Source organism: Brachyistius frenatus, unplaced genomic scaffold, assembly GCF_029030835.1.
Source record: "Brachyistius frenatus isolate BFR_SWC_R1_liver_20210118 unplaced genomic scaffold, ASM2903083v1 Contig_59, whole genome shotgun sequence".
In the NCBI taxonomy this organism is placed as follows: Eukaryota; Metazoa; Chordata; class Actinopteri; family Embiotocidae; genus Brachyistius; species Brachyistius frenatus.
The window spans coordinates 823,985-1,073,160 of record NW_027210658.1 but is presented as its reverse complement, the minus strand read 5'-3'; the positions used below and the strand labels follow the sequence as shown (position 1 = coordinate 1,073,160).

Below are 249,176 nucleotides of genomic sequence, written 5' to 3'. Positions count from 1 at the left end.
AGCCTCATCGGGATCAGCAACAGGAATTTCCACCACAATGTCACAAACCCACAGGATTATATGTGAAACTCATGTTTAATCCCATATAAATCCATATGTTTACTAATGTGAAACAAATGTGCACTGACATGTGAAATCCACGAGATTACATGTGAACACCATCAAACTATGACAAAAGAATAAAAAACAAATGTGATACAGACCAGGTTTTTATTTTCAAATATGTATTGCAACTATATTGACAAAACTGTCTGTAAAAAGGATCAAAATGCTCCAAAGATTTAATTGAAAGGGAGATATTTTTTTGCATGCTCACCAATCAGGAGCTTCACTTTGCCTTCGTCAGGACTCTGTCTTCTCTCCCCGACAATGATCTTTATTCCTGTGATGGTGTGGTGTTTGTACTGTCTGTACGCAGGTTCTGCATGTATTGATAGCATTTTTTTTAATACAGTTGAACCTTTGTGTTTGTCAGTTTCTAACATTACTGCACCTGTTGAATTATTGTATCTATTGTATCTTTCTATTTCTTAAGCGCTTCACTTTGTCATCATGGGTTATTCAGTGTCAATGGAAAAAATACACATTTTTATCTTTTTAAAAAGAAAGTCAAAACATTATTTAATGTTAAATAGGAGGCTGAATACTTTCTGAAGCAAAGATAAATGTTGGAAAGGCATTATGGTATGAAGAAAAAAGATACTTCCCAGTCTAATGTTGATGTTGAACAGATTTAATCACAGTTTTTTTTCTGAGCTCCCGCTCACTGACATCATATTCATATTAATTTTGATGGATGACTGAAATTTCAGACCAATTTTCTTCCTGCTAAAGAAAGAAAAAACAGAATAGAAGAGTTTCAATCTTCTCCAACAACATGCAATTATTGAAAAGTCGAAGAAGTATCTGTGTAATACGTTTAAAAATACCCACTCATGTCCTTGGCTGATTAAAACAATTTGTTAGAATATGTGCAGCCTCTCCACAAGCATTGTGGGTGGAGGACTGGAGGAGGGGGGGTGGGGGGAGGAAGAGGGGGGGTTGCTAACCAGTGCAAGGACTCCTACAGGAGGAAGCTGGAGGCCAAACTCCAGCAGAACAACGTGAGGGAGGTGTGTGTGTATGAAGGAGATTACTGGGTTCAAGGAGAGAGAGAAACAACCAGGGGGAACCTGGAGAGGAACAATGAGCTAAACTGTTTCTTCAACAGGTTTAGGACACCGCCCTCATCTGTCTCCTCCTGAACGTGGCTAAGACCAGAGAGATGGTGGTCAACTTCAGGAGGAAGACGACGGCTCCACAACCGCTGAGAGTTCTGGGAGAGGAGGTGGACATGGTTGAGGAGTACAAGTACCTGGGTGTCTCCATGACAACAGACTGAACTGGAAGACCAACATCAACGCTGTCTACAAGAAAGGGATGAGTCGACTCTTTTTCTCGAGGAAACGCCGATCCTTCAATGTGTGCAGCAAGATGTTGGAGATGTTCTACCATCTATTGTGGCCAGTGCATTGTACTTCGCTGTGGTCTGTTGGGGTGGGGGGTGGGGAGGTGGGGAGGGGGGGCAGCATTGGAGCCGGTGACACCAACAGACTGAACAAACTGGTTAAGAAGGCCGGCTCCATCATCGGCTACAAACTGGACAGTCTGGAAAAGGTGGTGGAGAGGAGGACGCTGAGGAAACTATTATCCATATTGGATAATCCTGACCACCTTCTCCACCACCTGCTGCAGGGACAGAGGAGCACTTTCTCCAAAAGATTCCTCCAGCTCCGCGGTCACAAGGACAGATACAGGAGATCATTCCAGATACAGGAGATCATTCCAGATACAGGAGATCATTCCTGATACAGGAGATCATTCCTGATACAGGGGATCATTCCAGATACAGGAGATCATTCCAGATACAGGAGTTCATTCCAGATACAGGAGATCATTCCTGCCCACTGCAATAAGACTGTACAATAACTCACCTCTGGCAAAATCCATCACACAACAATAACACCATTGTCTGTTGTCTGTTTTTCTTGGTTGTTTAAATATATATATAAAAAAATAAAAAAAACAACCTTTGCACTATTGTTTAGTTAGTTTTAATTTAATTATTATATTTTATTGTATATACTGTACATTTTATATTTAATATTTTTACTGTTATTTTATTTCTTTCCTGTATCTATAAATGCTACTGTAGCAAAAGAATTTCCGATTTGTCTGTCTGTCTGTCTGTCTGTCTAACAAAAAGGTTGCACTTGGGATGGCGGTCTGCCACAACCTGGATTACATCCTATCAAAAAAGCTCATCAGTGGAGGTCGGAGAGGCCGAGGACTGAGGAAAGCCAGCGAGCTGTAATTAAGAGCTGGAGATGAGGACGGTTTCTATCTGAGGGATTCGAGCTCCCTCCAAGGTCACAGGTTCGGTTGTTAGAAAACACGGAGTGCGACTTCACTGTGGCAACTGGTACTGATGACAGATTTAAATAGTGTAAATAATAATAAATGTGCAAGAATTCACTGCTTATTTTCAAGGCAAACGTCTCTGATGACATGCAGGTGAATTCATGTGGCTAACTTCTATAAATAAAAAAGTATTAGCTCATTAAGTATCAAGCATGTTTGCTTATTTGTTTACACAACAAACCATAAAACCAAAGACACTGGAATAAAATCAGAAACCAGTAAATCAAACAAAACCAGTACAAATCTAACGTGCAACATATAGAACATAAGTTGTGAACTATAAAGGACATAAAACATATTCATGGACAGATTCACACAGATTGTCAGTCATAAACTCACATTATTCTCACAGAGCTGAATCACTGTTTCACTTGGATAAACCTGAAAAAAAACATAATTCATAACTTCAGATGATTAATTTATTTTCCAACTAACCAAGGTGATAACCACGAAGAAGTCATTTCATTATTGTTAAAAAAAATAAAAAGAGTTTAAGAATAACACTGAGATGACAAAGCAAATACAATATGCTGCCTGTAAAGTATGGGCTACTCTAATGGATTATTTCCATCATCAGAGACAGGCATCAGGTCTACTGATTATTCTCAGACTTCAGGTGTGTCAACTGTGAAACCGAATGAGATTTAAACCACCTTGTTATGAATGAAATGTGAAAGAGAAACAATTAAACTCATGCAAAACAAAAGACTAAAGCTTGAAATGAGATGATCTGACGGACCATGTGATTAATGACCGTGTTTAACATGGTATTAACATGTGATCTGATATTTCATCTGAATGCGTACATCTGATCCGGGGCTTTGCATTCACACCAGAGCCCAGATGCATTAACATGTTGTCACAACTACATTTTTAATTTTTCTAAAGCTGCACATGTGCCTGTGAGAAAAGAGCAACAGGTTTTTATCAAGCAAACAGCCTTCATGACACAGCTGAGGCCACTTACAGCTCTCATACCACTAATTTGTCACATGTATCTGTAAACCATCATCGTGCTCACATCTAACTCGTCACAACTAAATGTTAGACATGTTATTAACTGTTAATTTGGAGCAGTAATGTAGAAGCAGACTTCACTAATAAGACAGGAGAAGGTACAAAATAATTTTAAATGCTTTTAATCATAAACGGGTGGTATCAAAATCACCAAAACAATGTTTCACTGTCACAACACATTATATCATAAATGATATTAAATTTAATATCCTCTTCGTTACTTCTCCTGCAGAAGGCTGCGAGGCGTTCATTGTTCTCACCACTAACAACGAGTGTGGAAAATAGTGTGTGTGGTTTTCATCGTTTATACATGTGGCCTCTGGCATTAATAATTAAGCATTGTTGTTACCGTGACTCTCCCTGGACCTCAACATGCATATCAGTTATTTAGTTATGAAGTGCCGGTGTAACGTGTTAATAGTGTAAAACAGGTGTCGATGAGTGGATGTTGTTCTGTCACTGTCTTTAGGGCTTTAATGCCCCTCTGGTCTCTTTAAATTAACTTTCTTATGCAAGCAGCAGCTTATGTTTACATTGTTCATGTTCACAACTTTATTATTATAATTATAATTTGGCATATTTACCTCGAGAGGCGTAGACATGGGCAGAGAGTGCAACTCCCAACTCTATGTTGCAGTGATTCCATTGATTCCCCTTTTTTTTTCTTTTTAATGTATTTTAGATATTAATGTCAGGATGTACAGCTCAAACAGGATAAAACCCAAATTCTCGTCATTTGTTGTAACGTTCAGAGAGAAACTGATCGCAGAATGAACTTCCATGTGACATCCAGTAGCCAGCGAGCTGGACGACAGTGATGCTCTCCTGTCCAGTCCACCCAAACACATCATACATCAGAGCTGACCAGGACCATGAGAGAACATATTACACTTATCTTACAGGCCTCATAATGGTTGCCTGTCACTTTCCGTATGGATTTTAAAATTCTTTTACTTCTTTTTAAAGCCCGTCATGAGTTTACATCGTGAGTAAATTATTTATCACCACATGCCCAGAGATCAAATTGTAGTTTCACTACGTACAGCTGAAGCCACGAAGTCGAGGGAATCCAGGAGTACCTGAAAGCACAAGGAGAGTTTAGACGTGGTCGTACACGGAAATTAGCTTTGACTACAACTTTGGTTTTGTTTTGTTTGCTCTGTCGATGGGTTTTATGTTTCACGTTTTATGGGCTGGTTAGTGGGAACATGCCTGCGTGGCCACACTGTGCAGCTGTGCAGACACTGTACTCTGCAATACAGGAACACACAGCATCCTTAAATGGCTGCCAGCAGATATAAATATCCTCCTGAAATATGGATGTGACCATTCTGAATAACATAAGCCTAATGTATTGTTAGTCCTCGTGTGCTGCTGAATGTTTTATATATAAAGGGACCCAAGATGCTGGATGAAGTGGCATCTGTCAAACCCTCCTGAACATGAACGCAGAAGTTTACTGTGGTGATCTGAGACACGTAGTTTCCTGTCTGGCTGGAACATTTTGGTGGCTTTTAAAATGCTCAGTTTCAATCAGCTGTGTCTCTGTAAGAGAATAACACTACAATCCTGGAGATTCAGAGCTTAGTTAAAATTCACACAGTCTAATTTTAACGTCTTTTTTCTTCATCGTCTTTGAAGACGTGACATCTGAGAGAATAATAAAACGGCTCAGTGATGTAACATACGGAGCTCCGAGGTTAGAAGATCGCCCGCTGCTGTGAATTTATATAGTGTGCTCGTTTATAATCACATATCCCATAATATACAGACAGCTAATGCTAGCTCCTGAACGTAGGACAAACACAACAACGAGCATCCTGAAGCCTCAACAGAAGCTTTGTGTTGTTGAGTTACTGTATGTTTGTTTCATCGCTGCCAATTGTTATTTATATATAATGTTTAAGCTTTATGTTATGTCATGCTACATTATTATTATTATTATTATTATTATTATTATTACATTTCATTTAGCTGACGCTTTTATCCAAAGCGATTTACAATAAGTACATTTCAACCATGAGGGTACAAATTCAGAACAACAACAATTAAGAAAGTAAAATTTTCTTCAAGATAGCCAAACTTCAAAGTTCTCCTATTCAAGGTAAAGTTGGAAGAGGTGTGTTTTTAGTTTGTGGTGGAAGATGTACAGAGTTTCTGCTGTCCTGGTGTCGGTGGGGAGCTCATTCCACCATTTAGGAGCCAGGACAGCAAACAGTTGTGATTTTGCAGAGTGTTTAGCTCAGTGAGGAGCAACAAGCTGATTGGTAGAAGCAGAGCGGAGTGAGTGGGCTGGGATGTAAGGTTGGACCATGTCCTGGATGTAGAGGAGGAGGAGGAAGAGGAGGAGGAGGAGGAGGAGGAGGAGGAGGAGCGGAGTGAACGGGCTGGGATGTAAGGTTGGACCATGTCCTGGATTTAGAGGAGGAGGAGGAGGAGGAGGAGCGGAGTAGTGTGAGTGAATTTAGGAGGTTAAAGACCAGTCGAGCTTCTGCATTCTGGATGAGCTGCAGAGGTCGGATGGTATGAACAGGTAGACCTGCCAGGAGGGAGTTACAGTAGTCCAGACGTGAGATGACCAGAACCTGGACCAGAACCTGGACCAGAACCTGCACCTCCTTCTGAGTGAGAAGAGGACGTATTCTCCTGATGTTGTGCAGCATGTATCTACAGGAACGTGTTGTTGCAGTGATGTTGGCAGTAAGAGAGAGTTGACTGTCGAGTGTCTCCAAGGTTCTTAGCAGTCAGGGTCGGGGATAACAGAGTTGTTGAAGGTAGTAGTCAGGTCAAGGGTGGGAGAGTCTTTCCCTGGAAGGAAGAGCAGTTCGGTCTTGTGGAGGTTGATTTTCAGGTGGTGTGAGGACATCCACTGAGAGATGTCAGTCAGACAGGCAGAGATTCATGCTGCTACCTGTGTTTCAGATCGGGGAAAAGAGAGGATCAGTTGGGTGTCATCAGCATAGCTGTGGTAGGAAAAGCCATGCGAGTGAATGACAGAGCAGAGAGAGTCGGTGCAGAGAGAAGAGGAGGGGACCCAGGACGGAGCCTTGAGGGACACCAGTAGTGAGAGGACAAGGTTCAGACACAGATCCTCTCCAAGTTACCCGGTAAGTGAGGTCGTTGAGGTAGGATGAGAACAGGGAGAGAGCAGAGCCTGAGACACCGAGGTCCTGAAGGAGGAAAGAAGGATCTGGTGGTTCACTGTGTCAAATGCAGCAGAAGGTCTAGAAGGATCAGGACAGAGGAGAGAGAGGCTGCTCTAGCAGTGTGAAGCTGCTCAGAGACAGCAAGGAGGACCGTTTCTGTTGAGTGGTCTGTTGAAACCAGACTGGTGGTCAAGAAGGTTATTATGGTGGAGATAGGAGGAGAGTTGGTTAAAGATAGCTCGCTCCAGTAGTATCTGGTGATGGTATATGATGTTACTGTGTTATTGAGAATTGTTCTATGTTATATCATATAACTGTATTTTGTATGTTACTATGGTTTCTTAATGGAAAATAATATTAGTCAGTGGGAAATGTTTTATTTACAACAGCTGTCTACACGCTTCTATATGTCTTTAGATGTGTAGCCAAAAACTGTATTGAAGTAACAGTGCTGTTAATTTGTAAAAACAATCACCCAAGTGGAAGTAAAAGTAATATTAAAATGTATGGAGTAGTGAGAAACACGCACACACCTTTTATTTATCATTCAAAACCTCATGTAAGGTAAGAAGTGATGATACACATTTATTCACGACAGTTTGTGATGTCATAATCACTTCATCATCTTCTCAATCTGCCACATATACATCAGGATCATATTCTGATGTCTGAATATGATCCTGATGTGTGTATATAGCAGATATTTCCGTCAGTCTGTACGTCTCTAGTCTCTAACATTATATCAGTATCTCTGATGGACGGAGGTTCTGCCCCCCGATCCTGACCCCGACCAGGAAGAAGTGAGTATAGATAATGAATGGACTATATTAATATTAAAACACAACATTTCATTAGGGTTATGTCTGATAAAATATTCTCGCGGGGACAAAAATGTAAGGCAGAGAATCAGTCTGACCCTGAACAAAATGTCTGATATGGGACGACTTATTTCAGCTGTTAGAAGTCAATGATGCAGGTTGTACACTCACGTCTTCAGTGTGTCCACAGGAAGACGTCTGTGGTGGAAACGACAGAGAGCAGGATGTGTGCACGCAGAAGTATTAAACTCATAAACATCCACACAACAGACACTCAGGTCCGTCACTGCTCTAACGTCCAGCCCGGCGGGTGTATTAAACGCTTTGCCGTGATACCAGATTGAAAATGTCTTGTAAGGCTTTGACTAATATTTAGTCCGTGTTAATGTTTCCACATGCGCTTCCTCCATTTACCAACGTGCCCCATTCAAAGCACAACGTTTCACAGAAAACAAGAGAGGACTCCGACTTTAGTGAGGAAGACACTGATGTACTCTCAGCTGTTTGTTTCTCTCTCTGCTCGTCAGAGTTGGTATGAAGGGTGTGGCACGAATGGGAAAAGAAAAACTCCTTTAATGGAGAGAGTCAGTAAATAAAGAATGACGTGTGTGAAGTAGTTTGCATTGCATTTTCCTGTCACGCTGGATGTGAGGTCGCAGCAGTCGCTTGCTTCATCGCGTGAGGAAGTGAGTGTCAGCGTTCACTGAATGCAGCCTGACAGATGAACGTTGGGAAGCGTTCAGCTGAACTTATCGGCTTCCTCCGCTTCTTCAAATGAAGTCCATCACCTGCAGAGTACATATTCGGTATATGGATGGGTTTATAATATAGGCAGACAGTCCATAACACTGGATATGTGCATTTCACCGCTTCATTCCACAGTCCCGTTTTTCTGAGACTGAAGCTGTTATTTACAAGTGAGCAGATCAGATTCGTTGTGTCCGGACGTCACCAACCCGTCTGCATGGGTTGCCACGGTAACGACGCTCGTAAAGCTATTCTGGTGACGTGGCTTTCCAACACCGGAGCTGCCGGCAGGGAAGTGTCAGCAAACAGTTTATTTTAACTTCTATCTGTGAAGTGTCGTTATCGTTGTCCTCCAACGTGTGAAAATCTACACTTTCTGCTAACGTCTGCCAGCGGTGGCACCGGTTCTGCTCACTGTGTCTCTCTGACACGACGTCGTCACCGCGTGTTGCGCTGCGAGTGACGCAAGAAATCCGATCTGAACCAGCAGAGCGACCGGACCGAGACGCATCTGTAGAAATGTGACTGGAATCTCATTTAAAACCTCCAGACATGGTTTGGATCCAGATTTGGGCCATCGATGAAGCAATGCCATCTCTCCTAACATCTGTCTTGTTCAAACGAGTCATTCAACTGTGCAAATGAAATATTCACAGTTGTTAGATCTCTCATTGTGTCCTTGTTACCTGCAGTTGTGCATTTACATCTAATTCTTCCATGAAGAAGGCAGCAGGTGAAGGTAGACTGGAGATGGTTAGAGAGTGGAACATGCTGCTCTGAGAGGTTGTCCCAATGTAATTAAAGAAATACTTACAAACCCGTGAACACTGCCAACAATGTGAAAGGAACAAACCAAGACTACCTGAAACGGGAACGGAAACATTCATTCACAACACTGGTCATTTGTGACGCGTTTGCTGATGTCTACAGAAAGGTCAGAGGTCGTGGAAGTTCATGATGGTTGGATGTTGAGCCGATACGTCGTAGTTTTAGTCGCGTAGAGTTTGTCTTCATAACTTAGATGAAAGTCTACGTCTGAGGAAAATGTTGATCTTCCTGACAGTCTCCGTGTCTTTGCATTGCCTGTTAGCTTCATAAATTGTTAGCCTCTGTGGCTTTTGATGGGTGTCGACGCTGACGTTGCCTAGCAACAGTGTCTTTACGACTTCCCATGTTGTAACCACGAGTTCACGAGTTCCATTTGAACGCAGCATAACTTTATGGCTCCTGGCTTTCCAAGTCACTGGCAGCAAATCACCTCCTCAACCTCTCTCCTGCTGGTGTGCTCCGGTTCTTGGAGAAGTCGTGGGGAGTTCGTAGCACACAGGCCGACTGAACAAAGCGTCCGTGGCCACTGAGATTGAGTATCTGGGTTGGTTTACCTGTGTTTTATCGTTTGTCTCTTGTGTTCAGGATCATCGCCCGCTCTGTGCCGCCTTCATGCTTCACCCACCCCCCAACCCCCACCCCGCCTGCCTAATCTCATCGGCTCAGTCCTTCAGCTCACGCCAGCCACCAGCCTCTTTTCCTCGTCTACTCCCTCTGTGAGTCCCGGCTGCAGAAAGAACCAATCGAGATCCTTCTTCCCGAGTACAAATCTGAGATACAAATGATGTTGGATTCAGAGCACGAGACTGAAACCTTGCTTCTTTTTCTTTACACCTATCTTACACCTCCTCATGTTCCTCTTGTTGGTCAATAATCAAAAAAAGGAAGTCACTCATTAATAAAACAAAGTTCTACCTTTTACTCTCGATAATAATTATTTTGTTAATATAGATTTCAGAAAAACAGTAGAAATGCAGCTTGCCGACATTTTTGATCTCAAAGTTTCCAGGAACACAAGCGTCACTTTCTGAAATTATTACAAGTTTATCTTTGATTTGAAATGAACACATTGTGATTTTGTAAATAATACAGTTGATTTGAATAAAATAAACACATCTAGAATATGAAAATGGCTGATATAGAAAAACCCAGAGTTTTCTTTTAACAAGCCTGGTGTGAAGTCCTCCTCAGTCTGCTCTTGGCTGAACCTCTTTGCTCGTTCATTCTCAGTGAAACTTAAAACCAGCCCAGTTAACCTCCAAATCCCACTGTGGTCCTCAAAGGTTGGAAACTGAAGGTATTCATCTGCTGAGTCATCACTGTTGCTATTAATCAGAGGACATTTTGTCTCACCTGGACCCGTTGCATTTATTCCAGCTGCTCCAGTATGTTGAGACGTCCCACTGTTGTCTTGTGCTGTGGCTCCATCATCTTCAGCAGCCTTGAACTGGAGATCCTGCGGTAGAAGGCAGCACGTTGTACCTGCAGTTTGTTCAGTGTCCACAAACTGCAGCTCTCTTTTCTTAGATGCAGCTTTCTGCTGCGTGTTTGGTTGCGTTGCTCTTCATGCTGTCTTCACCATGAACCTGCTGTTGGGAGATGTTGTTCAGACCAGTTGGAAATGTTTCCTGACGCTTCTGAATGCCCAACTTCTACTGTTCTGCTGTGACATCATCAGATCCTCTTCTATGACATCATCATATTCTCTTCCTTTAATCTCAGATCAACATTCTACTACAGAATGCTTCAGATGCTTTTTAGAGTTTCAGAGTTTCTTCAATACTTCAATAACAACTGATGGTGTGACTTCACTGTGGATTACAATGTGTTTACATTGTGGGAACCATGGAGACAGGTGGAGACATACAACCCTTCATGCTTACATTTATACAATTTTTGCTTTCATTGAGTGTGATTCCTACTGGATGTTTTTTGTACAGTAGGACAGATGGTCACACTACATACAGTCCATTGCAGTGTTGTTGTGTTTATTGAAGAGGCCAGTGATGGCGGCTGACCTCCGGCTACAGCCTGGAATCGTCTATAAGGATGATCGACCGAGGTGATGCACTGACTTAGAGTTCGGTGAGAAAGATGGTATCTGCTGAAGAAGTCCAGATGAAATCTGTCTTAAGCACTACGGTTTTAAAACAACTTAATAAGGCTTGTTGATGTTTGAGCTAACTAACGTTTTTAGCACAACCTGCTCTTTAAAGCCATTGGATAGAAATAGTTTACAATATCTTATTAACTTTTCAACACAAAAACCTATCTACTGCTAACAAGTATTAATTGAGTTCGGCAACTTTCATAGTGTTATAATGCCACCTACCAATTAAAGATAAAGACAATTGAATGTCATATTTTCTTTAAATGATGAGGACTCAAATGCACGAGACAACAATAAGTGTAGTAAAACACCTTTCCTGGTTACCACAATTTAACAGGTAGAAATGGGTACAAAGAATCTCCACAAGCTCAGAAAATTAAGTCCTTGATCCAAAAAAAACAAAGAGGTGAAAACAAAAGTCCATAAAGGAAAAAAAACACGTCAAACATAAAAACTTACGAGACACTGCAAAGAGCGCAAAGACAACCAGCTCGGAAGTAACGACATCGACGACCTGACAGAGAAGGTCAGGAGCACGCAGACTTAATTAATTACCTTTTAACCTCGAGGACAGGAAGAGAGACAAGATGGTGAGTTATCAAAATAAAACAGGAAGTATGCATGAAAGAAGAAGAACAGACTGAAATGGACAGGAAGACACTGATAAAAAAAAGACATAACAAAACAATGATAAACTGTGACAGAGATTCTTTCCTTACGTGGAGCCATCCATCGGAAAGGCTCAGAAGTTTCTAATGTCCATTAAGCACCAAACATTAGCTGCTCTTCCTCCTCAGAGGTGGCGGCACCATGACCTGTGAGGGCCACGGACCTGTGATGGACCCTGACAAGTGCTAAAGAGGATAAACGCTGGCTGGACTTGCTGCTGTCATCTTGAGTCACGTCATGTCGCCTCGCTCTGCTCCCTCGTCAGCGCTCGTCCCACTGCTTCACTTCTATTTCAAATGAGATGAAGAGAAAGAGCGTCCTCAGCCGTCTTAATCACGCCAGGCTTTTTATTTCCCTTCGCTGTGCTCCACGGAGCAGCAATCCAGCAGACAAAGGATCAGTTCTGCTTCACAGGTGGAGAGGAAAGACAGAGGGAACATCAGCTCCTCTAACAACAATATGCTCTGAGATGTGTTCAATACTGAGCTCTTTCAGGTCCTCTGGAGGCAGATAATCCTTTCTGTTCAGAGCTAATGAATCTGCACTTCGTCTGACCGTATCACACACACCTGATAACTGTTTTGTCTCTCATTAAAAGATGTGACACATGGGAGAGAAAAGGATGGACATGCAGAAAGTATTCACAGCAAACCTTTTCCACATTTTAGGTTTTTCCACGTTTTGTTGTTACAGCTTTATTCCAAAATGGACTAAATTAATTTTTTCCTCAAAATTCTACACGCAATACCCCATAATGATAACATGAAAAACGCTTTTTAGAAAAAGCTCAGGTGCATCCTGTTTCCACTGATCATCCTTCAGATGTTTCTACAACTTGATTGGAGTCCACCTGGTAAATTCAGTTGATTGGACATGCTGTGGAAAGACACACACCGTCTATATAAGGTCCCACAGTTGACATGTCAGAGCACAAACCAAGACATGAAGTTAAAGGAATTGTCTGTAGACCTCCGAGACAGGATTGTATCGAGGCACAGATCTGGGGAAGAGTACAGAAACATTTCTGCAGCATTGAAGGTCCCAATGAGCACAGTGGCCTCCATCATCTGTAAATGGAAGAAGTTTGGAACCACCAGGACTCTTCCTGGAGTCGGCTGCCCGGCCAAACTGAGCGATCGGGGAGAAGGGCCTTAGTCAGGGAGGTGACCAAGAACCCGATGGTCACTCTGACAGAGCTCCAGTGTTGGTCTGTGAAGAGAGGAGAACCTTCCAGAAGGACAACCATCTCTGCAGCACTCCACCAAGCAGGCCTGTATGGTAGAGTGGCCAGACGGAAGCCACTCCTCAGTAAAAGGCTGCCTGGAGTTTGACAAAAGGCACCTGAAGGACTGTCAGACCATGAGAAACTAAATTCTCTGGTCTGATGAAACAAAGATTGAACTCTTTGGCCTGAATGCCAAGCGTCATGTCTGGAGGAAACCAGGCACCGCTCATCACCTGGCCAACACCATCTCTACAGTGAAGCATGGTGGTGGCAGCATCATGCTGTGGGGAGGTTTTTCAGCGGCAGGAACTGGGAGACTCGTCAGGATGGAGGGAAAGATGAATGCGGCGATGTACAGAGACATCCTTGATGAAAACCTGCTCCAGAGCGCTCTGGACCTCAGACTGGGGTGAAGGTTCATCTTCCAACAGGACAACGACCCAAAGCACACAGCCAAGATAACAAAGGAGTGTCTTCGGGACAACTCTGTGAATGTCCTTGAGTGTCCCAGACAGAGCCCAGACTTGAACCCGATTGAACATCTCTAGAGAGATCTGAAAATGTCTGAGCACCGACGCTCCCCATCCAACCTGATGGAGCTTCAGAGGTCCTGCAAAGAAGAACGGGAGAAACTGCCCAAGAATAGGTGTGCCAAGCTTGTAGTATCATACTCAAAAAGACTTGAGGCTGTAATTTCTGCCAAAGGTGCTTCAACAAAGTATTGAGCAAAGGCTGTGAATACTTATGTACGCGTTATATTTTTGTTCTTTATTTTTAATAGATTTGGAAAAATTTTAAACAAACTTTTTTCACTTTGTAATTATGGGGTATTGTGTGTAGACTTTTGAGGAAAAAAAATTATTTAATCCATTTTGGAATAAAGCTGTAAAATAACAATGTGGAAAAACTGAAGCGCTGTGAATACTTTCTAGATGCACTGTAGTCATCTCTTCCTCCCGTGCCATTAAAGAAAAACTAAACTTCAGAGGAATACACAAGACAAACTTGTCAAGAATCCTCTCTTATTATGACGCAGTGTAAAACACCACAGCAGGTCTCTCAGCGTGTTCATTACTTTCCTTTATAATAAAAAAACTGTGAATGAAAAGGATGAGTCACTGCAGAAACTCAACATATGCTGAGACACAATTTGAGTTCAAAAGGCTGCAACGTTCATTTAAATATCACTACTCTGAAGCAGACTGCTGTCTGAGCACTGAATGAGTGGGAGGGAGTCGTTGTTTCTGGTCTGAGCTCAACACAGCAGGAAGTGGAGGGGGTGACAGTAATCATGTTTTACAGGTGAGTGGTGAGGCAACATGCACATAAACAGTGAATATAAATCCAGCAGGTGCCTTTGGTGCAATGTGAGTGGAACCAGGAATCAAGCTTCAGCCAAAAGCAACTCACAGGCTTCACTTCATCAGTTGTAGACGTCGTTTTTAAACTTGGACCATGGTGAGAGCAGCTGGAGGTCCATGAGGTATCATTCAGCATTTGAATATATGATCTTCTTAAATAAAGAAAGTTTGTCAGTCATTTTTCATTCATTGGAATTTGTATGGTTTTGATGCACACAAACACGAAGGGAAACATCGGTAAACGGTCCGCACTTATATTACTTCCTAAAGCACTTCACTCTTTGCCTCCCACTCACCCACAAAGCTGCCATGCAGGGAAACCCAGCGGACGCTTCAAGATGCAGAGATGGAAGCACCACCCTCAGGATCAGTGGACAGACCCTCCACCGTCAGAGCCACAGCCCCCCCCGCCCGCCCCTCCACTGCTGCTACGTATTGCTGTTTGATGTATTGTGCATCAGCGCAATGTGATGATCTTTTGTCAGATTTCTGCTTTTCTGCTGCTGTTGTTCTTGTAAACCTGAGTTTTCCTGTTCATCCTGAATGATCCCCACCCTGCTATCTTAATCTTCTGGTTGTTACCCAGAGTTCATAGGGGAGGTTAAGGATGTGGGCCAACTGGTAAATAGAGAACTTAGCAGTGGTGAGGAGGGAGCTGAGCAAAGGCAGTCTGAGACAGTGACTGAATTACTGCTGCTTCTCCTGGCCTAATGAAATGAAAAGTCCTGCAGCATTTAATACGCAGGCAATCCTTTATACTGGGTGTTTAATCTACTCCACTGCTCAGCGGTCAAGTGTAGATGGACAAAGTCTTTCAGCTCAAGTGGGTCTGATTGCAGACAAATTAAAGACTGAGAACAGAGCATCTCATTCCTGCTAAAGTTGGAAATTTGTCCTTGATAACCAGCAGTGCAAGTTGAAGTGAAGTTACAATGAGATTCCCTCATCAGCCATCATGTCTTCTGGGATGTTAATAGACATGTGTTGATGAATGAACCATTTATTTTTTCACAAATGTCGTTTTCCTGCTCTAGTTCTGCTTTTATATGATGATCTGATTCATGGATGACAAAACACCTCATCATCAGTCTCAGGTATGTTGTCCTGTGCAGAGCTATTGTCATCAAAACCCTCCGATATCAACGAACGTGCTGCAGTGACATCCTGTTACCATGACAACAAGCAAAACAAACACACTTCTCCATCACTGAATCTGGGGCTCGGTCTCAAATAGCATGCTTGCGTAATTACACGAGCTATTTTTAGTGCATAAATGGGTTCACACTGTCAAATATGGAAACGCGCAGCGCACTGTGAGTAGCCTATTATTGTACGGTCCACAAATGGAGGATGAAAGGATGGACAGTTCTCCATCAGAGCCGGTTAGGAGGGACCACCGAGCTATTTTTAAGCTACGAGAGCAGCAGCTGTGGCAGAACACTATTCCAATGCAAACTGTACACATGCACACAAAAGTGTTTATTTCTGTAAACACAGCAGACATGTTTGCAAGTGATGCATTTAAATGTCACGGTCATTTCAGTGAGGGCAGAACAGCAGTGTTTGGGTTTAGACATTGAAACCAGGGTTCCCACAGGTCAGGGAACATCAGGGGATTTAAAAAAAAAAAACTTGTTTCCAGACAGAGAAAGTCAGGGGATTTGTTAACACGTTATTTTACGTTTGCCTGAGGGATTTTATCCTCTTTCTGTTCTTCAACAATTGGCAGGTCCTTCAGTAAAGATATGCCTTCTCTCGTACCTGATTAGGAAGCAAACATGCAGGAAAAGGAAGTTTTGCCTACAAAATGATGAATTTAAAGAAATTATAAAAATAGATGATAGAAAAGCTAAATGCAAAGTTTGTAAAACTACTATAGATCTATCAAAAATGGCCCTTTGCTGCCATGGCGACGGCAAGATGCATACTGGCTTCTTATTGTTCCCATTTAAAAAAACGTTTTTTGCACAACGGTCTGTGTGTTTATAAAGGTGCACAGGTCTGTTGTGTGTGATCATAATGTTGCAGTAGGATTAAGTAGTGAAAAGTTACACCTGTGAGTGTAGATTGATGTGAATAAAATAATGTGTCTGTTACTTGTCTGCTCAGCACAACGGCAGCCTGTTTTTCTGTTTATTAGAGGTCATGGAGTTTCAGATTTGCAGTCAGTGAAAATCAGAGAATTTGACAGTTGAATCCTGTGAAACAGTAAGACTGTCAGATCTCCGTCTGTCCCGGTGTTTTTTTTTTTATCCTCTCTGTTTTCCTCATGTCTCCTGTCTTCTCCCCTGTTTGTTTTTGTCCGTCATGTGTTTCTGTGTATGGAGGGAGTGGGTTCGTTCCACTGCCCGCCTGCAGTCACCTGCCACTACCACACAGTAATCACCACCTCGGGGTACATGTACCCCGGATCTACACTCCACCTGCGTCAGTCCGTCCATTCATCTACGCTGGTATCACGCTGTTGTTCAGTAAGTCCGTTCACTCGATCAACAATCCCGGTCCTGACCCCCCGTCTGTCTCCTGCCTGCCGCAGTTCCACCTGTCTGCTGTACTGTAGTACGTTCCTGCTGTCCAGTGTTGATCCACGGAGTTCACCAGAGACATGTCTTGGCAATCCTGTGTCGATCCAAGGGAAACCACACAGTCGACCCAGCTTGCTGCTCAGCGTCAGGGTCTCCTCGCAGTTCGGGATAAACCGGAGTCCTTAGATGAACTTATCTCCTGGACACAGCTAACTAGCACCACCAGGCCTATCAAGAAACAGGAGGGCTGTGTAGCAGATAATGAATCTTCAAACGGTAGTTCTCCCTGGAACTCTCTCGGTACAAAGCCGAAGAGGAAATCATACCCTCAGGATGTGGGAGGACGACAAACAGGCAGAGCCCAGCGCCCCGAGATCAGTGATGTGACTGGCTGGCCTTCACTACCACACGTACAGAAGTCCTCCTCAACCCCTGCAGCAGGACACATCCAAGGACCGCTGAGAAGAGGAGAACCAGCAAAAAACCTCCACAACAACCGAGCCTACAACTTGAAAACAGATTTGCTCCATTGTCGCAGGATCCTAAATCTCCATCTGATGACCTGGATAAGCAGCTATCTTCTCAAAGCAGGGTAAGAACTGAGAGTAAATGTGAACGTAAAATGCCTCATTGAAAGCTATTGACTGGACCTGAGACTATGATTGTTGGTGACTATCATGTAAAAGATTGTGGAAACGATGTGCAGCAAGAATACCAAAATACTCTGCTTTCTGAAAAATATGGTCTCTAACATGAGAGACTAAATCCTGGACATCGCGGTGAAAAACATCATGGTGCATACAGGAAGCTGTGATATTGTGAAACAACAGTCTGAAGTTCTGGAGCGAGACTTTATTGATCTGTTAAACACAGTCAGCTCTGTCAATGCTGAGGTGTTTATCAGTGACCTTCTTCCACCTGTTAGAGGAGGACATGAAAGATTCAGCAGGCTATTTGCACTGAACAAATGGTGGTCACTTGTATGTACTGACCATCCAGTACATCTTATTAACCATTTCTACCTTTTCTGGGAAAGCAGACATCTTTTTAAGGCAGATGGAGTTTTCCTGAACAAGTCAGGGGTAAGACGATTTACCTCTAATCTATTTTACTTCCTGCGTCACCCGTCTGTTCCCACTGCCAAGGACAAGAGACAAGGAGTTTAAACAAGAGATAACCCCACAACATTGCTGTAGAGACCTTCGGGGAAGGATGCCCCCCCCCCCCACCTAAGGAGAGCCAAGAGGAGGAGTCTCCATCATCATCATCATCATCAGTGAACGCCTCTGATGAAGTTAAAGCGCCCTCCACCTCCACTACAGCTCCACAACCATCCTCTGTCTCCCCATCCTGAGAAAGGCAATAATTGATATCTTCTGGGTCCAGGCTTAAAGGCTAATGACACCAATGATTCTCTCCAGGAAAAGCCGGGGCCCCGTATGCAGCTAGCCTTCTTAATTCCTGTCCTGATAGTTTATAGAAAAAGAAAGGGGAGGCTGCGAAGAAACGATAGTAAATCTGCAAACTTATCACACTTAACATTCATTCCTCCTCAGTCACAGCCTGTCCAAATAAACTGGGCAAATAAAGCTTTAAACACATTAAACTTAGCTTTATTAAATGTCAGGTCTCTGTCAGGAAAAACATTTTTAATCAATGATTTTATTGTTCGGCACAAACTGGACTTTTAGTTTTTAACTGAAACTTGGTTGGACCGAGATAACGGTGCAGCTGATCTTATTGAATCAACACCTCAACTTCAGTTTCATGAGTGAAACAAGAGCTCATAAGAAAGGAGGTGGAGTTGCTATTTTATTTAATAATTCTCTTCAATGCAAGCAGATGTCCTTTGGTCATTTTACTTCTTTTGAATATGTAGCTCTAAATTCCTCTCGAGCTTTATTCCTAAACTTTTACAGACCACCAAAATACTGTGGAACCTTCTTTGATGAATTTACTGAGCTGCTGTCTATAATCTGTATTGATTTTGACTGTGTGGTTATTGTTGGTGATTTTAATATCCATGTTGATATTGAAGGTCTATAGAACTATGTGGTGTCCTTGATAACTGTGATCTCACTCAGCATGTGACAGGACCCCCCACAACAGAGGACACACTCTGGACCTCATCATCTCCAAGGTTGCTGTGACTGATGTTGCACTCTCCGATCATTCCTGTGTTTTCTTTGAGAGTTCAATCTCCTGGCACACAAATGTCCAAACCGAGGTTGTGACGAAGCGTTACATCTCTGAAAACACCAGTGAACTATTTAGTCAGAGGTTCTCCTCCACACCAGCCCTCTCTGGCATCTCAGTCAATGAGCTTATAGATGGCTTCAATTCTAAAGTTAAACATGTTGTTGATGGCGTTGACCCACTAAAATGAAGGTTGTTGCTGGTAAGCAAAGATCTCGGAGAAATGCCACGCTGGTCAGAATAGAGAAAAGAGAGTTGAAAAGCTGAACGCAGGTGAAAAACAAATCTCCAGGTTCACTGTGACATCTATAAAGAAAGACTTTGCAATTATAATTTGGAACTGAGAAATGCAAGGCAGTCCTTCTTCTCTGACATCATAACCAAAAACAATAGCAATACACGTGCCTTATTTGCTCCCGTCGACCGGCTAACGAACCTCCAGTCAGTAGCTGCTGAGCTCCAATCCACCTGGGCATGCAATCAATTTGCCACCTTTTTTACTGACAAAATACAGAAAATAAGACAAGCAGTAAGTGCCTCCACACCAACCACAGGATATGTGTTGTCCCCATCTCTAAATAGTATTGTGGTGGCGGGGCGTGGTTTGGCTCGGCTGCAGGGCGGACAGAGTGGGGGAGTGGTTCAGGGAACGATGACGGGGAAGAGGTGTAATTAGCCCAGCTGAGCATGATTTGACTGATTGTCTCTCTCTCCCCATAAATGGAGCAGTGAGACACCGGAAAGGAGAGGAGTGCCTGGAGGCTCAGCAGACGTCCAGACGGACGTTGGCGCTCGGAGGCGCGGCAGGAGAGCGCAGGCACAGTGGCGGGTGAATGTGAACTGGAAATAAACCAATTGAACTGAGACCGGTGCTTGGGGTGTGATTTGTGCCTGAGAACCCACGGTGGTAACAAATATCCATTCAAATATCATGACACAATTTCATTCAATCAACCATGAAAGTCTGGAAGACATTATACTACATCTGAAGTCCTCCTCCGCCAGAGGCCCCAGTCTGTCTTCACCCACTTCATCCTACTTGCTACCCAGTCACGCAAGTATCCAGTCTGCTGCCTGCCTACCTTCCTGCCAGCCGGACTGCTGTGTTTACGGCTCTCAGACATTGCCCGGACCAGAGCTGGTGCGTGTTCGCCCCCCCTCCCCGGTGAGAGTCGGTACCTCCGACCGTTACAGTCGCCGGACGGGTCGCCGAAACCACACCTCCTGTCGCGGTCTCCGGCTGTGTTGACGCCACGCCTCCAGCTCGGGGTCTGGAGGGATTCCACGACGGTCTTTGACTATGCGGATGAAGAGGTCCCTCAAGCCCGTCCTGCCTCGCGGTCGTCCTCCGGAGAGGTCCCCCAAGTCCATCCTGCCCCATGGCCATCCTCCATCCACCTAGGTTTCCCTATTCGTTGTATTGTGTTGTGGTCCTCCGGACCCCCGCCTCCCACCCGGTCCGGCTCAGATTGGTCGCCGAGAGGCTCCTTTTGAGGGGCTTTCGAGCCACGATTTTCACCAAGTTGGACCTCCGTAATACCTACCACCTCGTCCGGAGGCGTGAGGGGGACGAGTGGAAGACGGCGTTCAACACTCGTCAAGCTTTTCAGACTAACCAATGCTCCTGCGGTGTACCAGGCCCTGGTGAACGACATCCTCTGCGACTTCCTCAACCGCTTTGTTTTTGTCTACCTCGATGAAATCTTAATCTACTCCCCGAACCTCCAGGCACCCCTTCATTATCTGGATAGACCACAAAAACCTGGAATAGATTCACACAGCAAAACGCCTCAACTCCCGCCAAGCCCATTCGGTGTTGTTTTTTGCCCGGTTCAACTACACCATCAGTCATAAGAACATTAAACCCGATGCCCTCTCCTGTGCCACCCAGGTATCCGACGCAACATCACCTGGCTCCTTCATACATTTTGGTGGCCGTCCCTGTAGAGTGATGCTCGCACCTATGTTCTCGCCTGCGCCACATGCGCTCGAAGTAAGGCTTCTCACAGGCCTCCTGCTGGACTTCTGCAGCCACTATCCGTTCCACATTCAGTTTCATTTTTCCCTGCCACTTGGAAAACAAAACTTCCTGTTTTTGAACTCACCTGCTCTGTGTTTGCATTTGGGTCCATTTATAACACCATCACATAATAAAGACAATCGAATTTACAACACTTATGTCAAATTTTTATCCAATATAATGTTCTGAAAACACACCTCATATTACAGACCTGCACACACAATACATCATAAAAACATTCCTATTGTCATTTTTACATATTGACACTTGAATATTGTCATTGGAGGGAGTTCAGCAGTACACTGGACATGTAAAGAGTTCAGCTGGAAGACTTTGTCCCCTTGAAGAGAAGAATCAAACTGAGGTTGTGCACAGAAGAGACAGTGTTCTCAGATGTCAGACAACACACAGCTAATAGTTCTGACTGGATGTCCTCGCTGACATGCAGAGTGTTTTCTCCTCACTGGCACACAATGCTGGTGTTGCTGTGTTCATCAACGCTGGTGTTACCGTTAGCAATGCTGGTGTTACTGTGTTCATCAATGCTGGTGTTACTGTGTTCATCAATGCTGGCGTTACCGTTGGCAACGCTGGTGTTACTGTGTTCATCAATGCTGGCGTTACCGTTGGCAACGCTGGTGTTACTGTGTTCATCAACGCTGGTTTTACCGCGTTCAGCTGCAGGCGGCTGTGTTGTGAGTTCCTCTTGACAGCAGTCGGAGGGCGGCCACGCATGAACTAACTCTCTAATAGTTCAATTACCGGCTCCACTTGGCTTTCTGACCTCTTTTCTTCAGCAAGACACACTCCTTTGTTTTCATTTGGTCTCTGTTCTCAGAGATAAGGGAGATGAACAAGAGGAGATGAATGAGGAACAAACAGAAGGGGATCAGATGCAGGTCACGAGTTTACAATAACACGTTCAGTCTTGTGAAATATTTCATTTACATTCCTCTAATGGTTTACACTATTATCCAACGATGATATGTTAAGGGCAAGGATGAGTTACACTTACAGCTGCAAAATTTTTTAAACTACAATTATTTATTCTGTTAGTGTCAGGAGTCCTGTTTTCCTCTGTTTCCTCCGTTTTACCCCCGATCACCTCTCCTCCTGTGTCCCCTCAGTCCCCTGTCTGCTTGTTCTGTGTCCTCTCCTCACCTCCCGTGGCCACGCCCCTCACCGGTCCCAGCAGCTGCAGCCACTCACCCTGGATCACCACCTGCAGGTGTGCTGCATCTCCATGATCACCTCCCCGGACTATATGTACCCTGCCCCTGCACTCCTCTGGGGGTCGGTGCATTAGTTAGTACTCCTACTACTAGCAACAGCTTGACGACGGCGAGTTACTGCGAATGTAAGTTGTGCACCTCAAGGACCGCCGTCCTCCGTCCGTTCTCTGTCCGTCCTGTTCCCATTCCTCCGACTCCTGTTCCACCTGCAGAGCTACCTGTCGGAGTCACCAGTCGGTTGAGTTGCCATCCCGACTCGGAGGATTACAGACTCTGGTTTTTCCAGCGGCCCTGTCCGCTAGTCTGCCCGCTGTCCTGCTGGCTGCGTCTCCCTGGATCAGTTGGTGGAGTTGCCCTCCTGACTTGGAAGCAAGTGGACGCTGTAGGTGCCACCTTTTGTTTGTTTGTTTTATGGTTGTTGGAATAAAGATTGTACTTTGGAACTAAAACCTGAGTCTGTGAGCCTGCATTTGGGTCCTGGTAAAACACCACCTCATAACAGTTAGACGTTTGTGAAACATTTTGTCATAACTGGTGTATGAATTCTTGAGCAATGACCACAAACATGTCTTGTGAACTCCTCTGGTCCATAAAATCCAATCAGTTCATCCCCGAGTCCAAGTTTGAGCCTCATTTGAACAACTTCTTGGAAGAAATTCTTGAATGCGTTCACAACAATTGGACCAAAAAAAACGTAACACTTGTGGCAACAGCTGTCGCCAGTGGAAGCATAAAAATAGGAAGCAACAATAATGAATCCTCCATCTCAAATATCTGTAGGGAGCAGGAATCGGCAATAAAAAAGCTGTGCTGTTACCGCTCATCAATGATCGGCAATTCTTTTGACCACGATAACCACGTAGTGAAAAAACCATGCAGTCCGGAGGGATCATGAGGAGTCGGTGGTCCCTCGTCCTCCAGGACTACGTGGCCGTCAGAGAGGCAGTACTGGCCAGCTCGAGGCTGATGGCTCAGACCAGCATCCAGCTCTTCGAGCTAAACCAGAGGACCTTGTCCCAGTGGTGAGCGCCGTTACCGTGCCATCGTTTATCTTTCCTCTGAGCCTGGTTCTGTTAACAAATGCTCTGGCCACCTCTGAGCCTGGTCCTGTTAACAGATGCTCCGCCCACTTCTGAGCCTGGTTCTGTTAACAGATGCTCCGCCCACCTCTGAGCCTGGTTCTGTTGGAGGTTTCTTCCTGTTAAAGTGAGTTTTCCTTCCCTCTGTTGGAGGTTTTTCTCCTTTAAAGCGGAGTTTCTTCCCTCCTAGCTTATGTGGGAATTGTTGAATTTCTCTGTATAATATTATAAAGTTCTGCTGTAAGGACTTTAATGCGTTAAGATTCATGAAATAACCTGTGTTGTGATTTGGCGCTATATAAATAAAATTGAATTGGATTGAATGTGAAGCACTTTGTGATTGTATATCTGTGAAAGTTGCCATACGAATAAATAAACTTGACATATTTATGTTACTTTTCAATACATCTCAATAGCACGAGTTTGTGTAAGTTTTCATGGGCTGGACCTCATTCAATGTTAAACTGGACCTGTGTGTGGAAATCAAATTGCGGTGACTGACAACAGGTCATGCAACAGTTTTATTGATGTTCTCCGGTGTCACAGAGTGAAAGAGGAAAGAACATGATGATTAAAATAAGAATTAAATCGGCCTCATGTTCTGAATAATGACACACAGGTAAGGACAGAGTGTGCTTGGAGGAGTTTCTGTCTGTTGCTTTTACATTTCGTCTTGATGCTTTCTATACTTTATGAAAAGCCCTTTGAATTGCCTTGTTGAAATATGCTTTCAGTTTGTAGCTTCAGATGAAGTTGAACTATGGACAGAACCAGACGAGCTTCCAGCCTAAACTCCAATCAACACCGACCTCAGCCTCATGCTGAAAACACAGCAGGGAAGTCCACCGTTAACTTGTCCAGAAAACTCCGGTCAAGTTTGTACTGACTGATTGGTATCAGCTTCATACTGAATGTTCCTAAATCACCTTGACATTCTCAGCTGTGTCTCAAATCATATCCAATCCAGCCAATAAACCCTGACGTTACTTCTACTCATCTCTGTGATGTTTGCTGCCACAACTGCTCCAATCTCTATTTTTCTATTGTTTAATACCAACAATTAAAAGATTCATGTTCATGTGTGGTCAGTTTAACATGAATAATTGTATTTTGATGAATGTCAAACTTAATGCTAAAGTTAAGCACCCGTTTCTAATTAGAGATTGTTTGTTGGTTAATGATTTGGTTAATGTGTCATTATATTTTTGCAGTGTGGATTGCTTGTATTCTATTTTTGCTGTGTATTGTTGCTTTTATATTGGTTTTAGCATGTTTCTTTTATGATCTACAGTTTTGAGGCGTGTTTGTTGCCACTCTGCTTTGATTCCACTGAAGCTGCTCTGATTCACTGATCTCCTGCACCTCTTCTGCCTTGTTTGAAGGACCAATTATTGGTGCTGTAATGGCGGAAGCGCCCCTCAGGATTTCCCCTCCTACAAGGTGGACATCAGTCAGTGGAGCTAGTATATAAAAGGAAGGCAACACAACAGTGGGGAGGACACTGAACCACGACTTCACCTCAAATAATCTTCACACCCTGTTCACCAACTCACCTCTCACTTGATTCTCACACACACACACACAAGTTTTTGTTTTTCTGCTTCGGTCCACGTGTTGTTACCTCACCTCCTGAGTTCTCCCTCCACCTTCACACCACCAACTAAGCCCACCTAACATGAAGCTGAACCCCTGAGCTGTCCCATCAGGCTCCTGTTTAGTCTAGAGAGGAGGACAGCACAACAGGAGCACCAGAAAATATGGCCACAGACGGGAGGACATGAAGACGGCCGTGTCCCTGGTGGTTGGAGGAACTCAGGAGGACGGGTGGCCGAGACTGAAGACCCAGGAGCATCAAGAGCCTGACTCCCCTCGCTTTTAGCTGGTGGTGAACTATTTTTTTTTTATTATTTTTTTTTTACATCTTTTAGTAGTTCCTTTTTAAAATGGAACTTTTAACCCTTTTTAACTTGATTTATTGACATCACACTGGGCTTTATGTTATTTTATACTATTTTAATGGTCTCTTCATTCCATGATCGAGTGTGTGGAGTCACACTCGCGGCCGTGGAGGGTGTCTTCATTAAGGGGGAGTGTTTGAATACACCGACAAGCTGTGGGACGCCTTCACCTCCCTTCAGCAGAAACAAGTGGATACACGGAGAGATGCGGCAAAAGATCATAAACCTGTTACCAAAAACATTTCAAAGAGACATCAAAATTTAATAAATAGTGTATATTCATACACCAAGCATCATTATATAAATATGATACTGCACTGACAGTTTTTCCTCTCAAGCCTGTGAGAGGAAAAACTACTCCCACACTTTTATGGCCACATACTTTCTTTTTCAGATGTTATTTAACAGTTCCTCAAATTGTACAACACGCTGAAGTCAAATAATCAACTCGTGTACAATATTCTCAGGTACAACAGCATGTTTATTTTAAAGTACAAACTTCTAATCCTGTCATGTGTCCATGAAAAGGATACAGGTTTTAGTCTGTTTAAAAGGAGCTCACAGTGAAACAGAAATACAACAATAAGACGATGAACGGGAAAACGGCTCCATTGAAACAGCTTCACCAGGAGGAAAGAAATGAATAATAATTATAATAATAAAAATCTCATTTGCCACTTGAGTGTGTCATCACAATTGTCATTTTGTTCATTGGGCAGCGAGTGTGATTCTCCACTTGACAGCAATTGCAAATGTCACATGGACACTTTAATTACAGACAAACTCGGGAGTTTGACAACAGCACAGCATCTTCCTCAATGAATGGGTTTAATGTGAGCGGCTGAATGCGTGACAAGACTTTGACACGGGAGTTCACACTGTAGTAGGGAACATTCGTCATGGAAACGGTCTCCAAGACATTCAAGTTTTCAAAAGCATTTTTCATCTACTGTTAATGAATCCGTTGAACTGTCGGCAGGAGACATAAGTTTAGATGACAGAAGTCTGAACACAGGGAACAGGAGATGAGAGCACAGACATATTACATTTATTCTACTTTGAGTTGAAACTCTCATCAAGTACTCTCTCCTTGTGATCATTCCCATCACTAAATCAGAGCAGGTCAGCTGATGGCACGAGTCACTCTCAGATCATTTAATAAAAAAAAAAAAAAAAAAGGTGCCCTATCCAAGATTTTAGTTTTAAACTTTCAAAAAATATTTTTCCACAGAATGTTAAGAAATGGTTGATGTCAGGTCAAAATACAGCCACTTAATGTTACTAGAGCCACTTTATCTTTTCAGGTAGTGGTGGAATGTAATAAATGCCGTCTTCAAATTGAATGAGGTAAGGGATTTCAAAATAAAACCAGAAACAAAAACCTGATCAAATGTGGTCACTATTGGGGGGAAAAAGCAAAAGGGGCTTTATACCTCATACTAAGTCTATATCAAAACTTAAGAATTTGGACCTAAAACAAACAAAACCACAGTTGAGAGTCAGATGGAGAGCAGGACAGAAACATGAATTTTAGGCTGTCTGAAGGCAACAACCTTCCACCATATTGGTAAAAAAAAAAAAAAAAAAAAGAACACGCGGCACGCGCCCACTGACCCCCAACAAAAAAATAAATAAACACCACAATCCAGCAAGCCAACTGAAGGTGCCGATCCTCTGGAGACACACACACCACTGAGCATCAAACACACCTCCTATAAAACCTCCCACATCAGGCTGATCACCACCAGGTGAGGAGAACGTCACAGGTGCAGTGAGTTGATCCTGTCACTTAATGACATGTTCCTTTGTTACTATGAGCACTTTCATTTATTACGATTCAGTCCAGCATACATTATTGTAAATCTGCAAATGTAAATTATAAAAGTAAAATGGTACACTTTGCAGAATCTGTTTTGTTGAAGTTGTTTGAGGTGAAAAAAGTCTAATGAAATGGAATCAAGCCTGTTCAATATAACAAGGCATGGATTTAAAAAGATGATGCACTGCACATATGTTATTACATTCACAATTATTGGGCTACTCCTCCTCAGTTTTATATTGTTTCAGCTGTTCATCCTGTGGTGAGTAGTGTTGTGTTTTGGGAGGTGGGGAGGTGGGGGTTGGGTGTTGCTCTCAGCAGTTTTTCAGGCCTCCTAATGAAAGCGGAGTAAAAGGAAGGGGAAGCGGTGTAACTTCCTTCAGGATGCTGTTGGCTCTGCAGAACCAGCTTGATCTGAATGTGTCTTCCAGTGAAGACTGGGGCAGTCCAATTATTTTCTTGAGAGATGTTTTGTCTGCTGCTCAGCAGTTGGTAGATCATGATGTTATGCAGTGTGTCGAGACATCCTACTGAGTCCAGACAGAAAGACTCCCGTAGCGTCGACAGGCTGGTTGTCTAAGGCATCCCAAATGAGCCGCTGTTGAGGCTTCTTCACGGCTGGCTCAGGTAACCCTCAACCATCCTACAGTTATGTTGTTATAGGCCCAAGCTGCTGGGGAACTTCATGTGATGCTCCGCCCACCTCTGAGTCTGGTTCTGTTAACAGATGCTCCGCCCACCTCTGATCTGAGCCTGGTTCTGTTAACAGATGCTCCGCCCTCCTCTGAGCCTGGTTCTGTTAACAGATGCTCCGCCCACCTCTGAGTCTGGTTCTGTCGGAGGTTTCTTCCTGTTAAAGGGAGTTTTTCCTTCCTTCTGTTTGAGGTTTCTCTCCATTAAAGAGGAGTTTTCTCTCCTAGCTCACATGGGAATTGTTGGGTTTCTCTATATGATGCTGTAAAGTGTTAAAGTGTTAGTCAGAGCAGTGGTGTTGAAGGTCCACCTGAAGTCCTGAGAAATGTCGGTCCCCAAAAAATTAAAGGTGAAAACCCTCCTCACCAAAGTTTAGAAGGATTTAGGAGGTCCTCAATGTCTCTCCTGAAATCTATCATGACATCAATTGTTTTTTTCGATGTTCAGTGACTTCACCTTTGTCTCGTGTCTCCTCCCTGTTTCTGTCCCAGTACTGTTGTGTCATCTGCAAATTTAATGATTGCAGTCATGTGTATGAAGAAGAGAGAGGAGATACAGAAACGACAGCTGACGCCAGCACCTCTGAGATCTAAAAGCATGTGTGTCCGTGTACCAGATGAGATCACTGCGGGCGAGGTTGGCCTCTTTGATATACGTCTTTCTTTACTGTCAGAGCCTTTAATAAAGGACCTTTGGGGCCATTAAACAGCTTTACAGGTGATGTTTGGTCTGCTTCATGCTGTGGGTCACAAAAAATGGTTCTTAGTCTTGGACAAACTAGCTGAGCTCGATTTCAACTGCTGAGAACTACATTATTGCAGTAATAGACGTTATTACACTGAACTGAAACTGAGTGACAACAAATCAACAGTTCTGGTAAAAAAAAATTTAAAAACATGCCTCATCTTGTATGTTATGAGACACAAAAAACATTTAGCTAAAAAACGATTTCCATTTTGTGTTGTGTTGTGTCTGACCTGAGTTAGGTGGGTTTTGACCACATCAACACATTCCAGAAGAAGCCAAAAGATGATAATACTGGTGTCGGGAGTATAACAGTCACAGTTGGGTGTAAATTAACAATGCAGTTTATTTACAAAGAATTTATCTATTCAATATAGTAAAAATACCAATAATTCTTACTTTTATATAAGACACAACTACTGCATGCTGTCAATAAGAAAAGACTGAGCTGTTTTCTCTGAGGTGTAAAATAAATAAAATACAACTCCATTAATCATTTAACCCAGCTGTGTCTTTTCAGCTTTACAACTGCACAAAGCAACACTGCGTTTCTCTGTCTGTCAACACTGAGCACACAGCAAACGTGTTTGAATAAACTTCACTGAATTGTCCCTGCTAGCAAGCAACTGCTGATGGACAACAACTGAGGGGTGCACTACAAAGTGAGATTAGTGGGCTAGCGAGGTATGCGAGACTAAAGCCAGAGTCGTCAGTATCATGAAGGAGGCTCTCTTTTAAGATGGGTAGATCTCCATGGTAATGTATGCTGCAAACTTAACCTGGTCCGGGGCAGATTACGTTCCTGGGTTTCGTTTAAATCGCCTATAAAAGCACCAACCTTTCACTAAACACCTCCTTTGAAAATGGCTCCACTGTTTTGTGAAAAATCTCGTGGATCTAAGTGCCTGAATTGTGTAACTCTTCGGATGGAGAACGATTTTCCAGACCGGAGTGATCCGGTGGCATTTCCTGACGATATTCTCTATGAGCGCAGAAGATTGTCAGCTGAGGGAATACGTTATGTTACGTTATACGTGCAAACTGATGGAGCCATTTGTCGGTAATGCCACTAAATGAAGCCGTGTGCTTACAGTTACACAAAGTGTTTGCTAATCGCTGTTTTTTTTTCGCGACAGGAACCTTCAAGCATCCAGCTGGTGATGCAGAAAGCTCGAGCCAGAATAATGTGCGTTGTGCAATTCTCAACGTTGTACTTGCTCTCATTAAACTGAATATGTTTGTAGTGTTTTCTGGCCTTTTGCCCACACTTACTGTGAGAGGTGTGTTTCATCAAGTCGCAGGTAGTATAAGTTAATAGTTCACTATATAAATAACCAGTATGATGTGAAAGGATTCCCTCTGGTGATAAGTGCAATAGATTGCACACATATTCCAATAAGTGGAGCCGTAGGGGAACATGAGGCTGACTTCGTCAACAGAAAGTCTTTTCATTGCATCAATGTTCAGTTAAACTATCCGTTACTCATATCTGTCAGGTGATTGGTGGCAAATAGCATGGAGGTACGCTAGAGCTTTGAAACACTGCTGCACAAACCATTTGTGCAACTGTCAGAAATAAATTAGATGTTGTACTTTTAAAAAGCCACCCTGGTATTTCTGGGGTTTTAGTCCTTGCTGGGTCACATGTTTGAGAAAGGTATGGCAGATACACACAATTCATTCTATCGCTTGTTTAAGTGTGTCACTGATGAAGTCATTTCTCTTTACTTGCTTAACAGGGCATGTTGATGGACTGCTAGTGGGGGACAGAGGCACATGTAACTGATGACCTCCTATCTGTGTCATAAGGGTCTCTTCCAAGTGAGCCTGCCAGACCATAACAGCATGCGTGATGCTGCACAACAATGCCACAATACGTAAGGAGAGCCTCTCATATTGCACTGGTGGCCCTTATCACTGTGGACCTCCAACTGGAGCAGCAATCAGACAGACCTTCACTGATCAGTTTTTTTTTTATGTAACTGAAAGTACAACTGTTTTCCACAAAGTTTTTTGTAAAATGTAAATACAAACAGAATGCGATGATTTTCAAATCATGTAAACCCATGTTTAATTGAAGTTAGACCAAAGACAACATATCAAATGTTGAAACGGAGAAATTGTATCGTTAAATTGTGGGCTGTTTTTTTAATGCAGTGCTGCCTGAAGCTGACCACCATCCAATATTGGTTTTCAGCCTTGTCCCTTGTGTACAGAGATTTATCCAGATTTTAGAAACCCATCCATCCATCCATCTATCATCTGCTTATCTGGGTCGGGTTGCAGTGGCAGCAGGCCAAGCAAGCTGACCCAGACTTCCCTCTCCCCCACAACATCTTCCAGCTCATCCTGGGGGATCCCGAGGCGTTCCCAGGCCAGCAGGAGATATAGTCCCTTCAGCGTGTCCTGGGTCTTCCCCGAGGTCTCCTGTCAGTTGGGTGTGAGGGAGGCGGCCAGGAGGATCCTGATCAGATGCTGAACCACCTCAACTGACTCCTTTCCGAAAGAGTAGCACCTCTTTCCAAGTTCCCTCCTGATGTCCGAGCTCCTCCCCCGATCTCTAAGGCTGAGCCCGGCCACCTACACTCTAAAAAGAAAATAGTTGAACCTACTCAATAAAATTACTTCAATTGGTAACACACAATTGAATTAAGTTTGTTCAACTTAATTTATCAAGTTATATTAACACAATTGATTTAAGTCAGAACTACTTAAAAACTGGATTCATTTCAAATCAACAGTTTACATTCGTGCAACTTAAACTTAAAGCAAGTCAATTTAAAATGTGAAGTTTTTCTAGCTCAAATATTTGCCTTATCCTAAAGTAAAATACTGTTCTTCAACAACCTAATAGTATACGTTCAGTTACAGTAGTTTTTGTAGTACCTTTAGTGTGTTATTTTACTTTGTTAAATGTCATTAAAATACTTCTCAAACAATTACAATTTTAAGTTGGCTAGAGATAAAAAATAGACTTGAATTTGTTAATATTAAGACTTTATTAACTTTATGGTCACAAAGACAAACAAATATGCAAATAATGCACAACACGCAATACATAACGTTTTGGCCCAAAAAAGTGTGCAACAGAATTTGGCCATGAGGCAAAAACTTTCCAATGGCACCACTGAAAATAAATACACGTAACATAGATGCCAAGAACAGTAATGTTAACTAGTTTTGTTGTAAAACTAATATGTAGTAAACAGACATAACGCATAAAACCATAATCTTAACATCACACAGCCTGTACTACAGATACTGTGTTCTATGTAACTGGTTTTTCGAACACATCAAAAGTTAAATGAAACCTTTTCCCACAAAGAGAACGAACCATGTTCTGAGGAAATAATAACAAATTCCTTACACAAAAAAGTTTTGCAAAATCAGTGAAAAAGCATTTAACATTGTTCTTTCAGGAATATTTGTTGTGTCAATAATGTCTATTGGATCAAACAAATGCCTGACATTGGAAAAAGGCTGAATTGTTCCATGCTTCGTAAACACTACTCCGCTCCTGTAACATGGTAGTAGGCCAGTTTGTGGCCCAGATGAGCAATACATCAGAGTGTACTGTATGTCCCAGTTGTACACATACTACATACTTTGTAAGGGTAGCTGCAGTACGTACTGAAAGTAAAAATAAATAGTATGTGATTCTGAACGCAGAGTAACATTGGACAGACAGTGTTTCCTCTGAATCATTGATCTCCCCCAAAAAAGAGAACTGCATTGAATGGATTCAACACACCAGGAAACAGTGATAAAAGTACAATAAATCTTGTTTTGACAGTTTCCTCTGTGTGGGGGTTCACAAGGGTGTGTGCTGGCAGCTCACGTAGAAGCATAGTATCTCCTTCAACTGTAAATTAGACAACTTTTCACACCTGAGCGCCCTAAAAACAAATAGTGGGAGGTGCCTTCATTACTGGCCATCCTTTCTTCTTCTCATTTTTTTCCTGTTTGCTTCAGGCAAGGTTAACACTTCATTTTACACAGCATATCATTCATACAATAAAATAATTATTAAGGCACAGCAACTGCATACCACTTTGAAAGATGTTTTTTTATGCTTGGTGCAGATTTGCTGCCAAGTCCTTTTAATGCTGCTGGTCCATCTCATATTTACCATGGTTTCATATGTCATATTGTGCATTTTTAATGGTGCAATCAGTTAGGGTTACTTGTGGAATTGGCTTTTGTAAACATATATCAAACTGTATTTCTAATTGCTAAAATAAAATACCTAATGACAAAAAGGGTTTCAAAATGAACTAGATGCACTTTAGAGTTAAATCATGAGTTTAAATCTGCTGCATCGTTTCAACTTTAAGAGCTCTGGATATGGGAGGTCCTGAAAATGCATCAAGTGGTGAAATAAATGTGTCTTTTGAATCTACACAATATGCAATCTTCTACCAGCATTTGTCTCTGGTACCACAAGTGTTGTTTTTTTGCCGTTTCTATTGCCATGTGCTCTCCATAACTCTCGATTATAACTTTTTTCACCTCTTGACTGTAACGGGCAGCACGTGATCGTCACATTTTTTGCAAAAGAAGAAAGAAATGAAGCTTCACACCCTTTTTTTTACGTGAACAAAGAAAGATGATAACCTCCGTCGTGGTGCCAATTATCTGTGTTTGCAAGTTTCCGCTTTGTTGAGCAGCTCAGACAAAGAAAGCCTGGACCTGCTTTGTAGTACACACCTCTGGTACACTGCCAAAACCATCTGGATGGAACTGGTGCTCAAACAATTTTTATTCCCAGGATGTGACTGCGTCGACACAAATTGTTTGGATCATGTACAGGCTCTACAGAAACAAACAATACCGTGGGCCACCAGTGACGTATATTTATGAAATTCTTTGAAAATATTTTAAACCAAGTCTTTTATGAGGCAGGCAGTGGGACAATCTGATGCATGGTGATGGGCAGGTCCTGCTTTTCCCATCGTGAATTGTGACCCGGCGCTGACTTGTTACGCCACTGGAAGTGACACTACATTTCTACAGTGAGTTCTCACTACAAACTGGAAATCATTTTGTTTTATTCATGACTGGGTGTTATAACATTTTCACCCTTTAGGTATTATCTCACGTCCATCTCCCCATAAAATGTTTTTTCACATGTCTGCAGTTAATAACAGGCTCGACACTGTATAACTACATGCTGGGTTAGAAAAGTTTGTGAGAGACAATAGTTCCTCATGCATTGGTTCTGCTTGGAGCTGACCTTCTGACTGAGTATCACAAAACATTACCGTGACGCATACATAACTCTGACATCGACTGAGAATAAATTCACCAAACTTTCAGAGTTTGTCACAGGTGGAGACGGAGAGAAGGGAGGGCCGATGATTTCATCTGAGCTCCAGAAACAGAAGCACTGAGCTCCGTATTTCCAGTGTGACACAGTCTGCTGAAGGTGTGCGAGTAGACCGTTACATGACCTTGGAGGGCTGACGTGGGCGACCTTTTATTAAATGGTGCTATAAATGTCTCTGATGTACTGATTTCAATCTGCGTCCCAAAGAACACAAGAGCTGGAGAGAATGAGTTAAGGATAAGTATCACTCAAACAAGGGCACGGGCTAACAGGGAAGTGAACCGACGTTACAGGTACAATGAGATAATAAACACAGGTGTCAGCTACAGGTTATTTTTAAGTCTCTCCAGTTAGAGCTGCTGTTCTATGAATAAAACAGTTTATGTCATTGGCTGTTGTAGTTAATGGTTCTGATTTACTTGCACAGGTAATCACAGTCTAAATCAAATCTCTGACTATACTATATATATTTAATGTTCTAATTTCTAAACATATCTTGAATGGTAGCTGCTGACTTGGCATGCAGACAAATGTCATGTTATTCATTGTATGATTGTTGTACCTTAAAAAATTTTTGTCAATTAAAATGAAACTGCAAGTCAATCATATTTTGAGCTTAAATGCCATAACATGATTTTTTTTTATTTTTTTTTTATATTTTTATTGTATTTTCAAAAGCATATGTAGAGATGACAGCAAGGCATTTTCCAAAGACTCTTCATGTAAAAGATTCATTTTAATCACAGTCCAATCAGATGCATTGCAGGTTGCAGTTTCTGTCCTTTGATCTCTGTTTCCTAAAGGCGAAGCTCAACCCTCCCTGTCCGCTGTCTTTTTGAGGCCTAATATCTAATCAATGAGGGATTATTTTCAGATGGACCGTCAGAAAACAAATAAGAAGGAGCGATATCAGTGAACTTCACTATAACAACTGATGATTTTTTTTTATTTTTTTTTTAAATTTTTTTTATTGGAATAGTATTTAATGAGAAGTTGAATGGGAGTCTACGGAGCCAGAGCCTTTTTGGAGCCAGTCCCTAGAGGCCCTCAGAGGTATTGCACTTAAAGCCACCTCCACATTGGCTTCACTTGTCAGACGTGGAAGCTACATCCCCTTTTATGTACGTTGGTAATGTTTCTCCCCATTATCAGTCTCCTGCCTACACTGCCCTCCACCTGTTTCTAAATCTGCCCACCTGCTCTCAGTCATCAGGAACTCAGTAGATAGTCTCCAACCCATGTCAGCCTGTTTCTCACTCCTCGTTTCTCTGGACTGTTTACTTATTTTTATGTACCAATCAATCAATAAATCCTTGTGTTTTTGTGTCGTGTGTTTGGATCTTCATACCTGTGAATTGTGACAGTCACCAAACATGTAACAACATCCTTTGCAATAGCTGTAAATAATACCCACCAATCCCTCTGGTGGTTATTAAGACAGACACGAGGTGGGCAGCGGTGTGAGCGTTTGCAAACCTCTGACTGAGCTACTGTCCGCTGTGGCCGAATCTCTCCCTTCAACTACAGAATAGTCTGAGTCAGCCTGCAGCATGGACATACCAGATCTGAATCAATAAACAGAGATTGTGTTGAGGTGAGGGCGCCTTCAGCTTTCAATGGGAGCGGAAATGCACAGAGAGAATCGGCAGGAAAACCAGCTGAAAAAAAGCCTTTTTGCTGGCGGAGGTCACGGCGGAGAAGAATCACACCTTTAACCAGGTGTGTTCAGGATGGTGGATTGTTTTGGCTTGTTGTTTTCAGGGAGTTGGACTGGAAGCTGTTTGTCTGTTTATCCAGGAGGTTTGGGTCAGTACTACTGGCAGGATATTTTCAGACATCTGATTGTGTTTGGTACAGTGCCTATGGATAAAGGTGATACATTTAACAGCTTCACATTCAAGAATAACTTGTTGAACAGGTGTGAGAGATTCTGCAGTGTTTCCCTTCTCAGTAGAAATATTTATCATTTATTCCATAACCCTCCATTTCTTCTTTGTGACTCTTGCCTTGGTGGATTTGCTCCTGTGATTTGCATCAACGATTGAAGTTTTAAAGTAACATCAACACAAGAGAACATTGATTTCAGGGAAATGTTTCACAGATAAGCTTCCCCTTACGAAATGGATTGTCCACCACTGTAGAACCAATCACAATAACATAATGCTCAATGCTCAAACATTTGCCTTCTGGGAGCAGTCTCCTTGAGACAGTGTCGGAAATATAAATCAGTTGTTGTTCTTAAATGACCGTACGCGTGTACTTGTTATACTACTGTCATTGCAAAGAACGGCATAGAGAGCCAACAAACACTAAACACTGGGCAGGTTGGTGGGCCCACTAACAGAAACATGCAGCTCCGGAGCCGCCGACACCGTTCCTTTATGTTCGGTTTAGTTTTTGGTTGTTTCCTTGGGGATTAGCCCGATGTCCTTTTTGAGAGGACAGATTGGTCTTGTTGGTTGTTTTGGCCTCTGGTTCAGCCTGATGGCAGATTCTTCCCACCACCAGCTGAGAGACCTCTGGCAGGAACCAGAAATGATACCTCGAAAAAAGACCCCCCTGAGTTCAGCTGTTAAGACGTTTCCAGCTTCAATGAACATCAAAGGTTGTTGGTTTTGATCAAAAAAGCTCTGACAAACCCCTCTTCACTTGATTACGATACACGCTGATGTCAGAACAGCTTATTTTATATTAAACTTCACTGTAGATAATATTGTTATTAGTTATCTCACAGTAGTGATTTGCAATACTGATTTCCCATCTGATACCAAGTAAAATGCAAACCGGAATTCATTCATTTCTTTTCACTGGATCCATCCACCTTGATTGTAATCTATTGTCAATCTTTTCATTCATTCTTGGTTAGTTGATTAAAAGTTCATTAATATTTTGTTGTCCAGTGTATTCCTTTGAATAGCAGAAGGACATCAATTTAATTTAGATGTTGCTGCTTCTGCTATCTGACTTTTAGTTTACGTCATCTAATGTAATAATTTTTCCTCTTAATATGAGGTGGTGCGCCAAAATCTTAGCGAGTGCAAGAATTAAGGGTAATAATCGCGTTCCAGAATGGTGTGTTGGGAAGATTATTAGTCAGCATTTAAAATCATGCCCTCTGCATCTACTACTCCCTCTTCTTCTAAGCTGCGGATCCCTCTTCCCCTCTCTCTGTCTGTGTGTGTGGGAGATTACAGGAGTAGGTTTAGGTGTGCGGGTGTCGGGATGCCGAGGCTAATCATGTCGAATCACCTCTGCTTCAAAACCCCGGCTTCACCTCCTCCACGCTGCCAGACAGGCGACTCAGCTCCTCAGTTAGTCACGCTCCAGCCATCTTAAGAAATCCACTCACTGTTTCTGAGCCTCTTGCTAATTCCTGTCTCCTCTGCCTGCAGTTTTCCCCGGCCTGACTCCTGTGTCATCCTTTGGATCAGCCATCCATCCATCCATCCATCCATCCATCCATCCATCCATCCATCCATCCATCCATCCATCCATTCAGCCGTTATCTTCCTGAACCGGGTCGGGGGAGGGTGTGACATTTGGACGAAGGCGGACAGGTCGCCAGTCCATCACCGGAGCAACACAGAAGGACAGACAGGAACGGACATGCACGCTCACGTTGACACCGACAGGCAATTTAGAATCAACAATTAAACATGATGTGCATGTTTTTGGATGGTGGAAGGAAGCCGGAGTACCCAGAGAGAACCCACACAGGAACAGGGAGAACATGCAAACTCCACACAGAAAGACCCAGATCGGAACCCATGACCTTCCTGCTGTGAAGCGACATTGCAAACCACTGCACCTGACTAACTCTGAATATAAACATGCTTAATTCAATTGATTGATGATAGTGGATGTGTTGAGAGATCAGAGGCCTGAACTATGAAGCCGGTTTAAATTATCCAAGATATCTCTTTATTATCTGGATCTAACATAACAAACCAGATCATGCTAAGCGTTCACATGATGCTGGTTAACAACTCACTATGTCAGCAAAGGGTTTCCCAATCCAACTGAGAGCATGTCCATGTTAAAGGGGCGGGGTTTGCAGTATCTGACCAATCACAAACATGGACAAGTGTAGCGATAACAGAGCAACATATATTACAAACGAGAAGCAAATGATTATTTTAAAAGAATATCATGAAATTAAAATTATAATCCAGGTTGGAAGTAAAAAATAAAATCTGAAAACATAAAATCTACAAGTAAATTGAATTAATACAATTTGTATTTAATCAAAATTATACTATACATTTATACTCTCCTATACTTATCATATATAAAAAAAGTTTTTAATTCGAATACATTTTTGCACATTTCATAGTTCAATATCAAAACTTTACTTTCAGTTTGAAACTTTACATTTTCAATTTTATATTTTTTGGAGTGCAGTTTACATTGGTGGCACAGCAGCAGTAACTTCATTAATTATTCAAATTATATTACTTGTCATTGTGATATTACTTACTTTATTAATTCTAATGCTTCCCTGCACAGCAAACGATGAACTGTTTCAGATTCACTCTTTCTACGGTGACATTACTGGGAAGAAGGCTGAGGATGGATCCCGTACTGTCAGAGCAAATTTATTTTCAGCAAAACTTCTAACACGGTTTCCTCTAGAGAATAACAGTATTTGTACTGGTGTTATTGTAGATACTTAGATTGGGTTAGAGCAGTGCAGGGACTTTACAGGAGAGCATCATCCACAGATTTAGGCAGTTTATGTCCTCATGGCTCTTCCATCTTTGAAGTCATGTCAGAGCTGGGTGAACAGGGAGAACCGGAGTAGGACACACAGGAAGGTTCAGTTCTACGGGACCCAAAGATTTACACAGCTGTCGGAGGAACAGTATCCTGACTGCTCCGACTCTCTCTCACTCACTCCTGCAGGTGTGAATGTGAGCACAATCAGTCACATCTGATGGTGTCACAGAGGAAAATCTGATGATGTCAGAGAAGAGAATCTGATGATGTCAAAGATAATCTGATGATGTCATAGAAGATAATCTGATGATGTCACAGAAGATAATCTGATGATGTCACAGAGGAGAATCTGATGATGTCAAAGATAATCTGATGATGTCAAAGAGGAGAATCTAATGATGTCACAGAAGAGAATCTGATGATGTCACAGAAGAGAATCTGATCATGTCACAGGAGAGAATCTGATCATGTCACAGAGGAGAATCTGATGATGTCAAAGATAATCTGATGATGTCAAAGAGGAGAATCTAATGATGTCACAGAAGAGAATCTGATGATGTCACAGAAGAGAATCTGATCATGTCACAGGAGAGAATCTGATCATGTCACAGGAGAGGATCTGATGATGTCACAGAAGAGAATCTGATCATGTCACAGGAGAGAATCTGATGATGTCACAGAAGAGAATCTGATGATGTCACAGCAGAACAGTAGAAGTTGGGCTTCAGAAGTGTCAGGAAACATTTCCAACTGGTCTGAACAACATCTCCCAACAGCAGGTTCATGGTGAAGACAGCGTGAAGAGCAATGCAACCAAACACGCAGCAGAAAGCTGCATCTAAGAAAAGAGAGCTGCAGTTTGTGGACACTGAACAAACTGCAGGTACGACGTGCTGCCTTCTACCGCAGGATCTCCAGTTCAATGCTGCTGAAGATGATGGAGCCACAGCACAAGACAACAGTGGGACGTCTCAACATACTGGAGCAGCTGGAATAAATGCAACGGGTCCAGGTGAGACAAAATGTCCTCTGATTAACAGCAACAGTGATGACTCAGCAGATGGACACCTTCTAGGTCTGTTATTAGTGTCCATAATAAGGATCCAGATGCAGTCAAGTGTTTTTTATCCATCAGTCCTTTGGTTGACCCTGATGAAGAACACAAGCCGAAACCAATCATCTAAAAATAAAGTTGTTTCACTGTCGCTGCAGTTCTGACCTGAGGATTACACACCCGCCCATTAAGGGTGAACAAAAAGGTGCACTTTAATGCTAATGATGTGTTTGGGCTCTCTTGCCTGCCGAGATAAGCTGAGGATGTTCTGCAGGACACACACCAAGAACTCACTGCATAAACACGAGTGTTCATTTTGCTGTGTCATGACTCTGATGTTGGACTCTGTGATGGAGCTCTGCCTGACAGTAATAACTCTGTTCTGACATTTCAACATGTTTTCTACTAGAGAAGTAGAAGAAGCTCTATAAATGAAAGTTGACTGGTGATGTTGGAGAGCTCTGTGTTCCCTCTAAACAGAAACTTTACTGCCTGTAACAGCCAACGGTAAATTCATGGCCTGTGTGTGTTTTGTTCTGTGCAGCACCGTATTTCTCCCTCTGCTCTGTTGCTTTTAATCTGTTTATTACTGTTTGTTTGTTGGATTTTAACGTGAAGCATCACTTCAGGGAGCACATCGGTACTGCTGCCATTATTAGACAAATTAAAAAACATATTTCTCTCCCGTCGCTCCTCGTTAAGTTCCACTTTCTTAACTTTAATTAACAGTTTTGATAAGTATGCACTAATATTTGGTTCTAAACATTCAGGGCTGCAGCGATAGTCTAACAGAATATGGTCAAAGTGGATCAACAGAAATTAACTCGTAAATTCTAGCAGTGATCATCGTTGGTTTGTGAACGTTATGAAGCCTCCAGTTCAGATTCTGTCCGTCACCATCTTTGCTAGTTCGGAGCGGTTTGGGGCAGGAAGTGACCATATTTGGATGAGCTGGGGGAGGAGCCAGCGGTGGAGCTGACCGATCTGATTGGAAACCTGACGATACTACGTCCCGCCCACCAATAGCTGTAACAGGCACCACAGGCCTGTCAATCAAACAGACACGCCCCCAAAACCAGGTCTTTTTGAATCTTCTTTTCTAATGAATGAGGGATTATTTTCAGACGGACCTCCAGAAAACTAATAAGAAGGAGTGACTTTAGCTAACAACACCGAGATAACTGATGGACACATTTTATTCACTTTGGATTTGATGAGAGAAGTTGAATGGGAGTCTATGGAGCCGGAGGCTTTTTGGAGCCGACCTCCAGTGGCACGCGGTGGTATTGCAGCTGAAAGCACTTCTGCATTTTTCAGACATGGAAGCTACGTCCACTTTTATATACAGTTGATGTGACTTTCTCAAAGGGTTTTGCAGGATGTTTGGACCATGAACTTCTTTTTAGTTTGTCAACACAAACTGGAGTTTTTATCCTTCAGTCACTTCACACAGACGGTCTATCGAACAGTGTCCCCTGATGTTTGGAGCCCTGTAGGCCCTTTTAACAATCCCATCATTAAGGTGCTCAATTAAACTCTGCTACATCTCTCTACAGCCACACTCATCCCCCTCAAGTCTTTTTCTGTAAATTAAAATCAGTTTGTAGCCAGCTGGCTTCGTTAAACAGGAGGTAAAGTTTACCTCGACACGAACGTGGTCCAGCAGCATTGATAAAAATAATGGAACTGCTGAACTCATTACCTCCTAAAACTCACTGAATAAATGCATGAACGAGCATCATCTATATTCATTTCACGAGTTATACTATTTGCCTGCTAACAACCTTGCATTGGTATCCCCCCTGTGGTCGTTAATCCCATGTTACTTACAAGGAATATGGATTGTTGTAATTAATCGCTTTTTCATTTTTTCAGCACTGAAATGCTCACTATCAGTGCTGCAGGTTGGATCTTGGACTGAGAAGTGTGTCAGGTGTGCACACATTTTCAGCACAAAGTACTGACTGTATACATGTAGGTCACTGTGGGCTGCCTGAATGGATCAGTGTTGAATTATTTCATCTTTCTATTGATTTTCCACAAGTCCAGTAAGAAAGCGACGACATAAAATGTATTCTACTAACACGGCCAATATTCGTTGTTGTGGACTTTCACTCTCTCCAGTTAGCTTGGCTGTAACCTATGTTTCAGTTCAACGATTGTATTTTTCGTCTCAAATGACAAAGAGAGTTCAGTTTCCCCAAATATAAGACCACATGTCATGGTTTTTTTTTAAATGGGAACAAATGTTTCAGTCTACGCTCAGATGATGACAACCTAACTCTAAAAGTGTCAGGATCCCTGTCTGACCCTGTGTTTTAACCCGTGTTCCCCTGATCTCCTCCTGTGTTCTGTCATTCCCCTGTTTGTTGTTTTCTGCCATGTGCTGTAAGTTTTTAATCCTCTTTTTTTGTCCTCGTCTGTCCCTGACCTCAGTTCTGTCTGCCTGACTCAGCAACCTATCAGCGTACTTGCACTCTACCTGACCTGTCCCCTCGTCTGGCCTCGGATTTACCTGATGACTTGCAGAGCTCCAACAGCCGACTCTCTGCTGTCCTGTGTCGGTCACGGGTCGTCATCGACGTGGAGTCTGCTGCTCCTGGTGTGGTTCAGACTCAGCCCAGCAGGAGAGCTCTGCTCTGTCTCTGCTGGCGAGCTCGCTCTCTCTCTCTCTCTGAACCCCTGAACTCTGCATTACTGTTAAACCCTCACACACTCAGACTCTCCTTCAGCCTGGAAGACTCCCGGCCTTCCCTTGTCTACACAGCCTCACCTCAGAAGAGACTGGGTCTTATACATTCACGCTCCATCTACAACTCCTGTTTACAATAAAACATCCCATTTTATTCTCACCATCCAAGCCTTTGTTTCTGCTCTTGGGTCCTATCCAGCACTCCAATAACAAAAAGCTGGGTTGTCCTGGTAACGTGAAGACGTTTACCATACCACCATGTTATTTCCTAGGAGCATTTATTATTATTATTTTTTTATGTTTTTGGGTGGATTTCAGTGTGTTCATCTGAGTACTGGTTTGCTATTCTTGCGTGTGATTTGGAAAGTGTCTAATGCCACCAAGGCAAGTTTATTTTTATATTACATACACAATGGTAAGTCTTAGGCTTTTCTATAATGCATTAAAGACAACAACAGGCTCAGAGGTGGGCGGCCAGCTGCCTCGATCGAAGGAGAAAAGAACAGCATAGAGTAACAATAAACACTCGCACGGTTGAAAATGGTCAGTAACCAGAGATATGAAACATGCAGCTGCAGACATTCCTGCAAAAAAAGCACAAACTACTGGAGAGAAGGCATAATGAGGCAATGGCGGTATATGAATCTATCATGGACGGTCCCCAGGAGCCTCGGCCTATAGCCGCAAGCCTATTGGCTGATTCAAGGTCATCTGAGCCAGCCATAACTATCATCTTAATTAAAGAGGAACGTTTGAAGCCTGAGCTTAAAAGTAAAGAGGGTGTCTGCCTAACAAAGAGAAGCAGGGAGCTGGTTTATCTGGAGAGGGGTCTGAGAACTGAAGGCTCTGCTTCCCATTCTACTCCTGGAAACTATGGGAACCACAAGCAGGCCAGCACTCTGACATCAAACCATCCTATTGAGATAGAAGGGCACAATGTCTTTGAGATAAGATGCAGCTTGGTCATTAAGCACAGTGTCGGTCAGGAGAAGACTTTAATATTATACAATATTTTTTATTTTACATTGAGTCAATGAGGCAGCAACAGAGTGATCAGAGTACGGACCCTTTGATTCTACCTTGACCAGTGGATTTGTTTGATTTTCAGCCACTTCTGTGTTACAAACATGTTGGGTTTTATATTTAGATTTTAGATTTTTTTTTTAGATTTTATACACTTTATTAATCCCCGAGGGGAAATTTCTTCACTACAGCAGGGGGGGCTCTCAGGGGGGAGCTGCTGCAGCAGGCTGCCACTAGTGCGGCGCCAGGTAACCTGATCTGAGGTGCATGTTTTTGGATGATGGGAGGAAGCCGGAGAACCCGGAGAGAACCCATGCAAGCACAGGGAGAACATGCAAACTCCGCACAGAAAGGCCCAGGACCGGATTCGAAACCGGAACCTTTTTTGCTGTGAGGTGACAGTGCTAACCACTGCACCACCGTGCCGCCCTTTAGTTTGGAAGGCAGTGAATGTGAACCCTCTATGTCAACTGGAAACATAGTTAAATATGAATATGAAATGAATGCAGCGATATTGATGGTAGTGAGACTTTTTGCTTGTAATCCTGCTATTTTAGCAACAACAACAACAACAACAACAACAAAAATTCCTTTTTTTGTTCTTCCTTCTTTTGTTTAACTTGCCAAACTGATGCACACTGCATATCTGGCAGTACTCAAGTGTTGTGTTGCCCTGAGAATGATGCAATGTTCCTGAAGCCGCTCGAAGCACTCTGACTACTGATGCTCTTTGCATTGAAGCAGGAGGAAGAACCTGGCAAGTGTTGCTCCATTGCAGATTGTTGCTGAGGACTCCAGATGTGAGAGGATTTAAAGCAGCTATAAATCAGTGTGGGATGAATCCCATATACACATTCTGCTGTTTGCTGCCTCTCAGACAGCTAGGACCTGCGTGACATCCTCTATTCATAGTATGAGGAGGAGGAGGTGACTTGTGTGTCAAAGATATGTCATTCCTACTTTAAACTGCTTCCTTTTAATGTGAGTAATGGAGCCAGTTTTTGAAGACTTGTTTCTGCCTTTTAGAGTAGAATATACTGTAGTTACATCTGTCTGTGTGTCTGTTCAGTGGGACTTTTCTTTTTACAACAAAAGTAGATCTGTTACCCTGAATCATCCATCTGAAGTCAATTCATATGCAAAGCCATTTCTGAAATGATGAGCTTGAAAGCAGTGGGTCGGGCTTGGCATGAAAAGTAGGAGATATGGCTGCAGTAACAGTTTTCTTACATCTGCAGCACCGTGAGCACAAACTCTAAAACTCTTGATCACCTTGAGGGATGGTCTGATACCCAGGAAGTATTTTTTTCAGGCAGATTTTAGCTCTGGGATTTAATTAGAAATAACTAATTTTCTGTCAATAACAATATATTGTACCAGCAGCTTATTCTAAAAACTTGGTATTTCACAGGCTACAATTTGAGTTCATTCAGTTGTACAATCCAAGAATCCAAGTATCCCCTCAGGCCGTTGAACCTCACTTTGTTGAAGTCAAAGCCTTGGAGGTGGTTTCACTCTCATAAATACAGAATGTTACTGCTCATTTTCCTTGTCTGTACCTCCAGCTGGTATTTCAAAAGTGACACCTTGACATTTGGAAATGTAGGTCGATATGTTTCATGAGGAACAAAATTATGTTTCAGAAATGTCTCATTAACATTAATGCAGGAAGTCTCGATGATGGACGCAAACTGTGCTAACAGACATTTTTAAGAATATTCCAGAACGAAAGCAACAACTTTTCTTCATTGTCTGTGTCTGGAGAAAGACAAATTTTTACAATCATTTGGGGATAATGGAATAGAGAAGGCTGATGCCAGTATTTTTTAGTCATAATACCAACCAAAAGTTTACATTTCCTACCTTGTACAGGCAATTATTGGTTAAGAGGAAGTTCTTAGACACCTTCAGCATCAATGGAACTACTTCACAGATGTTCCAGATGTCGTTTAACTTAAAATTGTCATTAATTTACGGTCTAACTGAATCTACTTGTCACCTGCAACTTTCTTTCAATTACTTTTCATGCTAGAATTTCAACTCAGTTAATAATTGTGGGAAAATGTTTTAAAATAAATAAACACCATTGAAGTGGCTGTAATCAGATATAAACACGTTGAAAATGTTAGTTGCCTTTGTTACGTATTTCTGAACAACTTCTTTACTGGAATACAACCATGTCTTATGTATTTTATTAATATTGCCAACCAGCAGTTGCACCAGTAAAACACATTTTTCAAGTAAACTACAAAACGTTTCTTTAACTGCATCTTATGTTATTAATAACCTTAAACAAAGCCGATGATTCTAGAAGAACAGGAGCTATAGTATGATGGACTGTGACAATAATATCATAATGTCTCCAATGATTCATTTCTGGTCAAGCAACGTTGCGTCTAATGAATTGCTGGTTTAATCTGCATTTTTTTTTTACTTTTATCTGCTTCCCACTGGTGTGGGTATAGAAAGAGTAAACATCTGTCAGCTGCGGTCACATCTGGGAAGCCTCACATGGACCCATTTGTAGATCAGTGTACAGTACAGACCGGCTCCAGGTTTCCTCTGCAGTGACAGATGGTGATTGTGTTATGTGCCCGGGAACCTGACCCCTCCCCCAACGAACACACACACACACACACACACACACACACACACACACACACACACACACACACACACACACACACACACACACACACACACACACACACACACACACACACACACACATTCTAGTCATACTCCTGGGTCAGTGCTGTTTACGTTTAGACAGAAGATAGTGAATATCAATAACTCAGCCATTTGCTGATTATTTCCACTCTTTAGCTTGAGTGCTCTTGATAATCTGAGGTCTGCGACTGATGATGTGTGTGAATTGTGTGCTGCCTCATGAGGACACAGTCAATAATATGATTATAATTGTGATATTGTACAATTTGACTGTGAGGCAGACGCTGATTTCGTCCAACATATTTGACCAAATCCACAGACTCTTAATCTCTGAGCCCATGTTGAATCACAGGGATGAGTTCAGTAGAGGACACATTTACACTTTGTCAACACTATGATTGAAATTTTGCCCAAGCTTTAAGTCAATGATGTCAATCAGAAACTAGAGTTAGTGTTTTTGTCAAAAAGGATTTCCTCTATTACCAATGGACCCGCAAGTCCATTGTTCAAGTCCAGAGTAATGAGTGTCAACAGCTTTCAGTCAGTTTTACATGATCTTGGTATGGTTATTTGGTGCCCTTGAGGATGAATCAGTACACGGTGGTGCAGTGGTTAGCACTGTCACCTCACAGCAAAAAAGGTTCGGGGTTCGAATCTGGTCCTGGGCCTTTCTGTGCGGAGTTTGCATGTTCTCCCTGTGCTTGCGTGGGTTCTCTCCGGGTTCTCCGGCTTCCTCCCACCATCCAAAAACATGCACCTCAGGTCAGGTTACCTGGCGCCGCGGTCGTGGCAGCCTGCTGCAGCATCTCCCCCCTGAGAGGCCCCCTGCTGTAGTGAAGAAATTTCCCCTCGGGGATTAATAAAGTGTATAAAATCAAATCAAATCAAAAATATCCTTGTGCATGGCAGTGGCAGCAGTGTACCAGATGTTGAAGGAGGAAGTGATGATGGACTCAATGATGACAGTTCAGAAGTACACTATCACTGGCTATGGCAGGCTGAACTTGACTCTTCCATGCACATCAACATTAGTCATGGAGTTCCACATGGCTCTGTACTTGGACTGATACCTTTCAAGTTATCCAGGCTTCCCTTCCCTCATTTACTTCATAAATTCCCATTGCTATGCAGATGACAGACTGCTATACCTATCTATGAATTCTAAATCCATTATAATACACCATTATCCCATGAAAATGCTTTACTGTAAGAGTGCAGGTTTACTTGAGCTTTGCAGAGTTTCCAATAGTAGATGGGGAGGCAGAGTTGTTAGCTATCAGGCCCCTCTACTAGGCAACTAGCTTTGGTTGAGGAAGCAGACACCCTCTCTACTTCTGAGATTATGCTTCAAACAATCTTTTCTTTATAAAACGTATTGCTAGCGAGGTGACCCTGAACTACTCATTGCCACTAGAGGACGGGGCTGCTGGGAGACCTCCCACGATGTTGGGACTAACATTGTTAAATAAAACAATCGGTTGCATGTCAAATGGTAGGCCTACAGTTTGAGAGGGATGTTGCATAACCTCAGTAAATGATTGACAGCAGAGGATCAAAATTACTTGTTATTTTTTTCCCCAAGGATAGGCCAACTTCGCCATCCTCTATATTCCTAAAATATAGAATAAATATTAAAGATAACTTGCGTTGGTTAGAATAAATGTCTATATGTTTAGGTTTCCAGTGTACTACTATTACGGAGCCATTTTTGTTTTACATAGCAAAGAAAAATATATTACATTACATTTAATTTAGCTGACGCTTTTATCCAAAGCGACTTACAATAATTGCATTTCAACCATGAGGGTACAAAACCCAGAACAACAAGAATCAAGAAAATACAATTTCTTCAAGAAAGCCAAACTACAAAGTTCTATCAGTAAGTTTCATTTTAAGCTACTAAAGTTCTGCTATTCAAGGTAAAGTCTGAAGAGGTGTGTTTTTAGTTTGTGGTGGAAGATGTTCAGACATTCTGCTGTCCTGATGTCGGTGGGGAAATCATTCCACCATTTAAGAGCCAGGACAGCAAACAGTTGTGATTTTGTAGAGTGTTTAGCTCAGTGAGGAGCAACAAGCTGATTGGTAGAAGCAGAGCGGGTTGAACGGGCTGGGATGTAAGGTTGGACCATGTCCTGGATGTAGACTGGACCCGATCTGTTCGCAGCACGGTACACAAGTACCAATGTTTTGAAACGGATGTGGGCAGTTACTGGTAACCAGTGAAAGGAGCGAAGAAGGAGGGGGAGGAGGAGGAGGAGGAGGAGCGGAGTAGTGTGAGTGAATTTAGGAGGTTAAAGACCAGTTGAGCTGCAGCATTCTGGATGAGCTGCAGAGGTTGGATGGTACTAACAGGTAGACCTGCCAGGAGGGAGTTACGGTAGTCCAGACATGAGATGATCAGAGCCTGGACCAGAGCTTGGACTAGAGCTTGGACCAGAGCCTGGATCAGAGCCTGGACCAGAGCCCGGACCAGAGCCTGGACCAGAACCTGGACCAGAACCTGGACCTCCTTCTGAGTGAGAAGAGGACGTATTCTCCTGATGTTGTGCAGCATGTATCTACAGGAACGTGTTGTTGCAGTGATGTTGGCAGTAAGAGAGAGTTGACTGTCGAGTGTCACTGAGGTTCTGATGGCACTGAAGAACAACACTGATCAATGTACTGGAGTGTTTACAGCAGTCATCAGATTCCTGCATTTGTGATGTCTGAAGGGAAGACAAAGAGCCATCAGGAGTGATTTACATTACAGACAGAGGGGGAGTAATTACACTTCAAATAAGCAAAGAGGCGACTAAGGAGTTACAGCATATAGAATAATTGAGGTGATGTCTGGGTGTAGAGGAGGACTCTTTCACACGGTTGCATCTCTGTCTGTGACTGTCTGTTGACTTGATTGTTCGGGGTGAAGTAATTACGGTCAGTTAACATTTACCCTCCATTAATTGTCTGAACCCTGGAAAAAAACACCATGCTGGTCGTTCAACATGTGATCTAAAGGAACTTTTTGACAGTAGACAGTTCAGATTGTCAAAGCAGAAGAAGTCAAGTCAGTTTATGGCTTTGTATGACTTGATGGTCGGTGAAAGCAACCGGTGACAGCGGGGGTGGAGAATAAAAAGACTGCTGTCAAATCGGACTCCTTCTACGTCATGCAGCGCGGGTGAACACACAATGATGGCTGATCTCATGGAGTTAGGCTTTTCATTGCAGAACAAGTTGATGCACTCAAAATCTCTGTAAATGGAAAATACAAGACACAACGAAGGTGATTAAAAGTTGCTTCAATAAAGATAAAGATCAATAAGATTTGTTGTAGGTGAAATCTTGCTTACAGTTTTTGCCACATTAAACTGGTCGCTCAAAAATGTTCTATGATTCTTAATTTGACAAATATAACCATCAGGGATTAGTTTACCTATTTAAAGTAGGAAGGCATGAAGCTTTGGTTAAAGCTCTAACTGAACCTGGGCTGTAGCGTTCTTGACCAGAACAAAGTCCATTTTGTGTTCTCTTTTCTCTAGTCTTGTTCCTAAAATACTTTCGTTTGTGGAGGATGTCATTCTTCTTTACAGCCGTCAGAGTTTACAGCTCATTTCAGGCCTTCTGAAAGACAAGTGGAGGTGTGTCGGGCATGTGCCTTTGGACCAGTGTATAAAGATACAAAGGTACAAAGCAAAACCCCATTGCCAAACAGTATCCTGGCCTGTCAGGAGTCTTATAGAGGTGTTGCAGGAAGGTTTAGTATCAGCCAATCTACTTTGGTAACAAGAGTTTTGTGCTCTTGTTAAGACACACAGTCCATTACATTACCTTTCCTGTAGGGGAAGTCCTACACAGGTCCAATTTAGGACGCCAAGAAATAGCTTTCCCCAGAACAGCGCAGTAGATGGGTGCCACATTACTCTAAACCAGGGGTGTCAAACTCATTTTAGTGAAGGGGCCACATACTGCCCACTTTGATCTCAAGTGGGCCAGACCAGTAAAATCATAGCATAATAACGCAGACATAACAACAATATTTCTCTGTTTAAATCATTGGTGAAGGTTTTTGGATGATAAACCCTATTTTAATGTCTTTCTACAATGAACTAGAAACATAAAGAGCAAAAACTCAGACATCAGCCCACTGTTTATCTGCCTGGGATCTCCTCTACAGATTCCCTCACAGCGAGCTGCTGCCTCCGGAGCAGACGTCACATTTACGCTGTTTTTGAAGCAATTACTAGATGATTAAAAAAATGACAAAACGTTTGTACTCATAAACCTCTCATAGAAATGCAATTTATGTCTTTCTGTAATTTTCACACTTAGCAAAGTCATCCGGCGGGCCGAGCTGGACCCCCTGGCGGGCCGGATCCGGCCCGCGGGCCGTATGTTTGACACCCCTGCTCTAAATGGAACATTTTGATTGGGTTTTGTGACAGCCAGAGGCAATTCTGTTGCATCAGTGAGGGGCACCCTGGAAGCTGCCATGATGCCAGAGCTTTCTGCCTCACAGCGGGTGTTTATGCCCTGGAGGAAGATCACTGATCCCTTGTTCTACAGGGCATGTGCATCATTGGGGACCTTATCAACATCAGTAGTACCTGACAGTTTGGCAAGAAAACTTTGATTAGAAGTTGAATGCTGCATGAATTGTGATGATTTTGAAGTTCCACTGACTCACGTTCACATTAATGGACAGCGTACATTATCTCTGCAGTGTCTGCTTCCTGTATATTGTACAACCTTTGTTCCAAGGAACCTGCACAATGGGGATAGAAATAATGCAGCCCTAGGTTATGACCCACATCCACCTCAACCCCATAATGAGCAGACATCCCATAAGAGATGCAGTTTGTCACATCCTTTAGAGCCCGAACCCATCATCCCCCTCCACAATTAACTTGTGAGCTGGTGGGAATACCACCACAGGGTGACATGATGGCACTTCTACATTTTATTACATGAGATTTTTTAGGTCTAAGACCTAAAGGATTTCCTTTTTATGACACTGCCTCTCAGTCATCAAGACTCCCGCTGTTCCTCCATGTGGCAGCTCGTGGAAACTCAGAGTAAAGAACCCAGCAGGAGATGTCAAAGTAACAGCGGTTCCCAAAGGTGTTGTCACATTGGTTTACTGCCCTTGGTTAACCAACCGCAGTCCCTCTCGCTGCAAATATAAATTGTAATGTGGAGAAACTCCAGGAAAATGACAAAACAATTTCACAAACAAGTTTTCTAAGTTTTTAAAAAAAAATGTTTTATTTGAGCTGAACATGTTTTTCAAGCAAATCAATTACCTTTTTATGCCCTTTGTCAATGTTGTTGAAGCTTTCTTTACATACTTTTCTCATCACAAGAAGCTGTGTCTTTAGTTTCTTCCCTTCCATTTCCGTCTGTTCTCTTTGTTTAGTTTTGTTAATCTGTCTTCTTCATTGTTTGGTCCTCTTTGTCTCTCTGTCTAGTCTTTCATGCTCACTTCCTGTTTTACTTTGCTAACTCGTTTTAGTTCTTGTCTCTCCTCTGTTGTCTTAACTTCCTGTCGTCTTGTCTTCCCCCCGTGTGTCTGATTGTCCTCACCATCCTCCTGTGTATAAACTGTGTGCTCCCTACCTTCTGTGTCAGATCATTGCTGCTGGGTGCTCGTTGAATCCTGGCTCGTCTTCTTAGAGTCCTTCCAGTGTTTTTGTAAGTTTCTTCTCTAGTATTTTGTGAGTTTACCATTTTTTGCTTTGCTCTTAGAGCTTCCTTTTATTCATCCTGCTGTACGTCAGCTTGCACTACACCAACCGGATTATTTCAACCCTGGACTGGACTTGTTTGAGCTAATAGATTGCCCGTCTGTACCTTCGCCTCGAACTGTTAACTTTCAGTAAAGAGTCAGAATTTACCTGTTGTCTGAGTTGTGCGTGTGAGTCCAACTCCTGGCAAAGTTACAGTGGGTGACTGAGGTGAGGTGTGACAATTGGTTTCTGAATGGCTGTATTGGGCTGTGGTGGCGGGGCGTGGTTAGCTCGGCTGCAGGGGGGGAGAGAGTGAGGGAGTGGTTCAGGAAACGGTGCCAGGAGGAGGATAATTGGCGCAACTGAACTGAATCGGGGGGAATTGGTTTCTTCCCTGATATAAGTGAGCAGGACCTGGTGAGGAGAGGAGGAGGAAGCAGCCTGGAACCGGACGCTCAGAGGCTGGGCAGGAGAGCGCCGACACCGGGTGTAACAAAGTGTGTGCCGCAGTGTGGATCACCCAATAAAGCGAAACCATAAACCAAACTTTGTGGCTCAGCGTGTGTCGTCTGTCTCAAAGGAACCCCCACGGTAGCTCAGACGTGCTAACATGGGCATTTTGTTATGTGATCCTGTGGTTTCTGTATGGTTATTTTACGTGTGTGTGTGTGTGTGTGTGTGTGTGTGTGTGTGTGTGTGTGTGTGTGTGTGTGTGTGTGTGTGTGTGTGTGTGTGTGTGTGTGTGTGTGTGTGTGTGTTTGTGGTGCTGGTGTAGTCTGGTTGGTGTGGGAGTCATGGAGGCTGTCGACAGCTAGATAGGTGCAGATAAGTGTAGAACCGGATCGGGTCGGTGGGTTCTATTGTTGAGATGGAGCCTCACCAAGTCAAAGAGGTGTTGGATCTAGAGTTGCACAACCAATATCCTGAGGGGGCAACCAGCAAGAAGAAATACATAAATAAAAGAAGAACTGACTCCTTTGGGATACAAGTGGATAGAATATCATCTGTTACATCTTCCATGGTAAATGCTTTTCACAGTCACACAGTAAATGGGACCTGTATTATGTCTGCAGATGTAATACCGACACAATTTTCAAAAGGTGTGCTGTGCCAAAGAAGCCAGCAACATTTTCTCAGAATTTTATTTCAGCCACTTTGGGTGACACTGTGGAGTGCAGGAGACCCACAGTGTCATCATTAACCGTTATTACTGAGTTGATATCTCTAACATAATGAGCCTGAATATACACATGCAGGGTCAGGCTGTACCAGCACAGTGCACATTCAGGGGCATTTGCATTTTGGTGCAGCGCAAGAAGCATGAGCCGAGTTGCCATTTTCATGGTTCAACATGCACCTAGATGGGCACAACACCTGGGTGTCATTAAAGATACGCCTGTGCAGTGGAATTTTGGTGTCAATTTTGATGTAAAGTTATGCCTGCTCCTCAAACCAGGTCTCAGTGCTGCATAGCTGTGGAGGGGGGAGTATTTTTGTGGATTTTTTGTGATATTTGTTCTTAATGTAAGCTTCTGATTTAGGTTATTCATTCAACATTCAGTTGCTTATGTTGCAGGAATAAAATGCAGGAAAATCAGGAAAATCCTGGACATGATGTGAAGACTTGCGGCCCAGATGTTGAGGCTAAGCCAGCAGGTCCGTGCGCTCTCTTGGTAGCTGTTAAAGTGAGAGAGGTTCTGACATTACTCGACACCTGATCTTTTCAAAACTCCTCAGGCTCGGTGGATGGGAGTCCACTTGTATGTCAACTATCCAGGGTCTGCACATGATTCATTTATTTTTGCCAATTCCACCATTCTTACAGTCTTTCAAGACACTGTTAACACTTTGGATGGGTGGCTGCTGGGTGACAATCGCTATCCATAAAAAAAACATATTTTGCCATACATTATACCCACAACAAGAAAGTATTGTGTTTTGGAATGTTGAAATGTGTTTCAGATCACGTAGTATGTGAACATACAGCCCACAGAGAGTCATTTAATTATTTGTTGCATGTTATTTTTTTACACCAAATGGTGACTTGTCAGGAATTTTAAATTTAGTTGACAGAGGAGACATAATTGGACTTAGGATGGAGAGAGGCAAAACTACATGTGTATAGGGCACATGCTGGGAGAGCAGGGCACAGAGGAGATGCAGGAGCTGCTGGCTGCTCAACTGGCTCCTGAAGAATTTATTGTTCTGTAGCTTGGATGAACACAATAGGATAAAAATAGACTGCATTGTCCTGCTTACTCACAGCTATTCTTGAATTTTGGATCTGGTTGATGATCACCAAAAGAAGTTGGGACAAATGTCTGCAGTCTGCAGTTTGGCAAATGGACCAAAGAGCAGCCCATATTTCCTGATATGTGGGAGGAAGTTTCAAAAGAATTCAAGGTAAAAAGCCGTTTCATTCATTCATTCATCCAACCAACACAAAACTTGTTTAGAATAAGTTCCAGTCACTGCATAAGGAAAGAGGAAATGGGCCAGGATGACAGCTTTGCAGTGGGAGACCTTGTGCTAAAATAATAATAATAATAATAATAATAATAATAATAATAAGGGCAGGGAAAAGGAGGTGGAGGTAGATATGTTGGGATCCTTCAAAATAGTTTAACAAATTAAGGACAAGAGTGCTGACCTGATGTCTGAACAGGCAATAAAACACTCAAGATAAATATTGATCACTTGACACATCATTTCCTGACAGAGGGAAGGTTTCCTGCTACTCTATCAATGGGTGAACTGTCACACGTATGTAACTAACTTACCTGCTGAACATGTTGACTCCAAAGACCCACAGCGAAGACCTGGGCTGATATAAGTGCTGCAAAACCACGCAGTATGACACTGCATCATTTACACATAAAAGGTAAGGGCAATTTACACAAGGCATCTTTGGTTATTTAATTAATGATTGGGAAATAAATTATTCACCCTCAAAGCTACCGATGCAGTTTATTTATTAACACCACGACATCAGTGACGTTTGGAGCACATTGCTCTTCATCAGTGTTGTTTATAAATGAATCGCATCGGGAGCTTTAAGTGTAAATAATTTACTTCTGCTAACTCCTCAACATCAACCATGCAACTGATTTCACTTCATTGGATACATGTTCTTTATTCACTTTGATATTTAATTGATGCCAGTGTTTGGCGTCTATATGATGCAGGTTTTTGTCTCACATCATTGATCCACTTCCTACAATGGGCAATTATCATAACACCAAGGGTAGAGGCATGTATAATATTAGTGACCTTTTCCCAAGCCAAGTTATCATTGTCAGCCCGTGGAGGCTGTAGTGCTATAAATTTGATGATTATGTATCTGACCCTTCCATATCAGTATGTCAGTTTCCTCTGACTGAACATTTGGATGGCGTTGCCGGTCTGCTCCTTCAGTTATCAGAAATTGACAATACGCTGCATCACAGCATTTTTAAAGTGGGCAAGAGGAGCTGGTTTGTTTGGCCATGATTGAAGTCAGCTGTGACAAACCTTCTAATTGTCTATTGCTCCATCTTTACCACTTTGTCACAGAGGTGCTTGCGTTCACCAAATTCTCCAATTAAGTTGGCCACACTTCCATGTGCGCCCAAAACTTAGACCTTTGTCTAAGTTTGTTGCCCAGTCTCTGGCATCAAATTTAAAATGAGCCTGTATTTTTTATAAAGTAATAAAATGTATCAGTTTCAACATTTTATGTTTTCTTTGTTAATTTTCAATTAAATATGGGTTTACATGATTTAAACATTTTACACAGCGTCCAAACTTTTAGGGAAACAGAGTTGTACACAGCTTCATGGCCCTAATGCACTGAGTTCTTTCAAAAGTTTATTTAACGGAGAGGAGGATTAGAGGGTAATCTGTGCAGAATCTAGCTTGCCATTGAAGGGGAATCTATTTTGGACCATTTTATAACAATGCATCAGTTCTGAAGAGTAGGATGGTAGGTAGGTAGGTATGCATACTGGCTGGTGTTAAATCTACACAGGCATGTGTTCATTTATCCAGTTACAGACTCCACTATTGTATGTCCTTGTCTGAAGCCTTGTCAGGATGATTGACAGGTTATGGCAGGTCTTACTAAAATATTAAAACCCTTCAAACCACTCAGAGAAATAAAGTATTTTCAGTGTAACACACTGAAGAGAGGGCACTACCTCCAGTAACTTAAATTCTAATTACCTTGATCCATACCTTTTTTGAACTCCTCTTTTATCGTCTTTTCGCTTTTGTGTTAAAACACTTGCCAGCAGTAACATTTCCCCATCAGACATCATTAAAGATAATGGAGAAGGTTGAAATGATGATAGCAACACATTATCATTTTAAAGAAAGAGAGTGTGCGTGGTTGAGTGAAGCTGGCTAGCGTTAGTGCTTCAGTTCAGCTACTATAAAAGCTACAGGTTCAGATACCATCATTAACAGTGTTGGTATCGGGAGCTGCCTAAAGTGGGGGAGCCATTAACACATAAACGTAGAACAGAGAGCCTCTCGGCTGCTCAATCTTTCACCACTGTCTGTGGAGAAGCTTCACTGTGGAAATGGAGGGCATTCTGAGGGCTCATTAGTGACTGAATTATTAATGGTTTAACACATCCACTCTGAAAAGACAGCAGTTAAGTAAAAATTATGCTCCCAATCCACTCAGTCATTTGTATTCAAGCTATCTTTAAACCCACCATCTTTGGCTCATCCCAAACTCTCAGCAGGCGTGAGCAGCATGTTAGAGATACTGAAGTGTCCATCTGTTCAGTCCTCGCCAACTCCAACCTCTGTCATTTATTCATGTCTCAACTGCCATTACTGAAAAAAGCCTGTCTTTAGAAAGCTGAGTAAAATTGTAAGATCCCAGATTATTTTCTGTGGGAAAAATCATCTGTCAGATGAACACGTTTGAAAGGTTTTACAAAGTAAACATCCAACAGTGAAACCGGGAGCCTTCATTCATTCTTAAAAGAACAACTAATATTTTTGTGCGATTTTTAAATGATGCCTGTGTAGATTTAACACCATCCAGTATGCTACAGGAAAATAAAAAAGACCTTCTTAAAATGCATATGGATTGGTTTAAAAATGCACTGGAAAAGCCTCACAAACGCCAACCATGTAACACGAGAATTTAACACTTGAGCAAAGAGATGGTACTCGATTCAGTCCAACAAAAGGTTCTTCAGGTTGTGATGTGTCCAAACCCACATACCATAACTATTAGCATCCTGCTCCAAGCCAGCTGGCTACCCCACACACGAGCTCTTCACAATTTTAATTTTTTTTTCTCTCATCTTATTATATATAATTGAAGAGAACTGTGTGTTTGTTTGTCCCTCGCATGGCTCGACAAAGGTTTGTCCCATCTGCTTCAAACAGGCAGACCTAGCGGAGATATTAATGTTCATTAAAACTGTCTGAACAGCCCGTCCTCCGTCTACCTGCAGGATGACAGAGGAGTGACTGCAAACTGTTTAGGTTCTGATAATAATGACTGATGTCTGTTCTTCAACCTGTCTAAACTTCACTCACTACTTTGATGTTAAGAATATTATTGATATATTATTGAGTTTATGGGGACATTTGTGTTGGTGCTGTAAAAATAATATATTTTATCATATTTAAATTATACATATGCTAAGAAAAACCACAAGAGTATTGATTCAAATCCAGACTGATGATAGTATGGATAAATAAAAATACAATTTTAATCATACCCTTCCCTACAGCTGCCTCATGAAGTACAAATTCAGTGAAAATGTGTTTTGTCCAAAAACTGCCCCCCCCCTCAACTGCTACGTCCATATGGTCTGGAATGCTCTGGCAATGATCACATTGCTTTAGCAGTGTGAACATAAATGCATCGTCGGCCTCAGTAAAGGACACCAGATGATGTCCTCTGAATAAGCAAATATAAATATTGAGAATTGCTCTCAGTGCCACCTTCCTATGTTTATATATCTGATCTGGTGCTTCCACGTGTTACTGTCAGTAGTTTTAGATGGTTTTCTTTTTTCCCCCCTCCACTCAAACAGTTCTTACGCCTGAAGATCTCTCCCTAATGTTTCTAAAATTGTTCTGCTTGATTCTACTGAGTGCAGCTGAACTGTACAGGAAATAAGAGAGATTTACTGCAAACTGAAATAATATTTATTCAGCAGCTGTTTACTGAAGAAAAACTCAGGTTGTCTACCTGACGCTGGCTTCACCAAGCTGTGTTGGCACATTTCCCATTCATAAACATATTAATAAAGGCATATATACGCCCTGAAAGACTAAATCCACCGTTATGTCACACAATAAGGAAGTAATGATCTTAATATTTATTAAACAGGGCAGCTGTGCTGTAATCTCTTGCTGCATGTGTTCTTACTGTCAAATCTCTTTTTCTGGATCCTATTCACGCCCAATAGATATGGATTTAAAACATGTTTTTAATTAGGTGTTGCTACTTTTACTTCTCCAATGGACATTAATTAATAATTCACCTGTAAAATTCTGAGATACATCTGTGTTGAAGATTTGTATTCTTCAATGGGAACACTTCTCTCTTTGTGAACAGGATGTCAGGAGTCCTGTTTTCCTGTTTCCTGTTTTACCCCCGATCTCCTCTCCTCCTGTGTCCCCTCAGTCCCCTGTCTGCTTGTTCTGTGTCCTCCTCTCCTCACCTCCCATGGCCACGCCCCTCACCGGTCCCAGCAGCTGCAGCCACTCACCCCAGATCACCACCTGCAGGTGTGCTGCATCTCCCTGATCACCTCCCCGGACTATATGTACCCTGCCCCTGCCCTTCTCTGGTTGTCGGTTCATTAGTTAGTCACCCGTCTTAGTTAGTCACCCGTCTGTCCTACGTCCGTCCGTCCCCCGTCTGTCCCATTCCTGTTCCACCTGCGGAGCTACCTGTCGGAGTCACCAGTCGGTGGAGTTGCCCTCCTGACTCGGAGGATTATAGACTCTGTTTTTTCCAGCGGCCCTGCCAGCCGTGTCTCCCTGGATCAGTCGTTTGAGTTGCCCTCCTGACTTGGAAGCAAGTGGACACTGTAGGTGCCACCTTTTGGTTTGTTTGTTCGTTTGTTTGTTTTTATTTATGGAAATAAAGACTGTATTTTGGAACCGATACCCGAGTCTGTGAGCCTGCATTTGGGTCCTGGTAAAACACCCACCACATAACGCAAGAAGCTGAATATGAAGTGAGTGTCGCCTGCAACAATAACAACCTTGACTTCAGTTATTAGATGAAGATGAATGTTTTCATGTCTGAAAAGTGCTGCAGACAACAACATATATTAACTGAGTACAATACTAGTAATACAAATACAATAAATTAAAAAGATAATAAACACTTTAATAAATACAGTGTATTATAAAACTGAAGTGTTTTCTTTATCCTGATGTCAGGTCAGTGCACATTTCTACAGACTACAGCACACATCATTCTGTGTGTGTGTGTGTGTGTGTGTGTGTGTGTGTGTGTGTGTGTGTGTGTGCACGTGGGTCTGCATGTAACCATGTTGATTAAAGTTGGTAATCACTATGACACAAGGACGTTATCAATTCTTTTTTTATGAGTGTGGGATTAAAATAAAATGCAGAAAATGCGGCTTCATAATCCTGTGTCTTTCATGGGATTATTCCAACCCCTTCTGACCTGCAAGGAGGATTAATACAGGGAAAGCTGACAAGGTCACACAAAGGGGCGGAGTCTCACAGTGGACATCTCACCTGCGAGTTTATCATCTGTTTGCTTTGGAGAGCTTCTGTCAAAGGAGAGCTTCTATTTCTGCAGATGACTGAAGGGGTACAACTGTTTGCACGGCATAAAGTTCACAAGCTTCTATCCGAATCTACAGTCTCAGTTTCAATGCATATTTAGTCCGGTCTCCCCAGAAAATAATTCATCAGTGCACAAATGGCGGTGGTGTAATGCTGTTTGTCTGCCAAAAGTACTGTAAGGGTGTAAAGTTTGGGGTGGAGGTGGAACTCTGGTCAGACACCGAGATGGGAACAGTAGTTTCTTTTAGAGGTGTTACTTTCACCAATCAAAACCCAGCAAACCCTGATGACATCACTACGACGTCATCTGGATTACTTTTTTAAACTGCTGCAGAGTCTTCAGAAGATGTGACATGATTCTGAATGGAACACTGGTCAAATATGTAATATAACTGTAACAACATTATGTAGCATCACCACCATGTTGAATCACAATGCGACATTGTAACTGTTGTAACTGTCACTTATTATCGTGGGTGGTTGTTTGCAGCTTTACTCACCTCTGAACGTGGATATAATTTCACACTTTCATAGAGTAAAGTTGATCACTCAGAACAACTTTGATTTATTTTCTGTGCATTGTTTTCCTCTGAGGGGTCTAGTGGACCATGTCAGCAAACTCTTAAAGAAAAATAGGAATTTCACAAATGACCACATACACATCTGATTTAGCACATGGTAAATATTTAGAGAACAGGTTCTTGCACATGTAAAACCCATGTGTTCTGCCATGTAAAATATATTGGATTACATGAGAAAACCATCAAACTGCAACAAAAGAAGATTAAACAAATATGTACATATCAAGGGTTTTTGCAATGTGTTTGGTGCATGTGCATTTCCTCAGTTTATTCTTTAAAAAAAAAAGGTTAATTTCTGTTCTATCTGGTTTTCAGGATTGCTTATATTAATTTTAAAGTGATGGCTGATCCATGTATTCTGAGTAGTCTAATATGCAAATTCACAGATTCTATGCAGACCCACAGCGAGCCCTCTAATAGCCGTCTAAAGCTGGATTTGATAAATTATGCAGTCATTAGTAACTTGGCATATACAGTGTACACAGGTCACCTTTGTTTTGCTGTCCTCTGTCCATGTTTGTGCCATGCAGCCTGGATCTCAGTCTCTCTGATGCCTCTGTGAAGTTTTTAGACAAAATAATATGAAACAATTTACCATGCAAATTTGGCATCAGATGCCAAAAAGAGCCTCATTTATTCATATTGTGTTGAATGTCAATGGTTGATCCAGGAATGTCATATTTTATTGAGAATGGCTGATGTCAGTTTGCATTGGGAATAAAAAATAAAATAATTGAAAAGGAGCTACCATCTGCTAACAAGCAGATACAAGAACACTTCGTCCAACCCAAACAATATTCTGGCATGCTCACCAATCATGAGGTTCACTTTGCCTTTGTTAAGGCTCTGTCTTCTCTCAACGACAATCCCCCTTTTTTTTTTTTCCTGTGATGATGTGGTGTATTTACTGGATTTATAATGGTTCTGCTAGTGTGGATATCATTTATCTATACTGCCAAACTTTTGTGTTTATCAGTGTTCACATTACTGCACCTGTGGAAAATGTGTTGGTGAGTACGTATTTCTGTATTTGTGACACACTACAAAATATGATAAAATGTTTTTCACATACGCTAAATTTCCCCCCGATATCAAATAATGCAACATGTGGTAACATGTTTCCTACATGTGATGATCATGTGTGCACATGGGAATGTCCCCCACAGCATAACAGAGTCACTGGATTCAATTACATTTTATTTATGTGACATCACATTTGAAGTCATATCAGTGAACTTGACAAAGTGAGGTTGAGTCTTTACAACATTAGAGACAGAAATACAAAATTCAACAATTCCCATAAGAGTGACAGAAGGGAGAAAAAAAAACCTCTTATTTAATAGGGAAAGCCTCTGACAGAACCAGACTCAGAGGTGGACGGACATCTGCCCTGACCGGTTGGGGTGAGGGGAGAGCAGAGAGAGAAAAGGACAGCAAAGAGAATCAATGAAGAACAAACCAGAAAGCCAGAAACTGCAGATCAGAGTCAAGCATTGGCCATAAAAACCTGCAGAAAGGAACAGGGAGGAGAACGTTTTATAATAATAATTCATGTTTAAGGCAACTGACGCAAAAAACAAAATTCTGTGTCTGTGATACCTGGTGCTTAATTTGCACTCTATTTGTACCACTGAACAATTTCAAAGATTAATGTATTCCATTTTCAGATGTCAACACATAACAGACCTCAAGGAAACAACGTATGCTTGTCAGAAAGTGTCTGCTTTGTTTTCTTTGTTCCATGTTTCTCTCATTTCCTGCTGCTCTTAGAGAGCTGCTTGTTTTCATGTCCAGACTCCTTTAATTTGGTTCCAACACTCTCATTTTAATTTCAAATATTCTCCCTCTCAGAAACTTTTTTCTCCTGTCATCCCCTCCGTCTCTTTCTCTCTGTCTGTCCCTTCAAAGCCCAGATGCAGAAACTCTTAATCAGCCGGCTGTTGCTGAGCAGTAATCTGAGACACTGTTGGCCTAGAAGAACAAGCCAGGGTTTGCTATTTTTACCATCCCTCTCTGTGCTCGTCTCCGCCTTGCTAATTGGGTGATGAAGAAAAACAGGAGCTTTGTCTCTTTGCTGCCCCAGTCTTAAGTCCACAGATGCTTTTTCTGACAAGGTCTCTCTTCACTTTTATAGTGGCTTGGCCTCAACCTGTTTGTGTAGTCACTGCAGCACCACTGCTTGTGATATCCTCCACTTCCAATAATCCCAATTGGCTTGTGTCCCGGAGGGATTTCATGCAATGCAATCCAGTATTCAGACAGCTGCGCAAATGCACCTTGGCATCTGCTTATTTGGTACCTTTTCAAAATATTTCATCTGCTGGCCCAGATAAGAACACTTTATAAAAAGACCTAACCTTTTTTGACCTCATAAAAGTGCATTTCTACCTCATAGCCAGGTAAAACCTTCAGCTCTTAATCTTTGATACAAGACCTGTAGCAGTGGAGACAAACAGTTATGTTTTTAGACTCTGAAAATCAATCACCAGGAAACTCTGTATGTGTCACATTCCTTGAATTTCTGGCTGAACAGTGGCAGAAATCTTCCATTCAAGCTTATCAATCAACCAGAGGCCAAACTTGTAATTATAGTGGGTGGCTTTAACAATTATGTTAATGTTGACGACGACAAATTAATTACTTCATTTGGCTTTTGTCAAAATGGAAATAAAGCCACTCATTGTTATAGCAACACCATTGCTCTTGTTCTGACATATGGGATAGAATCTGAACATTCAATAATATCTCCTCAAAACCTGATCTTCAGAGCATTTTAAATAACATTCTGATTTACAATAATGGACTACACAGTATGTTGGTATCTATGCCATTACAGTAGATGTCTGGTAATCTGGATATCTGGTAATGCTGTGGACAGATTTAAGTCCATCCATCCATCCAAACATTTTCTTCCGCTTTTCTGGGATCACGGTGCCAGCAGGTCGACCAAGTTTTTCTAGACTTCCCTCTCCCCGGCAATATTTTCCATCTCACAAGAGATATATAATCTCTCCAGCGTGTTCATAGGTATACCCCGGGGTCTCCTTCCAGTTGCGTGTAGCGCCTTTTTTTTTTACTGCTGCTGCCACCCCAATCCACGTATCAATTTCCCTCTCCATCCTACCCTCACTCGTGAACAAGACCCTGGGATACATCACTTGGGGCAGGCTCCCCATCCCCAGCAAGCAATACACTGTTTTCCAGTAGAGCACCATGGTGTCAGATTTGGAAGTGCTGACCCTCAGCCCTACCACTTGACACTTGGCCACAAACTGGCTGACTTATTGCAGAGTAGGAACGTAACTCCTACTGCAGTTGTACAGCGACCAAATGGCCTATTGCAATGGCTCCAGAACCCCATACTCGTGTGGCACCCCCCACTAAATCCCGGCCGTAGGCTTTCGCCAAGTCCACCAAGAACATGTAGACTGGAAAGGCAAACTCCCAGGATTCCTTGAATAACCCTGCGAGGGTAAAGAGCTGGTCCACTGCCCCACGGCCAGGACAGAATCTGCATTGCTCCTCCTGAATCCAAGGTTCGACAATCAGTTGGAACCTCCTTTCCTGCATTCTGGCATCAGTTTGACCCGGGCGGTGCAGCCTTCCTGAGGTGTCAGATGGTTTGCCAAAACTTACTTGAGGTCAACTGAAACTCCATCTCCATGGCCTTTCTGAACTCCTCCCACAACTAAGTTTTTGCATATGGCTTGCTGTTACCTCTGCTTTGGGAGACCCCCTGCCCTGCCAGACCCAAAAGACCACCTTCTTCAGCTTGACTGCTTCCCTCAGTTCCAGTGACCACCTCTGGGTTCTTGGGTTCCCGCTACGACAGGCACCAATGACCTTCTGACCACATCTCCTAGCGCCCACCTCCACAATGAAGGCTTTGAACATGGTGCAGGCTGAATCCATGTCCCCAACCTTCCCTGGGATGCATTAGAAGCTCTTCTGGAAGTGGGAGTTGAATACTAACTGCTTTAAATTCACCATTGATCATCAATAGCTCACAACCCATGTCGTATCGCTTGGATACATTTTATTCAGTTTATTCATTTACAAACATTCATCAGAGGACATACTATAGGTTGGGATATTATCTGGTGTGGGGTATTAATGAGGCACAAACTTTAGCTGTGAATAATCAACATTTTGTTTCTTAAATGAATGCAGCCTTTCGAGGGTCAATATGTGTTCTATAGACAACATCTGTAAAGGGCTTATCTTTCCTATCTGTCTGAATTGTACAAAAAAACAGCTGGGGCAGAGTTAATGTTCGGATTTTAAATAAAGTCTGTGGGTGTAGTGATTCCCTCCATAAAACATCCATATTGCACATAAAAAGTATGGGGGAGTTTATAACACCTAATGAAACTCCAAAATTGTTGAATGCCTCAGGGATTAAATACGAATATAAATCTTTTTGTATAGCACCTTTTTTTTTTTAGAAGAAATGCTGCAAAGTGCTTTAAAGTGACTTATTCTCAGTAGAAATCTGCATTGAGCTCAGTGCGTATCTCCTCCACCTCCCCAGAGTGGCCCTGTTGTTAAAACTTCAGGGCTCATATATGCTGCAAAACTATAAAGTTTCCAAACATAAATTGTCTTTAGCAGGTTCAGGTGATGGCAGATATGCACACAACTTTAGTTCAATTAAGCCCTTACCACCTGAAACACAACAGCTTCACTTTCCATTGTAAATCATCTGAACAAAGAACAATGCAATAAACTATTTTTCTCTCAGTCAATACCTGAGCTATTCCACTCTCGCTGCAGCAAGGCTCTTAGCAAGCAAAACGTGCATCATCTTCTGAGGAGGCTCTTTCTCAGGGCTTCCTGTTGTGCCTACTAGCACGGTGACCAGCTGGCCTCATTCAGTTGGTGCGGTTCTGGAAAAAACATTCAATTCCCAGTTGCGATGGTTCTTCTTCAATAATTTATATATATAGATCATTGTGAGAAGAGCAAACCTTTTGAGCCCAGATTCCATTAAAGGAATAGTTTAATAATTTGGGAAATTATTGTTTTTTTTAGGTACACCTAAGCTGTAGTTGAGATACGATTAGACTAGCTTAGCAGAAAGATTAGAATTCAGGTAATCAGCTGGCCAAGTTCTTCAAACATAGCCATTAAAGTATCTCTAAAGCACACTGATGAATATGTATGAATTTAATTTAATTTGTACACAGAGATGTAAAGCGGATGCATCCTGGGTGTTTAGTCAGTGTAATAAAAATGTATTTGCTTTTGTTAATGAAGTTCATGTCGAAGTGTCCAAGGCTTTAACGGTATATTTGATTTTATTGTCATTGGGCCCTGTGTGTTTGTCAAGTTTTTTTTTTTTTTTTTTTTTTTTTTTTTTTTTTTTTTCTTTCTGCTGTCTGCCAGAGGCCTGTGTCTCAAAGCAGGATTTGGGGTTAACAAAGTATCTCCAGGTTTAACTCTGGGTTTTCAAGGTTTCTGTGGTGGTTCAGTACTAACTGGGGTGCATTGCCATCATAAATTATGCTGCAGACCTAACCTGCTCCAGAGCATGTAATGTTCACGATAACACATCCAAATGTATAAAAGCTGTGCCTACTGACCAATTCATTCTCTTGGAAAATTGCATCACTAAACGTCAAAGACTGTGGAGCTCAGTACAAGGATAGTATGAGGGTCTCTGTGGAGGGCAGAGTGTTAAGGAACCACCCTTTGGCTCACCCTGATGATTTTCTTTTATGAGTTATAAATTCCATTTCATTGTACTTTTGTATGTTAATATAACCACAACAGAGACTGATTGAAGGACTAAAGCCTTGCACTTGTACTTGTAAGATATGAAAGTATCTCTACCAACCTATTTGAATCATGTTTTTATATATTTATTTCTTATTCACTCTGAAGTCTGTTGCAACTGAAAGACAAAAGCTCTCAGTACTTTGTCAGCTTTGGGCCATTACAAAATGGGCAGAGTGACCAGAGAATACATTTCCTGTATATCACTTTTAAACAGACTGCATTTTTCAGGTATCTCTCATGCACTGTCCAGTGTCTAGCATCCAGAGTCACGTAGTGTGCGTAAAAAGCGGCATCACATCGATGTCCATATTAAGTGCCTTTTGTTCTTTTTGCCAGTCATGATGGTGATTCGTGATGGATTCAGCACAGCAGAACATATGAGTGGACACAATGCTCCTAACCCACTGAAGGTCAACTGACATATTGGATTTTGTTTCACAGATTAGGGACAATTTGAACAGTGTGACCTCATTTCCAAACGAATCCTTCTCATGCCTGTCCAGGAGAGAAGAGAGATGAAGAAAGAGATCAACTATCTGATTTAACCAAGCTGAGTAACAGTCCCTGGAGCTCTCTAAGCTTACTGCCTCTTAAGCTCTGTTTCTGCACCAATTTCAGGAATGGTTTAATTTTCCTGCATGGAAGCCTGTAGTGACAGCATTGGCTCAGCAGTATGGAACACATGACGTTTACTGTTAACTTTGAACCCATTCAGACCACAAAGTGTATTTTAAAAAGTCTGTCAATAAGAAAGAGATTAATCAGTTTATCTAGACTGAAAACAATATTGGATGGTGGTGATCTTCGGGCACTCAGGCAGCACTGCATTCAAAACAGCCACAATTCTGTAGTAGAAATCACTGCATGGGCTCAGGAACTCTTCTGAAAACCATCACTGCATCCACAAATTGTACACAGCTTCCCACCTTTTTGGGGGAATGGGGTTGTAATATATATATTATTTTTATTATTATTATTTTATTGTGGTTTAAGATCATTAAACTTATAAAGCCCGGCCTTAATGTAAAATTGAACTAAAAATGTTGCCCCATTTGCCGAATGTTTAGTCTTTTGCCACCAATGGTTGTAATAAACCCAACGAGGTATTGTTACGAGGTAAAAGAAGCAAATTTTTAAGTGAGTAAATCTGTCATTTTTATATTTGTGCTGATAATCTTTTCTCAGTCAAATGTAAGTAAACTATTTAAAATTATCAATCAAACTGAAAATGGTGGCAGAGCACAGCATCTGAAGCCACTGATAAAACCCATAAAGCTGCTTAAAACTTTACACCATTTCCCCAAAGCTGGAATAGGACCAGTAGCAAGAAGTTAGACATAATGTTGGAGTTTGATAAACCATATTTACTGGTCAAAGGGGAAGTCCAATACTTTTCTCATCAAGTGAGTTTCAAGAGATCGGTACTATGAAGCAGGATTTGGAGTTAGCGAGGTTACTTCAGGTTTTACACCTGGTATACATCGGCATGATAACTTAACCTGCAGCAGTGCAGCAGCAAATTGTTTTAAAACTACCGCCTACTGATCACTCAATTCTCTTGGTAAAAGGAATCATAAGGGGTAGAAGATCTTGTGGAGCTCAATATGTGCATAAGAGGGTCTTTAGAGAGGAAGAGTTTTCAGAGACCAAATAAACATTGGCTTTCCTTGACCATTCTTATATGACAGATATAGATTCCAATTCATTGTACTTTTATACACCGACTCTTTATATTATTACTTGAGGTTTGATTAATATTTTATTGCAGTTAATTTCAGTTATATTAACTTCCTCTGCTCACGTTTAAGGTGTCCAACTGATAATTAGAGCCATTAACTCCTTGAATTATAGAGTAATGACAGTTTTAGGACAAATGTTTAATTTTAGGAAACTTCGCATTCAGTCAGTCCACTGCTGTCTACCACACCTTTTTACACTCTTTAATTAAAGCAGCAGTGTTTCCTTTATTTACATATTTTGTCCTTTTTCCTCCTCATGTGCCTCCATTAAAAGCTGTTTCTCACTAGATTTTAGCATCATCACGTCTCTTTTCCATTTCATCATCAGTGAATCTGTGACCTACCTCGTGGTCTTTTGAAGACAGCCGTGAATGTGTATTTATCCGGATTAACTACACCTGGCTTGAACTAGCGGCACCTGATCTGCCAGGCTTGGCAATTGTGAAACAGCTGAAGCCAGAATGCAGTGACTGGGCTCAGTTAAGCCTGGCTTTTCTCTGTTATCCTGGATATCCTAATCCTGCTTTTGTGAAACAGGGCCCTGATTGCCCGCCCCACCCTGTTTTTTTCCACCTGAGTCCAGTTGTCTTTCCACTCCTTTGTGTTTGGAGTCTGTTCCAAGCTCCAGATGTGCTCAGCATATCAGTCTTTATTTTTTCCTTCGTGTCTGGTCTCCTGGTTTCCGATCTTCTCTCTGCTCCCTGGTTTAGACTGACAGCTCCTTTGTCCGCCTGCACCTTGTCTGCATGTACTTAAGAAAAAGACTTCCCTTTTACATGTTGTTTGTTGGATTTGTGCATTTGAGTCCTGTTAGTTTCTACATCAGCATTAAAGAGACTTACTATAGTTGATGCCTGTTTAAAATGAATCCTTGAGAGTGGAGACGTTGGCGTGAGACCCAGGTGATGCACAGTGTACGTATATGTCATACTTTGTTACTCGGCAGCTCAGCATGTCCAGCCAGCAGAAAAACAATACCTCACATGATCACCGCAGATTTGATGATGAAGAGTAGATTTCAGCATCACGTGGACAATATTCCACTTTCTATCTATAATTAATTCAGCTTCATGTGTCTGATTAATATTTTAAGATGTACGGGGACTGTGAACAACACATGCAGCCACTGAGGTAATGTCAGACTAAAATATTTAGATGATGAAAATCAGGTTGATGTCAATTTTCTACAGCGATATGATTTGGAACTTTATTCTAAATCATCAGTAACTGAAACAACACAGTGCTGTGCACTCAAAGCAAACAGCAAAATAAATGTTTGCTGCTTATAGTTTTTACATGCAGATTCTTCTCCACATAAAGTATTTCCTTGATCTGAACTTTCTCAATAAGAAGCTTTATCAATCATTGTCACACTGCCACCAAGAAATGAACGACAACTGAGATAATGTTAAGGTTGTATTCCAACAATGATGAGATGAGACTGATTGCAGGAGTCTTTCTAAACATCATTGGGTTGACTGGAATACTTTCATCTTTTTACCACTTTACTGGTTTAATTTGTGGTCATTTATTCTATCCAGCCTGTATTTTTAAGCAGAGGTCAATTTTGTGAGGCTGTTTTTAGGTGCAGTGGTGATTTCAATCTGCAGACACTCGATCTTAATGAATGAATCCAAGATTTGATTGCCATATAAAAGAACAAGGAGAGTAATATGAAGGATGTGAGAGTCTTTGAGGATCAGACCCCATTGTGATGTCATCATATTTAAAGAGGGAGAGGAGATATACATATCTCAGACATTTAGTAAGTGCATACTTTTGTACACATTACTTAATCTATTTATTTTTGATAAAATCATACAGTAGCCTACTAAATGTGTATTTTGTTTATTACTTGACATATCTGTTAATAAACTATATATCACTTACAACATTTGTTTTGCAAAAGGATTCCATCCATACTTCACTATAGTAATGTGTATTTGTTACATACAGGCTTATTTGCAAAATATCAAACACAGTTTAGTTGGATCACGCCTCCACATCCATGCTCCACATACAGTGCATCTGGAATGTATTCACAGCGCTTCACTTTGTCCACATTTTGTTATATTACAGCCTTATTCCAAAATGGATTAAATTAATTTTTTCCCTCAAAATTCTACACACAATACCCCCTCCCCACATGATCATAATAATTAATAATAATAATTTAAGATATGAATTTTTAACTTAGGATTCAAATGCATAAATTGATTCTATTGTAAAATAAGCAAAACCATATATTAAAAAAAGATAACAAATTTGCAACTGAACCTTATTTACTGTCTTGTGGAAGAAAAATAACGTTTGGTTTTCAGGGTAAGATTAAAGCTTGATTGAATATAGTTAATCATTTATTATTCATTCATTTTCCCGAAGAAAATGCCTCAATGACCTTTTGGGTTTGTATCAGGAGAACATGATGACGCTGCCATTTTCCTCTTCAAGACACAAGACAGCACTCAGTTATTTGATGGGATGGTGTTTATGGTTTGATTATTTACACACACACGCCTACAATCACAATTTATATTTTAGCGAGAGGTACTTTCTGTAACTGTTGCTTTTTCAAAAACTAAAGTGAGTCTTCAAATGCAGAGCTTTTAGTTTTGATACAGAATTTAAAGTATTATACAAACTAAACCATCAGCATCACCCAGTCAGTCAACCCTTACCTTTTATCTGTTGGCCTGTCAGGCTCAGTGCACCTATCACACTGCAACAAACACACACACATACACATGCACACACACACCCCACTAACAATTTATCAAGTCTCAGACAGTCGACAAACTTCAGCTTGCCAGGGCAGGCGGTGGAGCTGATGAAAAACGAGGTGATAAAGAGCTGTGAGGAAAGTGGGTCAGTCTGCTGCGGACCACAGAGGTTGGAGCATCTGATGGTCCACGCCGCATCGGCCTCATAATTAATGAACCTGTCGGCTTAATGCTGCGTAAGAGATTTATACAGCTCTAATCCCTCCATAAATGATCCAGCACGTTACCTAAACCTCACAACTTGCAGCACTCAGACCGTTCGACAGTCTCCCTCATCAATACAGTCAAACTGTACCGACGTTACACATGCAGTCACTTTTGTTGCCTTTAATGGAAGCACACATACAGGTTGGTGTCATGTGTAACTGCAGTGAGACTCATGCATACATAATGTTTCATCATCTCAGAAAGGCATCACCATGCAAAGTGTTCTGTTCAACTTAACCTGGGAAAACAAAAGCAAGGTGCTGCTCTGCGCACGGGAAATACTGTTTATATCAACTTTGATATCGTTTTGAATTGTATCTGAGATTGATGTTTTTTTATTTTGTCATCTAAAAGGCTTTAACAGCTACAGCAAAAAAAAAAACACACACAAATGTAAACAAACTTCTAAACGATGAGATCATATTTTTCATGAAGAACATGGAGTCCGTCAACAGATGGTGTGGTGTCTGCACAACAGAGCGGGTTCAACACCACAGGACATCTCCCTTATCTGGCTTCACTCAGTCCAACAAATGGAATCGCACCAAGCGGTCACATGAAGCGGGTTAAAAGGGGCGGGGTTGGCAGCATTTGACGAATCACAAACATGAGCAGGTGTCCTGGCAGCAGAGCGACAAATTTCATGCAAAAATTAAAGACATACTCCAGGCTGCCAAATGCAGGAAGGAGAGCTGGCCAAAAATAAATATATCACAGATTGTATGAATGTGTACATTAACAGGGTTCTAATACTATAGTCATTAGGGCATGGGGAGATTTGACGATAAATATTTTCCTATAAATTATTGTGTTGTATTTCATACTTCATGTTTTCATATAAGTACACGTCTTATTTGTTCTTAGGTTGACATCTGTGTACAAAAATACCATAAAATGGAATCTAGATCAAATCCTGTCTCACAATCTTCCTCTCCTTCTGCTTGTTAAGACTGTCTTTTAAAATTAAACCATATATTATGAGGCGTGTTCAAAGATTTTCATTTTTTAGTAGAAACCAATGGTCTTGGAGATCCACAGGTTCGTTTCTGATATATCCTGGTTTTGACTTCTTGTCGGACAGACGGACGTCCTGCACCTTGGTTTCAGACTGCTGTGGTCAGCTCATGACCTGATTTGGTTGTAATTACAGATGGCAAAAATCAACTGAGAGAAAACCTAGTGTCAGATGTCACAATTTGTGTCGGTCAACCCCATTAGCCTTTCTTTTCTTTTAGTCATTGATCCAGCGCTTTCCAGAACAACAAAGTCCTCGAGATGAGCTGAGTTGTAGATAATTGTGAACGGTTGATAGTCCCTGCTAAGCCATCTTTATCTCTTAAACTAAAAATCATCAGTGTTGAATGAAAGCAGGGAGGTGAAAGCGTCTGTGACGGCCAACAGAGGAAGGAGCAGAAGCCTGACAGAGTTCCTTCGAGGCTTATTTGAAATCTCCTGTGTAAAATGACATTGGAAGACAGCAGTAAAGAAAACACCCGAAGCTGTCTCCTCTAAGGACTGTGTTTCCTCCCACCTCTGCCCTCCCCGGACGTGTTTATTGGGCTGCTTTCTCCGGAGTTGAAAGCTGTAAACTGTCGAGTGAGAGAGAGAAAGTGGGAGCCAAATTATCGAGGATGAAGTCCAATCCCGAGCAGCGCTGGCAGGGTGATGTGTGCACTCTCTCCAGGTCAGCTGCAGCCTTCCACTGATGGTGTGCGGTTATTCTTTGTGTCACAGGATGGATTTATTGTCAGATACACAAACCCAGGTAAGTGAGTGTTGAACAAAGTACGCACAACCGCCGCCACCCAAACCACAATCATTTAGGTTGATAAAGAATGACATTTATATATGAACACACGCCTTCCTTGCTTCTTATCATTGATCTCTAAGTTCACGATATCTATATATTTATTATATTCATAACAGGGACTCAGTTTATGGCAGGGCAGCTGTGAGTTTGTTCTCCTAAACTCTCAGTGCTCTGTTTGGCACTGAAAAATCACTTTTTTTTTACATAGTCATGGAAACTAGGATGTTGAAGAACCCTGCAATTCCAGAAACTCCGTTAATATGCTATTTACAATAAACTTAAAGTTAAAGTTAAAAAACTTTGATGGCTTTAAAAGCTGCGTGTCAGTATGTATGTTCAGGAGATGCATGTAGGGAAAAAAGCAAAGGAGTCAGTAATGATCATCTGCACATCAACAGCTCCACTGATGCTTTCATATGAGTCTTTTGTAGAAAATGAGTGACACCTGCCACATCTGTTCCAGCACTCATTAAAACCATCAGTGGAAGCAGCCATCTGCTGCCGGTGGAGGACGGCGCTGCTCACAGAGGCGGTGAGGCAAACCCAGGAGAGCTCTCCCACCCGCTGAGGACACATTTCCTGTCCTCTCTGTGAGGGATGGAGGTCAGTCAGAAGTTCAGAACCAATGCGGAAACTTCATCTGCATTAACAGAATAAATATCTCTTACCATCCAAACATCTGAAGGAATCCAGTGCTCCTTTACGATGCTGTTTTCCTTTTATATCTCACATACTCAGAATAAATTGTAGTTTCCTGATATGAGGGACAATGTGTTCAGTGTTTAGTGTGTTTAGTTTGGAAGCTGAGGCCAAGTAGTGTTTCTTTGTCATTCTCAGGGTTTGTGTGCCGTGAATTCGTCCTCCGGCGGGTCAGACTGTCGACAGAGTTCTCCCGTGACCTTCTGTGATGTCTGAGTGCAGATGACCTGAACTGTGGCGAGACGGCACTTTGGTTCTCCAACATGACAATGCGCAATGAAAACGCACAAGTTTCCCACCCACAACAACACAACCGTCGCTCCCAACCACTCCCACTCACTGGATTTGGCTCTCCGTGACTTCTCTCTGTTCCCCAGTAATTCGTCACAAACTTTGATGTTCGCTCTCTGCTCAAGTCTCAGGTGCTTAAAGACATCGCAGACGCAATTAGAACACAAAAACGTGTCACTCAGGAACTGATGACGCTGAAGCAATTAAATTTGTACCAGTTACTCATGAGGGTTTTGTCTTTGTCCTGCTCCGTGCACGTCCCGGTGCTGTGCTCTGTGTGCAAACTATCAGCCCGAACCTTCTGTATTACTGTAAGGTCTCAACCTTACGATGAAAAGTGTTCTTCTACGTCATGGTTTGCTACAAAAGAAATAAAACTGAATAGAGCTAATTTAGTTGTCAATTATTTAACTTCAAACTTTTAATATTAATTGGCTTGAAACTGAATAAACTACACAAAACACAAATTCCTTGAAATGAGCATTTTTGGTCTGAACATACCTGTCTTCTCTTATTTTCAGAAACACTAATCTGAAATTTCACATTTTGCACTTTTTGCACTGGATTGAGCCTGACACCATTCAGGATAAGCTTTAATGTCGTGATGATGTTACCTCATACCTATCAACTCCTTCACCCTCTGGCTGACCTTGTTCAAGCAGGCAAGTTTCTGAATCTTCTGTCACTGAGCCAACACATTTATCAAAGAACCGTTTCCAAAATGACTGACCCAGACTGCACCCAGAACCTTTCAGCTTTTACTGCAGTGCTGTATATGACCTGTATGTGACAAAGATCACCTGTCAGTGTCCGAGGGACTGAACCCCCTCACTGAGGAAAGAATAAAAAAAAAAAAAAAAAAAGAGTCCCCTCCCCCCACACATACACACACATTCACACACCGATAGTCACCTTAATTTGCTTCATGTTCACTCTAAACACTTCTTCAAACCTGACAAACCTTGAAACCTGAATACTTTTAATTCAATCAAAAGAGCCTTCACGCTTTTCTGTCAGAAACTGATGACAGTTGTGACGGGACAGTTGTGAAGCAGATATGTTCTCACGGAACGTACTCTGATAAACAATCCGAAATGTAGGAAAGTGCTGAACCATTAAGAGCCTTAAAAACCAGTACAGGAATTTAAAACCACTCCTCAGTGACAGGCAGCCAGTGCACTGATGCTAAAACTGGAGTAATGTGATCTCATTTCTTGGTCCTTGTTAAAATCGTGGCTGCTGAATTTTGTACAAGCCGCAGCCTCTCAGTGTTTTTTCCCGGCAAACCACGAAGTGCTTTGCAATAATCCGGTCGAGAAATGACAAAGGCATGAATCATCTTTTTGGCGTCTCCCAGTGTGAGGTAGGGTTGAGCTCTGGCAATATGTTTTAGGTGATAAAGGGCATTTTTGCAACATGTTAACACGTTAATGTGTGAATTAAAATCTGATTCTGAATCAAGGGAAACAAGCATAACATATCAACAGCATAAATAAATGTATTTTTAAAGTTGCAGTATTTGTTTTTTAAATTAGCCCATCACACACAAAAGCTGGCAGCTGTCGCTAAACTCAGCTGTGTACTTGAGCACCACGGAGAGGGCCTGGTTGACCCCTCATCAACCTCTCGTGTTCAGCACCATGGACAGCACTGACATTTCAACCACTTTGTCAAGTATTTACAGAGGTAATGTTCATTTTACAACCCTCCTCCCGAGCATGTACTCTGGGCTGTGTCAACTGCTGAATTACTGGGTGGTTTGGATTTACGGTTCTTCCATTCTCGCTCTAAAGTGCCCATCTATTCTTGTATAAAAAGTGTGTTTGCACTACAGGATCTTTACGTAGAGAAATGGAAACATTTGAATAATCCAGTCCTCATCATGTAATAAAGAACCGGTGTCCAAAATAAGTTCTGAGAGATAGTTTCACCCCCCAAAAAGCCCTGCTTTGGGGTGTAATACCTTCTGAAGGTTCAGTTTAGATGAGACTTGCAGTGCTGAAAATCACTGATTGCTTAAAAACAACAATAGTTGTCATTGCATTGTTCCATACCTTAAATTTAAAATATCAGAAACAAAGAGGTTGTTTTCATAGTGGTTTGTGGCAGACAATTATCAGGCACGATTGGTCCAAGAACCGATGGACTGTCAACAAAGTCCAAATGTTATCGTCCATTTCTGCAGAGGACAATGTTCAGAGGGAATCGGACACCACTGTGCTTTTGATAAGTAAACCGACTTCATTTTCTTAATCTTCCAGGGGCTGTGACTCTGCTGTGGGAGCACAAATCAAAGCAGACTGAAAAGAACCTTCACCCATTATTTCTTGGAAATAAAAGTTCTTAAAATTGTTCAAAAGCACTCATACTTGTTATCACATTGAAAGTGTCACAACACAATTATTATTCTTCTGAGCTCAGGGCAAACTCATTGTCCACCCCGCTGCTAACTTCCTATGGTTTTCCATTAGTAGAGCTCATGTCACAGTTACAGCAGCTGAAGAAGAGTGCAGGACCGATGATATTCTGGACTAAAGCTTCCTATTAGTGCTACAAAAGTCAACCTCTGCGTCCACATCAGTCCCAACACGACAAAGGCCATGGTGCACCTGTTACATAATAAAGCAGGGCATATTCCTGCTGTGTGCTTTAATGAGGGCGACTCGTCAACTGACACAATGGGAAAAAAAGTTCATCGTGACATGTAGTTTCATTTAATTTGGCTTCAAAATATGTCTCAAACAATGTATGCAACTTTTCAGACAGTTGAATTCAGTTTAGTTCGTATTTGTTACTTTTTCCTCTGTGAAACAGAAGCAGATTTAAAAAGTTTTATCTGATTCATATCTTATTGACAAGAGAGCAACTATATAGGACGCCAAGAAACCCTTATTGCATCCTTTCTTTGGAAAAAAAAAATTTTTTCAACGAATTTACAGCCGACTAGAAAACCAGCATGTTGAGGATTATTGACTGAGATAAATGTCTAAAATGAGTTTTTGTCTGTGAAAGCAACAGTAAATCAAAAGTTTTCTTTGACTTCCTGTATGTACTGCGTAGAAGTTGGTGTTGAACAGTTTCCATTGTAATTAAACTTTATTCTAGCTCAAGGTTTAAACTGTAAAACAAAACTGCACCTTAGTCTACGTGTTTCCATGTAAAGGCTTCAGCCTCTGATGTAATTAGGATTCAGAGTTGTGAAGGATGAGCTGGTCCACTGACATGACTTCAAACCTCCACTCTTACATGTCTTCTCTGCTTCCACTTAATAAACTTTAACAGATGACTCTGAACTCCTGACTCCAAACACTTTCAACTTCTTGAGATTTATTTCGTGACTATTAAAAAGACACTAAACAGTTGTAAATACAGCGTACCCACATAGACTGCCTGGCTATGATAGAAATACAGTTTGTAATCTGTATAAGTCTGGCTCCCTTGACTGATTTTAAAAAAAGTTTAAATTTAAAAACATGTCAATCTGTCCAACATTGGTTCTCTGTTTTCATGGATTAATTTCCTACCTGTTGTTCTTCTGTTTATATCGAGTTAATAATTCAAATGTTGAGTTGGACCAAGCGGCCATGTGGTTTATATTCCTTCATTGTGTTTTGTATTGCACGGTTTCTGATTGTTTCTACCAACATCTTGTTTCCCTCCTCTCTGTAATGTGAAGACCCAGACAGCAATAATGCAGCTTTGGGATCATCCTCATAATATTTCATTTTAACTTAACTTGTTGGTGAGCTTTTGAAAGAATGAAGTTTTACTCATCCAACAACTCAATGTCGTCAGGCTGAAATGCATTTGATCTCATTGCATTGATTTCTTCGTCCTTTAGGGAAGTTGCTCGAAGTGTTTGAGTCTTCCGTTCCAGCTCGATTCTGCTAGTACATAAAAAGTGTGCTAATGTACCCTGACCCCCCTTCCCCTCCCCCTCCAACAGCTGACACACACATCCTGCCCACGACCAGATCTGTATAACCAACAGCTGGTCACACAGCTGTTCTCATTAACCTGGATTTCTGTTGATGTTGTTTGATGACTTCAGAACTCCTTTAAAAAAATGAAAGAAGGATTTTGGACAAACGTGTACGACGTGATGTTGCTCTACTTTTGTGAATTTAGGTGCAGCACAAATGTCTATGGCCAGGAACACACTGCCTGCGCTGTGTGTGTGTTCCCTCATGTGCTGCTCAGCTCGGTTGCGTGTGCGTGTGCGTGTGTGTGTCCACACCGGCTGCGTGGCAGCTGCGGTGCTGCGGCTGCAGGTCAAACCATTGAATCAGTGTTTCTCTTTAAATGATAATCATCAGTAAATATTTTAGATTTCTGACAAGCGATGAGTTGTAACCTGTTTACCCTCATTCAGAGTAACACACACACACACACACACACACACACACATGCACGCACGCACGCACACACACACACACACACAGATACACGTTATATAATTGGAGCACATGACACGCAAGAAAAAGTAGGCGTCGGTTCTATTCTATAAATGACGCAACGCACACATGAGACGTGAGACTGAGGAGATGTGAGACGTGAGACTGAGGAGACGTGAGACTGAGGAGACGTGAGACATGAGACTGAGGAGACAGGGTGGCTGCTTTCCATCCATCCATCCATCCATCCATCCATCCATCCATCCATCCATCCATCCATCCATCCATCCATCCATCTATCTATCTATCTATCTATCTATTATCCCACTCGCAAAACACATATCAGATGTATTGTCTCACCACGCCGGATGTATGTGACACGTTTCATGAGGTTTCAAGCATCCTTTGACCTTAAACATCAACTTCCTGTGTCACAGCGATACATCAAACTTTGCCGCATCGTCACGGCGATGCCCATTGACAAAGTCGAACGAATGTCTCAATATATCATCAACTACATGTTCAGGTTATTGTGACCCGACTTTATGTTCATGTGATCAACCAGCTCGACGTAGAATGTGAAAGTATGAAAAGTGTCATTTCCAGTGGCCAACAGGGGGCGCTATGAGCGAATATTACCCCACAGGGGTCTTCAGGGCGGGGCTGTTATCATACCTGTGATGTTTGGAGAAGGTCGGTCCATGTACATAAGATTTAAAGCAACTTGTAGTTTCATGGTGAGGCCCTCAAAATGGCCGCCTCTTTACGGGCACACGCATCGACGAAAAACGAATTATTTTGATAAGATTTAATCCCAAACATGTTATCTATCCATAGAAACTAAATTCAAGTCGGTGCGACAAAATCCCTCAGAGGAGTTCGACAAAGTACGTGTCAGAATCGCCCAAAATGGCGACTAAATTCGAAATGGTGGACTTCCTGTCGAGTTGGCGTAACGGTGCCATGTAACGTGTCCATCGGATTTCGTGAATTCAGGTAAATGTGGCCGCCGGGGCATCTCTTCAGGGGGCGCTCTAGAGCCATTTGGCCGCGCCCGCTCGCGACTCCACTAGAATATGAAATTTTTCGCCGGGAGACAAGTGTGTATCCACTTCCATGAGTTTTTGAAGATGATAAAGCCTCCAAAAAGGCAAATCACTTTACGTAAGAATAAGAACGTAGAAGAAAAAGAACATTTTTACGAAAAACAATAGGGCTTCGCACCATCGGTGCTCGGGCCCAAATTATTATACCAGTGAATTTTAAAGGAAAACGTCGGTCCACATTCCTTTAAACCGCAGCAAGACGATGACCTGAAGAACTTAAGTTGTTCCACCAAAGGATGGGTAAAGAAGGATAAAGTTAATATTGTGGAATGATCAAGTAAAAGTCCTGCCTCTAATCCAATAGAGATGTTGTGTGTTTCATCCGACTTGTTCAGGCACAACAATGAAGGGAGGTCCGCACATGAACCTTGGTTAAAGTAACATTTGAAGACAAATGGTGCACAAAGAGAGAGAGAGAGAGAGAGACAGAACAATGAGGAAGGTTGATTTGTGCTCTTCCTCTCAGGTGCAGACGCTTACCAATCATAAGGTAAGTGGAGCCGTACAGCAGACGGGAGACCGAGCGAGCAGCACAAAAGAACCGGGCCCAGAAAACTGAACAGCACCGACCGCAGACAGCACGGAAACATTGTGATGCCTTTATCTCGCCACAAGGGAGTCACACCAAAAACTGAAAGCAAAAGTCCACTAACTGTAATGTTGGATCATTTTCCTCAACAACAAAATGACCAACTATAATATTTTTCACTCATTTGTTTATTCGGGTTGACTTTATCTTCTGTTAGGACTTGTGTGAAAATTGAACCATGCTTTAGGTCATGTTGATGCAGAAACATTGAAAACTCGAAAAGGTTCACAAACCTTTGAGCACCAGATGTGTGAATGCAGTAAAACATCTTTCAGTCTCACGATGAGTACATTTTAACATACGTACGTACGAACATACGATCATTCCATGTTTCATCGAGCTGTGGTCAAAAAACATCATGTCTGAAGGAAAAACAAGACTTTGTGAGGCAGATTACTGGCTGAGCATTGCGATGTCATTTAAGTGCTATGGTATACATAAAAGTCACCAGACTTAATCACTACTCAGACCTCCAGTAAAATGTAATCACGTTCTCATCTACTTGTTAACGATCATTTGTCTTGGTACTAATGGATCCGAGCTGATCTGGTCCACAGCTCGGTGATACCACTCAAAGCAGATGGTGGGTTTATCTGACTAAGACAGAGCACAGTGGAGTATTGTTCAGGCCACAGAAAAGGCTTATGTTCTAATGCACAAAGGAGATTGGAGAGGCGGATGGTGCATAAACCGGCCAAATGCTCGGCAGTCGGGTGTCTCGACCCGACCTCGGTGCTTTCCAGAGAGCTTTGAATCGTGTGCTTTGATGTGACCTCGGATTAATCCTCTTCTCTGAATGGCCGGGCCATCTCTTTACCGGCGTCCTCCCCCCTACAATGGCTTCAATTTGTAGCAGCTGCCAGGAAAGAAAAGCAGCCTCCTGGAAACATATGACCCTCCCCCCCACCACCACCACCACCTCCCTCACCCCGATCCCCCCACACCATCAGCTCCAGGTGGAGCAGGAGCCAAGCCTCACTTTGACGCTCCTCGACTGGATATGTGAGCCCTGTTGCCAGCCGGCTACCTGACTGCCTTCGGATGGTGGGGTGGTGTCTGCCCCCCCACAGGCCACCTGCAGACACTTCTGTGTTTCACACACGGCTCCTCACAGTCTTCAGGGAAAGGGACAAGGCCATTCAAATGCATTCAGCATCCAGCTGCTTGTTAATGGATAGAAATGGGATGGAGGTGGAATACTAGCTGCAATAATTTACATGCAGACCAAATCCCCTGCAGGAAGCTCAAGCAGCTGCAGGTGGTTTCGTCCTCTCGTCAGTCCTCATGGAACGTTCCCTGTATGTATCGTATTTACAATCAGAAACCTATTAAGTAAAGATATCATTTCAAATCCATTTATTCTCAGCCAGCTTTCTACATCAGTGGTGTTCTTTGGTCCGTCTTAACTCACCTGACTGATTACTGAACACTTTCCTCCGTGCGCCACGTGCAGAAAGTGACTCATTCAGTTGCCCACACAAGTCTGCTCTGAGAATATATACCTTCCTCGGAGTCTTCCTCCTTCAGTGCCGGTGGGATGATGGTGGAGGTGTATTGTCTCGTTTGCAGACATTCTTGGTCTTTATTTCCTTTAAGTTGTTGAACACGTCCAGTGTGATTTTGGAGCCCTCAGTTTTGGCTTGAAGGTGCAGTAGCAAGTATAGAAAGGGGATCAAGTGATGAGTAGACCCCAGACACACTCGGTCCAGGAGAATCAGACAAAATTCTTTTAAATGTTCAGTGAATCGGCTCATCTCAAGCAGACATTTAAAAGACTGTTTTTATGAGCACATGACTGAATTAGAGGTCTGTATTTTGAAGTGAATATGCAGTTGTACTTTAGAAAAGGGTACATGTGTCGATTGTTTGATTTTACTGTCTGTGTTTTTATCTAGTAAATCAGTAGGTTATCATCCTTTTATCCCATTTCCTGCATTTCTTCTTCCTAGAAGTGGTGATATGTGGCGTTTTGACCACAGACGTGTGGCAGATTTCCAATTATAGAAGCTGGCTTGGGTCAAAACTTTGTCAGTATTGGCACTGGACCCAATATTACATTTCTGACAGCGAAAACAAAAGGTGGCAGTACTGAATGTTGCAGCCACTCCCATCTATCAAACCAAGTTCTCTTAAACAACTGTTTTTGGTTATACTGTATATTAAATACCAGAGTATGGTAAGATCGTAGGTGCTCTTTTGTCCCTGGATGGTCTGCAGCAGTCGGAGAGGGGGGGGTGCCTCCATCCTGAGCATGCTTGCCATCAGGTGGGTAACATCAGCTGCAGACTAACTTCGGGATCAGCGATATAATTGTTGCTGCTGCTGCTCGGGCTCAGAGTCTATTTTTTTTTTTTTTGTTGACATATCCACATTCTTATAGCCATTTTTATTCATGAGATACTTTTTGGCTCAGCAAACAAGGTGAAGACAAAGATTGAACTAGAAAGCTAACTTCATTGTTACGATCTCAACTTTTTTTGTTATCACATTGTGCACAGCATGCTGCGAGGTTCAAATCTAATAAACGGATCATGACGGGGAACAACCAACCATGGTCCTGAAACAATAACGCTGTGTTTCAGTATGAGAAAAGAAATGACAAGCTTCAAATATTTGACAGGGGAATTCTTCAAAAAAAGTGTTTCATATCTTTATGATCCTTTGTGGGGATTTTTACGTGTTTCTTTTTTAAACTGGACGTGAAATTTATACTGTGTCGGGGTCAAACCTCCTCCTGCCCCCCTGTGGTGCCGGTTGCGGTGTGATGTCATAAATGTGTTTCTCATTGTGCCTTTTAATACCATTTCAGCCCTCCTGATCTTAGACACTCGAACACTACAGCTGCACACATGTGTGACGTCAGTTAAGTCCGTGAAGGGTTTAGGGTTTTGGCCTCAGGGTGACTCCACAACAAGTGGTAGAACTAGACAACTCAAACATTTTATTTTCCTGCATTGATACTTGGTGTGTGTTTGAAATACATCATTTTTCATTCGGGACTTGATTCCTAAAATACTGAGCTGACACAGGAGAATGAATCATTGGTCACAAATAAGTGTGTGATTCAGGAACTGATGATGATCAAGTGATGAAATTTGTAGCAGTTACTCATCAGAGTTAAACCTTTCTCCGACTCCGTGCGCGTCACGAGCAGCAATTTCAGAACTTACTGATCCACCGTCGTACAAGGTGTAGTCCTCCTTTAGGGAGGTAGTTCTGACATTTTACTATCTCAGCTCTCAACTAACGCAGGCTCTTTCGCAGTTTTCCTACTAGATGACACATTTTACACATCGAAGTCTGTTTCCAGTTGTTGGGGAGAACAACTGCAAATATGGGAAACATTTCAGAGAACGTTTTAGTGTTTCCATTGCGGGACTGAAGACTACGAGTTTGAAAATGAGAGAGAAGAAAAAAAGAAAGTGATCTTACACACATGGACAAAATTGTTGGTACCCTTCCGTTAAAGAAAGAAAAACCCACAATGGTCACTGAAATAACTTGAGACTGACAAAAGTAATAATAAATAAAAATGTACTGAAAATTAACTAATGAAAATCAGACATTGCTTTTGAATTGTGGTTCAACACAATCATTAAAAAAAAAAAAACTAATGAAAATGGCCTGGACAAAAATTATGGTACCCTTAACTTAATATTTTGTTGCGCAACCTTTTGAGGCGATCACTGCAATCAAGCAATTTCTGTAACTCTCCAGAAGACTTCTGCACCTGTCAGCAGGTATTTTGGCTCACTCCTCCTGAGCAAACCGCTCCAGTTGTCTCAGGTTTGAAGGGTGCCTTCTCCAGACTACATGTTTCAGCTCCTTCCACAGATGTTCAATAGGATTTAGATCAGGGCTCACAGAAGGCCACTTCAGAATAGTCCAATGTTTTGCTCTTAGCCATTCTTGGGTGTTCTTAGTTGTGTTTTGGGTCATTATCCTGTTGGAGGACCGATGACCTGCGACTGAGACCAAGCTTTCTGACACTGGGCAGCACATTTCGCTCCAGAATGCCTTGATAGTCTTGAGATTTCATTGTACGCCGCACAGATTCAAGATTCCCTGTGCCAGATGCAGCAAAAGCAGCCCCAGAACATAACCGAGCCTCCTCCATGTTTCACAGTAGGTACAGTGTTCTTTTCTTTGTATGCTTCATTTTTGCGTCTGTGAGCATAGAGCTGATGTGACTTGCCAAAAAGCTCCAGTTTGGTCTCATCTGTCCAAAGGACATTCTCCCAGAAGCTTTGTGGCTTGTCAATATGCATTTTGGCAAATTCCAGTCTTGCTTTTTTATGATTTGCTTTCAACTGTGGTGTCCTCCTCGGTCGTCTTCCATGAAGTCCACTTTGGCTGCAACAGCGACGGATGGTGCGATGTGACACTGATGTACCTTGACCTTGGAGTTCACCTCTAATCTCTTGGGAAGTTGTTCTGGCCTCTTTGGTTACCATTCGTATTATCCGTCTCTTCAATTTGTCATCAATTTTCCAGGGAGGTTGGCTACAGTCCTGTGGACATTAAACTTCTGAATAATATGTGCAACTGTAGTCACAGGAACACCAAGCTGCTTGGAGATGGTCTTATAGCCTTTATCTTTAACATGCTTGTCTATAATGTTTTTTTTCTAATCTCCTGAGCAACTCTCTCCTTAGCTTTCTGTGGTCCATGTTCAGTGTGGTACACACCATGATACCAAACAGCACAGTGCCTACTTTTCACCCTTTAAATAGGCAGGCTGACTGATTACAAGTTTGAAGACAGCTGTGAAGCTAATTAGAGGACACACCTTAGTCTAACATGTCCCTATGGTCAAATTATTTTCAATCTTTTCTCGGGGTACCATCATTTTTGTCCAGGCCATTTTCATTAGTTTGTTTTTTAAATGATTCTGTTGAACCACAATTCAAAAGCAACGTCTAATTTTCATTAGTTCATTTTCAGTAAATTTGCATTTATTATTACTTTTGTCAGTTTCAAGTTATTTTAGTGACCATTGTGGGTTTTTCTTTCTTTAACAGAAGGGTACCAACAATTTTGTCCACGTGTGTAATAGACTGATATTGCTCCTCATCTTTTATACATGCTACAAGCTCCAGGCTTCATCAGCTACTAACACCCAAACATCACAACAAACTGTCACACATTCACCACTGACTTAACAAGAAAGAGGAATTGCCTTTTCATTTTCTGTGTGCGTACAACTCCATAACAAGATTCCCCTTAAATCAACATTGTGCAATGAGAGTACTCGTCGGATTCAGCACAAGACATCATATTTAACTCATCGGATTCCTTTAAAATCAAGAATATATATATTATGTTACTTTCTGCTGTTGAAAGGATGTTTTTCTCCCCACAGCTGCTCATGTGGGAACTTTTTACTCGCTGGATTCATCTCTATGATACTCAAAGGTCTTGACCTCACTAAGTAAAGTGCTCTGAGATGACTTCTATTGTAATTTGGTGTTATACATAAAAATTCAAATAATTGAAAACTGAGATCCACAACATATACAGTCTCTCATACAAACTGCCTACTTGCAAGCACAAACAGTTTTATAAACCAAAACCATGACATGCTATCCATTATTTTGTCTTTTACATAGTCAATCAATGTTCTTTTAAACTTCTGAATCATACTGCACAGTTTCAGATTCTCAGCATGGTTCCATAGACACTTTTACATTTCAGTTTTTTCAAATATCATTTTTTTCTTTAAAGACACATTTTATAAAATGTGATAACAATACATTATGTAATTTATGCAACATGATTTTGAAAAACATGTTTTATTAATATATCTAATTATCTAATTGATTATTTATAACCATCAGCAAAGACACCCAATAAAGGATTGGATATAATTCAAGTAATTTAAATGAATGAAACGTGAAAACTTTGAAAACCAGAAGAAAAATATGAAGTTGTTCAGTGTGTCTTTGGATTCACAAAGTCAGGCAGCCGATAAATAGATAACAGGAAAAACATTGAAAGATTGGATTGCTGAAATTGGATTTGCAAAATCCATTCACCCATTATCTAAACCTGCCTTATCCTCAACAGGATTTGGGGATAGGGGAGGAAGAGGGAGCATATCCCAGCTGACTTGGGGTGAAGATAGAGTTTAATGTTACATTCTGACTTAAGAGCCAACAATGATAAATCAAAGTGATTAAACTCAGAAAAAAAAGACGGAACACGATAATTTTCTGTATTTATAAAATTAAAAAGAATCATGATTACAATTGTATATTTATAATTGCAGTATATTATCTAATAAACCAGTTTTAACACCTTGTAAACCTTTAAAAAGGAATGGGAAATTATATTACTAGTTATGGTTATTAATAAAAGCATCAGTTACAACTGACAAGTCTTTTAAATGGTTCCATGTTAGAAAAGTGGAGCCCGTAAACCTCCTTTTTACATCAAAGCAATGGTGTCGTCAGAAAGGTTCTGTGCATCATTATCCTCACCACCATCATCACCACCTCTTTTCCTATAGTGTTGCTATTAATAAGCTATATGAGCGATATGAAACGCCCCGTGCTTGCATTTGAAATGTGTCACATGCCCATGCATTTCCAGTCCATCTGCCGTCTCTCTCTGCAGTCAACACAGGGCGCAGTCGGTGCACGGAGTCCAGGCTGCAGGTATACGCAGTCAGATCAAAACCCAGACAACAGCACAAAGCGCGGAGAGAGAAAAAAAGAAGGTCTTCACCCCCCTCTGAGAGGAAATCATCTTCTGTGTTCCCATCAGCGCAGCGGGAGCGGATCTTTATTTCGGGGCAGACGTGTGTGACTCCGTGAAAGTTTATTTGGTGCTTTTTATCCTCCTAAACTTAAAATAGCCCGTATATGGAGCAGGTCGGTGCGAGGTGCCAGAGGAGCGGTTCCGTCGCCCGTAGTGTGGTCGGAGTGGGCTGGAAGCGGCGGAGCGGTGCGCGCTCGCTCGCTTTTTACGCGCAAAGGGAAGAGTAATCAGGTGGAACCGGGAATCCGAGACGGGAAATGGAGAATACACGGTACTGGAATTAACGTTGAGGCCAAAACTACAATGTTTTGATCACCAACTGCATCTCCGGGACAAAAAGAAACCGTCTGACAACGCCTGATACAAGAGGTAAGAAGTCGCATTGAGCCACACAGTGACTCATTTAATAATCTGCAGCGTGGATGTGGACGCTGGAACTTCACTGTTCGTTTCTAACTGCCTGACACATCGCTGCATGTAATTTTGCAGCAGAGCTCGGTTAGTGCAATACTTTCCTTCAGGACCAAACTGTGTTATCCTTTTTATTTCGGATTCCGACGCCTCTCCATTATCTGCTGGCTGTGTCTGCTCCGCCTTTATCACGGTGCCCTATTTAGCTCAGATGGACTCAGCGCTCATCAAACGGAGTGAAATATCATCGCTGAGAATTTCAATTATTCCCTTCAGGCTGGATTTCCACTGCTGATGTTAATGTGCTGTATGACAACACATTCCTCCTCACAGCCTCCATCTGCCCTTTGATTCAGCTCAACTTATTGCTGCCACACAAATGAAATACAGTGTTGAGACAACATCACATGTCCATCGGGTTTCCATGCTGACAGATGCAGACGGGTGAGCAGCACATACTGGAGCAGTGTACATTACAGCCCTAATGAATGAAGCACACATGAAACTTCAGTGTGATGAAGCTGAATAAAAGCAGCACAGACAGTTACTGTAGCAGGTGAATCAGCCTGAAGACACTCCTGATCATATTCACAGCTCTGATTAGCCAACATTGTGTGCATTTAAAATGTGATTCTCCGCTCTCTTCTCGCTCTGGCCTCGGGAGCCACTGGAGACACTGTACAGTTCACGACCTTGACTTTCCCCTGTGCTTCTTGATCCGGCATGTGTAGGGTGGGGGGGTTGTATCTGAATAATGCATGGCCTTCGTCCCAGTGGCCACCTCACCGATTCGGATGGGATGCACTGTGGAAGTTGTTTACTGTGCTGCAGCCTTCCCTGCAGAGGATCGGGATGTAATGTGCAGGCAGGTAGCGTGGACTCAGGCGAAGGAAAGATGCCAAGTGAGGGAACCTCCGGTTCTAATCCCACTGTCTGCTGCTAAGGGATGACCTTTGCCTCACACGGATTACAGCCACGCTAATTGATTTACCATTAACCTGTTCAGCACATATTTGGGAGTCATGCTAGAGGTGGCTGAGCTGCAGGAGCTGGAGCAGAGTACTGTCCTGGTTGTTAGAGGGGGGAGGAGGGAGAAGAGGACATTAATCTACCTCGTCATCCATCACTGAGTTCCCGAGCTGGGGGCCACAGTGAAACTGCTAATCCTTCGGTAATCATGGCTTAAATTTGTCAGAGCTATGACTTGCTTTACCTCGCTGGGTCACTGAATGGGACGTGAGTGAGAATGATAAGCTGCAAACCATGAAATGAGTGTCATAAAGAAGCTGATTTATGGAGTTTGTCATATTCAGAAAGTGTCATGTCAGAATGAAAAGCCGGTTTCCTGCTTTCTCACATCCATGCTGTTGTTCCTATTTATTATATTCTCATCTCAGTGCACACTTTGCTGTAATTCTGTTGTGATGACGGTATTAGTGATTCTCCTGAGAGGATATGTGTCATATTTTCGGCTTCTTTTTGCTGCTAAGTGTCCCGTGAGCTCGGCGGTGGCCAGGTTGGTCTTTGGGCTCTGAAATAATACCTTCTCTAAGCAGCCCCTGGGCCTCTCAGCGGATCTGCCGGCTATAAATAATGGCACATATGTCACCATGCTCTTGGCTCACATACACTAAGCCTCATCCTGAGCCTCCATAGGGACCAGCAGAGTGCCGGGTCTCAGTCTGTACAGAGGCCTGGACGGAGACCACGGCACACCTCATGCTTCCTTTACATCCTCCTATAGTGTTCTCCTTCTGCCCCTGCCTCTCCGTTAGTCCGCTCGTCATCCCTCTCTCTGGTCACTCACCTCCCCTCTGTGTGTAGAGATGGTGAGCAGCGCTGGTAACAGCCTGTTTGTTTTACTGTGTCTTGGATGCTGTGAGAAGTCCAATCATTGAGAGCAGCAGGAGACAGGAGCAGCATCTGGGACACATCCAGACCAGTCCTTGAGTCATCAGCTCGTAGAAGCAGCAGCAAAGGTTTAAACAGTGCAGCGCAGTCATGAATCATAGTCTGTGTGGCAGACCCCCCTGGTTCACCATGGAGACAATTTAAAGTGTTTTACAGGGGCATAAAAATACATTTAAAAGAAGCAAACCAAAGACAGAAGCATGGACTCAATTAGCAACCTGTTTATTCCCAAAAGAGTAAAATAAAAAGAAGTTTACCCACCCAACATTTTAACACTGTTCACATACAGAGGTGATCCCAAGTGGCAACCGTCAGTGATGTCATCAACCAGCAGTGATGTCATCAACCAGCAGTGACGTCATCGTTGGTTTGTGAACGTTATGAAGCCTCCAGTTCAGATTCTGTCCGTCACCATCTTTGTTAGTTCGGAGTGGTTTGAAGCAGGAAGTGACCATATTTGGACGAGCTGGGGGAGGAGCCAGCGGTGGATCTGACCGATCTGATTGGAAACCTGACGATACTACGTCCCGCCCACCGAAAGCTGTAATCTGACTGCACCACAGGCATGTCAATCAAACAGACACGCCCCCAAAAACAAGTCTTTTTGAATCTTCTTTTCTAATGAATGAGGGATTATTTTCAGATGGACCTCCAGAAAACGAATAAGAAGGAGTGACTTTAGCTAACAACACCGAAATAACTGATGGACACATTTTATTCACTTTGTATTTGATGAGAGAAGTTGAATGGCAGTCTGTGGAGCCGGAGGCTTTTTGGAGCACTTGGCAATCTTTCAGGAAGTGTCTGGTGCCAGAAACAACATAAATTATAATATATTATTTAAATGTATTATTTATGATAATTTTTTATTGTGTTGAAAGAAATGCACTGCATTGTTTTTACTACTTGACCTTAATATTGATGGTTATTAGCTGAAGCTTGATGTGATATGAAAGATGGTTTAACTGGGAGAATGTGACTCCTGAAATTGACATGAAGGTCTCGTCTCGAGAGACGGCGGCTCGCGCTGTTGAGTTGTTGCCACTTCAGAAACACCCGGGATGTAGTACAGGGATGCTTCTTTTACCTCATAAACAATCTCTGCTGAGGTCACCAGTCACCATAAGATGCTCAGCACTTATCTCAAAAACAAACAAACAATACAACGACAACAACAACAATTCTTCCTGCAAGACATTCTAAGAATATTTTGAAATGTTTTAGTCATGTTTTCAGAGAACATGTTTTTTTTTTTTCATATTCCCAGAATGCTTTTCTTAAAGGCAGGATGATGTTGTCTGAAAACATTCATCCATGGCTGGATACTACAAACTCAATTCTCAAACGCAGGCTGAAATTAAAAATACATGTAAAACAAGTATACTGAAATAAACTATTCAAAAATAAACTTTTTATGAAGGTCCATTTGTGTCTTTCTTATGCAACATAAAAACAGTTCTGAGAGCAAATTACTTGTACTGCAATCAAAAATGGAGTTTCTTCGTAAAAATAGATGAACTGAGAATAAAAGTATTTGGATTGCAAACAAAGTTTCCCTCAAAGTTTTGTTGGTTATGGACACAGACTTGAGAATTTTGCTTGTGTCACAAAGTTTTGTTTGCAAATCAGACCTCTTTGGTTGCGAGTCAAAAACTGTTGGTTGCCTCTCCTTCACCTCTTCCTGTTTGGCCCTTCGTTTAACACAATCTAACATTATCAGCCCGGCGGGAGCCGGCTCGTACTCCCATATATTAAGTGATTAGAGCCTGAACCTCCCAGACAAATATTTCTATATGATCCTCCTGCATAAAGTTTGGATGGCGTTATCGGACTGCTCCTTCTTCAGCCATCAGAAACGAACCATAATCTGCACCGCAGCCGTTTTAAAGTGGATGAGAGGAGCCGGTTTGATTGGCCGTGATTGAAGTTGAAGATTGAAATCATCTATTCCTCCTACCTGACGCTGCTCCCTGCTGCACCAGAGATGTACTTGTGTTTATGTTCATCAAAATAGGAAAACGAATTGGCCACACCTACTCACACTCAACTTCGACTTGCGTTTGTGCTGCAACTAGATTGACAAAAAAAAGTTGTAAATAGATGAGATGTTTTTTGGTACTTAAATTCACAAGAAACATTCCTATGTATATTAAGAGCCCCCTACCACACATACACACACACACACACACACACACACACACACACACACACACACACACACACACACACACACACACACACACACACACACACACACACACACACACACACACACACACACACGGTTGCACTGTCCCTTCATTTGTAATTGATTCTGCCTGTACATCAGGGATTATACAGTCATGCCTGACACTTCTTCATCCTCAATTTTCTCCCAAGTAAATCCGTAGAAGTGGATATGTATGAGAGTGCAGTGTTCACACTCCTGAGCGGTCTGCCTCGGACACACTGAGTGAGTGTGTGTGTCCTTGGCAGGCTGAGAGGAAGTAGCATGCAGCATGCCAGCCCTTCTGAGCCTTGTCCTCAGAGGCGGAAGCAGCATTGGGGTTCGTTGTCTGTTGGCCATATGCCCTCCACCTGCCCCAACTAACACATGACCATCTGGAGGAGATTAGCATTTCCTGCTACAGTGTGCACAAATGATTACACAGTGCTTCTTCATATAGAATACAAATAAATGTATTACACCAATAATATATATATTTATACAAATAAATGCTCTCCTGTGTAGCCGGTGAGACTTTCTGGTCATCCCTGTGAGCGCAGTCGATATTGGGGAACAAGTTAGAGAGCGAGACCTGTTTCCTGTCTATCTTGTTTTTCTGGAGAATGCTGGCCGTTATCTGAATGTAAATATCCGTAAATGTAAATGTTGGATTCATGCATTTTAGAGATTTGGTCTATGAATGTGACTATATTTCTTGGATGTTGACAGAAATGTGGAAAACTGTCAAAAGCAGTCTGTTGTAATGTTGTCTGGCCTTTTTTTCCCCCGCCTGAACAGTCTCAATTGTTGCATGTTGCTGTTCTTCTGTTTGACTTAGTGAGCTGATCCTTTTATTCAGTTTGAGTCCTGGTATTTTATGGAGTGTATTTGTTATTACTGAACACAAAAATAAACTGTCGTAAAAAAAGTAGTTTAGGAAACGGTCATGTCTGATTCTAATGTAATCAATTAACAACATATTATCCCACAATATAGACATGGATGAATAACTGAACAGGCCTCTGACCACTGGTCTGACTACTACGGCTCCGTTAACATGCGTTCCTGCTGATCCCATCACAGGTGGACAGATATAAGTACACATATAAACACACAAGATAAAGTAAAAAAGGGATATGTTCCAAACATATTAATGGACCACATACTCCACAGATGTCCTCTGCATAAGCAACACAAATAATAAACAACAGAAAAAGTGTCCTGCACAATTATACAGAGCGAGTTATTTCCAAACTGTAACTAGAACTGGTCAGCGATGAAGCAGCTGTTTGTGGAAGAAAAACACAGGCTGTTTACCTGATGTTTGTTTTACATTTACGAATGTGAAAGAAGTCTAAAGTAAGCTGATTAACAGCTCATTAAAATGAGGTTTGTCTGAGTAAGGATGAGTCAGTTTGGTAAATGTCATCATCGCCTCACGTTGTGTTGTGTTCATGTGTTTAGTTACATGAAGTTTGTGTTTACTTCCAAACAAAGCGTGGAAGTGAGATCCAATCACAAGTGTTCACAACAGAGGATGTGTTATCTTCAGGTGTGAAAGAGACACAAAGAGACACAAAATGGTTACGAAGAGAGACAAAACCGCAGCACTTCCTCGAATCACTTCAACCACAGGTTTTTTTTAAGGCCTCGGAGTCGTGGCCTGCGTGGTGTGTGTTACCCGTCGTGTGCTGTTCAGTAAGTCTGTGCCTCCACACCGGCTGCAGCTGCAGGTCCTACCTTTGAATCCGTGAGTTTCTCTGTGATAATGCTCATCAGTAAAGTATTTTTGAGGTCTGATGTAATTAGTGCCTTCACTGGGTTTTGTCTATGATTATACAAGGTGATCACAGATCATTTCCTCGTATATTGTAGCCGGAAACATAGAAGGACTTGCATGAAAAAGAGGTGTCGGCTATATATTATAAATGTCGCATCGCACATGTGAGGCAGTGTGGCTGCCATAATCTGTTAACATGGATGCAGAAATGAAAACCCGCCACGTAGCAACAGATGCCATGCATCCACCTCTTACGTAAGACCGGGTAGAGGGGGAGTTTGTGGGGGACAATTCTGGTTGAGCCATCTATCAGCTATCAGCTCAGGCCAAGGAGCCGTGTGTCAGACAGCAAGGACTGCTGCAGCGCTAATTGAGATTCCAGCAGCACTTTCCACCAACATCAAAACGAAAGACGTGAATTTTCTTACACTCTTCCTTCTTGTAGTGTAAATCCAGTTTTCCGGTGTCGTAACTAAAATTAGGGAAGAATGTTTTAAGATTTTCTCCGAAGTGTTTTCAGCAGCTCGACAAGCCAGTGTGAATGAAGACTAAATGGCTTACGCTGATCACGTAATTAAGGTATGATTGTTATCTTACATACAAATAACAACTGCGCATCTGTTTTCTGGGCGTTTTGTTACCTTTTTTATGACTAACTGGTAAATGTTATCTAATTCAAAGCCATCAGTAACCATTTATTAAACAGCAACATAGGAAAGCGTTATCTCGGTCTTGTTATTTCAATTATATTTATTGAATTTATTTATTCAGACATGTTTTCCCTTTGGATGTTTTGATAATGGTACTGGTCAGTAGTTTATGATGAACCAGCTATTGATTGAAGATGGCCAGTAAGTGTTTATGTAAATTCTGACATCTGCACCTGTGTGCCTGAGAATTTGGCATTCCTGAAGTATGAGCTGAAGAAATGTCTCACTGTGTAAATACGATGTGTGAGAATGCACACTGGCATCAACAGAAGCCAACAGACGCTGAGATGATCCTCCCAGTTCACAGAGTAGAAGCCGAACTGACCTCCGTCTTTGTAACAGAAAACAAGGAAGAAAGCAGGAAATGATGCAGTCATGTTTGGGAGCTCATTTCTGAGGGACTGATGTCTGGCTCTCTGAGTGCTGACATGACAGAACCAGGATAAGGTTGGCTATATGAGAAGGAATCAGAAATCATGAATAAATGAGAAGGGCTTTGGCCTTGGGCCGTTGTTTCTCACAGACACTGAGGATCCAGAGAGGATAGGTCTGGTCCTCATACAAAAGTCCAATGGACACCCATTTCACCTATTTAATTCAGCCCACATAGGGCACCAAGTGAACGCTAATAATTATATTTTGTCATTACTGAACAGTCTAACAAGTGCCTTTGATTCATAAATCTGTAAAAGGTTAAGAAATCTGACACTTTTAAACAACCACTACATTCAGAGCTATCTGACCAAAACTTAATTCAACCCAGCTTTATTTATATTGTGTCTAATCATAACACAAGTCATCTCAGAGCAGAAGCCTTTCAACATTATAGAGAACAAACTGACAATTCATCACCTACCACTTGAGTATCAGTGGGAAAGAAAAACTGCCTTTTAAAAGGAAGAAACCTCCAACAGAACCAGACTCAGAGGTGGGCAGCCGAGCGGAGAGAGAAAAGAACAGCATAGAGAGACAAACAGATAGATGCTCTGCCTCCTATCTACCTTTGGAAACTCTAGACACCTCAAGTAAGCCGGGATTCAATAAGCGACGTTTTCCTTTGGGTACTTTAGGTCTTTGAAATAAAGCTTGTTCATGAAGGGCTTTTTATGTAAGGAGAAATATTTTAAAGATATCTTTGGGTATGTTTGCTTTTATTAGAAAAAGATAGTGAAATACAAACAGGAAATAGTGAAGAGAGTCAGGGAATAATATGCAGCAAATGTTCATCCCAGAAAGGATTCAATCTTTAGGATTAACTGCTCACAGCTTTTGGCGACAGATTGTAAATTTGATTGGTGAACAGGGCACCAATGAAGAGAAGCTAATTTGGAAGAAATAGTATCTGTGTTGCTGGCCTCCCGTCAGTACTCTTGCTATATTTTGATCAACTAGAGGCATTTCAGAGACTTACTGGGAGATCATAATCATAAGGAATCACAATAGTTGAGGCTTAAAGTAACAAATGCACGAGTTTCTATTTAGAAGTAGAAATTATTCACAATGCAGGCCTTTATGTATTCAAGACAGGCTTGAAGTTACACGAACTCATTAGTTTAATCTGGTTTCATATATAAATACAGCTGGGTGTCATCTGCACTTAATGCAGTGTTTCCCAATTATATTTTTTAAGGAAGGCATGTATAAGATGAAAAGTACAAAAACATCCTCCAGCCTCTGTCATGTCGTGATTAATGGTGTGAAATGCAGAACAAAGGTCTATCAGGAAAAGTGTGGAGATGAGTCCATTGTCTGAAACAATAAGAGGATTACTGGTAACTTTCACCAGCGATGTTTCTGTGCTATGACACACTCAAATTCTGAAAATCTTCAAACAAACTATTCCTGTGCAAATGGTCAAATAGTTGATTTATAGGTTTTTCAAGGATTTTATAAACAAAGGGAATAATTCTACATGAGCAACTACACCAGATCAAGGATAGGCTGTTAAGTGTCCCGAGGCTATTGAGGGTAATTTCACTACCTTCAGTTTTAAACTCATAACTTAGTCCTAATAAGAGCTAATCATTACTGCAATATCTTTTTCAGGACACTCTAGACTATCCAAATATTTCATTATTGATAATACTTTTTTATATTATCCTTTATATCCAGGGGGAAAAAAATTGTTATGTTTTTACATGTATTCCACCATAACATATTGGCAGTACAGATATCATTGTATAATTGTGTAGACGAGATTGTCTAGAATCTGGCAATATTTGATTCATGTTTGTGGGACACCGTATGACTGAGCAATTTGAAAACAAAAATATGTGCTTTGCGCTTGATGGAAAATAAATGTGGCCAGAGGGCCCAAACCAGAGACTCACACTCAGCACATATGCTGTGATATGTGCTGTTAACTCAGCTGTGGTGTAAGCCCACAAAACCCTTTTTTTCCCCCCCTACTAGGCAGGATGTAATGTCAGCCCTATGTTGGAGACAATTCAGACATCAGCTGTGATTTCAAAACCAGATAAGCTAAAACAGCTTTGTCGTTCAGAGAAATGACGGCTGTCATCAGAAAGGGGAAGTTCTGGTGTTTATTTCCATATGTGGTACGTGGGGAAGCGATCGGAAATATGTTACTCTACAAAGAGATTTAGTTTTGGTGAGTAAATCCGTGAGTAGCAGCAACTCACCATGAGTTTGCTACAGAAAATGACACAATACGCTTACAGTGACATCAGACATCAGCCCTCAGAAGCAGCTGCAAAAATTCTTTTGTTATTTAAATATTCAAATGACAGCAAAAGTACCTCGACAAAAATATAACAAAAATCAGATCAAACTGGACCTAAACATGAACTTGAATGGTAGAAGTGGCGATCTTCGGGGGAAAAAAATAAATAAAAAGAACCTTTCTGCTCCTTATTCAACGGTTTCCATCACTTTATCCTCCCTTCACAATATCTGTAACATAAGGATCCTCTCAAATTAGATTATCTAGGCTGACAAGAAAACCTCTTTGTTTCCTGAAATGAGGTCGAGCAGCTCGTGCAGAAAAACCGGTCAAGAGAAAAGCTTTTGAGATGTTATCTTCTCATCAGAATATGCTTTCCTCATCGGGAATAGCACTGTGCTCTGGCTCTAAATAGATGATGAGGCTGTGCCTGCTCACGGTGTGAACATTCAGCATAACCGGCTTATTCTCTGACAGAAAATGCTATTTTATAATATCCCGATATCTAGTAAATAACCTGCAGCATTTGTCTCTGTGGGTGGCCCCTTAGGGACAATGATGTTAAAGAGGGTACGGAGATAGGAAGCTTAGTGTAAAATGTATCTGTTCAATTTCCCAGAAAAAAATATGATTTTTTTTTCTATAATTATTTTTTTTTTGTCAGTAAGATGTTGAAGTAGTTTTTTTTTTTTTTTTTTTGTGGAACATTGGATATAAATGCTTATTTATGGTTTCTTCTTTGCATGTTAGCATTTTAACCTCCATTTGCAGCAATGAACTGTGTTCACAGACAATGTTTTTCAGAAGTGTTCCTGAGCCCATGCAGTGATGTCCACCACAGAATTGTGGCTGATTTTAATAAAGTGCCCCAAAGATCACAACCATCCAATACTGGTTTTGGCCTTGTCCCTTGCGTACAGAGATTTATTCATATTTTCTGAATCTTTCAACAATATTATGTGTTATGTATGTCGTAGATAATGAAATTAAGCCTGGCTCATATTAGTTTGCTCAAACAAGGAGTTTGACCCTGTTTTTTGTTTCTCTCAGTGAATTTACACTCTAATGCAGTAGACATAGAGAACAACAGCAACGCTTGCCAAAGTCAAATTCGATCGATTCTATTAGATCATGGATGTAATTTGCAACTTGACTGGTTAGCAGAGGTACACAAGCTCAAGGCAGTAATTCTAGTTGTGTAACATATCCTTCAGAATGGAATTGCCTTTTTTGCATTCAGGCTATTTATTTTGGTCTTATATTTTGGGTCAATGTTCTCATTAGTATGAGTTTAAATATTTTGTGGGGAAACCAGGTTTTCTTGACAGAAAAGTCAACTAAGCCATCTGTAGGCTAAATGTAAGTACACCATCAGATTACCAATATAAAGAATCATTTGTTCCTTTTTTTTCTCAACAAATTCCTTCAAGGCATTAAAAAAGAACAACCTGGTTTTTGCTTTACTTCACAGCCTGATCATGTCAAGGGTTTTACTGCAGGTATTTGCTTCGTTCTTAGAGTTGGGTGTTTGGGCTATTTATTAATATTACCCTCCAACTGTGTAATGAAACATTGTAATCTGATGTGAGGGCAGAAAGCGTGGGTGGCTGATTAAACTACCTGCATTTGTTTCGTTGAAGGTTCAGCACTCTGCCTCTTTGACATATCATTACGAGTATTCTGCACACAAGTGGCCTGTTAGCCAGCATGCCAGCACAAAAGGGATTGGAAATCGCCTGCAGCATACTTAATCCAGTTATCGTATTGTGATAATGGAATTTAAAGATAGGATTGAAGTGTCTCCTTCCATGTTGAGAAATTCAGTCAGACAACTCGTGTTTGAAATCACAGCAGCAGAACATAGTTGGAGTTTGAGTTGCAGGCTCCTATGTCATCCGTTCCTGCAGATACAGTATGATGATGATATGCACATAGATATTGGGGAGTATTAAGTAATATTCAGGCAGGTGGATGCTGAGGTGGGGGAGGTGAAGAAAGAACAGGCTACCTCACTGATGCAGTCGTTGCTTACAAGCAAAGACATTTTTTGCAGCTTAGATAGACCGCCACATTAGCAGGGTGTGTGTGGTGGATGATTGTGGAGAATGAAGCATGTGACATAAGAAGAGCACAGCAGCTCGAATTGACAGCCTGAGCAAGCTCGCAGGCATCGCTCCATTTTAGTACGTACAGTCTTCAATATGTGAAAAATCCTGGATTCCTGAAGGGATTTCTATTCTGGAGAAACGGAAGAAAATGTGTCAGACCTGCGGTATAAAGATGATATTTTTTACCTTTAATAATCAATTCCGGAAGTTGGACTTGGAAGTAAAAAAAAAAAAATAGTTATTCAGCAAAAGCAGTGCTGGGGACAACATAGTCAGTGATGCAAAGGTAAAATGAATGGAAAATAATGATCTACGACAACACTCTTCTGAAAAGAGACAGAGCATGGCAACCATCAGGGGGCGCTATAATAAACCCATTTCTGGAGGACACTTATTTTAAACTAATCCTTAGTTTTGTCGCCTGAAAGGAAACACAATTCTCTGGACCTTCCTTGTCAATAATTTTTGGGTTTGTTTTTGATCTTGTTAATCATTTGTGAGCAACACACCCTGAAAACATTGATATCTGTATAAAACACCGTAGCTCCCTCAGACAATAACCAAATTACACCAGGCGTAAGATGTTCTTCATGATGAGTGTGTGACAGGTGTGGCATCAGTGGCCGAGAGACTCACCGCAGGGGAGGAAGTAGCGTTGTAGCAGCCTCGGTTTTGGGGGCGTTGAAGTTGACACATCAGGCGACGCGTTGGAAATGTGGATAATTTAACTCAAATCTTTATTTTCCATTTAATCATTAATTCATATTTAAAGTCTGGGGTTGCGTAACTCTGCCTCACGGAACAAGCGGAGCGTTCAACCACATTCATGTGTATGGTTATAAAAGATAAATATAAGATGACACGCCTGCTTGAACATCTCTCAGGTGTGGTTTGTGCGCATGGAGCAGATAAACGGTGCCTATAATAAACAAACAGTATAGAATGTTATGAAAATGTGAGAATAAAAACCACTAGAAATAAGGAAGTGAGGAAAGGTGGAGGATGTTGATGCTTGCGGAGAGCAGGGAGTAAGGAGGAAGGCAAATGTGTTTTTTTTTTTGTCACCACACAACAGACTTCCACCCCCCAATCCCACCCCCCTCCACCCCTTCGTTATCACGCCTATCAGAGAGTTACTGTGTGAGCGCTGCTGAGCCACAGCTGACCTGCTACCGCTCACTACACTGCAGCCCTTGAGCCAATTAGATCCTCCACTATACCCACCGTGCTGCCGGTGGCTCCCTCTGCCTCCCCTGCATGCTGAGCACCTGAGACCGAGATGGAGGATGCTTTTACTTTTCTACCTTAATTAACTTAATGGAATAAAGGTGGACTGGATGAAAAGCCGATCCTATTTGCTTTGGCAGAGCTGGAGCCTTTCGGGGTCTCTGCTGTTGTGTTGTTTCCACTACCTAATGAATGGAGCTCTGTCCTGCCACTGCTCAGGCAGACAGCTGATTCCCTGCTCACTCTCATTATGCACACCACACACACACACACACACACACACACACACACACACACACACACACACACACACACACACACACACACACACACACACACACACACACACACACACACACACACACACACACACACACACACACACGCATAAACATGCCACTGGGGTATCTTGCTATTTCTATAAACTGTCCTTTGTAGAATTAGTGTGTCCAGGGAGGACTGATGAATGAATATCAATGGCCCTGCGAAGCCATAGAGCCTGCCATGGAATAATGTTCCACCTCTCTGAAGCATTCGGTAGTTCTGCCATGTTTTTATCGCTGAGAAATAGCCGCGGTCATGTTCTGAAAGTGTCGAGCCTGCTTTGATGTTTGGCAAAATTGATGCCAGGATAAAAAAAAACAACAGAAAGATTAAAGCCTGGTACAAACACTTATGGAGAAAGAAATGTTTAAAACAAAATCTGAACACACATATTGTTAAAGTGTCAACAGATGTAGAGCTCCTGAGAATTCAGGCCGACTGATCCAGAGTTTGGAGGTATAATTAACAGGCACAGCTTCCCCTACCTTTTGGTTCTGATCACAGGAACAAGCTGGACCTTTGAGTCCATTGATTTGAGGAACCTGACAGGCACATATGTCTGAAGCATATCGAACAGATAAGATTGGGCAAAGCCATTCAGGGATTTAAATCAATTTTAACCAATCAGCATGCGTCAAAACCGGCTGACCTTGTGCCGACCTTCTGCCACCGACCTGCCGTGTCCACCAAAGGATTTTTTCCTGAGTAAACCATTTTTTGTTTCCCTCCCAACTCTGGTGTGATTTTACATTTTTGTGTTATTGGTCGTAGTTTAACGTTGAATGACAGAACAGCTGCGTACAACGTGTCACAAATTTGAGTTAAAATTATAAATGTGTTTAAAAGAGAAGTATAATTTTGCTCCATTTTTTCAGCAAAAATTTAAATGATAGATTCAACTAAACACAGTGAGAGTGTCTTTAATGAGGGAGGCATCACAGTATCATGTTGCTTAGTTGCAAATTACAAAGTGAAGCAGGCAGACGGCAGCTGTGCACATGCAACTTATTGGCTCAGGACTTTTAGTTTGTAGACTTCGTCCACTTCATGCTGCTAATTGCATGGTTGTAAAAACTGCTTACAGTTGTCAGTCTGAAATCCTGCTGTATAACACGAACTTAATGACTGACTGATATGCGGGAGTGCTAACTCTGAGCCGGGGCTTGTTTTTAATAATCCTGCTCAGGCAGATTCCTTGTGTAATTGATCTGCTCGCCATATAGCTGTTGACGTGAGACAAACCTGAAACGAGGATGGAGGAGCCCCAGAGACCGGAGCAGTAAAACAAGGCTTTGAAGTGCAGCTGATGGTGGAGGAAGAGATGAAGCAACATGCTGCAGACTGGAGCAGAGCTATTCATGGCACGCTGCTGTGTGTGTGTGTGTGTGTGTTCTGCATCACTGTTACACACACACACACACACACACACACACACACACACACACACACACACACACACACACACACACACACACACACACACACACACACACACACACACACACACACACACACACACACACACACACACACACACACACAGTAATGTACAAATACATGTTGAGTTTCACATGCACTCATTTATTATTCACTGGATGAGGGGATGTAAAGATCACAACATAATGTGTGAGTCTCACTTATATGGAAGGATGTTGGGTGCCTTTATTTACTTCTTTGGTAAAAAACAACAACCAGGGTTTTATTTAGAGGTCATTTCCATGAGACAGATCTTTATACCTGATTCATTCTTCATCTAAACTAGAAATCTCTTCTGAGTTCATCTTCTGCCATGACAGATTCAGTAAGAACAATATTTACTCATCTCGGCCACTGCTCTGACATTTTGCCATGGCTTTTAAAGAAGCTTCTATCAATAGTCCAACACTTTCTGCCATAATGTGTCATTAGTGGGAGTTTCATTGATGGTCGCTTCACAGTCATCGAAAAAAAGGCAAAGTGGAACTGAGTGGAAACAATTTAACAGAAGCCTTTTTTCTTTACATCAAAGTGTGACATAAACTAATGTCACATAACAAAGGATCATGTGACCAAGGTTAGGGTTAACACCAAGCCTAGCTATCTCACATCTTTCCATGGTACACGGGTGTGTCTATTTCTCGCTTCGCTTTGTTGTGTTGTGTTGCGTCATTCTTGGAGCCACGGACAAACAACATATTTTGTTGTTTTCACTTTGGGTGCTTGTTTTTATGTTATGTACAAAGTGAGGGATTATATTACATCATTTGTTTTAAAGGCTCAGGTTCCTTTTGCCAGGAAAAAAAAAATGCTTTTAATGTACAATAAGTGCTGTACTTTCATGGAATCAGTGGCACTGCAGCCTAAAACTCAAACTGTCATACCTTAAAAAACATAATTAATAACTTTCCACTGCCTGTCTGTAACGCATTTTATTTATTGTTTGTGTTATTTAGTGCTTTTTGTTGTTTTTCTTCCGTTTGTAATCATGGGCTTCATTGTAAATGAAGTTTGCCCTCAATGGTTCTTCGAGAATCATAAAGAAAGGTTAAATGAATGAATGAATGAATTATTTAACACGGCACCCCACTGTGTGACTTTACTTGGCTTTCTTTTGTTGGAAAGCAATTGTAAATAGAAAGACATGCACAGATGGGCCACCAAACATTAATCTTGATTTTGTGGACTACTTCCAGCTCTCGGTGAGCTGACACAAAAGATACAACAAGATTCACGATAACGTTTTAATTGTGTAAACCCTGTTGGTTTTATGGGGTTTGAACAATTTCCTCTTTCAATTTTCTTGATAGTGCTCTCAGGTATAGCTGCTTGAATTAAACAGAGATTAGCAATCATATTCGGAAGCACAAATAATCATTTCAGGAAGGCGGGGAGGGGGGGTGGCTGTGGCTGCAGACAACCACACTCTCATTTTGAGGGAACGTATAACACTACATCTTGATGAATTTATGACGACAAACAACAACAGCATCAGTACAGCAGGAAGGCAATAAGGTCCTGAATGTTTTTTTTTTTTTAACTCAGCTTTGTTAAGCTTTTTTTCTTCATTTTGACCAAATTTCACCCTTGTTTGAAGATTCTTTATTTAATATTTCAGATAAGGAGTCATGGTATGTTCCCTGCTATCATCCACCCAGCCTCATACACAGTTCCAAGATTGATCTGCATATCTGTGCTGTGTCCAAATAATATATTTAGTCACTAAAAAGTGCTGACTCCAGATTTTAGAGTAAAACCAGAACACGGTGTTTTGCTCAGGTTCAGTCCGACGCGCCCGCTGTTGTACTCTTGGCACACATTCGGTTCCCACCAGCCTTTCTCACTCGGTTTGTGTGCATTTTTACTAACATATCGTTCTGGACAGTCCCAGGGATTAATCCATTGCCCCTTCACACTGTGGCCTGAAATCCAGTCCTGGGTTGGCTGCCAGCATCCTGGATTGGCCCAGATCAGCTCAGCATGTTTAATTCTGTAAATGAAGGATCAGAGAGGCCAAATTACAGTCTGCATGCTGATATCTGATATATTTTAGGTCAGGATGCCAGATTCCCACAGAATGTAGTGAGGTATCAATGCTCCTTCTTACATATCGATGGTCTAAGGAGCTATTAAAAATACATTTTTAAACTAATAGTTTCTTGTGTTTGAAGCCCCAGAAGGGCGGCAATAATTTTTTTGAGGATTACTTTTGCGTTACGTTTTGATGTTGTTACCTAAAGTCACTCCTTCTTATTAGTTTTCTGGAGGTCCATCTGAAAATAATCCCTCATTCGTTAGAAAATAAACTTAAAAAAACAAAACATGTTTTTGGGGGCGTGTCTGTTTGATTGACAGGCCTATAGGTGGGACATAGTATTGTCGGGTTTCCAATCAGATCGGTCAGATCCACCGCTGGCTCCTCCCCCAGCTTGTCCAAATATGGTCACTTCCTGCTCCAAACCGCTCCGAACTGGCCAGATGGTGACGGACAGAATCCGAACTCAAGGCTTCATAACGTTCACAGATATTCACGTAATAGGCTATTCCCCCCCCCCCCCCCGCGCTCCTTCTGAGCCATTTGTCTGTTTGCACTCAGCCGCTCTGGTCCTCATGAACAGTAGTGTGTCGGCCCATTTTAGCAATAAAACACTTCTCGTTAAAATATGAACTTCAGATGCAATGTGGAGAGATGATGTTCCCGTTGTGATGCCTTTAGTGCTCAGGTGATGATGAGGACGGTGAAGAGGGAAAAACATGAAAGAGAAGTGAGCAGGGAGCAGCTGCTTTGTCATGATCACATGCTCTGAGCTGTGAACTATTTAAATACTCTAACTAAAGACTGTTTCCTTAACATTCCGGTAAAAAAATAGCCTAAAACGTCTTGTCAAAGCTACCCAAAGTAAACTGAAACCATTGGTAGCACAAGCATGAGTTTGGTCTCTTTTGAAAGAAAACGCTCTAAAGTTTTAGCCCTAACAGTCAGAGTCACTGTAGGTGTTACTGGCATTGAGTTATACAAGTGTGACGGCACTAAAGTAGAATATTTTATATTCTCGCCTGACTTCTGTTTTGCAAAGAAGGGCCTGCAGATGACTGAAGTTGGAAGGTTTTAGCTGGACAACACATTGGGGCTAAAGTATATACCCAGTCAAGATTCAAAAGACAATAGAATAATACCGAAAAATAATGTTTTACGCATATTTTTGGAGGGTACGTTCCAGAGAAAAGGCCATTTGGAGGGATTTGGAGACAAAACAAGTGGTGAGAAATGTAATTTATATAAAAGAAGAACAGATCCAAATATTTACAATAACACACGAGCTCTATAAAGTTTGTAAGAGGTCCATCTTGAACTGATTTTGTGATTAAAGGGATGGAGACTGGGATTAGAAGATCCTATTAATTCAGTGAGGTGTCAGTCGACCCTGTATTTTACACACTAGCTGTTAACTGAATTACTCGACTTATCTTTAAGCACATTCTGGAGATAAACATCCAACCACAAAGATACTTCTCCCATGCTGGCAGAGAGAAAGGGACACACAGAATTGTTTTGCAACGAGCAGTGAGAAATTAGACATGATGTGAAACTAGCAAAGCAAACATTGGAGTGTGAGAAGAGTACAGTCATTTCAAATGATAATCAGGAACCAAAACAATAATCAAAAGATATATTATTAAGGAATGGCAGCACAGCTTGGACGCAGGCGATCCAGGTAGACACCTTCATGGTATTCAGAGATAAGTTGGCATCATGAGGATCTCCAGAAGAAGCATCAAGGAAGAAAACATATTAATAGGACTCAAGCTGAACAAAAGAATGCCCCAAATATATAAACACCCAACAGTATAATGTAAGTTCTGCCAATTGAACATGTAATTTGTCATTGCCAGAAATTCACAGGTTAAAGAGGAAGCTGGGAGCGGAAGAACTTAATTTAGCAAAATGTATTGGTCTTCGGGTCAGGACATTTACTGCAGTACTTGAAAGAAACATGGTTGAGCAAAATAATTTACTCCAATACAGTGGGTGGCGGTAATGCACCTTACCGTTGGATGCCACCCGCCATAAACCTCCAAAGAAAAATAAGAGGAGGTACCAATCGAATGTGTCGGCCATGTTAGAGTAGTGTGGAGCAGGCCGAGGCTGACAAACCAAATTGTGGAGATTTCTGAATGCGCGGTGCCTATATTATGGATGAAGTCATGTCTTTTGGACTAAATACTTTGCTGGATTGGATTTTCTGGACCTTTGCTGACTGAACCAGAGACTTTCTGTCTGACTTTTCCTGGTCAGTGTTGAACTCTGAGGACTCTGAATTATTGGTGCGTTACCTCAACACTGTCACCGTTTGCTTCTTCAGTAGTGGTCTGACAGGAGGATGTTGGTGCCTTTAAAGCTCTGACAGCCCGCGGGTGAATCAGGTTAAACTTTATTCAAGTTTGTATTGTTGTATTGTAAGAAGTAGAATAAATGTATTCAAGTTTTGTATTGTTGTATTGTAAGAAGTAGAATACATTTATTCAAGTTTTGTATTGTTGTATTGTAAGAAGTAGAATAAATGGCAGTTGTGTTGCGTGATACAGCACATACAGTATGTGTTGGATGTTCATCATAAACTCAATGACTACAACAACATGTGATGCTAATGTAAAATGTGTTTTATGAACAAGTGAGTCAGATGGAGACAGTTGTAGGAAGGTTTTGCAGGGAAGTCTTTGGAGACTGGTGTGAACACTGAGGACTGTTTAGCAATATGTTTTTGTAATTCTGACTATAAAAGTAGGCTTTTGTTTGTTTACAAATTAGCCCAACACAAACGATAACATTTTATTATTTTCATTTTATTTTATAATATGTAGACTATTTTTTTGATTACTGATTTGTTAATGGGCAAACATTTTTCTGCCCGGCACAAACGTGTAAATAACAAATGTATCTGCTCCAATCTTAGCAGCTGTGGGTGTGATTATCTTAACATGACGTTGCTGCATTGAAATCTCAAGTCAGTGCTGCGGTATTTTACTGTTATCATTAGGATGCACCCAGATGGTCAGGTGCACTCAGCTTGTTAATCACACATGAACACGCAGCAGCACACAAACATGCTAAAGATTTGAAATAGAAGTGATTACAATATGACAGATTATTTTTGTGAACACCAATCTGCTCAATCTTCATATGAGCAGATCATTTTCTTCTGTAGAGAAGCATTCTTATACTACTAGAAATCTTTCGAGGTGCAAATATACCTTGTTTGCAAATCATTGTTATGCAGACTCTGGAATGGAAGGTATTTTGTCTATTTGACGCCTCGTTTGAGTCTTCAGTTGCTTTTGGTTTCTATAGCTCGGCTCTCTAGTTGGTTTTGGGAATTCTTTTTAATGCTGAATGTTGCACAGTTTCATTTAAGATGTTCAGTTCCTAATTAAGCAGCAGCAGCAGCAGTGGTTCCAGTCAGAAGCTGAATCTCCAGAGTCCCAGGCAACTTGTTCAGCTCAAATAAACTAACCCGCTCTTTGAGGCTGTTTTATTGAGCTAATATCCTGACAAACAGACCGAACACAAACCAAACATGTTTTACAAATGTTCTACAATTTACTACCACACACAGTGTGGTTAGCAAACAAAACACAACGTTATTATGACCGGCTTGAAAGCTGCAACATTAAGAGGATTACATATATCTACAAAATTAAAATATAAAGTTAAAATAATGAACAAACTGATGACCAGGGTGTAGTGAGAGAGAGAGAGAGAGAGAGAGAGAGTGGGAGCAGCAAGGAGACACTTAAAGAATGACACACAACAATGTGTGTATGGAGGTTATGTATTTATATTTCACCGTTTCTGTGTGAAGTGGACATCATAGAAATTCTATCTCAACTTAAAGCAAAAACACTTTGATCCCTTTTTTTTTTTTTCATTGTTCCTTTGAATGTCAGCCTCCTAGTTGCCTTTTCCTCCTCCCAGCTAAAGTGAGTCAGTGAGTCTTGTAACTTGTGTAGCCGGCCCGGCTCTCTGGGTGACAAGGGAGGTAAACTGATGGCAGAAGGACACAGAGCACTAATGCAGCTCAATGCATTAAACATGGCCCAGCGGGCCTCCATTAGAGGCAGACACACTGTACTGCCAGGGGAAGGATGTTTACCTTCTCCTCAGCACTTCCTGTCCGGTACAGCCTCCACACAGCTGCTGACAGAGGGGTGGGGGTGGTGGGTGGTGGTGGGGTTGCAGGTCCACAAGGTGACATGGTGGACTCCTGACAAGAACAAGAGGATGCAGTTTGTATTTGCCATGAGGCTTCTGAAGCTCTCATTTCTTAGTAAGCTTTGCTGTTCTTCACAGCAATGCTTCACCTCTGACTGGCTGTTCCACCCATAACCACACCCAACTGTGATGTCACTGAGTACACCTGCATCACGGTTAGGAGTTAAATCACTGGAAGACTGTAACCGTAACGATGAACCAATAATGAACAATAACCCAATCTTTATACTCTTTATCTTTATAGTCTAGTGTTGTTTTTCAATCGTCATAGAGTCAGTCGGAGATTACATGAAGAGACATATGAGATTAAAACAGAAGACATTTACAAAAGAACGTTGGCAAACTCACTAAGACTTAACAAAACCGGCAACAAATCTAAATCCAGAACTAGTCTAAAACTAGTCCTAAAGCAGTATAAAAGCCCAACATTAGTCCTAAACAAGGTCCAAACGATCTAAAAGAAAGCAGGGCCAAAAAACAGTTCATAACCAAACCCCAAAACCAGGTCCAAAACCAGAAAAAAATCAGACCTAAATCAAGTCTGAAACTGACTCCAAACCCATGTCAAAGTTCCTTTTTTTCATAATTGTAATGTTGTAAAATTCATGATGAAGACATTCCAAATTGAATTTCATACTTTTACCAAACAAATCGTGTTTGATTTTCCTTTTTTGTTGCCCACATTTTTTAAATGTTTTTTCTTTCCCCTGTCAGAAATGGGCTTCCATCTCACCGGGCAAGATGTTCTTCATGCTGATGTCCATTTCCTGTTTTCGGACCTGCTGTCTCGTGTTGCATCACATTATTTAATTGGAAAATGAGCGATGATTCTTTCTCGCTCAGTGTGTGCTTTGTTTCCGTATTACAGTTATCAGCTTTCCTGCTAATTTGTGGAACAAAAGAGATTCAGTTTGGTTCTCGGAGCAGATTAACACATCAGATTGTGTGTTTTCCATCTGACTGCAATCACATTAGTCCTCACTGATTAAATCTGCCCGCATTAAAGTCTCTCTCTCTGTGAGAAAAAAACAACAACTGCCTAATGAATAATAGTGTCATGTATCCTGTGGCTATGTTGATTACAAACTACTTAAGTTGTCCTGCAGACATGCAGTGTTTTATTAATGACTAACAGTCTCGCTGAAGACAGTCGGTGTCTACGTGCTGAAGCAGTGAACCACGACAGACGATGATGTATTTTCAGACCTTTTTATACAGTTCCCAAATCACATATTCATTATTTCGTTTTAATTTTTTACCAATGATCTCCTGTGAGCAGCTCACGCTTTCTTAATAATTTCCAGTTCATACAGTCCTCCAGTGGAATATTTATAACTTCTATTAGCTGAAAGATTAAGTGGAGGGAGATCCTGTGAATTGAACCCAGATTTAGAAATGTGCCGCGGCTGTAGGAGAACGTCGGGGGAATACAAATTACCTCGCTGCCTCTCGGTGAGAAATTGCCAGGGTTCCCGTTGGATTGTTTTTCTTCTGCTGCTTTTTTTTTTCTCTTATTAACATTAATAACTACTTATGAGGCTCTCTGTGCTGCAGAAGTGCCGGTGGTCATAATCTCAAACACAGCCGTTTTTTTTGAGTGAAATAAATCCCGACAGTCTGATGCTCGATTACAGGCTCTCACTGATTTGTCTCTAATCCTGAACCTCATCACCACATTAATCTGCTTGATTGTTCGTTGAGACACATTCAGGGTACAGTATCTGAGAAACTTTGAGAAATCAGAGGTCATATGACTCTGTCACTACCTATCATCCCTTGAATTCCTGTTCCCACATTATGAAAAAAATACAGCAGAATGCAACAGAGTCACACTTTAATATTAAGCTACCGTGTGTCATTCGTGGTTTTTAAAGAAATTATATTCTTATGCAAATTATTTGCATTGGCAGATACAAAAGGAAGCACACGTGCGATTATATCAACAAGGAAACATGTATGTTAAGTAACTGCATGTGCAGACAAGAACCTGTTATGGGTCACAGGCCTGTCATAATGCAGAACTTTATTGCATAAGTTAACTCTCCAAAATCAGACCTGATTCAAAAAGGGCCATAAAATTGAATTAATCTACAGAAATTATATCTGCAACTCTTTTGATTATTGATTAATTCATTAATTGTAAACTTAAATATTTGCTGCTGAGCAGACAAAAGAAAACACAAAATATATCACCAGATTATAGTATTCACTATCCATCCTTCCACTATTATCAGGAAACTGATTCATCAATCAATGAAAGACAAGGATCCACAGATAATTAGATGGGAGTGAAAAAACAGCCCGAGCTGTAATTATGCAAATGTATTTATTAGTTTCAAATCATTCCAATGTTCATAATGTTGAGCATGACAACCTGTGTGAAATGACTCGTTTGACTCGCTTAAGGCCTGATAAGACTTGGAAAGTCGGGAAGAGACGTGCCATTCAATTATTTATTCCCATTCAAGCTAGCATTAACTGAAAGTGTGCCAGATCTGCCCAAAGACACCCAGGACACATGAATCTGTCCAGGGAGGGAACGTCTCACCAGACACCAGATCAGTATACCGTGACATACAGAGAGATTTACCGGTTGGTGACAGCCAGCCAGCATACCGTATAGCGTCATCATATGACCACGGGTGCAGTATTCAGTGTCAAGTGAATCGTACTACGGGCTCTCAGTTAGAGGACACGTTACAGCTCAGGTTTCTCTACGAAAAGAAAAACATCCAGAGAGAATCGGTCGAGCCGAGCAGCAGGAAGTGGGATCAGACGTGTTCCACTTCTAAGACTGTCTTGGGTTAAATAGAATTAAAATGAAGTAAATTATACAAATACAAAACGCATTGACATCTGAAAACATCGAAAAATAATATACATGCACAATTTCACAAATCAAACGGCCTCTCACACATGGAATCTAAGATTAGTTTTATTGTTATTATCAAACCTCAGGTTCCCTATTGGCTGTTGTGTGTGTGTGTGTGTTTGTATATGATTGGTTTTCCATCATTTGTTTTGACCTTTTGGATTTCTTTCCTTTGCTTTAAACCCACTACATTTAAGTGTTTACTTCAATGTGTTTCAAGTTGACCCTGATGAAAGCCAAAACAATAAAGTTAGACCAAAGCTTCAAGTGCTGCTGGAGTTCTGACCTCTGGAGATTATTTTTATTTCTTGCTGCCACTTGGAAGAAGGTGAAGTGGTGCCACAAACTTCTACATGTTAGTCACAAGCACAGAAAACAAAATGAGGCATTAGCATGACTGCATCTGGAGGATCAGCCTCAAGAGAAGTCTCACGTGTACTACTTCCCTTTTTCACCAGTCTGCTGTGTGATTGCGAGGTCAAGTTGATCAGTCACTCTTATCGTTAGAATCCTGTACGCTGCTCCCCAACGTAATGTAGTTCAAATGGTATCCATGGAGACGAGTTCTGGTTTGAGCAGTGGCTCTCTCGGGGTGATAAAATAATCACCCTTTATTGATTAGATCCGATGACGCTGATTGGCTAATTTTAATGTCCTACCTTTATATATTGAATCAGTAATTGGCTGACTGGCATACATTTTTTGGTATCTATCATATATAACATATATTACTAGGTACGTATCCTATTTCCATACCAAAATGTAATTCTGTTATGAGTGATATGTGTTTTTGTGTGTGGGGGTGAAGGATGACAGCGACTCTATTGGCCTGCTGCCCTCACAGACACCCAAACAGGAGTCTTCAGATGATGAAAGAACTCACCGCCTCCTGAAACCCTCCAACATGGTGAACAAGTATTTCATCTGTTGCTGCTGGGTCTGTTTCCCCACTTCAGAGCTGTTGAGATGGACTCTCTGGGAAACTGTAGCAGACGCAAATGACAGCACACTGAGGAAGAGTTCATGTCGGAGTGAAACAGAAACCTGTCAGTCACACACAGTCGACTTTAAATGACGTCTGTGTGAAATTCCCACAGAGCCACAGCAGGTCTGAAGTGTTGTCAAGTTATTTGATTCTGTCTGACAGAATAAATAGTTCTGGGAGTCTGTAGCTGTAAACCAAACATGTAAAGGAGGTTTTCATTTTATTTTGTTTCTATTTTTTTTTTCATGGATGCCATTCTAGTTATTTTAGAGACTTCTCAAGTTCTATATGTTTTCATTCTATTATTTGTAATTAAATATTCAGTCAGGTCTTAACTTCTCTTTGTTGTAATTTTACTGTTATATATCACTAACATGCACCAAACTGATCATAATAGATTGCCACATGTTGAGAAAAGGACTGGTTCAAAAGATCAGGGGAGAAACTGAGAAGTCAAAAAAGGAAGGCACATAATCCGAGAGATAAACCGTTGAGGCTGAAGATCATTCTTTGTGAATTATGTATTTGTGTTTAGGCTTGTTGCCCGGCTGCAGGATGACTTGATGATGTTACAGATGATGGATAAGAACCTGAACATTGACAGTGCCCTCGTTGCTGACGTTGGAAATGAAGCAGTGTCTGTACTAGTTCCTGTTTGTATCCAGATGTTCTCACACCTGTCACACAGTCTGAACACGAAGTCACTCAGAGGCTTCAGACCTCCACCTGGATCAGTAGTACACTCTTCTATAGTATGCAAATCTGTAACGGCAACTGCAATAACTGTCCAGATATATTTTAAAATCTACTAGAGTGATGTCAGAAACTGTCTGTGAAGAAATGAGACCTCACATTTCAGCGGTTTTACCTTTGCTGAGTGCTTCCTGTATTTGATTTGAGCAGGTATGCCTGTATCTCAGAGGATCACTGGTACCTGTGAATATGGATATTGATATAAAGTTTTTGTATTTCGAAATTGTGTTTCATCACTACTCAACTTTAATGCTTTCAACTGGGTTTTAAGATGTATGGCAATGGTTATGACAGTGCAGAATAATTGGTGGGTCCATCCTGTGACTCCCATCTGGTCCAAACTTCAGTGGCTTCTTTTTTTGGCCAAGGCTGCTGCCTTCCACAAAGCTTCATGTAAATCAGGCCAATAGTTTTTTCTGTGATCCCACCTCCTTGGTGCATTGACTCATTACCCAGCATGCACTTTCACAGCCAAAGAGTTCAGTGGCAAATCGACTAGCTTTTTCTGCTTTTATTTGTAAAGAAATGAATGACGTTGTTACTGCTGAGAGCTAACGGGACACAAGACCCAACAGAGCTGTGACACCTGGCGCCGTTCTTGTTTTCCTCTATTAGTGATGATTAATATGCAGTTCTCACTATGGAGAGCTTTCTGATGTTATTAGACAGGTTAGAAGAAATTCTTCTAAAATAGTGGAGCGCCACTTCCCTTCCTGATTGTTTATTTTCTTTTTCATTGGGGTAACATTGTCGAGAGTGGAACACAGTGAAGCTGGATCATCTTGTTGATCCACTAATGTCAAAGTAAAGTTGAGGTAGCTGCGCTCCATTGTATTGACACATGGCACTACGGTAAAAAATAATGGAACCAATTCCTTAAATTTAGTTACATAATTATCAAATAGACATAAAGATTAAAAATGGTCACACAAAAGATTTTTTTTTTTAAGAAACATTGTTTAAACGTTCAGTTTCTCAGCCTCATCGAGAAGTTTTTTTTTTACCACGTCTATTTTACCAACATTTTCCAGCACACTTTTAAATTGTGGTTTTTTTGGTTTAAAAACAACATTAATGCCAAAACATTGTGGAGGCTATACGACCTGTAAGAAAAGCTATGATCCAAGATATCCCCTCTTGATGTAAATGTGTTTTAGGCAAAGTGTGTACCGTGCAGCTGTATTCCGTTGCAGCGTCATCAGAGAGGCGTCTGATTGGTCCTATATTGATTTTGTAGCATTATAACAAGCCAAAACATATAACTAGAGTGTTTCTCAACTATCTTTAACTGCTAAAGACTGGGCCCCAAAGCCCTGATCTTAGTCTCAGTCTGGGTTTACATGAAGAGAGAGGAAACACTTTGCTACAGCCCTGTGTTTGTAGGGATCCTTTACTTGCGTTTTTGCAAATGCGCATTAAAATACTTGGTGGGAAAAAAAAAAATGCAGCTTAATGCAACGGAAACCTACTTATAGTGAAGAGATCTGTGTGAAGGGATCAGGAGACTGTCCCCATAGCGTTTTACAGTTTGAGCTCTGACTTAAACTCTTTTAATTACATACACGTCCTCTGCCTCTTCCTTTTGCAGCGGTTTATTTTTTACCACCAACTAGTCCTTGTGGATTTTTGTCTGTTATTTTATATTTGTCCTTAATCTGGATGGAAACCTGACCTCAGTACTGAAGAACCCAAATCTCTTTTGGCAAAAACAACAGAAAGTGCAACACTTTGTACACCAGTACAGTTTTTATTTTATTATTCCTGCCCTGTTTTATTAATACTTTGTGGAGCAGAGTTGTCTCTAATATAAAGTGTTGGTACTGCGTGTGTTCACACTATTACTGGAGCACTGTGGCACTTGTGCAGAGTGTGTTAGAAGGTGATGGGGGAGGGGTGTTTGTGTTTTGTGTGTACTAAAGTACCGTAATTCAATTTCCATCATCACATTTCTCCTAGAGACACCTGTGTTTGACTTAACTGCTGCTTCACACTCCAGTACCAACAGACACATTGGATACTTGAAACCAGAAATTACAATATCCCTAATGCAGTAATAGTATACTGGAACGTATGTATATTTTAGGTCTGATAGATAACTGTTATTAACAATATAAGAAGAAGAGGAAGATGCAAAGAGGCAAAAGGCTGTATGTTTGTATGTATCAGGCATATTGTTTTGACAATGTTACAAAAACATTTTAAGATTTAATATTTTTAAGATATTTCTACAGAACATTATCTGACCCAAAGTATGTTTATAGAACAAAACAATTCTGGCTGGGTATGGACAGCTAGTCTGTTGTTAGATTCAGATTCTCTGTGCGAGTATCTGAATCTGAAATAAACATTATTCCAAGTAAAATTATAATAATGTTATGTGCGAGCAAATCTGTAAAAACACATTTCTATTCCTACCAAACCATTTAATTATCAATGAAAATGTCACATTCGATAGAAAAAGAAAGACTTCTGAGCTTCATCTTACAGAGAGATCTATAAAAAAATACGACGCTCCCGCAGTTTGATGTTTTATTCACTTCAACAGGACCGCAGAGGTTTCTGCCCTGAGAAACGAGCGCGGTGTGGAGCGCAGGCAGCAACCTGGCCAGGTGAGAGTCGGAGCTAATTTGGTGTAAAACCACAGACTCTGATGATGAGTGCTTCTCTGGGTGGATTCAGGAGTAGATGGATTCTGGGAGAACAAACCGCCAGGCTGCTGTAAAATCAGCAGTTTCAGTGTGTGAGGGGAGTTTTGGGAGTGTGTGTGTGCATGATGTGATGCTCAGTAGACACATAATTCTTTACATGTGTGTGGGTGCAACGTGATCTCAGCTCATCACCATCAGTGTCTATCTATGGTCCTCCTTTAGCTGAATTTCAGTCCCTGCCATGCAGATTTCTGCAGCAGAGGAGTGAGATGACTCATTCTCTTGCACACAGCTTGTGTGCTCTGTGACTCAGGAGACTAGTGTATTGTCAGATGTATGTCATATGCCATGAGCACACAACATGCCTTTCGTTTTGTTTCTCATTCCCAACTGCCAGTACAACTCTCCATTGTTGGGTTTGTTCACTGGGACTGATATTATGCAAATGGAAGTTCAAATCTGTGCATGTGAAATATAAATGTCTCATGTGCATGTTAAATTCTGTTTGCATCAAATGACATCAATCTAAAACTGTAAGTAAAGCTAGGTGGAAACAAAAGTTGTAATTTGACCTGACGGTTCACTGACGGTTTTATTTTCCCATGAAATAAATGACCAGATGGACGGAGGTGAAATCTAAGGAGGAGTGTACAGGTGTACAATAGTCCACAGATACATTACATACGCCAGCGGTTTCCAACCTTTTTTTTTTCCTCTGAGAGCTACTTTGACAAAAGGAAAGTGTCTGAGAGCTACTTGTGTTTATTTACATTTATTCACATAGCTGAGCTCCACCCAAACCAGCTGAATAAGTTGCTTTTATTTGAACAATAACAAATTGATACTCAACAAAAATTATTTATCACAACAGCTTAAATTCAACGGCGTGTGCATGATTTTATCTGTATGCGTTTCTTTATGCTGTTTAATTGATGGGGGGGGGGGTTCTCCCCTTCGTTTGGGACCCCCCGCCCCTCCTGAAGCAAACATGTCAAAGTCAAAACCTACATTATGGCTGGACCCTGTGTTGAACTGGAGGGCTTTTAATTTGAGAAGACGCAGCATTAAGCCGAACTACAGTGTAACTTTGACCTCTTACTCGCTCAGTGACAGACACTCTTCTAGCCATCCCCCTGATGGCCAGAAGGTCCCGGTAGAACTCGGTGTTGACGGTCTGACTCTGAGGGACAAATTCTCGGCGCACAACCTTATTTTAAAGAAAAACAGCTGGTTGCTTCTGACCTGATCATCCTTTTCCTGTCTCGGACAGCGACGTTCTGCCCCTCTGGACTGTGAATGTCACTCAGAACACCTCGCCCGGCTGATTGCTTCATCGCCGCAGCATCTCAAGGGTCTCTGTTGACGGTTTCCAAACTTTGATCCAAAATCGCATGTTTCTCTGCTCCAGTTTCCGGTCCATGGTGAAATCACAAATGCTCACGGTACCAGTGGTCACAGGACGCCTTTAATGCAGGCGCTGATGTTGATCAAAAGACGTAACTTGGAATACTTCCTCATGAAAGTTACTGCTTCCCTTTGCCGCGTTGGAACAGCAGCAACGGTCTCAGTGTGGCTGCTTTCAACATTTAGCCACTCAGGCTCCATATTTGGAACTCTCTGGTGTTTTTTTCTTGCAGTATTGAAGTCCGTATGAAGATATTTTTGCGGTGGCTTTTTCTGTCTGTGAATTTAAGGTGGATTGATATCAGTAACTCTCTCTTCTGATTCTTCTGGTTGACACACAAGTTTGGAAAGTGAGCCATGCTGGGGGGGGGGGGGTGTATATACAGATACGTGACAGGTCATCGCAGCTGCAGCGGCATCGCTGGTGGTGCCATCCGTAATAGCAGTGAGCTTAGCTGGCTGACACTGCAAAGTGTGCTCCAGATAATGGTTTTATTTGAACAGTCTGCTGGTGGTGATGAGGACGGTGACGAGGCAGAAACATGACGTGAGTGATCAGGGAGCAGCTGCTTGTCGTGATTATATGCTATATGCTGTGAACTGAGTTCAATCCGACTTCACATTTGAGTTAAATACTTCTACAACAGGTGGACATGGCTCAGAGCAGGAAAGAGAAAGGACGGACTTCTACTGTGTGACTGTGAAATAGAACGAGTGTCATGTTGCATGATACGCCACATAAGTGTTTGCACAAGTCAAGTTTGGACTGTTCATCATGAACTGAAGGACTCCAACAACATGTGATGCTCATGTCAGATGGGTTTTATGAACAGGTGAGTCAGATGGAGACAGTTGAAGGAAGGTTTTTCAGGGAACTTTGGAGACTGTTGTGAAAACTGAGGACTATTTTGATATTTGAAATAACTCAATAAATAACAAACGTGCTGTTTCTGCCCTGGTGGGATTTCAAATGGCTCCTCCAAACGCCACAGTTGCTCCACATGGGCTTTGTGCGTTTCTCCGAGGGATGGGTGTCTTTGACAATTTCTCAGTATTTATAAAGACTTGCTTTATAATCAGAAAATAAATGAGGTGTCTGGAGGACTCCTTGCTGTTGTTGGTGTGGCTGAAGATAGTTCTTTAGGACTCTGGATGTTTAAGCGCCTCCCCGAAGGTACTCATGAGCGATCGAAACTGTGAGCGCAGTGTGAATATGTATGTTATGTGTGTATTTACAGATTCAGCTGATCAATCTCACACGAACTGTCAGGAGATTACAGTGGGTACGGAAAGTATTCAGACCCCTTTAAATTTTTCACTCTTTGTTTCATTGCAGCCATTTGCTAAAATCAAAACAGTTCATTTTATTTCTCATTAATGTACACTCAGCACCCCATCTTGACAGAAAAAAACAGAAATGTAGAAATTTGTGCAAATTTATTAAAAAAGAAAAACTGAAATATCACATGGTCATAAGTATTCAGACCCTTTGCTGTGACACTCATATTTAACTCACATGCTGTCCATTTCTTCTGATCCTCCTTGAGATGGTTCTACTCCTTCATTGGAGTCAAGCTGAGTTTAATTAAACTGATTGGACTTGATTAGGAAAGGCACACACCTGTCTATATAAGACCTTACAGCTCACAGTGCATGCCAGAGCAAATGATAATCATGAGGTCGAAGGAACTGTCCAAGGAGCTCAGAGACATAATTGTGGCAAGGCACAGATCTGGCCAAGGTTACAACATAATTTCTGCAGCACTCAAGGTTCCTAAGAGCACAGTGGCCTCCATAATCCTTAAATGGAAGAAGTTTGGGACGACCAGAACTCTTCCTAGACCTGGCCGTCCAGCCAAACTGAGCAATCGTGGGAGAAGAGCCTTGGTGAGAGAGGTAAAGAAGAACCCAAAGATCACTGTGGCTGAGCTCCAGAGATGCAGTAGGGAGATGGGAGAAAGTTCCACAAAGTCAACTATCACTGCAGCCCTCCACCAGTCGGGGCTTTATGGCAGAGTGGCCCGACGGAAGCCTCTCCTCAGTGCAAGACATATGAAAGCCCGCATAGAGTTTGCCAAAAAACACATGAAGGACTCCCAGACTATGAGAAATAAGATTCACTGGTCTGATGAGACCAAGATTTAACTTTTTGGTGTTAATTCTAAGCGGTATGTGTGGAGAAAACCAGGCACTGCTCATCACCTGCCCAATACAATCCCAACAGTGAAACATGGTGGTGGCAGCATCATGCTATGGGGGTGTTTTTCAGCTGCAGGGACAGGACGACTGGTTGCAATTGAAGGAAAAATGAATGCGGCCAAGTACAGAGATATCCTGGAAGAAAACCTCTTCCAGAGTGCTCTGGACCTCAGACTGGGCCGAAGGTTCACCTTCCAACAAGACAATGACCCTAAGCACACAGTTAAAATAACAAAGGAATGGCTTCGGAACAACTCTGTGACCATTCTTGACTGGCCCAGCCAGAGCCCTGACCTAAACCCAATTGAGCATCTCTGGAGAGACCTGAAAATGGCTGTCCACCAACGTTCACCATCCAACCTGGTGGAACTGGAGAGGATCTGCAAGGAAGAATGGCAGAGGATCCCCAAATCCAGGTGTGAAAAGCTTGTTGCATCATTCCCAAGAAGACTCATGGCTGTACGAGCTCAAAAGGGTGCTTCTACTCAATACTGAGCAAAGAGTCTGAATACTTATGACCATGTGATATTTCAGTTTTTCTTTTTTAATAAATTTGCACAAATTTCTACATTTCTGTTTTTTTCTGTCAAGATGGGGTGCTGAGTGTACATTAATGAGAAATAAAATGAACTTTTTTGATTTTAGCAAATGGCTGCAATAAAACAAAGAGTGAAAAATTTAAAGGGGTCTGAATACTTTCCGTACCCACTGTATTCTGTTTGGATGCAAATTGTGAGATATCTTTAATATCTATGGTGCAATCAGTTTTTTACGAGGCAGTCATTTATTTACGGTGGTCACAGCTCTGACTGAATTAATATAACTGCAGGCAGTAAAGAGAAGGTCGGTGGGGGGTGTTTGAGTAGCAGGTGAAGGTTTTCACACATTGAGTCATCTGTTTGCTGTGTTTGTGCAGTAAACAACATTAAGAATCAGACCCCTGACAGTTAGCAGGCAGGGAGTGACAATGAAGACGCCACCGAGGAGGCAGTGCATGAAATATATGCAGCTGGATTCTCCTGAGAGGCTCCTGCAGTCAGCCAGAGGAGACAAACACCGTCACATCTTCGGAGCACGTGTGTTTACAGCGTGTGTGTTTGCACCTGTACATGTGTGGATGTTTTTACGTGTGTGTGTGTGTGTGTGTGTGTGTGTGTGTGTGTGTGTGTGTGTGTGTGTGTGTGTGTGTGTGTGTGTGTGTGTGTGTGTGTGTGTGTGTGTGTGTGTGTGTGTGTGTGTGAGTGAGTGAGTGTGTGTGTGTGTGTGTGCGCATATATAGGTGTCATGCATGTGCGTGTGTGTCTCTGTGTGTCCATGTGTGTGTGAATATGTGTGTATATATATGTGTATATATATACTGTATATATATGCATATGTGTGTGTATGCACTGCATGTGTGTGTATATATATGCATGTGTGTCCTATATAAGTAAGTTAAGTTTATTTTAAGTGCTTCACAACATAAATCTGTGTGTGTGTGTGTGTGTGTGTGTGCATGCACATGTGTGTGTTTGTTAATTACTGAATGTGTGCGTGTGTGTGTGTAGGTTACTGAAATATGTGTGTGTGTGTATGTGCATGTACATGTGTGTGTGTGTGTGTGTGTGTGTGTGTGTGTGTGTGTGTGTGTGTGTGTGTGTGTGTGTGTGTGTGTGTGTGTGTGTGTGTGTGTGGAGGTCCCTGGATTTTTGCACCGAATCAGATCAGCTTGTCATGACAGACCGATAAGCCTCAGGCATTAGTGTGCTCAACCTTTGTTATGACACATTATCACTCCAGCAGGTCAGTGCTTAGTGAAGAACCACACACTCTTTGAGAAGCTCGGCGTGCTAAATGTAGAGCGGCCCATCACTGTGCTCGGAGTGTGTGGATGTAATCACACGAGGAGGTGTTCAGCTTCATGTGGTTAGCACACGGCAGTAATTTGCAAGCTTTGAGTCGCTGCATGGGTTTTTTAGAGCCAGAAGTAATCATATCTGGACGAGCTGGAAAACCATCAGTCACGTCAGTAGACTCATGTCAGCAGATTCATGTATTTTTAAGGTAGTTAGCGCCGTGTCACCCGTTCACCAGACTGTTAGCCGTCATGTGTTCGAACCAAACCGGTCCGGCTAGCCGCCACTAGGATTGTGAGTGCGTGACTATCCGTGGTGTTACGGTACGGGTGCTCGGAGCGACCAAAAGGGACCAAAAGAGACCCGACTTCACCAAATGGGTCATTTAATAGAACTACAACAAGTAGAAACTACATTATGTTATATAAAATATGGAATTCAATTACAATTATAGCCTATATTTGCCATGTAGATGGAGGAGTGATATTTACTAGTGATGAGCAGGGTGTGTTGTCGTGGTGATTTGAGCATGTTCCAAATGTACAGATGACCAATCAGATCTCTGGGTCGGAACTGCTTGTTGTATATAATTATGAGTATTCCTTATCATCTCATGAATTTTCAAAGTGAGCCTGCAAACTTGGACATGAAGGACTTCCCACAGGATTTACAGGTTTAAAACCTGTTTTTTTTTGCACACAGCCACAGACCCCCTGAGCAAGGCACTGAACCATGTAGTGAAGCTCCTTTATGATCTAGCAGCAGATTATATTTGCATGTTAAAACCATTAGGTTGAAATGTTCTTTTTAGTTGATTGAACCGTACATACAGGATTAGAACCATTTAGCACACGTTTCAGCATATCTCAATTTACCTCACATTATTAATCCTCATATTCCTGCTGGACTCAGTGAAACTCCGCCGCATGGTTTTAACTGCAATTCATTACTGCTTACTGCTACGTGACCTATTTTCTCTGCAGGGTTGATCAAACTTTCAGCTCATGTTATCTCAGAAGAACATATGTTGAACAGATATTACATGTAATGAGAAATGGCAGCTCAAAAACATGTTGCTGGTTTTGAAAAAAATAACAGGAACAACATCAGTCTTTAATGATTTCTACATTTGAACATTGTGAACACATGAAGAGGAGAACAGTAGTGCTCAGCAGCCCATACTGATTCCGTATTAATATATCATTTCAGTTTGATTGTCCTCATTGTTTCTCCAGAATGTCATTCACTGAATAATCCATTGTTTGCTTTCATGTTGGAGATCAGTCTGTTGCTTATGTGTGATGACTGTTGCTTTCCCTCCTGATAGCCACTTGTGCATCTCATCACGTGCACAAGTTGTGTCATTTTCTTCACAGTGTGTAAACAGAGTTTACTGTAGATGCCGACGTATGAAAAGCTGTTACAACAGTTGTGGATTAGTGGCTCATTCCTAATCAACACGACTGTGTGTAAAACATGGAGATCCTTTTTTTAACTGGGTCAGACTTCATTGTTGTCTGTAGCGGGCAAAAATGGTGGAAAGATGGACCCACCGGTCTCTATGCAAAATATATGTCTTAAATCAAACGTAATCTGTATGTTGTTTATTATAGATAAGTGTTTGTTGATGACATAATATTGAAACGGACTTCTGTAGAATGAATGTGTTTGAACCTCTCTCGAAGATGATGGTGAATCTGCAGGTGTTTCTCAGCTGATTAGCACTGAAGTAGAAGAACCTTTTACAACCTGTGCAGTGTTAGTCTGAAATCTAACAAGCATTAACTGTAGAAATAGGAACGCAGTCCACTACTTAAACTTGCATATTGGTAATTACAATAGTTGCAAATTAACATGATGAGAGTGCACTATTTTAAATTAGGACACGATATGTTTAGTGAGTAAAAGTGAGCCCACCTGAACCGACATCGACCTCCCCACCCCACCCCCATCCCTCCTGCTGTCTACTCACACACCTGTCAGCTGGATGGATTATGTTGGCCAAAGGTTATGTGCTCACATGGATTTAAAATTTGTGACCTACATTTAAGAGAAATAAGCCTTTAGTCTGCATAAAGTAATTCTGAGATCTTTGACTTCAAGTCATGAACACTGAGTGTAAGTTAGTTTCACGATGAACCTTTCATTGCTGGATTTATTCCATTTTTTTTTTTATTCCAGTAGTTGTTATTGTGCACAAGTAGATGAACCCTGATATGACTGCATGCATTCAATCTACTCACACATGCTGGAGAAGGATTAATGACGGAAGCATGCTTTTAGTTGTACAGTAAAATGTTATCTTAAACACACTCAAAATATTTTCAGTCTCTCCTGAAATGTAAATTTCACATCATGTGCCCTTGAAAAGCGTATCTGTATATTTAATGCTATATTTTATTTTTCGGGGTCTTCTTTATTTGTTCAGATTGTAATTAGGCCGCCCCCTAGCCTGAAGGCAGCAGTGGTGAAATGACACGGTATCCTCTTCACTGCACCGCGATCTGGGGATGTAAATGAGAGCGATGATTCGTCAGAACGCTCCGCGCACTCGGCCCGAAAATAACGTCACCGTCCCGCTCTTTCTTTGTTTCACTGGCTGCCAGTGACAAAAGTTCATTTGGGCCCGTCAGGAATGAGCAGCATGCATCACGCTCACATTAAAACTTAATGTGCTCATGCCGGCTGGCTGCTTGTCAACTGAATGGCCAGAATAATATGAGGCGGAACGGCAGGAACTCGGTGGATCTCGTCCCTCCAGTCTGAAGCATAGAAAAAGCTTTGAGCTTTTTTCCCCTGAAACAGCCACAGTTACTTGTTTTTACCTGCAGCCACTAATACATCAGAAGTGCAAACAGACCATCGCTTAGCAGGCTGTTGCTCTGCGAGTCGTGTTCTTGTCTGCATGCAGATTTCCTCCACTTAGGTTCTTAGCTGCAAATTGCTTCATTAATCATTTCCAAGTGTATCAGTCACTTTCCGCGGGAATCAGTAAGTGTGTGCACGCTGTTATTTGTCTTGGTGACACCGCTGCATGCAAAGTTAAGTTGCTGCTTCATCATCAGCTCTGTGGAATCTGCTGCTTCTTCTGCAAACACTCTGCAGTGTTTGAATGTCCAACTTACTGTGCATGCAACACTCGCAATACATGTCGAGTGAAGTCACATTCATTTTCCCCAACCTGGGATGCACAATATTCAAATATGTTCACTATAATTTTCCTTCTCTGAACATGTCTGAGTCGAACTGCCTACTTCAGAAGCAGCTTCAGACATTGACAGGCAGAGTAGAGATGTCATCGCCATGGCAGCCGTGTCAGCCCACCTGAGTGACGAAGGACGGCCCTGTCAGCCGGCAGCCGCATGGCTCACGCTGATGTTTATTAATTTCCCAGCTGAAGGCCGGCCGTGTGTGCATATAAGTCCAGACAGGCGGGAGTGCATTTTAAAGTGGAGACAAAGCTGCAGGATCAGCTGTCACTTCTAGACGGTTTTATTATTCCGTATCAGCTGCTGTGAAGAGTACCAGTTGGCTTTTGTGTTCTGCGTGGTTGTGCTTGCTCGACGTCTTTCAACAAATTAAAGCAGTGCTGAGAAACTGTTCAGCAAACACAGACAGTCCTTAACGGCACTTTGCTTCAGTCCCTGACCTTGCCTCTGTTCCAACTCGTTCAGAGACTGAAAATCACCTCAGATGAGATGAGACACACCTCTTTATTAGAAACATCTCAGTCCTCTCGGGACACTTCATATAGTGAGGTTAAGACAATACATCCATCCATTATCTATACCTGCTGAATCCTGAACTGGGTCATGGAGGGGGCGGAGTCTATCTCAGCCAAGATGATCCAATATTATAGAAAGAAACCCAACAATTTCTACATGACCGAAATGATCCCGCCCACACAGACCAAACCCACTCTGAGAAAACGCTTTCATTCCCTACAGTTCATCTGATCACACTTTTCCTGGCTCGATTTCAGTATATAGTTTCCTGTTTTATTTTTTGAAGTTACTTCCCTTTTGTGTCCGTTTAGTTTTACTTCCTGCCTTTGCGTCTCGTTCGCTCGTCAGTGTATTTAGTTCTTCCTCCTCTTCAGTTCTTTGTCAGTCCGTCGTGTTCCAGTTTCCTACTCGTCAACCTCTTGTGGATTTTCACCACCTGCTAGATTTCTTTGTCGGTTCTTGTATTTTGTTAATGTTGGATGTTTTTTGTTTTTTTGTTTCAGCCCTGCTTGGTCACAGCTCCTGCTCTGTTGCCATTAAACACTTTTACTGCATTTAAATGGAATTTGTGAGCTCGTGGTAACAACATGGGAAGTCGTGTGCACTGTGTGCTCGGCAACTTCAACATGGGTGGCATCTAGACGCCACAGAGGATAACAGTTTATCAAGCTAACAGGGGAGTGGGGGGTAACGTAATGCAGGAAATACAATGAGGGAAAAGGTGAGGCCGGTGGGAAGAGCAATGTTTTCCTCAGATGTAGGCTGTTATCTAAGTTATGAAGACAAATTCTACATGCATACAAATTTACAATATTAGCCTGAGACACTTCATTTTATCATGTCTGAAATCAACATTTCCATGGCTTTAATTTAAAGGTCAAACACAGACACACTGTTCCCAAACAGGAGACCATTTTCAAAGTTTTCCAGTTTTTAATCTGGTTCCTTTCTGACTTTAGAGACTTTTCAGCGAACTTGTTTTATTGCATTAAAGTCCACTAAATGTACATCCTGCTGTGCGTAGACGTTTTAGCACTTCAGACATTTAGGTGACGTCCATCATTCAGTACTATAGAGTGCCATCTGATTGGCATGATGACTACAAGGAGTGCTGCCCCAGATGGTCTGACCCACACAGCGCAGTGAAGTCAACATCACCGAGTTATTCTGGGATCACATGTCGAGGCCGAGGGCTCTGAAACAGCCAAGAACTGTGGCCGCTTCTCCAAGGCTCTTCAGACTGCAGGCAAATCAGTTTGTTTTTTTTTCTCAAATCACACCTTTAGGACAGCACTGTTATTTGCAAATGAACAGATTTGGTATGTCACCAACCTATCTGCATGGGTTGCTGTGGTAACGATGTACTCATAGCTACATTGGTGGCGTGGCTTTCCAACATGGAAGCTGCCGGTACAGAAGTGGCAGCAGACAGATCATGTTGGCTTCTGCTCGTGGACTGTTGGTATCTTCGTCCTCCACAGCACCCAAACCTGCACTCTCTGCTAGCTCTGCTAGCGGCAGCATGGACCCTGCTCACTCTGTCTCTCTGAAAATCGACATTGTCACTGTATGATCTCCGATCTGAACCAGCAGAGGGTCCAGGCTGAGACGCATCTGTAGAAATCTGATTGCAGTCATTTCAAACCACCTCCCCTGTGGTTCGGATCCGGATTGCAGAAATAGCATTTCATGTGTTCAGTTGCCGTTCAGACTTCAGTCAAATCAATCTGGATATGACGGAAATCAGATTTGGGCTTCCAGCCTCAAGATGCCTGGAACAACTTCCCCATCAGGTACTGAGGGCCCGAATTGCAGCGAGTGTTTCCAGAAATGAACTGATGCAGTTTGGCTCACAGATAATGTTGCTGATTGTATTTACTGTGTGTTGTATTTAGGTCATTTAAAAATAAAAACAGTTTTTGACATTTCTTTTGAAAGCGTCCTCACTTTACCTTTAGCGCCTAAACACTTTACACATACTGTTTGTATTGTAAACTAGAATGAGAAGAAGAAGAGAAGGCATGTCTTGTGCCCTTTATGTTTGGATGATGATGACTCAGGAGAGCTGATGTTCATGTTCTTGTGTTCTTTCAGAGGAATGGCCTTGAACTTCGTTGTGAAGCTGTGTCCCTGCAGCCTCATCTCAGCAAGTATCTGGTGAGTGAAAAGTTACTTCAGCTAACGGTCGAAGTTCGCTGCATACTGAACTCTTGATTTTTGTTCAAACTTCTGACTTAAATTTGCTCATCTGTGAATTATAATCTCCCCCTGACTCTATAATGCTCCACCAAATGCTGGATTTGAGGGCTTAGGTTTGAAGGAGGTTAAGTTCTACTGGAAACTCTCCAAAACTTCAACTTAACATTTTTTCAGGTGATGTTTGGGTCCACAGCGTCTTATGACTCAAAGGGAACAGACAGCATTAGATGTGTGCTCTGTAATCCACGCTGCACAGTGATGGGCCATGTGTGTGGAGGCTTTAGCCGGACCGGACGAAGGAGAAGCTCTTAAAGGCCAAGAAGACCATGATCTACCGCACGTCCGCAGCCAGCGGATTGAGGTCACATCCGTTGGCAACCAAACTTAATTCCGTCCGCTGGTTTGGAGTCTTTGTGGTGACGGATGGATTTAGGCTTGAGTTTAGAAGCACAGAGTACAACCTCAGTTTCTATATCTGATTGACAGTTATAGTATTAGCGTTATGACTGGAAACATGTCAGTAACTTTGTCCGGGTTTGATTTCTCAACCATTTTTTCGTTTCTGGAATTCGGCAAACTTAGATTTGTCTTCATGGAAATGTTCCGTATCTCTCACATGAATACAGTGATGAAGAGAAGGAAGTGGTCATTTGTGTTTGTAGCAGTGATAATAAATGTGATCTTTTGTTTGACTGCCAGAATCCCATCAGGACTCTTTGCGCTGCTTTGTGTTGTGTTGGTGAGTCCAAGAGCTGCTGCTGGTCTGACAGCTTGCAGAGACGAGAGGAGGAACTGCTGAGAGTCGTACCGGTGTCCCAGCAGAACTCATCATGTGGTACACACCTCCATTATTCATACACCTCCACGGATATCACACGGGGTTTGTTGACTAAGCGACATGGGGTGTTGATTGTATTCATGAGGCAATAACATGGGATGCTTCTTAATCAATAGTGCAAGTAGTCCCAGGGAGTCCGAGTATACTTTCAGCCTCTGCAGTGCCACCACTCAGATCGAAGGACTGATTTGTGATCCGGCTGGTTGGATAGAAATTAACTTACCATCAACCTTTTGATTAATGAATGTGTAACTTTAATGTCTGATGTCACAGTTTACATTACCATCGAGTGAGTAGTTACTTCAGTGAGTCCCGTTTCTTTCCCAGCAGTGCAGGAGGAGACTGGAATTGATCAGGGATTGAAAACCATTCCTGCCCATACTATCTATTTTTACTTTCAGTACGTACTGCAGCTGTCCTTAAACACAATGTGCTGCTGCATGTAGTCTGAATGGGACAAACTACTTAATCCTAAAAAGGCCATTTCAACTTGAATCCTCTTGGTCGTATCCGTCGTGATCCGCAACATGTGAAGGAAAAAGGAAAAGGATACAATTTGGAACAAGTACGCTTCCTTTTAATCCTTCCTCCTCCTTCTCTTTCCTCCTCCTCCTTCTTCCTCCTTCCTCCTTCTCCTTCCTCCTCCTTCTTCCTCCTCCTTCTTCTTCCTCCTCCTCCTTCCTTCTCCTTCTTCCTCCTTCTTCCTCCTCCTCCTTCTTCCTCCTCCTTCTTCCTCCTCCTTCTTCCTCCTTCTCCTTCCTCCTCCTTCTTCCTCCTCCTCCTTTCTCCTCCTCCTTCTTCCTCCTTCTTCCTCCTTCCTCCTCCTTCTTCCCCCTTCCTCCTTCTTCTTCCTCCTTCTTCTTCCTCCTCCTCCTCCTCTTCCTCCTTCTTCCTCCTCCTTCTTCCTCCTCCTTCTTCTTCCTCCTTCTTCTTCCTCCTCCTCTTTCTTCCTCCTTCTTCCTCCTCCTCCTTCCTCCTCCTTCTTCCTCCTTCTCCTTCCTCCTCCTTCTTCCTCCTTCCTCCTTCTCCTTCCTCCTCCTTCTTCCTCCTCCTTCTTCCTCCTCCTTCTTGGGTCAGAACTGCCAGAGTAGCACACTGTGAAATAGGACCGGATGTATAGAACATTTGCTCACTGAAGAGAGATCTGTATTCCGTGATGAGACAGACTCAAAGTAAAAGTGCATTTCGTCACCTTAAAAATATTTTTTTCTGATTATTATGTTTATTAAGTTTCAGAAGAAAAAGGAGATGAGCTTCACTCTGACCAGGATTCTTTGCTCCGGTCAATATTTAATGTGGACTTTACAACATGTTAACTCCATTATCGCTGGTGTCTGTGGCTCTGCTGAAGGTGTTTGACTCAGAAACCCAGCGGCGTTGTGGGTACCCACCTTGCCCCGTGGCAGTGGAGGTGTCACACTGATAGAGGGCCTCATTAAAAGCACGTTCCCTGTAGACCAGTTTCCCATGGCGACGGAACAGACGTATGGCTACTGTGTCTTTAAGCTGAATTGATTTCTGGTGCAGCCGAGTCACGATCCCACAGCATGGTAAACGCTCCGTCAGGGTGGACATCAGTTACATTGTAAAGCTACTGCTGCTTTTTACTGCCGGCTCAATAAGAATGACCATAGTTTATCATGAAGAGCCAGAAAGGCTGCTATCAGGGTTATTGATATTTATACAACCAACAGTGACATCAAATGTTGGTTTGTGAGCCGCTGTTATCAAGCCTTGAGTTGCCATCATCATCTTTGCTAGTTCAGAGCGGTTTGGAGGAGGAAGTAACCATATTTGGACGAGCTGGGGGAGGAGCCAGCGGTGGATCTGACCGATCTGATTGTAAACCTGACGATACTACATCCCGCCCACCGATAGCTGTAACCTGACTGCACCACAGGCCTGTCAATCAAACAGACACGCCCCCAAAAACAGGTCTTTTTGAATCTTCTTTTCTAATGAATGAGAGATTATTTTCAGATGGACCTCCAGAAAACTAATAAGAAGGAGTGACTTCAGCTAACAACACCAAGATAACTGATGGACACATTTTATTCACTTTGGATTTGATGAGAGAAGTTGAATGGGAGTCTATGGAGCCAGAGGCTTTTTGGAGCCGACCTCCAGAGGCACTCGGTGGTATTGAAACTTAAGATACTTTTGCATCGGCCATATTTTTTAGACCCAGAAGCTACGAACACTTTTATATACAGTCTGATCTATACTGAGGATTCAAATACTTTAATGGGTTGTAGGTTTTCTAGCAGAGTGACACAGACGAGAGACCAAAGGGACTCAGAAATGAGTGCGACAAATAGGAGTCAAGGAGTATCATTTTCATGGTGATCCCTTGTCATTAACAATTCACATTTTATACCATTCATGTTAATTGGTCGTTTAAGGTCTGTGAGCTCACTTTTACATGCAGTATTTCTCATCAACCTAATCGTGTATGTGGAAATTGGACAAAAGAATAATTGTGTTTGGGAACAGAAGAGGTGAGCTGAGAAAATCTGTGCCACCGAGTCCAGATTAGTGGCTGAGAACAATAGGACGGATGTTTTTGTTCCTCCTAGTTGTCTGATGTCACTACAGGTTTCTGATTTAGAGCTCCATTTGACAGTTTCTTGTTCTGAAAGCAATAAAATTGTTGCAGGACTTCATGTTCTTGTGGCAGAAAAATAATTATTTGTGACTGTATGTTCGGGCTTGATGTCATCATGCCAATCAGATGCCGTTCGTGTGCAGATAATGTGGTGCCGTTCTGGGTGTATACCTCCGAATAGGACAGGTGCACTGTTCACAGTCTGAACATGGAGGAAACTGTTCAAGGGCAGCTAATGCTGTTGTTGGCCATCCGTATTCCAAAGAGGACCAGCGACGTGTTTGGTGTGAAAACACATCAGGGAACACAGTTCAGTTCGTGTCTGCAGCTGCACGCAGTGTCCGCTCTGACGACGCTACAGAGGGGTGTGAAGCTCCTCCGTGTTTCTGTGTGCTGTGCAACGATGCGCAGCCGTTTTCCCTGCGTTGCATACTGTACCTGCCGCTGGGCACAGCTCTCGTATAAAGGAGGCTGTGGAGAGTAAACACGGTGTATAGGTCAGTGCCTTTCAGCTCCGTACGTGATCTGAACACTGCGGTGGACTTTAAGAACCTCCAACTGTTGCTCTTTGACGTCCAAAGACGTTTCTGATTACAGGAGCACTCTTCTCCACCAAAAACCTTTTAATAATTTACACAGGAACAGGAGGAAGGTGGGGGTCAAGGGTCTGAATGCAGGTCTGAATGCAGTGTGGTCATGAGGACTAAATATGCATGGAGGCATGGAGGGTGGGGTGAATGACGATGGTGATTGACCTTAAAATCTCCAGAGTTGGAGTCCGTGTATGTAAACAGGAGGTTCGGAGACAGACAGTTGATACTCAGCATAGCTGTAGTGGCATTTCTTCAAGTCACATTACGTGGAGCAGAGCCGCCCAACTTTTTTTTTTTAAATAAATTTTAGCTTTAGACTGTTAATTTTCACCAAATATATGACATTTTCCATAAAATAATGTCCATCCATCCAGATTCATATTTGGAAAGAATTTGGACACTTTTGATGTAGAACAGCTGCCTGGATATAGTAACACAAAAATAGTGTTTACTATTAAAACATGAGGAGTGAAGCATGTTTTCAAGAAGCTGTTCAGGCTACCAACAAATTCATCCATGTCTTTGTCATTTTGCCTGGGAAGTAAAAATGGATAAAAGGTTTGTTTCTGTTGTGTACCATGTCTCACATTTCCAAACACAAGCAGCTGCTCACAGCAGCTGTTCCTCGACATGTCTGTCTAAATGTGTGGGGAATCACCTGTAAACCTACATCCAACACAGCATGTGAGAACTGAGTTCAACATGTTTGTCTCCATTGTCGCAGTTGCAGCGTCTCTGTTAAATTCTCTAATTAGGAAGTCAGTGGAATCTCCGCAGGTGGTTGATGGGTTATTTCAGCATGTCAATAGCTGGTAACAGAACACATTTTACATAATAAACTGTGGATGACTGTTCATTAGCTGCATTACAAGGTCTGGATAACATGTACGCATCACTGAAGGAGTTCAAGTTAATTTGTTATTTCTATCCTCAATGGAGATTTGTAATCACTGTGCTAAACACATGGATGCTAATTTGTTGGGATGAACAACCTTCAGCGGTGTTCAAACCACACATGCTGCATTCGAATGGAACCCATAAGCTCGTGGTCACAACATGGGAAGTCGTGTGCACCATATGCTTGGCATTTAGGTGGTTAAGTCATAAAAACACCAACATGGACGGCATCTAGAAGCCACAGAGGCTAACAATTTATCAAGCTAACAGGGAGGTAACGTAATGCAGGAAATACGAAGACACAGAAGGAAAAGATGAGGCCGTTGGGAAGATCAACATTTTTCCTCAGACGTAGGCTGTTATCTAAGTTATGAAGACAAATTTTACATGACTAAACTTACAATATATTAGCTGAACATCCAACCAAACATGAACTTCCATGACCTCTGACCTTTCTGTAGATGTCAGCAAACACGTCACCACTCGTAAACTAGAGGCTTCTAGAACATTTAGAGTTGTAACGTGGTGAACAGCACAAGAGAGAGATTCATACGGACTCTACTCGTGTACACCGTGAATTCGACCACATTTGAATGCAGCAATATTTTCCTCCTGTCTCACTGGAAAATCCTGAATTCATGAATATTCACATATTTTTAACATCTGGAAACACTTGAAAAGTCCATTTATTGTTCATGACCTGGAAGCCTCATTATAATGCAGTAAGATGTTATTTCCTTCCAAACTCATTGTGCAGCTGATAAACTGGTGATAAACAGATCTTTAAGATGAGCAAAGAGAAACTTTGTACCCGTAGCAGATGGATGTAAAAAAAACCTGCATTTACATTCTGCACAGCGAGTAAACACACAACGTGTAGAACATGAAATGCGTTATATTCCTGATGAAGCAGCATTTTACTATTTTATCATATAAAACGAGTGCTTTATCAACATCCATGAAACAACCCCAGACTGCCCACTGAGGCTGAGGCCAAACACACCAAAGAAGCGTGGATGTTCGTCAGACTGAGAATTACAATTTTAAATCCCGAATATTGAGATTGCGTGTTGTGTATGACAAATCAACATGAAACACTGTGAGTAGACTGGAGGGAAGAGGGGGAAGCGAATGTGGTGACGCCGAGTGAGTCTGAGCTTCAGTATTTGCTTGAAGACAACAGACGTCCACATGTAGAATGAGTGCTTGGAGGAGGTCTGGATAAGAAATTCAAGTATGACAGTGTAATAGGAGCTTATCAGTGTGTGTGTGAGTGTGTGAGTGTGTGTGAGTGTGTGAGTCTGAGCGTGTGTGAGTGTGTGAGTCTGTGAGTGTGAGTGTGTGTGTGTGTGTGTGTGTGTGTGTGTGTGTGTGTGTGTGTGTGTGTGTGTGTGTGTGTGTGTGTGTGTGTGTGTGTGTGTGTGTGTGTGTGTGTGTGTGTGTGTGTGTGTGTGTGTGTGTGTGTGTGTGTGTGTGTGTGTGTGTGTGTGTGTGTGTGTGTGTGTGTGTGTGTGTGTGTGTGTGTGTGTGTGTGTGTGTGTGTGTGTGTGTGTGTGTGTGTGTGTGTGTGTGTGTGTGAAGGAGCGCCGGCTCTTCTTGAGTTTCACAGATTGTGATATCAGCAGCAGGAAGCAGATCCTGTGTGTGCTGGGTAATAGCGTTGGCTCTGCCCCAAGGGAAGGATTGCGTATTGCAGTAATGAATTGCAAGGGAGACAACCCTGTGGGGTCCGCTGCCTGATGTGAACACACATAATGGATAAATATTGTGTTTCCTTCAGGCATGTGGGCTGGCTAATTGGCAGATGGATGGCTAAATTCTAGCCCTTCACTGGAGACTGAGTAAACAGAACCGCACACGGCTCTATGCTAGTGTGTCCTAGTCTGGTTCCTCCTGGCCTCGCTTTGTCTTTAACTGTTTTGCCAATGTCACATGGGTTCATTGTATACATTTGTTTCTCCTACTGGGGACAGCGTGACCCTAAAAGTGTGAGACCCTGATGTAAAAGTTTTATAATGTAGTTTAAGACTGCACGGCGAAATATATCAGGGGACTGAGTTCATGTGCCAAAGAAATGCAGATCCATTTCACCTCCAGGCCTTTTTCTCCAAACAAACTTTCTCCAGAAGTTTCCCTCTGATAAATGAGTTAGTTGTGACGGGCATCTAAGAACCACATCTATGAACAGTATCTTTCACAAATAACAGGCTTGAGGGATATCTATTTAATGCCTAATACCTTCACAACATTTATATATGGTAAATAATTATATTTATAAATAGAAAAAAACAAGTCATTGTGGCACATGTATTACAGTAATAACCTAAATTGCTGTCTAATACCAATTACTTAGCTCTGCCTTCCTGGGATTAAATGCCCCTGACCATTTTCTACTTATGTTACTTTTGTGAATAAAGTTAAATGCTCTTAACAGGACAAAGTGACCCGATCATCGTCATTTTGTCTGGTTCAACTGTACCATCAGCCGTCTGTCCACACTGCTGCTCAACATCTTTCTCAGCTGCCTGCCGTTTCCTCCAGTTGTCTGGTGGTGCTTGGTGCGCTGCAATATATAATAACTGTTTCTGACAGAATATTTAACATCATGCCTATCTTGACATACCAATACTGACATAATGCGGCCAAAACCAGTTTGCCCATATTAAGAATTTTCTTCTCAAAATTTCTGGACTTGACAGAATCTAGCACACAAGTTAAGTACAGATATACCATTAATATTTAACCATTGACTGGATATAAAAGTGGAAGTAGCCGTCGGGTCTGAGAAATGGTTCCGATGCAGAAGTGTCTTAAGCTGCAATACCACAGAGTGCCACTAGATGTCGGCTCCAAAAAGCCTCCGGCTCCATAGACTCCCATTCAACTTCTCTCATCAAATCCAAAGTGAATAAAATGTGTCCATCAATTATCTCCTTATTAGTTTTCTGGAGGTCCATCTGAAAACAATCCCTCATTTATTAGAAAAAACGATTCAAAAAGACCTGTTTTTGGGGGTCTGTTTTAATTAAAGAGGAGCTTGACAACACATCATTTTTGAGGTTAGTAACTTGCATGCACAACTTTATTTCATGTAGTGATCATGGTCCCTTTTTATGAGATAATTGTGGCAGAAGTTCTTTCCTCCTTTAGTATGGTCCTTCTTACCATCATTTCAGTTATTCTACAATGGCGATAAAAAAAACACACTTCAGTAAAAGCAGCAAAGTAGACTGTAAATTAAGACCTGTGTGGAGCAGTGGTGTCCTTACAGCACCATAAAACCACAACCCCCTCCACCTGACCCCACTCTGCCACTAGCCTCCAGTATTTCAGTCTAGTCTGCCTTTGTGATTCAATCACCGACCCTTTTGTTGAGCTGACAGTATTATTACTTTCGATCACCTCCTCCTATAAAACCGTCCTTCTTGTTTAGTCCACTGGGGTGATTGCAGTTCAGAGATATGTTTCGTGATCTCTTCAGGTAATATTTCCAGCTCACATCTTCTTTGACACTCTGTAGACCTGTGGGAGATGTGTCAGCATCCTGCAGCAGAGCATTCGAACAAGCTCAACCACAGCTGTGCTCATCTGCACCATGAGCATTTTTACAGTTATTATCACACTGAATGGAGACACGGTTACTTTGTGATTGGTTTTGTGTCATTCAGGCCCTATGGATGTTGATATTTTAGCTCTGTGCATGTATATAACTGCCCCTCACAGCTGCCATGAAAAACGGCTTTATATATTTTAAATCTTGTCCTACCTTCTTCTGGAGTAGAACACTTAACCGCGACAATGAGAACACTGAAGGAAGCAGCAATCAGGTCAGTGATGAGTATCACACCCCACAGTACGACTTCTGTTTGAAATCAGTGAGCATTTTATTAAAGCTCCTGCAGAACATTTGGATACTGAAAAGATGGAAACATGGAAGTGTTTGGATGCGATGAATCCTGTGAGGTCTAAAACTTTATGAGACGACACGTTATAATGTGTTACTTTATACTTCAAACTGAACTGAAATATAATTGAACCATCAGTCTCTTCATGTTTTTTCTTTCAGCTCAACATCTTTGCGTCCCTTCTCACTCCAGAGTGACATTGAACGAGCAGTTTAATGTGGATGAGGTTAATCTCACTAACTAGGTGGCCTGTTACCGGCCTGGATTAACTCAAGACTACTAATATAACTGCATTAAACATTTAGGTTGTGGTGGTGTTCTGGGGGCTCAGCAGCATTTACCACCACATATACATTATATCTTTACAATACACTACAATACAGCTCTCAGCACAACAATCAGAAAGCACTACGGGGAAATGTCATCGTTCCACCCTGGTCTGTCTGTCAATCATCGCTGTGTTTCTGTAGTAATGCCTCCTCAGGTCTGAGCCACACATTTATTGTTAAACTCATGTGTGTCACTTCATGACTTGAATTAGAGGTATCACCCTTCACTGGCTTCACCCTGTTATATGTCGTTTCCCAGCCGAGCTGCGTTTCCTTCTCTTTGTGCTAGCTGCCATCAGATTCTGCTGAAACCGGCGCAGCGTGACTTTCTGGCAACTCGCAATTTCCCCCGCTGAGCGTCGCGTTGGCAGCAAAGACGGCGACAGACTAACCTGCACTTGACCCACGTATGCACTGTGTTTGATTGACATCGAGTGCAGCCCCATGATAACTGCTCTCCGTTTCCCTCACAGCCTTTAGACCAAAGCCAGATTTTAGAAAAGTGTTGACTTGAGAAAGCTACAGCCAATCAAAATGTGGGACATTGTTTCAATATGCGGGTGTGTTGACAAAGAACGTGTTTTTTCTTTTTACTAACTATAGATGCCTTTTTATATTTAATAGCCTCTGGCCAACACCACTCCGTGTTTCCTCTCAGTTTATATGAATGTGTCAATGTGGGCAGTTTTTTGGAAAAAGCTCTGCCAGGATTTTAAAGATTCATTTTATTTATTTTTTATTTATTTCACTTTATTAATCCCCGAGGGGAAATTTCTTCGTTACAGCAGGGGGGCTCTCAGGGGGGAGATGCTGCAGCAGGCTGCCACTAGCGCGGCGCCAGGTAACCTGAGGTGCATGTTTTTGGATGATGGGAGGAAGCCGGAGAACCCGGAGAGAACCCACGCAAGCACATGGAGAACATGCAAACTCCGCACAGAAAGGCCCAGGACCGGATTCCAACCCAGAACCTTTTTGCTGTGAGGCGACAATGCTAACCACTGCACCACCGTGCCGCCCCCATTCTGCAGCTCTCCTCTCTCCCCTTCCTGTCCTCAGCCTTGTCCATCAGACCAGCACGGGCACAAGCATCACACACAATGCACGCAACAAGATAGATGCCTGCCTGCCTGCCTGACTGCCCAAACGATGAGGAGCAGAACGTGGCGCCGCTGGCGGCCTTTAGTCTCCATCCTGGGTTATATTCTAAAAAGACAGAGTCAAGAGGAGGTGTGGAAGTCTAGTGTGATCTCAGACCACTTGACTCATGATATAAGGAGAGGTAACGGAAATTTGGTCCAAAAAAACTGCCTCCCGAGGCTTTAATGACTCTCTAAAGGCAGACAATTGGTGCAGACTGTGCTGATGTATGCTGATGGTTTCTAGTTTGTACAAGATGTACAAGAAAAACAGATCCTTCTGGCTTTCTGCTGCTGTCCAGCCTGCCGTGTGCGGTTGGACTCAGTGGTCCATTCAGTTAAACAGCACCAATTCATCTCGAGGTATTTGATCTTCCTTCTCTGCAAAGATGCACATTTACTAGCTGACACATTCAAGTGGTCATATCTGATTAATACGAATCGTTGGATTACCGATGCTCCACGCCAACAATGTGTTTTCTATGTCAGTGCCTGGTAATTTATTTGTCAGATAAAACTCTGGGTTTTTTAGCTGCTATGCTGACCACAGCTGCTGTTTACGAAGCAGAGATATCCTCCCTGGAAACCGACAATCCTCTGCACTGAACCTCTGCTTCAATCATCTGCTGCATGTGGTTTCACCTCAAGTCCTTATCTCCTTTTTCACTTAGCTCTATCTTCTCATCCTATGAGAATTTAATTTAAAAAAATTAAACGTCAGGGCTGCAAATTTCAGATGTGAGTGTAATGAAGACAGACGGTTGATGACTTGGGAAATTAAGGCCTGTTCATAGTTCAGACGGAGCTGACTTAAATCGTTACCCCTCCATTTGCTGCTGTTCTTACCGTCTGCATTGGAGCACCTCAGGAGCAAAGAATGCTGGGAGATTATCTAAATTAGTCAGCTGTGAGCACATTTGCAATACTGTATGTTTATTATTATGTTCCTCCGACTGCGACAGCCATGTTTGGCATCAATATTCACTTGGTCCCAAAGGTTTGATCACAGTGACCTCACATCCTCCCATTTTTAGGAAAGTGATTTCTCTTTTTTTTTATACATTTTCTTTTCTTTCTTTTTTAAAATTTTTTTTTATAAATACGTTCACTTGAACCCAGCAATGAACAGATTACATTTTTGGAAGTCAAAGGTCAAGATCACTGTTTGCCCTCAAATCTGATTCATCCTTCTGTCTGTCTGCAATGTCAGGTATGCTGTAAATCAGGAATGCGGTATGTCAGGTATGTGGAGTGTGATATGCATTTTTTTTCTATGCTGTATATTACAGATTGAGAAGACTCAAAATAAGATTCAATTTGGATTAGAAATAAAAGTGAGATAACATTTTAAAAAACTATTAATATGACAAAGACTGATTAATTTGCTTTTGCCATCTGACTCCGATAGCTCGGTGAAATAACCCAGTTTGATGAATTGTTTTTTTTCAGTCTGTCTGTCAGTATCACAGACGTGTGCTGATTGGACAGAGCTGGGTGAGTAGTAGAAACTGGACATGTACATTATTATCCATATTTTACAATAAGAAGAAATGATGCAGTCCTTTAAACAAAGCAGAGCTCCACAACTTTGTATACATACTGATGTTGCAATGACATGAATGAGCTGCAGTGTGTTTTAAAAGCAGTCAGAGCTTTTCGACCATTTACTTAATGTTTTAAGAGATTACCAATGTGAATGGGAACTGACAGAAATAGGTAAATGATGTGTTTTTGGTGAAGGTTAGTGAGCCTGGAGCTCAGTGACAGTCCCTCTCAGTCCCCAAAGGCAGATAAGTAATGACTGATGGTCTTGGATTCTTTCACCCTTAATAATCTCACATAACATGTTATACGCGGAGTTTCATTAGGTTTATTCCAGTGAAGATTACGACTGTTGCTGTAAAACAAACCCAGCGCAGGAATAAAAACGCTTTAGTCTTTGGTCCGATCCAGTTCTGCACAAGCTGACTCACTCTGTCAATGGTTTGCCAGCTGACTATTACCCGCCCACTGACAGCATAGCAGCAGTTAGCTGGACCAGAACCTGGACGGAGCCCACTGGTGTGAATACCAGTCTGCTGCTGAAAAGAGGGGCAACCATCTGCAACTGCATATGGAGGCAGGCCAAAGTCTGTACAGCAAGTTTAACCTTTATTACCTCATGCTGTCGGTGTGTTGATACTACAGCAATCAAATCTCATATTAGTCACAGTTAAGAAGAGCAACACCATTATTGCTTACAACCATCCCTCCTGAACAATACATTGCACACAGTATATCAGATGAAATGATAATAAAATACAAAACCCAAAGTTTGCTAAAAAAAAAATGCAGTTGTGAAAACCCCCCAAAAAAATCATAGATGATAATACTTTTTCTTTCTTTATTTTTTAAACTTGTACTGTATATTTAATGGTGACTTGAAAGAGTCTGCAGACTGGAGTTTGTCTCTTATCCCAGAACTGCAAATCAAATCCAGTTCATTAACATTTTACCAAACATGTCAGTGAAAGGCAGAATGAGAGTGTTTCTCTGAGATCTCAGTGTTGAAGTTATGCTAAATAACACTCATCACATAAAAGAATATACAGCACAACAGTCCCTGATCCCGCATACTTTAGATGGAAGTAGAACATTTAAAAATAGTGCAAGTTCAAAATACTAAAACAATAGTAACCACAGTAGTTTCTCGTCATAAGAGTAAAATGTAATACATACTTTGTACAGTGTGCAAATGTGCAATTTATGGGCAATTGAAGCTGCAGCTATCAGAGTGAGATCGTTAAATTGTTCAGCAGCCCGATTGCTTGAGGGACAAAGATGTTTAACAGTCTGGTGGTCTTTGCTTTGAGACTTGGATACCTCGTGCCTGATGGCAGAGGAACCAAGCATGTGTTGAGTGGGTGTGAGCGCTGCCTGACAATGTTCAGCGTCTTCTTCAGACATGGGCTCTGGTACAGGACCCGGACAGAAGGTAGGGAGACTCCAATGCACACCACTTCAGTAACTGTTATCATGATACGCACCTTGCCTTAATGAAGGGTTTTAGTTACCTGACTTAAATTATACTTAGGCTGCTTTCGCACATACCTGTTTTGGTTCAGACCTTCAACCAAACTACAGCAGCAAGAGTGGATGTGCTTCAGACAACGGTCCAGGCCAACATCTGGTCCGACCAACACAGCTTGTCTTGGTCCAGATCTAACTGATTCATGCTTCCATGCTTATGTCGTGTGAAAACACGTTTTGAATGGTTCAGACTTTGGATTCAGTTTCAGGAAGCTGAGACAGACTAATGTCACACGTTAAACACTAGTAGAAGAAAAATAACCAGTAGAAATGTAGAAATGTTCCACCTTAGTACGTGGAGAGAAGAGACCATAAATATGTTGTTGTAATTTGCTCCAACGAAAAGTAAAGTTGAAAGAACGGAAGAAATACATATTTTTTTTCTCTATTCAAATAGAAAATGGCCCCGGCTGAATCAACAACACGGATGTGTGCCTGTAAACAAATTAATGTTAAATATAGGGAGTCAGCCCACGTCTGCTACAGACAGCCCGGTGTGTAATTTACCAAAACATGAGCCTTGGTATCAACTCTCAGCTGTGGAAATGTTGATAGTTAATTTGATACAACCAGCACTTTTTGCTCATATTTCTATCAGTTTTCCACTTCAATTTCAAACTAAAGTGTCACCTGATCATAACAACCCAGTTATAACACATGATCTTCACTGTGTCCTCAAGACTGATATCTATTTTCATGGTTGGTAGAGAGGACAACAAAAAATGGAGGAAAGAATATGCATAAATACATAACGGCTTTTTGTCATGTTGGTGCATGATATCACCTTATTAAGGGACGTATGAAGTGTCCCACCTGTCCTGTGACACATTTTGCAGCAGAGATGTCTTGATTGGAAGTCATCTTGGACACACGTAGTGAATACAAAATGGATTCGAGCTTTGGATGATGTGATTTGTTTATGTCTTAATGTCACTCATTACTCTGTAAAGCTCTTTATGTCGGATTTGTTTTGTTAAACGCTCTTCATACGAGTTTCACTTGATGAGCCTTTTGTTGTCCGAGGGTTGTGCACGCCGTCGTTGTCATGGTAACGCTGGAATAAATTACAGCTTCATCTTCAGTCCCACTTGGAAGAGGAAGAGCTTTTCCAGCTTGTGAGACACAACGCCTTCAACCATAGAGAGGCAAATACAACGTACCGTTGCTGTGTGATAGTATAACTTTGGAAGGTTCTGGAAGAGATTAGAAAGCAGTAGAACAGTTATTCTCCATTCAGCACACACGATAGAAAGTCAGGAGAAAATGATTTAATCCTAAAACAAAATTTTACTTTTTTGTGGTTGTTTCTACCCTTATTTTATCTTCATCATGTAAGTTACCATGATGTTGTTGACTTAGTTTGACTTAGCGATGCTCCAGAACATATTCAGACCTTTTACTTTTTTTCACACTTTATAGTCTCGCTCAGAATTGACTTTATTTTATGTCCTTTTTACTCGGTGTTCAAATTTTGTCCAAATTGTAAGTGAACATTATCCTGCTGTGAACGAGACCCAGTTTCACTGTGTGAATATGGTCTGTCGCCCTCAATAGAGAACCGTCTGCAGTTGGTTCATCATACTGGGCGTTGACCTCAGGTTCATCTGAACCAATCGGCATGCACCGAAACTGTCCGACACTCTGCCACTGCTGCAGCGACCTACCGTGTCCACCAAAGCGTTTTCTTTCCTGAGTACAGCATATTGTTTTAATTGTTTTAATGAACGCCAGCAGCTTGACGAGGTGCCGAGCATGTTTTATGTGCTGAACGCTGTACATTAAGCATTTTATCTTCGGTCACAAAGAGCTAAAAAATGTTATCGCTGTGCTCGTCACTGTCACCAGCCATCCAATCACGGTGGAGGAGGGGTGGGACAAACGTGGTTAACCACCAACACTGGTTTCTGATTGGTTCGCCCTTCAGAGTGACTGCAAACGCCAATACCAGCCAAGTTGCCAGACTGTGTTCAGAGAAGAAGCAGCCAGGCTGAACTGAACATCTGAAAATGTTTATTTAACTCACACCAGTCATGAATGACTAGAAACGCAATGAACTGATACTTTTGTTACATTTCTATAAATTTGTAAAAATGTTGAAAGTAAAAGAGATGAAAGGCAATAAACAGTCAAATGAAAACAGTGGCTGAGACCTCGCAGACACAGAAGCTCAAAATGTACATGTACTTCCCATCTTCTTAACCCCCCTGACTGTTGGGCTCGCTGATGATAATGATCTAGAAGCACTTCTCACATTTGTACCAGAATTAAATTGTCTCTTTTTCATTGGAGCATGGTCTCATTGTACATTTCTCATTGCTTTATCTATAAAAACATTCTTGATCTGTCCTCAAATCCCATAAGCTGCTTTGTATGCAGCAGAGCGTGCCCACGTTCCTGCCAAGGCCTCTGCGGTTGTTTTCCATATTTTAAAACCTGTCCTGATGCGGCTCGTTCTCTCAGGAGCAGAAGGACATGAAATGGGTCCTCCTAATGTTGTTGAAAGTCAGCTGGGACAGCGAGGTGGGAAAGTGAGGAGGGAGATGCTTTTTTTCATCTTTGATTTCAAGCCACGGAGGTCATGATGGGACCTCGTGATCCCTGCCAGCTCCATCTCTGCTGCCTTCACTGACCTCCGTGTGGAAGAGGAAACACAACAGAATATTAGGACTGTAATAACAGCTCGGCTCATCGAACAACCACACGCTGCTAGCTTCAGTTGCTCAGAGTTTCCTTCCACTTCACTGGTATTCGGAGCAGTCTGGACCTTTTTCACTTTTATCTGGCGGAACGAGTCCCATTCCAACAAATGAGCTTTGTTGCTCTACATCTGTGAATTGGAATAGAAACAGAGCCTGTTGAGATCTCTAAAAATAACTTCTCTATCTTGCAGCTCCTGAGCCTGTAAGAGTCACTAATACAAAACTAGTATGTGCACATTAGAGTGAAATGGTGAAGGGATGCAGAGAGGGAGATGGTGGACAGACCTGTCCTCACCCTGATGACAGGATGCTGACATGTCTTTCAGTGAGGGACTCTAATGTCCCAGAGATAAACCGGCCGTCTACCAGCCCACATTATGCAGCAGTGCGGCTGTCAGGACTTCCACTGTGTGCTCAGGGGTTATATAAAAGTTAAGCCCCCCGACTCAGAAGCCACAATGCCCCCCCCCCCCGGTCCAGGATTACATCCCAGGATTCATTGCTTCTGTGTTCTCAGTGACATTGTTCACCAGCAAAGGAAACTAATGAGTGATATCAGCTTCTGTTGGGAATAAATCCTCGGAGCAGCCAGTGGGCGCAGCAGGAGACACGGCTGAGACCTTTGAGGGTGCAGTACTCATTCTACTGCTACACTTACTATTACTGTAGTACTTCTACTGCTACACTTACTATTACTGTAGTACATCTACTGCTACACTTAATATTACTGTAGTACTTATACTGCTACACTTACTGTACTATTACTGTAGTACTTCTACTGCTACATTTACTATTACTGTAGTACGTCTACTGCTACACTTACTATTACTGTAGTACATCTACTGCTACACTTACTATTACTGTAGTACTTCTACTGCTACACTTACTATTACTGTAGTATGTCTACTGCTACATATGTACTATTATATTTTAAGACTTATAATGATACAACTTGTATTACTGTACTACAACTAACACCACTAGAACCAAACTGTACTACATGAACTATTCTTTACCTGCTGCTGTATTACTAAAACTTATTCTACTACTACTACTACTTCACCTTCTACTGACAATAATACAAAGAGCACACGTGCAGTACTTTCACTATAACAAGCCTGTTTTTAACCCTTTTATCCATGAGGGCTGTCACTTTTTTATTTTTTTATTTGAACATTCGTTTGAACGTGATTAACATTCAAATTCAAACATTCAAACCATTTAAATTCAACATTTACAGTCTAATACGCAGCAGACTATTTGAAGTATTTTGCCTAGTCATCCAGCAGAGGTCGCTCTAACAGATCACCACCAGATTGACCTATTCCAGCCCCGATATGATCATTAATTGTTGTTAGTTGAAGCAAGCGAAGCCATGCAGAGCGGGCAATCACGACACTGAAACCTCTACAAAGCAGTGTGTGGAGCTATTCTAGGTTTTACATCGTAGAAGTAACTAACAAAGATATTGCTGTGACGTCTCCAGCCAAAGTGAGGGAGCGGAGACACCTCGGGCCAGCAGAGCAAAGTTAACTGCACAGACACTTTTACTGTCACTGTGACTGAAAAGTGCACCAACAATACTGATGAAAGCACTGTCATGTGCTACTAATTGTATTACGATTACCATACAATACCACTGTATTAGAGTGAAGGTGGTGGGCTCTTAGCGACAGGAAGACTTATATTATTCTATTACTACTCCCACTCCTCCAGCTTCACCTCCTCCCTTCGGTTTATCTACTGTTTCTACTCTTCCATTTAGCATCACAATCACAAATACTGAAAGCACAATACTTTCACTAAATATCACTACGACTGTTACTGCTACTGTTACACTGGTACAAATGCCACTATTATTACTACGACTACATCACAACTAGTGCCAATACCGTTGCTCCAATCTCACTGACTAACTGCTACCAGAGGGACACACAAGGATACATGAGAAAAAGGAGGACCACATCCGCATCGTCTCAGTTTCAGCTCCGTGCCGCCTCACTAATGATACTTCAGAATGAATAACATCAGCAATAATCCACGAGGGGTTTAGTAGCTGAATGTGGACGTTTCTGTTCTGCTGCAGAAATTCCTGCAAGGGAAACACGTCTCGTTCAGACGTGCAGATTCAGTGCAGGTACAGCGTGCACACACTCATGCCACACATTTCCACGTACCACAATCATCCCCATTGCATGTGCATGTACATATCTTTTATTGGTCCCATATTTTACACTTCACCAACTTTGATATCTCTGTCAAGACATTTTTGTGTTTTTAAATTCAAAAAAACGTGTCGATAATCAATAGATCTCCAGTCTGAAGCCTCTCTGGACCTCATCCAACAACAGGCTGTTTGATGTCTCTGTCTTTATGACTCATTGATAGCAGTGGCTCTCGCTTCTGATTGACTGATTTTTCTGAGGCCAACCACAAAGTTGTCTTTGGCTGTTAGCTTGGTGACACAAGTACCGCCTGGTGTTTTATATCCTCAGAAAAAGTTCCTCTGAGTACTGAGTGTTATATTTCACACAGTTGATACAGCACTTAGACACGAATATCTGAATTTATGTGATATGGGACCTTTAAAGACCATCTGAACACAGATTACAATATCAAGTGATATAGTGTGAGTAAAGTGTTGGAGTTCGGCCCTGACAGGATGGAGTGCATACTTATGTCAATTAGATGTATTGGAAAGATTCCTACTTTCATTGCTGCTATTTCTTTTACTACTACTCTGCTACAACAATATACATTATACATTTTGCATTATATTCAGGAGCGTAATGACCAATTAAATATCTTCTACAGTCTGCTTTGGGCCTGTTTCTACCTGATTTAACATTCTTCTACTAAATGCTTGATAACTCATCTTGTAAACATCACAGAGCCATAAAGGCTTCATGAAGAACACACATACAATTACATTGATTCAATTTAAGCAGAACCTTTTCAATAAATGTATCTCCATGAACATGTAGGACACTGAATGCACAATGTTCTTTTTAAAAATGTGTTTGCACTTAATCATATATGTTTTACAGGAAACATGTAACATATTAATTAAATAACTCTTAATTGTTTCATTCCTGCTTACCACATTATAGGTTGATATATAATATTATTAGGGTTTGGATGTACACATGGTTTACTCCGTTGTGATAGAAGGGGGTGGGAGGAGGGTGTGTGTGTGTGTGTGTGTGGGGGGGGGGGTACTCTCTTAAAATATAATCGCAGTTGTATACAATTTCACATATTTGTAGCTTATATTTTAGCAGTGCTTTTGAGCACTACGTTTGTGCACAAACCTTAGTTATGGTTAACAAGCAGCTTATTTTGTGTCCATACACCAGGGGGCGCTGGAGAACATTCATTAATAATACATAACACGTTAATTTTTTTACATATATCATTTTACATATAGAACTGTTGGGCATCCCAGTAGACTAATAGTTGACCCAGAACATCCATATATATATATATATATGGGATGCTAACCAAGCTAACAGCCAAATATATATATATATATATATATTTGGCTGTTAGTTTGGTGACACAAGTACCGCCTGGTGTTTTATATTATATCCTCAGAAATACATATATATATAACCATAATATATTATGGTTGGTTGAGATCAACTTTGTATAATCATGATTATATTTTATTTTGAAAGACACATGGCGATCCGGAGATAAGAAAAACAAAACTTTACGAGTTCTTAATGGGCAGTCAGCTGCACGAGGGACGGAGGTGGAGCGGAGCAGTTTCTCTGACCATCTTGTTAACTGTGTCGTGGATTAGTTCAATTCATGTGGATTATTTGATCAACATTGAGGACGTAGACAACAGAGGTCATCCAGACTCGGTGACATCTGGCCAGTGTGTCTGAACACTCATCCAGGTCACGGCCAAGCTGAGTGTTATCTAACCTCCAGGTCAGTTACCTTTGGATAACATGTGTGTCTGCTGATGGTGCGAACAGGTGGAGAGGATGATAGTTGTTGCAGGGTAAAGGGGAGACCACTACCCTCACACACACACACACACACACACACACACACACACACACACACACACACACACACACACACACACACACACACACACACACACACACACACACACACACACACACACACACACACACACACACACACACACTCTGTGGCAGCCCTCTGCTTGTTACCCCACAGCTCTGACCTTCAGGCTTTCTTCAAGATGTGCAGGATAAATATCTCTTCACTGTCAATGAGATCTCTCCCCCACTTCCTGTTGTTGTTTTCACTTTGCACTTTCATTCTGAATGTTTTATTCATTTCCTGGCATGTTGATTAAGTTAATGAAAGGGGGAGGTGGGAATTGAACTCATCATGTTTTATGGATCAAAGGCACAATGAGGTCTGTGCTTCTCCGCCGTGGGTTTTTCTTCCAATTAGACAAGTGGCTGACACCGGCGGGTGGAGGCCGCGGGTGAGGGTCGCGGGTGGTGGAGGCCGCGGGCGGGTGGAGGCCGCGGGTGAGGGTCGCGGGTGGTGGAGGCCGCGGGCGGGTGGAGGTCGCGGGTGGTGGAGGCCGGGCCCCTGCTGCCGATGGAGGTCATTCAGAGGCAGGAGAGAGATTCCTGTGTGTGGGTGTCTGACACGTTCCTCTGCTCTGTGGGTTTGTGTGTGATGTACACATCCAGCCTACATATGTTTCACTATCTGTACCATCACTTCTCTCATGGTTCAATCAGAGCATTCTTACACTTTATACCCTGAAGACGCTGGATTACATCAAAGTTGCTGTGTTGTTTTTAGAGTACGAGCTTCAAACAAATTAATGAGCTGATATTGTCGGCTAATTAACAGCGGCTGATCTGCTTTTTGTCTGCGCACAGAAATAGACTCTCTGCAGCTCTTTTTCATGCAACCTTAAATTAGCCTGGAGCTGATTGCCGGGGGAGAGGAGTCCAAACAGCTGTGTGTGACTGCGGTTGTAAACTGTTTATTCCATTCGCTGCGTTTCATTCGAACACGGCTCATTTCACTTAATTGGCGAGCTGCAGCGCTTGTGAAGCACCTCGTCATGGAGAAGGTCAAACGCTAATGTGAGCTGTGAGTGAACAGTGAACTCGGTGATCTCCTCCAAACTGCTCATTGTAAGACAGGCTTGCTTGTGACTTGCATACATTTCCACATTAAAGCAGCTCCAGTATGTGTGTGGGTGAAGTGGACGCGTCCACAGCTTCCCGTCCTCGTATCGTTATTCTGAGTCACTGCTGCTGCATTCATCGTGTCTTCTACAGGTGTTCACAATGTCAATGAATACATGTTTGAGTTCGTTAAATATAATTCATATTCATATTTTATATTTATTTATATATATATACTGTTAAGGTTTAGTCTGATTCTGACACATATTAACAGATTAACAAATACAGTTATTCTGTCAATTGCACACGTAAAGTCTCTTCTTCCATACATATTTTACATTTATACCAACCTGTGAATGAACCTTCGGTTTGGCAGAACATCTCAGAGTCGTGTTGAGTTTTCATTCTATTTCAAAGCTGTGAATCTGAACTCGATTGACTCTGATGTGTGAGATACAAACTGAAACTGACCCTGGACTGAATCACAGACTATTTATTTTTACTTTTAGTACATACTGGAGCTTCTTAAAAAGTATGTACTGTTGCATGCAGTATATAATATATTTATATATACAGTATATATATATATATATATATCCTTTTGGTCATATCCATCGTGATCTGTAGCTTTGAAGTAAAAAGAAAAAGGATGTGAATTTGAACTTCTTTTTCTTCTTATTTTTCTCCTTATTCTTTATACTACATTTCTATATTTGGATATACTAAATCGTTCTCTGTCATAATACATAGGATGGCATAGTGTGGATATTGGTACGCAGGCGGAATTTCAAGAACTGAGTCTGAATTGTGATAATTGAATGTGGAAGTATAAAGACATGATCACTTTCAGATTCTCTTTCAAACTAATCAATTCAATTTCAGATTATACTTCTCAGATTCAGGTCCTAAAGACATTAAAGTTAAATACAACATTGTACAAATATAATTTTTAATTGAACTGAAGTAGATACTCTGATTTCAATCAGCAGGATGATGATGTGATCCACCTCCACTGTCCCAGGAAATGTTAGTGCTCATGAAGGTGTTTAGTTTTGGCTCTGATGTCACTGTAACCGATAAATGAAGACTTTGGAAGCGGCAGTGAATCTGACATTGTTCCGTTGCAGAGATAACCAATGTTTGCATGCAGTCACAGAAAACAGGATCACACCACACCACTGGGTGTGTATCCTATTTGTGAGTAACTGTTGGTATTATACGGTCATTGCCGGGCTGTGAGTGCACCGTCAGCTGAAAGAAGCCCGCTGAGACCGGTTCCATCTCTGCAGCTCCCAACTGGGTCACAGCTGGAGGTGAAATGGCACATTTTAATAAAGAAATTTCTAAAATAGCAAAGCATACAGTTATTCACAGAACCAATATATTTTTACTGTGCTCCACAGTTTGTACACAAGCGCCTGTGCCAGCAGGTTTTCTCATTTAACACGAGATCGTTGCGTACCGCGGTAGGCGACCACATTGTTTTCTGTCACACTGAAGGCAAACCTTTCTTATACTTTCCGTAACTTTTTCCATTTGTTTGTACTGAAGCAGATAAAAGGGGCCATTAGAGGAGTGTGTGATGAGGAAGTTTGCTGATGGTAGCATGTGACTCGTGTGTGATGTTAAAAGGACATGTGGTGCCGACGCTGCTGTCGACAGAAAACCCTCCAGCTGTGTTTCCATCGACGGTGGCTCCGGGGAAGAAATCCCTTCATTTTATGATCAAACCTTCACATTAAATGTGTGCAGGAAGTATTAAGTCTTACTGACAGTATAGTAACAGTGATGAATACAAATTCAATAATAAATGAATTAGTTAGTTGACAGACAGACAGACAGACAGCAGTCACAACAGGATTATCTTTATTTCTTTAGTTAAAAGCCACATTAGTTTGACAGGAAGCACTGACATGGCATTTCAGTAGCTGGACGTTTCATTCTTAGGTCATGTGACCCCTGTCTCATTTTTTGAATGCCCAACATCAGTTCCCAGAATGCCTCAGTAGATCATTATGCTGCTGTGATATCATGAGTTTCCCCAGTGAGCTGGCGGTGTGATGTTCTCACTGTAGATGTATCTATGGGGTTTCTCACAGGATGGCCATGTCACTTTGATAAGGAGCCTGGTGTGATCTCTTTACAGTCACCATGGAAACCACTCACTGTAATTGTGACTGTATTGGTTATTTCCTTCCAATTGATAACCATTAAGGTGGCTGAGCAAAAATCTCTGATGCTTCACATGCAAAATAATGAGGTCCACAAAAGTGTCATCCAAAAGATAACCGATGATTTATTTGAAATGATAAATAAACACAAAGTTAAAATGCTCAAAAATTTACTGAAAATAAGGATTGCAAAGATCAATTTAAGATTGTCTTGGACAAAAGAGCAGCCTGGACTTGGGGATGCAAAGTCAAAGACTCTTCCTGCTTCAGGTAGCTTCACCAGCCTTAATCTCCCAGATCTCCATTCCAGCCACGAGATGGGTTAACTCAAACAAAAGGGTGAGACTCTGTACATTCACACAAAATCATCAGTTTGGCTCTTACAGTGACCATTTGTAGATATACTGCTGTCTGGAGCCTGAGGGACTGATACTCAACTTTAATATGTCTGAGATTAACATTCATCCAGGACAGTTTATCACTCTTCCTCAGCCCGGTTCTGTTGGAGGTTTTCTTCCTTTTAAAAGGGAGTGTTTTCCCTCCTAGCTTACGTGTGAATTGTTGAATTGTTGTGTTTCTCTGTATAATGTTGTAACGTTCTGCTGTAAGGACTTTAAAGTGTTAAGTGCTTTGAAATAACCTGTGTTGTGATTTGGCGCTATATAAATACAATTTTATTGAATTAACAAGCCTGGTTTTGTGTTAAAGTAGGAGTGGAGAGGCTCAGCTGCTGCAAAGTTATGTAGGAAGTCCGTCTCTGCAGCTACGGAGGAGACAAAGTGAGCAAGTTACTGTATGTGGAGGCAGGAAATAGAGCAGAGTCAGACCTCAGTCTTTCTGCAGTCACATGATAGAAGCGGCTGCTGAAGTCCGGCTAACAGCTCCACACAAAAGACTTAGTTCAGCATTAAGCAGGTTTGAAATGAAAGCTGACTAAACGTGTTGGTGAACAATTCATTGTATTGAGTGAGCTTAAATAGAGTGGTGAGGATGAACATGGCCTCTGTGCTCAGAGCTGCAATTAGAGAGATGATTGCTCTGTGGAGAAGAAAGACTAATGTGATCAGAAATCATTATCCACACGGAGGAAGAGCTGCAGTCTGTAAGTAACTTGGAGGACCTATTGATCTGGGCTCACTTCTCTGGGACGGAAACTTCTTGCTTCCTGATGTTTGAAACATTAATTCATGTGCCTGTGTTTCACCTGCTGGTGAACTCAGAGAGGCTGGTGCTGCTGCTGGAGTCGTTATATAAGAGCTGCAAAGTAACAGGAACAGGAAGCCTTGTGTACTGTGAAGTGTCTCACTTTCGCTGTTCTATTTGCACCTTCGCTGCTGACCGTACTGAACCGAAATCTACATGTTTTTTTCAGATTGGGTTGTGAGAATGATCCTTCGTGCAAGTTTTCGTACAGAAGTTGTTTTTATATTTACAGAGAATGGTTTGAGGTTTAAAAGTTCCAACTTTAGGGCGGGGCTAAGACCTGCTAGGGGACGGCTTTCAAAATGAATCCCCAGAAACAGCTGCTAGTTCAGAAAAGGTTCAATTCTGTTCTTGTTCCTGCTGACCTGCAGTCAGTGAAACAATAGATGTTTTTCATGGCAGAGATTGTGACTTGTCACAGCAGGGAAAACACCAGAGGAATTAATGATGGCTCGGTTCCACTACAAGTCTCCGTAAACCATGACAGTGAAGCAGAAGCAGCAAAGCAGGGCGCTCCTCTACATGGAAATCAGCTGCTATTAATACACCTGATCTTTCTCTACTGTCAGTACAGAAACATGTAGTGCACTACAAGTAGCAGGATCAAGCACTCAAATCGGCCCACAAAAGAAGTGTGAAACTCTGGACACTTTCCACCCTAAACGGTCGCCATCTTGGCTCCGTAGAGGAAGGGGCGGGGCCACCGACATAAAGGATTTTCAAATAAACACAGCTGCAGCTGTTCCTGAACACAATGGGTTTGATTCACTGAAGGTTTGTGTGTAAAATCAGGTTCAAACTTCACCACCCGCAAAACAATGTCCATCAGATCTACTGACGACGTGCAGCGAGGATTTCATCTTTCTAATGTCCATTCTGTGTTTTCCTGCATCATGTGTAATATTGGACGTTTTTGCTTGAAGGTGTAAAATACTGAGAGGAAACATGCAAATAGAACAATTTATCACCCACCATGATATTTACTGAACTAGAAAGTAGAAACAGGAGAAGTGATTGTTGTGTATTTTAGTACGACTGAAGGTTTTAATCAGATGAACATCAGGAGAGACGACTGCTCTTATTGTGAAGGAGAGACGGCTGCCCTTATTGTGAAGGAGACGCAGGAAACCAGAGAACGGAGAGAACGAGGTTTTACACCCGTTAAACATTTCTGATGTCAGAGGGAAACATTATTCAGACATATCGTTTGTCCAGCGATGATATTTCTGAGTTATTGAATGAACAGAAAGATGATTGACAGCCAACAACAAAGAGGAGCCACGAAATACCAGCAAAGTCAGAACTTCCGACTCAGCATTTTGCTGCTTCTGGGTGGTTCCAGCGTATCTCTGCTTGGATCTCCCTCCAGTCCTGTTATTCAGGTGAGCTGTCACATCCTGAATGAGTCCTGCAGAATTCACAGGTAGCTTCATCAAGTTCACGACACCTCCAGGAACTCAATGAAAAGTCAGCTGCTCATCACAGAAAGATCTGGACCTGCTGATCTCTGTTTGTTAGAGGATCTCATCCACCGTCCTGTTTTATTGTTGACGTTTTATTATGAAGACTTTTTTTCTCCTTTTAGTTTTTACCACAGTATTGATTTCTTGCTGATAATCTCCTATAAAGTGTTTTGTTGTTCTTACATTTAAATTTCTTAATTTCAATGGGATTGTATTTACTTTTCCTTTTGCGGTCGCTCTGTTTTTCATTACTGGAATTACTTTAACACACAAGCAACTCATTTAAATACAGAGATTTGAAACTGATTTCAATGAAGCAATTACTCAGTAAATCACCTGCAAAACAGGTAAAAAAAATAAATAATTGAAAACTTTTGGAAGGAACACGCAATTTAGTACCTTTATTTGAGATCTTAGTAAATCAGACCCAAAGTGTTTATTTTTCACTAAGTAGCACCATACTGCTGCTGGACGTGTGTTTAACACATGGCACAAAAACAAGTTTATTTCTGGCTACATATGTCGGCGTGATATATTCTCATGCTGTGCTTATTTTCAAAATTCTGTTGAAATTCCTGCACTACACAAGTAAGAGTCCTAACACGTAAGAACACTATCTGTTAGTGCACTAAGTGAAGTATGTCATTCAGAACACAGTGTATGAAACCTGGTCTGGAGCTTCCCATCATGCTGTTCTTCCGCACAAAACTAAACTAAAACTAAAACTGAAATAAATTCCAAGAAAACCTTTGGTTTATTACAAGTATCAACAGCTGCTTGATTAGAGGCAAGACAGCTGTTTCAAGCACAACAATACACAATGAGAATGATGTAATGGTTCCCTGAGGTGTTGCTGCAAAGATTAAAAAAAAAAAATAACACACACAAGTGGCAGTAAAGGTTAAGTGGAGAGCTGCCTGTAAATCAATTTATTGCGGAGAAAAAAACAGCTACTTGAAAGAGAGCACAAGAATCTACTAAATATAATTCATCCAGAAGAACATTTACTCAAGTATGTAGTAACCTCTCTGCACTGTTTCCACACTGTTGCCACAAGCTGAAGGAGTAACAGGTGGCTTTTGTCTGATTGGGACATTTTCTCTGTATAGACATAATCTCTACTTTTGTAGAACAGCCTTTGATTTTTTTTTTAAGCCTTTGGTGGAAGAACTTGAGGCATTGAGTGAATAAATGGTTTGATTACCATGTTTAACTTGTTGACATAAAATGACATAAAAACACAAAATGTTCCATTTCCCTCTTCTCTTCAGGCGGTGTTTCTGGATCATGTTTCTATCTGGTGTCTTCTTTGGAGAGTTTTAACCTGCATTTGTGGACGCAGCGATGAACTGTGTTCACAGACGATGGTTTTCACAAGTGTTCCTGAGCCCATGCAGTGATTTCCACTCCAGAATAGTGTGTTTTTAATGCAGTGCTGCCTGAGGGCCCGAAGATCACCACCACCCAATATTGGTTGTTGGTGTTTCCCCTTGCATACAGAGATTTCTCTGGATTCTCTGAATCATAAATTATTTTATGTGAAGAGGAACAATAATTGATTGAGGAACATTATTCTTAGATTGCTCCCATCTTCACTGCTGATGCTCTTGGATGCTCTTTTTATATCCAATCATGTTATTGATCTGTTGCCAGTTAATTAGTTGTGAGATGTTCGAATGAGTGTTTCTTTTTTCCTTACACAACTTTTTTTGTTGCCCCTGTCCCAACTTTTCTGAGACATGTTGCTGGCACTAAATTTAAAATGAGCATATATTTTTTTCATAAAACAATAAATTCTCTGAGTTTCAACATTTGATATGTTGTCTTTGGTCTATTTTCAATTAAATATGGGTGTATGTGATTTTCCAGTCATTGCATTCTGTTTATTTATATTTTACACAGCATCCCAGTATTTGGAAACAAGGTTGAACCACAAAAAAGCTGTTGCCAAGTTCACACACTGGCTTGCAGAAAGCATTTGAAAGGATATGGTTTGTTTTTGGTTTGTTTTTGGTTTGTCCCTTAAGTCTATACTTACTTTCCATTTGCATTTTCAAAGAACTATGAGCTGCTGCGATCAGTCTTCCTCAGCAGAGAAAACAGTGTTGTCTGTGCAAAATTACATTCTACAGTTCTGAAAGTCCAGCTGAGCTAAAAATTGACTTTAAGAAGTGAGTGGAAGAAAAATGTAGCTGGTATTTTTTGTCCTCGTTGCATGTGGTGTTGTTGATGCTGTTTTCTCTCGCAGTAAAACCAACAAAACATATCAACCCACCAAAACTGAGATGCAATCTCAGGATGAACAGTTTCTGAGGGAAAATCCCTTATTGACCCAACAGGCATGACAGTGGACCGTCCTTTAATTTGTCAATTCCTAAAAGTTTGGTTTTGGTCTGTGAAGTTACTCACAGATTTATGATCTGGTGTGATATTCATAATTTAGTGAAACAATAGAGTTAAAAGGTTACCTACATATTTTGTATATTGTTCAGTGCTAATGTTGGATTGAGGAGAGAAAAGATGATTATTAATGCTGCAGCTAAGCAGTTACTAGATCCAAAATCTCTGTCTGTACACAACTGTACTTATAAAACTACTTGCATGAACTAAAAGTTTGTCACTGGTATTTAAAGAACACAGCTAATGTTTCTAATCAAACTCTGTTTCTTGGTTTGATATATGAAGCCTCTGGAGTGGAAGAGTTGATGCTAAAGGAAGAACAGAGGAGGTTTGTTCCTCAACTGATGTTGGGTGGCATGAGCTTTTAACTTCCTCCTACGCAGGCAGAAGTTTGTGGAAAGCTCTGAAAAGTTATTAGTTTGGAATCTGAAAAGATTGTCAGTGATTAATTAACGAAGCGTACTCTTGTCTTCCCTCAGGTGAGGATGAGTTCAGAGCTCCAGGCGCTGCCAAGGTGCAAAGATGCAGTCCCGACCTCGGGTGGTTCTTCCATCTCACGATCACTACCCTATCCACTGTGAGTATTTCTTCCCTCCACTCGTGTGCTCACCAAAGAAAGATGTTATAATGTCATGAAGGAATTCACATGAAGGTGGTAAGACTAAGCAGCAGAAAGGACTTGAATGCAATACAGAGGCAAACATTTGATTTTACTTCCAACTAGTTGGAAATACAAAGTACAGGTGGAAGAATGGTGAGTCCTGGCTGGTCCAAGGAATTTAAAAAGAACACACGCTTGAAGAAAAACACTACAAAAGCCAGTTTAAGCATGGATCCAAGTGTTTGCAGTTTGTTACAGTGCAGAGGGTTTTTTCCATGTTTGTGTGGAGTTGCTATTTCCGTGGCCCAACGTGAACCCGGCTGCTCTGAGATGGGCACAGCAGGGGTGTGTCTGTAAAGATGTCCTCCTGCAGTGCAATTTTGGTGTCATTTTTACAGGGAAATCACACTTGTGTTTCTGCCAGCTCAAACCAGGTCGAACTGCAGCCCAGACAACAGGAGTTAATTTAGCAAATTACACCATAATGGCTTGTGAAGAAATGTATTCACTTAGTATTTCATGACAGTTGGATGGGAGTCAGAAGAGCCAGAGGCTCTCTGAAGGCAGTTCCCAGTGACCCTTAGTAGTATTGTACTTTATAACACTCCTGCATTGACACCATTTTTCAGACCCAGAAGATACATCCACTTTTGTATATGTATTCAGGTCATACAATCACATTTAGATATACTGTACAGTGAACCCTCGTTTTTCGCGGGGGTTACGTTCCAAATAGAAACTGTGATAGGCGAAATCCGTGAAGTAGTAACCTTTATTTTACAATTGAAATAGATAGAACTGGACATTAAATATATCCACGTTACATATAGTCGTAATGTGATTTCAATCACATTACGACTATATGTAACATGGAAATACATCAAACAGGATTTTCCTGTGCAAAAGTGCTGCTGTGGATGTTGACTTTAAACAGCAGGGGGCGAAGTTGAAGTCTCAATTTTTACTGAGATGGCATCGGACGCAGGAAAAATACAGGAAGCACAGTTTTGTCAGGAATGGCTGCTGCTGTCAGCAGTTTGCTGATGCCCGTGGAAAGAAAATGTTACGTGTGCAGCCAGAACGAAACCATTAGCAAAAACACATGGTTGGTTTTAGGAAAAAAAAAAAACATGGTTAGGGTGAGGACAACGAGTTTGTCAGCTTTTGGATATGAACCTCATCATCCTACATTGCAGTCTGTGATTAATGCCACCAATTCACTCCTTCTGCCTCCTAAATACTGTGAAGAAATGTCCTTTGTACTTGTTCTCAACACCCGTGTTGCAGCACTACGGTCACGTGATACTTACGCCTTCAAACGTGCTATAAACACGCCAATCCACTACAAAGAAACATTTAACTCTAACGCAGAGACCTCGCCAAGCGTAGCTATCTTACGCTTTACTGTAGTGGACGGGCGTGTCTATTTCACGCCTTACCATAATACCGGGTTGCACATACACAGAGTCCACCCACTTGAAGTGAAGTTTCATTCTGTTGAAGTCTAATGAAACCAGCTGGCAGTGATGTCATGACGCGGCATCCTGCTCCGATGAGGTTGAGGAACATCACAAAGCAAAGTGCTATTTTTTACGCCATAGCTGTAACCAAGGAAATTAACCTCAATAATAACAATGGTTTTAATTTAGCTTGAGTTTCAGTAATTTTTGCTGGCTGTCCAGGAAGCGTGTGTGTAATGTGCCTCTTTAGAAGCAGATCACTGGGAATAGGCTTTTATTTGAGATTAATATTTTAACACCGGGGAGAACAAAGCAAGCACACTTTGTTCTTTGAAAATGGACTTTTCTCAGGGTTTTTGCGCACTGACCCCAAAATGTCAGCTAGGAATCGTCTCCTCGGGCTGACATGTTGGAGACAAACAGAACAAAACAAACCAGGAAGGTCCCCTTACAATGACATTGTGTGCAGAGTAAAAGCACACATCAAAGTCATTGTTAGAACAATGCCTGGAACCACATCAATAACACCTTATGTGTGGACAATTAGATGATGGTTATTTATTTTTTAAGAAATGAGAGGACATATTTTACACCCTGCTGGAACTTATTTCTCAGCTGTGTTGTTTGAGTGAGTTATTTGTTGTGCAGTATGTGAAACACTTTTCAACATGTCATTCTTTGCAGCACACACTGTCGCTCTAAGATGACGTGTTAGACAGATTCCGTTTCTGACATGTCAACATGCCGGTGGCAGCGGTGAGGAGGTCTCCTAAATCTCTGTTCATCCCATGTTGCTGTCCGGTTACATCACAATGTTTGTCTCATACACGCTAATTATGGGAGCTGCAGTACTGCTGCAGCGCTGGCACCCAAAATACGTGCATAATTGTTCCATAGTAAACACATCTACGTTGGACTGCTGTTATGAAATTAAAACATTGGTATTAGTAGTAGTCTCGTTAGTATTGTCATTGATATTAGTATTCATAAACATATTTTAAGTTACGTAACTTGTTAAACTCAATGCACGAATCAATGCAGGCTGATTTACATCTGTAAATTTGTATTCATAGCACTAATTAACCACATTAATAAATCAACTATATTTGTGACTCCACCTGTTGTTGTTGATCATACTGTGACTGTTGTTCAGTGTTCCAGGAGGTGTTTTGGTTGCGATACTTATTGCAGCGGATTTTTACAGATACAAACTCTTAAAAGCTGCATATGTTTCCAGAACAGAAGGTCTGTGACTGTAATATAGAAACAACGACTGCATCAGCTGTCAAAATAAGAGCTTTAGATGCAAATATTACAGAGATTGCTTGAATTTGCTCTAATCATTGCGATTAAACAATCAGGATTTCCTGCTGGTACCGTTTAACTTGCTGTCTCGCTTAAATAAGGTCTGTTAAGTGTGGTGCTCCAACATGTAGCCTCCCTCAGCACAAGGATGTCAAGCAGGGATGAAACTTCCAGCCTCGCCCTGCCAAAGGGCAGAACAAATTAAAAAAAAAACTCCAACTCTGTCTGACTTACAAACTGTATGATGTTCACTGACTGAGTAAATCCTGAGAAATAAAGACAGCACCATTATCATGCAGAAAATGAGCTCTTGTCAGGTCCTTCTTAGGCTTGTAGTCCTACTTCACTCCACTGGGAAGTAAGTGAGGGCTGCTGGCCATTGAATAGGAAGCATGTCTTCTTTAAGTGGTGGCTTTCAGAAGAATGCCTCCATTATTGTTTTCATTAGTTCAAATATTATGGAAAGGGAATGAGTGTATCCAGACAGGGAATGAATGTGAGGCATGACTGTATAATGTGTATTAGGGCAGGCAATGATTAAAGTGGGAAGAAAAACACGAGCGTCTTTCCTGCTAGAGTTTTTCATTGTTATGTGAGACATTCAAGGATTGAATGTGAGGACAGGAAATTTGGCTTTTTTTTAATTTATTCAAGTATGCAGAGTTTTTTTTTTTTTTTCTTCTTTTTTTTTTTTTTTGTAATGTACCGCCCCAGATATAAGCAAAACCATTACAATATAAAGTATACTGTGTATTTAAGCTGGTTGGTGATGTTTTAACATCGTGATCCACTCATCTTTATATTTCCACACTGAGTGGGAAACTGGGATTTTCAGCAGGAGAGTAGATCCATGAGTTGTTGCCTACAGTTTTAATAATTGGTGGTGTTTCTATTAATGGGTTCACAAAAATGCACATTTGAAAATCTCTGTAGCTTAAAGGAATAATTCAGCACTTCAAGAATTATAGTTCCTTTTGTTTTTAGCTTTATTTCCAGAATGAGATAATAAAATATTAATCTTAAGTCTTTCTGTTCAGTGCAGAGCTGGAGTGATGATGGGTTATCGTTGGTTATCTTAAAGGCTGCAAGTTGTGTAAATCATAATTGATGGAACGATGTGAGCTACAGTCAGGTGCAGTATGTGCAGCCTCTGATGGTCCGGCTGCAACTTTTTTTTTAGACTTAACTTGTTTTGTTTTTTTTACATCACAAAGCTGCAGGGTTACTTTTGCTTGAAGTGCAGGAGATTCCCATGTTTACCAGTGCTTCAGGGCTAACTGCTCCACAGCAGTGGCTGGTACCTTGAAGTGAGATTAGTGACTTTTCAGCTTTGGGTTTAACTCTACCTGCACCAGGCTAACTTCAAAGAATCTAATTGAAAGACTCAAACCTATCAGAAAAACTGAATCCTGTAAGATCCTGAACAGGAAAACAATTTTACCATAAAGTGACAAATAATAAAGATCAACATATATTTTTAGAAACCAGTTGAATCGCTGTGCTGCTCCAGACTTTTCATGTGTCACAAACCATCTCACCAACAGAAGGAGAGTTTATCACTGAACCACATAATGATGAAAATAGCTTTAGTTTAACTGCACAAAGGTTTTTCATTTCCCACAGGATGCCTGACAGAGTTAATGCTCATTTAATCTCTGCAGCTCAGAATAACATGAGGAGACTTTATGATGGTAAAAACTAAACCTTGCGGTATCTTTTACAGGATAATGTTAATTAGCATTTACTTCATTCATACTTCTAAATGCAACATTTCCGTCAGCCAGACCTCATGGGGTTTTATACACTTCTCTTTCCTCTTTTTTTCTTCTCTGCTGTAGCAGAACAAAGAATCTGACATACATTTTTCAACATTGTTTAACGCTGTTAATGTGCACATGTTCGTTTTGTTTGTTCATCATCAGACATAAAAGCATAATGTAGGCTTAGTTAACGTTAGAAGATCAGATCCTCTCCAAACTTCGACAGCACCAACCAATCAGATCACTGATCGACACAGTTGATGTTCATACAGGATTCTGACAGGTGCAAAGAGTTTACAATGAACTGATAATGGTAAAAGAGCAATATTACATTAACTTGCCTGATAATGATGTCCGAGACAGTAGAAATGTTTTACAAATATCAAAAGGAATCCAATGTTCCTTTGAGGAAAGTGGAAAATCTATTTTTATCTCTAGTTCTATTCTTATGTTTGGTTGTGGAGCTGATCACTTCAACTGCATCTGTAAGGTTTTCTTCGACCGGTTCCGTCTTCCAGATGGTTAACAGAGTAAATTGCTGTCATTGAAGTCAAAGCTTCATATCTCACTGGTTGTGCGTGTCAGCAGAAACACAGAAACACAGACCAGAAGCCCGTTCTCCTCCCATAATGGACACGGTATGTAAAATAGTTACGCAATAAACCCTAACCCAATAAATAGGAGGATTAATGTTTTTAATGACTAAAACACAGCAGGCTGATTTAATTGTGTCTGTAGGCTGCAGCACAAAGTAGGAAATGACAACAATAAACACCAAATGGACAAAAACAAAGCTGTTTAACCTCGTTTACCTGCTAGAAGCACAGCAATCAAGGAAACATGACCAACTCAGGAAGTAAGAGAAAACGAGCAGACAAAATGCGGCACTTCTGAAACGCTCCTGGACCCGTGTTAAGTGAAACATGCTGGTTAGCCTTCACACCTTCAGTCTGCATGCAAATCACTGAACATGGATTTATGAACAACGTTAACTTGTTCTGGGGGGTTACCAAGGTAACAACTTGATTGGGAGACGGGGGGCTGAAAGAGGAAAGTGAAGGGGATGAAGATGATGGACATGTAGTTACAGAAGCTGGATTATAAAATGAGGAGCGTATGTCATCTATCTTTTTAGTAAAGTAGTTGACAAAGTGGCTTGGTAGAAGGATGGAGGGAGGAGAGGAGGTGGGGGGGGTCAATGAGGTTGGAGAAGATGGAGAATAGCTTTTTGGGGTTGGAAAATGAGGATTGAATTCTGGTTTGGTAGAAGGAGCTTTTGGCTGCAGAGATAGAGGCAGAGAAAGAGGAGAGGAGAGATTGATAAGAGAGCAGGTCGTCAGGGTGGTTAGATTTTCTACATTTCCTTTCTGATGCTCTCATAGTGGCTCTCTGGGAGCACCGAGAGGAGGAGGAGGACAGAGAGGAGGAGGACAGAGAGGAAGAGGACAGAGAGGAAGAAGGAGAGAGGGAGTGAATGTTGTGACGGACAGGTCCAGAATCTGTTGATGTGGTCAGGTTGTCAATTTGAGAGAGTAAGAGATAAAGAAGTGGTCAGAGACATGAAGTGGAGTTGCAGTTTCTGGTGAAATATAGTCCAGGTGGTTACCGGCTTTGTGAGTAGGAGGGGAAGGACTGAGTGAGACAGCAAAGGAAGACAGTAAGAGCAAAAGGTCAGATGACTTCTCAGTCTGGATGTTAAAGTCACCCAGAAGGACAAGTGGAGGATCATTTTCTGGGAAGTTCGACAGGAGGACATCTAATTCGTCCAAGAAATCTCCCAAAGGACCTGGAGGACGGTAGAGGACAACAATGTTTAATTGTACCGGATGAGGAACTGTCACAGCATGAAACTCAAGAGACAGTGAGGTAGGAAGTGGAAGTGGGTACAGAGAAAACCTCCATTTGAGGGAGATGAGTAAACCTGTACCCCCCCCCACACACACACACACACACACCACCACCACCACCACCAGTGGGTCTGGGGGTGTGGCTGAAGGAGAAGGCAGAGGAGAGAGCAGCAGGGTGGATGTGTTGTCCGGTGTGATCCAGGTCTCAGTGAGACCAAGGAAGTCCAGAGATGAAGTCTGTCCTGCAGCTGACTGACAGTTCCAGAGTCCTCCTGTGACGAGGTGTTGGGTATGAGTGGAATGGGTGGGATAGATAACAGAGGAAAGGTTGTGGTGTTGGTGTGAACGAGTGAGAGGCCTGTAGTATCTACGAGTAGATATACGCACAGGGACGGAAAGTCCACACATACTCAGATAGTCAGATAGTAGTAGTTATACTTAGCGTCCCCCGAAGACTCCAACGAAAGACTCCTTTGTCTTGATCCTCCGGGTCTTCGGAGACTCCAACGAAATACTCTTTTGTCTTGATCCTCCGAGTCTTCATACGACAAGTCCTCGCTGACGCTGAAGCTTCAAACACTTCCTGGTTTTATAACAGGGTTGGCTACAGCTGGTCAGACCACACCTCCTGCTCGTTAGACCTCCCGTCACCAGGTGTTACAAATGGGCGGCAACAGAAACTCACCACTGATTTCTAAACAAAGAAAACTTTCACACAGTCTCTAGATTGTGTCCCTACTTCTCTTGGAGAGTATTTTTACCTCAAACGGTAGAAAGTGAAATAGAACTTAGTCCTTAATAGAATTGGAAATAAAAGACCAACAGTTTAACTCTAAACTTGTTGTCTTTGACTCACAGTTACTTGAGTGAAAACAATAATCCAATCACAAACAATTCCAGCTACCAGAAAATATACAAGCTTCAGCAGTCCAGATATCCTAAAACAGCAGATGCAATAATAAACTTTAGCAGAGAAGCATATTTAAAGATTATACTTTGCCTTAGTTCAAGTGATCCAGCTGTAGTTAGTCCTCCAAAAGTCAAAAATACACACACACCATCTTCCCACGGCTTTAACCTGTCCTACTTCTGACTCCCCAAAGACAACTTTTCGAACTGCATTCAACTCTGGTCAGACCCTCCTTCATGTGTGCTCCACAACCACCTGACTTCAAAATCCACAAGAGCCGAGGGGCTGATATGGCAGCGATCCTTCACTTGAGCTTATCAATCAACCCGAGGCCTAAACTTAGACATAACTCCTTTAAAAGATTAACGCAGATAAAGTGATTACAGTGGGTGACTTTAACATTCATCTTGATGTGGACATCGATAGCCTCAGCACTGCATTTAATTCATTATAAGACTCAAACTGCCTTTTTTCCAAATGTTGATCTTCATAATATTTCCTCAAAACCCTGTTCATTTAGATTGTTTCTTGAACACTCTCTTTCTTCACTCTTCATGCGTCCACATCTGTGAATTATAGTGCCATATCCAACCGGCCTGTTATTTCCAAAACTGGACTTGTCTCCCTTCTTGTCCTGCTCGACATTAATGATCACTGCGTCTTATTACAGAGATGAGAACATGTGGCCAGGATCAAATGAACTGCATGAGATTCGCTCAAATTATATTCTTCAGACAGATTGAATATGCTCATGTTAATTATGTCTTTTCTTTATGCACTAAAGTTAGTTATGTAGTCCCACAAGGTTCAGGGCTAGGTCCAGTACTTTTTACCTTATACATGCTCCCTTTACAGGTGATATTATCAAGAAACACTTAATAAATTTAAGTTTTTATGCAGATTGTCTCTGAAACCAACCAGTTACTTTCATCTCTAAGCATGTCTAAAAGATAGAAAGGCCTGGATGACCAGCATTTGTTCACTGAAGTTACTGTCATTGTAACTTCTTGCTGTCAGGACGTCCGAGGAGCTCTGACAAGCCTCCAGCTAACCCAGAACCAGAACAGAAAAGTGCTGATGAGAGCTGGCAGAAGAAAGCACGTCTGTCTCCCCCATCTTAGCTTACCTTCGTGTCTGCCTAAAGAATTGAGAATACAATTAAAATCCTGCTCCTAACTTATAGCTTCATCTCACATTAAGGATCTCCTGGTTGCCCAAACAGAACGCTTCGCTCACTGATATCAGGCCAGCTTGTTGTTCTGAGAGCTTCCAGGATTAGATTCTGAGACGGGACCTTCAGTTATCAAGCTCTTGTGAAACCAGCTCCCAGCCTGCGTTTGGGAGGAAGACCTCCTCTGTATCGAACTACTTAAGCTTACATTTCGATGAAGACTGAAAGGTCCTTGGAGCTCTCTTTATCCTGTTTGTTAGCACTTTTCTGTGCTAAATCTGTCCTGACATTGATATTTTAATGGGGTTGACTTTTCTTCTTTGTGCTTGTAAAGTGTATTGGGACCATGGTACATTGTGGTTTTGCACTCAAAATAGAAACTGAATTGAACTGAATTAAAGTGCCAAACGACTGAAATCACACAGTGATCTTTGTCACTAACTTTACATTATGCAATATGTCTGTAACAGACATACCTTTTTTCCTCTTTCCTTGACAGCATTATGCTGGATTTTGCAGTTTTTATTCATAACTGTTCATTATGTGACTTTAAAAACACCAAAATGTCATAAAGATGATCTAATGTCCATACTTTGAGCTACATTGCCGATACCTGTGTCTGCCTTCTTCTGATGGAAGCTGAGCCTTTTGAATATGCATTTCCTTTGTAACAAGACATTTAACAGAAAACCCATTAAAGCTTTACATAAATCTCATTATCTTTCATCTCTTTTAATTGACTTATACAAAACCTTGGAATCTTTCATCTTTATAACCCGAAGCTAATGAGCTTTGCAGGTGTATGACAGTGTACCCATGGAAAGTACTTTATTAAACATTTTGGTGCTGCAGGGATTTTCTGCCAGGAAGAGTTAGCTTCAGTTCTGAGAGAAGCTCTCAGACACAAAGGCCTCACGTAGTGGAGGATGTATTTACACACACATACACACACTGTTGTGCATTAGTGGGAGAAGAGTTGGTTACAGAGCAAAGAGGAAAAGCGAGGGCAAGATGGCGGACTTCACCATTTGCCAGGGATGAATAGAAAATGCATGGAACTACGGCCAAATTGTGTCACGATTGGCCTTCCACACTCAACTATACCAACACGGCATCTGTGTTGAAGTGTACGAGTGTGTGTGAATGCAGATGTGTACATAAAATAAGCCATTACAACAAAACAAGTGAATTCTAACAAGTCTTAACAACATGATGATCACATAAAACAATCATTGAAACAAATAAAAACAGGGTATAAAATAAATAAGAATAGATCACTAAAATCAACTAAAATCAGCAAAGGCTCTCCGATAATAGTCTGTTTTAAGAAGAGACTTAAAATATGTCACTGACTCTGCGGACCTTATTTCCTCATGCAGCTCGTTCAATAATTTGGAGGCTCTGACTGAAAAAGCTTCGTCACCTTTAGTTTTAAGACGTGTCTCCGGAACAGATAGGAGGTTTTTGTCTGAAGATCTCAGACTAACGGGCAGGTTCATATGGGACAATCAGGTCAGCTAAACAGGAGAGAGAGAGGACTTGAAGTGTCTTAAAAGTCAACAGTAAAATCTTAAATGAATTCTAAAACCTAGTGAGAGCTGGTGCAAGGAGGATAAAATGGGGTGATGTGGTCCCTTTTTCCCGGTTTTAGTTAAAAGTCTGGCAGCTGATTTCTGGACAGTTTGAAGTCGATTGATGGATTTTTGATTGAAGCAAGTGAAGAGTCTGTTGCAGTAGTCTGGGTGTGAGGAGATGAAGGCATGTATGATGGTCTCAACATCATGAAGTGTTAAGATAGAACAGATGTTTGAGATATTTCGAAGGTGATAGAAACAGGACTGCTCAAACTTTGTGATATGGTGTTCAAAACTCAAAATGCAATTAAACCAAACACCAAGATTTTTTGCGACAGGTGTAATGAATTCTACAAGCGGGCCAACAGATGGGTGGATTTGTTTGGTTAAGGGTGGTGGACCAATTACAAGAATCTCTGATTACACTGTAAGAAGCACAATGCCAAACTGCAATAACAGCAGGAGCCAGAAGTCGTTTAGACGTTTAGAAACTTATGACATAAAGCTTAATAAAACCTTCATAAGACCTGTCTCAGCCCAGACAAAAGAAACCTCTTTCTTAACCCTCGTGTTGTCCTTGGGTCAAAATGACCCGCAGCTGTGTTCAACCAAGTCCTATTTTATTTCTTTATTTTTAGATTATTTTTTTGGGGGGATCATTGGTCATCATTCTTTAAAGAAACCTTCACAGCCTCCTTGTCACCAATGATCCCAAAAAATATTAAAATAAAATAGAACTTGGTTGAACACAGCTGCAGGTCATTTTGACCCAAGGACAACACAAGGGTTAAGTTCGATTTGAAAAGCAGTGTGTGTGGGAGTCCATTCTGCAGGTCATAAAGGAGTCTGCTCTTTACATTACCTTTTAGATTGTTTGTTTCACTGCACAACAGCAATAAGGACAGCAACACTGAGCTTCATCTACTGGGCTTGGAACAAATGGGAACCTGACCATTCAAATCAACCAATGGTCAGATAAAGGAAGAGATGAACTTTAAAATACTGCTCAACCCAGAGGGTTCATTTTGAGTGTGGATTCAACTGCATTACATTGTAGATGTCGGTGGGTGGGTGTCTAATATAGTAGTGGCAAAATAATACTGACACTGATAGTCGACTAAATTTGGACACTTGTTATTGTGCTGTTTTAATTGTTGAAACTTCTCTGCTGGCTGTGGTAGCGTTGATTACCGACAGGGAATCTTCTTGATTCTTCTTATGTGTGAGGTCGGTGTCTTCTTCGTCTCTCAGGGCAGCGAGAAGGGACTTGTCTCAGCCCACTATTGTTTTTAATTATTTTGCCACCAGTGTCATGTCATTTGAAGTCATAGTTCATAACGCAACAGTTTTAATCATGTATTTCACCATTATGCAGACGACACTCAGATATATCTGCCAATAAAGACGACCTCTCCTCCGTCACATCACCTACAACATGATCTTGGATGGCTAATTAATTTCTCATGTTAAATCAGAAGAGATGGTTCTTGACCCAAAAGCACACAGTGATTGTAGCAGGGATTCATAATCATACCTTTGTTTATGGCCAAATGGATTGTTGTCATTTGTTATTATGATGTCTGCTCCGGAAATCAAATGTGAAATGAGAAAATGAGCCTGAAATTCTCCTGTCTTGTCCTCCATGCACTGACATGCACATTTAGAATGGATTTCAAACTTGAACTTCTTTTTCAGTCATAGATAGGCCTTGTTTTATTCCATGTTGCTGACCTCTCTCCCTGAACTACACATCCCAGCTTGACATCTGCTGACCACTCGTTGCTGATTGTTCCCAGGTTCAGGAGGCATTTAGAGGAGAGGAGGACATTTTGCAGTGAAGGGTCTAAAACTCTGGAAATTCGACCTCAGTTTCCACTTTTCATCTCTACTTAAGATTATCTAGTGGTCAGTGGAAGTATTTTCATTAAAGTAGCCTTGATCTTGTTTAACAACAGCAGGGCATGAGTAGGAGGGAACCATTGACAGCTCAGTAAGTTGGACTGATCTCTGAAAGAGACCACAAGGCAGGTTCAATTTTCTCAGCCGTGCAACATACGACATCCTGACCTGCCAAACAAACCTCCACCAGCAGTTCTCCAGTCAGGAGAGCTGCTGCCTCCGCTGCACCAGCACATGGTTTCAGTGAGACCACACTGACCAAAGGATGCTACAGATGGCAGCATGACATGTCCTGGCTGAATTACTGGACACCTGCAGGCAGGAGGCAAACACCATACGGCCTCTTACAGGAAGACAGCTCATCCATTTCATCAAGCTACGAAAACACCTGACCGAGGGCTGCACGGAGGCCTCTCTCCTCAGCAAGGAGCATGACAGTCGACCTTGGGCCACAGCTGTAGTTCACCAGGGAAATATCAACTATATCTCTCCGTCCTGACATCGTCTTCTGGTCCAAGCCGGCCACATACGTCATCCTCATTGAACTCACAGTTCTGTAGGGTAACAACACATACATGTATTTTCAATGAACACTAGATTTCAATTTGTTATTCCAGTTAATTAATTTATTATGATTATTATTGTTATTATTTATATATTATTTATTGGGTTTTAAGTGGAGGTTTTATTTTGTCTCATTTCTGTGAAGCATCTTATAAAGTTGTTTTAAAAGTAAAGATCAATATTTATGAACTATATTTATACATTAATTCAAATTTGTGTCACGGGGGACTGATGTTTTACTGCAGCAAAAATATTTTTAGACTTTTTAGGTAAATTTTTGCTGAAAATGTTAATAAACTTTGATAAAGTCAAATTTGAATGCAGCACTTTGAGCTTTTATCAAACATCTTTACATTGTTGTATTAGTACTTGAACTCATAAAGGGTCTAAATATGGCCATTCATTGGCTCTAAGCCCACTAAAGTTCATAAGCAGGTGTGTTAACAAACTAAGCCCACTAAAATTCATAAGCAGGTGTGTTAACAAACTTTGGCTTTATATAAAACAGCAGTGTCACCAGTGCTGGAGTTTTTAGGTATTATATTTAAAGTGTGAGTATCCTGCTTCATTGTAGACAGCACTGGGCTGAGCTCAAATCATGCACAGGAAATCTCATCTTGGGTTGTCATGCATGTTTATCGCAGGTGTCATTGACAGCAACAGGCCTTTAACCAGTCTGTTTGGAGTGACTCCATTTAACAACTGCTCTAGTTATTTTCTACATTTACAGAGGTAAAGATGTATCTGAGTGCTTTTGCTCTGCACTAATATTTAAAAGCTATTGCACAGATGTTCCCTCCTGTTTTTCTATTTTAATCAAGGCCTGAAACAAGAAAGCACAGTTTGATCTTTCTACTTTGGAACTCCTTGAAACTAATACTTGATAGAATAAGGAAGGATGTGATCGCTCGGCTCATACAAATCAGATCAACATGCAGATGCTGGTGCCACGAGGCTGCTCACTGACAGTCTGACTACAAGCTGGTATCCTATTTACATTCTGTAAATGACTGTGGGATCAGGCCGCCGTGTCACTGCATCTCATGCGCTTATTTTTCCCAGACAGGATTTGCAGATACTGACACGAGGTCTACCGGCAGGGCCGTGCTGCACACTGAATTCCACACAGACACACAAAGCTATTCAAAGAAAGAAAAACACCACCCAACACATTGTTGTCCTCCATCTCCCAAACCAAACTGCTCCCGGAGAAAAACATGACGAGTGGTTAAACGCTTCAGAGGACATCCATCGGTCAAAAATTCACATTTAATGAACTCAGACGGTTGTCGACATGCTGACAAGGAGTCAAAGCTGGTGCAATGGCTGCATGAGTTTCTGACTGGATTTATACTTTTGTCGTATAGGTCTCTCTGAGCTCACTTCAAACCATCAACGTGGGTTTTAGATCCCAACAAGTCTGCTTGAGAATTAATTAACACTTAGATCTGATCAATCTACCTTTATTATCAGCCTACTTACTGCAACCTTTAAAGGAGGCTGTAATCAAAGCTTATCTTAAAATATCTACTTTGAATCCAAGCGCTTTATCTGACTGTTGAATCAAATCCAACCTGTTCTTTACTTCTAAAATTCTTTAAAAAGCTTTTGCAAATTAATTATGCACTGGGGAAAGTTAGCCATGGTGTTGTCATAGCCTCAGATTATGGATTTGTCTTCATGACTGTCCATCTGGATCTCAGTGCTGCATTTGACAGCATTGATCACAACATTTTATTACAAAGACTGGAACATGTCATTAGTATTCAGGGATTTGCACTCGGTCAGTTCAAATTATAACTATCAGATAGATTCCAGTTTGTGAATGTCAATGATGAGTCATCCCTTCATCCAGGGTAGGACTGCGACAAAACATCATCCCCAGCACTTTTAGCCCAGGCCTACCACCATGGGTCAGGCACCACCCGCTAGTACACATTACACTTTATAATCCACTTAAATCTGCTGTACATTCTAACACAGGAGAGCTATCCATCCATCCATCCATCCATCCACCCATCCATCCACTCATCCATCCACCCACCCATCCATCCATCCATCCATCCATCCATCCATCCATCCATCCATCCATCCATCCATCCATCCATCCATCCATCCATCCATCCATCCATCCATCCATCCATTCATTCATTCATTCATTCATTCGTCCATGTATCTGCTTCTTTGTGCTCGGGTTGTGATGTCCAGCTCCTCCTGGGGGATCCAGCTGTGTTACCAAACCAGACGAGACATTAAATCGCTCCAGTGAGTTCTGGGTCTCTTACCAGTTGGACGTGCCCAGAAACCCTGTAAAGGAAGTCGCCTGAGAGGGCTCCGAATCAGAAACACCTCAGCTGGGTTCTTTGAAGGAGCAGCAGCTCTCCTCCAGGCCCGGTGACATCTGTGAGTCAGAGTCCTGGGGGTACCGATTCCTAGCAACAAAAACAATGACTTTTCCATGCACACACAAGTCAGTCGTGAAGTGTCACGAGCTATTGTTCACTTCATGAAGCCAGGTGAAACAAATCAGACTTCAAGCATGTCACGGAGACCAAGTTCTGAAGGACCTATAATTTTCTACCTCTAAATTAGACAAAACTGAAATTATTGTATTTTGACCTAAACACCTCAGAAACTCACTATCTTACCAGTTGCTCAAAAATAAAGAAAGTCTCTGGGACCGCCGTCTTTCACCTGGCTGAAATACTAGTCCATGCACGTGTTACTTCTCAGCTGGGATGTTGTAATTACACATTATGAATGTCCCAGTAATTCTCTGAAAAACCTGCAGACCTGAGATCATAATTCTCCCATCAGCTTCTCATCTCTGTAAAATGTCCCCTCATATACAAACTCTTTAAGCACCAATTTCCATAATATAACCCTATAACCCTTCTCTCTTAGAGTGCTGCCTGCTTGTGAGTTTCTAAAAGTAGAATGGGAGGCAGAACCTTCATCGTCCAGCTCCTCTCCTATGAAACCAGCTCCCTGCTTCAGTTCAGGAGGCAGACGACGTCTCTACTTCTAAGATCAGCCTTCAAACTTTTGAAAAGCTTATAGTTAGAGCTGACTCAGGTGACCCTGAAGCATTATTTAGATGTGCAGCTATTGGCCGAGGCTCTAGGGGGACCTCCCTTGATGCACTGAGCTCCTCTCCCCTATTCTCTGTCTCCCACTCCATGCATTTATTACCCCGTTTCCACCCCGTTTCTGGCGTGATCAGATCACAGGTGACCAGCAAAAGCGCAGCTGGGAATGCACCCAGGACACATTGAGGTCTGATCTGCTCAGGCAGCATTCGGAGGTGGTGTGGGATGCTTGTGGCCACATTGTCTTTGGAATGGAAATGAAATCAAAGTCTTCAATCCATCCTGGGCCACATTGGAAGACCGTCTACTCAGCTGACTTCCTCTGAACAAGGAACAAAAATAAATGCAGCTCTTATATCTGTAGGTGCAATATGTCCGTTCGTTTTGGATTCGTTTTCCTCTATTTAATCTTTCATGTGAAGATCTCTGTCTGCTCCTCTTTTCTTTTTTTTGTTACTATTGAAAAAAACTCTCCTGTGTGATTGTGCTGAGCGCAGCTGAACTGTACAGAAAGGAGGAGAGTTTCAGTGCAAACTTGAACTCCAAAGCAGCTTATTAGTGATTTGAAGCACGCTGCTACATGAGGCTTGTTTCACCAAAGCCTCCTTGGCTTTAGTTTTTTTCATCAGACCTGCCGCCCCCTCCATTAAACCACAGCAGCAATGACCTGCAACAATCCATTAATCTGACGCGAGACTTTCGGGATTTGAAGTTTAGGTTCCTGTTCTTGTGCTTATTTACTTGTATATTTGCATATAGAGCATCAAAATGACATAAGATCTCAAGTGTGGACTCAGGACACATGTGGAGATGCATGAAACGCAGACGACTTAAAGCTGGACGTTTGTGATCCGATCTCACCAGCACAGATGTTGATGTGAGGTGGAATATGTCTTCTCTCTTCTGTAGCCTTTTCCTCTCCGTCCTCCCTACTCTTGTGTCTAACTTCATTTATCTCTGGCTCCAGATCAGAGTTTTTCTGCTCAGGCCTCCACCTTCTAACTTAAAGCACCCCAGATGACTTATGTTGCGATTTGGTGCTGTATAAATAAAACTGAATCAAATCGAATTAATCTCAAGCGAGTTTTGCTGCGCTGTTGCTGAGTGTTGCTCAATTAATCATCGCTGGACAGGAAGTTATTTGATCTTAACAACTAATTCCACCTCCACGTTATTTCTTCAAGTCTGTGTGTAGAGTGAGGTAGACGCAGTGTGATGTACACAGGAGGTTCAGTGTGTAGCTTTCCTTGTGTGTCTGCATGTACACGTGAACTGCTTCATGTTCATTGGTTTTTCAATTATTTTTTCATTTGTCTTTCTGTCTGTATCATTAACTGTCTGAATTTAAGCAGTCAACCTAATGAGCAGCACAGAGAGGAGCTCTCGTTGCTCTGCATTTCATCTCTCACATGTATTGGTTAAGAAAATAACTGTGTGTGTGTGTGTGTGTGTGTGTGTGTGTGTGTGTGTGTGTGTGTGTGTGTGTGTGTGTGTGTGTGTGTGTGTGTGTGTGTGTGTGTGTGTGTGTGTGTGTGTGTGTGTGTGTGTGTTTCAACGCTTTCACAAAGTATGAAACGTAAGACCTTGCCAGCAGCCATTGGTTTCAGTTTGTTTTAGTGCTTTCATAAATGTTGTCTTTGAACAGTGAAGTACTGAAAGTTCAAGATAGATGCATCAGTCTAAGCTCTTCAACAGCTGCTTGTGATGACAGTTTCCCACTCAGTCACTCAAACGTTTAAATACAATTGGTGATGTCATAACAGTCGTCTTTTCTGTTCTGCGCTGTTGAGCAGGATATTTTACATTACATTACATTAAGCTGACACTTTTATCCAAAGTGACTTATGATAAGTACGTTTCAACCATGAGGGTTCAAACCCAGAACAACAAGAATCAAGAAAATACAATTTTCTTCAAGAAAGCCAAACTTCAAAGTTCTATCAGTAAGTTTCATTTTAAGCTACTAAAGTTCTTCTGTTCAAGGTAAAGTCTGAAGAGGTGTGTTTTTAGTTTGTGGTGGAAGATGTTCAGAGTTTCTGCTGTCCTGATGTCAGTGGGGAGCTCATTCCACCATTTAGGAGCCAGGACAGCAAACAGTTGTGATTTTGTAGAGTGTTTAGCTCAGTGAGGCGCAACAAGCTGATTGGTAGAAGCAGAGCGAAGGGAGCGGGCTGGGATGTAAGGTTAGACCATGTCCTGGATGTAGAGGAGGAGGAGGAGGTGGAAGAGGTAGAGGAGGAGGAGTAGAGTAGTGTGAGTGAATTTAGGAGGTTAAAGACCAGTCGAGCTGCTGCATTCTGGATGAGCTGCAGAGGTCGGATGGTACTAACAGGTAGACCTGCCAGGAGGGAGTTACAGTAGTCCAGATGTGAGATGACCAGAACCTGGACCAGAACCTGGACCAGAGCCTGGACCAGAGCCTGGACCAGAGCCTGGACCAGAACCTGCACCTCCTTCTGAGTGAGAAGAGGACTTATTCTCCTGATGTTGTGCAGTATGTATCTACAGGAACATGTTGTTGCAGTGATGTTGGCAGTAAGAGAGAGTTGACTGTCAAGTGTCTCCAAGGTTCTTAGCAATCAGGGTCGAGGATAACAGAGTTGTTGAAGGTAGTAGTCAGGTTGAGGGTGGGAGAGTCTTTCCCTGGAAGGAAGAGCAGTTCAGTCTTGTCGAGGTTGATTTTCAGCATAGCTGTGGTAGGAAAAGCCATGCGAGTGAATGACAGAGCCGAGAGAGTTGGTGTACAGAGAGAAGAGGAGGGGACCCAGGACGGAGCCTTGAGGGACACCAGTAGTGAGAGGACAAGGTTCAGACACAGATCCTCTCCAAGTTACCTGGTAAGTGAGGTCGTTGAGGTAGGATGAGAACAGGGAGAGAGCAGAGCTGAGACACCGAGGTCCTGAAGGAGGAAAGAAGGATCTGGTGGTTCACTGTGTCAAATGCAGCAGAAGGTCTAGAAGGATCAGGACAGAGGAGAGAGAGGCTGCTCTAGCAGTGTGAAGCTGCTCAGAGACAGCAAGGAGGACCGTCTCTGTTGAGTGGTCTGTTGAAACCAGACTGGTGGTCAAGAAGGTTAGGGTTAGGGTTTAACCAAACTTAAGTAAAGTATGCACTGATGCATGTTTACAGCCGAGACATAGTACTTCCTCATTCAAATGCGCCGTGACCTTTGACCCTCTTGGTCACATCTGTCACAATCCGCATTTAAAGTAAAAAGAAAAAGGCTTGGATTTGTAACGAGTACACTTCATCTTCATCATCTTCTTCCTTTTTGTGGGAGGAGCATCAGCGCCACAAACTCTCTCAGCAGCTCAGGAGATGTGACATATCTTCCACTGCAGAGGATTGTGGGTCAGAACAGCACGAGTGTCATGCTGACCTGCAGACTGTTAAATACGACTGGATGTAGTTGAACATCCTGGTACTTTTGGCGTACTGCTTTTAACATGCTATGTATTGGGACGTACTAAATCTGTTTCTGGTATGCTAATATGGTAGTATGGATACTGGGCTGCTGGGTTTTTGTGTCATTGGCTTTATGACTATTTCCACCAAGGATCTGATGGAGGGATCTACCCACTAATCATTAACTGCCCTCACACATCTCTTAGTATGATGTTCACTGGCCCAAAATCCACCTTCATGCATGTGTCTGTTACTAGTTTTTATAAAATGGTGCATTTTCTCTGATTAAAATGCAATAATGTGTTAAGATGTGAAAGGTGTGCATTGGTGCCTTTGCAAGCCACATTAAACCCCTTTTTGCACAGACCTGCTGAGGTGTTCATGTGTCATTTTCGAGAACCAAAATTCCAGCCTCAGCAGTTATGTTGTGCCGGCATTTTAAATTAATCTGCACAACCCACACAACACGAAAGGGACCATAATAAATGCAGACATACTGTGTCTCATGTATGTGTGGTACATGTGAGGTGGAGTTAGCTACGACCAGTTGATTAAAAAAAATCGCCATCACAGTCAAAATATGCAGGAGAGTTGTAGAGAAATGTGAAATACAGAATTTAAATAATGTGAAAACAGTATTCTGATCCTTTCAGTGTGTGTCGGAGCCCACATGCCGCCTGTATGACAGCATGTCTGAGCCGAAGCCGTTCTGTTCTTTGGTCTCCAGGTTGTGTGTTTCTGTTGGTGCCGGAGTGACAGACGTGGGGCTGAGCTCGTGAGTGATCCTATGGCAGAGAGACAGTACAGTGCAGGTAAGAACTGACAGACACACCAACAGACGATCTGGGCCTGACTGCAACACAACAAAACCAGACGAACTGCATGAAACCACAGCAGGAAGCCATCTGCTGCACATCACAGCACAACATGACTGCCAATCTAGCGCCTGACTAGCAGCCCTTAGAGGCTGACATCTATGACGGTTCCTGTTGTTCAGACAGTTCTCCATGAACCAAAAACATCCCCCTCATGCTGGATGATCACTGAAGTCAGCAGGATCCATCCACTGACACCATCGATGCAAATACAACAAAGTCCAACAAACTGACAGAGCCGTCCATATAGTTCCACTGATGATTTGATATATCAGCTTTTATGTGTTCTTTGATTTAAAACCAGTTGCATTCAGTGACTTTTACAGAATGAGATGAGACAACATTAAAACCTGCACGTGCATACTTCTGTTACTAACCTTTGTAAACGTGGAAAAGTCCTCGTTGACATGAACAAATTGAAATCTGTTGGATAGATGTGATTTCAACCAACCTGGTGCAGTTCCTCTGATCCCAAAGTCTATTTCTGTTGTAAAGGTTGAGATCCAGGAGGACACGTGTAGAAACGAGTCCATTGTCTGAAGCAATTAGCACATCACTGGTTAGCAGGTCTGAAGATGCTTCAGTGTAAGTGATTGACTGACAGACTGTCTAGCAGCATCTAAAACACATTGGTTGTAAGGGATGTGCTCGAGGAAATGTCACAGAGAATGTCTGCTGTAGTGTGACAAATGAACACCCACTAATCCCAATCTGATGGCAGTAAAACTCCATTTATTCAGGTAAATTCTTAAATTTCCCTGAGCGTTATAGATTTGATCCTATTTAGAATTTTGTGTTACATTATCTGGTTTTAATAATATAACTGTTTGAATCAGACAGCAAACCTTAATTCACTTTTTCCCTGCACACTATCTTAAAACAAGGATGCTGAGCTGGGTCTCACCCCGTCTGACCTCTCACTAATTGGCTGAACAGACCACACGCTGGATGTCAGAAACACATTCTCCTGATTGCCAAGGTTGACAACGGCTCCTTTGGGGATCCACAAAAGTTGTTCGAAGGCTTTCATGAAAACTAGAAGTAGAAACAAAAATTGTCTTCAGGCTGAGTTGGAGCTGAAGGAACAAACACCACAGGCAGCAGCTTTTGTACTTTACATAAATCAATGTTTGCAACAAGCTTCCTACGCATGTCAGAGGATGGAAAAAATGTTTCTATATTTTAAACTACGTCAAGCAGTTCTCCTCAGAGACTTAATTTCTACCCAAAAAGACAAATAGACCAGATTGTCCTCTAAAAAAACAAATCCAATGCAAGCATCTCATTACAATCCCCCACAAGCAGCTACATAGTTATGATTAATGACAATATGATGAAGTTCAGATGATGTCTATATGGTATGAGTTGTGAATTTTTAGGAGCGGGCTGGTTGGGATGATGTTTGGAAACAACAGGAAACTTGGATTCAGGGGCCCCGTTCGCTTTCTGTTTTTACTGTTGCCATGACAACGAAGGCTGCAAAACTTTAACCCTTGTGTTGTCCTTGGGTCAAAATGACCCACAGCCTTGTTCAACCAAGTTCTATTTTATTTCTATATTTTTTATATTTTTTGGGATCATCGGTCATCATTCTTTAAAGAAACCCTCACAGCCTCCTTGTCACCAATGATCCCAAAAAATATGAAAATAAAATAGAACTTGGTTGAACACAGCTGCGGGTCATTTTGATCCAAGGACAACACGAGGGTTAAGGAAGTAGCAACTTTGATGCACAACACAGTTCAAATGATTTTTAAGTCCAAACTACTATCACACTGAATTTTTAACAAACTGGATTTTGTGACTAAACGTAACCAGGAAACCTCATTTAGAAAGACGGCCGTGAGGGCTGTATCTGAGGGAAGGAACAAACCACCTGTGGTCGTGTATGTTGGAGATCATGAGAGAGTCTCATCCTCAACCTCTACTATCTACATTTATTTCTCCTAATTCTTACACTATTTAAAATGTTACTGTTATATTTAGGTATAGATAAAACAGCTCGTTTGCAAATGAAGCTCATTGCTATAAAACAGGATGAATATTGGCTTTGAAAGAGCAGCCGATGGGTGAAGTGTTTGGATGTTGGAGTGCTCCGGCAGCTCTGTGGAGTTCATCATCCGTCAAACAGATTCAAAGAGGTTCTTAGGAAGGAAAGAAAGTTCACTTTAGAGGCGCAGCACCAGAGGCCTCCTCATCCTCGTCGGGTGTCGAGGTACTGAATGAAAACTGGAAACCTACAAACTAACGTAACTTCTTGTTCTTGATTTGAAATTCTAACTTTTAAAATCTATTGATACTTGTTGGATTATGAGTTGGATTATGAGAGTGGACTGGAAGAAAATCTACAGCAGCAAAGATTACAGCAGGACATCAGAATATAACGCTCAGTACCTGCTGGATTCAGTTCTGTGTTTGTATTTTCTAAACTGTACATGCGCTTGTTAATGTATGTGTAGAAAATTAGCTTAAATTGTTGTATCTCCACGCTCGAGTATATTAAACCCTCTTCAAAGGATGTTTTGCTGCAATCTTCTGATTTGCTTTGTGGCTCCTATAAATTAATTGTATGAATTAAAGTCTCAGTGACTGAAACAGAACCACAGTTATTATTTAGTGCAAAGAATCACTTGACAATCTGTTCCATATACTGTAAATTAAGCCTTTTTTTTGTCTTCTTAATCTGGTCTTTAAACCCGATAACTCCAGTGTTCCTTTGAAGTTTCAGATTTGTATGAATGCCGCGGAGGAAGGGACAGAGCAGAGTTGGTGAATTCAGCCTCTCGGGACAATGGGATCATCCTTCAGATAGGATTTTGTGTTAGTTTTCCTTCATATTCTTTCAGTGAAGTCATCTTATCCCTAACCAGCCTGAGCAGTGATTGCAGCTCGGTGGATCAATCTGAGGATTGCCTGTGAAATTTGAGAAGTTCCCAGGTTGAAATCCTTCTGATAATGTTTCACGGATAATGTGAGGATTTTATGCACCGTGCAGAGAGAACACAATCTGTGGAGCAGCTTCCGGGTATCGAGTTGCATCCTCTTATGAACACCTCAGTTCATCTACGTCTCCCATTCAGGACTGATGTACATGGGAGACCGAAATCAGTGGAGAGTTTTGCAGTTACTTGCTCTGTTGTTTTCATTTACAGTAAACATTTCTTCACACTCTTGTTTTTTTTTTTTTTTTTTCAAAAGTTACATCCATCAGTTTGAACATGCATCAGATTATTTAGATTTAAAGGACTATAAGGCCATATGATTTTTTTTAATCTAAAACTACTATCTCACTAAGACACAAATCTGCGTTGTTCTGTGTGTAAAAGTAAAAGTAAAAGTGCAAAGTGCCAGCTTTGTTTAAACACAGATACCAAATGGATCTTGCCATCTTAATGCGATAGAACAATGAAGAGTTTTCTATCAAAGCCCATGAAGTGTTCAATAGTACTGTTTTCTAGGACCTGCTTTATATTAAGCCGGCTTGTCATCCTTCATAGCTGCTCAAGAGGAAGATGAGTGACAAGCAAATCTCAGCTACATGGGCTCCTACTGCTCGGTCTGTTACGGTGTTTGCTCCACCGATGAGCTGATTCAGTTTGTCAGGTGGTATTATGGCTGTCGGCCTTCATGCTGCTGACTATCATCTCTTCAGTCAGTCGGGCTCGAACAATTTCAGCTGTGGCAGATCAAAGCCTCCGTCCTACCTCTGAGGGTGGACCGAAGCTTGCTCAGGTCCCAAAAGGCAGCGCGCCAGGGGCAGCGCAGGGTTTAGAGGTCAGAGAGAGATCTCTTACACATGAGGCTCTCAGGAAGTCATCGGCTCAGAGTGACTGACAGATGGATTCTGCTGTCAGGTCTTTGTGGCACTTTTTCTCCTTTCTGTACATTATTGTCCAGGAGTCTAATCAGCTGATGTTTGTCTTCATTTTTTGTGTTGAGTTTGGTTTGAAGTTGTTATTTGATGCTGTAAAAGGGGGGATGTGATGTCACATAACTGAGCTTGCAAATTGGTGGGGAAATGTGTCTGTTTCTCGTCCGCTCAGCCCAACAGCAGATCATTCAATTTCAGCTTTTTAGTAGGTGAAAGTCGGGAAAAAGTCAGGAAACTTTACATTTGACTTGGAGTGGGAACCCTGTACATCGACAGCACAAGATGGCAGCGACGGTATCTATATTACCTTCTTTTTACAGTGAGAGGAAGTAGAAACACCTTGAAACACCTTCCAGGAAATCGCAATCTTGCGATAAATGAATCGCGATGTTTGTGTGCGCTTAAATTTTTTACAAAATTCCTGTCATTAGAAGTAAACAATAGAAACTGTGCTGAAGACATGATGGAACAAACCAAACTTTGCTTTGTGCTCAAAATGAACTCCTCTGGGAGCTCTCGTCTTGTCATCAAAACGAGCCACGTGCCGGTTGACCGAAATAAATAGCTGAACCTGTGGTCTTATGAAAACCTTATGAAGCCAACTGTGCACCTCCCTGCGTCAGTCCAATCATAGTATGGGCTCTATTTTCATGAATCTAGGCGCAGCGCAAACACCAATCTAAGTTCTGCATGTTTGGAGCACATGTAGGTGTGATGATGTTGAACTGCATCTAACAGACACCAAACATCGGCATTAATTAAATGTCAAAGTGAACAAAGAACATTCATCCAAAATTCTGAAATTTGGTGCTGAAACGATGTTGAGGAGTGAGCAGAAGTAAATGACGTACACTGAAAACCGCCAACTCAATTAAAATACTAACAGCACTGATGAAGACCAATGTGCTCCAAACATCACTGATGTTGTGGCGTTAATAAATAAACTGCATCGGGAGCCTTGCGTGTGCTTGATTTATGTTTCATCATTAGTTAAATTGTTTAACCTTTTGTGCATAAATGACCCGGTGTCCCACTCAGTGGTCTTGCGTAGCTGAGTAGATTTGTAGTTAACACCAGGGCCTTTTATATGTTATGGCTGAGACAGGCTACTGTGTCATGACACGCACCAACTGCCCGATTCACGTCAAATAAAATAGACAAAAGTCATGTTCATTTTTTTTCATATGATTACACAAAGACATTTTGTTTTAATAATTTATGTTAGTGGGATCAAATACGTAGAATATCCACCAATTCTGTCTGTGATTGTGGACAGATCCGTTCCCGCTCCACCGGCTGCACCAGACTTCGACCTGGTCTGAGCTACCGGAAGGGAAGTGTGATTTCACCTCAAAATGTAGCACCAAAATTGCACTTCATGTGTGCATCCTTACCGACGCGCCCCTTGTTGCGTCGATTTGTGTTAAGTACTGAAAACGGCAGCTCTGTACAAACGTGGGAAAAAAAGGCTTTGCACTGTGCCTGGATCTGCTCTTAGACCAGCTTTGTGCCGGTACAAAAATAGAGTTATCTGTGTTACCAGACCAGAAAACCAGTGTTTTAATTCATCTGAATTACGTGCAGGAGCATTTTATTACAATCAGAGAGCGTAAAATGTTGCACCTGATTGTTAGCTGTTGCTGTTATTTGTTTGATCTCTGTATTACGTACAGTGGGTACGGAAAGTATTCAGACCCCTTTAAATTTTTCACTCTTTGTTTCATTGCAGCCATTTGCTAAAATCAAAAAAGTTCATTGTATTTCTCATTAATGTACACTAAGCACCCCATCTTGACAGAAAAAAACAAATGTAGAAATTTGTGCAAATTTATTAAAAAAGAAAAACTGAAATATCACATGGTCATAAGTATTCAGACCCTTTGCTGTGACACTCATATTTAACTCACCTGCTGTCCATTTCTTCTGATCCTCCTTGAGATGGTTCTACTCCTTCATTGGAGTCCAGCTGTGTTTAATTAAACTGATTGGACATGATTAGGAAAGGCACACATCTGTCTATATAAGACCTTACAGCTCACAGTGCATGTCAGAGCAAATTATAATCATGAGGTCGAAGGAACTGTCCAAGGAGCTCAGAGACAGAATTGTGGCAAGGCACAGATCTGGCCAACGTTACAAAATAATTTCTGCAGCACTCAAGGTTCCTAAGAGCACAGTGGCCTCCATAATCCTTAAATGGAAGAAGTTTGGGACGACCAGAACTCTTCCTAGACCTGGCCGTCCAGCCAAACTGAGCAATCGTGGGAGAAGAGCCTTGGTGAGAGAGGTAAAGAAGAACCCAAAGATCACTGTGGCTGAGCTCCAGAGATGCAGTAGGGAGATGGGAGAAAGTTCCACAAAGTCAACTATCACTGCAGCCCTCCACCAGTCGGGGCTTTATGGCAGAGTGGCCCGACGGAAGCCTCTCCTCAGTGCAAAACATATGAAAGCCCGCATAGAGTTTGCCAAAAAACACATGAAGGACTCCCAGACTATGAGAAATAAGATTCTCTGGTCTGATGAGACCAAGATTGAACTTTTTGGCGTTAATTCTAAGTGGTATGTGTGGAGAAAACCAGGCACTGCTCATCACCTGCCCAATACAATCCCAACAGTGAAACATGGTGGTGGCAGCATCATGCTATGGGGGTGTTTTTCAGCTGCAGGGACAGGACGACTGGTTGAAATTGAAGGAATGATGAATGTGGCCAAGTACAGAGATATCCTGGAAGAAAACCTCTTCCAGAGTGCTCTGGACCTCAGACTGGGCCGAAGGTTCACCTTCCAACAAGACAATGACCCTAAGCACACAGCTAAAATAACAAAAGAATGGCTTCGGAACAACTCTGTGACCATTCTTGACTGGCCCAGCCAGAGCCCTGACCTAAACCCAATTGAGCATCTCTGGAGAGACCTGAAAATGGCTGTCCACCAACGTACACCATTCAACCTGGTGGAACTGGAGAGGAATTGCAAGGAAGAATGGCAGAGGATCCCCAAATGCAGGTGTGAAAAGCTTGTTGCATCATTCCCAAGAAGACTCATGGCTGTACGAGCTCAAAAGGGTGCTTCTACTCAATACTGAGCAAAGGGTCTGAATACTTATGACCATGTGATATTTCAGTTTTTCTTTTTTAATAAATTTGCACAAATTTCTACATTTCTGTTTTTTTCTGTCAACATGGGGTGCTGAGTGTACATTAATGAGAAATAAAATGAACTTTTTTGATTTTAGCAAATGGCTGCAATGAAACAAAGAGTGAAAAATTTAAAGGGGTCTGAATACTTTCCGTACCCACTGTATATTCTCACCCTACATATCCTTATAATTTTCAGCAGATATTATAAGCATTAAAACTCAAATTGGTCCGAATTGAACAGTATGAGTTAATTAATGAAGCTTAATGCCTCTCTAATGGGCTGATAGAGGGCTTCCTCACCTCCCCTCCAAAAATAGCTGCTCAACATCCCACGATAAGACTGTGAACCAAGTCTAATAGCCTCTGCTCATAGTCTTCCCACTAAATCATCCTGCACTCTCCCACATCCTCCTCCTCCTCCTCCTCTCCTCCATCTCATGTGTTGTCATCGTGGAGCTCCCTCTCCACCTCCAAACTCAGCTGCTATCTTTGCCTTATTTCTGAGCAGTTTTTTCAGGGCCAGAGGAAGCGAGCTGCATCTATCTCAGATGTGCTCTGAATACTAACTACCTTCTTTACATTTAATGTTGCTGATGTTGGTGCTGAAACTTGTTTTACTTTCTCATTAGATACAGACACATGCTTCACATGTTAAAGGCCAATAAATGCCAGGTTGTGGGTTCTGAAGTTGATTTACACAAAGCCTTTGTCTCTGTGTGCTGTTTTATTATTCTTATTCTCTCCTACATTCGCTTACTTCATTTATCAATTCATAGAATAAAAGAGACCTTTTCCAACAATCATTTGAGGAGATGAAATGCATGAAGTGTGCATTTACACATCTTCGAACAGTCTGCTTAAAATCCTTCAGTCGGTTCCTCAGTGGCAGTCAACAGAGTTTACAGTTAGTGTACTTTGTGTAGGAGGAAGAGGTTGTGAATACTTATGTGTTGGCATGAAATTAAAGTGTTCTGTCAGGGTTAATTGGTCCCACTCCGGAAGCCAGAAACACTCTTCTTTCACTCCACTATCACCCTTTCAAAGACTTATATTACCAGAGAAACGAGAAAAAGTGCACGTCTTTATTTCAAACACTTCTGTACCAAAAACATGTTACAAGAGGCCGTCATTCATCAGCTCTGCTGTTTTAAACCCACGTCTTTCTGTTTATAATGCAGCTGTCTAGAATATGAAGTTGACGGGTTTGTGAAGACAGCTGAAACTTCCAAACCTATTCATGTTTTTAACTTTAAATGAATAATAAACTCTTGTATTTAGTTGTGAAAAGTTCAACCTCCATGTTCACCATCTTCTGCGACCGAGTCTGTCTGCTGTCAGTGTTGGAGCAGGAAGTCTGCGCTGTGTTTTCTCTGAAGACTCTGAAGAATGATGCTGTTAGAGCACTGATAGGTAATCAAAATAGTACAAAGCACTTTCAAGCTGAAGAGGAGCTCCAGATTTAGCTGATAATTCCCTGAATGTTTATTACCATGAGTGGCCCCTCTTCACATTGTCATTATAAAAATGTCTCTTGTTGCCACTTAAAAGATTAAATATGGAGAAAATATTCAGTGACCTTAGCTGAAATCTTTACTAAAATTAAAACTTTTTGAAATCTCACCAACATATTTTCTACAGCTCGCACCATCACAGAATGTTTCTAGCCCGGTGGTACCAGACCCAGATTCACTGTGTGAACATCTGGATCTGGGTTCGCTCCACAGGTCATATGTAGTCGTTGCATCCTACCAGGCGTAGATCTCATTTTGAGACAAGGAGCATCTTTAACCAATTAGTATGTACAGAAACCAGCCAAAACTTGACCAGCACTGCAACTACATTTATGAAAGAACGCTCGACTTCAAGGTCACAGAAACTAAACCACGACAGCCGTCGCTGATCGGTCCGACCGTCAGAGTGACTGAGCGACAGTAAATGTCAACAGGGTAACTAAACTCGCAGCGGAAAACTGAAGCTGAGTGATCGTCTGGCGGAGCAGGGACACACTTTTACATCCAGTTGCAATGCACACACTGCAAGCAGAGTGTTTTTGACTGAGCTGTCACCTTTGAAGGATGATGATGAGTCAGGTGATGAGTTTTTCTGTCCATCTATTGTGTGACGTTGGTGACCCTGCGACTAAACACGCTCCGGTCATTTTACTCCAACAGGACTTCACAACACATTGGGCCCCATGTTGTTTCCTCCTTTCTATCTTTCTCACCTCCCTGATTGTTCCCGTCAGTAATAGTAACATTGCATTTACTAAATGAACTGCTGTTATCTGAGCATCGCTCATAGTGTCACTGTAAAATCTTTGACGGATCCAGAAAAAAAAAATGATGAAAAGTAAAACTGTCTGTTTAAACACCGTCACAGATCGTCTTCCTGCTTCTATTATGAACCATTCATTTTACATGAGCTCAGTGATCATTAGCAACATTTCCAGTTTGCTCACCCCTGTTTCACCTCCAAACGAAGTGGATAACATGTTTTGACAGTGTTTTTTGAGGGACAGTGTCCCTGCAAATGGTAGAAATGATGGAAATATGAAACCCAAGTCTGAGTAACCATCATTTTCTTGAACCTTGTATCCCTTTATTTACGTGCTTTTGGGATAATCCGGTTCTGAGGCTCTCCTGTGTTGTGTCTTTAGACTGTTTGTTTTGTTTCCCCGCAAAGTGTGTAATAGACACGCCCGGCCATGAAAGCAGAACCTGCTAATCTCCAGCTGCTGCACTTTAGTGGACAGGCGTGTCTATTACACGCTTTGCTGTGATACGTACGGGTCTGTGTGATCATTCCTCGCTGCATTAACCAGCATGCACTAGGGGTTTTGTCCTCGGGTGGGCGAGCTGCTGCCCTGAGTGTTCATGGGGTTGAGGAATGCGGTGTTTGTTGGGCAGCACGGTGGTGCAGTGGTTAGCATTGTCGCCTCACAGCAAAAAGGTTCTGGGTTCGAATCCGGTCCTGGGCCTTTCTGTGCGGAGTTTGCATGTTCTCCCTGTGCTTGCGTGGGTTCTCTCCGGGTTCTCCAGCTTCCTCCCATCATCCAAAAACATGCACCTCAGGTCAGGTTACCTGGCGCCGCGCTAGTGGCAGCCTGTTGCAGCAGCTCCCCCCTGAGAAACCCCCTGCTGTAGCAAAGAAATTTCCCCTCGGGGATTAATAAAGTGAAATAAAAAAAATAAAAAAGAATATCCTTCTGAGTTCATAAGAACTATTAATGTAGTTCTATCTTGGTGAAAGCCCAGTTTGGGTAACCACATGTTTTAAGTATTTTAACTTCCTCTTCCTCAGTCCTCATGGGAACGTTCTGAGCCGGGTGGTTTGGGTTCTTATAACATCCCAGCTCCTGCTACAGAAGGTGGTGGGAATCACTTCCCCATTTTACCTCAGGGTTGCCAGGAGTCCGGGAATATCAGGGGAAATCAGGGATTTTTAAACACAGTTTTCCAATTTGTTTTGTGCCAGTTATGGAATATCAGGGAATTTTGTTTGCATGTTTAAATTTGAGTTGCCATTTATCAAAATGTAATATTCCCCATGTATGTAGCTGCAACATTAGTTAGCTGGTTATTGTCAGTTTGTGTGGTTGGTAACATTAGTGTTCACTGACAGAAATTGAAAATGCAACTTATTAGCTTGTGAGATAATTACAGTTACTGTTAGAAAAATTATTTGCTTCTACAGGCAATATTTAGATATGAATTTAATTTATTTTAATATCGGAGCAAAGAGTGGGGCGTGTGTCAGCCCATTTTTAACAGAAATGATTCTGTTTCTTGTCTGCTCAGCACAACGGCAGCATGTTTTTCTGTTCATTAGAGGTCATCGAGTTTCAGTTTTGTAGTCAGTGAAAGTGAGTTTGACCTTTGACTTTGAGTGGAAACTCTGATTTCTGCTTCCCACACTTTGACAGGTGCCATTGTAACGGTGAAAAACTACAATATAGTTTTAATGTTACTGATCTGCAGAAGATGCTGGTTTGAACTGTCTCGATTCAGGGACAGCAGATAAATGTGAGAGGTCATCAGAAAAAAGTTTTCACTTCCTGTACTTTTTCTCCAATCTGCATTGAGACCTTAATTGAAATGAAATCCCGTGAGATGTTTTGAGGGGAAATCCCGCTGTGTGGAAGCTGTCGACACCAGTCTGAAGTGGGTCAGTTTATCAATGGGCCTCTAAGAAAACTAAGGAGAGCTGTTTTTGTACTCGTATGAATATAAAAAGGCTACATTCAGGATGCAGTGAGTTGAATCACTGCTTCTGAATGTCATTCAGGTAAAATCCTCAGATGAGCTTCAACTGCATGTTAGCCTGAGATTACCACACCTGACTGCTCATATGTCTACCCGGTTTTACATCAAACCGCAGCTGAAACCATCAGGAAAATAAAGCACTGACTGGCTTGTTGAGTCGGTCATGTTTGGGGAGGCACAAATGTAATCCCTCCGTCTTAATGCGAGCAGCATGCAGATATAGGACGAGTGGGAGAGCGCAGTAATAAATGCTTGCTGCACTGGAGGAGGCATTCAGACAGAACAAAGGCCAGACCCACCCGCCCTCCCACTCCATCGCTGCCTTTTCTCTCCCTCTCCCTCACAAACACTTTCACATGGGCGGCATCTCCCACATACAGGCATGAAAATAAATTCAGCTGAAACTGTGTTAGAGGGACGTTCCTGGTGCTGATGTCCAGTGGCACTTCAGATTTAGTTTTTTTCTGAAATAATAGGTGCACGTGAAATTATAAAGCACTGGTTATGAACCATGTCATGTCCCTTTACTATGTTCATATCATAGTTCAGCATGTTAGCATGATGAAATTAGCTTATTAGCAATAATCCCAAACTACACTTTAGACTGATGACAGTATCTGCAATACAACATGCAATATTAGTTTACTTCTATTTGTGTCAAAGTAATTCAAACTTCGACTTGCTGGTGGCGTGAGATAAAAATGGATGGAGATTAAAAGTTATTACAATTCATCCTGAGGCGAACATGAATGTTTGTATAAAATGCAATGACAAACAATCCATGACTTTTTGAGACATTGATCTCATAACCACAGATGTCAGCCCCCTGGGGGCAGCAGCTGAAACTTAAATGCTCCACCACAGCTGCTAGGAAGCATTATATGGGAAACAAATTTGGAGTGAATCCATACAGTCAATGTTAAAAACTTTGACTTGTTGGTGCAAGAAAAAAATCAGTAATTCAGCTAAGTGATAAATCCTTCGACTGTATATAAAAGTGTTCGTATCTTCAGGTCTATAAAATGGTTCCGATGCGGAAGTGTCTTCAGCTGCAATACCACCGAGTGCCACTAGAGGTCGGCTCCAAAAAGCCTCCGGCTCCATAGACTCCCATTCAACTTCTCTCATCAAATCCAAAGTGAATAAAATGTGTCCATCAGTTATCTCGGTGTTGTTAGCTAAAGTCACTCCTTCTTATTAGTTTTCTGGAGGTCCATCTGAAAATAATCCCTCATTCATTAGAAAAGAAGATTCAAAAATACCTGTTTTTGGGGGCATGTCTGTTTGATTGACAGGCCTGTGGTGCAGTCAGGTTACAGCTATCGGTGGGCGGGACGTAGTATCGTCAAGTTTCCAATCTGATCAGTCAGATCCACCGGTGGCTCCTCCCCCAGCTCGTCCAAATATGGTCACTTCCTGCTCCAAACCGCTCTGAACTACCAAGATGGTGACGGACAGAATCTGAACTGGAGGCTTCATAACGTTCACAAACCAATGATGACGTCCCTGCTGGCTGCTGCTTGAATAAATCCTTAGAAAGGTATGTGAAACAGAATTTTGATTGGACATTAATGTAGACCATCAAAACTTAACTGATAAATGTGTTAAATATGAAGACTGGTGATATATACCTGCAATCAGAAACCATTTCACTTTCTCCAAGTCATTTTACCATAAAAAATAATTCCAGTCTAAATATCATCGATGGCTCTCTCCGTCCGAGTTGAAATAACGCTGGAGAACGGAGGATTGAAGCTTCTTCTGTGTGTTTGCATGTTGCAGAGTCACACGAATGTAAATGAAAGTAGAACCAGCGAGCAGGAATTCTTCTTGTCTGAGAGCTGTGCGGTTCCAGCAGCACAGGAGATATTAATATCAGCTGCGCTCTGTCGACATCGACCTGCCTGTGTTGGTGGAGCTGCTGCTGAGAGAACTGGGTGTGAACATGAAGAGATGAAACAGGAGACAGAAAAAGCACCTGGTTGGCGCTAACAAGGTAGACATGAATGTGGAGAATACAAAATGGCACCATGAGCCGAGGCTCAGAGTTTCACTTCATGTTGCTTCTTTTTTTCAGCTGAATATAACTATTTATATCCCACCTTTAACAACCCCGGACTGAGTACCGACTACATAGCATGGATTACATTATGATTTGCTCTCTATGGAATGACTGCACAGCCACAGTGATGAATACTGCATGCGCAGTGTACTGTACCTACTGTATATTTACTATTGCATGACAGCACCACAGAGGGCTGCCCTCCACCACCCCCAGGATACTCCACCACTTCTAATGTATCTTCACTCTGAGAGTCATTTCTCGTAACATACATCCATATATGTTGTATGGGTATTCTGCTTTTCAGATTTAATCAGATATACTCAATTATTTTTGATGAAATTTCAGGACCCTCATCAAAGTCAGCTACTTCCAGTTAGAGCTTGAAGACAGTTTCTTTTTCCACCTTTCAGGTGGGACCAGCATCACAGGATATCGCTCATTATAGAGAAATAGTTTGGCATTTGTCGGCAAAAACATTTTACTTTTAACGTCCAAATTTATGTTTTTTAAAATCTAATTCTGAAGCCGTCAGTCAACTGCAGACCCTCCAGGCAGACGTTGCTGAATCTGTTTATCCCACTGCAAGAAGGACTAAATGTTATTTAAAATTAGGTGGGAAATATGTGCATATATCAGCATCAGCACTCAGCCAAAAGAGTTGGGAAGTATCGTAAGAAATTCCAATACGGTGCATCTTTAATTAGATTAATTTCTGAGCTATTGAAATATTGACGGATTCTGAAAGAGCAGTCAGCGTGAACACAGAAAGGCTGGTCGCTGAAGGCCGGTACAAAACCAGATGAGCTATTACCTTTACTTTACCTGTTAATTTGTTGGGCGGTGATTGGGTCCTCGGATCTCTTTGATGAAACAGTCATGTTTCTGGATGAACTGTATTATGTCAGTGATCCTGTGATGTTTCCTTCAGTGCCATCATCAGGTCAGAATGTTTATTTGTCCAATACTTTGTTTTAAGACCAGATACCCGCATTCACTAAATACGAGGGTGAATCAATAAGCTCCGAGAGCACGTCACCGTGACGTGCACGGAGCAGCAGAAAGATATAACACTAACAGGTTACTGGTACAGATGTTGTCGCTCGATCATCATCAGTTCCTGAGTTACACACGTTTTTGCGAGCGATGGACCGGCTGCGTCTGCGATGGTTCATGCTCACCCGATGCGCTTTTTTCAGTTTTGGACGGTAACCGAAAGCCACTAAGAAAACTCCTCCAGGTTCATTGCTTCATTGTCGCAGCCCTTCTGAAACGTCGTAGTTTCAGAGTTTGATTCAAAAGATGATAAAAAGCTCTCCGGTCATGTCCACGGAGAAATCTCAGACGCACACAGAATGAATTTACATCTTTGTAATGCTCCATCACGCACACGAGCAGCAGTCTCAGAACTTATTGATCCACCCTCATATTATCCCTCGCTTCCCATTTTACTTTTCTTTTTTTTCTTTTTTTTTCATCCTGGTCAATGAAAATAACACTTCCTGCAGATATTTGTAATTAGAAAAGCCAACAAGGAAAAAGATTATGGATGAATGCACGCGAAGTTGCGTGGAGGGTTTACTATGGAACGTCTTGGCAGGAGGAGTTTTTACAGTAGATTAAGGTGAAAATAACTGGTTGTAATAAACGATTAGTGTCCTTTAAACGGTTCCTCAGCTGTGACCCTAACCTTGTACTCTTTCAGAGCTCGCTGCTCTCCTACAGTTCTTCCGATGTGCTTCACTAAATCCCGTGTTAGTCCTGCGCCGTGTAACTGTCTTGTAGTGTGTCGGTACCAATTAACCAGGTCAAACTCCTCGTGGAGGCGTGCCACTATACTCCGTCTGGATTCTTCCTGTCCATCCATCATGAATCTACCCCGGCAGGCCGAGCTGCAGAGCCGCGACTGATCCCAGTGGCAGCTGTCTCCACCACCATGCACACGCTGAAAATAATTGTTGATAATTGCAGAGGGAGCCATTATTTTTTCAGTATTTGGCCCCGCAGCATGAGTCACTGTGAGTGGGGGGGGGGGGTTGTTGTCACTGAGACACCTGGAGAAAACAAACAGGGATCTGGGACTTGCATGCCAGCTGCCACAGTGTGACAGCAACAAAATCTATTGCCTCTACTGATCTGCAGGCGGGATGCAGGGAAGCCACTGAGAAACACCATGCACTTACTTCCCCTTCATCTGTGTCTGTGTGTGTCCGTCATTGATGCTGGATTCATAGCTGTCACTTTCTCTTTTCCACGCACTGAGGATTATTCTAACGCTTTTGTATTTTAATTGCTCCATGTTTGGAGATACTTGAGGAGGTCGTGGATCAGTAGCTTTGATTTATTTGAAAAATATATGCTGACTGCATCTGACTGAGCTCATCAAATATTTAAAGCAGCATAGATGCTTTAAAGGGCCAAATAAATGCAAGAATACTGGGATGGTTTTAGTCACGCAAGCTGGCAACACTGAGAAAAAAAGCTTCATATTTTCATAGCAGCAGTATCAGTCAGTGTGTGTTGCCCTGTTTGCTCTGCTGCGTACATCCCGCCTGGCTGGCTGCTCTGTGGATCCTGACGTGGGGAGATTAACATTTTCATGCACTGTAGTTTTGTGAAGTTTACGAGCTGCAGAGCTGCATCGCGCTACAACAAAGCCTCTCATTTGAAACGTCATTTTAACCTCCAATGCAGCTCTTTCACATCCTGATGAGTCATAAGAGGGTCAGAGGTCAGAGGTCAGAGGACATCCTAGTCTCTGAGACAGGTCGCGTCGTAAAAACTGTCACTGGTAATAACCTGTTCTGTCTGCTGTCTAAACAAAGCTGCGTTTCCTTGGTATGTTTGTCCCGCCGACAATTAATGGATGCTTTCATGATTCATGAATTTCACTAATATTTTAATAATTCAATGTTTAATGCTTTAATGTTTCACCGGCCGAAATTCCCTTTAAACACAAAAAGAAATACTGTGACACACTTCACAGACTGCAGGATAATGTCCAGCTGCTGACAAAGACGCAACAACATGAAACAGACCAACACTTTGAACTGATCTGTGTCCACCTCGAGTGTCTGACACCAGCGGTTCCAGGAGTGAAGGAGTCGCTCACACATCTGATACCAGCAGCGCAGCCTGAGTGTTAACGGGCTGTCCAAGCAAACACATCTCCTCATGTTCAGCTTTTCTGTTGTCGACGACAGCTTCATGAATAAAACGATATTTCAGTGAAGCAGAAGTCACGACATTAAGTGGAAACTGTCTCCGCTGTCAGTTTCAGACAAACACAGTTGTAATTTTCCTGTCCAGCATCCACGTTGTTTTATTAGTTTATAAATGTGCGTCCATGCAGTTGGTCTTAAAATGAAGTGTGGACAGATTCATTGTTGGTGCATTGTTAGCCCGAGGCAGCAGAAGTGATTCCACGAATGACCACAAAGGTTTGGTCCTATTGCTGCGTTCAAATGGAACTCAAGAGCTCGTGGTGACAACAAGAGAAGTCATGTGCAGCGTATGCTTGTGTTTGAGTGGTAAAAACATTGTTGCTGGGCAACAGCAGCACAGAGGGCATCTAGAAGCCACAGAGGCTAACAGTTTAGCATGCTAACAGTAATGCAGGAAATACAAAGACACGAAGAGAAAAGATGAGGCTGTTGGGAAGATCAACATTTTCCTCAGACGTCGGCTGTTCTCCAAGTTATGAAGACAAGCATGAATAAAATTACGATATATCAGCTCAACATCCAACCAAATAGTGAACTTCCATGACCTCTGACCTTTCTGTAGACGTCAGCAAACGCGTCACAACTCGTGATCTCGAGGCTGATAGAAGATTGAGAGTCGTGACGTGCTGAATACCACAAGAGGGCACCGTTCATACGGACTCTTCTCTGGATACGAACACATTTGAACACAGCAATTGTCAGCAGGAAGAAAGCGCACCTGGCTTTTAGCTGGAGTCTGAGAGGGCACTGTGGGTGGTTTATTTCATGTCATGTTAGCCTAAAAGATCAATTAAGAAACTGCATGTCACATGTTTGAACAGTGGCCTGACTTTGAGCTCAAAATTATCTGCTATTAAAATACCAAAAGTGAATTTGAACATGCCCTTCATGCCCCATGCATTGTATTCTCTCTCTTTTATTTCCTCCTAACTTAAATTGTTGAATCGTTGTGTTCCTCTGTATAATGTTGTAAAGTTCTGTGGTCAGGACTTCACTGTTGTTAGTGCACTGAATGAATCTGTGTTGTAAATTGGCGCAATATAAATACTTTATATGGTAGGAAAGAGGCACAAAATGTTCTGTCTGGACTCATTAGATCAAGTCCAATGGTCCTATGTTCATTGTTTGTTTTTCCTGGTCCCAGCAGGTCTCTTCACATCTTCTGTAACAGCTGATGTTATGATGTGTCTTCTACTAGAACTTCTTTTGGTAACTCTGCAGCGAGCGAACTCCTGGTTCTTTTAATGGGGCGGTTGTCAGTTCTTTAAATTTTGCAGACAGACTGACCTTCAGGTCTCAACTTCACTTTGTTGAGCGATTCTTGACAAAATATGGATCACTGATCTTTTTACTGGGGCTCACTTGTTAATTGAAAACCAATCCAGGTGACAGGCTCATGAAGCTCGTTTAGATATTGCCAGTATTATTAGAATGAGTTTTCATCATTGTTGTAACTATAATTTAAAGACATCTGACCATGTCAAATGATAAAGCTTTCACTTGGATGTTCAGTTCTCAAGAAACAAACTGGATGAAACAATGTTGTTGTTATATAACTGTGTGAGCCGGAACTTCTCTGGTGCTACTTTTTCTTTCAAAGAAGAAATAGAAGCGAAATACACATTCCTGTTGTGTGACAACACTCATTTTGACTCAGTACACTCAGTAGTCGTTTTTCTTTTGTGTTGAGTTTGACCAAAACACCAAATCAATGTGGAGTCTTCTTTCACCGCTGATTTTAAATAAAGGCTGTAAACAGGGCTCTGAGCAAGAGGGCAGGAAACACCGCCAGTGGATGCTTTCCTGCCGCACTCGCTTTGTACCGCTGAGATCGGCCCAGAACACGTCTGTATCATTACCAGCAGTGATTTGAAATGAACAAAATAATGGTTCCTTTATGCAGCTAACAAAACCACAGCTGGATATACCCACCGGTCTCACAGCTCCTCACCACGCCGATGACTTATCTGGCAGCCGAGAGGCACATAAATTATCTGCAGAGATTTTATGGAGGAAGGAATGACAATTTATGCCTCTTTGAACTTCTCTCTTTTCACCTCATGTTTGCCACTAAAGCAAATAACCCCCACCTCAGGAAAAACAGCACTTAACGGGGCTCTTATTGACTTATCAGAGTACAGAGAAGAAACATCCACCCTATGTAATATGTCATTGTGCTTTAATTGCTGTCATTACTGCGTCGATGTGTTTTTATAAGGTAATTAATCCTTTTCTTTCACCGTCTGGTGTGAGAACACTCATGGAGCATCGTAACAAAAGAGAAGAGAACAAACAGTAAACAGTGTAAAGTGGGTCAGCCATCCCTGTGGAGGATCGCATTCATTTCAGAATCATCTAGAAAAACCTGACAGCCCTGAGAGAGGCACAGTAAACCGGTTAACAACACTTCCTGTCGCCTCTCATTGTGCTGTAATGTTGTGGCGAGTGCTGTGCATTGAGCTCGGACTATAATCTATATGAAAGACGTTATATAAATGTTAGATTAGTTTGTAAAAATAACTTTTTTTCTCCACTTGGTTAGCAGAAATGCTCATTCACACACAACAGAAAATGATTGCTTGGATGTTGAACTTTGTTATCTGAACTAATGACATGACAGTCGTCTGTCAGTAACTGTGGTGATAATGAATCCATGTGTCTCTTAGACATTTAATTTGCTTTTCACATACAGAGGTAACACTTCACTTAACGGTGAATTAATTATCAAAGATTCCTGCATGACTTTAGCATTAATACTTCATGGAATCATCATTTATTCATTTGTTGTATTTCTTTGTAACAGGAACCATTTACAAAATGCATGAATCTCACAAAGAGAAAAGACGCTTGGTACCAGATTTAGCTACTCGTTCATTTCCATCTGCAGTTCTGGGACAGGTGAGATGAAACAATACAACATCTTTCTACAAATGGAACAACAGCCCTCAAACACTCATCCACCCGGGCGTACACAGACACACACCCACACAACAAAACACACTTAATGAGCCTAACACATACCCCAATATTGTATGTACAAAATTTGTAGAATGCAAAATCAGTGCTGACAAAGTCTAGCTATTTAAAATCCATGTTGTTTTTTTTATTTCACAGGAGAAGATGTTAAAGTCTGTGCAGGTTTTTAGATTAACGAGGAGTTTATTCCATTCATTGGCAGCTTCAAAAGAAAAAGCAAATTGAGGGCAGTTCTCAATGAAGATGAGGATGATGCTACAGCCGAGCTGGAGGCTCGACTCGTTGGCTCAGAGCTGAACAGAGAGGTGGAAGAGCAGCATTGTTAATGATCTTATACACTAAACTGACATCTGAGTATGAAAGTGAGTTGTCACAGCTTGACATTTTCCATTTGACAAGTATATCATGGTAATGATAGTCAGGAAGTAACATGAGTTGTTAAGATGATTTATTAAATATGGTCATGATGAATTTTGCACCGCTGAACCACAAAGCAAGTCGACTGTACGTTAACGTAAACGCTAGAACGTGCTTCAATAATGAACGTGAGAACAAATGTTTTTTTCAATTATTATGAAGTCTGAGTTTTTATGTTTGTGTTTTATTCCTAATAATCTGCAGGTAAATGGACAGACACTAAAACTGGCCCAAGATTTTTTTGCAAAGAATTAATGATGCTCATGTTTAATAAATCCGAATCATTGATGACGTACTCACCTTAGTTAGTGCTTCAATTCATGTCTTGTTCATGCATGAGATCATAAATGAAAGACTTTGAACTCACATTATTTCCTGATTATTTATGAGGAAGTATTGCATGAAGTGATGCTGAAGTAATGCATGATTTCATGATCATATACGTACACTCACCATAAAGTGTTGCCCATTCAGATATTAAATAACAAAAACAGACATGTTATTTTAATTCAATGTAAAATACAAGCATTTAAAGCATACAGACTTTTTCTTTTACATAAATAAAAAGGAATAAGTGAAAAGTTGGAGTTTCATTTTCTGTTTTGCGTAACAAAACGGCCTGTTATTGTATATTCTGTGACTGCATGGGGTCATTTACAAGTTCTTTACAGGGGCAGCAACTGTAATCCTTTATGCACTGTGCATCCATTTTTATTAAACTCATTATCACAACAAAGCGTGAAATAGACACGTCCGTCCACTACAGCAGAACGTGACATAGCTACGCTTGGTGATATCTAGGCGGGACAGCTAGAGGTTTTGCTGTAGTCATTTACAATTGCGTCTTTAACAGGTTTTGTAGGCACGAAACTTACATGCATGTGAATGTCACATGATGAACGATCATGTGACCGTGGTTATTTATTAACTATCTGTAAGTCAGATGGGTGATGCTACGCGGTCTGTTTAATTCCCGCGGAAATTGCTACAGGACAAAGCGTGTAACTGTCACGCCTCGACATCACCAAGCATAGCTATATGCCATTTTGCTGCAGTGGACGGGCGTGTCTATTTTACGCTTTGCCGTGATGTTTTATTTTATGATTTGTTTGTTTTGTCAGTGCGATTCGGTCTTATTTTTTGTCTGTACCCACTCCCTGATGGTTTGAGGCAAATAGGCCGATCAGAGTTTTACAGTCGTGTTGCATCAATACGTTTTGTGCAAGAAAACATGAGTTGCTCGCTCACTGAGTGGAAACATGTGCTGCTTGGAAAACCTAAACAGGAAGCAGCATAAAAGCAGGCAGACAGTTCTATGAAAATAGTCCAAAATGTGTCCCCCCCCCTCTCCCCCTCAGGATGTGGTGCTCGTACCCCTCTGTTGGAGAAGTGAAAGGTTAAATGCCTTTTGACCACGATTGATCTTTAAATCCAGTTTGGAGATTTGCTGAAAAGTTCTGGGCAGCTCCGCTGGATGTGCAGGATTATGTGTCAGTCCAGAGTTTGAGTGAAGTCGTGGGCAGCTGTCACATCTTCAGTCATGAAAACCTGATTGTCTTATGTCCCTCCTACCTTTCTGCTTCCAGCAGTAGATCAGCTGCTCCAACACAACATCTCTTTTGGTCTGCGTTTCAAAGGTTGCTGCAAACTTTGAGCTCCTGCCAACACTGCCACCCTCATGGGCATCGCCAACCATGCCAGCTGAGCTAATGTGAGCTCTCAGCACTCTGCAGCTTGGCGTGAATGTCTGCACCTGAACGCGTGTGAAACAGGGTGTCGTTATCGGCACACCATCCTGCATTAAAAAAACAAAAGGCATGTGAATCCGCTCCAAATGTAAGTGAGTGTGTTCTCCGTGCCTGACAGGCTTTTGCGTGGGAGGATATGGGACACACACACACACACACACACACACACACACACACACACACACACACACACACACACACACACACACACACACACACACACACACACACACACACACACACACACACACACATACACAGATCAGAGCAATGTTGGCAATCCAGGAATGTTCTCTGAGACAGAAAAACACACGACTACGGCATTATTTTCTGAAGTGCTTCATGTCGGGTGGAAGTGCAGAAGGAAACAGCAGCTTAGTTAGTGAACAGGGAACAAGGGGATGACCTGTAGCGCGGTGACGGGTGTGTGAGGGATGATCCAAGAGTGCTATTTAGCGTTTCTATTTTCAGAAGCAGGGAGGAGTAGTAGTGTAGTAGTAATGGTACTGTAAGAGGGATTTTCTGGATTTACTTGTTAAAAGTTCAACATAACGTTCACAAAAATAGCAGAATACCGGCACTCAGAGCAATGTGCAATATTTTATTATGGAGAAACCATTAGGCGCGTTTCAGCCATGAGCCGTCGTCAGCGTTAATGATACATGTGGAAATGACAGGGTTAAAGAGACAAAAGGGGACAGCTTGTCCAATCAGGACACACTCTCATTGCCAATTTAATCTCTGACCTTAAAATAACACTCATTATGCATCTCTAGATTTTTCAACCACATTATTGACATCAGTTATTGATAAATAGGATGTTTTGAGCTTTTATGAGCTTCCCTTTGTCCATTAGTTTGCCCACAATGAAATATTGCATATCGCTCTGAGTGCTGATATTCTGCTGTTTTTGCATTCTGGTCATAACCGTCTTGTTTCCTGATCTGTGTGTTGTGCGGGCCGCTTTTCTACTGACATAACATTTACACCTTTCGTCCAATGAATACTGAATATTTAGTGACATTAATCCACGTATGTTTCATAGTTCTGTAACATTAATACATTCACTCTGGTGTCGTTGGTGTGAAAGATAGTTCAATGTCAGTGGAACAGTGATTCCGTTAGCTCCGCTGCTGTGAATATGATCAATTGAAATTTAAATAATACACTTGTGTGAGGAAGAGAAGAAGTGTAAAACTTCTTGTATTAGCCTCAGTTTGATTCACAGCCTTTATTGTGAGTGTTACCGTGGCGACAGCTCTTCAGATAGTGGAGGAGAATTGAGAGAGATGCTGGCATGGAAATGGGTTAACTATAGCTTACCGCTGCGTGTTTGGAAGATAATTCCACAAACAGCTCTCCGTGCTCTCGCAGCTCCTCGTGGGATCGGCCTCAGAGTCCGCGAGCCGAGATGAATGAGCTGAGCTCGATGCATAATGCATGTGTGACTCAGTTATAGCTTAAAGAGCAAACAAGTCCCTTTTTAACAGCAGAGCCATTCAGGGCGCATCTCGAACAATCAGCAGCAGGTTAGAGCGGAGAGTATCAAAGCAGGAGGACGTGCAGCGGCAAGCAGAAGTTAGTGTGTGTGTGTGTGTGTGTGTGTGTGTGTGTGTGTGTGTGTGTGTGTGTGTGTGTGTGTGTGTGTGTGTGTGTGTGTGTGTGTGTGTGTGTGTGTGTGTGTGTGTGTGTGTGTGTGTGTGTGTGTGTGTGTGTGAGAGTGTGTGTGACACTATGAGCGTGTGTGTGTGTGTGTGTGTGTGTGTGTGTGTGTGTGTGTGTGTGTGTGTGTGTGTGTGTGTGTGTGTGTGTGTGACACTGTGTGAGCGTGTGTGTGTGTGTGTGTGTGTGTGTGTGTGTGTGTGTGTGTGTGTGTGTGTGTGTGTGTGTGTGTGAGAGTGTGTGTGTGTGTGTGTGTGTGTGTGTGTGTGTGTGTGTGTGTGTGTGTGTGTGTGTGTGTGTGTGTGTGTGTGTGTGTGTGTGTGTGTGTGTGTGTGTGTGTGGACTCTGCACTGCAGATCTGTTCACTAACTCACAGTTTGAGGGGATTGGGTCCAACAGTGTTCAGTAATAGGTATTCAGTCTGTGTCGTGGACAGAAAACTTGTGTCCTGAATGTCCTTAAAATCCACGTTGAACTTGGAATTTACATTTTACAGTTTTGACATTTAGCTGATGCTCACAGTGAACGAGGAATGGATTGAAGCAGAGAATGCTGCTCAAGGACAACTTTCATAATCAAGAGGCTGCAAACTTTCTATTTCAAGAATATTCTTTCAAACCAAATTCTATAAAAGTCCCTTTCTAGTTAAAAATGGTAATTTATGCAAAACATCAGTTGGTTTGACACAACTTTTTTGCTGGTTTAAGGAATTTGAGACGATCATTATGTTACACAACTATCTATTGTTTAGCACTGAAAGCAGTAATCAGGATGTTACTATTTGAACATGCCTTGACTGACAGAAAACACTGAATTCAATTTACCCGAAAAGAGAAATATTTTCAGTCTGCTCCAGTGTTACTGTTAGAGCTCCTCAAATGTAATCTGACGAAAACCAAAAGCAGATTGATGAACTTTAAATTAATATGTGGGACAGAAGAGATGGACATCTTTCACATAAGATAACCTAATCAGCTGATCCCACAGGGTCATTCAGGTTTTTCTGCATAAGTCTGACACAAGAAGCTTTAACTCTGAAAGTATTTTTACTCACTAATAAGATCCTCCTTCCTGTAGAGTTTAAGTCGCATTAACAATAATCTTATTTTGACCTTTGTTGAGACTCAGGCTACAAAGTCGAGTAACGTAAAAGTGTCATTTCCTAATAACATGTCGCCTGGAAGCAACAAGCACAAAACGGAGCCGCCACACTGCCATCACACCGCAGTGGTGATGTAGACAGTCGAAGTGACGGTCGGTCAGTCAGTCAGTCAATGACAACCTGCAGAGAGAATCCAAAGACACACTGATGTCAAACGTGCTCCACTAGGGAGATAATCAACCGTTTGGCTCACTCTATCCAACTATTCATAATAATGTATTTTATGAACTGTCCGTTTGTTTCCACCAATGGCTTCCAAGCCCGCTGGGCTTTTCTTCAGGACTTTACCGTCTTCAGACGTTCACCCAGCCGCCAGTGGTGGTTGTGAAACAACGAAGACAAGAAGTTCCTCGTTCCCAAACTGAACTCTGTCTTTGGTTTCTGTCAGATAAAGAGACATCGGACGGCTGAAATGAACCGCTGCGTTTAAGAGAACAGCTGCTCGTTTTACTTTAATATTTCCAGTTGATGCTACTTTATACTTCTACTCAACTAGAGTTCATAGTGAAATATACTTCCTGCTGCACTACAGTTATTTAACTGCTTTAGTTACGTTTGAGATTTTATACAATGGATGATATAATATGCTTTGATACAATTGTGAGTGTGCTCAGGGTGTTTTATTTTGAAAGTTGACCGGGTTATATTCTTTTCTCCATCTGACTTCCTGCCCAGCTGATCTGCTCTGTGCAGAACGAACCAGTGTCTGTCCTGCTTCCTTCAAAATAGCTGCGGTGCGCCCGGTGGGACATCAAGATCTCTGGTGGTCCGGTGTTGGACGCGGGACGCCACACAGACGGATCCGGTGGGAAAGAGCCTCAAAGGAGAGCCACTGATGGATGACTGAGAAGGTCTGCTCTCACAGGCAAAACATAAGAAATTATTGTTTGAGAATAATAAAACAAATAGAGTTAAAAGAGCATAACGAGCACTCAAAGAGAGTCAAAAGCAAACAAAGTGACTTCAAAGGGACACAATGCCGTTAGGGGCCCCTTATGGGTCCCCGGGTATCCAGGAACAGTGAAGAAAACAATACAAAATATATATTTTCGAAAATAATTTTGGAGCCAATGGATCCACGCGTTTTTTTTTTAAATTTTTAAAAAAATGTTTTATCCCAATCTGCCTTCCTTTCTGTCCAAATGTTGGTTTTCTGTCTTGAGGGACTGGAATAACCATATCAGGCCAGAGAGGGAGATGTATCTTCAATTACTGCCCGTATCCTGTTTCCGGTTCTGTCAACGTTGGAGTGACGCTTCCACTGCAGGTTTGATATAGTTTCACCGAAACAAAGGTCCGCAGCCACTCTGCCGAGAGGAGAATGTCCTCACGGTCCTACCATCACACCACAGAGGAATCTAAGACCGCTCGGAGCACCAAGGCAAGAAGGTTAATTAGCCCGACAATAGAAAAGCAATTTCAAAGTGTCACTCCTGCTTCCAGATGAAATCGCAAATATGTTTAGCAGAGGATCCCGCAGCAGGATTCAGACCTGAGAGAGAAGAAGGGAGACATGAAAGCGAGCCGGGCCGGACGCTGAACTGGCTGTGGGGTTTTATTAACGAGAGCTCGGCGAGGCCGCGGAACGACTGCCAGGCTGTTTCCATTCTGTTAGTTAGCTGAATAAGCTGATCTTTTTACCCCTAGTGCCTCTTACAAAACCCCTTCATGTCACTTTTGATAAATGAGATCGGTGTAACGGAGAAAAAAAAAAAAACACACGCGGCCGTGCAGGACAGCTCAAAATGACACTGCAGCAAAAAGAGACGCGTTCCGAAAAATAGTGCTTATGTCTGAGAAACAGCAGCATGCAGCCATGTGGGGGCTGAGCGTGTGAATGACACAATGTGTGTGTGCAACCACGGATGTCAGCATCCATACACATCTTGTAGAAATGAAAAGGAATATGATTAATACAGGCAGAGTCAGAAAGTGGGAGGAATTTCTGGTTCTTCAAGTATTTTCTGCAATTTTCCTTTTTCAAAGTTTTGACACTCAACATATCTTTAGGAATTGTGTTTTTTTTGGGTGGGGGGTTTTGTCAGTGTGTCATGATGCATTTCTCTCAATCAGTGCTCGCCAACCTTTTTTCGTCTGAAAGCTTTAACGGTAACGAACAGATTCTCTTCACACATTTTGTTTCACAACCATGTTTTTTTCTGTATGCATTTCTTTATGTTTTCTATTGAATTGGGAGGAGTATATTCCGCATCTACAATTACACAGGTGTGCTTTAAATGCACACCGCAGTGCACGCAACTTGAGTCTGGCCAGCCTGGTTTGGAAAATGTTTCATAAATTGTTCTAATATCAGGTTTAACAGGCAAATCCAGTGTTTCCCCTTTGATTGGGCCCCCCTCCCCCCGTCCCTCCTGAAAGAAACACATGTCTATGTCAAAGCCTAGTATATGGCTGGACCCTGTGTGAAACTGGAGGGCTTTTAATTTGAAAAAGTCGCAGCGTTACGGTGTAACTTTGATCTCCGTGACAGACACTCTTTGTAGCTCCTCCAGCTGAAAATATTGTCTTTATTTTATTCCCCTAATTTAGAAGCACTGTTTGTTTCCAGCTCAGCATGAGAGTCTCCGCTGTGTTTGTGTCCTTTGATCTCTGTGTTTCACTCTGTGGGCGGAGCTTCACCTGTGCTGCACTGACACAGGTGGAGGGAGCGAGGGGAGATCGTTCACTCCCTAATCGACCGCGTCGTTCTGTCGGACAGGTTCAAAAAAACAAAAAAAATAGAAATGCAAAAGATTTCAAACGCTCATTTTGTTCAAACGTTCTGCGATCTGATCAGATCCCGGTCGATGCTCCAAAATGTCAAAACTCTTGACTTTATCCATTGACGATGATGACGATGCAAACTGGAATTCAGTGAGGTGGTGTCAGAATTAAAATAGAGCCTAAGTGTGAAAAGTAAGTTGATTTAAACAAGTCAATATTTGATCAGCTTTCTGCAACATTTCTTTTCAATTCTCTTTCAAACACAGAAGGATTTTCTGCTCTGACCCCGTTACTTACTAAAATACTCCTCGAGAGTCGTAGTATGTGTATGTCCACAGGCTTCAACCGTGCTCCCAGAAACTTTATAACACACACACACACACACACACACACACACACACACACACACACACACACACACACACACACACACACACACACACATTGTACATTTTTTATCAGCTCTTATTCTCATCTTTCAGTGAAGCAATCTATGATCATTTTTTTTTATCAGCATGATAAAGCACACAGAGCACGTATCACTGCAGGTCCTCTTATCAGTGGAACGATTCATTAACAACTTTTTTAAACATGAATAACTTTCTTGATCACTTGACTGGCTAACCTCAGAACATGCCTTTTAAATACCTTTATGACAGATATAAGGATGGATGACATGTCACCACTTCCTCCCACTGATACAAAAGTGACGCTAAGATATCAGTTAATAAGCGCTGCCATCTCACTCTGATGATGTCATTGCGACCAGGGTCTGTGGACTATGAGTGGGAGGTGGAGACGGACCGGCTGTCTACGACTGTTGTGAACATTCTTCTGTGTAATTTTTGAAAAGACGTATGCAGGTGTGACGGCTTCATTCTGAGCGGCTGTCAGTCACAGCTGTCAATCATGACCACATGCCCCTATTTTATTGCATCAAATAACTAATCAAAAACAAACTGATCAGATAAATGAATGGTTGAACAAACGCCACGATAGAAGAACTAAATATGATATTTTATTTGAGGTGTACTTTGATTTAGTAGTTGTACTCATGTCCTATCCTTTAACATAGAGGGGGCGGGGTTTATGAGCCAGCCACTAGGGGGGGATAGAGCATCACTACTGTGCAGCTTTCATGTGTCCATCTTTAGTTTTAGTAACCCTCTCCTCGTAACTAAGCAGCCTTGGTTCTTTGAAGAAGAACCCACAGAACACAGTAATCCTCAGCAGAACATACACAATGACTTTATAAACATTTATTGACAGTAGCTCATTCAGTGGAAGTGATTCACAGCTTTAATGTGTTTTAGACAAAGTTAGTTTACCGTTTTCTGTTTCTGCTGATGTTCTTGAATATTTTAGCTCTTGACTAACATTCTTCATGTTGTATTAAGAATTTTGTCACATTATTCGAATGAAGATAAGATGCAAACAAAATCTATCCAACACTGGATGAAAGCATTTCAATGTTAAAACCGGAACCACATATCCGTATAAAAACACTTTTTGAATGGCATTTGTCAAGCTTAAACAAAGGTTTCCGTCAGTTATACCATAGCTCAGGGGTCCGGCTCGGCCTGCAGCGCCGAACCTGCAGCTCCTCCACAAGTCACAGCTTCGCAGACAAACACCTCAAAGCTCTTTGTTCAAATCTGCTTCCCGTATTCATTCAATGAAGTGCAAACTCGGCGTAACATCCTGCCGACTCGGCAGCCTTCTGAAGACGATAGGCAGATTTCTGCCCAAAAGTTCCTTAAAGCTGCTCAGTAAACCCGTCAGAATGCTAATGGAGCTCGTCGGCTATTTCTCCCAGATTAGATGACATATCAGCGCTGAGATCCTGTTTATGCAGCTACTCTCCTGCAGACAAACGATTCAACACGCAGACTTACACCCGTATCTCATGATGTGATAAGCCTGATTGTCACTTCTGAGCTGAATCCCCCCCCTCTCCCTAAATCCCCCCTGCCACAGAAATACAGGCAAAGCACACGAGTCTATCTAAAAGTGTCAAATAACTGCCTAAGTAGCTTTATATTCTTTCACTGCTGGATATGAGCAGATACTTAGTTCAGTATTTAAGGTTTAAAGAGGGTTATAATGCCATAAGGTTCGGCGATTTAATCTGCATTAGTGTGGAAAAGCCGCTGAAACAGCGTTAATCACCCGACATTTCTGTTCTCCCACTCAGTGGTGGAAACACAAGAATTAATTTGATCATGTGGAGTAAAGTAGAGGCTGGGAAGGTGAACTATCACACCCAGGGCTAGCTGAGTCATTAACTTCTCATGCCCAGTACTTACAGTACAAACAGCATATAGAGTGCATTATTTGCATTCTTTTGGAGGGTTGTTCTTTGGCGTTGAAATGCACTTGATATAAGACTTAAACCTTCTCCACAATCCATCGGTGCCACGGTCTTATTTCGCTTTAAATGACGCACAATACATTTTCAATGAGAGACTGGCTGAGAACGGAGAACGGATTGTCTGTTTCCCCCCAAATAACCTGAAACATGGACTCATTCCTGTGACTTTATTTTTCTTCATCAAATGTTTGATGCTTTCTGCTCAAGTTTAATGACCTTAAATTGCAGATGTGCCGGAGCGCTGGTCAGAAAAATGCATTTAACTTCAGGTGCTGATGTCGATCAAGCAACGTAACTCGGAAGATTAACTCAGATCACAGCTTCCTCCTGCTTCGTTCAGTCTCACATCTTTCTGATTGGCCATCGTACATGACATGTGCATGACCATATGAGGCTCGAGTTGTAAACTAACTTAGATTTGTTTGCTCGTGATATGCGATGCCACTGATTGCCTTTCCATTCTGAGACCAAGTCAAACCAAGGCTGCTATTCAAGTGTTGTTTCTGAAGCTTAATGTGTCAGAAAAGGGAAATGGGAAGACGCTAAAGCCTTTTTGTTTCCCAGCAGAATAATAAACAATAACAATACACGGAGCAAAAAAAACATGGCGTTACACTGCACTGTTTAGCTGAGTAAGCAGCCTCTCAACATACACGACACGTGCTGTCGAAGAGAAAAGCAATCCAGTGAAATACAATATGAATGAAATATATCGGATGATAAATAAAAGCCAGTAAAGATTTGCACACCATCTTCAGCCTGCTACACACCGGGCTCTTTCTATCTGAAGAAACGTTGTGACTTTTATCCTCTTTTGTATTATTGACTGTTCAATTTGTGATTTGAACATTTTAGATCATAATTGACCTTTTATGTCACAACTTAGAATGTTATCTCAATTTAAAGTGTTGCCATGAATATTTTGTTTTGCATCTATTGGAACAGAAAGGGAGGACCTGGCGTCGAGTGCAGGAGTTCATATTGTGTTTTTTCTTTATCCTCCATGTTCTCATGTTTGGAGTCAGTTTAAAGACTTCTTCCTAAGACGAATTGTAGACACTGATTACGAACCTGTGATTGAGGTAGAGAAAAGGTGGCAAGGTGTCTGTTCACGAGAAGGAGTCTAGCATGTAAGAACAGGGAGGCAAATTCTTCACCAATATCTTCACTCATCAGCACGTACACAATGTAAAACACTGAGCACACACAGGTACAGTGGACAGAGACCGGAAAACTGAAGGGCTTTTATCTTCACTAGGTTGAGGACGAATAAATAAGTGTTGGCTATAAATGAAAGAAAAAAAACAACCTCTTTTGTGTTGATTCATGCTGAAGGTAGGTAGTCATCAGGTTTGAACAGGGACCTGAACACATCCTGTCAGTGTGTCCGAGCTCACTGCTCCTCCTGGCTACGTTCAGGGGAACAAAACATCCAGGCTTCATCAGCAGCACTGTGACAAAGTGGACTTCTAGAGTTTTCTTTGTTCTCCATGTTGGATTTGACTCAACATTCATAAAAAATGTATTAAATCATCCTTTAATTATGTCTGACAACCATCCGAACCTCTCAAAACTTCCAAAGAAGAAGAAGAAGAAGAAGGCTCGAGTGTTCACAGCTTCAGACTTCGACTGTAGTTCATTATCAAGGACTACACTTCACTGACTCCTGCTCAATGACCTTTGACCTCCTCCCAGTGGCTGCTGAGAGTGGTTTTGGTCGCTGTTCACAGACAGCTGCTGTTCATCCCGTCTCTGGAACAAAGTTTCACTGGAGTCGGTTCCCCACAGCGGCCTCGTGATTTCATGATGCTGTCGTACACCACTGTCATGTTCCTCTCCGAAGGGACGGCGGGCGCTCAGAGATCACATGGTGTTCAACACTTTTGTTGTCAGGGCTGACTCGGTAACATATTTGACAGAGAAGTTGTTCCAAAATAAAGTCTTGAAAAACACATAATTAGGAGATAAGCTGTGTTCAGACTGGCAGCCCAAACCTGTTTGTTATATCTAGATGGATTTCTGAAAGTCTGAATAGTAAAAGAAACCACTTCAAATGTGATATTTAAATATCTGGATCCAAACCTTTTTACAGATGCGCCTCGGTCGGGACGCTCTGCAGGCTCAGGTTGGTTTTCTTGCGTCACTCTCAACGCGACACGCGGTGATGACGTCATTTTCTGAAAGGCAGAGTGAGAGGAATCTACGCTGTCGCCAGCAGAGCTGTCAGAAAGTGCAGATTTGTGAGCTGTAGAGGACAAAGATAACAACAGTCCACGGACAGAAGCCCAAATAAACTAAGCTGCGTCACCAGCGTAGTTGCGCGTGCGTCGTTACCACAGCAACCGATGCAGATGGTTGGTGATGTCTGGACACACCAAATCTGATCTGCATACTTGCAAATAACAGGGCACACAGTCTGCCCTGAAGACCTGATCTGAGAAACACATCTGATTTGCCTGCAGTCTGAAAACAGCTTTTGAGGAAATACATTTTTTTAAGAAATGTATCATTGGACTCTGTAAAGCTGCATGGCACCAGAAATACAGCTTTGGCACTGATAGAAAGTTTAATATCAGAGCAAAAGGACCAGTAGGAGACAGAAACTTCTCAGCGTTTGGATACGTCGTCTCGGTGTCTGTATATCTGCTGGGAACAGTTTTTTATGATACCATATAGATGTACTCGTTTTCAGTTTTGTGAGCTTCGCTGATGCTGTTCTCATTTCTCTGCCATTTCTTTTTCCATCAGATTAATTTTGAATTGAGTGTTACAGTGCACTGTGCAGCCTCTCTTTACTATTCACACTCAGGTGCTGTCTGTGCAGACTCTGTGCCCTCCGGAGCTCACGCTGAAATGGCATTTACACGTTCACAACACAGTCCGTGAAAGCTGTGAATGACCAGGAAATGCAATATTGACTTCAATCTTTCATCAGGGCATGGAAGTCATGTTGAAATTGCGGTTATCGCGACAGCACCGAGCCCTTCATTCCCCTGTGTGTTTACAGTGAGAGTCTGGGCCTGCCTGTGTGCAGATAGGTGTTGCTGTGAAATGATTCTGCAGCCGTCCACCTCCGCACCAGTCGGGGCGTGAAGGCTGGGGCCCGGCGGGCCCCGGGGTCGGCCGGGCAGCGTCTGTCAGGAGCTGTGATGAGTGATCATGTCAAGGCCTTCCTCTGATTACTGCAGTCCTGCTCAACATACAAGAGAACCACCCGCATGGCCACCGCGCTCCACTCGTCAGGAGAGATCTCATTTTGCTAACTCCCTGACCTCCACGCCATCCATCCTTCGCACGGCGCCCTTCACTCTGACTGGATGATTTACAAAAAAAAATCCTCCGTGCAGTGCTCTGCTCTCTGGGATGGAACATTTCTACTTGTGTTCCCGAGGCCCTGTGTGTTTGTTTCAAAGGACTTTTAGGGACATTTGCACTGTACCGTATTCTATGCTGGAGTTTGGGGCAAAGTTACTAATCAGCCGCACATAGTTTTGAGGAACTTTGGAGTCCTTGGGTACAGAAGTAATCTGCGATGTTAGTCTGTTATATATCGCTCCGTTGATCTAATATTGATTAAAAGAGATAGCATGAGCTGATTAAGCTCTGCATTTTCTCAATAGACAGGGGATTCTGTTTGATCTTCCTCCTTCCTTAGGCTTTATTTATTGCACAGGAAGCCATGCATCTCATTTACAGAACTACAGCAGGCAGGATTATGGAGGACTTTGGGTAAAAAGAATTAGGACCAGTTGTCTCTTCATCTTAATTTAAAAGAAAAGAAGGTAAAATGAGGTTTTAGAGATGAACAAGTAGAAAGTGATCACGAGTAAATATCAGGTAAAAGACACTGAGAGGGTCACCATATCTGACTTTATATAAAAGTGGATGTAGCTCCTGGGAAAAATGGTTCCAATGCAGAAGTGTCTTAAACTGCAATACCACCGAGTGCCAGTAGAGGTCGGCTCCAAAAAGCCTCCGGCTCCATAGACTCCCATTCAACTTCTCTCATCAAATACAAAGTGAATAAAATATGTCCATCAGTTATCTCGGTGTTGTTAGCTAAAGTCACTCCTTCTTATTAGTTTTCTGGAGATCCATCTGAAAATAATCCCTCATTCATTAGAAAAGAAGATTCAAAAAGACCTGTTTTTGGGGGCATGTCTGTTTGATTGACAGGCCTGTAGTGCAGTCAGGTTACAGCTATCGGTGGGCGGGACGTAGTATCGTCAGGTTTCCAATCAGATCGGTCAGATCCACCGCTGGTTCCTCCCCCAGCTCGTCCAAATATGGTCACTTCCTGCTCCAAACCGCTCCGAACTAGCAAGATGTTGACGGACAGAATCTGAACACGAAGCTTCATAACGTTCCAAAACCAACGATGACGTCACTGCTGGTTGATGATTGGGTCAGATTTACAATCTGCTGCTCTCAATAGACTGATTACATTCACAGTCAATAAAAGTCAACACTGTGTGCATTTCAAATTACCAGGAAAACAAGGGACTCAGCCCTCTGAACCAAAGGAGGGCTAACGTGAATAATCTGTTGAGTTTAAATACCTCAGATTAAAATATCAACAAATCAAACAGCAACAAATAAGTAATAAAGGTTTGTCCCTTGTATGACCCCCTATGAAATAATGATCTAGTACCTCACATATAAAACAGTGCGAATGATCCATACGAAAAGCACATGCATACAAAAGCCAGAAATGGCACTCCCGAAAATGAATAAATAAAAATGCAGGTTTATATAACCAGCAGCCAGACTTTACTGAATCTGCCACCTGCCACATCATTTCAACAGCTGCAATGCTTCACGACTGACCACGAGTCAGTCCAGCCGCGGCTCTGCGATGCGGGGGTGGGGAACGTCATGGCGAGACAGCACTGAAGAAATATTGAGCTGTATAAGATTTGAATTGACCTCTATCTTATATAATTAAAAGGTGATTATGGAACACAAATTATTCTGCTGTTTTGAATGTTTCTGATAAAGCGGAACTACATAACATGAGGTCAGATTTAATGTGGTTGCAGCATCATTAGATGTATGATGCTGATTTTTACTTTTTATTTCTACAAAGTGGCTTCAATTCACTACCTCATCACCTGTCTTCAGTTTCCCACACAGGCAAAATGTTTGCATGCGTGGCTAAAAGTTTTGGTAAAGGTGCACACATTCTAGCAATCTAGTTTGTTTATATAGATCCTGACTGTTATGTGGGAAGCAAGCGGCAACCAGCAATGAATTCACCCGTTGGTTTGTGAATGGCCGGAATGAAGCCTCGGTTTCAGATTTCACCATCTTGCTAGTACAGAGCAGTTTGGAGCAGCAAGTGACCATATTTGGACGAGCTGGAGGAGGAGCCAGCGGTGGATCTGACTGATCTGATTGACTGCACCACAGGCCTGTCAATCAAACAGACACACCCTAAAAAACATGGCTTTTATTTTCTAATTAATGACGGGATTAATTTAAGATGGACCACCAGGAACCAAATAAGAAGGAGTGACTTTGGCTAACAACACGCAACTCGTGAAAAAAATGTACTGAGGAGCCAACTTCCTCGTCAGTGGCTCTTACGCATCATAAATTTTTCAGAACTAGAAGCTACATCCACTTTTAAATACATTCCATTAAACTCCATTTAGTGAGTAACGGGTCTAATTGGGCACCTGGTTCAATTAGCAGTTTAAATGGACCATTCATTCAAAGGATAATTTTACTTTAAATCAAATAATTTCATGACTTTCTTGACTCAGGTTGGTCTTACTGCAAACTACATTCTGAAGCGATTCTGCCAAACGTTCAATACATAAGCAAAGAGAACAAATTTTAACCCGAGTTCTCGACTGTTTGAAAAACATGTTGAACGTGAAGTGCCATACTTTGTGCTTCTGTTGAAATACAGTTACTTTGCCGAGAAGTACCATAATTCCAAACTACAGACAAAACTGCATTTAAACTGCTATCACTTTTATGAAACGCGTTCTTGAAGGGTTAAAGCTGATACAGAAAGTGGTCAGTATGATAAGATGTGATTCATCAGAACATATTTGGTTATGCAGTAGTGTGTTGGGTGTTTGGACGTGAGAATGTGGGTGTGTGCAGCCATCTGTGAGTGTAGGCCTATATTTGCACTGCACAGATGTAGATGTGTATGCATGTGTGGGTGTGAGCCTGCATGGAAAAAGAGGATAATCTCATTTTATACTGGCAATGCTGTGTTTTTTTTAAATTTCATACAATGTATCTGTATGTTTGTAGATATATGAATTATAATATTGTGTTGTGACACTGTGCATTAACTGACATGCAAATATGCAGTGGTGTTATGAATTCATCTGAAAACTTGCTGCTTTTGTTGTTGGTTTATTCAAATGATTGCACTGTATGTCAGACAAAATGATCACATGTGGAGAAGAGCATGAACACAATTGCAAGTGTGTCATTATCTTTAATAGTGGGGTAACAACATCCTCCAATGTGGGATAGAATGAGAGGCTGCACTTCAGGTCCACTTTTATTTTACCATTGAGCTATGCTAATTTATGGCCATCCCATAAAAACAGCGTTTTTCACCACAGCCCCCCTGGCAGCTTGCTGTTTCAGCCGCTGTCTAATGCTCTGCTCTTGAGTTATTGCACTGTGCTCCCCAATCACAGGACTACATTATAATTGCAGCATTGTCTGGACTGAGTGCTTCATCCATCCAGAGAAATGGAGCAGGGTCAAATGACTTCCCTGGCAGGGATCGCTGCAGTGTCATGTGGGGCCAGACAAGCTGACAAGTTCCATTATGAAACAAACCGTACAGGACAAACCCATGATGCATGGGCTTCTTCAACAAACTCTATATTATTTTGAATACAATCCTACCCTTATTGTAACCGTATTCCTTATTTATGGTATCTTGATGTGATATCATTATTTGTAGACCTTGGGTATTGCTTCACAGCTGTTGTCACCATTCCAACCAGTAATATAATTGTACTCAAACACAATTGTACTCAAACACCACCAGCTGCTTGGTGACCAGGTGATTGGTACCATCCAATGAATTCCCAGAAGTATGGAGCACTGACTAACACTGACTGACTGACACTGAAAACCAGCACCTGAGCCAATAGTGTTTGCTTCCCCTCTCTCCACCACCCCCACATCACTCCATATGTGCTCAGTTTTGAAGATTCCATAGATTTAATATGCATATATGTGTGTATTCAGGTTTCATTTAAGTTACAAAAGTGCAAAGCTTGTCCTGCTAAATCTACCGTAAATGGTACTTTCTTTCACTGAACCAGGTTAATCTCTACAATCTAAATTTTAAGGGGCAAGAAGTACAATCAGTCAGACCATCAAACAAGTTGCAAACAAACCCAAACTTCGTATTCGGAAAAGAAAGCAAATGGTAAGGGTAAGATTATTATCTAAATGGTCAGTTGTATTATCCTTTTCTAGGAGCTCAGTTTTTGGATTAATTATATATGATGTGGTCAGGCTACACCTTTAGATCTGCAACCTACTTGTTCATCTGACAGCTTGCCTTCTTGCCCTCGCAGCTATTAGTTGTAGTGATTTACGACGCTCCAAAATCTTAGCTGTTACTGAGGTATGTTACAGACGAAGACCCAAACTGTAATAAACTATTAAATTATTACATTCAAACACTCTTTTTCTCTCCTCCCTCTCCCCTACACCTCAGGAGGGTCCTCAGAGAACCTCTAACCCAAGTGCTAAAACGTCCGTCCTCTGAGCCAAACCCAACAGAGATTGGTTAAAACTGAGGCCGATTCATAGAACATTACCCTGTAAGGCTGCCACAGGAACTTCTAAGACAAGATAAAAGTTTGGTGATTCCTTTGAGCCTCGGATAAATATATCAAATGGGGCAGAGAGAAATTTAAAGCAATCCCTTTTAACTTTGGGAAATTATTATAAGATTTTGATCATTTCTCTGAAGACATAGTTGGGCCTGTGGCTCCATCTCAGATCTCTCCCAATGACCCCTTGTTGTGCCTGAGTGTCTTCCAAGGTCTTTCAGAGGGACCTTCATGAATATAAACTTTTACCAATCTTTCTTTAATTTTCTGTCTCACACAGGTTCATATATATGACTCTACCATGGACCACATCATCTGCTGCCTACTGGTCCTTGGAGCCACAGTGATGATTACCCATGCATGCCCCAAGTACTGCATATGCCAGAATCTTTCCGAGTCCCTGGGGACATTGTGTCCCTCCAAAGGCCTTCTTTTTGTGCCTCCAGACATTGACCGCAGCACGGTGGAGCTCCGGCTGGGAGGCAACTACATCCTCCGTATCACGCAGCAGGACTTTGCCAACATGACAGACCTGGTGGACCTGACCCTCTCCAGGAACACCATCAGCTACATACAGCCCTTCTCCTTTGGTGACTTGGAGACATTGCGCTCACTTCATCTGGACAACAACCGCTTGATGGAGCTAGGTCCTGATGATTTGCGAGGCTTAGTCAACCTGCAGCACCTAATTGTTAACAACAACCAACTGGGGCGCGTCCATGATAAGGCCTTTGAAGACCTGGCACCTGCCTTGGAGGATCTGGATCTCTCCTACAACAACATTTTTTCTCTGCCCTGGGACTCAGTCCGACAGATGATTAACCTGCACCAACTTAGTCTGGACCACAACCTGTTGGACTTTATTCCAGAGGGCACCTTCACTGACCTGGAAAGGCTGGCGAGGTTGGACTTGACGTCAAACCGCTTACAGAAGCTACCCCCAGATCCCATATTTGCCCGGGCCCAGGACTCAATGATCCTGACGACACCGTATGCTCCCCAACTGTCCCTAAGCCTGGGAGGGAACCCGCTGCACTGTAACTGTGAGATGTTGTGGCTGCGCAGGCTTGAGAGAGATGACGACTTGGAGACTTGTGCTTCTCCGCCTGCCCTGAAGGGCCGTTACTTCTGGAATGTAAAGGAGGAGGAGTTTGTATGTGAGCCACCTCTCATTACCCAGCACACCCACAGGATGCTGATTTTGGAGGGCCAGACAGCCAATCTAAGGTGCGAGGCAACTGGAGACCCTTCGCCGACCATCCACTGGATCTCGCCTGATGATCGGCTGCTTGGCAACTCCTCCCGAACTACAGTGTACAGCAATGGAACCTTGAGCATCACCATCACCACCACCAAGGACTACGGCAGCTTCACCTGCATTGCCGCTAACGTGGCCGGGGAGTCCACTGCCTCCGTGGAGGTGTCCATCGTCCAGCTCCCCCACCTCAGCAACGGCACCGGACAGCCAACACAGCCGAAGTCACGGCTCTCTGACATCACAGCTACTACCAGGATTAGCAAGGGGACCCCCAAGAGCCAAGCTGAGAAGGCAGTGTCCATCTCTGAGGTGACGGCTGTTTCAGCGCTGGTCAAGTGGACCGTGAGCAAGTCAGCACCCAAGGTGAAGATGTACCAGCTCCAATACAACTGCTCTGATGATGAGGTTCTGATTTACAGGTATGTACTTGCATATTTACGAGGAATGTGAGTGAAATCTCTGTCTGTCTCTTTATGGGTTCTCTCTGTGTGTCTGTCCTTCAGGGTGCAGATCAGAGTGCACTGAAGATGTTCTGGTCCAGCTAATAAGTCTTAACACAGGACACAAATCTGTTTAGTTTGCTGTTTGATACGCAGTTCAGACCAGTTAGATTAGCTTTGTGTGACGACTTCTAATAAACTTCCCAAACTGAGAGTTACACTGAAATCTGTCCCCCATCAGATGCTGTGACCTGCCCTGATATACTCATCTAAACCTAAACCTAACCAGCACTGTCAGGGCAGATTTCAGTGTAATACTGAACTGAGAACAGACTGCCTGGATGCTGCACTGACTCACTATCGCCCCCTAAAGTACAATGTGGTATTACAAAATGGAATTTAATTCTTACACCTGTGACACCTACACCTTTGCACCTTTTTCTTCACTATTTAGACATGTCCTTCGTATACTGTGTCATGTACTCAGAAAGAAGAGCAGGTAGAGTTAGGGACTACTTCTAGACAGTATCGGTATGACAGGAGCTGGAATGATTAAGAATATTAGAACGAGCTGACCTGGAAAGGGGTCAAAAAGTATGAAAAATACATTATTTAATTGTCATCAGGACACCCACTGTACAGTACAAGCTGATGTCAAACCTCAGTCAAAGTTAATAACAGACGTGTGAACATAATGGAACAGCTAATAGCTAAAGACTCAGAATTTGGTAATATAGTAATGGGCAATGAATTAGTTGTCCAGAAATGCCAAAGTGACTGCCCATATTCTGTCAGCTTGAATAAGTAATAGTTTAATAAAAAGTTCAGCCTCACAACTTTATGACAAAATGATATATCCCATCATGTCTCACCCCGCTGCACTCAGAGTACCTTCAGTTTATTCATCCTATATTTTTCTATGATATAATTATCGCTGTGGTTTGAAATCACAGCAGTCATTCAGTTTGTAAATTACTGTTGTTGATATTGTTTTATGGCAGTGTCAATATTTGTTTAGCTTTAAGTACATTGTCATTGCTGAAAGATCTGAAGGGAAAGGAAGAGTCGATTCATTTTAGTGAGAGGCTTAGCACAAAACTATGTAAATATGCAGAATGTTTAGCACAAAACTACGTAAATATGCAGAATGCTGAGATTTGGAGAAGCATCTGACCCCAAACAAAGATGCATTTTTCTTAAGCACTTTGAAATCACACTGCAAGACTTCCCCGTGAACAGATCGTAGCAGTTTTCCTTAATATTTTACACAGATGTTCATAAAGCCGAGATATCCAGCGAAACCAACTCTTTATCTTCATCATCACCATCGTCTGTGTCTCATCCGATGTCTCCCTCACTAAGCACGATGCTGTGCAGTTCTGTGTATATCGAATATGCTCACCAGTCCAGAACAACGGACATTTGTGAGCTCAAGGAGGTTTCTGTGAATTTAGCAGCATTTTGTGAAGATGAAACAGTATCAGAGGAGGCTCATATTTTAACGTCACAGTCTCTAAAGTGAATGTGAATTCAGCCAGAAAAAAAAAATCCACTCACTTAATTCCATCTAAATCAGTTAGTCCTTTCAAAACTGTGAAAAGCAGGATATTTGGAGCCGCAGCCTCGGGGCTGTGGTCTCCCTTTAACTGCAATATGCCTCTTCATAACGGAGCATATTTTTCTCTTGACTCTGATAATAATGGAGGAAGAATGTTTTTTATTCTTCTGTGTAATTATATACAACAATTCATGCAAATACTAATGTAATGTAATAAATTCAACTCAGAATGAATAATGTTTACTTGCATAAAGCATTTTCTTTCAAAAAAATTATTATAAATATGTAGAAGGATTATGTAATGTAATAGTATGTATTCAAATGACAGCTGTTGTGAAGTCAATTCATAAATACCTCGTTTATAAATACTTCAGCCGTTCAAATCTGAATTTGCAGAGTTCCGTATTTTGCAGAATATTTGGGTGGATGAAAACCAACTGAATTGAAAATATTTCCATCTTCACATTTAGGACTTTGAGACATAAGACTCAGGTGGAAAAATAATTAGAAATCTTCTACAGGCATTTTAAATCAATTCTTTATGCTCCACATAAAGTTACATGGACTCATGATAATAAGTTCCCATAAGAACACCCAGTTCCGTTCCTTTATGTGTGATATCAATCTGAGCACCATCTTTTGTCTTACCTTTATTGAACAGGCTCTGCAGTTTCATGTCTTGTCGCAACTTTCAAGAGCTCAAAATGAACAGGCAGCCACACGGACAATTATAAAGTTGCAACATGGCAGTAATACTGGTTCATAGAGAAAGTTAGAGTTGTTTGAGTCTGTCCTCGCTTGAAAAATGACAGAAGGGGTCATTTGTGCACACAGTTACAAAAGTCAGTGGACCGGAAAGAACGACCTGCATGTTCCTGCATCATTTACTTATAAAAAATAAAAAAAATTGTCTTTTCTTTATCTAATCCACAAGTTAATAGATTAAATCATTTTTGAATTAATTGAACACACCATTAAACATGCAGAGTGCTGGTGGAAAAAGGAAGTGAACCCTGGGACTTATTAACTGGGTGAACCTCTTTTGCCAGCTGAAACCTCAAAGGAGTGTTTCCTGTAGCAGCAGATCAGACCTGCACAATTTTCAGGAGGTTTAGAGCTACTCTACAATACTGCTTCAGCTCAGCTAGATCCCACAGATGTCTGCTCTAATTGGATCTCTGAAGTTTTTCCACAGCACCTCGTTTTGACCGCGACACTCCAAAAGGTGTATTTTCCTTTTTTTAAGTCCTTCTGTAGTAGATTTACTTTGATGTTGAAGGCCATTGTTGTGTTGCATCACCCAACTTCTACTGAGCTGAACAGCCTCTCTGACGTAATCTTAGGATGTCAATCAGATAAGAACTGAACTAAAAAGTATTTCATGCCAATGCAGGAACTTACCTGCTCAGGTAAGATGTTAGCAGAAGCTGCACTAAATCCGGAGAGGTTAAAGCAGAGCTTTCATGGTGCCACGAGAATATGATTTTTACCGTAATAAGGACACTCTCTGTGTGGTGCATCGCTCTGAACGCAGCCTGAAATGTTTCACAGATTCATGAAAGCCGAGCAGATTTCAGGAAAGTTCAGTGAAGACAACTCTGCAGAACTTCAGATAAGAACGGAAGTTTGGAAATATGCTCATCGACACATTTAATAGGTAAAGTTTGCTGCATATGGAGTCCATCATTTAAAATAGATATTAAAGTCTGCAGAGTAATAAAAATAAAATGGCCATTTCAGCATTAGGAGTTTATAAAAATGTGAAAGAGGAAAATAGAAATAGTTGGTTGGTCTGTTACAATTATACAACAAGTTACCAAGTAAATAACACGTCATCAAAATGTGTTCATGTTGTGAGGCAATTTATTCTCAAAATGTAAAACTTTGTCAGTGTGATCTCCGTTTCCATGGCAACACGTGAGGTTTGACTAACAACTAGGGGAAAAAAATAGTTGCGTCCGTATGCTCTTATGCAACGTATGCAATGTTTACTACTCCGGGAAGTAGTCCGACCCTGAGCAACCACCATAGCTTGAATTACGAGCTCAGCTCACCTGAAAGGATACGAGCTCCCCCTGAAAGCCTCCTTTGAGGCATTCAGGGGGAGCACTAAATCATCTTCCATTTTATAGTCACAGGTTAATTATTAGTTCAATAAGGTTCCTGAACAAAACAATAGTCGTAAAACTTGTCAGTGTTGTGTGTTAATTCATTCATTAGGTTACATATCAATTAGAGAGAGATGTCCGGTTGCAGTTCCAACAGCGCTCTGCAGCGATGGAGGTGATACCGAACAGAAAGCTGCACTCTGAACCTCAGCTCATCCCGTCTTCATCCTCCTCCGGACCCAGATCAGCTAAGCAGGAGTCTCCCCGGTTATACGAATCATTCCCCAAACTATGATGCGTCTGATCTATTTTGTTTTTATCAGATTGACTTGCCTGATTAGGCTCCAGCCACCACCCCCACCCCCACCCCCACCCCCACCCCCGTGACCCTGTTCAGAATAAAGCGGGTATAGATGGATGGATGGACTTGCCTGATGTAGGAAGCGCTGGACAGAAGTTTATACCATCATTTAAAAGTGGGAACGGCAGGAAAGGTGACGAGACGGCCCAAAAGAGAGATAGAGACCGTATATTCTATATTCCCTTTGAGGAGGTGGAGTGATATTTGTAGTGATGAGCAGGGTGTGATGTCGTGATGATTTGTTTCAAATGTTCAGTTGACCAATCAGATCTCTGGGGCGGAGCTACTTGTTGCATAATTTTTTTTTTTAGCTGGCAAATTAACGAGTATCAGTTTGAATGAATGGATATTGTGTGATTTTTAGAGTGCGGGGGACTCACACTCTCAGCGATAGAAGTCGCCCGCGGTCACACGGTCTCTCTGCACCTGAATATTCCTGCCGCTGAGCGAAGTCATGCTGCTATCAGAGTTACATCAAGTGGAGACCGAAACACAAACTGCAGGTGGAACTGCTTTCAGCACAATTTCCTCTGCTAATGCAAGGAACATGGAGGCGATATTTTATTGCAACCAGAAAACAGTGAAGGGTAAACACCGACACTGAAAAATGTCACGGCCCATTTCATCTTACACAATGCAGCTGCAGAGCAGAGAGGGAGCAGCAGCCAAATAACAGGCCAGCAGGGATTTTGCTTAAATAAGCATAATGAAATTTCCCAGCAGCACCCTGATGTTGAGGCTGAATCAATGGGCCAGGAGACGGTTTGGCACGACCTTGTCTGTCTTTGTCCAAAGAAAATAGGTCTTAAGAAATCAATAATGATGAATAATGTTTCAGTGTTGGGTTTTTTCAGCCGTAAAGAAGAATCCAGAGCCATGAAATAGTTCAATAGTTGTAGACAACAAAGCAGCAACTTGGAGAAATGTTTACTTCGTTTTGTCGGAGAAGATATGTAAAATATAAAGACTGTAAGTGACAAACCTGTCGCAAAGCTGAAAGCAGCCGCAGCCAGTAGCTCATCTCCTCACCGGTCCTCTCCTCCCTCCCTGCTTTCACTCTGATTAATGCTGTGGCCTCACACCATCCTCTGGAACTAAGAAGGCCACTCCACAAATTGCCTTTTGCAGCCTGAAGGGCCAAAAAAAAGTTTTATCTGGCCATGATAAGCGTGAGCATAGGTTTCTCTGGACTTGGACTTATTTCTATGATTTCAAATGAATTAGCCAGTCAGTGCTGACAACCTGAATTCTATTAGGGCCAGAGACAGGAGCGAATTTCACTCCCTGTCAGAGGCAGCCAATTATAATAGTGTAATGAACTGAAGACTAAGTTTTTGGCGTACAGCTTTTTTTTTTGTTTGAACACTGGTGAGTAACTCTGATGGAGCAAACACGGAGGTTGTGGTGGGTTCGATTCTGGACTCATATGTGAGCTTTGTTGCCTGTTAGATAATTGTCCTTTTTAAGGAGAGTGTGACTCGTTACAAACAACCTTTAAAATGTTACAGGTTAAAATCAAATCAGAATTGTCTTCTGTGCTCAGCAACAAGGAACCCGATGAGGGTTTCCTTCTCCGACGGCCCTTTTGAAGCTAATGTTCAGGTTTGGTTTAGGTACCACACAGTACACTGAAGTAGAGGGAAGCTGCCGTGTGCAAAGTACCTAATGGTCATTTAAAAAGGGGCCTCGGGGCCTCTGAATGGTTCATGTGGAACTGCCCTGGTTTCTGTTTTAAAGGACAAAACAGAAATGATGAGCCCCATGATGAACCAACACAATAATGAAACAGTGATAACGTGGCTGAAGAACACACACACAGCTGGACACTTCCTCACATAATATGAATAAGAAAAAAATATATACTTATTATTTACTAAATCTATCTTAAACACATTTCTGTCCTCTTAAAACTGATATGCTGTTTTCATTTCAGCTCTACCGTACAGTTGTAGAGTCGGCCGAAAGGTTTGTGGAGCAGGTTTGAGACTCTGCGTGTCTGGGTATGAAGAAGTGATGTCATTTAAACAGGAAGTATGAGTGTCACTGCAGAAGTATGACCTCCAGCCCTCTGCTGAGCAGCTCGCCTCGGGCAGCTGGAGACCCGCTGTTTGTCCTGGGGCACCTCGACATGTTGAGTCCAGCCGTCGAAGCAGGATGAAACACACACACACACACACACACACACACACACACACACACACACACACACACACACACACACACACACACACACACACACACACACACACACACACACCTGTGCATACAACACAGCAGTTCTCCAGAGCTCAATACCTGACACACTCCCTGGTGTAGTTGTTCCAACCACAGACACCTGACAGCTCCTGCAGGTCAACATCTATCTTTGATTGGCTCGTACAAAACGGGCTTCCCTCCCCAGCCATTCTGGCCTTTCCCAGGTTTCCTGCTTATTCAGTTATCACAGATCCAGAGTTCTAATATCAAACAGACTCTCTGTTCACTGCAGCATGACAGATGGCTCTGAGAGATAAAGCCAATTACTGTCAGCTATCTGTTAAAGCAGCCTCTGCGGCGACAAAGCCTGTATTCCATTTGCATTCCCCGGAGTGTCTTTCCTCCGCTCTCATTTAAAGAAAAGTTGCACAGAGAACAGAGCTTGCATTGCCTACTGCAGTAGTTAGGTAAGTTTCCATGTGTGGAAATTACATGTTCAGATGCTGGAAGCTCAATTATTTACAGCATCTTTTTGGTTTTTACAGGCGTCTCTTTGCCTTCAGAAGAAGCACCAGATGTACGGAGGAGGACTTCTTCACCTTCATACAGTATTTAACCCAAACGCTTTCTCTGTGTTTAAGGATGATCCCAGCCTCCAGCAAAGCTTTCTTGGTGACGAACCTGGTGTCGGGGACCCGCTATGATCTGTGCGTACTGGCTGCCTGGGACGACACCGCCACCACACTCACTGCCACCAACGTTGTGGGCTGCGCACACTTCTTCACTGAGGAGGACTACCCTCAGTGCCGGTCTCTGCCCAGCCAGCTGCTGGGAGGCACCATGATCCTGGTGGTGGGGGGCATCATCGTGGCCACTCTGCTCGTCTTCATCGTCATCCTCATGGTGCGCTACAAAGCTGCAGATACTGAACCTGCAGTGGGGAAGTTGATCAGCGTCAGTGATACACACTCTCAGACCAACGGGCGCCGACTCGGGCAGAATGGACTTCTGATGCCCCAGTCTCAGCCTCAGCCTGAGCCCAAGGCCAAGGCCAAAGTGACTGTGCAGGATGAGGTGGTGGAGTTCAAGTGCGGCTCCCTCCAGAGCAGCCTGACCTCCTCCTCAACCTCCTCCAGCTCCATGGCCGGGGGCTCCTACAGTCCCAACAGCACTCTTGCCAACATTTGGAGGTCAGCTCACTCCAAGCCCCGAACCAACCTGGATCACCTGCTCGGGGCCTTCACCTCGCTGGAGCTGCGGGGGGTGCAGGGCCGCGACCCGGGAGCCTCCGGCAGTGCTACGATCGCGGCAGAGAAGCCCCACACGGACAGGGAGCCGCTGCTGGGCCGGACGCTGGACTCCAGCCTCAGCCGGCTCCTCATGCTGCCGCTGGACTCCAAACCCAAAAGGAGCCAGTCCTTCGATATGGGAGACGTGACGGGCGCCGGTGCCTCGCAGCTCTGCAGCAAACCTCGCAGGATCAGCAATATCTGGACTAAGAGGAGCCTTTCTGTGAACGGCATGCTGCTGCAGTGCGAGGAGGAGGGGGACCCGGGCGGCAGCAAGGGCACGATAGACAGCGCTGACTGGGTGATGGAGAGTACTGTCTAGGAAAGATGGAGGACCATCACACTGTCAAACACTGATGGCAGAGACAGACCTGCTGGTCTAAGAGCTTTTGTCCTGCATGAAGCACCGCACTCCCCAAATCAGACTCGCATGAGGTGTTTCAACATGAACAGCCAAACACAAAAGGAGCTTTGGATTGTTTTGCCTCACTTTGTATGAATAAAGACAATCTGAAGGAAAGTGACTGAGCAACAGAGCTGTGTCTTACAGAAATATAATATGATGCCCACGGTTTGTTAATATACTGTACAAATTCAAATTATGTAATGAAATGAAACTTTTATATTTTTTATTTTGCTGGTCAAACACTAACGATCCATGACTGGTCTCTGCCTTGACACTGCAGCAAGGCATCAGCAGTTACACTATACAATCTTCTACTGTAAATTCATCCTCATTTTAGTTACCTCCTGATGCAGTTTACCCTTCTCTGACTGAATGGTTCAGTATATGTATATATATATATATATATATATATATATATATATATATATATATATATATATATATATATATATATACAGTGGTGTGAAAAAGTGTTTGCCCCCTTCCTGATTTCCAATTTTTTTTACATGTCTGTCACACTTAAATGTTTCAGATCATCAAACACATTTAAATATTAGTCAAAGATAACACAAGTAAACACAAAATGCAGTTTTTAAATTAATGTTTTTATTATTAAGGGAGAAAAAAAAAAAGCCAAACCCACATGGCCCTGTGTGAAAAAGTGTTTGCCCCCTCCTGTTAAAACATAACTTAACTGTGGTTTATCACACCTGAGTTCAATTTCTCTAGCCACACCCAGGCCTGATTACTGCCACACCTGTTCTCAATCAAGAAATCACTTAAATAGGACCTGCCTGACAAAGTGAGGTAGACCAAAAGATCCTCAAAAGCTAGACATCATGCCGAGATCCAAAGAAATTCAGGAACAAATGAGAAAGAAAGTAATTGAGATCTATCAGTCTGGAAAAGGTTATAAAGACATTTCTAAAGCTTTGGGACTCCAGTGAACCACAGTGAGAGCCATTATCCACAAATGGAGAAAGCATGGAACAGTGGTGAACCTTCCCAGGAGTGGCCGGCCGACCAAAATTACCCCAAGAGTGCAGCGACGACTCATCCGAGAGGTCACAAAAGATCCCACGACAACATCCAAAGAACTGCAGGCCTCACTTGCCTCAGTTAAGGTCAGTGTTCATGACTCCACCATAAGAAAGAGACTGGGCAAAAATGGCTGCATGGCAGAGTTCCAAGACCAAAACCACCGCTGAGCAAAAAGAACATTAAGGCTCATCTCATTTTTGCCAGAAAACATCTTGATCATCCCCAAGACTTTTGGGAAAATACTCTGTGGACTGATGAGACAAAAGTTGAACTTTTTGGAAGGTGTGTGTCCCATTACATCCAGCATAAAAGTAACACCGCATTTCAGAACAAGAACATCATACCAACAGTAAAATATGGTGGTGGTAGTGTGATGGTCTGGGGCTGTTTTGCTGCTTCAGGACCTGCAAGACTTGCTGTGATAAATGGAACCATGAATTGTACCGTCTACCAAAAGATCCTGAAGGAGAATGTCCGGCCATCTGTTCGTGACCTCAAGCTGAAGCCAACTTGGGTTCTGCAGCAGGACAATGATCCAAAACACACCAGCAAGTCCACCTCTGAATGGCTGAAGAAAAACAAAATGAAGACTTTGGAGTGGCCTAGTCAAAGTCCTGACCTGAATCCTATTGAGATGCTGTGGCATGACCTTAAAAAGGCGGTTGGTGCTGGAAAACCCTCCAATGTGGCTGAATTACAACAACTCTGTAAAGATGAGTGGGCCAAAATTCCTCCACAGCTGTAAAAGACTCATTACAAGTTATCGCAAACGCTTGATTGCAGTTGTTGCTGCTAAGGGTGGCCCAACCAGTTATTAGGTTTAGGGGGCAAACACTTTTTCACACAGGGCCATGTGGGTTTGGATTTTTTTTTTCTCCCTTAATAATAAAAACCTTCATTTAAAAACTGCATTTTGTGTTTACTTGTGCTATCTTTGACTATTATTTAAATCTGTTTGATGATCTGAAACATTTAAGTGTGACAGACATGCAAAAAAATAAGAAATCAGGAAGGGAGCAAGCACTTTTTCACACCACTGTATATATATATACATATATATCAAAATATATATGTGGATGTGATCCTTTGATTCATGAAGATATAAGAAAATAAGATTTAATGACAAAGTTGTATGTGGATGTTGGATGTTAATGATAATACTTTCTATACAGAGTATATATTTGAGGGGTCACTCAATAATTCAGTATGCTAATTATATCAAATCATATGTGAATGCATAGATTATGAAATGTTCTAATCTATGGCTGTTATATTTTGAAATGAGGATGCTGGTGCAGTGGGTGGGACCTTCCGAGATAATTAGGCCTGTTCAGTTTGTGTACATTATATTTGTTAGGTCCAGTAGAAAATACGTGTTTCTGATTGGTTTTATTGTTGTTTTTTTGAAGGGTGCAATCCCTGTTCTGTTACAGCGCCCAAATAAGGCCCCCTTTATCTCTCGATTTACTAATAATAGCTACAAAATCAAGATGTTAAAGAGTCATTCTTGTTTGTTTGGTGGTTTCAGCCATCGTTTCTTAAGTGATAATAAAACTCCTCAAGTTTTCTGCTGAGATGTGGAAACATAGTCTGATCGCGTCGATGCAGCCCAACAGGTTAAGAACCACAAGCATCAGACAGGTTGGTGACAAAACAATTGTTCATCCAGATCATTAAAACAGGAAAAAGTATGATTCAGGAAAAAAAAAAAAAAACAGTGTAATAATTGTATGACTTCAGAGCCTATCATGAGTTTTTTTAAATTGCCTTCAACTTGGTTCAGTCTGTCACAGTTTTTCTAACTACCCCCCGCCATGCCACAAGCAACAATAAGCTGATTCTGAACCTGAAGAACAAAGATAATAATAACCACAATAAAACAGACTAAATCAAAGCATCTTTATGGATTATATAGAACCAGTACGAACCCCTTTCTCTTGCTGTGGTTGTATAAAACCAGCATTTTTCTTAGTTTATTGTTTTGCATTCCAAAAATACAAGTTTTATCAGGTCAGTCTCTCATTTTTCTTGCCATGCTTCCAAGTTACCAACAACATTAGTTTGATGTCGTGCTTTCAGTCATTTTCTATGAACAAAGTGTTATTAAAGTCACTTTTTCAAATGCTCGGCATCACAGATTGGACACCTCAGTGTTCTCCTCATACGCCAGTCAATGTTCACAGAGTTCAGATAAAAAAAAAGGTTTAATCAATAAAATGAAAAGTGAACCTATTAAATGAAAGCTCATTGTGCAGAAAGTTCATTTTAAGCAACAGGAAGTTGTTGCTTGCTTTTATCGTCAGGTGTTGCATGTTTCTGCTGAACTGACCAATGGGACAGTTCAGTCCGGTGTATACACTCATGCTGTCATTTCTCATGTGTTGTCTGAATGACTTTTTTTGTGATATTTATGATATGACTGCTTGTGTACAGTGTCTCTGTATATTGGATTTTTTTTGTACCATTCTCAAGTAGGAGTATGTGTGGCAGTTGGACTTAACAACAGGACCAGCAGCGTGTCTGTGTTGTTACAACGCAACTGCTCACATTTCTTACCTGGAGCTGCAAACAATGTTGGTGTGGTCAATTTTTTTGTTTTTGCTACTAAGATAAAACTAAAAAAAATCTCCCAAGACAGCCGTGTGAAGTCTGAGTGTTTCTTCAGTTACACGGGGACTAAAAATGTAATGCTAAAAATGAACAAAATATGAAGGTGAAGAGCAGAAGGGTGGAACTGAACTAATAAAGTTAATCAAACTGGACCGAAGTAACAAACTTTCTGTGTAGTTTGCGCATAAAGATTAGTGGCGTTCCATTAAATTAGATTTTCACCAAGCCTGGAAAGAAAGTCTGATAACGTATAAGAAAGTCCTTTATGTCAGAACTGCTTATTATTTATCACAAATAGAGCGAAAGAAGAACAAGCCAAGGTTTCTTTTCAACACTGCAGACAGTCACAGCTTCATTTAGACTTCTGTTCTTTCAGCTCTCAGCTGTAATGACTTCAAAATAAAAAAAAGAATCACATTATCCCCACTGCTGAATTATGTTGAACTACATGACAGATTGTTTTACAACTGGCTGTTCTTCACGTTTTTACAGCTGTATGTCGGTCTGGTGCCTCCGTGGTTACGATAAAAACATTTGTTACGTAAAACAGTCCCATTAAATGCAGTGTTACCTTTTTAAATTAGCCTTCATCCTGCCAGTTGCACCACTGCTGTTACTGATGGGAAACATTGCATTGTGTAATAAATAGAGGTTTTGATAGAAGGTTTTTTTTTCCTACTGGGCCTGAAGGACACGCAGACAAGCCAGCCTCAGAAAATCAGCAAAACAGAAAAGAAAATTCGGCCACAGCTTGCTGCTTCTTTGGATGCGTTGTTCATACAATAATACCAACCTTTTCAGCAAAAGACAGTTTAGAGCTGCAGTTTTGTCTCAGAGTAGCCAGTAATTAAACCGCTTCAAGGAGTTAACAACGAGTGTAAAGTTGGCAAAGCTTTATTGAGGTTTATGTTTAAGTTCAATAAGGAAAGTCAATTCCACCTCGGTGAACTCATCTTGCTCTGCTATGTTCTCCGTTGCTTCCGCTTCCTCACGCGGTCAAAAACACACACACACACACACACACACACACGCACGCACGCACACACACACACACACACACACACACACACACACACACACACACACACACACACACACACACACACACACACACACACACACCCTCTTCACTCCTCCATCACCAACAGTGTCTCGGCTCCAGGGGGTCCTGACCAGCACCTGAGTCGTTTCCCATTTGACACGATCATGAAGCCTAACTACCAAAATGTCTTTCATCGTTTGTCCCACATCTATAAACCTTGTTATTCATTTACAAATGATCTCTCCTTATTGAAATATTGTTGTGTCTTCTTTCTCATCCAGGTTTAGCTCAGATAAAGGAAGAAATTTGCTGCCACCGTCTGTTTGGTCACCAGTACGACAGTGTTTCTACAAAGCTCAACTTCTCATCGCAGTCAAACACCGAGCTGCCGTTTTCAAATTTACACATTCTGAAAGCGTTTTTTTTTTTTTTTTTTTTTTAAATGCCAGAGAGGAAAACTCCAGCAGCTATTAACAAAAGAGCCACTAATCAGAAAGGAGGAAGGTCTCACATTTTAAGAGGTTTGCAAAAAATATTTAGAGGTAGCTGTAGCCTCGCGTCGTTAAGGGCCTCAAAGCTCTCACGTCCATTACATCCAATGAGCTAAAACTGAATAGTTCTGAGTGAATATTAGTTATACTTTAAATGCTCATCCCTATAATGAACTTTAGTTAATGCCATAAAAAGTATTATCTAACAGTTAATTAACAGTTTCCTAATGTGTAAATAATGGTCTATTAATTGTGCTCATGTTTTTTTTCAGAAAAAAAAATTATTCGTTTAACTTTTATTTAACCAGGTAATAAAAAACACCAAAAAAAACAGTTAAGATAAAATCTCTTTTTCAAGGTAGGATTTGCCAAGAAGGCAGCAAAGTTAAATGTCAAGAACAAGTCAATAACATGCAATAAAATAAAATAAATATTACAAGACACAAATAATAATAATAATGAATGTCTACGCGTCACAAAAGAAGTTAAACACAGCTGACACATTAAAGCCAGAACATTCTGTGGTTAAAAACTACAGTTGGCGTTTGTTTGAAACTGGTTAGAGAGAAGAGGCAGCAGGATTCAGTCATTTTAACACCAACACTCGTAATAAAACCGATTCCTTTTTCCAGTCTCAGTTCACACGGTGGCAACTTGAAGCTTAACCTGTTGTTGAATCTAAGATTGTCGGAGTTATGAAGGAAATACATACGCTGCAGCAATTTAAGCTGTTTACCTGCAGATAAGATCAAACAATTATTGTAAAACACATTTCTTTTTTTATTTTGAGTAATTTAATGTAATGATTCAAAAGTGTATCATCCACCAATATTATATCGTACACATAATTAACAAGAGAACTTTGACATTTAACATACTTAACAGTATTAAAACTCGCATACTATCTGTAGCGTGTCAGTGTGCATGTGCTGGTGCAGTAACCTCTTTTTATCAGAAGTGTTTAACCCGCAGCAGCACTCTGCAGTTTATCTGTAAAATGTGGCTGATAGTTTGGGTGGGGAGGTAAACAGGAAGGGGGTTTCAGTCAGGACCACTTTTGTCAAAGAAGGCTTTTATTGCATGAGAAGTAAGTTACAATTGGGCTCTGCTCTGGGACCTCCCGGCCCTTCTGCGTCCCCACCGGAGAAGCTTCAGTCGGGAAGAGAACACCTCCTCGTCCTTCTGTGTCTACATGGAAGAATAAGGCAGAGGGCAACAGCAAGAACAGACAGAACAGAGCAGGCATCAAAGCCAAAAGAAATGACATTGATTAAATCAGCCACGGCATTAAGGGAGGAACTGGGGTGGCAAAGCATCTTACAGAGGAAGCAGGAAGAGTGGGTGGGCCAGCGTAGCTCAAATAAGGCGCTTGAGATTTGCAAATGAATGCACGGTGGGGAGTCAGCTGAACGTCAGCTGATATGTGTTAGTGAAGCCTGTAGTCAAGACGTTGGGACAGAGGACCTGCCACTGAGAGGAGATGAAGCAGTTGAAAATACAGAAGAGAACAAGGCTGAAGATGTCCTTGCACATAGTTTTGGATGAGGTATCAGATGAGGACATGGAAGATGGAATAAGTTGAAGAACTGATGATGTCATGACTGTCCCAACCTGAACATGCAAAGACAGGAAACAACAAACAGTTGAAAATATTGCCAGTGATCGCAAGGAAGTTCACAATTACTGTGAATAGGAAGAAATGGCCAACAATTATCCAACTGCCCGGCTCAACTAAACGATGGTAACCACGGGCCAGTGTGTTTTGGAACAGTTCAAATCCCTCTTGTACCCTTGCTTTCAAAATCAATGGGCCATCCTTCAACATCTTCTTAAAATGAAGAGGGAGCCAGTGGGAGACATCCTGGTTAAAATGTCTTTCACACAGAAAGGAAACATGGCACCAAAAAATAAAAAGGAAAGGAAATTCAGGCCAGCAACATATACAACTGAGAAGCTCTACATGTCAGCAATAAGTTCCCCGTTGGAGTGGTCTGATCTTGAAGAACAAGAACAAACTGCGATGTGGAGAGATGGTTTGGAATTGTTAAACAGTCAATTCTGAAAAAGCAGAGAGGCCCGAGGCCGAGGACCTCTGTGAGGAAAATGTCGGCCTGCCTGACTGCTTTCAGCATCAGGACGGTACAGTGCAACCAGAACGAGAACAATGTTAAATAGAATTAGTTAGGAAATGCTGTGTGAAGCTGCTACGTTTATTTATTTATTTGTTTTTAATATCCTTGTAGAACGATGTCCTTTAGATATGCAAACCAACTGAGGTTTGTGTGACTGTTGTAAGAAATGCAGTCACTTTGTGATTTTGGAGGATTATTTATTATTTTTATGATCTTTATGTTTTATTTTGGTACTTCAGTGAAAACTTAAAAGGAATCCTTACTTCCAGCTTTGAGCCGCTCGCTGTCCGTTTTCCGCACCTCATAATGTTGTTAAAGTGTCTTAGACACTTCGGATGAAGCCTGAACTGTTTGAAACGCATTTTCTATTTTAGGAAAAAACAATTTTCTATTAGTAAAGTTTTTTTTTTTTTTAAAGGGACATTTTAATGCTTTTTTTTTTCATCTGTAGACCACATGAGACGGGTCAATACACAGACAGGTCAACCCTGGACTGGATTAGAGAGACTAAAGATTGTAAACAACACACTTTCTGATTCGTGAAACCCTATTGTGTTTGTGATAAAGTGCTGCAAACTACCACTACTTAACCACCAGAGGGCGACCTGAGCCCAGCATCTGCCAAGAAGTGTTGGGATCCCGATACAGCCCAACTACTGCAGGGGACATGATGTTATGATTGTGTAACACTGGTGTTATTTCATGTATTGTAGTACTTGTATCATGTACCATGTAGTATTTCATGAATGTTACACTTCAGAACTCATTCCGTTTTGTTTTTGCTGACACACACATTACAGAAATCTGTCAGTTGAAGAAGTTTTAGTGGCCATAGACAATTTTTTTTATTTTTTTTATCATCAACCAAACGGTTGAACTCTCCATCAGATTGATTTCACCGTTGTGAAGAGAGTCAGTGCGCTCTCACGTGATCAGCTGGCTTCAGGTTGTCAATAAAGTTTACAAGACTTCGACATGTTTTTATGGTGTTGCGCATGCGCGCTCCGTCGGTACTGCAGAGATGACTCCCGCAGCTGTCAGCAGCCGACAGGAGTGGAAGTCGGACCACAGCTGCAGTTTGTCCACCGCCGCAGCTTTCTCTCAAACAAAATGTGTCTGCGGTCTGAAACTTTCTGGAAGTAAATGGCTCCGGAGCGGTGAAGGACGTGCTCTAAGCCGTTGAGGACAGCAGCTCCCCGGGTCGCCATGGCCTTGTTAACGGCCAGCGCGGCGGCTCGGAGCAACGAGAAGCACCAGACGTCCTTCTCGCTGCTCTTCTACCGGGCTGTGCGCGACCTGAAGCCGGTCTGGATGCTGGAGGACATGCGGACAATGGAGGTTTTCCACCAGGAGGAGGAGGCCGTCCCGAGGATTTACACTCCGTCGGAGGCGCTGCTCTACGCGATAGTTCACGACCACCAGGCGTACGCCCACTACCTGCTCAAGCGACACACCGACGAGGCGCTGGCCCGACCCGGGGACCGCTTCTGCTACTGCCCGTCCTCCTCCCCGCACCTGGCCATGGCTGTCCGCTACGACCGGCGCTACATTCTCGGCCTCATCTTGCAGGAGACTCCCCGGATATCCAGCGCGCCCACCTACGTGAGCCGAACCGGATGTTTTCCCGCCGAGGACGGCAGGACCCCGTTACATCTGGCCTGCGAGCTCCTGCGGCCCGCGGCCGCCGTCATGTTGCTGGGCAACGGCGCGTCGCCGCACGCGCAGGACCACAACGGCCTGACCCCGCTGGATGTCCTGCTGGAGAAACTCAGGGACTCCACAGTGGCGAACGGAGGTGAACGGAGGCAGTGCCTGGACAATCTGCTCATGTTCATGCCGAAGGTTCACTTTAAGATGAGAGGAGCTCTGGACAGAGAGCCGGAGCTCTGGTGCAAGGTGCTGGGCGAGGAGACCTACAAGTACCTGGCCGGGAGGAGCCCCGCGCCGCTGCTCCTCACCGCCATGCAGACCGTCGTGACGCGGCTGAGCCCCGCCACCTTCCCGGAAAGCCTGCACGAGCTGCCGATCCCCTCCTCCCTCAAACCGCCGGGTCTACCTGTGAGCCGGCGGGACCGGCAGGGGGTGGTTTGACATCAGCATGACGTCACGGTGTCCGTGTGGAAACTAGTATTTTAGCATGCTGAGTGTGTTTGCAGAGCCTGCGTGGGGCATACGGCGGTAAACGTCATCATAGGGCTGCACGAATAAACAGAGAGCCAGGAAACAATGAATGAATCTGAGTGATGGGACTGAAATAAAAACCACTGCAGCCCTCTGAGCAGGCAGGCCAGGAAATAAACAGCCATATTTAAAAAAAAAAAAAAAAAAAATGCACACAGATTCTGTCGTTAATCATCTGTTTGTTTGTCTGACCTCATTCTGAAGTGTTGCCTATTAAAGTTACTGCAATTTAAGCCACTGTATCATATCAGGAGGAGACCGGCACTGAGCTGCGTTCCTGTTGATTTTAATTTATGTGGGTGATATTTAAGAGCTGTGACGAAGACGATGATCTTATAGATCATTTGAAAACAGTCAGGGAACTGGAAAACTGTGGGTGACAGATTGTTTTTAAATAAATAGAAATCCAAGTGATGATGTCTGTCTGTCTTTCTTGACTTAATGAGGGCCCTTGAATGCATTTGTTCATAATTAGCTTTCTCCTCAACATCTCTCAGAAAATGACCTACGATGGTAGAACCAACCCAGAGGACAGACACTGATGTTGAGGAACGTTTTCAGTTCCAAAAGGAAACCCCATTTCAGTGTCATATCTGTCATAGTATTGCAGTTTCTTTAACGTTGGACTGCCTTGACTTCACAAAGGACGTCTCATTTTGGGTGCATCTCTCACAACTCATTTACTTTTTGACGGAGTTATTCTTTTGCAGGAATATTGAAATGTTCCGCTTGGTTTAAAGTGTTGGGGTGAAAAGCTCCTCGCGTTAAAAGCAGTCTTTCGCAATCTATGAATAGCTGATAATCAAAACCGGTTGTTGTTTAAGAACTCCCTGAAACTCCTGACAGACTACTGACTCCTGGAACACTTAAAAGACTAACACAAGTATGTTTTAAAATGAAAACAAGTGACATCATCATACACACGTGCTGATAAACCACATTACACTCTGGTCTGTTTGCTGCACCCATAAGATGCCAGCAGAAGGGCAGGGTTGTACAACTGCTCTAACAGCTTACTCTGAAGTCTCATGAAATGTAAAGCTGTTCGAATCATGTAGCCAATATTCTTCACTTTGAACTATCAAATGAAATACCAACCTTAAACAGATATTTATTAATGAGTTGATTCAAATATTATTTATGTTAGCTGGGGCCTGTACCACAAAGCAAGTTCAACATATTCAGGATGTCTTCCCATTATCTGGCTTAACTACACCTAACATAAAGTATCAACACTAGAAACTACTACAGAGTGAAAGTCGTGCTGCTGCATTTAAAAGCATTTCAATAAAAAAAAAAGAACAAACCCACGACCTCCAGTTCAACTTTTAAGCAGAACCTTTTGTGACTTTAACTTTTGTTTGTAAATTTGAGAAATTTGCACTGAAAACTGTGTGTTAGTCTCAGAGACACAAAATGACCTTAAACGTGGATCTGCCACCGACTGATTTCAAACAAGGAAAATGTCCTAGTCACAATCCGACCTGAACCCAACAGGGATGTTTCTGAATGACCTTGGCAGACGTCATTAGACTGGTTCAAATCCTACTTATCAGATAGATTCCAGTTTGTCCACGTCAGCAATGAATCTTCCAGACAAACAAGAGTTAGTTATGGAGTTCCACAAGGCTCAGTGTTAGGCCCAATACTTTTTTACTTTGTACATGCTTCCATTAGGAGATGTCATCAGGAAGCACTGCATCAACTTCCATTGTTATGCAGATGACACGCAGCTATATCTTTCTATAAAACCAGATGAAACTAATCAGTTAGTAAAACTTGAAGCCTGTCTAAAAGACTTAAAGGCCTGGATGACCAAAAACTTCCTGCTTCTAAATTTAGACAAAACGGAAGCTATTGTACTTGGTCCTAAACACCTGAGAAACTCTTTCTGTAATCACATAGTTACTCTAGATGATGTTGTCTTGGCCTCCAGAAAAACTGTGAGGAACCTTGGCCTCTGGCACCACTGTGAGGAACTTTGGCCTCCGGCACCACTGGGAGGAACTTTGGCCTCCGGCACCACTGGGAGGAACCTTGGCCTCAACATAATTTTGGATGACATGCTATAGTATGACTTTTTTTATTTGATCATATTTCAGACGACATGCTATAGCATGACATTTTTGTCACATTTTGGACAGCATGCAATAGCATGACTTGTTTTTCATAATTTGGACGACATGGACAGTGGTTCTCAAACTTTTTCTGTCACGCCCCACTTTGGAGGAAGAAAAATGTTCATGCCCCACTGCCCCAACAAAATTGCAAACATGTCCATGTTGAATTTTTATTGAAATAACAACATTTTGTGACTCCTCCATCTGTGCTTTTTCAAATACTGTAATATAATAAAGAAAATTGCAATCACTTTCAAGTAAACCAGATTGCTCCATCAGACAAAAACAAATAAAATGTGCAATCTTTGTTAGAACAATGCAAATAAAGTTCTATCTGTGCAAAAAAAGAACTAATATTTGGCCAAAAAAATTGCTTATTGTGGCAGCAATTAACCTGTTTTGCACTGAATATATTTTCAAGATAATAACAATAAAGTGCAACCTGTGAAAAACTAAACAAAACAAGTTCAAATATTTGGCAATAAAGAGTTTTACTGAGTTTTACACTGCATATCTTTTCAAAACAACAATAACTTGCAACCTGTGCAAAACAAAACAAAATTAGTGCAGATATGTGTGAGCTGTCACCTTTTATCAGTATTAGTGCCTGCTTTCCAATACAAATCTTTTTAAAACGGGGTTGCAGACTTGATATGGCCACTCTCAATTCATGCTCAATGTTGAGCTTAGATCTGTATTTTTTTGAGAGAGAGGCAACAGCAGGAAAGCCGATCTCACAGAGGTAGGATGTGGCGAAGGGAGGCAGAATGCCCACAGCCCTCTGTCCGATGAGTGGATGGTCCCTCTCCACACCAAGCCAGAACTCACTCAGTGTTTGAGTTGTAAAACTCAGCCTCTGGGTAGAGTTGGACGTCATCTCGATAAACAGGTGTCCCGTCATGGAGCTGCGTGTCTCTGCTCTGTGCTTGTCATCTCCACCAGACGTCCTTCTCGCTGCTCTTCTACCGGGCTGTGCGCGACCTGAAGCCGGTCTGGATGCTGGAGGACATGCGGACAATGGAGGTTTTCCACCAGGAGGAGGAGGCCGTCCCGAGGATTTACACTCCGTCGGAGGCGCTGCTCTACGCGATAGTTCACGACCACCAGGCGTACGCCCACTACCTGCTCAAGCGACACACCGACGAGGCGCTGGCCCGACCCGGGGACCGCTTCTGCTACTGCCCGTCCTCCTCCCCGCACCTGGCCATGGCTGTCCGCTACGACCGGCGCTACATTCTCGGCCTCATCTTGCAGGAGACTCCCCGGATATCCAGCGCGCCCACCTACGTGAGCCGAACCGGATGTTTTCCCGCCGAGGACGGCAGGACCCCGTTACATCTGGCCTGCGAGCTCCTGCGGCCCGCGGCCGCCGTCATGTTGCTGGGCAACGGCGCGTCGCCGCACGCGCAGGACCACAACGGCCTGACCCCGCTGGATGTCCTGCTGGAGAAACTCAGGGACTCCACAGTGGCGAACGGAGGTGAACGGAGGCAGTGCCTGGACAATCTGCTCATGTTCATGCCGAAGGTTCACTTTAAGATGAGAGGAGCTCTGGACAGAGAGCCGGAGCTCTGGTGCAAGGTGCTGGGCGAGGAGACCTACAAGTACCTGGCCGGGAGGAGCCCCGCGCCGCTGCTCCTCACCGCCATGCAGACCGTCGTGACGCGGCTGAGCCCCGCCACCTTCCCGGAAAGCCTGCACGAGCTGCCGATCCCCTCCTCCCTCAAACCGCCGGGTCTACCTGTGAGCCGGCGGGACCGGCAGGGGGTGGTTTGACATCAGCATGACGTCACGGTGTCCGTGTGGAAACTAGTATTTTAGCATGCTGAGTGTGTTTGCAGAGCCTGCGTGGGGCATACGGCGGTAAACGTCATCATAGGGCTGCACGAATAAACAGAGAGCCAGGAAACAATGAATGAATCTGAGTGATGGGACTGAAATAAAAACCACTGCAGCCCTCTGAGCAGGCAGGCCAGGAAATAAACAGCCATATTTAAAAAAAAAAAAAAAAAAAATGCACACAGATTCTGTCGTTAATCATCTGTTTGTTTGTCTGACCTCATTCTGAAGTGTTGCCTATTAAAGTTACTGCAATTTAAGCCACTGTATCATATCAGGAGGAGACCGGCACTGAGCTGCGTTCCTGTTGATTTTAATTTATGTGGGTGATATTTAAGAGCTGTGACGAAGACGATGATCTTATAGATCATTTGAAAACAGTCAGGGAACTGGAAAACTGTGGGTGACAGATTGTTTTTAAATAAATAGAAATCCAAGTGATGATGTCTGTCTGTCTTTCTTGACTTAATGAGGGCCCTTGAATGCATTTGTTCATAATTAGCTTTCTCCTCAACATCTCTCAGAAAATGACCTACGATGGTAGAACCAACCCAGAGGACAGACACTGATGTTGAGGAACGTTTTCAGTTCCAAAAGGAAACCCCATTTCAGTGTCATATCTGTCATAGTATTGCAGTTTCTTTAACGTTGGACTGCCTTGACTTCACAAAGGACGTCTCATTTTGGGTGCATCTCTCACAACTCATTTACTTTTTGACGGAGTTATTCTTTTGCAGGAATATTGAAATGTTCCGCTTGGTTTAAAGTGTTGGGGTGAAAAGCTCCTCGCGTTAAAAACAGTCTTTCGCAATCTATGAATAGCTGATAATCAAAACCGGTTGTTGTTTAAGAACTCCCTGAAACTCCTGACAGACTACTGACTCCTGGAACACTTAAAAGACTAACACAAGTATGTTTTAAAATGAAAACAAGTGACATCATCATACACACGTGCTGATAAACCACATTACACTCTGGTCTGTTTGCTGCACCCATAAGATGCCAGCAGAAGGGCAGGGTTGTACAACTGCTCTAACAGCTTACTCTGAAGTCTCATGAAATGTAAAGCTGTTCGAATCATGTAGCCAATATTCTTCACTTTGAACTATCAAATGAAATACCAACCTTAAACAGATATTTATTAATGAGTTGATTCAAATATTATTTATGTTAGCTGGGGCCTGTACCACAAAGCAAGTTCAACATACTCAGGATGTCTTCCCATTATCTGGCTTAACTACACCTAACATAAAGTATCAACACTAGAAACTACTACAGAGTGAAAGTCGTGCTGCCGCATTTAAAAGCATTTCAATAAAAAAAAAGAACAAACCCACGACCTCCAGTTCAACTTTTAAGCAGAACCTTTTGTGACTTTAACTTTTGTTTGTAAATTTGAGAAATTTGCACTGAAAACTGTGTGTCAGAGACACAAAATGACCTTAAACGTGGATCTGCCACCGACTGATTTCAAACAAGGAAAATGTCCTAGTCACAATCCGACCTGAACCCAACAGGGATGTTTCTGAATGACCTTGGCAGACGTCATTAGACTGGTTCAAATCCTACTTATCAGATAGATTCCAGTTTGTCCACGTCAGCAATGAATCTTCCAGACAAACAAGAGTTAGTTATGGAGTTCCACAAGGCTCAGTGTTAGGCCCAATACTTTTTTACTTTGTACATGCTTCCATTAGGAGATGTCATCAGGAAGCACTGCATCAACTTCCATTGTTATGCAGATGACACGCAGCTATATCTTTCTATAAAACCAGATGAAACTAATCAGTTAGTAAAACTTGAAGCCTGTCTAAAAGACATAAAGGCCTGGATGACCAAAAACATCCTGCTTCTAAATTTAGACAAAACGGAAGCTATTGTACTTGGTCCTAAACACCTGAGAAACTCTTTTTGTAATCACTTAGTTACTCTAGATGATGTTGTCTTGGCCTCCAGCAAAGCTGTGAGGAATCTTGGCCTCTGGCACCACTGTGAGGAACTTTGGCCTCCGGCACCACTGGGAGGAACCCTGGCCTCCGGCACCACTGGGAGGAACCTTGGCCTCAACATAATTTTGGATGGCATGCTATAGTATGACTTTTTTTATTTTATCATATTTCAGACGACATGCTATAGCATGACATTTTTGTCACGTTTTGGACAGCATGCAATAGCATGACTTGTTTTTCATAATTTGGACGACATGGACAGTGGTTCTCAAACTTTTTCTGTCACGCCCCACTTTGGAGGAAGAAAAATGTTCATGCCCCATTGCCCCAACAAAATTGCAACCATGTCCATGTTGAATTTTTATTGAAAAAACAACATTTTGTGACTCCTCCATCTGTGCTTTTTCAACTAATAGAATAAAGAAAATTGCAATCACTTTCAAGTAAACCAGATTGCTCCATCAGACAAAAACAAATAAAATGTGCAATCTTTGTTAGAACAATGCAAATAAAGTTCTATCTGTGCAAAAAAAGAACTAATATTTGGCCAAAAAAATTGCTTATTGTGGCAGCAATTAACCTGTTTTGCACTGAATATATTTTCAAGATAATAACAATAAAGTGCAATCTGTGCAAAACAAAACAAAATTAGTGCAGATATGTGTGAGCTGTCACCTTTTATCAGTATTAGTGCCTGCTTTCCAATACAAATCTTTTTAAAACAGGGTTGCAGACTTGATATGGCCACTCTCAATTCATGCTCAATGTTGAGCTTACATCTGTATTTTTTTTTTGAGAGAGGCAACAGCAGGAAAGCCGATCTCACAGAGGTAGGATGTGGCGAAGGGAGGCAGAATGCCCACAGCCCTCTGTCCGATGAGTGGATGGTCCCTCTCCACACCGAGCCAGAACTCACTCAGTGTTTGAGTTGTAAAACTCAGCCTCTGGGTAGAGTTGGACGTCATCTCGATAAACAGGTGTCCCGTCATGGAGCTGCGTGTCTCTGCTCTGTGCTTGTCATCTCCACCAGACGTCCTTCTCGCTGCTCTTCTACCGGGCTGTGCGCGACCTGAATCCGGTCTGGATGCTGGAGGACATGCGGACAATGGAGGTTTTCCACCAGGAGGAGGAGGCCGTCCCGAGGATTTACACTCCGTCGGAGGCGCTGCTCTACGCGATAGTTCACGACCACCAGGCGTACGCCCACTACCTGCTCAAGCGACACACCGACGAGGCGCTGGCCCGACCCGGGGACCGCTTCTGCTACTGCCCGTCCTCCTCCCCGCACCTGGCCATGGCTGTCCGCTACGGCCGGCGCTACATTCTCGGCCTCATCTTGCAGGAGACTCCCCGGATATCCAGCGCGCCCACCTACGTGAGCCGAACCGGATGTTTTCCCGCCGAGGACGGCAGGACCCCGTTACATCTGGCCTGCGAGCTCCTGCGGCCCGCGGCCGCCGTCATGTTGCTGGGCAACGACGCGTCGCCGCACGCGCAGGACTACAACGGCCTGACCCCGCTGGATGTCCTGCTGGAGAAACTCAGGGACTCCACAGTGGCGAACGGAGGTGAACGGAGGCAGTGCCTGGACAATCTGCTCATGTTCATGCCGAAGGTTCACTTTAAGATGAGAGGAGCTCTGGACAGAGAGCCGGAGCTCTGGGTCACGACAGAAGCGGGCGTATGACTCTCGCTGCAAGGGAGAGGACTTTGACCCCGGGACACAGGTGTGGGTCTACAGCCCTGAAAGGAAGAAGGGCCATTCCCCCAAACTCATGAGCCAGTGGGTTGGACCCTGCACCGTGCTGGAGAAACTGTCAGATGTTGTGTGCAGGGTGCGGCTGGTCAAGGGCCTCGTTTCTTGCCCAAATGAATGATATCAACATGGTTGGGGACATTTTAGGTTGTACCTTTGCTGCTTCCAAAAGTGTATTATTTGATAATGATTTCAAGAATCTCACCACAACCTCAAAAGGACACAACCGCTTCATTGACGAATACAATAACTTGAGATCCAACTGTTCTTCAGAATGTTTCGCAAACAATCCTCCGTCCTATTGTTCTCATCTCGAGGGAGTTCAATCTAGTAATGTGTTCAATGGGAGTAATATCCAAAAGCAAAATGACGACTACCTTGTGAAGGCAGTTGATACGAGTGAGCCCTACATGCGGAGAGTCGCTGTGTGGGCCGTCGCTAATGCTCTCAAAGAGCTACTGAATTGCACCAATTCCTCCTGCTCGGGAGAAATTAACTTCCCACCATGGAAGGTGAGAAATGATAACATCTTCTATTAAAATTTAAAAGTGTGGCTTCTTCATTATGGGAATTCATATTTAATGTCTCCTTCACTTAGAGGTTTAGAAAAATGATCCATCTAAAAAAAAATAATAATAATTCAATTTGAATTGACATTCTTCTTTTTTCTTTGCAGCTTCTTAAAGAACTGAAGAAAGTTAGCTTTGAGCATCTTCTAGCATTTTTTGGCTTCTTCTTGTCATTCAAACGCAGGACGGTTCCCCAGAAGTTCAGTGAAACAGGATACATCATTTTCAGCATGGTGATGTACTTGTTCGTATGGGTGTGTTTTATCCCTGCCTATATTACCAGTAGAAAAAGTCGGTCTCTTGTACAGGCTGGAGCTATTCTAGTTTCCAGCTATGGCATCATCTTCTGCCATTTTTTACCCAAGTGCTACGAAGCAGTCTGGGGGTCGAGGACTGACGCAGTGGAGAGTAACCGGAGCCACAGCCGGACCAAGACAGGGATAGTATTCCCATTCCCGATATTCTAACAAGAACAGGAACAAATTTGTCAACGAGGAGAAGGAGAAGATCCGTTTAGAAATGGTTCCAGAGAAATTGGATGCATACTGGTGTGTTATTTTCCCTTTTATAGCCAGTCTTTTAATATAAAGGTGAATAGTTGTGCAGAAGACGAAACATGACTAATTTGATTTGTTTAAAACTGCAAGTGCTAAAGTGATATTTTTTAAAGTCTCACAGCAGGAAGGTTTTGTTTTCAGACCTGCCGGTCGACCGGAGCCATTCTGTTTGGTTTGCATATTCTCCCGGTGCTTGGCCTTTGATGAGAACGTAAGCATGAATGGTTGCATGTTTTTATGGATGGATGCAATTGTTTCAACCATATGTGCATCATTTTTCGTTCATTATAAGCTAAACTCAGCAGCTGAAGAGGTCCACGAGGGGCTGACTGTAGCTCTGCTTAATGTGTCATTCTTTGTGTCAATGTGGTGTGAAGTTACACACAATGTGGTTGCATTTAGTGTATTTATCTTATTTTGATATTGAAATGAATTCAACAGCAAACAGCTGTCTTATCAATTATTCTGTTTAATATGTTAATAAGTGTTCAGTTCAATATGATAACTGTATCAGCACACCAAATGTCACAAATATGAATAATGATGTTACTTTGAAAGTGAAACAAATGTTTGTGTCCTTATAAAATATGTATTTGTGAGTAAATGCTGCTATAATGTTATTCATATGCTATTTGCATGTGTCAGTATTTAGAACTGTACATACCAACAGAAAACAAGTGCCATCAAGTTCAGCAACTAAACTAAACCCTGTCTGTCACAGTGCGTCACGTTATCACTGTTCATTGCTTTGTTAATCACAAGATTGGAGGGACTTCCTTAAACAACTTTCCCCCACGCACCTCTAAAAGAGGATGAACTGCTGAATGTCCCCGAGAGCTCGACACACTTTTTTTTTGAATGTGTTACTTCCTCCTAATTTGCAGCATGTTCTATAAATGCTGCACTTATGTTGTTACATCGATGATGTTTTCTTAATTTGCTTGTGTTTTGTGTATTTGCACGTTTTCTCAAACTGCAGTGGGTTGAGCTCTCCAGGTGTTGTTGGTTCCTTTTGCAGACTTTAAAACTTGAATAACTAATGGGTCTAATGTTTTGATGATTAATTGATTTTGATTGGTTGTTTGACCTTGTGGGTTTTCTGATTGTGAATGTCAACAAGACAACATGATTAAATAAAATGAACAGACATGAGTGCACATGTACTAATGTGTTGTAAATGTGTTCTTAATGAGGAGACGCAGCTGAGAATAGCACAGAAAAGTATTCTGAGACTGTTACACAAGTGTTGGCCAATCAATTAGCTGCCTCAAAGCTCTTCGTCCAATCAACACACAAACACACTTTTCCATCAGTGTGCTTCAAGACCATGTCAACACTTATTCCAATACATTTAAAAACACATAATTTTCTCTTTCCCTGCGTTGCGCCTTCCTCTCTCTAAGATGATGTTTTCCAATTCTGAAAAAATAGTGATGCATGACAATCAGCGTGGTTTATGTACTACTGCTGCAATGATAGGAAATCAAGATTGTGTTGTTTCCAACTCTCTGTGGCTGCTTATTTTCTCAGTCAAGAGGATTGGAGTTTCTGTTTCTGTTTTCAAATGGCTGTGATTATAAACCAAAGACTCATGTGTTGCACTACAGAAATGTAGGCAATGTCTTTATTCCAGTAAGCAGACAGCTGATAGCTTTCTGATCTCAGTCACTTTTTCATTCTCCTCTGCTGGAAGATATACGGGTTATCAATGACAACACTGTGTTTTGTTAAACCTAAATAAACCTCCAAGTACTTTCAAAATAGATTTACTACAGTTTCCTAAACAAAGAGAAACAAAGCAGACGGCAGATCTCCGAAAGCTTAAGCTGCTTCTGCTTTGTGGACCAGCAGCTTGCCTGGCGCCTGTTACCTTGGTACACCTGCACATGGGTGGCAAGGATTATAGACATGCTTTAAGGCAGATAGCTGGGCTCAGGTTGTTTGTGGTGGTGGTGGTGGTGGTGGGGGGGGGGTGTTATGAGTATACTCTCTGAGAGGGCAGCGCATTAAAAATCCAAGTGAGGGTCAATAACCCTGATTGTTTTCAACAATTCAAACATTCACAGAGTTGCATCCAGAGATGCTGAATGATTAAATTATATTTTTGGTTCGTCTTGTATCTGTGAGAAACAGGTCAGTGCCAAGAGAAAGTACCACAACCTCGTACTAAAGGTACAACCTTTAGGTTTAAATGGTGCCATTTAAATCATGGACATATTTATTTGCGAAATTTGGAATATTTCACGGTATGATGTTTAAGGTTAACATCAATGTTATTTTATAGTATAAGCTGTCATTATTGTAATTGTTCGCCCCTGTCACACGGCCGATGTACGACTTCAACCAAAAATCTAATTTTTTATGAAATCTTTGCAGACATGTCTTTACAAATATTTGGTTTTCGAGCTAGAAGCCACAATACGGTCTTCTTCTTTTTGACCGGTGGAGTTGTTTGAGATCTTGATTCTTAATGGCACATGAAGTTTGCCAGGTTTTATACTCACAGCCTGAATGTATTCGCACCCTCAACACTTGCTGCCATTATCGGGAAGTTCCAAAATTAATTCCTTCGAGCTGATGGACAATGTTTCAATTTAATTTCACGTCATACATTTTTCACTGCACTCTAAATTAAAGAGAATTTTGGTTTTGGACCATTAAAAAGTGAGAAACTCATGTTTATTGTTTTCTTTAGCTTGGTTCCAGATAATGATTGTGATTGCTTCAGGAAATTTCTTGTTAAGAACTGACAGTGTGTGTGTGTGTGTGTGTGTGTGTGTGTGTGTGTGTGTGTGTGTGTGTGTGTGTGTGTGTGTGTGTGTGTGTGTGTGTGTGTGTGTGTGTGTGTGTGTGTGTGTGTGCAGATCCTGTCAGAATTGTTTTTCTAGTGTAGCTTGGCATTTCTTTTAACTTGAACAGGGCTGTTCATTTCTCAGAGAAACTTCCACCTGCAGTCGATGAGGCTAAAAACATCCCTGACAATCTCGGCTCTGATTAACCTGATGAGCTTAAAGTCTTACATGTATGCCTGGCTGAGTGTCTGCGAGCTTGTGTGTGTATGTTGACGCATTTAACGTGACCATCTGCGCATGCAGAAGGAGAGAGAGAGAGAAAACATCCCCCCCTCCCCTCCCTCAATCCTTCTTATCCTTAGAAAGCTTTGCCTCGCAAGCCTTGGTAGTCAACTCACTGGACAAGTTGTAGGGTTGAAGGTATCTTTGCTCCACGCTTGACCTCAACATTTTGAGACGAAAGTATGAAATGACAGAAGAAATGAGTGGAAACTAGCACATGGAGACTGGACTGCCAACAAAAAGATATTGTTGGATGATTATAGAAGACCTCGTCTGAAAGATCGTAGCTATGGATTTACAACGTGGCTGTCACTTTATTTCCTGACTCCTTTTTCTTCAAAGAAAGATAATTTTTTAAGTTTTTATTGAGTCGCTTTGAAGGCAAAAATGGGCTGCTCTCCATCCAAAGGAAAGTTATTTTCAAAGCCTGAACACCCTGGACCTCAGACGGCTCTACTCACTGAAGAAGTCCAGGACGAAGCTGATTGTGGGCCTGCAGAGGTGGAAAATACTTGTTTGAAGACTGAAGAGAAAGAAAATGAACTTCCACAACCCATTGAAGACCATCATACAGAAGAAACCACCTCCAACACGACCTCCAACACAAAGGCTGCACAGAACACGGAGGACTCTAAAGAAACAGAGGTGAATGTGGAGCCACTGCAAATAGTCAATGAGGATATACAACACGATAGGATCATAAAGATAGAGAAACAACAGAAAAATAAAGCCAAGAGAAGGTCTACTGAAAAGCAGAGGAAGTCCTCTAATGTCAGGACAAAGGTGGACTTCCCACCACACATGGTGAGGGCTCACCAGGCAGCCTATAGCTTCCTGAACCCAAACATCTCCAAATATGAAACCCTGTTGGGTCTTCTTGACCAGGCCGCCCAAACCCAGTTGTCCCTGCAGCCCGTGATGTCTGCTTTGGTGATGCGCTTTGAGGAGGTCAACCAGGCACTGGAGGAGATGGCTGAGGAGGGGGAGCTGATGCTGAAGGAACACGGGGACTACATGGCCTTGCCTTCTGGGATGATGGGCCCGGTCCTTATGTCAGCCAAGCCGAGTATTGGCACAGCCAACTCCACTGATCCACCTCCTGATCTTTTACAGCAACTGCTGCAGCATTCAACAGAAAAAATGAAGCTGGTTGGGGGCTCAGTCCAGGCGCTGGGCAGCACCACGCTCCAAGAGGCAGTGGAGTATTTTTCGTCTCTGTCTCAACTGCTGGTTAAGAAGCTGCATGCCAAGCAGTCCGCAGAAGTGAGGTTGGCTCAAGTGCTTGCACAGGTAGAGGGGGCAGCCATGAGGAAGTCAAACCCAGAAGACTCAGCACTACACAGCGAGGACAGCGGTATCGGCGGAGAGAATGAGAGTCTGACGGGGTCTGACAGGCACCGCCGCCACCGAGGAAGCGCTGGATCTGGAAGTTGTGGTTCTGGAGGCACCAATCGAGGAGCATTTGATAATCTCTCCAGTACTTTATCAAACCTGGTAGGCCATAATGAGGATGATGAGGGGGATGAGGATGATGATGATGATGATGATGACGATGACGACGAAGAGTATGATGATGATGAAAGTGAAAGGCCTGGAAGGAAGAGGTCGAACTCTTCCCCACCAGATCCCAGTCAAGTTCCTCTCTACATGCATGCACATTACCTCCACGATAAGCTTCACTCTGTTAAAAGGCCGCTGACTGCTGTCACTGCAACCAAGCCTGAACCTTCTTCATCCAGCAGGTCTGAAAACGTAATGATGGAGCTGCAAAAAAACCAGAAGGACTTCGATCAGAGAATTAGAAAGATGGTTGATATCCGAGGAAACAAAGAGTCAGGAGGCCCATATTTTAGTCTATATAGAGCTAGACTAAGACGCCACTCGTTACATGGATTACCAGGTGCAGAAAAAGGACCCCTGAAAAAAAATCAATCACCGTTGTCCTTACCAATGTTGGCCCCCCACCCACCGAAGCGCCCCTCTGTCAGAAGACTAATAAATACCTTTAGCCAAGGGGTTGATGGTAGACCAGGGCAGAGTCTTGCTAATATTCCACCTCATATCCGGAGGCTTAAGAAAAGTGGGATCCTTGTGTCTGACACAGTACATGGAATTGAAGGTAGTTTAGTGACCAATGGCAACAACAACAGCAACAACTGGCCTGATGGTCGGGATGACCTGGATGTGGACTACCTTCCACCTCCGCCCCTTGAGGTACTGATGGACATTTCCTTCCAGACTACTGACGGCCGACAGGGAAACGAGGAGGGCTCACAGGGGGATTCAGTGCGGACTCTTCCAATGATAAATAAAAATGGGGGAATCTCCCAGCGCCTGAAGGCCTCCATGCAAAATGTGGACGTGCTGCCCAACCGAGCAAGTGTGAGGCCAAGAACGATCCCTGTCCCACCTGCCTGTCCTGTTAGACAAGAGGCTGTTATGGCGGCACAAGATGGAGAGCAGCAGATAGACACAGATCTCAATCTAGAATCTGAGAAAGCCAACTCTCTTTACCAACAGGCACGCAAGATCATTCACCTGCGCAATGCAGTGGAATCTCCCGATAAGGGAAATACTGTCGAACCGAGTAGCAGAGGGCCTTCTCCCCTTCAAGCCAGAATGGGCCAGAGATGTGAAAGCAGTGAATTTGATGAGGGTGAGATGTCCTCTTGCACTCTGCCTGTTATCACACCACCTGTGTCAAGAGTCCGCCTCCCACCCTCTGGTTCCTCTGTGTGCCACAGATCTTCAAATCCCCCTGTGTTCAGACCTCGGTCCATCTCCAGGCCTTCAACTCGTCCTAGTTCTCCAAGAACGGTGGTTCACGCCACAGATAACAACACCGAAGAGATCATTCCGTCTGTGTCCTTCAAAGACGCCCGCTCAATCTTCTGTCAAAATGAGTTGCAAAACTCTGAAGGTTCTGTGTTCCCCCGACGATGGGGAGAGGCCCGAGGCCGGCTGCCCGCAAGAGACAGCTCCACTCGCCGAACCCAATCAGAACAGAGGCCGAGTGGGACTTCTCATTCAGAGATTTCCAAAGATGGCAGTTTGGCTCCGTGAGCCTGTTATCACATAATATAGGTAAGTATTCTCAAAACTGTGATTCAGGTAAACCTTTCTGCTCTTTGTGGCTGTTGTATTGCTATTTAGGAAAAAAGTACCAACCATCCTTAATCGATTACGTGTGGATGCTTGCAATACCAGTTATACTTGGAAAAAGTGTGCATCAAAGTCAATTGCTGAAACAGTTATTAAATACTATTTAAAAATCCTGATGCATACATTGTGCACAATCTTCCAAAACATGGTTATTCCACAGACTTCTTGTAGCTAAAGATCATCACATATAAACAAAGACTAGGTCTTTGTAATTAGGGTTATATTTGTGTAAAACATCCAATCAAGTTAGTTTGATCTTTGATGGTTGTATTGAATTGACACAGATAGCTTTTGTGTCAAACAGCTGTCCGTCACTCCGAGTGACGTCAGCATGCCTGGCCATCTGCATTCCCAGCACGGACACAAAACAAAGCTCATCACTGCTTCCACACACCAGATGGATGGCTTGATTTGTAATTAGTGCTCAACTGTTTCAGTAACCTACATTGAAGCTTGTTTTTTTTTTTTGTTTTTTTTTTCTTCATGGCTGTGCGTTCTAAGTCAAGTACAAAAGGCATTAAACAACACGTACTGTATATTGTTCTAAAAATGCTCTATTGTCAGTAAAACTCTCATCAGGGTTTGAATATTTTTTACCTACAATTTATAACTGCGTCAGGCATGTTGTCAGGAAGTGACGATATCCCACACTTCCCCTTTACTTTAAATAGATCCACTTTATGGTAGTGACAACAGAAGACAGAATTCTGCTGTCAAATTCAGACTTTCTATAAATACTAAGTTTTTTAAAGCTGTTAATTCAGTGAAAAGGTGTTTTGTACAACCAGGTAGCTACTCAAAGCAAAAGGAAGGATGAGTATGTTCAAACTAGGGTAGGAATTTTAATTATACACATCTGTGTTATACATTCATTTGGCTTAGGGAGAGAGATCAATGTGATGTATGTGTATTGTATATGAAAGTGTGTTCAATATATTGCAAATCGGAGTGTGTTTGAAAAGAAAGACAGACAAACATAAATGGGTAAATAAGTATAGGTGGAATAATGAGGTGGGCTGAGGTTGGGTGGGTCGTGGGTCGAGCAGTAGTTCACTCAACCTGACGCAAAGGAGGACCTAAAGAGCCATTTCATGTTAGGATAGAGATGAGGGTCAAAACCAACACGTGGCACATATTCTAGATTATTCGCAAAGCAATTAGTGGCACTAAATGTTATTGTTAATTGCTAGTTTGCAAGCAAGTTAGTTAGTTTTTTTTTTCTAAGATTTGAACAGTAAGATATGACATCAACTTGGGCATCATAATTTCAAGCGGTGCTCCACCGAATGTTAGTATCCTTCCTTACATTCGGGACGGGAACTGGACAGATTGTTGTAGAGCAGCGGCAGTAGAACTGGTTGGTCTCAGGGTTTCTGGCCTTAATGAAGCTGCTCTGTGTTGAATGGACATTTGAGGGCAGCAGGTTCGTGGAAGGTGATGAGTGCGAATGTCAATAAAGGTCCCAACGGCAGAGTGATGGAGGATTTAGTCCCTCTACTTTTACCACAAAGTGTTTGGAAACACTTTAAGTCTAAATTAGACTTAAAGCCACAGTGCCCAGGTTTATGCTACCAGCTCACCTTCTGCCTCAAGAAAAGCCACCTGGCTTAATCCATATTGGATTAGCCTTCCTATCCCATTCTCCACCCTCCATAGCCTGCTACTCCACATAATCCACTCAGGTACTAAACCTCCTTTCCCCTCCTGTCTTCACCTCCTATAGGCCGGGCCGCCCTCGATGACAGGAGACGATGCCCAATCGGATCCAAGTGCTGCGGCGATGACTGCCAAGAGCCCAGCTGTGATTGGCAGGATTTCGAAAGTTAAATCGGAAGTGGGAAGGGAATAACCAAAGGGATTTTGGATTAGCGGGGTTCTAATGTTTATCCCCTTTTCTCCTGATAGAAAGGGTTGTTGTTTTTTTTTCCAAGAATGGGCTTTAGTTACATTTATAATATAAATTCAAGCAGCTCATAAGGGTTCAAACACTTTTCTCTGATTCATGTCTGAAAACACTGATGAAAACATACTTAATCTGTACTGAATGTTGAGTCTGTGTTCTACCTTAAATTCACTTAAAGTTAAAGATAGATGTGCTAATTTTGTTTAAACAGCCACAAGGACTTCTTCTTCCTCCCAGTTTACTATAGAGCCTCAGAGCTGGGAGATACTTTTGGCTGCTTTGTCCAAAATCCAAGATTACACCTTTAATTTACATAATTAGCAGAGGTAATCGTTTTTTTTTTTTTTTTTTTTAATGTATTGTGTTTGAATGGTTTGTATTAGCTTTCTGTCTGTGTTAACCATGTTTTCTACCTCAACTTTGCCCCCATAAAAGAGAGAAATCCATCTTAAACCAGTATTATCATATTTCATTGAAAATGTTTACATTTATAAAAATGTTCAAACTATATTTTATACTTTTCTGATTTTTAATTTGCATTCTTGATATCCAAAAGAGGATATTTGTGTGGTTTCTAGCCTCCTGTCACCTGTTAGCTCTGCGACAGAATGACCGCTGTCTTTTCTTTCACAGAAAAGAGTGTGAGTTTGTGGCATCACAAATCCACCGTGACATCACAAGGAAATTGGAATGTATACAATATGGGATCTT

The 249,176-nt window shown here is 42.1% G+C and overlaps 4 protein-coding genes and 1 pseudogene across 6 annotated transcripts; all 5 read left to right on the top strand.

The window, feature by feature from the left end:
• Window positions 1-29,573: 29,573 nt before the first annotated feature.
• On the top strand, window positions 29,574-31,126 carry LOC138625155 (putative nuclease HARBI1; annotated as a pseudogene).
• Window positions 31,127-84,291: 53,165 nt separating this feature from the next.
• lrfn2b (leucine rich repeat and fibronectin type III domain containing 2b) lies at window positions 84,292-222,432 on the top strand. Of its 3 annotated transcripts, XM_069705826.1 has the most exons (7): window positions 86,210-86,714; window positions 125,968-126,030; window positions 154,998-155,095; window positions 174,831-174,915; window positions 200,178-200,353; window positions 212,704-214,100; window positions 220,986-222,432. In XM_069705826.1, exons 5-7 carry the CDS (start codon window positions 200,342-200,344, stop codon window positions 221,953-221,955), a joined length of 2,379 nt encoding a protein of 792 aa, XP_069561927.1. In that variant the 5' UTR covers window positions 86,210-86,714; window positions 125,968-126,030; window positions 154,998-155,095; window positions 174,831-174,915; window positions 200,178-200,341; the 3' UTR covers window positions 221,956-222,432. The 3 variants fall into 3 exon arrangements, with proteins under 3 accessions (XP_069561929.1, XP_069561927.1, XP_069561928.1); XM_069705827.1 differs by lacking the exon at window positions 200,178-200,353; XM_069705828.1 differs by lacking the exons at window positions 86,210-86,714; window positions 125,968-126,030; window positions 154,998-155,095; window positions 174,831-174,915; window positions 200,178-200,353 and adding an exon at window positions 84,292-84,297 and having other exon boundaries at window positions 212,702-214,100.
• Window positions 222,433-230,348: 7,916 nt separating this feature from the next.
• On the top strand, window positions 230,349-231,950 carry LOC138625112 (ankyrin repeat domain-containing protein 9-like). Its single transcript, XM_069705819.1, has one exon. The coding sequence runs from the start codon at window positions 230,562-230,564 to the stop codon at window positions 231,444-231,446; it is 885 nt and encodes a 294-aa protein (XP_069561920.1). The 5' UTR covers window positions 230,349-230,561; the 3' UTR covers window positions 231,447-231,950.
• A 2,473-nt stretch (window positions 231,951-234,423) lies between these two features.
• LOC138625158 (ankyrin repeat domain-containing protein 9-like) lies at window positions 234,424-235,936 on the top strand. The gene is made up of 2 exons (XM_069705897.1): window positions 234,424-234,439; window positions 234,546-235,936. Exons 1-2 carry the CDS (start codon window positions 234,424-234,426, stop codon window positions 235,430-235,432), a joined length of 903 nt encoding a protein of 300 aa, XP_069561998.1. The 3' UTR covers window positions 235,433-235,936.
• Window positions 235,937-238,299: 2,363 nt separating this feature from the next.
• On the top strand, window positions 238,300-239,222 carry LOC138625157 (ankyrin repeat domain-containing protein 9-like). Its single transcript, XM_069705896.1, has 2 exons — window positions 238,300-238,365; window positions 238,475-239,222. The coding sequence occupies exons 1-2, from the start codon at window positions 238,300-238,302 to the stop codon at window positions 239,129-239,131; spliced, it is 723 nt and encodes a 240-aa protein (XP_069561997.1). The 3' UTR covers window positions 239,132-239,222.
• Window positions 239,223-249,176: the final 9,954 nt, after the last annotated feature.

Coding starts and splice junctions, on each gene's coding strand:
- LOC138625112 (XM_069705819.1), top strand. CDS start 230,562: ATGGCCTTGTTAACGGCCAGCGCGGCGGCTCGGAGCAACGAGAAGCAC.
- LOC138625157 (XM_069705896.1), top strand. CDS start 238,300: ATGCCCACAGCCCTCTGTCCGATGAGTGGATGGTCCCTCTCCACACCG. Junction 238,366..238,474: donor CGAGCCAGAACTCACTCAGT/GTTTGAGTTGTA, acceptor CATCTCCACCAG/ACGTCCTTCTCGCTGCTCTT.
- lrfn2b (XM_069705826.1), top strand. Junction 214,101..220,985: donor GATGAGGTTCTGATTTACAG/GTATGTACTTGC, acceptor TCTGTGTTTAAG/GATGATCCCAGCCTCCAGCA.